Below are 286,134 nucleotides of genomic sequence, written 5' to 3'. Positions count from 1 at the left end.
AGGGCCGGAGGTGGGTCGGTCTACAGAGTGTGATCGCCTCCCTGTTGTGGAGGGAGAAGCAGGAAGCAGGTCTTCAGTGGGGGGCTGTCCCCTCACCCCCCTGGGGACTAGGGGTGCTCCTGGGCCTGCAGCGTTCCTTCCCAGCCGCTCCTGCTGGCCGGGCTTCCTTTTCCTTTCCTCGTTTGTAAGTCATCTGTGCGTGTGGGCAGCCGGAGTTGGAAGTTCAGAGTCATCTTTCACGGGCAGCGGAGGAGATTGCCCAGGTGCGCAGTTCTGCTCAGTCATGGCCGCCGATGGAGTCAGGCATTTCTAACTCTCGTATTTAGTTCTGCAAAACAAAGACACAGTCTCTGTCCGCAAAGCGAGCCCTCTGCCCCAAGAAACAAATTTGAGAAAACCCCATAGTCCAATTCCTCCCTTCCCAGAGGAAACGTACGTACGTACATCCAGCAGAAATGGATGATGAAGCGAAACGTGCGCTTTTAATTTCACTAAATACTCGTGCTTAAAATTGTAATTGTTTATGTAATTATGTGTAATTACCTAAAACATTAGTCCTAAGATTTTTTTTGGTTAAGCTTCTAGTGGTACCATAGGTTTGAACATCTCACCACATCCTCTGACCTCTTTGAAAGCCGGGTTCCTATTTCGGCCTTTTTCAGAAACTCCCGTGGCACCAGATGCAGGACAGAGCATCTCGCAGATTTTAGAATAATTTTTTTAATGTTTATTTATTTTTGAGAGAGAGAGAGCATGAGCAGGGGAGGGGCAGACAGAGAGGGAGACACAGAATCCAAAGCAGGCTCCAGGCTCTCAGCTGTCAGCACAGAGCCCGACGCGGGACTCGAACTCACAAACCGTGAGATCATGACCTGAGCCGAAGTCGGACGCTTCAGTGCCCGAGCTTCCCCGACGCCCTCATGAGGTCTCACAAACAGCTTGTTGAGTTACACTGCACCAGGCCTCCCTGGATCTGTGCAGGCGAAATTCTGTGCTGTTTGGTTGTGGGCACTCACGTATTCGCGATGTTCAGTTACAAGCTGTTTCAGCTCAAGAAATGCCTGCTAATTTCTCTCGTCCTGTGTGTGAATCGTGGAATTACCTCTGCAAATTAATTTCCTTAGTTAACCCAGAAAAGAGGGGAAAAAAATCAAACATGTTTGATTAAGTGCTCTGCCTAGGATAATTTGAAAAAACATAACCAAGTACCTTTGTCATACAATACAAAATTTTGTATAAAATTGATGTATAAAACATGGAATTGTAAATAGCTGCTACTTAATTTTCAGATAATTTAGGACGCTGTTTTCATCTGTGTTAGAACGGTAGGGTTTGTAGGCGGGATTCCTTCCCTCCGTCCCATCCTCAGCATTGAAGGCGCGTCTTGGGAGGTGCCGTGACGGACGAGGGAGAGGAGCTCCCCGAAGCGCGAGCAGGGGCGCAGGAGGGGCCTCGGCAGGGCACGTCTGGGGGGAAGCACAGGCGTCACTGCCAGAGCACAGGTCACAAGGGAGGAAGAGAAGACATGAATGTGGCAAGGCTGGGGTACCTGTGAAGTCCCTGGATGTCTGCAGAGAAGGCTTGACGTACTGTTTGTGTTTTAAGCAGGGAGCGACGAGGTACGGTTTCTGCTTTGGGAAGATCGCTCCTGCAGCATGTTGGGTAGGTAGAGGACTGAGATCCCAGCAGCAGCCCTCCCTGTGCCTATCTTTGCTTTGTTTCCTTGGAAGCACTTGTCACCAGAGCACAAAGAATATCTTTACTTACTGGCCGTGGCTTGCCTTTCGTAAGCCTCAAGGGCAGGGATGTCTGTCTTCCCACTGTGGTATCTCCAGTATCGCCATAGCGCCTGGCAAGGAACAGGCGCTCAACAGGTATTTATTAACCAATCCGTTGCATGAGTCAGTTTCTGAAATCAAAGTATGTCACTGTTCTCCCCACAAATTTAATAATTGATTTAGCAAGTATCAGTTCAGTGTGGAACCTGGACAACATCCCAAATGAGGGATCAAAGTTAACATCCCCAGTAAGGGATGGTGAGTGGCCTGTGTCCCTGGATGTGATGCTCTCGTGTCACACCCCAGCCAAGAATGCGGCATTCGACTGTGATCCTGAAGAAACCCAGAGACACCCCACAGGAAGGATATTCTCTGAAACAACTGGTCAAACTGGTCAGCATCACCCTGGGGGCTATCCTAGAACCCGTTAAAGGAAGAGCTCTTCGGACAATGGACCAATGAAAGATAAAATGTGACATACCCGTTCACCTTCCTCATTGAAATTAGAAAGCAATTGAAAGGATTTTGACGTAACAGTGGTTGAAACAGTTTTCTGGTGAAACCTGGACTACTTAACCTCAAAAGAGGCCTTTTCCGGGGCCTCCCCGCGTTTCCAGCCACTTCTTTGGGTTCCCCGGAGAAAGAGGTTAGTTAGCGTGAGCTGACGTTAGCCAAGCTGGAGAGATGCAGACAGTCTAGAAACCTGAAGCCCGTGACATAATTAAAGTTGTGGAGTGTTAATTTTACGTGGATGCTTCTCTGTGCGTCGAAATTTTAAGGAGTACTTGAAATGCATTGTAATGCCATCGGGATCCAAATCAGGAGCCCTGTGAGATCACAGGTGTTCATAACTGTAAAGTGCTTAGAAAAACACCCTGTACACACATACACGTAAGGGCTTACAAGTGTTGTCTCTTTTTTTAAGTTTTAAAAAAATCTTTTTAAGTTTTATTTATTTATTTTGAGAAGGAGAGAGAGAGAGAATCCCAAGCAGGCTCCACACTGCCACCGCAGACTCTGATGCGGGGCTCGAACTCGCAAACGGTGAGATCGTGACCTGAGCCCAAACCGGGAGTCAGATGCTTAACCACCTCTGCCACCCGGGTGCCTGTCTACAGGTATTTTCAATGGTGCATTAGCATCCTTTTAATTTAACTTTTTTTTTTTTTAATGCTTATTTATGTCTTGAGAAAGAGACACAGAGAGTGAGCAGGAGAGGGGCAGAGAGAGAGGGAGTCACAGAATCCGAAGCAGGGTCCAGGCTCCCAGGTGCCAGCACAGAGCCCGACGCGAGGCTCGAACCCACAGACCGTGAGATCATGACCTGAGCCGAAGTCCGACGCTTAACCGACTGAGCCACCCAGGCGCCCCTCATTTAGCTTTTATTTTTAAGTCCACTTCCATCTATTTGATTTGCGTAGCTGTGAAGTCGGCTTCGGGTTCCCAAGTGCTTTATACTTCCCTGGTAAATCCATAGAAACAGAGCTGACCGACAGCAGTTATTTGGGGGGAGTTTGGGTAAAAGATTTCTGTCTTCCCCTCACGTTCTGTGAATGCACACAAGATGCCAGATGAAGGAGCCAAGTAAAGGGGCCCCAGCGAGGCCTCAGCAGAGCGAGCTGTTTCTTTCCGACGGGGCGTGACTTAGGCAGAGCCACACGTCTGAGACACAGCCATCTGACGCTGACTCTTTCTCCCCCGAGAGAACAGAGGAAAACAGTCTCGGCTCACAGTGTGCTCTACCTTTCTGCTTTAACTAGGTTGAATATAACTTGAAGTGTGTGACAAGTTCTTGTTACCACTTCAGCGACAGCTTTGAGGCTTGCGGGGGAGGCGTGTAAGTTGCACGGCACACTGACGCCTGCATCGGGGAGGAGAGGCTCTGCGCGGAGACGGTGCTGAACGTGGGACCTTTCTGTGATTTACCTCTTCGTGGTGCTCCGGTAGTCACGCAGCACCCCCCCCCCCCACCTCCTCGTCACCTGTCATTCTTTCAGAGCTCATGGGGTGCCAGGCACAGGCTGGAATGTGATTCTCCCGACAGCTTCCAGAAACGAGAGTTTCATGGATGAGTGATCTATGAGCTCGAGTTCATTAACCAGTAAACTGAGGTTTACAAAAGGCACGGTACCAGTCTCAGAAGCTGGCGGTTTCAGATTTTGAATACAGGGTGACTTTGTGTCAAGAGTTCTCTCTTTTTGGTTTTTTGGTTGTGGTTTTGTTGTTGTTGTCGTCTTGGTTTCTGTTTTTCTTTTTTTACCCTTAGCTGCTCTATGAAAATTACCTGTCGTAATATGAATATTTAGCGTACTCACGAGAGGCAGGTTTGCTAACGTCCTTAACTGACTGCGCAGGTGAGAGGCGAGACAAGAATTTAATTCAGTTAACCAGTTTTAAAATTTGAAAAATAAAGGGTTGCCATTAGGATGGCCACTATAAAAACAAGAACAGCAACAACGCCCAGAAAATGTAAATGCTGATGAGGCTGTGGACAAATTGGACCTTATACCCTGGTGGAGATGGGAATCGGGCACAGCCTCTCTACAAAGGTCTGGTGGTTCCTCCAGGAATGAAAAATATGCTCCTGAGAATTGAAAGCCGACCCTTTCAGAGAGCTTTGCTCACCCAAGTTCATAGTAGTGTTTCTCACAACAGCCCAGAGGTAGAGGCAACCCAGGTGTCCCTCTGTGGATGCGTGGTTACACCAAGTGTGATGCGTACACACGGTCGAGTCTTATTCAGCCTGACGAAGGAAGGAAGTGCTGCCACCTGCCTCAAGGTGAGTGCGCTCGAACACAGCATGGGGTGCAGTGAGACAGCCATGCAAGGACAGATCCGGTCTGCCTCCACTTACGTGAGTCCCTGGAGCAGACACATTCACAGACACAGAAGGTGGGCTGCGGCTTCTAGGGGCTGTGGGGAGAGGGTGGGTGGTTCCTGTCCAGTGGCTACGGAGTTTCAGTTTGGGATGACAGAAAAGTCCGGATGTGGTCATGGTGGTGATCGTATACCACTACGAATATATTTTTTTTAATTAAAAAAATTTGTTTTTTATTATTTTGAGAGAGAGAGAAAGAGAGAGAGCGCGTGTACGTGCACATGTGAGCAGGGGACCGGTAGAGGGAGGGAGAGAGCGAATTCCAAGCAGTATCCATGTTCAGCATGGAGCCCACCGTGGGGCTCGATTCCATGCCCCTGGATCGTGACCTGAGCCAAAATCAGGAGTCAGATGTTTGACTGACTGAGCTACCCAGACGTCCCAACGCTGTGAATATTCCTCGTTGTTGTTGTTGTTGTTTTTTAAGTTTATTATTTTGAGACAGAGAGCGCGAGAGCTGAGCGGTGTTGGATGGTAGGTGGATGGATCGTGTGGTCTGAAGCGGTCAGTGGAAGGACGCGGAATTTGATACGCGGTAACCTTTCGGTTTATCTTCCGGAAACTCACTGGCGCCCCTCAGCTTTGTGCAGAGGAGTTGCACGTGAGGCCGCCCTGGAGCTGGGTCGTCGTGTTCCCCGCGTCCACGTGGTTACGGGTTGCACGGACTGTAACGCTTGGAGAGGTGGGGTCGGGGGTTGCTTGCCGGTTGGCCGGTGTCTGAGCTGTCGCCCCGCAGCTCCTGGCGGGGTGGTGGTGAGGGGCGCTCACGCTCCAGTGCGGAACGGCTCTTATCAGGCATCCTCCTATTTGTAAGAGTGAAAAGCTCAACGAAGGAGTAGTGGGGGGCATCCGGCAGAGGCTTCTACCCTACCTTGGTGGTGGGGGTGGACCCAGAGTTAATGATCGTTGGTGCAGCCTGGAGAGGCTGGTGCTGAAGCTGCTGGACTTGGTTCTGTGATAACAGCAGGGTGCTGTTGGAGGGACAAAGCAGGGGCGGGTAACCAGGGTGACTTCACCCTTCCCCACCTTTAAGGTCACTTTGGCTCCTGAGAAGAAGCTAGTGTGGAATTAGGGAGACCAGCGAGGAGGCCACCACAGGGCCGTGTGAGAAGGTGGTGGTAATTGATGACCGTAGCTGACATGCAGGAGAGTGCCCCGTGTGCCGAGAGCCTTACCTGCCCCATCGTCACTGCGGCTCTGGGAGCTGGAGGGTAGGTGGCATTACGGGGACCAACTTGCAGATGGAGACCTCCCGGAGCGGAGAGGCTGAGCGGTTGAGTTGAGGTCATCACTTGCACCGCTCCAGAATGGAGGGCGGGCCTCGGTGCTGGCAGGAGGGAGCTGTTTTTATTGTCCGAAAGCCATGCGATCACTGGCATGTGGTCTAGGAAGGTCCGGGGGCGGCCGATTGCCTTGAAACTGGGGTCCAAGAGCCATGCGGCTGCTGTGGCCACACCTGGTCCTTCTTGGGCGAGGTGACACCTGTCCATATCGATGGGGTTGGCCTGAGTTAGTTGAGGACTGGGCCAGCCGGGGCATTTGCTCATGCTGTGCTCCCGGGTCCCCGCTTTTCCGGACAGTGGTGGTGGCGGTGGGAGGGCGGAGGGCGCGGTGTGATTCTGTGTAGTACGTAGGTGCTCCGTCGATGTCTGGTGAGGTGAGCAGTTCCCCCAGCCCCCCTCCCCCGCCTCCCCCTCCCCGCCTCCCTCCCCCCCCCCCCCTCCCGCCGGACATTCGGCCAGGAGAGAGAGAGCAGCAGACAACCAGCAGAGTGCTTTTTGTGATGTTTACTTGAGGCTAGACGTTGTGCTTGGTGCTGCGACCTGCTTGACAATAAGGAGGCGGGACATTTAGGGCCATTAAAGAACTATTCATAGCAGAGTACAAAAACAAACTTGTCGAACATTTTGTGGGCCTGTTTTCTTCAAGCATCTGTGGAACGTATGTGCCTCCTCCAGCAGAGTTTAGGAAAGGTGGTTAGCAGTTTTGTAGGGAAGCAAGGAAGTGTAATTGCTCCTTCGTTTTTAAAAATCTGCCTGCCTTGGTCATGCTTGTCATCTAATACGTTGGGTTCATATCAAAGGGAAACTGGGAGATAGGGACCATCTATCTATCTAGCTATCTATCTATCTGTCACTACTACATCTATCTTTTACTTAAAAAAAGTTGTTTCTTTTTTTATTGGCAAAGGAAGCATACGCACGTGCTTCACAAAAATTTCCTACGCCACACAGAAGGATCTAGAAAGTGAAAAGCCTCCCCTGCGTCCGCAAGCCGGTTTCAGCTGTCTTGGTTCTTCCACGTGTGCTATGCAAATACAAACACAGACTGCTTACAGGGTCCTCGCTGTTCCATGCCTTGCACTTTTCGCTGGGCGGCACTCCTGGGAGGTGCTTATGGAGCAGCACACATAAGTCTATCCCATCCGTTGTACTGGCTGCATAGTTGCAGTGTATGGAATGACTGGATGTATTTAACCCCTGCCCCCCATTTATGCTTTACAAACCATACGCAGAGGTATGCCCTTCGTCATTGCACACATGTCTGAGTGTATCTCTAGAGAAAACTTCTCCGTCAAGGGACACGTCCGTGGAAAATCTTGGGATGCTTGCTCTTGGGCTTGGGAGAGCCAGAATTTGAGCATCTGTTGGGTGGATGGCCAGATGTCCTCTAGAAGTCAGCTTGATTAACATGGTTTCCATCCTGACAGCAACTGTGAAACAGAGCCGATTAAATACAAGGCAGCTCTTTAACCATTTTCTCCTAAAAGGAAGGTGTTTCAAGCACGTGTGATTTCCGGCAAATACAGTCTACTCATTAATTAAGTCCCTCCCTAGGCAGATACAGCACGATCCTGACTCTGAGCACCCAGCACCCCGTTAAAATCCCAGAACCTTAAGCTACCACGATGGGCTTGGAATGGGGTTCACTCACTCCGTGGACGAGGGACTTTATGCTTCCGAACGCCGGAGATGTTCCGATTGTCTCTGCAAAGTGAGACACTCTTTTGTCTGCTTAGGCTCCTGAGGTGTTTACAATTTGTTGTCACCAGAGAACTGTGTTGCTGCTCTGTTTGTCATCGGCACTTGGGTGTTCCCAGTCCATGGGACATTTTTCTGCCAGCTTCATGCGTGTTAGCCTCTGGCAGGGCGGGCCGTAAGCTCATTAATAGCTCTGCACGTCTGCAACGTCGTTTGCAGACGCATCCAGCATCTTCCCAAAGCTAAATCTTACAGGGTGTGAGCATGTCCGAAGAAACGGGTACTGGCATGTCGTAGCTGTTTGGTGTTTCTGCATTTAACCTGGACTTTGGAAGCTGGGCTTTGCCATTTAATCCTCTAGACTATTAATTATATTGTGGGGCGTACCTGGAAACCTCTGCACGTACTGCACCTCGTTAATCAATGCCATTTGTACGTCTTTTTTTTTTTTTTAAACAAGACAGAACACTAGTTTGCAGGTTCGTTTTGAGAGACCATTTGCTGAAATGTCAATATCAGTAATGAGTAGGCCCCGCTGGTCTGTTACAAATTGTTCTCGTCACCGGTGATCAGTCACCGGTGATCAGAGATGGGAGTACTTGCTGAGCTTTTGAAAGTGTGTGCCTGGTTCTCCTGTTGGTTGTGGGTGGCCGTGGAGTTGGGAGCACCTGTTGAACACCTATCGCTAATTAGCCCTGCTCTAATAATAACGTAGCTAACGTGCATTGAGCCCCTGCTCATCAAAACTCTGCCACTTTTTTGCCCGAATTTTATGGATGAGGAGACTGGAGAGGGTAAGTGGATTCATCGGGGTTCACAGTCTGCAGGTGTAGGGCCAGGATGTCAACGTGGGCAGTTCCTTCCAGCCCACGCCACGGTATCACACAAAGAACCCTGTGAGGCGAATAGTAATATTTCCAGTTTACCTTTGAGAAACTTGAGGCCCGGAATTAAATGGCTTAACCGTAGGTCATTAAAGGGCACACAGCTCATGAGAAACCCTGCGGTCTGAAATCCAGATTCCTCCGTGTTGCTCACGGTTGTTATTTAAGGCGGGACCTCATATGTGGGCCTGTCCCACATACTTGAAAACATCTGGCTTCTCTGGACCCCACTTGCCTGATGCCGGCAGGAACCCCCATGACTGTGCCATCCAAGAATGCCCCCACCTATTTCTGATGTCTTCTACTAGACGTCATATTTACGTGTCTTAATTTTCAACTTGTCTCATACCATTATACTACGTTGCGTCCCATGGCAATTTTTTAATCAACAGTAATCAACCCCGACTCTTGCTCATAATTTGGGATAGTTAGAATAATTGGAATAATTGTTAAGTGCAAATCATTTCAGTACCGAATCAGAGAAGAGAGCTAGCATCTCACCTGGCTTCCTGTGTCACAGGTTAAACACACGCGCCCACACACGCCCAGAGGCACCGAGATGGCAGGGAAGACTTTTTCAAAGACATTTCAAAAAATGCACATGTGCACATTTCTGCACATTAGCAGGTTGCTTCGGGCAAATTCACCGAGCTGTGTTTGAGTTCTAGTGAGTGAGTTTTGACCTTTTCAAGGGAGACATGGCGGGGGTGGGGGGATGGGGGGGTGTCATTGAGTTGGAACAGCACAGTGTGGAACCATGGGACAAATCCTCAGCTGTTTGGGAGAAGTTATTTCAAACAGGGTCTTCCTTTTAAAGAGTTTAAGGACGCCAACACATGGGGGGCTTCTGCTGAGACTTGTCACTTTGACCCTAGCGGGTGTTTGCGGAGGCTGCCCCAGAATTTAAGTAGAATAAAAGGCAGGTTAAATAACCTCACATGCACTAATCCTGGTGGGAACCATTTCTGGTAAATGAAAAATGGTATTGCTTGAAGACATGCTCTCGTTCGGAAAATTTTTTGTATGCCTCTCGTGTGGCCGATACAGTTTTAAGTTCTGTGGATGAACTGGGTATAGATTTTGCCTGTTGTTGATGGTAAACAATTATTTTTCGTGCCCTTCCTGTATCCTCAGTACAAGGTAATTTTGAAACATGACTTGCCGACCTCCACTTAGGTCACTAGACAGCTGTGGTACTCACTGTGTAGGACAGGGTTAGAGATTAGTTCTGGCAAATGTACCCTCTGTTTGCCTGACAGTGTTGCCCTCATTCATTTAATAGTAAGCGGGTGCCCGGGTGGCTCGATCAGTTGAGCATCTGAGCTCAGGTCACGATCCCAGGGTTGTGAGATCGAGTCCCGTGTTGGGTTCCACACTGAGCATGGAGCCTGCTTGAGATTCTCTCTCCCTCTCCCCCCCGCTTCCTCTCTCCCCCTCTGCCCTCCCCCCACTCACATGCGTGTGTGTGTGTGTGTGTGGGCAAGTGCGAGTGCGTGTGCTCTCTCTCAAGTTAAAATAGTATGCCTATAGAATATGAAATGTAGTTTTTTGAGAACATATTTAATGAAGAAGTTGACTTATTATGCAGGGAAGGTCATCAGATAATTCTATCTTTTTAAAAAAGCGTCTTTAATCTCATGGAGTTGATTTGGCCTCAGATTTGGATCACGGTTGAAACCGTCAACAAAACGAAATGACCGCCTGCTGGGTGGGAGAAGATATTTGCAAATCATACATCCAGTAAAGGGTTGATAGCCAAAATATATAAAGAACTTACACAACTTAATGTCAGAAGACAAATAGCCTGATTACAAAGTGAATGGAGGACTTGAATAGACATGTTTTTCCCCAAAGAAGACGTACAGATGGCCAATAGACACATGAAAAGATGCTTAAAATCACCCACCAGTCATCAGGGAAATGGAAATCAAAACTCCAGTGAGATATCCCCTCACACCTGTTAGAATGGCTAGTATCAAAAAGACAAAAATAACAAATGTTGTTGAGGATGTTGAGAAAAGGGAACCCTCATTACGCTGTAGGTGGGAATGGAAATGGCGCAAAGTTCTTCAAAAAAGTAAAACTCGAACTACCATGCTATCTGGCAATTCCCCTTCTGGGTATTTGTCTGAAGAAAATGCAAACACCAATTGGAAGGGATACATGCGCCCCTTTGTTGACTACAGCATTATTTACAATTATTTGTAATTATTTACAATAGCCAAGTGCCCGTCGGCAAACGAATGGATAGAGAAGATGTGGTACGTATGTGTACATGCGTGCACGTGCACACACAGAGCAATATCACTCAGCCACAAAAAATAAGAAAAGAAATCTTGTCATTTGCTTACAGTGTGGATAGATCTAGAGAATATGATAGTAAGTGAAATAAGTCAAAGACACTGTATGATTTCACTTATACGTGGAATCTAAAACAAAACAGCTGAAGAGACAGGAAAATGGAAACAGACCCCCAGATGCAAGAAATAAATTGTCGATTACCAAGGGGGGGCGGCCGGGGGGATGGGAGAAATCGGTGAAAGTGATTAAGAGGTACAAACTGCCAGGCATACATTAAGTCATGGGGTATAATGTACAGTGTAGAGAATCCAGTCAATAATGCTGTAATAACTTTGTATGATGACAGATGGTAACTAGATTTGTTGTGGGGATCATTTTATAATATATAAAAACGTTGAATCACTGTGATATACACCTGAAAATAATAGGATAGTGTGTGTCACTTATCCTTCTATAAAAGAAAAAACAGCAAAAAACTTGGACTATTGTTAATCAGTCAAGCCGCAGAACCCGAGGAAACTGATAAATCCAGAAATGCCTTTTGATGAATGACGGGAAGGAATTTGCAGGTGTTGGAGTAAACCTTCTCCAGACGCCCTTACATGAATTTGGAGGTGTTGAGGGATATGCATTTCTTACTGACTGTGGGAAAGAAAAGTTGATTGAAACCATTGATATTGACCTTTCATCACTACTTCATAAATTGGAGAGGTTGTTTTGAAATCCCCCAAGTCTTAGTAACAGGAAAATAATCTTCTTCCTCCACCTCTTCATACGGCGACTGGGAGTGTTTGAATCACTAACTCCCTTTGCAGGCACTTCAACTGAGCTGTTTTATGTCTGTCTTGCTTTCATAAGGGAAAGACCGCTGATTAAAAAGCTTGGTATTAGAGAACACTTAAAAAATCAACAAAACAACAGATTTAGGGCATCTCTTGGGGTTGTTCATCCTGATATGCATGCATATTTATTTGCACCTGTATCGGTGACATATTATGGCTAAAGATATTCTTAATGATGACCTTGACTCACAAAGATCATGTGAAATTTGGCTGGGGGGGGGGGAGGGGTTTTGTTAAAAAAAAAATCAAGAAATAACCCAAGAAGTATATTTAAAGGTGTTTAGGATACAGTGTGAATGAAAACAAGTTACAAAATGGTAAGCATGCATGTCCTGCATTTGGTAAAACCAACCATGTTTTCCAAAATATGAGTAACTGTTACAAGAAAATAAATGTGGGGGCTCCCGGGTGGCTTAGGAGGTTGAGTGCCAGCTCTTGATTTCAGCTCAGGTCATGATCCCAGGGTCATAGGATCCAGCCCTGTGTTGGGCTCTGCAGTGGGCAGGTTGCCTACTTAAGATTCTCACTCTCTTTCCCTCTGCCCCCGTCCCCTGCTCTCTTTCAAATAAATAAATAAAGTTTAAAAAACAAATGTTATTAGAAGTTGGGGGAAAACTCTTAATTCTCCACAAAGCAGTGAATTGACCATCTCTCCAAATGGGGGGGGGGGGCCGCAAAGATGTTGAATATTTTAATAGTGGAAAACATGTTTATATGTTACGATGTGAAAAATGATTATGAAACTGAGCATTTCATCCTATACTTATAATATAAATGAATGAAATTATGGGATAAGTACATAATATATATAAAGTATATAAAACGTACAAAAATATGCAAGAAATACACAAGAATTATACAGAAAGGTAAAAAACTTTTATTTCACACTATATATACATTAGTGGACTAAACAAATATTCCTGTCCTCCTGCAAAAGGATTGGAAATAAAAATTGCAAAGTGGTTAAGTGCTTCTGATGGAAGACTAAGATTATTGGCCATTTTTCTTGTCTGTGCATACTTTTATTTTCTCATATCATTCTAAGTACATCTAGTATTTTTTCAAACGGGGAGAGTTAGAAAAACTGTAATATATTACAGAGAGATTTTCACTTACTAAAAGAGGAAAAATTCAACCCAGAAAAATCACTTTTCTTTTATCTGGGCAGCAAAGTCTCATTATGTTGTTTGATAACTGAGCCATTCGAGGATTTTTGTTTTAACCTGGACCTCCTAAGGAAGACGATGCTTTGTAGCCTCTGGTTGTTAGGTCTTGAATGATATAAACTTAAATTTTTTTTTTATTTTTTATTTTTTATTTTTTTTTTTATTAAAAAAAAATTTTTTTTTTCAACGTTTATTTATTTTTGGGACAGAGAGAGACAGAGCATGAACGGGGGAGGGGCAGAGAGAGAGGGAGACACAGAATGGGAAACAGGCTCCAGGCTCCGAGCCATCAGCCCAGAGCCTGACGCGGGGCTCGAACCCACGGACTGCGAGATCGTGACCTGGCTGAAGTCCGACGCTTAACCGACTGCGCCACCCAGGCGCCCCTTAAATTTTTTTTTTTAATGTTTGTTTATTTTTGAGAGACAGAGAGAGACAGAGTGCAAGCAGGGGAGGGGCAGAGAGAGAGAGGGAGACACAGAACCTGAAGCAGGCTCAAGGCTCTGAGCTGTCAGCACAGAGCCAGACGCGGGGCCCGAACCCACGAACCGTGAGATCATGACCGGAGTCAGACGCTTAGCTGACTGAGCCACCCAGGCGCCCCTAAATGATACAAGCTTAAGACATCAGGGCAGTGAGCAAGTGGAGTGGCTCCACAGGTGCTCAGGTTACCCTTGGGGGGTGAGACCCCCGCTGTCTCTGTACGTGGCTGGCCTGGATGGACACCTGGCTCTTGGCTGAGGAATGCAGACACTCGGTGGAAGAAACTCAAGAGCCAAGTTAAGTGAATCATTGTCACTAGGATATGGATTGCGGGATGTAGTCTTTGGAGTTCGGAGAAACCAGAGATGGTGTGTTACGGTAGCCCTTTCTTGGAGAATCCCTGTATTCATTAGCGTTTTCAAGGTTCCGAGAAATTCTGGAGCAGGGAGACAAAGGTCATTGCCTCCACAGAAGGGTTTTTAGTGGGATTCCACTGACATCCGGGGAGTGGAGAGCTAGGCAGATGCGTCCTGGAAGGGAAGAGTAGGCACTGAAGAGAAGGAGGAGATCTTCCCGGTCAGGGGGGTACCTGAGTCGGTACCTGGTCGGTATAGATCTGGGAGTAACAGGAAGCTTCTGAGTTCTCGAAACCTAAGGATGCAGTGTCCACAGGGCCGGGTTTTCGTGTGCAGTAACTTTAAAAGGTTTCCTGAACATGTTGTGGTCACCTTGAAAAGTGTGTTTAAATCACATGGCGTAAATTACATAAATAAATTCCTGTTTTAAGTCTTAGTAGGGAGACTTGTTACTTGCAGGAATCTTTGTGATTTCTACTGTGTAAATACTTAGTGTAATGTATTTTCATGCATCAGGTTAATTGATATTGAGAAACTATTGATTTTTGGTTTAGAAAGTTGAGTGGTATTTAGAAAAATGAGTGGTAGAATTAACCTTCTTCTGTTTCTATAAAGTGGAAACATTTGGCCCTGTTTTCCGCTTGATGTCTGTAGTTCTTATTTAAAGAAGTCATACGAAGTGATGGGTAGAGAACCCCAGACCCCTGTTTTGGGAAGTTGAAAGGTTCTGAGAATTTAAAAACTCCTGCCTACACGTATGTGCCTTGCTTTGCTAAGTTAGGTGTGTAGCTCTTTAGCTCAGAAAATGTAAGCACAAGGGCAACAGATTAGAACCAAGATTACGACTTTTTTCCTGAATAAATGGGGTTGCTTCACCTCCTAGGTTATGTGTTCTACTTGTCTTCATTGCACAGCTCTATTTTAGCTATGGTTTTGCACACACACACACCCCCCCCCCCCGCCCACCTGCTTGCTATATGCATTTACTTGGACTTTGTTTATATCATCTCTCTTAGAAGAGCATGCATGGTCTGCATCTATGTAACTGGAGTTCAAGGCTCTGCGTCAGTTGTCACATACTGATGTACCGGGAATGACACTGCTGTCATGGCCTTGACGTTTGTATGTTACCACCTGTATCACTATGAATTGTGAGGATCTGGCTCCCAAATTGCATGGACCAGTTAATTCATAGCCTAGTGGGTTGTATTGTTACCAGTTGCTGTGAATACTTTTCTAGAGGTTTATAATGGAACGATTTAAAAAAAAATTTTTTTCAACGTTTTTATTTATTATTGGGACAGAGAGAGACAGAGCATGAATGGGGGAGGGGCAGAGAGAGAGGGAGACACAGAATCGGAAACAGGCTCCAGGCTCCGAGCCATCAGCCCAGAGCCCGACGCGGGGCTCGAACTCACGGACCGCGAGATCGTGACCTGGCTGAAGTCGGACGCTTAACCGACTGCGCCACCCAGGCGCCCCTATAATGGAGCGATTTTTAAAATGGATCGTCACTGCTGAAGAATAATTTTCAAAAAGCTAAAAATGTGTTTCATGTAGATAGTAAACGAACATACGTCATTGGTTTTATTTAACGCAGGAGGGAATTAAAAGAAAATTTGAGAAACTGGAAAAAAGGAATTACTGAAGTGATTTTATTAATGGATAACAAAACTAGTTAGAAAAACAGTACAGTGTGCCGTTTGGGGTTATCTTTTCTCCCAGGCAGAAATCAGACCTTCTGTGCATTGCCCTAGGTCAGATTATCTGGAACTACTCACAGGTTCACAGAGTTGTGAAACAGAGTCGGTCAAAGGTTTGTGCCCTGTTGACTTGGATGGCCCTCGGCAGGCCCACTGGGTGATGTCTGGCGTGCCATTGAAGGGGCACAATGGGATTTATTTTGCTCCTTTCCAAGTCGTGAATAGTTTTTCTGACATTTTTAAAACAGTTTATTCATTTTGAGAAAGAGAGGGAGAGAGAGAGAGGATCCCAAGCCGGCCCCACACTGTCAGTGCAGAGCCCAGCATGCGGCTCAACGCAGGGCTCAGTCTCAGGAACCATGAGATCATGACCTGAGCCGAAACCAAGAGTCAAATGCTTGATCGACTGAGCCACCCAGGCCCCCCTTTCTGACATCGTTTTAAAAATACTTTTTGAGCAGTTTCATTGCTTGAATGCGTACAGTTTTAGACCCTGAGACCAACGCTCTTCTAATGTGTTGAGACCTATGTGACAACAATATATGAGACAGGTATTTGGATTTACCGTGTCTGGTTTTGTTACCAGGTACCCCCACCCCTACCCCACCCAAGTGGGATACTGAAAATATGGTTAAGGTAGCACTATTTCTCATCTACATATTTTGTCTAATGACTGAGCAAATAGGGCGCTCCCTCTGCTTCTTAGATTGTTTAAGGGAGAGCTGGGGCATCGTAGCACTGTGCATTGCAAATGAAAAACAGGGCAACTGCAAACGTGAGAGGCAGGAGAAATTCCAATACTCTGTGTACGCACAGCCAAAATGGGGCAGCCTGGCACGTGGCACATTTTAGGAACTTTTATAGAAAACGTTACGTATGTAATCGGATGAGAATCCATCGTTTGACAGCTCAGGTAATCGAGAGCATTCCCGTCATTGCCCCAGATGCCTCATGAGGAGTCATCCTTAGTCTGAAAGGGGTGTGGTGACGGCCAGGTGCCACCTGTGCGCAGGGCGCACGCGCAGACCGGAACGCAGAGCCCCTCCCGCGAACTGGCCTCGTTTTCTAGCTGAGGGAACCTTGGGTCCAGAGGGGAGAGGAAGCCGCACTTGCTGGAGAACGTGGCCCCCGACTTCTTGCTAAGTGATGTGAGCTGTTCAATCTAAAGGAGGGTGGCTTAGGGACGCCTGGGTGGCTCAGTCGGTTAAACATCCGACCCAATTTCAGTTCAGGTCATGATCTCAGCGGTGATGGGATCAAGCCCCGGGTCTGGCTCTGCACTGATGGTGTGCAACCTGCTTCAGATTCTCTCTCTCTCTCTCTCTCTCTGTGCCTCCCCCCCGCCCCCACTTGTGCTCTCTTGGCCTCTCAAAATAAATAAACTTAAAAAAACTAATAAGGTGTTTATCCTTCACCCACAGGTGTACATGGTAGGTCCCCACATAAAGGTTCACCTAGGTTGCTGTCCGGGGTTCCCTCTTGGGGAAAACCGGGTGGGGCTGCCTCAGGGAAGGTACCCGGAGGGGGGAATGTAGGCGTAGCTCCCCCAGAGTCCGGGTTAGGAAATGGCCCAGGTTCAGCTCCCACTTCCCACGACAGACTGGGCTCCCCCGTCGCTGGCCCTGACTCTCCCGGGCCCTCTCACCCCGACCGACGGTGGCAGGCAGCTTCCCCTAGGGCTTCTGGAGTCCCGATTTTGAGGCGGAGAATCCGATTGGCTGGCCCCGTCCTCGTAGGTTCTTGGCCAGCCTGTGAATGGTTGCCTTCTGATCAGGTGTTCCTGCAGGCCCAATCCGCGGCGGCTGTGTGGCTGCACCTGGGTCACGTGGTGGAGCCTCCGGAAGTAGGAGGGGCTGGGCGGGTCCGCCGACGTGTGTCCGCTCGCGTCAGGTGTGAGCAAAGCGGTAGGTTTTGGGCCAGGAGCGTGTCCAGTGATGCGCTTTGGAACTGGGTTTAAGAATTTCATCTGTTTCCCCGTCGGAGTGAATTTGGGATGTCTTTTGGGGGCGTCTTCTATTCGTATTCAGTAAATTTTTCCTCTTTTAGGGCCGGGAAAGACCGCCTTGGTGACTGGCAGCGTGTGTTGTGGTAGCTTGGTTTGCCATTTCACGCTGAGTTTTCTCTGGAAGCCCTAATGTGACTTCAGAGTACGTAAAAAGGAAGTCAGAAAGTTCTCATTGTTCTGAGGTCCTTGAATTTTCACTAAATATTTATTCTTCGCAATATCTAAAAGGAAACAGGGTTCAAAAGGCAAGGCATTTGGATTAATTTTTAAGGAACATCTATGGGGCTGCTGGCGTGCGTACCTGTGTTTGGGATGCGGATGCTGGGGGGCCTTCCGAGGACCCAGAGCGTCCTGCGGGACCAGCCCCGGGGGATCCGTGATGTGCAGGGTGAGGACGGAAATCATCCTGGAGCCTGGAGGGAGTGAGAGGGGTTTACTGACGGTGTAGACGGAGCCCCTGGGAGACTCAGGAAGGAGCAGGGGTCTCGTCTTTGTTTGGGGTGTGGCATCCAGGAACTGGTCAGAACAAAGGCGAGGGCCCGCGTGTTACTCCTCGGAGCCAGGGTCCCCGCGTGGGGACGGACGTCCAGCTCTGTGGTCTGGAATTGCCCTGTGATGGCTTCTCTCCTGGTCCTTCCTGGGACGTTATCTATTGTAGAGCAGTCATTGACTCCGTGTCCCTTACAGGGAGGACACACACCGTTTGCACCGTGCAGCGTGTGCGACGTCGGGGTGCCGATCCTGGCAGGAATGTAAGCAGGGGAAGGAGCGGAAAGCGGATTTCTAGGGGGCCCTTTGGTTTCCCTATCTCAGTATGACGTAACCGAAGCTTAGGAGACCTTCTGACTGGTTGGGGAGATAGTGTTTCAAACGGACGCTACTTGGGACTACAGTAGATGAGACATCCCTTCGGTTGTAAGAAAGGATTACAGCTTCTGGGCGCCTGGGTGGCTCAGTCTGTTGAGTGTCAGACTCTTCATGGTTTGTGGGATTGAGCCCCCGAGTCTGGCTCTGCATTGACAGCGTGGAGCCTGCTTGGGATTCTCCCTCTCTCTCTCTCTCTCTTTCTCTCTTTCTCTCTCTCTGTCCCTCTCCCATGAGATCTCTCCCTCTCAAAATAAATAAACATTAAAAAAAAAATAAAAAAGGGTTATAGCTTTTGATCCTTCTGTAATTAAGCCATATTTTGGTAGTGACATAAGACTGTGTAAAGATGGCTTTAATGAAAGGTAAATTATAACACAGCGTGAGGTGAAAGTAAGTCTCAATCCAGAATTTATTGGGTGCGCATGTGGTATTTTGAGAAAATGTTTTTGGTAAGTAAAAGGCCATGCGGAAAATTCCTCTCTTATTGTAAACACGTTTATTTCCGTTGTTCTTTCGAAGCCCGGCGATGGGCATGATGGACGGTGAGGGGAGCCGGGGAGGGAAGGACCTTAGAGACCCACAGGATCACACAGCTCACGACGAATAAAGCTTCTGACGGTGGGTAAGACTCCAGTTTTGAAAGCGATGACTAAGTGTGGAGAGTAGAGGTGGGCGAACTGATCGGAGGAGTCTGATTTGATAGATTGGGTAGGGGAAGACGTGGTGGGATCTTGTGGGTGATGGATCACCCAAGTCTGCCCTGGGTACCGAGAGCGGGAGGAGCACAGAGAAAGTGTGGCTCTTGCCTGCAAGGAGCCGTAACTATTAGCATTATTATTTTTAATGTTTATATTTGGCACACAGAGAGAGAGAGAGCGTACAACCAAGGGAGGGGCAGCGAGAGGGAGACCCAGAATCCGAAGCAGGCTCCAGGCTCCGAGCTGTCGGTACAGAGCCCGATGCGGGGCTCGAACCAACGAACCGTGCCATCATGACCTGAGCTGAAGTCAGACATTTAACCGAATGAGCTACCCAAGCACAGCTTATTTTTTTTTAATGTTTACTTATTTTTGAGAGAGAGAGAGAGAGAGAGAGCGAGCAGGGGAAGGACAGAGAGAGAGAGGGAGACACAGAACCTGAAGCAGGCTCCAGGCTCCCAGCTGTCAGCAGAGAGCCCGACATGGGGCTTGAACTCAGGAACCTCGAGATCATGACCAGAGCCAAAGACACTCAACCGACTGAGCCACCCAGGCACCCTAGGGAGCTGCAATTAAGAACATCTGAGGAAGGTTCTATTGGCACAAACGTGGGTAGAGTTTTAGTAACAACCAGACCCCGCTCCGGTAAAGCAGGGCGGGCACTGCGGGCAGGGCCGTGGATAACGGGACCTGCGATGATAGAGGGTTCGTCCAATTGTAAATGTCCCGGCACAAGTCGTAGGTGCCTGACACTCTTCTGGGCAGCCTTCTAAAGGGAAAATAGGGATAGATTTTATATTTGGGGAGGGGGCCAGGGTATCTGAAGATTTAATTAGAATAAAGAGATACTTTTGTTTGCAGGACCCTTTTCTGGGTCCCTTATGCCCTCGTTCCCATTGGTAAAAAAGGACAAGACATTGGCCAGGCGGACGGCTGGTTTCCGGGATTAAAATGAGATCCATAAAATGTCAAGAAAGGCGCCTGGCCCGCGGTGGGGAAGCGCTTGGGTTCGTTGATGTTATTTACCTCCTTGGTTTCACTGACCACCCACGAATGTCAGTACTGGTTTGGGTTTTCCTTCTGGCTGGACTGCGAGAGCTCCTTCCGGGACGCCGCTCGCGCATCTGTGTGGTCCCGGGCAGTAAGCGCTTGCTGAATGAAGGGATGAAGTACCTTTTCTTTCCTCCTTCTTCTGCGGGAGGCACTGGCCACCTCTTTGGGGAAGGGGAGAGGGGCGGTGGTGGGCATGAGGTCACACTCAGGTCTTCGGGGATTAGCCTCTAGGTGGTCACCGTTCACTTCTCTCACCGCTGCGGGGAGTACAGTTGCTTTCGCTCTTTATCACCTTTGGGAATGACTAGTACCTTGTATTTCTCTGAAAATGTTTGCCCCCCCCCCGCCCCCCAAATGCTCTCCTTCATTTTAGTGGGCTGCAGTGTGTAAACCTGTCCTTTCCTTCCAGATGAACCTGTTCCTCCAAATTCCTCTATTTAAATGCACCTTCTAGAAGAGAGGGATGAGCAAAGCCTTCTGAGAAGCAGGGTAGTGAATGGGTGATTTTTTTTTTTTTTTTATAGTTTGTGTTTTCTTTTACACCGCGGCGAGCAGCTCAGAGAAAGAGCTGGGACTTCCCAAGAGACTCATGATGTCCTGCATGTTGAAGCAGGGGTGGAGGACGAGGGGCTGGGAGCAGGCATTCAGTTTGCCCTTGGCGCGAAGTCTTTAAATCTGGAAACGGTGGGGATGCTGTGCAGCGAGGGGCAGATGAAGGCTTTCCCGGGGTGTAATCCTGCGTTGTTCTCTCTGGCGAAGAGGGTGATGCCAGCCGCCAGCAGCAGGACGCCTGTGGTGTCCGCAGGGGCACGTTGCACCGTCTGGTCACCGTGAACTTGATGCGGTGCCTGGGGCTCGGCAACCCGCCCTTGAATCCCTCCCCCATGAGAGACCGCAAAGGCTCTTCTCCAAGCAGAGGACAGAAAGAAACCGTTCAATTAAACTGTGTTTGTTGAGACTTAGATGCTAGGAAGAAGGTACTAACTCTGTACTTCGGGTTTCGTAGTCTCAAACTAAGGTCTCCTGTGCGTTTGTTGTTCATGAGTGAGAATGAGAAAAATTTCAGTGGTTCTTACTGTTCTAATGAAGTGTAATTTTCATAGAAAAATGTAATAAAAACGGAAAAATATAACTAAGTTAATCTGGTGGTCTTATGGTCTCTCCATATCATTCGTGTCTAATCACGCATCATCTTCCCCTCCTAGAAGAAAAACAACTGAATCGTATGTAATTACAGAGTTTGGGACCGAGTTGCCCACAGCCAAGTGTGCCCGCTGTGGTGTCCGTGTCTTGCATCCGTGGGGGACAGCGGCAGCCGATCTCAGCACTGTTGTCCTATGGGGCCGCCTCCCCCTCGCAATCTGTCAGGCTGCGCCGCCCCCCCCCCCCCCCCCCCCCCCCCCCCGATCGAGGAGGAAATAGTAAACTCTGGAAGGATTGACTCTTCAAGTACAAACTTGTAAAGTGGGCGTTCATGCCTTGCTGGGTTTCACGAACTTGAATCTTTTCCTTTCTCAGCCTTGCCTCTTAGCTCATTCCTTTGTACCCTTCGAGCCCACAGCTCCACTGCGGTTTTTCTCGAGAGGAAGTCAGCAATAGTAAACACTAAACCCTTAGCAGGCTGTGCGTTGCTGCACAGAATTACTGCGCATAAGGGAAGGATACCTCCTTCTGTCCTCTCTCCTCCCATTATCTGTCTTTATGTCACCGGGCTAATGTCTGCGAAGGTTCCTGTCTTACCATACTCGGTCTCAACTGAACGTGTAGAGCCACCACGGCCTTATCTGTGTAATTTGGATAATTTCTTCCCCTGGATGCTTGACTGTGCAAGGTGAGCACACTTCCCTGGGACACGAGTCCCAGAAGGAACTCCCCCCTTAGTTTCTAACCAGCAGGTGTCTGTTGTGGAATCAGACCTTCAGCGTTTGCTGAGTACTCCCCGTGCCAGATCCCATGTCCGCCGGTCCCCAGAGAGCTCTCAGCCGCTTCCACCATTCTCTCCTCTCTAAAAAGAGTCCATCCACATCTATTTTTGTTTCTGTCCTCCAGCCACTCGCCATCAACACATTAGCCCATCTACCAGGAGGAAGGCGTGCCAATACCCTTTACTCAGGACGAATCAAAAGCAGTTTGAAACCGGGAACTTGTGAAAGGATCGTGAAATGATTTTGGAATGGAAAAGCAGGTTGGGCGCTTTCATCACAGAGCCAGGCCCATCCTGTGTCTTTGGTGTCCCGTAGTCTTGGCGGGAACCTTTTCCTACTTCCTCACAGCGTGACCTTGGACGGGTTTGCAACCTTGGACAAGTTACATAATCGCTCTGGGCCCAGTGTCTGCCTCTGATCCGCCGGGGATCCTCAAGCCTCCCCCCTTTGCAGGGTTCTCATTGGATTAAACGCACAGGCATCACATTAATTTGCACGTCACGTCTGACAGTCGTAGTTACTGTCATTGACGTTATTTTGCACTTACCAGTGAGGATGCAGGAAGGCTTTTTTAGTGACACGCCTTTTGGTGAGTCCCTCACGTATAGTCTTCTATCCAGTCTTTTTGGATATTTTATTTCCTCTCCCTCTTCAAGCAGAACAGGCAGTTGTGGTTTTGAGCCGTGTTCCCTGCTTTTTGAAAGTACTTATGATCGAATTAAATATTCATGCAGGTAGGGCATGTCATTTGAAGGCGGCATTATCATTGTATCCTCGATAATTGTCTCGTGGCAATTTGCCTCTGCATCTATGACTTTTTCTGACGGACATCATGTTCTTTTGATGCCCCTGCTGCAGTGGGAAAAGCCCGCAGCGCATGAAAAGAAATTAACACGACAGAACATTACCCCTCGTGAAGTGTACGGGTTTCTTTCGAAACGTCTCCTTTGAGGTACAGAAAGATCAGTGGGCCTCCTTTGCGAGTGACGGAACTATTCAGCTTTCCGGTACTTCAGAAGACTTCTGGGGACCCCGAGTTACTCGATTCTTTTCCTTTAAATGATTCATGAGCAGGGGCGTCCCAATATATTCCGTATCTAGTTAGAATGGCCTCTTTTCTGGGAACATTTTCCTTTTGGTTTTTGGTGTCTCTGGCCCTCCACAGAAGCCGTAAAGAGGAACAGTCTGGCTTCACCTAAGTGTGTAGCTTGGGGTATCACACTTACCCGCCCTGAGACCCGGTGCCCTCCTCTGTCTGCAGGCTTCATAGCAATTGGAAGATCAAATGAGATCTGCATCAGTACCTTAGTCTAGCTTCTAGCACAAAGTAGAAGCTGTTACCTGTATTTTTATAGGTGTCTTTGCAGCTATAAAAGGAGGTCCCAGGGCGCCTGGGTGTCTCAGTTGGTAAAGCGTCCGATTCTGGCTCAGGTCATGATCTCACAGTTCGTGAGTTCAAGCCCCGCATCAGGCTCTGTGCTGATAGCTCGGGGCCTGGAGCCTGCTTTGGGTTCTGTGTCTCCCTCTCTCTCTCTGCCGCTCCTCCGCTCGCTTTCTGTATCTCTCTCAAAAATAATTAAACATTAAAAAAGAAAAGGAGGTCCAAACTCCCCCCCACCCCCGTCCCTTTTCCTCATGTCACCCCCAGCAGGACATTTGTCTTGGACAAATGGGAAGGCCCTTCCCTTTCCATTTATATCATAAAGCAACTTCTCTGCCCTACAGTCTCTGGGGGGTTGGAAGTTGACCTCAGACAACCATCCAGGCAGCCAGAACACCATCCTTAGACCGGTCACCATCTTTCTGAGATAATATCTCCTTGTAGTCAGTGACTACTTGTCTCTCTTCCTAAAGCGTTTTATTTTGGTCCAGGTACAGGGATTCGTGGATTCCCAGACAGATGCCTGGATAAGAGTCCTTTGTCCCACAGGTGAAACTAACATGTGGTATTTGAAGTCAGGGCCGCGGTGACCTTGAGAGTGGTGGCCGCACGTGTGTTTGCTTTAGCTGAATTAAGTGAGCAACTCAGGATTTCTGTGCTTTTCTGCATGCGTGCATCGTCTTGATGCAAATGTTAGTTTCTTACAAAGGTAACTTTTCCCTCTTTCTGGGTACCATAATTCACGTATGAATTGGAAGGGTGATACTTCATTTTTAGTGGAGAAAGTCTTCAATGAAATGAAATGAGGAAGCGAGTCTGAGGCTTTAAGGGTATGTGGGCGGAAGGCTACTTATCAGCTATTCGTTTGCGCACAGTTGGTTTGTACAGGACCTGTACACACGTTCCGCTCAGCCTGCTGGTGGTCGCACTTAGTGAAGACGAACATTTAAACGCGTTGCCACCCTTTCACTCTATAGTCGTAATTCTGCTAGTTTGAACAGTGTTCTTTTTTGTGTGTTTATCCCTCGCCGTATCACCAATGAGCAATTATCTGCCTGACGAGAGAAGAGACAGTTTATAAAAAGTGTCCGATTTGATGACTCCAGCTGTACCATTGGGTGCGCTTGGGGTACCGACTTGCATTAGCTTTGGGGTTTACGTGCTTCCTTCTATCAGGCTTTGCCTGATGAAGTTCACTCTGTATTCTGTGACAGCCAGAAATTAGCTGGGAAGTGGGGAAGAACGAGTTGTGCTATGGACAGAGAACAAGAAGTGAGCAGTAGTTACCCTGGATTTGAGGCGGTTTTTCTTCTAAGCGGTTTAGTACGCAAAGGATGCCTTTTAATTCGCTTCTTATTTTCTCCTAGACTGGAAGGAAGGCTGATGCAGAAAAATACCAACATGGTTCAGGTAAATGGATTTTTAATTTCTTTGTGTACCTTTTCTGCTTGGTTTGTATTTCCCATGTTTTCCCACCGAGAAGAACTCAAAAAACTATTTTTGTGGTCAACCTGACATAGAAGGAATGTTTTGGGTGCATAGAGGTAATAGTCAAACGCATATTTATACCATTTAGTTAATTTAGTTACACGTGTATGTTTAATAATTGTATATTTACATCAAACAGCAGTAGAACTAATGTTTTTTTCCTACCTCAGAGTAACTTTCTTCCAACTCTTTCCATACACATTTGTTGTCACTGTCTCTGTCATAAGTCACATTTTTGAAGCATCCGGAACAGGCCACCGTTTATTTGTTTGCAGTGCAGTGTATTTGGAATCCCTGTGTGTGATGCCGTAATTGGAAGGTTTACTCCAAGCTGTAAGTAACCGTTTGCCCAATGTTAGGACAGTTGCTGGTTCCGTTTTTTCTGTGTCGATGAACATCGGAGGTCTCCACGATGTAACAGTTTGTAGCTTTGCTCTGTTAAATACACTTTCCTTCTTTCTTCCTTCCATCTACTCATTCATCCATTTGATTTATCTTGACGTAATTACATGCGCATTGTTTACAATTAGAATAACAATCGTAACAGCCACCCCTCTTGTTCTTAGACTGTCATTATCCTCTGCCCCTGTTCAACTCCTTTACTCCTTATTCTCTCGTTTGCCATTTCTAAACAACACACCGTACGCTTGAAGTGCCATTTAGTGATTTCTTTTAAAATTTTAGACTTCTACAGATGGATATCCCGCTGAGGATTTAGCTCTCGTGTGTAACCCTTTACCCTCGGTGCACACCTGCTCTTCCCGTCTCCGTTTTGTGGCTCCTGTCTCGTTACAGTGTGTGGATAAATAAATATTTAACGTTTACTTGATTATGACTGTATTTGCCTGTGACTGAGCTTTGTGATATTTATGTTGAAACGTCTCGGGCTGTTCTGCTTCCCAGTTGGCTGTGCGTGAACAGTTTTATTTCTCTGGAAAACGTTTGACTCTTTTCTCTATCCCCCAAACTCTGAAATTTCCAACTGGGACGTAGGTCGTAGGATCTTTTGATGTCAGCGGTCCTTTCAATCCTGAGGCTCATTTCCTTCAGTTTGAACAATTTTCTTGTACTATTTCTTGGATAATTCCCTTTCTACTCTTTCTTTTTTTTTTTTTTTTGGATATTTGGGCCCTGTGGTTTGATTCTCTTATTTTCTTATGTTTTTCTTTTCTTTTTTCCTTTTTTTTTTCCTGAACTATTTCCTGTCTCTTTGTGTTTCTGTTCTACTTTCTGAGAGATTTTCTTAGGGTTATTGGACTTTTAATTTCTGCCAGCATGTTTGTGATTCCACACTTGATTTTTATTGGTCTCTGAATATTTTATTTTAAAAAATAGAATGCTGTTCCTGTTTTATGGGACTAGGGACGGTTTGTCTGGGGAAAAGATCTGGGGTTCTAATTACCCCCCTCTTTCTTTCTTTCTTTCTTTCTTTCTTTCTTTCTTTCTTTCTTTCTTTCTTTCCTTCCTTCCTTCCTTCCTTCCTTCCTCCCTCCCTCCCTCCCTCCCTCCTTCTTGCTTGCTTGCTTGCTTGCTTAAAACAAAATTTATTTTACCTTTTAGTTCTGTAGGTGAGAAGTCTGATGGGTCTCACCGGGCCTCAGTTAAGGTGTCTGCAGGCCTTCCTGGCGGCTCCCGAGGGGAATGTGCTCCTGAGCATGTTCTCGCTTCTGAAGGCCCCCTTCCAGGTGGGGGCCTCTTTACAGGAGCAGTAGCAGGTCAAATACACCTCGTACTGCATTACTCTGACCTCTTCTGCCTCCCTCTGTCACATTTTAGCACCCTTATCATTACATTGGACCCACCTAGATCATCCAGGATTATCTCCCCCCACTTTTTTTATTATGGCAAAAAACACAAAGTTTGCTATATTAACCATTTTTAAGGACATGGTACAGCAGTGTTACCTACATTGACGTTGTTATGCAACAGCCCTCTAGAACTTTTTCATCTTGCAAAACTGAAACCTTGTACCCATTGGTACAGTTCCCCTTTTCTCCCTGCCCAGGCCTCAGGCAGCCACTCGTCCTCTCCCTGTTTCTAAGAGTCTGACGGCTCCAGATGCCTCATGTGGGTGGAACCTTCCAGTATTTGTCTTTGAGTGACAGGCTTATCTTACTTAGCATGATGTCCTCCATTCCTTTCCTGTTATAACCTGTGACAGGATTGCTTCATTTTTTTAAGACTGAATAATACAGCATTTTATGGCTGTCACACTTTGTCTTTATCCATTCATCTGCTGATGGACATTTAGGTTGCCTCCACCTCTTGGCTGTTGTGAATAGTGCTGTGGTGAACGTGGGTGTGCAAATACCTTTTTTAAAAAAATAATTTGTTTTTTATTAAAAATTTTTTCCCCATTTTTAATTCAACTGTAAATAGCACACAGCGTTACATTAGTTTCAGGTGTACAACGTGGTGAGTCAACATTTCTGTACGTTACTCAGTGCTCATCGCGGTAAGTGTCCTCTTACTCCCCTTTTCCTGTTTCCCCATTCCCACCCACCTCCCCTCTGGTGACCATCAGTGTGTTCTCTGTAGTTAATGAAGAGTGTGTTTGTTCGTCTCTTTTTCTTTGTTCACTTGTTTAGTTTCTTAAATTTTACATATGAGTGACATCGTATGGTATTTGTCTTTCTCTGACCGTTTCACTTAGCATTATACTCTCCAGCTCCATCCGTGTTGTTGCAAATGGCAAGATTGCATTCTTTTTCACGGCTAAATAATATTCCATCACACACACACACACACACACACACACACACACACACACACCCCCATATCTTCTTTATCCATTCATCCGTCAGTGGACACTCGGGCTGCTTCCATAGTTTGGCTCTTGTAAATAATGCTGCTGTAAACATAGCAGCGCATGTATCCTTTCCACCTAGTGTTTTTGTATTTGGGGGGCAGATGCCCTGTAGTGCAATTACTGGATCATACGGTAGTTGTGTTTTTAATTTTTTGAGGAACTCCCGTACTCTTTGCACGGTGGCTGCACCGGTTTGCACTCCCACCAATAGTGCACAGGGTTCCTTTCTCTGCACATCCTCGCCAACACCTGTTGTTTCTCGTGTTGTTGGTTTAGCCATTCTGACAGCCATCTGTGTGATGGTAGCTCAGGGGGTGTTCACTTTCATCTCCCTGATGCTGAGCGATGCCGAGCATCCTTTTATACTCTTGTTCACCATCTCTGTATCTTTTCGGGAGAAATGTCTGTTCAAGTTCTTGGCCTGTTTTTTTTTTGTTTGTTTTTTTAATTGGGTTATTTGTTTTGGGGGTTAACTTGTAGGAATTCTTAATATACTCTGTGTACTAACCCCATTATGGTATACATAGCTTGAAAATATTTTCTTCCTTTTCATTGGCTGCCTTTTTCCTGATTGTTTCCTTTGCCAGGCAGCGTTTTTAGGTTTCACGTTGTCCCATTTGTCTATTTTTGCTTTTGTTGGCCTGCACTTTTTGGTGTCCTACACAGTTAATCATTGCCAAATCCAGTGTCCTGAAGCGTCCCCCCGGTGCTTTCTTCTAGGAGTTTTATTGTGTCGGGTCTTACGTGTAGGCCTTGAATCCATATTCATGGTGTCCGGTAAGGGTCTAACTACTCCTGATGCAGACTTCTCCCCTGCCCCTCATTTTCACCCCTTCCCCTCTCCTGCCCAGGAACCACCGCCCTCGTTCCTGAGCCTCTCGGGAGCGGTCAGCGGGCTTTTGTTTCCTGCCCGGGCAGTGAGCTTCCTGCTCCGCTCTGCTCAGCAGTCACATCTCTTGTCTGCTCCAATATTCTTTTCTGTTCTCGTTGTCCTTCGGGATTTTTCTCTTTTTTTTCTCTCGTTACTGTAATTTTAATGGGGATTTAGAGGGAAGCAGAGATAAACGGCCCTATTCCCTTGGCCATCTATCACTCCCCAAATCCAGATTGATTTTTAAAATGATATTTAAAAGACTTTTAAAAAATGTTATCTCATAAATGCTATTGTTAGGTTATACCTCCAAAAAAAAGAAAAAAAAGAGGTTCAATCTACTCTCCTTTGTTTCCTTTTTGTTAAAATGTCTAAGGCTAGCATTAATTGAAATAATCTTCCCAAACGTTTTTAAATTCAGAATAAACAGATTTTTGTTCATAACGTGAGGTCTCGAATGTAAGATGATACCATTTCCTGAGGTATAGTTTTCTTATGGGGCGAAAATCCTTGATTTATTCTTAGGTGTATACACCATATGTTGGTACGATCAGGAGACGATGTTCTTTAATGTAAATGTATTTTACTCGGATGCAGCCATTGAACACCTGTAAGCCGAGGTAATGGCAAGCCTAATTTTTATTTGTTTTTCTAGTTAGTTTGTGACAGCACCTTTCTTTGTGACCGTATGCATGTTCCTCGACTTACAGGGGGGGTTGCATCACGATAAACCCATTGTAAGTTGAAAATATCGTTAAGTCGAAAATGCATTTGATATGCCTAACATACTGAACATAGCTTCGTCCGGCCCGCCTTGAATGTGCTTATTTAAAACACTCGTGTGTGCCTACAACTGGGAAGAATCCTCTAGCACAAAGCCTATTTTATAAGAACGTGTTGAATAACTCGTGTAAGTTATTCAGTGTCGAACTGAAAATGAACAGCAGAAGGGTTGTGTGGGTACAGAACGGTTGTAAGTTCCCCTCGCAGCTCGTGGCTGCCTGGGCGCCGAGGCTCGATGCCACCTTGGCACCCGAGAGAGCATTCTAAGAGCACATCACTAGACCAGGCAGAGGGCAGAATTCAAAGTATGGTTTCTACTGAACGTGTATTGCTTTGGCACCACGGTAAAATGAAAAACCCCGGAACTTAAGCCATCATAACCCAGCAGCCATCCGCATTTGGTTATTTACAGGTGTAGCACTATTTCTTACTATTTCGTGACGGGATAAAGAGAGGTTAGACTGGGCACCGCCTGCTGTCAGTAGGTTCTCAGGGCTGTTAAGAGTGGTTTCTTTTGTTCCAGCAACTGTTTGCTCACATAGTTAATTCTGTTGAGAAGTTCAAGATTTCAGCTACCCTGCTTGCTGCATGGTCCTAGGATTTTTATCCTCGGGTCCAGGGATGGGCTTCAAAAAGTTTAAGGTCTTTTTGAAAATTTGACTGGTATTAGGATAGGCTTCGCTTTCATTAGCTGGTCAGTGATGCAGGGCTCATGTGATCCTGCAAAGGGTTGAGGACCCACTTTTAATAGATTGTTTTAGAGAGAAAAAAAATAGAATGCCACTGATTAAATTAAATACGATTACAATAAGATGATGTGTTGCTAACTGCCATTGGATTGCACATCCTTTCACCGGGAAGTGCAAATGGCTGTAAATGAGGGACCGAATGAAGAATGCTCTTTGTCCTTTGTCAGATGCAAAACATCTCCAGCTTCCTGGTTATGCAAAAGCCCCGCTACACACGTGTAACCAGAAGAGGGGGCATTTATGAGAGTCATGTTTTGGCCTCAGAGCAATGAGCCCCCTTTTAAATTTTTTTTTTTCAACGTTTATTTATTTTTGGGACTGAGAGAGACAGAGCATGAACGGGGGAGGGGCAGAGAGAGAGGGAGACACAGAATCGGAAACAGGCTCCAGGCTCTGAGCCATCGGCCCAGAGCCTGACGCGGGACTCGAACTCCCGGACCGCGAGACCGTGACCTGGCTGAAGTCGGACGCTTAACCGACTGCGCCACCCAGGCGCCCCAATGAGCCCCCTTTTAATCTACCTGTAGAGGGTAACTTAGTAGTTACCCTTTGTTTTCATCCCGAAGCTGCTGCAGTTAATTTGTGAAAATCAGTTATTTGTTGACAATTAAAGAATGTAGATAAATATATAAAAGGAGAGATGCATGTATGACATAAAGAGTTGCAGAGTTTAGTTTTCAATTAAGAAAAGATGGTGGGGGGGGAGTGTGGCGCCTGAGTGGCTCAGTTGGTTAAGCGTCTGACTCTTGATTTCGGCTCGGGTCACGATCTCATGGTTTGTGAGTTCGAGCCCCACATCAGGCTCTGCACTGACAGCACAGAGCCTGCTTGGGATCCACTCTCTCCCTCTCTCTCTGCCCCTCTCCCCCAAATAAATAAATAAACTAAAAAAACCAAAAGATGGGATTTAATATAATATATATTCATGGCACGCACAAAAAAGCTTTAAAAAAAGAGAAAGAAGAGGGTAGGAGTTTAGGGAAGGTCAGTTGTGAATTTTTTGTTTCCGATTACTGACAGTGACGTAAACTGGATTTGTAAGGTGTCTTTCAGCTCGAGAGTCTTATGGTTCCATTTTCAAAGTGGTTAAGCTTAAGTTGCTCCTTGATTCTAGGTACATCACTGAGATTTTGGGGGTTGCACGAAAGCGTCTGGTTGGGCGAGTTCTGAAAGAAGAGACAAGGCCCTGCCCGAGGAAGCCTACCCAAGAGTAACTGCAAAGGAGCCTGTCAGTAGCTGCAGAACAGCAGCAGTAGGAGGTACGTCAGAGCCAGAGTTGGGGTCCGGCCTGCTCTGCTTGGTCTCTGGAAGGGAGGCTGTTCTTAGGGCAGGGCCTCACTCACCTTCTGGCCTCAAATGCAACTTGACTGAGTAGGGGGATGTTGCTCTGATCTCCTCCTTGAGCAGCTCTGACTGGGGCCCTTCCTGTTGCCCGAAGGACAAGAAAGACCATAAAGGCACCATGCAACTCCGGGCAGATGGAAGTGATAACACATTTCTGGCCAGAGACCTCCCTGCCTTTTATTGTGGGAACGCGGAAGCCAGTTTCAAAGCTCAGTGTCCTTTGGACCAGCTCTTCCTTACTGGCTTTACTCTTACCCTGAAGGACTTCAAGGCTGTATCTGATTGGGTAGTGGCTGCATCAAGTTGACTGATGCCCTGTTGGTCATGAACTTTGACCTGCTTTGACACCCTCCTCCCCCACAGTTATGTTGTGAAGTGGTTACCTTATTTCCTTGCTTGTTGCCTTTAATTCTTATCTCTTCAGTAATGTTTATAGTCAAGGTCAGGGTCACCCATTATTTCATATCCTGTGACCTTCAGTGGCTGTATGGCTTTTGACGCACTCGCTCTTTTATTGTGGAATAGCCCAAGTCACGTCATGTGTCACTTTGATCCCTCAGGGATCTTTGTTTTTGTTTTCATTTTCAGTAGTGGAAATATTGTGTTTTTATTTTGGGTACTGTCAGCGCAAAGCCCACCGTGGGGCTCGATCTCACAAACTGTGAGACGGGGACCTGAGCCAAGATCGAGAGGCGAATGCTCAGCCGGCTGAGCCACCCCAGCAACCCTTGGTTTTCTTTTAATCTACCAACGTAGAACACAGTAGACGTGCCTGGGCCAGGTATTTTACATCTTTGGTCCTCACACTGTCCTGGGAGTATTAAACAAGTCCCATTTTCCAGATGAGGATATGGAGGTTCCAAGTGGTTCAGTAACTGGCCGGCTGTTTCCCACCGCATACCTGGCAGAAACCGCATTTAGCAGTAGGTCTGTCTGTCTGTCTGTCTGCTACTCCACGACGCGGAGACAGTGTACCATGCCATCCCCCTCCTTGAGGCAGGATTTGACAAATAGTCTGATGCTTGTGGAAATCGTCCGCTCTCCTTTGTCCACCATCGTTTGCCACTTGTTCCCAACGCATGGCACGCGTACTTGGTTTATAGTTATGTTTGCGACATGTAAGGAGCAGAGTGAGGTTTAACGTTTTTCAACGGTTACTGTTTCATAATTTTATTGAGGGTATTCCTGGTATGAGACATTATTAAACATGTCCCTTTCGAAACATAGGCTCTCACGCCTTCACAGGTCAGTTCAGAGTTGGGCTTCTGAAATATTTTTAATTTGATTAGTAGGTGCTGTATAGACCCATAAATATTTTATTTTATTTTATTTTTTTTATTTATTTTGAGAGAGAGTGCGTGCACGTGAGCGGGGAAGGGGCAGAGAGAGAGAGAATCCCAGGCGGGCTCCACACTGTGTTGGAACCCGACGCAGGGCTTGAACCCATGAACCGTGAGACCGTGACCTGAGCTGACACTTCACCGACTGAGCCACCCAGGCGCCCCCGACCCATACTTAAAATCTTCACTAAAAGCCTGGGAGGTGGCTGGGAGGTGGGTGTGGTCTACCTTCTTTGAGAGGCGAACCAGCCCAGGCAGTGACCTTGTGAAACCTACCCGCCCCTCCCATCAGAGACTGGTGGAGCCCTTACTCCCAACTCCATACAGGTCTGATTTCACAGACTGTGATTTTGACAATTACCCATCCTGGCTGATTACACACAACGGTGACGTTTAGACTGCGGATGCGTCTAGGAACTTCTTTATGCTTTGCATCAAAGGCAGTCTTCTAGCAAACAGTTAAATAAGCCTCATCGCCACAGTGGGGAAGCCTTCTAGATGGGGCTGGTGCGTCCCTGGTGAGACTGGGTCATGTGGTTTTCCGGGACCGCCTGGCCCTCGAGAATTGGGCGCATGTGTCACACGTGCTCTGGCCGCACGTGTTTCCCACAGGCCTTCTGTGCTGCGGTGGCAACCGGTTCCTCTCCCCTGCGCAGCTGCGTCTGAAGTACTTGGGCCACACAAGCACACAGGTAAGGGCCACGTTTTATAGGAATCTCAAAACCTACAAAATATGCACACCTCGAAATTTCAGGTATGCGGTGTCTGTGTAACTATAAGTGAAATTCCTTTTTGTTTCTAAATGTATTTTTCCCCTGGTACTACATCGATAAGCTCAAATAACAAAATACAAACCACCACGCAGAGGTAGACACCAAGAGATAATATTTCGATCCTTCCAGATTTTAGTCCTAGGAGTGAGTAGATTTATTAAAAAGAACAGAATTAGAACGATACTGTTCTGGATCCATTTTTATTTATGGCTTCAGTGTTTTCCCCATGGTTTAAAATTTTCTTTTGCAACATGCTTAAAAGGGGCTGAAAAGTGTTCTGTTTGGGTAATACCAGAAGTGATCCCATCCTGTTACTTGATAGACCTAATCCTTTTTCAGTTCAGTTAGTACCTCTCCAAATCAGGCCACGGTGATGGGAGAGTATTAAAATAAACATAATTGCCAAAAGCTTTCCTGCGTCCTGTAAAATAACTAATGATGGTTAAGTCTAGGGGATGAGGGGCGCCTGCGTGGCTCAGTCGGTTGAGCGTCCAGCTTCAGCTGAGGGTCATGATCTCGCAGTTTGTGGGTTCAAGCCCCACATCGGGCTCTGTGCTGACAGCTCCGAGCCTGGGGCCTGCTTCGGATTCCGTGTCTTCCTCTTTCTCTCTGTCCCGCCCCTCTCTCAAGCTCTGTCTCTCTTTTCTCTCAAAAATAAATAAACATTAAAAAAAAAAAAAAAAGGACTCGGGGATGAGAAGACCCAGATGACATCTGCTGCCACATTGTGCAATGAACACAACTTGTAGATTTCCCAGTACAAATGCCATGCATGAAGGGAACACTGGGAATTCTCTTCTGACCCGGATGCTTTGCAGCCTCCTTTTTTCGTGCACTGAGGTGACCCACCTTTGACAAGTGACTGGTTTTTCCGTACTTACATGAAACTGTTCAACTTCTGATTTGCAGATGTCTCGCCCTACCAGTTGCTTACTTTATTTGATGCTTCGTGCACTAATTGAGCACGTCCCGCCTCTGTTTTTGGCTCTTTCACATAGGTTACACCCTAGGGCAGACAGCTGCACTGACCTGAGGAAGCCGTAGGCATCCTCAGTGATGCTGCTTTTCCAGTTTCCTGGAGAGACATTCACAGTGCGGTCCTGGCATGGCTTGTGAACCGGAGTTCTGTGTTCTGTGGGGAACGGGAGTCCTCCAGCTGGGATGGGCGACCGTGTAATGGAAGTACTCTGCCGGGAACAGGCTTCTGGGAAGCGGGGACCATAATGTACTGTCCCTTATGGTTCTCGTATAGACATCGTTCCGAGATTATCACCATCGCCATCATCGTCTCAACCAGGCCAGTGCTTTCCAGACATGGTTCCTTACTGCCCTTGGGATTCCAGTGTGCCTGGGGGCGGGGGTAGGGCTGCGGGAGGACAGGGCCTTCGACCTCCTGATTGTCCCATCAACCAACAGCTCGGCTTCCGTATGTTTCGTACCTGAACCTCCACAAGGTGTTGTTTAGAGAAAGGATTCTGCTGCTCAAGGAAGTAAAGACTGAGGGTCACTGTGGCCTATAGAACTTGTGAGAGGTTGGAAAATAGAAGGAAAATCGATGTTCACATAGTGAATCGATGTTCACGTTTCTCTTGTAGTGACGCTGTGCTTCTTGGGTTTGGTACTTAACATAATCCCTCCAGTGGGAATTCCCATAGACCGAGCTAGTGGTTTCTGTAGACGTGTCTCAGAGGAAGTTCTAAGGTCAGCAGAGATGAAGGGGTAGTAGTCTTAACAAGCACTGGCAGTAGAATGAATCTTTAGCGATGGGTTCAGCAGATCGTGGTAATTGTAACTTCTTAGGGGCGTAGGAGACTGCTTTCTCTGGGAGGGTCGATGTGAATAGTAGGAAGATGTCCTTGCCGTCAGTGATGTGCATGACATCGAGGCTGACAGTTTGTGAAATCTTCATGACTCTTTCCAGATTCTTTTAAAACATTTGGGTGGGCTGTCCTAAATTGAAGATTGGTATCGATGAGTCCCAGAACTGGCCACTCCTGAATCAGTAACTTTAGCTGCGTTTGGGCCACAGCTCACTTGACTAAGTCAGGAACTTCCCTAAAGACTTTTGTAACCAGGGGAGAATGAGGACCTAAGGAATCTACGGTGTCTAATTCACAGTTGGCGCTCAGAATCCTTAGCCAATGGTTAAAAATATTAACCGATTACAGGATGGTTGAGGCAGGAATGTCCATATGTGAAGATCTTCACCTGAATACGTATTTGGTTATTCAAATGATGAGATTAGTTTTGTGAAAACTGGAGAGAAAATTCTTGCTTATCTCTATCAAAAAAGGGGTAAGTTATGCCCAATTTGCAAATGTAACAGGTGCATTAGAGTCAAATAGGGTCTGAGCTATCTACATACTTACTACCACAGCTCCTGGCCTATTTCCTGCCATGATGTAGGGCTTTATTTTCTGTGTACTGTACAAGCCACTGCATGTGAATGAGTGGTACCCCCGGACTTGTGCAGAACTACAGCCCTGCATATATCCATCCATCCACCCACCCATGATCCATCCATCCATCCACCGACCCACCCACCCACCATAGCCATCCATCCATCCACCTACCCATCATCCATCCATCCATCCATCCATCCATCTATCCATCTATCCATCCATCCATCCATCTATCCACCCATCCACCTACCCACCATAGCCATCCATTATCTTCCCACCCACCCACCCTCCATCCATCCATCCATCCATCCACCCATCCACCTACCCACCATAGCCGTCCATCCATCCACCTACCCATCATCCATCCATCCATCCATCCATCCATCCATCTATCCACCCACCCACCTACCCACCACAGCCATCCATCCATCTACCCACCCACTCACCCTCCACCTATCCATCCATCTATCCATCTATCCATCCATCCATCCAATAGCTGTTAAGCATCTCTGCTTTGTATCACACACTTCCGGGTACAAGCCTACAGTGGTGAGTAGTGCAAACAAGATCCCTTTTCTCGTGGAGTGTATAATCTAGTGGGAGCGGGTCAGGGTGATTCAGGGAGACAAGTGATACAGAGATAGATAAACAAGACTATTTCTGACACGGATAAGTGCTGTGAGGAAAATAAAATAGGGTAACAGAATTTTGGTGTAGGATAGACTGTTGTGAATTGGATCTAAAATGTGCGACTTGTGTCTTGTTGGCTATTTACTTCTTGTACTACCCGTATTTTTATATTCACCGACTGTCTTCAGTAATCCTGAGAGGACATGAGATCCCTCTGTGTTTTTTTGTGGGAACTAAGCTGTTTCTCAAGGGGCCAGCATTCAGTGGTGGAAACTGAGGTAACTTGGTTGTTAAAGTAGTTTGTGGAACTAGAACTAAAATGCTTAGTTGCTGACCCATAACATATAAAAAGAAATTTCAGATCCACCCCGGGAAGAAGTGTAATCTACTGCTCACAAGGGGGAAGATAGAGAGTTGGACTGATTCTCTCTTTAAGCGGCTTCTTGCTGCCCGTGTTCAGTGGGTCACTGAATCTCACTGATTTGTTTCTTTTGCAGTGTCCCTCTCCTTGCCTGCCTTATTTTGTCTCTTTTCATCAGCTTGTCCCCTCTCTGGTAAGGTCCTTGTTCCTGTAGGCTGGTCTTCTTAAATGGCCTTCCCCTGGGTGTCTCTGCCTCTGGTCCAGCTGACAGTTTAGTTTTTCTGATGCTGCATTCATAATTCTGTTCCTGTCTTTAGAGCCTTTAGGGATGACTGTCCCCTTGTTTTGTGATAAAAGCCAGACTCACCGGCTTGGCATTGGAGGCCCTCAATGATCTGGCTCCAGTCCATCTTTCCAGCCTCATTCCTGCTCTTGCCTAATGCAGACCTTTGGTTCCACCCAGATGTTCTGCCCCCTTTGTGCCTTCGCTCAAGCTGCTCTGTGAGACTCATTCCTTTCATTTTGTGCCTGCTTGACTCCCATGTGCTGTTCTACATCCAATTCAAATAGATCAGCTCTCTCTCTTTCGGGCCACTTTAAAGATTCTGTTTTGTCTTTGGTAGTCCTGGTTTGCTTACGTCCAAGTGGGGAGTTCTCTTTCCTTTCCTTTTCCTGATTATGATTTTTTAGATTTTTCTGAATCTGAAGATTGAAGTTAGGAGAATTTTACCATTATTTATCAGAATAATGCCTCCTCCTCATTTTTTCCAAGAAATTCCACGAGACACATTACACAATCTCACTTCCTGGTCTGTGTCCCTTTTTTGTATTCTTGTTATCTTTGTCCTTGTGTGTCCATTTCTGGACTGTTTCTTGGCATTTTTGTCTTTTGGTTCACCAATTTTTTTTCCCAGTTTATTTTTAATCTGTTCAGATCGTTCTTTGTAAGAAAGGGATTTTTATACTTTCAAATTTTATTTTATTTTAGTTTTTTTAGTTTTTTTCTATCTCACTGCTTTATCTCCAGAGCCTAGAGAAAGGTGCAACGTCTAGTAACATAGGTGCTCAGTAAATATATGTGTTTTTTTTTTTTTATTTTTAACTGTTATTTTTGGTCCTCTCGTAAGTTAACTTGGTAATATTTTTTTATTAAAAAGTTTTTTTTACTGTTTATTTTTTGAGAGAGAGAGAGCAAGAAAGACAGAGCATGAGTAGGGAAGAGGGGGGCAGAGAGAGAGGGAGACACAGAATCCGAAGCAGGCTCCAGGCTCTGAGCTGTCAGCACAGAACCTGATGCGGGGCTTGAAGTCATGAACCATAAGATCATGACCTGAGCCGAAGTCGGATGCTTAACCGACTGAGTCACCCAGGTGCCCCCAACTTGGTAATATTTTTTAAATAAACTTACACTCTTTTTCAAACTTCTCTTATTTATTGAGATATATTAAATATGTTTATTTTATGTCGGCTTCCAGTATTTGAATTTCCAGTATATGAAGTCTTTTCAGATGGGATTCATTCGCCTGTGTCCATTGGCACTCACTCATGGTGACTTACTTCCTTGTGTGCTTGTGCCCTATTGACTGTGAGCTCATGTTCATTGGAAGTTTTATCTGTGCAAGTTCTTTAAGACCTAGATCCAAGTATTTATACTTGTTTCTGCCGGGTACCCGTAGACATGTCAATTACATTCCCTGCTCGACGTTTTTTGAATTTGGAACTCAAAACAACAGAGTACTACTTGTTGGTTATGAATTCTCAAGTGGGATTTTCCACCTCACCTCACCCCTGTCCCCAAATGTACTCGCTTTAAAAAGAAGTCACCCGTGGGACTCCTGGTGGCTCAGTCGGTTAAGCATCTGACTTCAGCTCAGGTCATGATGTTGCGGTTCACGGGTTCGAGCCCCACATCGGGCTCTGTGCTAACAGCTCGGAGCCTGGAGCCTGCTTAGGATTCTGTGTCTCCCTCTCTCCCTGCCCCTCCCCTGCTCATACTCTGTCTCTTTCTCTCTCTCAAAAATAAATAGACGTAAAAAGAATTTAAAAAAAAAAAAAAAAAAAAAGAAGTGACCTGTATCCTGAGGGCATAGTTCTGTGAGGCCCAGTGCGATGCAGGAATCTGTTCAACTCCCCCTGAGCTGTCCTGGGGTCTGTCTCCTCCCCTGTTCCATGTAGTGATTAGAATGGAGGGTCAGGGTGACCGAGATTCTTGTCTTGGTACTTTCCCATTTCCCAGATTCCCCACTTTTACTATCTCTTACTTGACTGTCATCTCACCGGTGCATTTAAAAAGATGTTGTATTGTCTTCTTCTTCTTTAGTTATTTTTGTCTCGGTGAGGGGGGTAGTTTAAGGTATCTGTTGTGTCGTTCTGCGGAAAGGAAAGATCTGTTTTTGTTGCTTTGGTTTTAGTAAGTGCCTTTAATAGATAAAGTGGAAAGACATTTAGGGCAGAGCTCAAAGAATTATTAAAAATTGAGGTATAATCCCAGTTTCTCCTTTAGAGGGTCTGCCATACACTGTTGGATTAGGTCAGCAGTGAGGTGGAAAGTAATACCTTGTAATATGCTTCTGAGTTCCATAGACCTTGATGTCTCTGAGACATTACTTATTGAAATGAAGATTCATTTTTGTTCATTGAGTTGGTTAATTGTCTAATGTTTTACTATGTAATATAATTTTACCTTTTTAAAAAAAGTTTATTTATTTTGAGAGAGAAAGAGAGCGAGTGAGGGAGGGGCAGAGAGAGAGAGAGGGAGAGAGAGAATCCCAAGCAGACTTCTCTGCAGTGTCAGCACAGAGCCTGACGCAGGGCTCAAAACTTGCGAACCTGAGCCGAAACCAAGACTTGGACGCTTAACCAACTAAGCCACCCAGGCCCCCCTAATTTTACCTTTCTGAGTGAGCTGTGATTCCTGAGTAACTCCTCCAATAGAGGGGGGCGTTATTTGTTATATTTTTGTTATGTGCTGTCTGCCAAGGGTCCACATGCTGGCGTCCTGAGAGCCTCTGACGTACCTTGGTCTGTTTACTCAGTGTTAACACTTCATTCGATTCTAATTCAGAATATTATTCGTAAGTGAAAATAGTTGGAAGTAGTAGACTGTGCCGGTGATATGAACAAGAAACCAGTCAAGAAGAAATTGTGAATGTTACAGGTTTTTTTTTTTAATGTTTATTTATTATTGAGAGGCAGAGAGACACAGAGCATGAGCAGGGGAGGGGCCGAGAGATGGAGAGACACAGAATCTGAATCGGGCTCCAGGCTCTGAGCTGTCAGCACAGAGCCCGACGCGGAGCTCGAACTCACAAACTGCGAGATCATGACGTGAGCCGAAGTTGGCCGCTCCACCGACTGAGCCAGCCAGGCGCCCCAAATGTTATGGTTTTATATGCACAGTATGTAGACCTGCAGAGTCAGTTTTATGATTTGAAAATCCAGTCGGCTCTCTACTCTGGGAGTTCCCCGAAACAGAGGTGTGGCAGCAAGAAGCTTCGCCATCTGATAGAGAAATGTAACATGTGCTCCCGACCCTGCGTGGACCACACACTCTGTTGTGAACTGTCATTTTCTCTTTTTGAGAATCCCATCTTAGATTAGTTTTGCTGAAAGGGACCTGCTCTCTGGGTTACTGACCTCCCGTGTGTGGCCTCGGTCTGCCTTGCCCACGTTCGATAACAGTGTCCCGGAATCACCAATGTATCTGGCATGACTTAAGCCAATGAATAATTTTTTACACGTGTGTTATGGTGCTAAGCAAATGTTGAGTGGAATAAAAGTTGATTTAAATTGGTAGAAAGCTCAAGTGCTGATGACAGAGCAGGGATAACAGTTGCCCGGTATAGCTCTGTATTTTGAAATCTTGAAAATGAGTCGTGTGCTTTAAATATTTGCCACGAAAAGAAGCAGAAATGTGATATGGTGAGCATGCCAGCTGCATTAATAGCCTGTTTGGTCAGCCATAGACTTTGATGTAAGACCATATGATGGTTATACATTTTAAAATTGTTATTTCAAGGGCTTAGAGGAATTAATCTTTGTTACGGGTTTGTTTGTTTTTTTGAGTAACTGATTAGGAATTAACGGATCTTCACATTGAGTCACAAAGAAATGGCTGTTTGTTTGTAAAATACTGTCGTGTTTACTCTGAATCGGCATTGGTGGAAATAGTTTCGAAGGTGGAAAATGGTTTGCGACCCACGTCATAAATATTTTTAGGCTGTTAAATTATTTAAACAAAGCATTCACTATTTATTTTTTGCTCAAAATTTGATTGCACAGACTTTTCTCAGAGTTTTCCTGTCCTTCTCTGTTGTATTTTTCATGCAGTGAATGCATTTCTGAAAATTGTATCCACGATATTTTAATTGTTTATGTTTTATTGTTTCTATTTATTACTTATTTAGCAGAGGAGAGAGACAGAGAAGGGGAGAGAAAGAGAAAGGGAGAGAGAGAAAGAGAAAGATCTCCAGCAGGCTCCACGCTCCGCACGGAGCCCAACATGGGGCTCGATCCCATGACCCTGGGATCACGATCTGGAGCTGCAGTCGAGAGTGGGACGCTCAACTGACTGAGCCACCGAGGCGCCCCTTAATGATATTTTTTGTACGATAAATTAATTTAGGTTGACAAGGAAAGTTCATAAATTTAAAGGGACTTCTTAAGAAATCCTTTAGTAAAATGAAGAAAGCTTTTTTGATATGGAGAAGTCTTTTCTCTTTTTATGCAGGGGTTTTTAATCTTGGACCATTCCTTTGATAATTTATTTATATCACCTGCAGAGATGTGTTGGCTGTCTTTGTTTTGACCGTATATATTTATTTCTCCCTGTATTGATTTAGGAACGAAACCATAGTGGAAGCAAAAATTACATAAGCAATAGCTCATTTGCAGAATCTTTTTCTTCTCAAATGTTTGGTGGAAACGTGTTTAATTATGAATGCGTTCACTTACAAACTCCCACACCGCCAGAAAAGCCACCTTTAAGAAAAATATTTGAAGGCATGATTATTGTCCTGACATTATCACATTCCATTGTTTTTCTCTTCTGTCAAAATGAGTGAATCGAAATGAAATAAAACTGAGTGATCTTTCTCAGCGATGGGGCCCAGTGGTTGGGGGTGAGTAGCTGGGGGTAAGGAACACGTAACGAACACCCACTCGCAATCCAGGGTCTGTTTCCAAACTCTGTCCTGTCATAAACTTAGTTTCCTGTGAAGAGTGTGTGAAGTTCTTAGCCTTGTCGGGTAGGATAACCCACAACAGTCTCACCGCATGGATTTATAGCTGTTATTTCCGCTTTACTCCTTAGCTCCTTAATCAGCTGTCCTGTGTCGTCTCTGACGTTGTTTGCTTTATATAAAAAGTACTCTGTGAACAGTTTCGGATAGTCTCTTCTCTAAACATAGTATCATCTGCAGGGTGCCTTTTTTTTTTTTTTTAATGTTTATTTATTTCTGAGAGGGAGAGAGAGAGGGAGACACAGAATCTGAAGCAGACCCCAGGCTCGGAGCTGTTAGCACAGAGCCCGACGTGGGGCTCAAACTCACAAACTGTGAGATCATGACGGAGCTGAGGTTGGATGCTTAACTGACTGAGCCACCCAGGCACCTCCCGTGCCTTTGTATCCTAAGTCCTAGATCGCTAATAAAAACCCTGGGACTTTGTAGGGATTTTCAAGAGCTTCCTTCATTCACCAAAGTTTTGGTGTCACCCTTACCTTCTAGGCCCTCCTTTAGTCCCCAAACCTCAACCTTGGAGCTTACGGCCTGATGGAGGAGAGACTTCGGATGAACTAGATACACGAGTTAAGTGCATGTGTGCTAGGTGATCAGAGTTCCGGCCAAACTATAGCTGAGAGCGGGGGTGGGAGTGTCAGCGTGAGTGTGTGTGCACGTGTGTGCACATGAGCTCGCCCAGGGGTGAGTGTCGGGAGGGCAGGGCAGGCTTCAGTGAGAAGGGCACGGAGGAGGAGGGAACGAGTCTGCTGTGTCGGGGCAAGAAGACGGACACCCACATGCTCCCCTTATCCCAGATCCAGGAAACCAGGCTCAGCCTGGTGTCAGGAGACAGCACCTAGGCACAGATCGCTGTGCAAACCGGGATTTGTCACAGCCCCCGCCCGCCCTGTCCACCACCCGGCTGACTTCAAAGGCAACTTTTTGTTCATCTTAAGAACCTTCCCGGCTCCTAGCAAAGTGTGTTCTCCATCACCAGCACTGAGGATTGAACCGTGTCTGCTCTCGAACAAAAGTCACGAGGAAGGGGCGAGGTAGATTCGTTTTCTCTGCTCAGCTCGCAGAGCCCCACGTTTATAGCCTCCTTCCGCGAGGCTCTGAAGAAGGTTGAGAAATAACTTCTGGGAACTACCATTTCTGCTTTTCCTTTTCTCTATTTAAAGGCTGTTAAAAATTACTTTGCTTTAAAAGTATTTTCGTTCTTATTTTATTTGGGACGTTTCAGAAGAGTGCAGTTGTAGTTGTGTAAAAATTGACAGAAGTTGTAGCTTACAGGGACAGCAGCGTCAGAGATGGTGACAGTGACAGGGACTCCATCCCCTGGAGACGTTGCCTCCTTTCTTGTGTATGAGGAGCCGGGAAGAGGCAGGTTGCTGGGATCGTCGGGTCCAGTGTCACGTTTAAGTCAGAACTGGTAGCGGGTTAAAGGAAGGCACCCCACGGGCTTGGTGAGGGATTGCCTGGTCCCGAGCACCTCTTCCCCACGCCTGTCACAGCCCCGGGGGAGGGACAGCGAGTGACTGGCCCCTGTGGACGTCCTGCACGGTCCAGCAGGGTTTTGGGGTGCTGTCATGATAGGGGTCCCTACGTGCTTCTTGCTCGAAATGAAGGAAAAAACTCCTTTCTCTTTTTGGAGAACATACTTGTCAGCCAACGTGCTGTGTTTTGTTTCGTGACTTTGGTTTTAACGACTCTTAAGTGTCCCCGGCACTCGTTCTCAGAATCCTGACCAGAATGATTCGCTGTGGGGTTTTCCAGTCAGGTTCAGTGAATTTCAGCGGCAGGCAGAGCCTAGCTTGGTGTAACTGCTAACATCACGGTGTTGTTCCCTCTCGGAGCCAGTTTGTGCCAATGACAGTTAGTGTGTTAGCTGAGGCTTTGGAACGCAGACTGAGTAGACCAATCGCTTTCCTTTGTGCTGGCCATGCGTTCTTTTCTACTTAAGACTTAAGTACGTGAGGGGTTAGGATGGGACTGAACTGGTTCCAGAGCCATTGCAGGGGCGGGGGGCGGGGGGGGAGGAACGCTCGTGGCCCGAAGATGTTGGCGCATTTCCAGGGAATTGTGAGCACTGCTCTTGGGAAGACGTAAAGGTTGATGGCTTGGTGCCCTGGCTCCAGAGGGGCTCAGTCCACCAGGTGCCGTCTCCTTGCACTGGTAGCCTTTGTCACGGTGCTGCTTCCCCAGATTTATGGTTTCTCCTTCCAAGGGCTGGTTTGCATGTGGCCCTCCTGGCCTCTGCCTCGTCAATTGCGCCCTTGGTTTCTGATGCTGCCTGGGCCGGCGTCTCTGTTCATCTGCTCTAACGACCGGCCTGCGTGCCTCCTACAGAGGCCCCGATCCGGGTCCTGGGCTATGGCCCTGAGCCAGACAGCGTCCGTCCTCTCATTGCATCTGGAGGGGGAGAAGAGTCACATGTGCCACGTACTGGTGAGTTTTGGGAGGGAAAAGAAAGCAGGGCAAGCACGTGGAGGGACGGTCAGGATGGCATCTTTGATGCGGGGGTGTCAGTGCTCGCTGGGGGGCAAGCTGCAGACCCGGCGTATCTGACGGAAGTGTGTTTGAGGCCCAAAAACCGCAGTCGCAAAGACCCTCCTCCAGAAGAGCCTGCACTGGTGCCAGCCAAGGGGCCGGCGTGGCTGGACAGGAGTGAGCGAGGGGGGCAGTGAGGTGTGGGTTCAGGGAGGTAGTGAGTCCGGGCCCCACCGCACGGGGCCTCTACTCTTGGTCTCAGTGCGGCCAGAAAGTACCTGAGGCCTTAAGCACAGGAGCGCCGTGATCGGACTCAGGCTTCAAACGTTCTGGCTGCCATGTGAAGGGCGTGACATAAGGGACCCGGGGGGAGGCGCAGAGGCCAGTTAGGAGGCTCTTGCCGGAGTGCAGGCCAGCCAGGGAAGCTTGGATAGGGAGCGGGGAGTGAAGGGTGAGCAGGACGTGGTCCGATTCTGGGGATACTCCTGAAGAAGGCTCACAGAATTCGGGTGTGGTCAGGTGTGGATTTGGGAGAAAGAGGCATTCTGGATTTCTCCAGAGATTTTGACCTGAGCTGCCGGTAGGTCGAGTTACCATTTACGGAGATGTGGGAAACATGCAGGAAGAAAATGTTGGGGTTGTGGGGGCGGGCAAGTGCGTATGAGTTCAGGTACATAGCTTTTGGATATCGAAGTGGGCATACTGAGAGGGTGGTTGGCTGTCTGAACCTGTAGGCTCAGAGAGCCCCCCCTGGGGTTACCTTTTCACTGGCAGTTGTCCTTGGAGGGATGGTACTTAAAACCAGGGGCTTGGATGAGGCCACCCGAAGGGGTCCTTGGGCTTGTGTAGGGGTCTGCAGAGTCCAGACTTTTTACAGCAATCCTAAGACCTACAGTAGAGCTTGTCAGAGGCTGTGTGGGACGTCACAGCAGACTGAATGTGGACACAGACCTGGGAATCGGCCGTTTTCCATTAAGCTGGATATTAAAGAGATTTTCAAGAATGCAAGTCACTGCCACTCTTCTTCCAAAATACATGTTTTGTCGTTTTGGAAAATATATTTTTCATTAGAATATGTTACTTTTGTTGGCATGTCATGGGCTTAGCGTTGCTTTTCGATGAATTACTAAATATTTAAAGATTTTCTCAGTTTTCCATCCCAGTAACTATCTATGGATATAAGGCCGCTACACACACGAGCTTTTTGAGCTCCTTAATGGTTTCTAAAAGTGTGAAGAGGTCATGAGATCAAAGTGTTTGAGGACCGCTGACTTAGAGGGGAAATGATAACAGAGGAGACTTGGAGAATTGAACTGAGTGACCCTTTTGGTGCTTGCAGAGATCAGGAAGAGTCCACAAAGGAGAGAGAAAAGGAACTGCCAGAGGGAAGCGAGCTTGGGGTTCTGGAGGCCAAGTAAGGCGCGGGTTTGGAACAGAAGCCAGAGGTCACCTGTGTCGCATGCTGCTGCTAAGTCGTATTAAAGGAGAACGAGAACTGACCGCTGGCGTTGGCAGTGTTGGAGGTCACTATTGATTTTGAAATGGCTAATTCCAGCAGAGGGGACAAGAGTAGGCTCTGGAGAAGGGAAGTGATTTGTATCACAGTTGGGTTCCTCAGGGTGGAAACTGACCTAGACCCTCTCTTCATTTTGAGCCTGGCCTTCAGACTGACCTTGCGTGGGAACCCACCCCGGGCAGACCAGCTGTGTGGCTGGAACAGAGGATGCGGGCACATACCAGACAGAGTTGCCTAATCCCATTTGCAGTGGGTAGGATCTGTTTTTTTTTAAGAGGTATAATATGGGCTGTACCAGTTTCCATTCCCACCAACAGTGTAAGAGGGTTCCCCTTTCTTCACATCCTTGGGGTTTACATAAAAACTTAAAAAAAAAAAGGTATATGGGTTGTTTTTCCTTGAGCTAAGGAATGCGGTTATATGGAGTTAGTTACCAAATAAATTTTCCTTTCTTAAAATTATTGTGTTCTTTCAGAGGAATAACAGGATTCTTTGTATTTCTTGTATATTATTGGTCAGTATCAGAATCAGCATTCTGATGGGTGTGGTACTTGGTGGTTTCCTATGATGATAATGATGTTGAAAATTTTGTCATATGCTTCTTGGCCATTCCTGTGTTTTGTTTCATGAGGTAATCGAGTCAGGTCTTTTGCTTTTTTAAAAAGCTTGACCGTGTGACTTTTTTATTCTTAACTTTTTATGCTTTTTAGTTCTTGAATTACAGCTGTTCTTTATATATTTTAGATATGAGTCCTTTGTCAGATATGTGTAGTGTGAGTACTTTCCAGTTGGTGGTTGTCCTTTTATTTTCTTAACTGTGTCTTTCAAAAAGCAGAAGTTTTAATTTTGATGAAGTCCAATTTATTGTTTTGTTTTGTTTTTCTTTTATCCGTAGTGCTTTGCCTGCTCCATGGTCACAAAAATACTCTCCTGTTTTCCTGCATTATAGTTTCAGCTTCTATGGTTAGTTCTATGTGAGGTGTAGAGGTAAGGATTCATTCATCTTTCCATGTGGATATTTATTTGTTTCTGCCCAATTTGTTGAAAAGGCTATTCGTATACCCACTGAATTATTTTGGTATCTTGGTCAAAAAGAATCAGTTGACCATAAATGCATACATCTGTTTTTTTAATGTTTATTTTTGAGAGAGAGAGAGCACGAGCAAGCAGGGGAGGCGCAGAGAGAGAGGGAGACACAGAATCCGAAGCAGGCTCCAGACTCCGAGCCATCAGCACAGAGCCCGACGCGGGGCTCGGACTCAGGAACCGTGAGATCATGACCTGAGCCGAAGTCAGACGCTTAGCCGACTGGGCCACCCAGGCGCCCCTTTATTTCCTTGATTCTTGAAGGGTTTTTGTTGTGCATAGAATTCATAGAAAAGTTTCTCTCCCCCCACCCTCCCCTAGTTCTTTTAGGATGTTGTTGGCTGTCATTTGGCCTCCTATTTTTAATGAGCTGTCTGCCATCATTCGTATTACTTCTCTGTGTCTTGTCTTCTCTGGTTACATCTACACATCTTCGTTGTTGTTATCTTTGGTTTTCATGACTGGGCGAGGTTTTCTTGTGGTTAACTGAACATCCTACTGTGGTACATTGCTGTTTTCGCTCAGTCCTGAAAGTCTCTGGCCTGTGTGTCTCTACATATATTTTTCCGCCCCATTCTCTAGACTGGCCTTTAACTTGTAAATTAGACCACTTAGAGCTCTTGGAGGCTCTTTGTAAACCCTTGTTTTTCTCTCCTTGCTTCAGCCTGGACGGTTTATATTGATGTAACTTCAAGTTCACCAGTGCCTTTGCATTATTGTGTCCAAGCTGATAATCTGTTCATCTAATCCAGTATTGTTTATTTCAGACATTGTAGTTTTCAGTTCTAGAATTTCCATTGGTTCTTTCATTTTTGTCTTAATCTCTCTTCGGAAACTTTCCATTTCTTTACCCATTCTGTCATTCTCCGTAAATTCTTCAGTATATTTAGCATTGTTATTTTAAAATCCTTGTCTTCTGATTCCATTTTCTGGGTCATGTGTAGGTCTATTTCTGTGGACTGATTGGATTATGGATTTACATCTCCCATTTGTATTCATTTTTAATCGTATGGCAGGGCATTGCAGATGCTGTATTGTAAAGACATGAGTTCTGTTATGTTCCCCCGAGGAACGTTGAGTTTGTTCAAACAGGCAGTTAAATTATTGGCAAATCAGCTCAAGTATTACTTCTTATGCTTTGCTCTCTCTGTTTTGCCTGTACCTCCCAGGAAATGTCTTCTTGCCTTGGGAAGCCATCTTTGTGCCTTAAGCCAGCGTCCTTCCGTGCTTCCAGAGGAGCCCGAGGCCTTTCTCAGGCCCCCGGAGCTGCTAGGCAGCTGTTGGAACTGGTCAGCATCCTACAAATGTTTCAACTGTTGTTTTCCTCAGGATCCTTGGACTCCTAGTTCTCAGTTTAGCCAACAAATGTGGAGCTTATTTGCAAATTTGGGACTTCACTCTCCATGGCTTCCTCATTTGGGGGACTTTCTTCCTCAATTTTCTGCCACCCTGGCAGGTCCGTATTCTGACCAACAAGGCTGTGGTTTGCTCTTTGAGTTCCATCTGCTGTGGCCCAGCATGGTTCCACTCTCATGGGATCAGCTGTATAAATATAAATTATCACTGAGTGTGATTCTCTTCCTTGAAGGGCTGTAGATAGTCGACTTTCTGCCTGGTTGTTTTCCACCACCTTCAAAGTTTATTTTATATCCGGCCACTGTTTATAATTGTTATTGGGTGGAGGTCAACTCTAATCAGAAAGCCAACCTCCTAAAGAATTTGTTTTGTGTGGTTCATTTCAGTCCTTTATGAAGAAGGGTCAAACCTCTTTCACTTGGAGCTTCAAAATCTCTTCAAGTCATGTCTAATGGATGAAACTGTCGTTACTGGCCTATAGAGCGTTGACTACAAGACAGTATTTATGAGATACTTAGTGTTTATGAAAAGAAATGTACGATATTAAAATATAATCCAAGATGGGAAATGTGGTAATCGGTCTGATTTAGGCATAGGCTGATGTTCGATTACCACATGAATTGAAATTAAACATTCTTAGTATATGTGCTTAAAGACTCCAGTGTAAACATCGGAATTAAATTTCAGGTAACTGCGAGGACATTCCTAATGCCTGCCTGCCAATTTCTGACCTATATAAATAACCTTTAAGACAGGACATTGCACTTTTGAAGTTTCTTACCACCCTGAATTCATTTTGGTCACTGAAGTTGGCGAGGTAAGTTTGTGCAGTTCTCAGAGGCCAAGACCAGAGAGAAATTAGGCCAACTTAAAATATATCGTGCTCCAGGAAAAGTAAGAATGTAGTTAGAAGCTGAAATGAACACCTTCAGCATTGGTGTTGGTCCTGTTTTGCTTTTGTGTGGTGTTCACCATGGTAAGATGTATGGGCGTGACGATATTGGTAGGAATGCATCAGCATTTAAGCAGGTCAGAATCTGTTTGTTTTTTTTTTACTTTATTAGCAACGCCCTATTAAATAATAACAGCATTGCCATGTTTCGCCTTTTCTGTCTATATAATATTTCTTTGGAACAGCTTTGAAGAATTGTCTAATCAGATTTTTTGTTTGAGATTACTTAAAAAACTACAAAAATATGTGGTCATTGTACAAAAAGAAAGAAGACCCTGTTGACCCTTGAACAATGTGGGGGTGGTTAGGGGTACCGACCACCTGCCACCCCAACACGGTTGAAAATCCACGTATACCTTTCGTTTCTCCAAAACGTAACTACTGTTGACCGGAAGCCTTACCTGTAACATAAACAGTAGCTTAACATGTATTTTGTATGTTGTATGTATTACATACTATATTCTTACAATAAAATAAGCTAGAGAAAAGAGAATGTTACTAGGAAACCCATAAGGAAGAGAAAACACATTTACTGTACTGGACTGTATTTACTGAGAAAGCCCACAGGTAACGTGGACCTGTGCAGTTCAGAGGGTCAACTGTACCGATAGATAAAAGGGAAGTCTATTAAGTTAACCCAGATCCCTCTACCGGGTACAACCACACTGTGGGGCGTACGTCATTTTAGCTACTTTTTCTGTTTTCATTGACACAAATGGCTTATAGTAGATGTATTTTACAATCTGCCTTATTTTCCTCTTAGTTCAGACAGCTCTACATGTGTGCCGCTGTCTGTGTTGTTATACGTGCCGTGTGCACGTATTGAAACAAAAAAGAAATTGTGCAGATGCTCATTTAAAATCCATCCAGGTAAATAGCTTTGAATTTTCCGGGGCCTAGGTTAAGCGACATTTTATCATCACCCAAAACCACATTTGTTTCCGTAACTGATAAGTGTGAGAGAAAACCTCTTTGCAGCTTCTACGTGAACACGCCTAGGAACAGGCTTCCTGCCCGTCCTCTGTTGAACGCAGGGCCACACTGCCTTGTGGCACGTGAACACTGTCCTCTCTCTGGCTTCATCACATGGTACATGGCACAGGCTGGATAAGCTCTAGAGCTGCCCTACAGAATCGAGCTCTGCTGATTTGGTGATGACCAGGTGGGTCTCGGGGCAGAGCAGCATCTTGAAACACCAGAGCCTTCTGTTTAGTGCAGCTCTCGTCACCAGCCTCGTGTGTAGGTGTTGAACAAGGCAGCTTTCTGGAGTTCATGGTCGACAAGGGAGGCAGGCGTTGAGCCAGGAAGGAAGTGTCAGCATGCCAAGAGTAGTGAAGAAGTTCAGTGTCAGGGGCGCGCAGGGCAAGTGTCTTGACCTCATCTGGGGTGTTTGAGAAGAGCTTCTTGGAGGAAAAGGTGGTTAGATTGACCCTTGTGTGAAGAACAACAGTTAGGAAGGAAATGGCACAGGAAGTCAGAGTTTTCCAGGGGGGTGAGCTGGCCAAGATGGACGTCGGGATTCATTCGGCTGCCTCTCTTCCCGACAGTTTTCTTCTGTAGTTACTTTGGGAACATTGGGGTGATATTTCCCATAATTGCCCGTATAAAATATGGCATCCGTGTTATTATGTGGTAAGACTGGGCTTACCTGTTCATGAGTCATAATCGACACAATATTTTACGGGTTGGTTCTTTGAATCTTAATAACTTGGGATGAGCTAATGCCGAACACATGCATCCCTCGAGTCTCTTCATCCAGTGGTCAGGCTGAGCGCCCACAGGACCGGTGCTTGTGGGGGTGGCCCCACGTGAGGGGACCGTTACGTCGCCCCAGGATTTTACGGCGGCTGTTGCATTTTGTCTTTGCTTCTTTAGTATCACCTCGGTTTTGTATGGAGGTCAGGTGGCCGTGGAGGCCAGGGGCTGGCAGACAACAGCAGGAAGTCCCAAGTCTGGCCTGACACCTGTTGTTATAAATATGGTTTTATTGGCACGTGGCCACGCCCACTCGCTTGCGTGTTATCGGTGATGCGTTCGCACGGTGATGGCAGAGGTGAGTAGTTGCGGAAGATTCTGTGCGCCCTGCACACTCCTCGGGCCTGTATGGAGAACGTTTGCTGGCCACTGGCCTAGGCACGATCCATAATCCAACGCCCCACAGTTTCTTCATTTTGGTGGGTATTTATTTCTTCTCATGCTGTCCGTAGCCAGCCCGCCGTTTGTCCTTATTGTCCGGTTTTGCTCTTTCTTCTCTCCTTCCTGACCAGTTCCCACAGGCTGAGCCAGTAACCGCGCGGCTGACATCACATGACCTCATGTCACAGCGCATCAGTGTCCCTCTTTGTTTTCGGCTCTTCTCTGCTTACGTTTTGTCCACTGCTCAGTCTCGGGAGCTCTTCCCATCATGTCTCGCTTCCTAGAGGCCTCGAGGAGAAAAGGCACAGATTCTGGCTCCACGAAAACTGTTTGGGGCCGAGCCCTCCACTAGAAAGGAGCTTACCTGAGGCACGTCCCTGTGCTTCTCTGAATTCTCTGAACCTCAGGTGGTTTTTCTGGAAATGGGGCATCAGGGTGGTTGGGAGGACGAAGGGACAGAAGTGCTGTTGTGTCTGTGATTCGTCCTTCTCCGTAGAGCTGACCGTGCCGGGTGGCCGGCTTCCTTCCTGTTAGTACCTCTGGGAAAAAGAGAATGCTGGTTTTCAACTTATTGTGGAACAAATGTGGCCTGTTTTTATTTCGAGATTTCGGCTCAGGCAACACCAAGGAAACTATTCTTATTAAATACGGTTTGAATAGGAAAGCACGAAGCTCACGTTATCTGCATTAAAGTACCTCCATCACACACATGCACACAAACCAGTTTTCCTGAATGAAAGCCCTTTGAGTGTATTTTGAAAACCAGAAGCACTGCATTTGGAGAGTACACGCAAGTTCAAGTGATAAGCCAGGGAATTAGAGCCCTTTTTATTCCCGGATGACAGAGCGTGGGTGGAAATTTTGTCCCCATCCTTCCTTGTCTGCGGTGGAAGTATCGTGCAGCTGATAAAAACTCAGGCTTTGCCAGGCCGGAGGCAGTGTACGCCACCGGCATCCCTCGGCCGTCGTGTGTGAATAACGCAGCGACTGACGCCCAGGAATTCTCGGCCACTTAGATTAGGGTGCTCCAGCGGCCAGGGTTGCTTGCGTGCGTTTCACGCATTTGGGAAGGAGATCGTGTTTTTAGATCTAACACAGAGAAGAAAGTAGAGGAATGACCTCGTCTTTCAGATGGCACCTGACGGCGAGGTAGAAGAGTGTTCTAGAAGGACGCACTCTGCAGACATGTTGTTGCACGAGTCGAGTCGCTTACGTACTCGCATCCCTTTGGGTTTCCTTTTCCATAAAAGAAATATTTACCTTTTTCCTCAAAGATCTTGCCACCACCCATTTGGGCTTTAGAACTGCCTTGTGTCAGGGTTTGTGAGGATGGACAGATGGGCTGGTGCCTCTGTTTCTCATCGGTCTTCGGACCGGCGGGCAGACCAGTGGTGGTTAGCCCTCCAGAAAGAGGTTTAATTAGAAGTAAAACCCAGCGGGTTTTCTTTCCCTTCTCCCAGGGAAGGTTCCAGATGGAAACCTGAGGCCACAGGGAGTAGGGGGTTCCTGCCAGCCCTCTGCTGAGTGGGTGGTCCCTGAATAACCGTGCCTGTGTTCTCAGTAACTCGGCCTCAGTTTCCTCTTCTGTCAAGCCAGGATAATGATAGCATCCCCACTCCTCATGCCGTCGTCCGCGTCAGTGAGTTAGTGCGCGTGAAACATTTGGAAGAGAGGCCCGCGTGCGGTGAGCAGTTTGTTTTAGTTGCAGCAATATTTGTATTAGTGATACTCTGTCCAGGCGCTCACGTGCGTTTAAAACATGCAGGTTGGGGGCGCCTGGGTGGCGCAGTCGGTTAAGCGGCCGACTTCAGCCAGGTCACGATCTCGCGGTCCGTGAGTTCGAGCCCCGCGTCGGGCTCTGGGCTGATGGCTCGGAGCCTGGAGCCTGCTTCCGATTCTGTGTCTCCCTCTCTCTCTGCCCCTCCCCCGTTCATGCTCTGTCTCTCTCTGTCCCAAAAATAAATAAACGTTGAAAAAAAAAACCAAAAAACAAAAAACATGCAGGTTGGATACCGTCCTGTCCAGGTAACACCCGGAGTGGCTTAAGTCCATGCCGAGGAGACAAGACTGCCAGCTCCAAGCGAGGAAATGAGCCTTTCGTTCTTCTTGCTTTGTTTTAAACATGTATTTATTCTTGGTCCTGAGGAAAAGATTAGGAAGGAGAATGGTGAATGAATGACCACCGTTTTTTGTTTGTTTGTTTGTTTGTTTGTTTGTTTTAATTGCTTTTAGGCTGTGGGAAGGGTCCCGTGACAGGAGTTCTGGAGGGCTGTGACCTGGGGACAGCCGTCGCACCGCTTTGCTTTGGTAACGCCCGCTGCTGGGGTAGGGGCCGTGTCATCACGCACAAAAGCAAGCCGCTGCTTATTTTAAACACGGAAGTTTCTCACAGAAAAGAGAACTCCGGTCTGCGTTCCTAACAGCCTCCCACACGTGAGGGGTCCCCCCGTCTGCGGTTGTCTGCTGGCTCAGATGAGGTCACTTCTGCCAGAGACACGAGGACACTCGACTTGCTTGGGTCAACGGCTCCCGACGCGCAGCCCAGAGCACAGCGCTCTGCCATCGGAGGGAAGCCCGGAGTGTCCGTGGGACGGGTCCGTGGGCTTCGGGGCGGGGCTGTGTGAGGCAGCGGGAGGGACACGCCGGCGCCAGCCGCTCTTCCCCACCTCGTGTGTATTTAAAAAGGAAAAAAGCAGATCATTGGTAAGAAAAGGCAGCCGACTTTAGGGGCATCTCCGTTTCCTCCGAAAACGCCGGGCCTCGCTTTGGGAAATGAAGCGCACGTTTAATACGAACGGGTCCTCGAGGTCGTTTCTTTCTCTTGCCACAGAGCTCGCTGTTTCCAAGTAGGAGCTTGATAGCGTTGTGGAAAGGCCTCTCCAGGCTTGTCCCTCACGGAATATCTGATCCCACTGACTTCGCTGTTCCTGGTTGAAGCCGGAGTCGGGTCGACGGGGGGACGAAGGGGCCGGGGAAACAGGAGGTCCGGGTTCCGCGCTTCTGAGTGAGCCTGGACGGGTCGGCCCCTTGGAGTGTTTGGGTCCCGTGTGTCGTCACCTGTCACGGCGAGGCTAGGCCTGGGAGATGAACGAGGATTCCCCGGCTCTGAAACGATGCAGTTGTCCATCCCCCGACCGGTGTCTGCGGGCAGCGAGGGGGCCTGTCGCGGTAAGAGGTCCCTGGCTCAGTGAGTTAGTCTTAGCTACGTGCTCCGCTTGGGAACTCCTCTTGGGTTGCTTTGTAAAAGTTACTGGTACCTGCTCAGGGGACTTGAGAACATTTCTATTTGGTTCTTAAGGAGCCCCGACTAGCAAGAGTTAGATGGGACTTTGGATGTTTTACTTCTTATGCTGTTCTCAAAACCACTAATACAGAAAGTCTCCAGCTCATATCTCTGAACATGAGTTTCGTAAAGTGCTGAAGTCTGTTCCATCACATTTGAAACACTCTTTCGTTCAAATTGTTTTATGAGGGGTAGGATCCCAGCATAGCGCCTGTGGTGATCAAAATCCTCTTGCCGGGGGCGCCGGGGTGGCTCAGTCGGTGGAGCGTCCGACTTCGGCGCAGGTCATGACCTCGTGGTGGGTTTGAGCCCCGCGTGGGGCCCTGGAGAGCTGACAGCTCAGAGCCTGGAGCCCGCTTCGGATTCTGTCTCTCCGTCTCTCTCTGCCCCTCCCCCGCTCACGCTCTGTCTCTCCCTCTCTCAAAAATAAATACACATTAAAAAGAAATCCTCTTGCTGCTTTAAATGTGCACGTGTTCGGCATGTTCAATAATAGCCTTTGCAGTGCCACCGGGTGACCAGACCACCATTTGTAAGACCGCTGCTTCCTTGGTCAGCATGTTCCGTTACATCCTCTGTGTGGCAAGAACAGGCTGAGAGGACATGTGCGGTCAGAGAGGAGTCTCGGGTCTGAGTCAGAGACCGTGGATGGGTAGGCCCCTCTCCCGTGCCCCGGCCCCGGGGCCTCCCTCTTCCTTCCCCCTCCTGTCTCGGAGGCGCCCGTGGTTGCGTCAGCCTCCCTTGCCGACTTCCCTTCCGTATGAGTTACCTGGAGCCGCAGAACACTGTCGCGGCAAACCGGCTTACTCAGCGCACACGCCGTCTCGCGGCGTCTGCGGGTCGGGAGTCCGGGTGTGATTTCGCGGGGGACGAGTTTAGGGCGGCAGTCAAGGCGTCTGCCAGAGCTGCTGTGTCACGTGAGGCTCGACCGGGGAAGGCTTTCCTCGTCAGCTCCCGGGACTGTTGGCGGTCTCTCGTGGGCTCTGGGACCGAGGCCCTGCTCCGTGTTAGCCGTGAGCCGGACGCTGCCCTCGTGTGGCTCTTCCTCAAAGCCAGCGAGGGAGGGAATCTTGCAGCCGAATGGACGAATGGACACTCCAGGCTTCCGGGAGGTAACCGGATGTATCTCGTCGTGTTCGCTTGCTCCGTCCGTCACGAAGATTCTCAGGTCTTACCCTGCTCAGGGGGCGGCTGTGACACAGGCGTGGGTGGTGAGACACAGGGGCCTTGGGGCCGTTGGAGCCGGCCACATTTGAGGCCGCCTGGGCGCGTGGACACCGCCCTGTCTGTGCATTTTCCCTCTTCACCGGGAGCTTGCTTCTCGTCCCTTCCGCCTCCTTTCCTTCCTCCCGCCTGCAGACAGTCCAGCCACCGGGGGCGGCCTTTCCTCCTCCTCTGCTGCTGAGATGCAAGGACAGGGGGCAGGGAGCTGTCCCTGGTGAGCCTCCCGGGACGGCTGGCACTTAGAGCGGGTGACACGTTCCCTAGCAGGCGTTTCTGGGTCATAATGTGCTTTACCTCAAGGACCCGAGTGGGGTCCTTTCTGCTTTGGTGTCTCTGGTCACTGCCGTCTCCAAGCACGTGCTGAACCCCAGGGTGAGTTCACGTTCCCGGTGCCGTCCTCCTACGGTCTCTCGCCGTGACCGTGCTTGAGTTTCTCATTTAGAATCGTTAGTGCTTTCCGCCCTCTTACTCTTCGGCTCTGGTAACTGATGTCTGGTATCATCATCTCTTGAGGCGTGTTCGGGGCGTTTCTTGCCTTTCTCGGGCCTGCTCTCGGCCCGTGTCTCGCTGCTCGTCCTCGCCGCAGGGGGGCCGTGTGCTGTCGGGGTGAAGCGGCGGGAGCCAAGCCCGGCCGCCTGGGTTCGAACCCCAGCTCTGCCATTTAGTAGCTGGGCGGTGTCGAGCGTGTGATTCCGTTTTGTTTCTGTGTGCTGGGTGTGCACGTTTCCGGGTTTTCCACTGGCAGCAGACCTCGGTGGGGGCTGCCGCTCTCTCTTTGCTCCCAAGATCTGTATGTGTAACGATCGGAGCGGCCTGTGTGTGACTGCCAGATGAACCGTTTCTTCAAGCCCTCTTCTGGCCTCCTGGCAAGGTGGCTGGAGATACTTGAGCTCACGAGGACACCTCTTGTTTCGGTGACATTGCCCGTCCCTGCTGGCCTCCCCGGGACGAAGATGGTGGACTTCCTCCAGCAGCGGCAGCATCCAACGAGACCTTGTTTGCCGTGGGCTTCACTAAAGCGTTTGCGGGCGCCCTGTCTCGGAGCCCGTGTCACCGCACTGAGCTGTGGTGCTGCTGCTGGCAGAGTCTCTGGAGGAGGAAAGCGAGGCTTACAGCCATTCAGCAGCACGCCCAGGGGCTTCGTTGCTCTGTGCGTCCGCAAAGCACATGCTCTTGATGACCATAGGACGCTGTCGCCCTGCGAGGAAGCTCGGACCCGTCTTAGCGAACTAGCTCCCTGGGGGAAAAGGGGCGAAGGGTCCGAAACGACACGCCTCGGGGGCACCCGAGCTTTCATCCGCTTGCGCGGCCTGGGTGCCCGTGCAGGTGCTGTCCTTGCCCCTGCGGGCCGGAGCCTCCGTGCAAAACAGGAGTCGTTCTCCTCAGACAGGTGTTTGCACGGCGGCTGTGGAATCTTCACGTCGTATAAGAAGCAGGATCGAGAAGGGCTGGGCTGTCAACATGCTCAGGCAGGAGTCCCACATCCAGATTATTCTAAGTGCGGCAGCTAAGTTAATTGCTCGTATTCTGGTGAAACTACCACTGCACTGCGTTCCTTTAAACGCACTTCACCTCAAGCACGTACGACCCCTTCTCCCACCCCGGGACTTAGCACAGCACCTGCTGCCAGATGGGTCGTTCGTTAACGTCAGTAGCGGAAGTCGCTTATTCTTGCGAATAACCATCGTGGTGGTAAAGTACTGACCTGGAGGAGGAATTTCATGCCATGAACCTATTAAAATAGTTTCCATTGAAGTGAGGACAGCAGGTCTTGTGGAAACAAAAAAAATCAGCTCTAACCTGTAACAAGACAGATTTTCTTGTGTGTATTGTATGCTGGTTTTGAGGGTAAAAAAAGAGTAATCAACTTATTCCGAGCAGTCAGCGTCACCGGGGTGAGTCCCAAACAGGGTGGTGTAGGCGGGGTCAAGGAGCACTGTTTTTCACATAGAAAGTTCTGTTTAAAAGTTGGTGTTGGGGCGCCAGGGGGGCCTAGTCAGTTGAGCGTACGACTCTTGATTTCAGCTCACGTCATGATCTCGCGGTTCGTGCGTTCGAGCCCCGTCCCGGATTCTGCGCTGACATCGAGAAGCCTGCTGGGGATTCTCTCTCTCTCTCTCTCTCTCTCTCCCTCTCTCTCTGCCCCTCCCCCTCTCATGCTCACATGCTCTCTTTCTCTCTGTCAAAATAAATAAACTAAACAAAAAAGTGGGTGTTGCCTCTCTTGTGGGTCTTTTTCTTTTTCCTGGAAAACACAGCTGACAGATCCACACTGTTGTTGGTGAGGCCGGAATGTGAAGCTAGCCTTGGTGACAGGCCGCCTGCCATCCTCGGTGTGGCCTTTCTTTCCCGCAGATGCCCGCCGAGTACTTGGCATTGCATTGCACACCAGAAGGATTAGCTCCGGTGGAAATGATTCATTCCCTCTTTCAAGAATTTAGCATCAAGAAAAGAAACGGCAGTGCCGATATGAGGAATGCTCACAAATGCGCAGCGAGGGCTTTCTATGTGCACACGAGTGAAGGCTGTCCCCTGAGATGGGCGTTTTTATTTGACACTCCTTTCAGAGCAGCTTCGGAAAGTTTGGTGTTCTTGTCCAAAGTCTGATTTGAACCTCTCTCCAAAATGTTCACATAGGGAAGGAGTCTGGATTTGAAGGGGTCTAAGCCATCATTGCAGTTGGAGCCGTGAATTTAACAGGCTACCGTACTTGCATTAGTAAGTAAACACGATCGTTGCCGTCATGTCGTGGGGACATAGGCTCCGATGGGCACTGAATATGCGTTATCTCTGATCTGTGTAACTTCTCACCACACTATGTGTCGTTATCCCTGTCTTGCAGGCCTGGAAACTGAGGCTTGGAAGGATTCGGTAGCCCGGCAGAGAGCACCCTGCGGGTGCACATCAGGAGTGGCGTTCAAGCCTGTTGGTCAAGCCCGTGTCCGACCCTTCTCCACTGTCTGTGGTTTTGAGAGTCTTCCGTGCCAAGCGACCAGCATACAGAGCTCTTGCTAGCCGGTAAGCCTGGCACTCCGTCCTCTCAGTGCTGGGTGTAATCTCTAAGACCTTGACTCTCCAGTCCTTCCCTGCTGGGCAGATTTCTTTGTTACTAGGAGGCTCTCTGGATTTATGCGGCATTTGGTCCGTTCTCTCCTTTCTTTATGCCCCCCCCCCTTAGTCTCACACACACATACGCACACACGCACGCACGTGCACACGCACACCCTTCCGGTTTGGAGAACTTGAGGCTTCCGTCTATTCCATAACCGAGACGACAGTGTCTCTCATGGCACCTTAGCGCGTGGAGCCATTTCATAATTAGCGTGCATCTCTTCTCCCTGAATGACAACATTGAGGCCTCAGAGAAACAGGTTCCCGTTCTGTACATCTTGTCCACTTAAAGCTATACAGTCTTCGTGTAAAATAAGCAATAGTTGCATTCTGCCTGGCAGAGGTGTTGTGTTTTCGTTTGGAACTCCCCTGTGAAGGGAAACAAAGCAGAACTTCCTGTCCCTTTTAGGGACGTGGACCCTAAAGTGTTATGAAATGTAAAAATTGAAAGTAAAGCATTGTTCTGAATGCCTTGCTCTTGGAAGAAGGAAGGCACTTTGCTGAGCATGTGACATGCTCCGTGACTTACGTGAATCTCCAATATTTGAATTGTACGCCTGGGTAAGTTAGCAAATCTGATCCTTGAGCGGTGGGTGTCCCAGGTCCTGGGCCAATACCCTTGTCGGATCAAAGCATGCTTGGCTCGGCAGATTTTATCCTTCCTCTAATTGAATGTTCTCAACCACACAGTATACTAGGGGGCATTTGACCCTCTTTCAGAAAAGTAGAAATCGGGGCTGGGAAGAGATGAATGGACTTCCCCAAGGTCACGTGGCCAGGAAGCAGTGGGACCTGGAGCCACGGTGTCAACCGTGTGGTGTCCTGTTGAGGGTGGGGGCCTGGATCCCCTCGTGATTGATCTTTCCTGTTCTGTAAATTGTAGACAATTGGAGAAATAGAGCCAGGATCCAAATGGGAATCAACACAGATGGTCACTTAATTACTGGTAAAGCAGGGTTGGAGACCTCGCAGGCTTCAATTACCTCCTTCTCTGAAACTGAAACAGAGTTCAACTCCAGCAGCCTTGACCCAGTCCTCCAGCTCCTGCTGGAGAGAAGCCGGCTGCCGTTGCTGTGCTTGCGGAGGGCCGGAGGGAGCTCCTTGCTGCCCCGCCCAGTGCAGCAGCTGAGCGCTGAGCCAGGGTTTCCTGGGATCCCCCCAGACACGTTCGTTGCTCACTGTGAGAATGTGCCAGGAGGGGTGGGGCCGGGAGGGAGACGACTCTGATATGCTTCCTCCCAGGCAACAGACTAAAAGTTCTTCCCCAGAACATACGGGAGGGCATTTTAGGGGTTCACTTCCCCAAACCCAGCAGTAGAAATACTCCTCTTTAAATTTTTTGTTTTCCCTTGGGGTTACGTTTGTCTCTCCCTATGTTGTTATTGTCTCCTTTTTGATTTTGAGGGCAAAGGAAGAGATGGCTATTTCTCTCCATGTTTTGGTCACGGAGAACAGAAAAAGAACACAGAAACCCAGAAATGGGTCTTTCTGAGATATGTACCTCATCAGATCCTTTCTCCTCACGACAGGTGATGGAAATGTACTGGCATGATGGGAGAAGCTGGTAACTTATAGGAAGCCAAGATGACAAGAATTTTCTTAAATAATCAGTAAGTAAAATTTTGTTGGCCCCTTGGAAGTCTTCCGATTACTGGGTGAATGTTGTACAAGAGACTATGGCAAAAGCATAGCACGATCAAATGACTGAAAAGTCTGAAAGAGAAAATGTTTAAAAAAGAAATACCCAAACACTTCAAAAAAACTCATGCTCACATTTGAGCGATTCTTCTTTCTGGTAAGCATGTCATTTTAGGTCGGGAACAGCGGTTGGGGAGATAGAGCCTAAGTATTTAAGGGATTAAGGGAAGATTCCTTTTATATTAACCTCTTCTCAATAAGCTCTTCTCAAATACAGATATTCTTGTTCCCCTCGGTTCCATGGGCCCCATTTCTTACCAACTTTTGGTGGGTACGTTTTGGAGGTTAATATGAAGAAACTTGAACTTGGCAACTGTGAATAAAATAGAGCTCCCTGTCTGCACCCTCTCGGTGCATCTCCTCTTGTACACATCTGTGGCATTAATGGTTGCTGGTTATCTGACAGTTAAATGTGGTTGATTTTGGTTTCGTTATGATGATGATAATGTCAGTGCACGGGGTTGCCTAGTGAAAAGGTTGTGTATTTCTGAGTCACACAGTCGGAGGCCTGACTCTTGCTGTTGTGCTGTTTAGTGGTTACTCAGCCCCTCAAGCTGAGTTGACTCATCAGTGTGTTGGATTTGATAATCCCGCTCATAAAGCAAAAGGCTGCGGGCAGTACTTTATGCTATGACTAGGACATTATAGGGCCACCGTAAAAGTACAGCTAACCGTTGAGTGACACGGCTTTGAATCACCCGGGTCCACTTGTCCACAGTTGTTTTTTTTTTTTTTTTTTTCTTTTACAGTACAGTACTTGAATAAACGGGTTTTCTCTTCCTTAGGATTTTCTCCATAACATTTCCTCCAGCTTGCTTTGCTGTAAAAATACAGTATATAGTACACATAACATACAAGATGTGTGTTAATTGAGTGTGTTATCAATAAAGCTTCAGTCAGCAGTGGGCTGCCAGTGGTTAACGTTTCTGGAGAGTCAAAAGTGGTACAGGGGGCTCTGACTGTGCCGAAGTTGGCGGCCCTGACCCAGGGCTGTTCAAGGGTCCGCCGGAATCGCTTTTGTTCCTTATATTTGTATCACGGCTTCCAGATGATAAGCCCATATTGTGAGTCCAGTTGGCCAGCTCAACTTCCTCCTCCTGTCGGGCAGCCGTGGGTTAGTACTGGACGTATCAATAATCAACACGTCTGTGGCATAAATACTCCCCCACGTGTGGGAGGACCAGGAAGTGTGGCTGGGCAGGAACACCGCAGTCCGCACTTTGCTACCGGCCACGTACCGCAGTGCCCAGAACACCCTGAGCGTAGCCCCCCGTGACGAGTTCTGACCACTTGTTGCCTCTGCCTGTAGTCTCGTTTATTTGAGTTGTATGTTTGTACAATCCGAGTTCTAGCGATGGCTGTGTTTCCCCACGGGCTTGCCAAAAACCCCGAGAGCGTGACCGTCTGCCCTCGGCGGACCGGTGTGAACAGCACCACGGGCGGCACGTTTCCTGTGAAGCTGTGTTTCAGCCACAGTTCTTCAGGTGCCTGTCTCAGCTCCGGTGGTAAGGGTTTGATTTGGTGGATAAAAGCACGGTTTGCTTTGGAACCTCAAGGCCATCCTGCGCCCATGCCTTCTGGGGTTGAAGACCAGTCCTGAGACGGGTTTCGAACGTCCACCTCTGTTCTTAGGCGTGTGACTGGAGTCCTCCGGGCGCGGCCTTGGCTTCGTAACTGGCGCGGGACCCCTCGTCTCTTCTGGCTGCGTGGTGACCGTGCTTGTGGTTGAGTCAGTCTCGAGTCTCTTCTGTCCCTTTGCTGTGCTCCCCTGAGTCCGCCTCTCATCGGGGACGAGCAGGCGGGGGTCCTCCTCACTCACGGTGGCACGTAGGTTTGCTTTGGTTCAGAAAGGAAGCTTTAATGAAAGTGAGTTGTCTGCAGAGGGAGAGAAACAAAACGAGACGGTATCTGGGCGGTTTCAGGTTCCCACAGGCTTGATGAAAATCTTGGGGAGGAGAATGGAGGGCCGAACGGAAACTGGACCAGATTGCTCAGAGTTTCTTCCAGAAGCAGTTTGTTTAGTGTTCTAGCTCGCCCTTGAGAAGGAAACAGTTGGAGCCTGAGATTGCTAAGGAACAGCTAAGATTGCGGTGGTTGTTTTTTTTAAATCTCACCCACCTAGCTCTCAAAACACATTCTTCGTTGAACCTTAAAAAAAAAAAAATGCCTTGCATATTTCAAAACATTCGTTTCTGTCGGTTCCCTGAAACAGATTTACGTAATCTTAAAACACTTAGTTCTCTTATTTCCTCCTAAAACAATAGATATTTATAGTTCCTACTGAGTCAAGGACGGGCTTGGATTATTGCTAAAGTAATTCTTGTCCATTTCAAGCAGAAACTGATGGATAGAAATTGGAGACCTTTGCCTCTGGATAAGAAATATTAACCCACGTCATGGGGCACCCGAGCGGCTCAGCCGGTTAAGCATCTGACTTGGGCTCAGGTCATGATCTCACAGTTCATGAGTTCGAGCCCCACGTCGGGCTCTATGCTGACAGCTCAGAGCCTGGAGTCTGCTTCAGATTCTCTCTCTGTCCTTCCCCCGCCCGCCCCCCCCCCCAATTTGTGCTCTCTCTCTCTCTCTCTCTCAAAAGTAAATAAATAAACATTAAAATTGGTTTAAAAAAGGAAATATTGCCCCATGTCTCAAGTTGAATAAGGGTGTCTTTGGTGGCTGTGAAAGCAGACATGGGAAAAATGACCAACAGAGAAACCTCACCGTGCAGAAAATATTCTGATTTATAATTTCTTCCCCCAGAATGGACCCGATGCTATTTCTGGACATCCCCAGTGTAGATGAGTGTTTGATGAGGGAGCTGTTAGGTGTGTGGTCTTCAGATGTGTAAATGGTACAGCCTTACGTGATGTCCAGTCACCACACTCGGAAGTTTGCTCGGTACTTAGGACTTGTGGGTTATGGGGGTGGATTCCAGTACAAATAAGACGGCTCATTCCACGTCAAAACCGATCAAGTGCAAACATAGAAAGCTGTGATTTCAAAACACATGCAGTCAGTGTCATTAGAGGTATATTAACTACTCTGGAAACTCAACAGGAGAGAGAAGTTACCTGTGTGGCAGGAGTGATGAGGCCAGGGAGAGTTTTAGGAGCAGATGACATCTGAAGTGGGTGTTTTGTGAGTAATGCCTTTTTCTGGTTTTCTTAAGTTTATTTACTTTTGAGAGAGAGAGAGAGATCGCGTGTGCATGCACTGGGGACAGGGGGCAGAGAGAGAGTGGGAGAGAGAATCCGAAGCAGGCTCTACATCGTCAGTGCAGAGGCCAACATGGGGCTCGAACTCACGAACTGTGAGATCATGACCTGAGCCCAAATCAAGAGTCCACGACGCCTAACGGACTGAGCCACCCAGACACCCCGTGAGTAATGCCTTTTAGTTAAAATACCTATTTTAAAAATTCTAAAAGTTAACCAGTGCTAATTGGAAAGAACTTTTAAAATGTGAACCTTATTCAGACTGGAAAAATTCATCGATACCATCACTGCCCAGAGACACCATCAGTAACATTGTTTTTTTTGCTTTGTTTTGTTTTGTTTCGGTATTCTGCCATACTCTTTCTGAGCCTGGATTAGATTCATCCTTTTTTCCTTCCTAAAACAGATTATTTGTTTTATTTTTTTTTTTTAATTTTTTTTTTTTCTTCAACGTTTTTATTTTTTTATTTTTGGGACAGAGAGAGACAGAGCATGAATGGGGGAGGGGCAGAGAGAGAGGGAGACACAGAATCGGAAACAGGCTCCAGGCTCCGAGCCATCAGCCCAGAGCCTGACGCGGGGCTCGAACTCCCGGACCGCGAGATCGTGACCTGGCTGAAGTCGGACGCTTAACCGACTGCGCCACCCAGGCGCCCCCAGATTATTTGTTTTAAATATCGTTTTAACACCTGAGTTGATTGACAGTGTACTGAAAGCATGCCACCGTTAATAAACACACACTTAACGTCGTGTTTGTTGTTGTCATGCGGCACTTCACGCGTCACGTGGTCTGTGATGTGTGTACCCAGTCCCCCAGTGGTGGGCATTTTGGTCGTGCTCAACTTTCCGTTCTGGTGAAGCCGGCTGTGACGGACCTCTTTGAGCGTGCGTTGTAGTGCACTTGCCCAGTTACACGCGCAGGAACTTGGAACAGAGTTGGGCAGTGCTTAGCGCGTCAGCTGGAAGGAGCAGTGTGAGGCAGGGGTGGGGGAGGAGGGTGTCACTCTGGGGCAAGGCAAGTGGATCCGCACGTTGGGAGAGACGGGGCCTTCCAGGTCGCACCCTTGTCCTTTCCTCTTGTCTGTTGGGAGCCATATTGGGATCTAGCTCCTACTTCCAATGAACATTCTGAGTGTCTTCAGTTTTCCTTAATTTCCCTTATTGTGGGGAGAATTAACTAGTTAATTGTTATGGATCACGGGTAATTAGATAGTAGTTATAGATGATAGATAATTAATAGTTCTTCTTTCCAAAACCTCTGGAGAGCCTTAAGCAACCGGCCAGTCGGGGAGTGAACAAGTAATGGAGATTGGGAAGAGATTGTATGTGTGTGTGTGTATGTGTGTGCGTGAGAGTGTGTGTGTGTTTGTGTATATGTTTGTGTGTGTGAGTGTGTTTTTGTGTGTATGTGTGTGAGTGTGTGTGTGTGTGTGTGCGTGCATGAGAGTGTGTGTGAGTGTATGTGTGGGTTTGTGTATATGTCTGTGTGTGAGTGTGTTTTGTGTGTATGTGTGTGAGTGTGTGTGTGTGTGCATGAGAGTGTGAGTGTATGTGTGGGTTTGTGTATATGTCTGTGTGTGTGTGTTTTTGTGTGTATGTTTGTGTGCGTGAGTGTGTGTGTGTGTGTGTGTGTGCATGAGAGTGTGAGTGTATGTGTGGGTTTGTGTATATGTCTGTGTGTGAGTGTGTTTTGTGTGTATGTTTGTGTGTGTGAGTATGTGTGTGTGCATGAGAGTGTGTGTGAGTGTATGTGTGTGTTTGTGTATATGTTTGTGTGTGAGTGTGTTTTTGTGTGTATGTTTGTGTGTGTGTGTGTGTGCACGTGTAGAAAAAAACTGAGAGCAGAGGAGCCGGCAGGTTTGAAAAGCAAAGGAAACATCATTAATACGTGTGCTTTATACACTTTTTAACAAACTGAGTAAAATTTAAAGATGCTTTGGGAAAGATACAGATTAGGAGAGAAGTATCATAATTTAATAATAATACTATCTTATATTTACTAGGTGCTTTTATGCGCTTGTGTGTTTTACTTGTTTTTTTAAGTTCATGTATTTATTTTGAGAGAGTGCACGTGGGGAAGGGGCAGAGAGGGGGAGAGAATCCCACGAGGGCTCCTTGTCGCCAGCGCAAAACCCTGGCGTGGGGCTCAAACCCACGAAACCGCAAGATCATGACCTGAGCCGAAACCACGAGTCAGACACTTAATCGACTGAGCACTCCGGTGCCCCTGCTTGTGTTTTAAATGCACGGTTTTACTGAAGCACATCTCAAACCCCTTCTTAGGGAGAGTGCAGGATTCCCCCCATTTTGCAGGTAAAACAGAGGCCTCGGAGGCTGGCTTGTGGAGGGCATCCCCGGACTTGATGTTGGAGCTGAGGGCTTGGGGCGGGAGGGTCATGAGGCCCTAGTAAGACGATCCCTGACAGGTGACATGGAGGGACAGCTTCTTTCGTCGTCACCAATGGGAAGAAAGCACTTCCTGAGCCATTTTCCCTTCCCTTCCTGGGAGACTGTGTTACTGCTATTGCCAGAGCTTTCCGGCCACCTTCCTTCCCTTTGGGAGAGGGGAGGGGGGAGGGTTCCGCTTTCCCACCCCAGGGGGGGTTGACCCCCGTGGCCATCTTGGCCGGAGGACTTATTTTGGCCGAAAAAGTGTGACTAGTGAGGACACATGCCATTTCCCAGCAGCAGAGGAGGCCTGCCGCGTCGCTCCTGTCCCCGCCACGAGGCCCGCACGTCCCAGGGAGGGGTGCTCCTTCCCCCTCCGTCCCGGGGAGGAGCACGTGGGCAGCCACAGCTCAGTTCCAAGGAACCAAACAGGAGCCAGAAATTAGAGACAGCCTTTCTCTGTCGTTGGTGCTCTGTGATGCTGCAGCGTAATTTAGCCCGAACCGATGCGTTCCCGCTGTCGTGTTGCTGTCTGTCCCCTGCACTGTCGAGGTGAACCTTCATCACACGTTATCCCTTCAGTAAGGCATTTAACCAGGTATTTGGGGCGGCCCCCCTTGCCCCTCATTTCCTTCTTCAGACACTTGTCGGACATATCCCGGGTCAAGGGCTGGACGTCCAGTCCCGGCCCCCAGCCTCAGGAATCTTCGAGCTGGGCGCCGCGTATCCGGAAGTGGTAAAACAAGGCAGGCGGCTGGGTCCTAGAGACAGTGTCCCGTGGTCACTGGCGGGCCGTGCTCGGAGGTGGACCCGCTCTGTTGCCATCCTCATGACACCCTTGGAGTGGCTTTGCTCTCTGCCACCTAAGCTCATCTTCCCCCTTCTCTCCTCCTCCTCCTCAACCCGTGTGTACTGCACTGTGTAGTTTGTGCCGAATGCTAGATTTCCTTACTCCCCACTTGCATTTGTGCTGAAACCATTTGTACCAGCTCATCCACTAGATTAGTGTCTGTGTCCTTTCTCTTGACACGTGTTGCAAGCGGCTTAACATCACACAGGACATTATCTTAAATTTTTCCTCATCGTATAAATTGCTTGACATTTAATTAATTTATTACAACAAAATTAAACTCTCAGTAAATTATTGACTGTTTTTGTTGATTTTTTTCTCCCCTTGAAGTTACTGATTCTTTTTTCCGTGACGTGTTAAGGCTCTGCGTGGACTTCGTAAATACCTTACCTCCGTTCGGGACAATTCGGAGTTGAACTGTCTTATTTCAGATCCCGTGTCTGACAGTCTGACAGGTGTTCAGGAGATCTGACTTGACTTCACGTTCCTAGCGACTAGGTGTGGCTTCGGACCGTGGAGAGAAACCGAAAGTTCCTACAGGTCTGTCCAACCTGTAGTTTCCGGGCTGAGACAGTGCATGATTTGGCCACTCCCTTCCTCTCTGATTGAATTCAGCTACTTTCTGTCTTGTTACTTCTGACCACCTCTCCACTTTGACTTCAAAAGGCACATGGTTAATTTATTATTCAAGTCCCATCTTGGACCAACGGCTTTCAAACTTTTTTTGTCCAATATACGCAGAAAGAAAAGGTCATCAAGTCGGACAGAAGGAACACTCGGGGAACTGCTGTGATTTATTGGTAATGGTGTGCTTTTAAGTTTGGGTGGTAGGTTCATGATTGTTGACTTTAATATCATTTTTCCTGACAAATAATGTTAAATGTATTTTCTTGTATGTATTAGATACTATCTAACCAAAATTTTTTTTCAAAGGTAGAACACAGTTCATGTTGTTAAATGCACCCATTGCGTTTATATTGGCATAACTGTGACATTAGTTATTTTAACAACTTTAATTTTCTTGTAAAACGTCTTAGATGGGCATTTTAATAGAGAGTGCCCTCTGTTTTCAACAGAGCAAAATAATTTTGTTTTGAAGACACTATTTATTGATCTTTGATTTCCCGATGATCTTCATGTAAATATAAGAATCAGTGTAGTTGAGGGCTCACCCAGAGAAATATTTTCTTTTGTTCTAACACAGAGAAGTATCCTCTGTTGGGAAGGATATAGAAAGTTAATGTCTGGTTATCGAAAGGGACTGGCCACTAGTCCCTTCGTTTTTTTGCAGGAGAATCTAAATATTTACAGAGTCTGAAACGTTAGCTCTCCGTCTCCTCAACTGTAAGCCCACGCCTGTTTGTCAGCTATGGAGATCAGACATGACAGCCCCAGCTTGGGGGTCAAACATACATGGCTTTGAAGCCAGCTCTGACTCATCTTAGCCGTTGACCTTGGGCATCAAAACCTTCTTGACGCCCAGTTTCCTTGTGGGCTCAGTACGGCTGTTAACACCTGCCTTGCTGTGTTGTGTGCACTTTAAATGGGAAGTAACATCTGTACAGTAGGAGCCACTGTCATGACTGGATGCTCAGCACATGAATTAAATTGAGCGTATTGTTCTTGTTCCAGGTGGAATTTCAAGTACATTTTCCTGTAGGAACAGTGTGAAGAATGAGGTTTGAGTACAGTATCAGAAATATTATTAACACTGTACTTGGATCCATCATAAGTTAAATAGGCTTTTAAAGACTGGCCAGAGAAGCCAATGTCTACGTTTTATCTCTAGTGAAATGCATTTCAGGTACCACCTAAGGGTTCATTGACTTCAGACCTTAGAAGTGAAGTGAACTTTTAGAATGTAATTTATTACCAGGTTGAGGACTGACTGTTTAGATAACCTCTTGCTCAGACATAAAATGGAATGTCTTGACAGGTGGTGGTGTTTTTTTGGGCAGACAGATGAGCCCTCCTTTCTACTCCTGAGAAGGAAACTCACCTTCTGGAGAACTTACAACTCTTCCTGCTGAGCCAACGATGTAGTTCCAGCGTAGACTGGCCAAAATTGGGACCTTGACCACTGGGTGGGCGTGTTTTTCCTGAGAATCTTAAAAATTCCAACTATGGGATAATCCCTTTTAGGGGCAGAGCTGGGAGGTAAGTGGAAGAAGGCAGGTTTCAGGAAGGGAGAATGGAACCGACCTGTAGGAGCAGAGATGCCACTTTGCCCTGCTGGAGCCATTTCGCGTACGTCCTCAAGCCCAGCTGCCCTGTGGCTTTCCTGTTGCTGGGCTACTTAGAGTCCACACAGTGCACCTCGCTCTTACCCATGATGCTCCACGTGCCATTTCTGTTACCTGCAAGTTAAAGAATGCTGACTAACTTATGGGGTTGTTTAGACTTGGAATACTGAAGAAGTTGTGTCTTTGTCATGGCAATTATAATAAATATAATTACATAGTAGGACAGCTGATTGAGGACATACCTTTTTGAGAACAATGGTGGTGTTGATTCCCAGTTCATAAAAGCAGAAATGTATTAGCAAAATCAAAGGGTGCTAGTGACTGTGTGTGTGTGTGTGTGTGTGTGTGTGTGTGTGTGTGAGAGAGAGAGAGAGAGAGAGAGAGAGAGAGAGAGAGAGAGAGAGAATGAATGACTCCTAGAACACACTGATGATCACCAGAAGGGAGGTGGGGGGAGATGGATGAAAAAGGCGATGGGGATTAAGGAGTGCACTTGTTGTGATGAATACCCGATGATTAAAATAAAAACTTTGTAAAAAAGAGAGAAAGAGGATTAACGACTCTTGACCGGAGTTTGCTCTAACGCACGCATCTTATGACGTGTAGATTTTAAACCAAATAAACACAGAAATTCAAGTGATGATTCTAGTAGTTGGGAGTTGCCTCGAAGCACTGCCCTTTGCTACCACTTACAGTTGCGAGCACCTGCAGGTGACCCAGTGGAGGCTCGTGGCTGCACCGTGTACATTGCGAGAGATGTTTGTCTTTAAGGAGCAATTGGTACTTTGGCAAGATTGGCAGATGTGTGTGCGTGTGTTCCTTTCCAGCAACGGAAGGTGAAATGACTTAGTGCCTCTGTTTCCTTCAGTGGGCCAGTGTTGGAGGAACTGAGACTTTATGTGATGACACTCTTTTGTAAACTGTACTTCCCTTTAGGAAGCATCCGGTTCGCTCTGTCTCGGCAGTGGCGCTCTGTATCGTTGGGGCATGTCATAAAGAGCAGAGAAACGCGCCTGCCACTTGAGGTCTGCTTGCCAACTGGTCTGAACAGCCATCAATGGTTGCTTACTCTCGAGGGGGCAGCAGTCAGAAGGAAAGTTTTCCTTTCTCCTCTGCGGCCGTTGTAGAACTGAAACACCATGTATCTCAATGACAGCTGTTTCTTCAGAATCTGTTACGTCCTGGTCTTTGAAACACGATCTCTTCCTCCGATGGACTTTTGTCATCTGGGGGGAGAGAAAGGTCAGGGGTCTCAGGAAGAAGGAAGATGCCACAGTTCTGGAAGTCCATTTCGGGATGGAGTTATAAAGAATAAGGTCGGTAGGCATTTGGAGGAAAGGAGAGTTGTCTAAGGCTTGACCCCGTGAGGAGGGTTCCAGGAAATGGAAGTGTCTAGAAGGTGACAACTAGTATGAAGGGCGAGTTGAAGGTCATCAGCCCCGGAGCCTGTATGTACTGTGCCTGCTGCTTCGAGGGAACAGGAGACCAGTTGGGTTATTTGACTGAGGGTTTTCAAGGTGGAAGATGGCTGTTAGACAGTTGGAGGCCAGCTTTGGAATGACTGACACCGTGGCCTGGGCCCCGTGGGCTCATGGTCACTTTTTTTGAACTGTGCAATGATAGTCTGTACTTTGCATAATAATTTTAGGGAAAAAAGACCTCCTAGAAACAGTTATCCTTTTTCTACGGTGAGAACATTCCAACAGCATTGGCAACTGTGTCCTCATTCCCCAAGCATAAAGGTCACTGTAACCGTCTTTTAAGTGCCTTGAGTTATGGTTGCAGGTGAACATATTTTTAAGCTTTGCTTCCTAGACAGAGCACCCAGGCTATGAATTTTAAGTTTGACTGGATCCTAGGCAACAGAAGCAAACTTAATTGTCTCTCTCTTTCCTGTACGGCTACTTTCCCTTCCTCTTTCATGTACTTCACTGTATCTGTGTATGTCTACACACACGGACAATTGCATTTTCGAGACTGTAGGTGTTGTTTACGGAGTTGCTCGCATACCTGTAGGTTGTGTGTGTGTGTGTGTGTGTGTGTGTGTGTGTATCCTTCTGATATAAAAGAGCTATTCATGGTGTAACAGCCAACATATTATCAGTTTGGCCAGTATAACTGGTTATAATAGTTTTGTAAACAGAAAATCACTGTGCTTAAAAATACATATTAATTTGCGTGACTGTTTGAGGAAAGTTGCCTATAAAGCAGATATTTTCCTTTTGATCTCTGCTATAAAACCAGGTTAATTGGTAGAGAGAGGGAAGGTTTACGACATGGTGGCATGCTGGACTTTCACATTTATCAGGTGCTGGCGATGATGCATTAGGAGCACAGAGGGAGGGACCTGGCCGCTGGAACAGCATTCAAGGGACACCCAGCCTTGGTGACCTGGCATAGGGGGATGAGTGCATGAGCTGGGAATGGGGGAAAACGGTACAGATATGTGAAGCCCACATAGGAGGCCCTCATCATACCTGTTGATACTGAATTCTCTGGAAAGGGGCAGGGCTCAGATGACTCCAGAATTTAACTTAAAGCATCCAGGATGATAAGATTACTTTTATGTGAGAGTCAACAGAGATTTTCAGCTTCATCATCTAGACTGGGCGAATGTATGCCGGTTACTAAGCATCAGTGTGAGGTCGTAGGCTTACCTTGCACCTGCCCTTTTTGACCATAACGTTGGTCTGTCAGGTGGAGGAATTCTTAGAGCCCTTAAGAGAGATGATGAAGCAGTTTGCTTAGGGCTGGCTTCCTGGTCACTCATGGGCAGAGCTGGGATTAGAGCTGCAGCTCTGGGTTCCTGGTGCCCTGTTCTTTCACTCTTACATGCTGGTTTGCAGAAAATCCCAGTTCAGAAAGGGTCTTTGATCTCACTCTAGATCTCATCTTTGCTGTTGAGTATTTTGAAGACATTTTGGCCCATAGAATGACTGGTTCTGAACAAATGTGCGAAAGTTAAACTTAGGAGATCTTCTCCAAAGCCAAGAAGATTTTCTTTGTAACTTAAAAAAAAAATTCTTACTCTGCTAAAACTCTCTACTCCCACTAACCATCAACTCCTTTCTTTACTGGTCCACAGAACCTGGTGGTTCTGGAGGCTTCTGTGATTTGCCAATTCCCAGTTACCTAAAGTTTCCTTTAAGTATTTTTCCTCCAGAGTTATGTTTAGGGCACAGTAACCCAGATGGAAAGAGTATTTGAAAATCATTCTTACTTTTTTAACAGTTGATTTACTGTGGCGTCAATGAAATCATTTCCATTTTAAGCCTTTTTTTTTTTTTTTGGTAGTAAAGCTCCTATTGTATAACACCAAATCCAAGGATCTGAATCAAAAGTTTCTTTAATTAAAAAAAAAAAGTTTATCTTGAGAGAGAGAGAGAGAGAGAGAGAGAGAGAGAGAGAGAGAACACGTGCGAGCAGGGGAGGGGCAGAGAGAGAGAGAGAGAGGGAGAGAGAATCCCAAGCAGGCTCTAATCAGCCTCACCTGGGACTCAATCCCAGCAACCAAACCCTGAGATCATGACCTGAGCGGAGACGGAGCCACCCAGGCACTCCTCTTTAATTTTTTTTTTTTTTAATCACTCAAATAAGGGACTCAGACCATACAACACCAGAGTACTATTTCAGCTCTAAAATTATTTGGATATTTTAACATTGAAAAGACTTTTTTTTTAAAGGCCACTTGGTCCATAGTTTTGGTGATTCTGACTCAGAGCTTAGAGGGACAAGACAGCACCGTTGAGTGCCTGCTGTATGTCCAGCACTGTGCCAAAAACGCTGCCCATGTATTGTGACATACGAGCTGTCCCACAAGCCGTGTCAGGCGGGTGTTTGGTCCCCCTTCTCTGCAGATAATTAACTTGCCCAAGGTCATTCGTGTCAGAGGTCAGGTCTGAATCTGCCGTGATCCCAGATCCCATGCTCATTACATCCAGAATCACCGCCTAACTCGAGAACTTTTCCCTGAAGGAGTGGAAATCAGCGTCCATCCACTGCTCAAGTATTTCATAACAAGATTAATTCTTGTTTGGAAAGAGTTTCTGAAGAGCCATCCACCATTTCCTTGAAGTTGTTAGAGGCTGAAGTTAGAAAAAAAAAAAAGATTTTTTTTTGTTTTTTTTTTTTTGTTTTAAAGGCTGTAAAACGGCCCCGAAGCCCGATATAAATCAAGAAAGGAAAGTTCCGCCTTAGCCGCCAGTGAACACGCTTATTGGTTAGGACTGGCCGGGCTGACTCATTTCTTTTTTGCTGTGTTAGACGGCCACACCCTGCATTCCAAAAACCCTCCGCCGCCCGGCCACGCCCGCGGCCTCCGCGCGGAGCCTCGGGAGCGGCAGTCGGCGCGCCAGCTGCCCGCGCCCCGGAGCCCCGCGCGGGTGTCCGTGTCGGGGTCGGCGCGCGCCGGCCGGCCAGGCCGCGGGGCGAGGCGCAGGGCCCGGGGCGCCCCCCTCCGTCCCCCTCCCCGCCGGGGCCGCGCGCGCGCTCACTCGGCGCCCCAGGAACCGTCCCGAGATCGCCCCCGGGGACCGGAGACGTAAGCGTGCGCCTTCGGGGACGCGTGGCGCGGATCGGGTGCCGTGCGCGGTGCGCGCCGCGCGCCGCGCTGGCGGAGACGGCGGGCCCGGGTGCGGGCGGGCCCGGGTGCGGGAGGCGGCGTGCGCGGACGCGCCGCACGTGCGCGGGGCCCGGCTCCGCTTGGGGGCGTCGCGCGTCCCCGGGGCAGCCTTTCGGGCGGGCGGGCTTGCGCGGACGGCCAGGTTCCTGGGTTTGGGGGAGTCCCCCCTCAAGGTCCAGCGCCCGTGCCTGCCGAACGTCCCCGGCGAGCTCCCGTGCTGGCGGGGAGCCGGGGCCAGGGCAGCACGTGCTCCGCGTGTTTACTCCACCGCCACGCGCCCTGAGCGTTGTGGCCAGCAAGTGCTCGCGTGACCGGCGCATAGAAGTCCCCGCAGAATGCCCGGCCTGGCGCCCCCGGCCCCGTGGGTGCTTGCTCTGCGCGGCGGCCAAGTCACACCGAAGTGACAGCCCGGGGACCTGAGGTCTCCGTCCAGTCCCCTCTCCACCCTGTTGCCTTCTCCCTTGAAACTGTACGTAGAAATAAAATCGTGGAACTTCCTTAAAAATCTTCCTGTGTCGAATACGAGTCCGCCACTGCACCGAGATTTGTTTGTGTGCTGTACGTGAAGTATGTTTTTGCGAGGGGGTGGGGAGGTGTCCGGGACAGGAGAAGCCGAATCTCGTGATTATTCTGGTTGGCTGAGGACGCACACAGTGCCACAGGCGTGTGTCGCCGTCGGAAACACGGACCGTCCAGGCAAGGCGGGCCGAGGGCGTCCTGGTAGCGGAGCGGGTGGCGGGAAGGTTGTAAACTGAACCGCGAAGTTGCGAACGTGAATGGCGAAGCTGTGAGTGGTGCCCTTCTCCTTCATTCACGGAGACAGAGACGACTGCAAGCCGACAGGCCCTGTGGCAGAACGGCGCTTTGCAGCTGACTTCGTAGCTCTGGGAAGGAAACCTCTCTAGAAAGAAATCCACATGTAGTAATTAAATTAATTGGATGGAATTTTTAATTAGTTACACCTTGACCTCCGGGTAGCGCTGTGTCCAAGCTCACAGGCTTGTTGCTCTGTCGCTCTGACTTTAACTCATCAAGTGCCTCTGTGTGAGATGTGACAACACGGAATCCTGGTTCTTTTGAGGACCAGCCTGTGATATCGAAAGAAATGGCGTGAAGCGCCCTGGGGTAGTTGGAAAACTCCCCCCACAGGCGGTGACAAGGGGAAAATATTTTGGTAAATCTCTCCAGTGTCTAAAATCTAAAGGGATGAAATAAACTTAGATTTTTTTAAGTTTCCTTTTTCAAGTTTATTTATTTTGAGAGAGAGAGAATATGGGGAAGGGGCAGAGAGAGAGAGAGAAGCCCCACTCAGGGCTTGAAGTCAGGAACCCTGAGATCAAGAGTTGGACACTTAGGGGCGCTTGGGTGGCTCAGTCGGTTAAGCATCCGACTTTGGCTCAGGTCACGATCTCACAGTCCGTGGGTTCGAGCCCCGCGTCGGGCTCTGTGCTGACAGCTTGGAGCCTGGAGCCTGCTTTGGATTCTGTGTCTCCCTCCCTCTGACCCTCCCCGGTTCGTGCTCTGTCTCTCTCTGTCTCAAAAATAAATAAACATCCAAAAAAAAAAAAAAAAGAGTTGGACACTTAACCGACTGAGCCATCCAGGCGCCCATAAATTCGATTTTGATTTGAGCTTTGCCTAATAATTGTGACAGGGCCGGGCATTTAAGGACCTGCTATTATCAGGCAGTGAGATGCTTTACGCCCATACCTCATTTAATGTTTACATTATTGCCGAGGGATAGAGGTATTGTTTGTTTTATAGTTGAAGAAGCAGCTTTGGCAAGGTTACATCATCTCCAGATTTCACAGCCGGTGAGCTGGGTTTACACTCGAAGGTGGCGTTTAAGATTTGGTCATTTTTCCATGTGAAATAATCCACAGGAGTTTCTTCAGAGCAGGTGTGTGTGTGTGTGTGTGTGTGTGTGTGTGTGTGTGAGATTTTAAACGCTCTGTGTGTGTGTGTGTGTGTGTGTGTGTGTGTGTGTGTGTGTGAGATTTTAAACGCTCTGTGTGTGTGTGTGTGTGTGTGTGTGTGTGTGTGTGTGTGATTTTAAACGCTCTTTGTTGCCCCCGTGCCAAAATGCCGGAGTTCAAGGAATAACGCATTTACTTTGGGAGCCCATGGTCTTCAAATATTAACCAAGCAAAGCCCTTTTCTCGATGAACCTGTTAGCGCATGTGACCGCCTCATAGTTACTGATTTAGGGTGACTTTCTACTGGTTTTTTTTTTTCTTTGAAGCCCTTTTCATTGTGGACTTGCAGATTCTTCCTGCTCCTCATTCACCCAAGGGCAAGGGCAGCTCAGGAGTTCTGTCGTTGTCGAATCAAGCCGCCTGGTCCGTGGACATCCAGCGGTGGTATTCTCTGCGTGTGAGCGTGCACCCGCAGTAATTTGTCCGTGATATGACACATTTTTAAACTTGTTTTCAGCACACAGGTTAGCGTCGCACCTGTCTATTAGGAACGGTGAGGTCGTGAAGGTCACGCTCCGCGCGCTACGACTTTTCTTGTCAGGCGAAGGTGACGAAGTCTCCGTGTGTCTCACCAGGGGCGGCCGACAGCTGGAGGGTCCATCTGCTGGGTCGTCTCTTGGGATGTCCCAATGAAAGAGAACGAGGCCGTGAGCTGCAGTATCTATGCCAGAACTGGGTACCGCTCACACCCCCACCTTGTCGTCGTCACCATCTGTTGACACAGAACGCCCACCTGCCTTCCGTGGCAAGATGCCAATGCCGTGGCCTCCTCCCGAAACCTGTCTAAATCCTCGCCGCACTAAGTGACTTGAGTTCTGGAGGATGTTGAAAGCACATGCCGGTGTGATGATAACACCCCTGGGGGGTTATCTTGCGAAAATCATGGAGAGGAGGAAGTGTGCCGGGCAGCTTGGCTTTCAAAACTGGGGGTGGGGGGGATGGTCAGTTCTGGAAACTTGACACTCAGGGCTTACGTTGGCATCATCTAGCAGAACTATAACTGACAGTCTTGAAAAGACGGGTAGCGATCGATTTAGAAAGAGTGGCGACGTTCGGTATCCAGCGTCACTCCTTTCCATCTGACCTCATTTCCTTTTTGGTGGTGACCGGACAGGTATGTCAGCATTGCCGTAGGCGATGACAGGTCGGCCTCAGCCAGACAGTTAACAAAAGTGCTCTGTGTTCTTTGCTCAAGGTGGGACAGATGTAGGTGGGACAAGTGGGTTTGCGTCTTGTCCCAAAGGGGGATGGTCGGGAGGGTGACGTCAGCCTCGCGCAAGGTGCCAGCGGTGTGGGGCCCTTGATAACAGTTGGAGGAAAGACCTCACGCACTGGCGGAGGTGGAGTATTTAGAACCAAGGAGGCGACGGTCCCTGAGTTCTCTGGAGCACTGGAGATGGTGGTAAAGAACAGGGACTCGGGGGCGCCTGGGGGCTCAGTCTGTTGAACGTCCGACTCTTGGTTTTGGCTCAGGTCATGATCTCAGAGTTCATGGGCTCGAGCCCGAGTTAGGCTCTGCGCTGACAACATGGATCCTGCTTGGAATTCTCTCTCCCTTTCTCTCTGCCCCTCCCTCCCTCCCTCTTTCTTTCTCTCTCTCCCTCTCAAAATGAGTGGACAAACTTAAAAAACAAAAAAACAGAGCAGGGACTCTGGCTTGACTTCGGGCAAGTTACTTGACTGTTCTGGGCCTCTGTCTCTTCATTCATAAAACGGGGTCAGTAATACCTACTTTATATGGTTGTCAAAGATGTCCAAGGATTAAATTAGATAATCCACGTGAAGTGCTTAAAAACCAAGCCTGATGTAAATTGTATGTGTGAGACGCTAGTCCTCTGTTGATCCTGCCTTTACCACTTTGGGCAAGGCTGTGTACGTTTCTCGGTCTGTGTTTCAGTGTGTGCCCAGAATGGGGTAATCCAGTTTGGCCACGGGTCTGGAAACTTTGAACAGAGGTTGAAGATGCTGGGGACGCGTACCTTCGCGCAGAGGCTGAAAGATGGTCGTTGGGTCCTGTAAAGTGAAACACAGGGGGTCACGTTCTCAGTTGTGTATGTTCTATCCAGTCCAGCAGGTGCTTTCTCTTAAGGAGCTGTCGTCTGGTATCCTAGAAATCTCCATGAAACTAGAAGTTAGAAGCGCTCTTTCTTGGTATCAGTATGATCTAACTAACAGTGATGCGATCTGAGGCACTCAGCTGAACGCAGTGGTTTCCCGGGCTGGTGGGGAGGAGTGTGCTGTGCACGTTCAGTGCGCAGAAGCCCGGGACGCTGCTAGCGGCTGCCTGCGTGGGAGGAGCCCCTCGCCCAGGAATGAAAGGTCCAGTCCGCATGTCATCAGTGCTGAGGTTGAAAGCCCCTGCTTGTTCACTCTTCAGTATGTGTTCCTGAAATTTGAATCCTGATCTTTGCTCTAGCTCTGTCAGAGGGAGCGTTAAGGGTCTGTTTAGGAAAGGGCCTGGGAGAGTTCATGCGTTCTGGAATGTGCACACGTATACAGTGTCTACACTTTATTAGCAGCCCAGCAAGATCTCATTTGCTCCGTTCCCCGGAGGAGTATTTTACAGGGGTTCAGGAGTCAGATAAGCCTGTGTTTGCATCTCGGCCGTACTGAATTAACCCGCTGTGTGATTTGGGGCAAGTTTCTTTATCTGTGAAAACCCAGTCCCTGTCTCATGAGAGTCGCAGGAATAAACGAGGCCACGTACATAAATCTTGCAGTCCGGTTCGTAGGCACAGTGGTAAGCCATTGTTTTGTTTTGTTTTTAATTAACTTTTATCTATTGATTGGTTTTGGTGGTGGGATTAACCGAGGCTTGCTGACATGTGAGACTTGGAAAGAGGATGAATAGAGAAATTGGATTTCTAATAGCAGAAAGACAAGAAACAGAAAAGGGGTCCTGGTCAGGATTCAGGAGGCTGGAGTCTTAGGAAGTGTGAACTGTGGCCTGTGGGGAAGGCCCGTGGCATGCACCGAGGGCAGAAACGCTCCAGAGCGGGCACAGCAAGAGCCCTGTTACCCGCCCCCCTCTCCAGCCCTGTACTCACCCCCCCACCCCCACCCCGCTGCTGGGACCAGCCCCGGGGCCTTTCTGCCTCTGTGAGCTGTTCTACCGTAAAAACTTGTTTGGAGCGTTTGATCTTGGGCAGTTTAATTAACTCTGTTTTCTCATCCTACTCTTGATATTGTGGTCTCTTAATAGATTTCCTAGTGCCTTAAGGTACAGGCAGCACCCCCAGCCTCGTGTACACGCAAACGTGTGAACTCTGCAGCCTCAGTGACTTCCTATACCCGCTCAGCCTCCCCACGGAAGATGCAGCAAAGCTTTCACGTGACTGCTCTTCCTGTCACCGCATTGGTGTGGCAGTCGCGTTCTAGGAGTCCGGAGGCCATCCGTGAGTCAGGCAGCACATCCGTGAGATCAGTGGAAAGTTCGTGTATCTGACTTTAGAGGGATTTGGTGCGTGTGTGATGAGGCGTGGGTGGAAAGATTGGCCAAGCCGCCCACGGTGCCCACAGCCCACCTGCTCTCTGCTTTGTAAAGGGAGAGAGTTTTGCAGCCCGGTTCGTCTTCCAGGATTGGCCGGAGAGACGCAGCAGTGAAAAGTTCCCTGGCTTAGCAAGAGGCTCTTACTCAGGTTGGAGGGTTGGAGTTAGTTAGTGGACTCTTTTTTTTTTTCTTTTTAATAATTTATTTTTTAATTTACATGCAAGTTAGCATATAGTGCAACAGTGATTTCAGGAGGAGATTCCTTGGTGCCCCTCCCCCATTTAGCCCATTTCCCCCCTCCCACCACCCCTCCTGTAACCCTCTGTTTGTTCTCCATATTTATGAGTCTCTCCTGTTTTGTCCCCCTCCCTGTTTTTATAGTATTTTTATTTCCCTTCCCTTATGTTCATCTGTTTTGTCTCTTAAAGTCCTCATAGGAGTGAAGTCATATGATTTTTGTCTTCCTCTGACTGGCTAATTTCGCTTAGCATAATACCCTCCAGTTCCATCCACGCAGTTGCAAATGGCAAGATCTCATTCTTTCTGATTGCCGAGTAATACTCCATTGTATGATATACCACATCTTCTTTATCCATTCATCCGTCGATGGACATTTGGGCTCTTTCCATACTTTGGCTATTGTCGATAGTACTGCCATAAACATGGGGGTGCATGTGTCTCTTTGAAACAGCACTCCTGCATCCCTTGGATAAAAACCTAGTAGTGCAATTGCTTGGTTGTAGGGTAGCTGTTAGTGGATTCTTAAAGAGATTTCGTTTTTGCGCTCAAGGTCCCTGCTGCCTTTGAACTGAATCGTTTGCATCCTACTGAACACGGGACTTGAGCCCTCGAGTGGAGTGAATGTCAGTACGCTCTCCCGGCAACTTGCCTGTCTCTGGGTTTGTGGAAGTCTTTCCTCTTGGAGCAGCGGAGAGACTTCACGCTGTTAGAGCAGGAACGGCCCGGGAGCAAAGCGCAGCAGCCACAGCCCAAGCGGCACGTGGAAGAGGAAGGACTTGGGGATCAAAACCCACTTCTGAGGAATTTGCGACACAGGCTAAGCCCCGTAGTGCTCGTAGGCCGTCATGAGGCCACCCTTCAAACTTGCTTAACTCCCCTGATTAAACGGAAAGAGAAGGTGACGTGCCAGACGCTCCTGGCCTCACGCTGCCTGAGGGTTGCTGGGTTGAGAGCAATAATGGCGGAAACTCGGTGGTTCTACCAGAGAACCCTGAGCTGGGTACACAGGAGTCGCAGACCTCTGTGCGGTCAGAAGGAAAGAGGTTGATCATCCAGACGAGCTGAAAGTCAGGTTACTGATGGACGAAGGAGATGACAGACAACGTAGAGTCCTAGGTGGTGCCATGGCCACAATTCTTGAAGCCCGATTCGATGATTTCCCCGCTTAGGGTTCTTCCGCATCACTTTGCTTTCTCAGATGTGGGTGAGACTAGAAAATTCCCTGAGCTGCGACAGGCATGTTGAAAGGGCTCGAAGGCTGACCGTGTATTTGCTTCTGCCGGGTCGCGTGCCGCACTGTTTGCTAGCGAGATCGCGGGTTCTAGACTTGTGCCGAGTCACCAGACGTGAAGATAGGTTTTTGCAGGTTGAAACGGAGTCCCGCCGAAAGGCCCAGACACATCTCGGACACAGAGGGAGCAGAGCGATTTAATAAAAGTGTCAAAGTAGAACAGAACAGTGCACCTCCTGACCCGTGTCCATGGGCTTGTATTCTTCACAGTTTAAGCTTGGTGTGTGATGAATTCTTTGATGTACTGATTTAAATAGGTCTCGTGGGTGTAGTCTTCCTCTCTGAAAAAACATCCGATCCCCCTCCCAGAAATTCCTAGAGCCTTCATTTCACTGGAATCGCCGGTTTCCACCAGCAGCGTGGTTGCTCTGTGGGTACCGGACGTGAGGGCCGGGTAGACCCCTCACCCCTTCTCACTTGGGAGAGAAGACCAGACCCCGAAAGGGACCAAAAGACATGTGCGGGGTGAGCGGGTCCGTGGGGGATCCTGTCACTGTGCCGGGGCCGTCTGTGCGCCTTTGAGATCCGACCGTTAGGTTCCAGACCGCGCTTCGCCTTGCCCTGGCCCCTGACCCCCGCAGAGCCCCCCCCCACCCCCACCTCACGCTGCGGTGTCAGCCACCCAGGAAGCCACAGAACGTAGCTCCGTCCCATGCCCACCATGCTTTCTTGGGATTGCTTGTGGGGTTCCTCGTGAATTCTGCTTCGAGCAAACACATGGCCAGCAGATTCCAGCCTCTGGGCTACGTGACGGTTTGTACTTCTCCCCACACGTGTTCAGCTGGCATTTTTATTTTAACGCCACCGTGAGTGCGGTTAGCATGTGCCGTCTCCTGATCGTCTTGCTGATGAACCGCAAGGCTAAGGGGCCACCCCGGCGAGTCCTCTAGGGGACGGTACCCTGCAGACACGCTTGCTTCGCGGCTGGCGCCCGTCTTCACCGTGAGCGTGCTCGTCTCTGGGACTGGTGAGGCAAGGGTGTGATGTCCGTTGCAGTACCAGTCTCGTGTGTTTTTCGGTTTGTGCGTGTGCTCCTTCTGCTGCTTCGAAAGTGTTGAGAAAAACGGAGTGTAGCTCAGTGCTTATTCATGCTGGAAATGCGGGGTTCGTCCTGTGAGTGACTCCCGTGAGCATGAGTAAAGCGAGCCGGGACACATCGTTGTAGTTACAACGTCATCTCACCCATTCCGGCTTCGCTAGGGAGCCTATCCTGCAATTGTCAGGAAATCACACAGATTACCTAGCAGCCAGAGAAGCCCCCAGTCAGAGCAGTTCATAGCCAGAATGTCACTGGTTTTTTTCATTGTGTGTTTTTTTAAAATTTTTTATGACACAGAGAGACCGAGCACAAGCGGGGGAGGGGCAGAGAGAGAGGGAGACAGAATCCGAAGCAGGCTCCAGGCTGTGAGCTGTCAGCCCCGAGCCCGACGTGGGGCTTGAACCCACGGACTGTGAGATCATGACCTGAGCCAAAGTCAGATGCTTAACTGACTGGGCCACAGGTGCCCCCACTGTGGTTTTTTATTGCTAAGATTCTTTTAAAGGTTTTAAATAAATACAAGGAAATAAAGTTTTAAATAAAAGAAGTCTGCGGTTACTTGGTTGTCAAGATGATATGTCCGTCTTTTGGGCATTTGGGGTTCTGGAAGCTGTGGTTCCTTTTAAAATCTATTCATACAAGACTGCTTTTTTAATACTTTGTTGACACTGTTAAGCTGGAAGTTTTCCTGCCGTCCACGTTGTTGACAGTAATAGATTTTTGCGTGGTTGAGCAGCCGTTGGAGGAAGACTTGTCTAGCAGGTCACCCGGGAGAGTCACCTTCTTACAGCCTTAGCATTCACTTCCAGGAGCGGAGTCCTCGGGAGGGTCAGGAGCCTGATGTTGTTTACTCTGACTGTGTCCGTCCGTGCCTCGGGTGGAGATATGGAAATGAATGTTTCCAACCCAGAAACCAGTCCTCACCAGCCAGCCCAGATCGGGGAGGTTGGGGGGCACAGTGTTCCACAGACTCCGGGGTGTTAGGATGGCCAGATGGCGTCTGGTGCAAAAACCACTGCGTCCCAGTGACCCTGCAGGGAGCCGACCAGCAGGTGGAAAACAGAAAGACATCTAATGCTCTCTGTGCGTGAAGAGCTACTCTTCCCGGCCCTGGATTCAAGTCCAGGCCTGTCCTTAGCCCCCACCGTGTCCTCCCGACTTCTTCCTTCTCAGGCTGCCACCGTGTTCCGAGGAGCTTCCTTCTCTGAAACCGCCTGGACCACAGTCTCCAAACATGGCATGTCCGTGGTGGGGAGCAGGGAGGCTGGGAGTTGTTGTTTTTAAACTGTGACTCGAGTCCGCTAGAGGGACTGATCCCTCTACAGAGCCTGTGTCTACACCCGCCCGTGCCCCACCACAGCCCACAGAAAGCCCTCGGCATAGCTCCTGCCCCACAGTGGGCGTGGCCGCGCGCATTCTGCTGCCCGGTCCCCTGGCCGCTGTCCACGTGCAGACTTCTACAGCACATACGTGACCGTGCAGTGAAAATGCACTAAAATGAACAATCCGGTTTCTAACGCGCACCCGCTGCATTCAGGTGTTCTGTAGCCACGTGGACCTCGGGGGGGGGGGGGTGGGGAGCAGATACAGAACATTTCCCTCCTCTTGCTCCGGGGAAGGTGGTGCGTGCGGCCTCAGGGAGAAGAAAGGCCGAACGGCACTGAATCCCTTGTCCAGGAATTCCTGTGTAAATCAAAACATTTTCAGGGCTTACTTTGCTCCTTTAAGCCAAATGAAGGTACGTCGCTGAAAATTTTAGGTTTGTGCACGTTTGAACTTGGCATTGTAGCAGAGCCTGGCAGGTTTGAGAGCAGCCCGGGCTGAACCTTGGGCAGGTGGGGCACGTCCGGTGCTGGTTGGCCCGGGCCCAAGGCAGGAGACTAGAAGCCGCTTGGATTCACCGCGCAGGGGAGGTTGGTGAGGTGGCTTGTACCCGGGCTGCGAGCCGGGCACGTGACCTGGGGGTCGGCCGCAGCTGGAAGTCACGCGGCTCGGGCTGCGGAAACGAATGGGGGGCCCGGGTACTGACCCTCAAGGGGCAGCCGGGCCGAAGCCACAGAGGGGGTCCAGACGGGTCCGCGGCGAGGGACGTGCCGAGTCTTCCGCCGGGGCCTCCGTCGCGCGGGGCAGGCCCTTCGCTGGGGTAGAGCCAGCCGCCAGGGACGGGAAGGGCCCACGCCTGGCAGCCCGCTGTGTGTTGAGCCGAGTACCTGTCGAGCGGGGTGCAGGGTGCTGGGGGCAGGGTGAGCCCCTTCGGACACGCGGCGTCCAGCAAATCGCTTTCACTGCGTCCCTCCAGCGGGACTCCCACCCCCCTCGGGGCGGGGGCTGTGGCGCAGACCCTGCGGCAGAGGGGGTGCAGTTTTAGGTTCTTAAATTGGTTGAAAACTTGCTGAAGTGCGTTGTTTGCAAGGTGTTTGTTTTTTTTTTTTCTTAATCGAAGTTGGTATTTTAATTCCAGCGAGTTAACCTACAGTGTAACACTAGTTTCAGGAGTTCAAGGAAGTGATTCCGCACCTCCGAACGTCACCCCGCGGTCATCACGACAAGCACACGCCTTCGTCCCCAGTCACCTGTTATCCCATCCCCCACCCGCCTCCCCTCCGGCGACCATCAGTGTGTTCTCTGTAGCGAAGAGTGCGTTTCTTGCTTTCACTTTCTTTCCTTTTGCTTGTTTCTGTTTGGTAAATTTTCCCTGTGAGTGAAATCATATGGTATTTTTCTCAGACATGTTACTTAGCATTAGTCTCTCTGGTTCTATCCACGTGGTTGCAACTGGCAAGGTTTCATTCTGTTTTATGGCTGATACTCCATTGTATATATTCTCTGGTGTGTATGTATATATGTGTGTAAATATACATATACACACCACACCTTCTTTATCCATTCGTCAGTCGACAGACATTTGGGCTGCTTCCATAATTTGGCTGTTATTGATAATGCTGCGATAAACATAAGGATGCATGTGCCACTTAGTTCATTTTTTTTTTTTTTTTTTAATTTGGATAAATACCTAGGAGTGCATTTGCTGGACGTAGGGTAGCTCTGTTTTAAACTTTTTGAGGAACCTCCATACTGTTCTCCACGGTGGCTGCACCAGTCTGCGTTCCCACCAACAGGGCACGACGGTCCCCTTTTCTCCGTATCCTTGCCAACACCCGTTGTTTCTTGCGTTGTTGATTTTAGCCATTCTGACAGGTGTGAGGTGATATCTTGTGGTTTTGATTTGCATTTCCCTGATGCTAAGGGGTGTTTAAGCAGCTTTTCACGTGTCTATTAGCCGTTTGTGTGTCTTCTTTGGAAAAATGTCTCTTCATGTCTTCTGACCATTTTTTTCACGGATTATCCATTTTTTGGGTGTTCAGTTTGTATGTTCTTGATGTATTGTGGATAATGACCCTTTATTGCATATCATCTGAAAAATACCTTCTCCTATTCAGTAGGTAGCCAGCAGCCTTTTAGTTTTGTTGATTGTTTCCCTCGCTGTGAAGAAATTTTGTATTTTGATGGAATCTCAGTAGTTCATTCTTGCTTTTGTTTCCCTTGCCTCAGGAAACATCTGGAAAGAGCTATTAACGGCCGATGTCACAGAGATTACTGCCTATACTTTCTTCATGGACTTTTATGATTGCAGGTCTCACATTGAGGTCTTTCCATTTTGAATTTTGTGTGTGGGGGTGTTTGCTGTAAGAAAGTGGCCCAGTGTTATTCTTTTGCGTGTAGCTGTCCAGTTTTCCCAGCACCATCTGTGAAGAGACTGTCTTTTTCCCCTTGGGTATTCTTTCCTGCTTTGTTGAAGATAAATGGAGCATATAATTGTGGGCTCATTTCTGGGTTTTTCTATTGTGTTCTGTTGATCTGTGTGTCTGTTTTTGTGCCAGTACCATACTGTTCTGATCACTACAGCTTTGTTATTTAACTTGAAATCTGGAATTACAGTAGCTGCAGCTTTGCTTTTCATTTTCAAGATTGCTTTGGCCATTCGGTGTCTTTTGTGGCTCCACATTTTAGGATTGTTTGTCCTAGCTCTGTAAAAAATGCTGTTGGTAGTTTGATAGGGATTGCATTCAGTCTGTAGATTACTTTGGGTGTATAGACATCTTAGCAGAATTTCTTCTTCCAGTCAATGAGCGTGGAATGTCTCTCCATGTCTTTGTGTTATCTTCAGTTTCTTTCATCAGTGTTTTATAGTTTTCAGAGTACAGGTCTTTTATCTCTTTGGTTACCTTTATTCCTAGATAATCTCATTATCTTTGGTGCAATTGTAAATGGGACTGTTTTCTTAATTTCTCTTTCCGCAGCTCCGTTATTGGTGAATAGAAGTGCAACATGTTTCCGTACGTTGATTTGGTATTTTGCGACTTTACTGAAATAGTTCGATTAGTTCTAGCGGTTTTCTGGTGGAGTTGTTCAGGTTTTCTATATATAGTATGTCACCTTCAGATAGTGAAAGGTTTACTTCTTCCTTACTAATTTGGATGCATTTTTCTGTCTGTTGTGGCTAGGACTTCTAGGACTGTGTTGAATAAAAGTGATGAGAGTGGAGACCCCTGTCTTGTTCCTGATCTCAGATTTTCCCCATTTCGGATGATGTTAGCAGTGGGTTTTTCATACATGGCCCCTATTTTGTTGACGTGTATTTCCTCTAGACCTACTTTGTTGAGGGTTTTTATCATGAATGGATGTTGTACTATGTCAGATGCTTTTTCTGCCTCTATTGAAAGGATCATATGGTTCTTCTCTTTTCTCTTATTGATGTGATGGTCACGTTGCTTGATTTGTGAATATTGAACCACCCTGGCTGTCCCGGAATACATCCCACTTGATTGTGGTGAATGATGTTTTTAAAGTATTGTTAGATTCCGTTTGCTAGTATTTTCCTGAAAATGTTTGCATCTATGCCCGTCAGAGATAGTGGCCTATAGTTTTCTTTTTCTGTGGTGTCTTTATCTGGTGTTGGTAGTAGGGTAATGCTGGCCTCACAGAATAAATTTGGAAGTTTTCCTTTTCCAATATTTTGGGACAGTTTGAAAAGAATAGGTATTATCTCTTTTTAAAATTCGTCTGTGAAGCCATCTGGTCCCGGACTTTTGTTTGTTGAGAGTTTATTGATTACTGATTCAATTTCATTGCTGGCAATTAGTGTGTCCAAATTTTCTTTCTTTCTTTCTTTCTTTCTTTCTTTCTTTCTTTCTTTCTTTCTTACTTTCTTTCTTTCTTTCTCTTTCTTTCTTTCTTTCCTTTCTCTTCCTTCCTTCCTTCCTTTCTTTCTCTTTCTTTCTTTCTTTCTTTCTTTCTTTCTTTCTTTCTTTCTTTCTTTTTAATTTTTTAATGTTTACTTTTGAAGGAGAGAGAGAGAGAGCACGCACACAAGCAGGGTACGGTTAGAGAAAGAGATGGAGACACAGAATCTGAAGCAGGTTCCAGGCTCCAGGCTGTCAGCCCAAAGCCCGACACAGGGCTTGAACTCACGAGCTGTGAGATCATACCCGGAGCCAAAGTTGGACGCTTTACCAACTGAGCCACCCAGGCGCCCCAGATTTTCTCATTCTTCCTGTTGCAGTTTTGATAATTTATATGTTTCTAGGAATTTATCCATTTCTTCCAGGTTGTCCAATTTGTTGGCATATAGTTTTTCATAATAATCTCTTATAAATGTTTGTATTTCTGTGGTGTTGGTTGTTACTTTCCTTTCTCATTTGTGATTTTATTTATTTGGGTCTTTTTTCTTTTTAGTAAGTCTTGCTGGAGACTTGTCAGTTTTATCAATTTTTTCAAAGAACCAGTTCCTGGTTTCATTGATCTGTTCTATTATTTTTATTTATTTTTTTAGTTTCTATGTCATTTATTTCTGCTCTGATCTTTATTATCTCCTTCTTTCTGCTGGCTTTAGGCTTTGTTTGTTGTTCTTTTTCTGCCCTTTTCAGTGTAAGATTTTTCTTGCTTCTTGAAGTAGGCCTGTATTGGTAAATTCTTCTCTCTCAGAACTGCCTTTGCTGCATCCCAAAGGTTTTGAACCATTGTGTTTTCATTTTTATTTGTTTCGATGGATTTAAAAAAATTTATTTTCTGGTTGACTCATTCATTGTCTAGTAGCATATTATTTAATGTCCCATGAGTCTGTGGTCCTTCCAGATTTTTTCCTGTGGTTGACTTCAAGTTTCATAGCATTGTGGTCAGAAAAGGTACATGGTATGACTTCGGTTTTCTTGAATTTGTTGAGGCCTGTTTTTTGGCTTAATATGTGATCTGTTCTGGAAAATGTTCCGTGTGCACTTGAAAAGAATGTGTATTCTGCTGTTGTAGGATGGAATGTTCTGAATATGTCTGTTAAACTCATCCGGTCCAATGTGTCATTCAAAGCCATTGCATCCTTGTTGATTTTGTGTTGAGACGACCCGTCCATCTGTTAAGTGGGGTGTTAAGTTCCCCTACTAATGTTGTATTACTATCGATTATTTCCTTTGTGTTTGTTATCAATTGTTTTATATATTTGGATGCTCCTATATTGGGTGCATAAATATTTACAGTAGTTATATTGTCTTGTTGGATTGTCCCCTTTGTTATTATATAGTGTCCTTCTTTGTCTCCTGTTACAGACTTTGTATTAAAGTCTAGTTTGTCCGATGTTGCTACTTTGACTTTTATTTGGCGATCATTTGTATGATGAATGTTTCTCCATGTCTTCACTCTTAATCTGCAGGTGTCTTTCAGGCTGAAATGATTCTCTTGTAGATAGCATAGAGGTGGGTCTTGTTTTCTACCCACGTTCACCCTGTGTGTTTTGATTAGAGTGTTTAGACCATTTACATTTACAGTTATTATTGATAGACTTGTATCTATTGCCATTTTATTACCTGTTTTGTGGTTGTTTCTGGAGATGGTCTCTGATCCTTTCTTATCTTTATTTCATGGTTTGCTGGTTTTCTTCAGTGGTATATTTTGATTCCTTTTTCTTTATTCATTGCATATTTATTAGTAGTTTCTAAGTTGTAGTTACCGTTAAATTTGTATATAATGTCTTCTGCATATAGTAGTCTGTATCAAGTTGATGGTCGTGTAAGTTTGAACCCATTCTTTATTTCTGCCCTTCTCATGTTTTAGGTGTTTGTTGTTATATTTAACCTCCTTTTATTTTGTGAGTTCCTTGACTGATTTTTTTTAATAGAAATGTTAATTTGTACTACTTTTGTGTTTCCTACCTTCACGTTCTCATTTATGTTCTTTCCTTTCCATTCACAGAGTCCCCTTTACTAGTTTGTGCAGGACTAGTTTGTGGTCATGAACTCCTTTAATTCTTGTTTGGGAACCTCTTTGTCTTTCTATTCTGAATGACTGCCTTGCTGGATAGAGTATTCTTGGCTGTAGATTTTTCTCAGCACTTTGAATATATCATGCCAGTCCCTTCTGGCTTCCCAAGTTTCTGTGGAGAAATCTGCACCTAGCCTTACGGGTTTTCTCTTGTAAGTTAAGAACACGCTTTGCCTTACTGCTTTGTTTGTTTGTTTGTTTGTTTGTTTCATTTATCACTATATTTTGCAGATTTATTTACAATACGTCTTGGTGTTGGCCTGCTTTTATTAATTTTTATGGGTGTTCTCTGTTACTCCAGGATCTGAATGTCTGTTTCCTTTCTCTGGTTAGGGAAGCTTTCTGCTGTTATGTCTTCATGTAAGTTTTCTGCCCCCTTTTCTTTCTCTCCTTCTTCTGGGATCCCTGTAATATAAATGCTACTATGTTTGATGAAGTCACTGAGTTCACTAAGTCTATTCTCGTGTTGTTTAATTCTTCTCTCACTCTGTTGTTCATCTTCATTATTTTCCATAATTCTGTGTTCTGTGTCATTTATTAGTTCCTTTGGTTCCTCCATCCTTGTGTTCATTGCATCACACCTGTTTGCAGTCTCCTTTATTGCACTCTTTGTCTCTGATTGATTCTTTTTTAACTCTTCTATCTCTGTGGTAAGGATCTCCCTGATGTCTTCTATTCTTCTCTCAAGTCCAGTGAGTATCCTTATGATTGTTGCTTTAAATTCTCCATCAGGCATGTTACTTGTGTGTTTCTCCTAGATCTCTGGCTGTGGCTTCATCTTGTTTTTTCATTGGGGATAAATTCCTCCATCTTTGCATTTTGTCTAAGTCTCTGCCTTCTTCTCTGTGTTAGAAAAGTCAGTTATGTCTCCTGCTCCTGAAAGTAATGACCTTATGAAGAAAAGGTCATGTAGTGCCCAGAGCCAGTGCTTCAAGGAGTGTCTCCAGTGTGTTGCTGCCTGTGCTCTGCTGTTGTGTTTTGGCTGCTCGACCTTCAGACCATTGGTCTGCAGAGGCTCTCCTTGTCTGCTGTGGGCAGTGCTTGGACCCTAGCCTGAATGTGGAGAGTTTTAACTAGGTGTGTTCTGGTCTGCTTGTGATATGAGATCTGGTGCCACCTCCACCAGAACTGAGGCCCTGCAGAGCTCTCTGGTTGGGGGACATGTTGTGGGCAGCGGTTTGTGCTGTTCTTCTGTGGGAAGGTGCCTGCTGTGCTGGGACAGAGGCAAGCATGACCGAGAGGGGCAGTCCTGCCAGAGTACAGGGTGTGGGACTTGGCGAAAGCACGTCAGCCAGCCAGTGTCAGCACCCTGCTGCTTCCCTCTGGTGGCTCTGTGCTTATGCTGAGGGGTGGAGGAGGGAAATGGCCTTAGCCAGCTTCTTTGTTCCTGGAGAGGTATCTCCCTGGAGGCTGCCTCTCAGGGATGTGCTCTGAGATCAAATAGTTGGCCCCAGGCATTCTTCAGATGTTGTTTCCACACCCACACTGTCTGCCCCCAGGTGGTTTTCCTGCCTTCTCTCCAGAAGCAGCACAGTGCCCTCCAGGCTCTATCCCAGCCAAGCCTACTGGCTTTAAGCCCCGCTTGTTGCTAGAAGTAAAAAATTCAGCCCCTCTCGTTTTCCAACCCAATGGCTTTGGGGAAAAGTTCTTCTTGTGCCTTCCAGGTGTGCTCCTCTCTTGCCTTCTCCCACCATGGCTCGCTCCTCTCCGCAGCACCCAAGATCCGTGTTTTCCCTCAACGGCATCTCCATACTTCCTGCCTTCTTTGATGTGGCCTCTTATCCAGCTTTGGTTATGGAGTTTTGTTCTGCCGATCTTCAGGTCGGTTTTTGGGATATTTAGGATGATTTGATAATTATCTACGTAGTATTTGTGGGATGAGAGGAGCCTAGGGTCCTCCTACTCTGGGGCTGTATTCCCCCTCAGTGTCAGACTTTTCATGTTGTTTTTAAATAATATGTTTGTGGCCACCAAATTACAAAGATAAAGAAGGCAGTCCTGTCCAATTGGGCAGGGAAGATAAAGAATCTAGGAAGTCCCTATCCCGGAGCCAGAAGGATGAGCGGGAGGTCAGAGGGCCTGCAGCTGGGGATTCAGGGAAGGGGGTCTTCTGGGTGAGTTCACTAGGGCTCGATAAATAACCATTTACACCTGGCCAGTTCTCAGGACCTCTCTCTTCTCGGGGTCCCTGTGGTTTGTCATTTTGGCCAAAACAAGGGAGAAGGAGAAGGCACTGAAAAGAACATCCAACTGAAAATACTGTATCTTGACTATACAGATACCAAAAATAAATTGATTCCCAGTGTGCCGTCAGCTCTGGATCATGGACATTTTTGCTCCTGGTATTTCTTCAATTTACTGTAACCTCATAGACATTTTTAAATTCAGTTTCCTTTTTATGTTTTCTACCTAGAGCCCACCACTCTCCTTGCTCATATGATGACTTATGATAACTAAATTTGCACCCAGCAGACAGTGGGCATTCAGTAAATCCATGCTCACCAAGTAAATGAGCAAATGTTGAGCAGGCATAATTTAAGGCCTTCAGCTGCTTTTCACCGCATGAAATCTTTGCAGAGATCTCTAATTTAAACCTGTGCGTTTTAGGGGCGCCTGGGTGGCTCAGTCGGTTAAGCGTCCGACTTCAGCTCAGGTCACGATCTCACCGTCCGTGAGTTTGAGCCCCGCGTCGGGCTCTGTGCTGATGGCTCAGAGCCTGGAGCCTGCTTCAGATTCTGTGTCTCCCTCTCTCTCTGCCCCTCCCCTGCTCATGCTCTGTCTCTCTCTCTCTCTCAAAAATAAATAAAAACATTAAAAATAAATAAACCTGTGCGTTTTGTTCTCTGTGTTGTGTCGTGGGATGGTTTACATTTACTGAGAGGTGATCTCTGTGGTCAGGCCTTCTCTGTGCTTCTGAGGCTGGCACTGCTGTTCTCAGTCACTTCCATGAAGTGGCCACACAGCGAAGAAGAGGATGACCTGGTCTTTGCTCCAGAGGGGCTCGCTAGGGGTCCCCTGTGCTAGGGGTCCATTTCAGTGGAATGAACCCCGTCTTCACGCACCTCTGCCCAGGGCCTCAGGGTAGGGAGGACTTGCTGGGGAAGGGGCAAGGGGGAGGCCACAGGCGTCATCCCAGGCCCGGCTCAGCGGCCCGTGTGAGGTCCCAGGCGGGCCTGCCATGCTCTGTCGCCCAGGGGTCACTTCAGGAGACTGGAATGCAGATGGGAATTTCGTACCCAAACCGTTTTAATACACTTGCAAAATCATGGCACTTCTTCCTTTCTGCCCTTTGGCTGTGACTGTTACTTAGAATTTTATTGTGAAAGTAGCTTATTGTGAAAAGTAAGGGAAACGTACATGAAGTTTTGTTTCTATCTTCATTTTTTTCCCCCGCTTTGTTTGTTTTCTGAATATCTAATCTTTCTTGATCCCTGGAGCACGGAGGAGTCAGCAGGTCTGGGTCCCGGCTCCCTGCGCGTCAGGGCGCCAGGTGGGGGAAGCCATGGCGTGTTAAGTCCGATAAAGTGTGCCGGCTGCCAGGTTCATGCCATGCCTGTGCTGGCTTCGCTGAGTCCTCAGGACTCGACACTGTGGCCCTTCATTGTCCGTAGCTGTGAGAGGTGAGCACCCTGGGGATCGGAGAGCTGCGCCGATGTGTGGCCGTGCAGCTGGGCGCAGACCTGGAGAAATGCAGATTCTTGCTCTTTCTTTCACTTGGAAAGTTTGCCAGGGGACCTACGGCAGAAATGCTGGCGGGCGAAGGGCGTGTGTCGGGCCGCCTCTTCTGGGAGCAGAAGCCAGGCAACCACTTGAACGGGGACGGAGTTAGAGCAGGCTCTGGGTCAAGTGTTGTTAAGGATAGTAGATACAATGGGTGGAACAGTGATGGGGATGAAGGGCACTGACCGGTGAGCACAGAGTAACGTGGAGAATCGGTGAGTCCCTGGGTGGTACCCCCGGAACGGGTGCCACATTGGGTTAATGGTACTGCGGTGAAAAAGTAAAATAAAATTGAAAAAAGAAAACACGGGGAAAAATGAAAACTGTTGTCACAATAAGAACTGTGGGAGGTTAGCCATAATATTTGCCATCAGCAACTAAACTGAAACGTTAAAAAGAAAAGAAAAGAAAACTTCAGAACAACCACCAAATGGAGAAGCAGGCCAATGATATAAACACATATACATACACGTTATAAAAAAAAATAACAGAATTATTAACTACGACGAGGGGTTGGAGCCGTGATGGATTAGCTAATAAAAAAGTAAGCAGACCTGTGTAGGACATAGAAATAATGGGTCCTGGGGGGCAAGGAAGAGGCTGCACCTTACAGCCCAGTGAGAGCTGGTGCACATCGGGACCTAGACGTTGGAGGGGACGTAGCTAGGGCGCGTGGTCTGGTGTAGAGTGGCTGCGGGCCGGGTGTCTAACTGCAGACTCCTCGCTGTGACACTGTCACAGGCAGCTGCCGCCCCGGAGCCAGGAGCCGGCCTTCTGTACCGCGGTGTCTTTCCAGAAACTTCCTTGTGCTGACAAAACCAGCCGGCAAGTGAAACCCGTGTTTAAGGGACCCAGATGCATTTTTGCAGATCAGGCAATCAAGGGTGAATTTGTAGCCAAGAGGCACTAAATTGATAAACTGGCACAGAGAGGAAAGAGCCCACCCTTTTTCTCAGACCCTGTATGTTTCTTTTATTCAACCAGACGGTTGCTCGTGATACATACACGTTTGGGTGGTTTCATATCCCCCCCCCCCAACCCCCCACCATGGTACTTCACCATATCCCTCAGATTTTTAACACTGAGTGGTTTGCTTACTTGTATTGTGTCTCTGACTTACCACTAGGGGACTGTTGAGGATTAAGCTTTTTACACTTTCTTTTTTGTTGTTTGCCCCTCGGATAAATAACATGGCTGATAAGGAACTAGCGCCCCATTTATGAAGTGCCTTCCAGCCAGACGGCACCCCAGGCTTTATTGTTTGGGACCACCTAGAATTGTAATTGCGTGTAATTCAGTTTGGGATTGTATCTCTTGGGCTCTATAACCATTTGTCAGAGACTTCCCTAATGCCTTGTAGGGCTGGCGTTTTCTCTGTGTGTGGTGGGCTTTTTAGTTAGTTACCACTGCATTTCTGTACCGCTTCCTTGTGAATACGGAAGAATGGTTCTTCCAGAAGAGCTCCTTAAAGACTTTCCCTCAAGATGGTTTGCTGCATAACACAGGTTTGCGCTGCGGGATTCGTTTGCGACTTGGTGCCCCCTGGCTCCATGCAGTGTGTAATTTATCATTTGTTTAAAACGTGAGAGAGGGAGAAATTCTCAGCCTTGACCTTGGACCCAGTTGATATCGAGCCATCGGCCCTGCCTTCTTTGTCTGTTTCACTTCGTATTTCGTTCTGTTTTTCTCCCTCAGAACTCTCCGAAAAAGCCTTTAACCCATTAAGTATATTTTGGGAGGTTCAGATGTTAAGGCCTATAGACACTCTCCATTTTCTGGGCTTTTTAAAGGTAGGTTTTGTTAAAACACAGAGTGCTGAGAGAGAAGATAATTAATTGCCTGTGATCTTACATTTAGGTAACATCTGATGTTGAAGATAAAGAAAAAGAGAGCATATATGCGGTTAACCTACAAATGGTATCAAAAGGCACAGAAAAAGAGGTAAAAGCCTCACTTGAGATATAACTGTTACTACATTTCTCATGATTTCTTCCAGAAAAAAAAAATGTTTTTGGCCCATGTTGGCATCTTTCTGGCTCTCTGCCTTTTACGTTGTTTAACAAAGGTATTAAATATATATACTTAAATATATTTTTCTGCAGCCTTTTTCAGTATACTTTTCCTGTTACATCTTTCTTTTCTTTCCCTTTTTATTTATTTTGAGAGAGCATTGCGTGCATGAGTAGGGGAGGGAGAGAGAGAACCTTAAGCAGACTCCATGCTCAGTGCGGAGCCGGCCTCGGGGCTCAACGTCACGACCCCAGTATGATGACCTGAGCTGAAATCAAGAGTCAGACCCCAACCCACGGAGCCACCCAGGTGCCCCTCCTATTACATTTTTAGAGATCTTTTCTGTGGACACACAAATCTCACTTCTTCACTTTGGCGTGATTTGTACATAATTTCATGGCACAGCTGTGTATTAATTGATGTCAACGGTGCCTTATCTCTGGCTGTCTTTAGTAACTGCCAGGTATTTGCGAGGAGGTGTTGTGGTTAGCTATCGGGGTTATCACAGTCTGCCTTTTTGTAAATAAACATCTTGCGGAGGTATCTGTAGGTTAAATCCTTAATAAATTGCTAGGTCAGATGATAAACGCGTTATACACTTTGACAGACATTACCAGATTGCTTTCCGGAGAGGTTACGCACATTCATTTCCCTTGGCCGAGGCTTTCCGTGGCCCCAGCGGCGCGGTCAGGACCAGGCTTTAGCATTTTTGCCCATCTGGGGAGTTGCCTGTTCCTGTGAGTGGCTTTGTGCTTTCTTCCTTCTCCATTCACTTCTTTTTCCTCCTTTCTTCCCTGTTTAGGGATCTTGTCTATACCATATTGACTCATATCAGCTCATTTTAAATGAGAGAAGTTAGCCTTATTTCATGTGTGTTGAAAATGTTTTTTTTCCCCATGATATATATACCCTGTCTCTTGAAAAAGTTCATTAAAAACATTGTTTTTATTTTGGTGTAAAGATTTTTTAAAACATGTCCTTTTTTATTTTATTTTATTATTATTTTTTTAATGTTTATTCATTTCTGAAAGAGAGACAGAGACAGAGTACAAGCAGGGGAGGGGCAGAGAGAAAGGGAGACACAGAACCTAAACGGGCTCCAGGCTCCGAGCTGTCAGCACAGAGCCCGACGTGTGGGGCTCGAGCTCACAAACTGTGAGATCGTGACCTGAGCCGAAATCAAGAGTCAGATACTCAACGGACTGAGCCACTCAGGTGCCCCTCAAGTATATGTGTACATATAATATATGTATATGTATTATATATATATATATTATATATACACCTATGTATTTATTTATTTAATGTTTATTCATTTTAGAGAGAGAGAGAGAGAGACAGAGCACGAGCAGGTGAGGGGCAGAGAGTGAGGGAGACACAGAATCCGAAGCAGGCTCCAGGCTCTGAGCTGTCACCACAGAGCCCGATGAGGGGCTCAAACTCATGAACCGTGAGATCGTGACCTGAGCCAAAGTCGGACGCTTAGCTGACTGAGCCACCCAGGTGCCCCCAAGCATGTTCTTTTTTAAAAGAAATGGGAAAAGCATGTGTATTGAGAAAACTTGGCCATCCTTTCAGCTGTTTTTAAGGCTGAGTGGTTGTAGTTTGGAACAAAAGGTTATTCCCGTGGTCTTCGTGTGACTTGTCGCTCTGGAGACCCCACACACAGCATGTTACTTGCACCAGGACTGCCAGAAGGAGTGATGGGTGTTGGTGACCTTGCCCTCTGCACTTGCCTTGGCCGTCAGCGGTTTACAGCCCTCTGAAGAGCAGGCGAGCTTATGAGCAGAATGTAGCCACCTGGGGACGTCCCCCCCCCCCCCCCCCCCACCGGTGTGATGTGTAGAAAAGCGGATGCAGGCGAGGAAGAGCAAGGAGAATGGGCAGGAATAGAGAGCTCGTGTCACGGTTCCGCTGGGACGCGGGCGTCAGCTAGACGTGCGCGTGCCTGACGGATAGGCCCCCGGAGTCCGGGCCACCTCCATGCCTTCTCTTCATAACCCTTCACGCAGCTTCCAGGTAGCTGGGCTGAGTCCTGAGACGGTATCTGTCGTTCACATCGTGGTTCGTTGTGTAGAGTATCGAGTGTGGAAACGGGGCGCTGGTGCCGAATGTCGTCTGGTCGAGTCTCTCCTTCCTTTGCGTTCGCACCGTTGCCTGCCTAGGCTGCCCAGGAAGAGGTGATCTGTTCCCTGTGGTTACAGTGTCGTTGAGACTGTACTTTAAGCCTCTAATTTCAAAGTAATGAACACACAAAGGATGGCTCTCTCCAAGGAGCAGTCTTTTCCTTTGAACGTTTAAAATGTAAGATTTAGGCTAACAAAACTGGAGCGTGTGAGAGCTTGTTACGTTCCCTGTAAACCATAACTCAGCCTAACTCCAGGGGAAATACTTTGCTGGTTCTTTATTTAATAAAATATCTCACCAGAGAAGAGTTGGAGGGTATCCTGACAACTTGAGGAATCTGTATTTATATACTTACCTTATTCATACACGTGAGAAGTTTTTTAATGGTATCCTATAAGGGATAACACGACGGCTCAGTATTGTCTTGGGTGACGTACAAAATACCATAAGTTCTCGTTTCTGGTGGGATCGTGGCCGCTTTTTCGTGCCCTTTGACTTGAGACGAGGTGCCCGTTGGCTGGGTTTCCTCTTGATAGCTTTATGAAGGCAGGTGCCTCTGTTAATTCGAATTTGCTGAAATGAAAGCCTGCATTGCTGAAAACAGGTTTCTTTTTGGGAGAGCTGATGCTCAGCTTTGACTTCTGTCCCTCTTGCGCGGCATTCCACACAAAAATAATTGGACATCCGCACACGAGAGAAGGCAGCTGTTGTCGTCCTGGATGGTCCCAGTGCTTATAGGCATCCATTTCAGTACAGACCGATGGGATAATTGTGAATGATGTCATTAATTAGCTTTGATCAGAGGTACGTATTGTGGTTTGGTAACGTCAGTTTTCTTTTCTAAGCCGTAAACAATAAACGGGGATGTTTAAAAATGTCTGTGTGGCCCCATCAGAAGAAGCTCACAGATGATTCCTCGGGCACGGCGGTTTAGTTCAGCTGTGGTCCACGTGGCGTCCTCAGCTGCAGCTTATAGACCGAGTGGACTAAATACCACTGACAGAAGTTCACGCATGCGTTTGTCCTTAACATTTTATACCGGAGGACAGGTGCCTAAGGCAAACAGAATCCACCTCGAAAAATCCGTTTCTGAAAGCAGGAGCGTCTGCAGTTTGTTCGGTGACGATGAGGACGGCTCTGGAGGTGAGACCCTGGGGCCCTGTTGCAAACCGGTCAGCCTTGGAGAAACAAAGTGAATGAAAAATAAAATGCTACTATCGACTGTGACCGCCATGAAAAATACATACTCCAGGACACCAGGAGCTCCTGGTGTGTATTTTTGGTTAGGTGGCATACAATTCTGGGGGGCGTAGAGGTTTTTTGGAGGAATGCCTCGCAGCTGGAGTGAAAGGCAAGAAGCACACGGGAAGGAGGCTGGCAGGACGAGAGCAGGTGGAGGAGCAGAGGCGTTGCAGGCGGAGTTTCTGCGTTTGATCCTCAGTGCTGCCGGGCTCACTCCCGGGCTTCCCCGAGAGAGAAAGGTAGTCTCTCCAGGCCCTGGAGATCAAAATGCCTACCTGGCAGAGTTGAGAGCGATGCAAGAATTGGGTACGTGGCGATCACTCAGCGGATGTGGCTTCCTGCCTTGACGACCGGGTTCCCAGCACCGTGCACCTTGAAGGAAAGGCTGCTGGGGATGCGAACGCTTCAGGTACCAGCTGCAACAGGAGGGAGGGGACACGGGGCTAGTTCGGAACCCGGTGATTTTCAGGAAGGCAGAGGTTCGCTCTGTGTTTTTAGCACATGACTGTTGATGATTTTTTTTTACCTCTGCTGGCTCAAGAGTCAGGTAATGACCCTGTTTTGTATCGTAGGTCTCAAGGTGAGGCCGCAAGTCCCACGGAGGTCAATTACTAGGCGTAAGTGTCGGTACAGAGCGGTTCTGTTTCAGGAGTCTCTGCCATCGGCCTGGTCGCACACGCTAATTGTTGCCGTCGTGAGGCAGTGTGGTCGCCGTGGTGATGGCCGCAGGAGGAATCGGTCACGTCTTGAGCCACGGCACCTGGGAGCCTCCCGGCCAGATACCCCTGGTCTGGCTGTGGCCCACAGGGAGGGCGGTTACGTCAGTGTTGGTCAGCGGGCACGCGCTGCCGGCTCCCCAGACTCCGGCCCGTGCCCGTCGCCTCTTGCTTGTGTTCCCACCGAACGAACTTGACGTGATGGAACAAGGGAGTCCGTGCCTGGGGTTTCATACTCCTTTCTGTTTTCCGCACAGAAGTGAAGTTCCTGTGTACCGATGAGTGCTAACGGGGAGCACTCTGTGCTGGACCGTGTTCCGCGTGCCTCCCGGACACGACGTACTTAGTTCTCACAAGCTGTGGTGGACGTGCTGTGACGTTCAGCGAGGCAGGAGGCTGCCACACGGAGTGGCTAAGTAATTTGCTCAAGACCTCACAGCAAGTCGCCAGAAGAGCCAGAATTTAAAACCAAGCCGTCTCTCTTTTTTTTTTAATTTTTTTTTAATGGTTATTTATTTTTGAGAGAAAGACAGAGACAGAGCGTGAGCAGGGGAGGGGCGGAGAGAGAGGGAGACAGGGAATCTGAAGCAGACTCCAGGCCCTTAACTGTCAGCACAGAGCCTGATGTGGGGCTCGATCCCACAAACTGTGAGATCATGACCTGAGCCGAAGTCAGACGCTTAACTGAGTGAGCCACCCAAGCACCCCTAAAACTAGGCCGTCTCTTGACCCCTGTACTAACCTCCCTCTCCAATAACAAGGAACGGTGGAAAAGATCATAAAGAAAACATACAAATTGCACCTGGCCCAGGACCAGCGTTCTGGAGCTTTGGTGCCCATCCTTCCGGACCCCTCATTGAACTTTGGGGGAAAATCCTCCCCGCCCCGCCATGCCCCCTTCCAAAGCACGAGCATGGTGACCAATTTGGTATTTATCTTTCCCAGCACACACGCAAGCACGCGTGTATACCTAGATACCCCCCCACGTTCCTGACGTGTCCTGCCCGGTGCCCTGTCCTGCACATGTTCCTGCATGTGGTGCACATGATCTAACATATTTTTAAATGGCCCGTTTGGCACGGAACGCAGTACAGCCCGAGGGTGGCCGCGCCATGATTTCTTCCAGTGACACATTTTGGTTGTCGCGTTTTCCCTGCATCACTTACGATAGCCTCGTATGGTCTATTGTATGAAGGGACCGTAATGTAGCTAATCTTCGCTTTTGAACTTTGGGCTCGTACAAGGTACTGGGATGAACATTCTCAAAAGTGAGGATTTTCATCCGTCCTTACTTGCTTTCCAGTCCCGATCAAAATGCTAAGTCCAGGGGCACTTGGGGGGCTCAGCCACTTAAGCATCTGACTCTTGGTTTTGGCTCAGGTCATGATCTCACGGTTCGTGGGTTCGAGCCCCACACTGGGCTCTTTGCCGACAGCACGGAGCCTGCCTGGGATCCTGTCTCTCCCTTTCTCCCTGCTCCTTCCCCGCTCCCCTGCCTGCACCCAGTTTGTGCTCTCTGTAGCTCTCAAAATAAACAGTAAAAAAAATACCAAGTCCAAATGATTATCCTGTCGCTTAAATACTTTCCTGAGACATGCTCTACATACTACAGATTTCACCTCTTTTTAGCGTACCGTTCAGAGATTTTTAGTAAATTTGCCAAGCCCTGCAACAGGCACCGTCTCCGGGTTGGAGAGTGCCCCCTGCCTTTCCGGCTGCTCCCCGCTCCTTCCGCAGCCCTGGGCCACCCTGGGCCACCGCCCATCCACTGACTGTCTCTACATTTCATGTGGCCCATCACGTTTGAGAACTTGATATCCACGAGTGAATTTCTCTGCTCATTCTTTTGAATAATTTGGCTCACATAAAATTCCTGGCTAGAAGTATTCATTACGCGAAGGCTGAGTACGGTCTTGAATAATAATAGCGTGTATCGCCGTAAAGGTGGCTTGTCTCTGTGGATTGGAAGGGGAGCAGAAGGAGTCTGTGTGTGTGTGTGTGTGTGTGTGTGTGTGTGTGTGGTCATGACGTCCGCTCGGTAACCCTCGCCGTACGAAGAGAGAACTGCCGGATGGTCCGCAGCTTGTTTGGTCAGTTTCTTCAGGAGGTGCCTCGATAGCACTTGAGCTTCTCGGCGAGGTTCGCCTGAGAGCTGATGATGTGCTGGCTTCACAGGAGACGCGCTGCGAAAATGTAGCCGGAACCTACTGGAACCTCCCCTTCGAGAAGCGGTGCGGGCCAGCGCTGCGTGTCCTGTTGTGAGCACCCAGGGGGCAGCTGCCTGTCACGGAGAGGAGGCGTGTGGCTGACCTGAAGGGCACAGCTCTGTGGTGTCAGCATAATTAAACACTCGGACGTTAACGATTTGATCGCTTTTGGGAAACCATTGGACTTCAAAGCTGATCATTAAGATCCTTTAGGATGATTCCATTTCAGTATCTGATATTTCGGTGTTTGGCCACTCCTTTGCGTATTTTATTTTATTTTATTTTTTTGTTTTTTTTTAATTTTTATTATTATTTTTTTAACGTTTGTATTTATTTTTGAGATGAAGAGAGACAGAGCATGAGCGGGGGGAGGGGAAGAGAGAGGGGGAGACACAGAATCCAAGGCGGGCTCCAGGCTCTGAGCCATCAGCCCATAGCCCGACGCGGGGCTCGAACTCACAGACTGTGAGATCGTGACCTGAGCCGAAGTCGGATGCTCAACCGACTGAGCCACCCAGGCGCCCCTCCTTTGCGTATTTTAGACGCGTCCTCCTCAGTTCGCGCGGAGAGCTGTGACGAATCTGCTTGTCTTCGTCGGATCTGCGTCGGGATTTCTGTTCGAACTGCGCACATGCTTATTTTTAACTGTCATTTTAAGTGAATAAGTACTGTTTTCCAACGACCTGTTTTTTTGTTTTTTAAGAAGCTCAGGGAGAGCAGGAAAATTACAAGACTGCTACCTTTATAGAGAGGAAAAACTCAGGCAGCATGCGACTGACTGCGCTGCGAAATACCTGCCAGCGTCTGAGGGCACGACGTCCGGGGCGGAGTGAGTCCTGTGTGTGGCCTTTGGAGACGCGTCTCCTCAGCACAAGGCATTCCCAAGTCAGGGCTGAAGGGGGGCGAGACGAGTTCGGGTCACAGTCCTCAGATGCCTCCGCACCCCTCGAGGCGGGCCCCGTCACCCCCTTCCCGGCCTGCACCCCCTTTGCTTTTAGTGTCTTCTTTGTGAATCAGTAATTAGACCCGAGGAGGAGAAAAAGCTTTTCTTCGAAGGAAAAAACAGCTTTATCTTGAATACCCCTGGAACCCGAGGGGTCGCTTCAGTAACGGCTGGGCTGTTGCGTTTTATCGTCTTGGGCAAACGGGAAAGGCGGCCTCCTTGGCATGTGCCGCCTTCAAGGCAGCAGGTTGGAGCTGACGCTCGTCCAGAAAAGAGGGGGAGACGCACACGTCTAAATAAACTCGGACCCTGTGTTCTTGCAACCATTGAAACATTTTCCTCTCTCGTGGAAGGGGACGGAGCCAGGATCAGAGGTGTGTGTGTGTGGCTGGTCTATTGGTAAAAATCACCGGGCCGTGTCCTCCCTCCTCCCCTTTCTGCTGTCTACGTTCGTGTCAGAACGAGACCGGGCTGGCCCCGCTTATCTTCCCGCACCTTTCAACACCTTTGTCTTTACTGTGGGTGTGTGATTCAAGATTCGAGATCCTTCTCTCCCGCTGGGGAGTGACCGTATAAACAGACACCGGCCGATGTCCTGCCTGAGCCTGCACTTTCATTCGAGTAAATTTAATAACATAAATCAGGCAACTGACGTTCGCATTTTGGGAGCCCCACAATTTCTGAGCTCCCAAGAGCGTGGAGACGTATCTCACAAGTGATGTTACCTTGCTCTTTAGAGCTCTCTTCACAGTGGACTCTCTGAGCTGTGGCTTTTGCGGAGTCACTGAGCTGTGGGGACCCAGTGATTTTCAAGAGAATCCTTGAGTTCTTAAGTCGAGGGAAGGAAGATCCAAAAAAAAAAAAAAAAGAAACAAATAATGCCATTTTGGGTACGGCTTGAGTACAAAAAGGTAGACTACTAAAGGCAGCCATGATTTATTGAGCACCTACTATGCGCCTGGACTGTACCAGGTGCTTTCCAACTCTTTGTCTCATTTAATCCCGTGAAGTAGGTGGTATTATGCTGACGTTTTATGTACAAGGAAACTGGTTTGGAAAGGCTGTTAACTTTCCTGCAGTCACAGAGTTTAAACCTAGTTCTTTCTACTTTGTAACTCATTTGCCATAAGACTAACCTGTTCCTTGCAGTATCTGGTTCCAAGAAATCCCTCCCCTTCCACAGTACTGACGTTTTTACTTCCTCTTTGTATACTCTTGAACTGCTGCTACGTGCAGATAGGTGAACATGGATGGATCTTCTGAAACGCAGCATCCTGGGCAAGACTAACAAACACTTTCGGGTGTGATGTGAACTTTGCCTTGTTTTGCTCAACTCCGAGCATACTTATATGAGCTAATGGGGGTTGTAAATGCAAAGAAAAGAGAACGGGCGGTGTTTAACCTTGGTCACCAGACGGGGGACACTGGGCCCCTGGCTCTGTGGGGCCGAGGGAGGTGACTCCGGGAGACGTGGCCATTGAAAGGGGGCTGAGATTTCATCAGGGCAAACTGTCTGCCTTTGACTTTTGTTCAAGTTCTTTATCAAGGAAGGAGGAAGATAACAACGGGAGGGTCCAGACCTTGGTGTAGTTTCTTGGCATCATACTAAGCACCTGTAGTTGCATGATTCATTAGTTAAGAGTGGAAATAGTAGGAAAAAAAAAAAGATATGCCCACCATCAACATTTGCTTAAACTTCGAGATATCAGCGTTCAGAATTGGCCTGTCTTTCACGTGCTGGATGTGAAGCCCCCCTCTTCCCGCAGAATATTAACACCTAATTTTCCAGCGGTCTCTTTTAGCAGTTTTTTTTGTTTGTTTGTTTGTCACTTCTTTCTAAAGCGTTTAATTTCGTCTTTGTAGAAACAACAGGTTGCTTTGTTTTCAGACCCAGATTCGTTTATTACTTAATACTTAATGAGATTATGTAATAACGGAAACCGGTACAGCCTGCATGAACAGGTTTGGAGGCGGAATCGGGCCAGTAGTAGCTAATAACTGGAGGCAGGGAGCGGTGCTCTCCTGTGCCGGGAGGGGAGATTAATCGGGGCCCGAGCGTGGTACCGGGCTATACCTGCTCCTTAGTGGTGAAAGAGACCATCCATCGATGACAGGTACCCCGGGGATGACCCCTGCAACTTGCTTACCTTGATTTTTTACCCCGAATCGCATCTTGAATTGCCAACATTGAGGGTACCGATCGTGGCTGTTACTCGTGGAGGTGTTACTTAGGATGTAATCACAAGAAAGTGGCTGTGGCCAGAGAGAGCAGGGCCCGATACCTCTGGAGGTGTGTGTATGAGCTCGAGAAAGTCCATAGTCCGATGGGAACCAGCACTCCTCCCGCAGTCTGTCCTCGCAGAAGTCATGTGCTTCTGCCCAGCTCGCCCTGGTTTGTAAAAGCTGACGCGAGTCCGTGCAGATGACAGCGTGGTCCTGCATTTGATAATTAGATCGTAAAGTGTAACTCGTGAATACAGTGACGTGTCCATTTGGCTCATTACTTGACTTCCTTTAAGGTGCAGCCGTTAAGTTACTTTTATCCTTTAGTTAGGCAGAGAAGATTCATACCAGTTATTACTTGCTAACCTCTTTGGTGTTGAATGAAAAGCAAAAGCCTAGAAGAAAACAACCAGCTCTAACAGCCTGAACATTGGGGTCAAACTTGATTTGCTTTATGCCCTTGAAAGAAGTTAGACACAGCTTAAACAGAATGCATAGGCAGCTATCAAAAAGCAATAACAACAGACGTTTTTTGCTGTTGTGTGTTTATTTCACACGACCCCCGATTTGCTTTGATGTCCATTTCCTAGCGCGCGGCCCCAGAATTTGTCCAGACCCAGTTAGAGATCACACCCTTCGGAAAAGACCCACGATTTGAAGGTTATGGGTAACCGAATGACAGCGGGAGTTCCTAGCGGGTGTGATTCTTGATCGAGTCGGGGCACATTCTGCCCTGTCACGTGTTGTAAAAACATGGTGCAGAACGAATCTGAGGGGCCAGGGGAAACCAGCCCTGTGCTGTCCACCCGTGCTGCCGTCCGCGAGCCTCCTCTCTTGAAGGAGGAATTTGTGTGGGTAGTGACGGTCGTCATGTTGTATGAGTCACAAGACAGGCACTTGGACCCTTTAGGTCCCAGCACTGAGTGTCTGGGTTCAGCCAGTCTGAGTTGTAGATTTGGCTCAGGGATTCCCGGTGGCCAGACCAAAATGGGGGGACATGCCAAGATTCTCCTCATCCACGAGATGGGGACTGGCCAGTTGTGAAAAGCAGGCTTCTTGTGAAAGTTCAGGCAGGAAAGATAAGGAGATGGGGATGTGAGCGACTTTCCTGTCCAGCCTGAGACGTGGCCTTCACGGCACTTCCTCCCCCCCCACCCCCCCACCCCCCCTGCTTTTGTAGCTTCTGAATAGAGATAGGATGTGTGACTCAGGTGGCAAAGGTCCGCATCCCGGATGCTCGGATCATCAGCACTTTGCTCCGGGAGGATGCACTGAGCAGTGTTCTGGGGACACGCGAGAGCAAAGAATCCCCTTGGTTTGGGGGTGGGTTTGCCCGCACCGTCCTCTCAAGCCCTGCTCCTCGGCCGGTGCTCCGTCGGCTGTGTCCTAGGCGTCCGTACTCATACAGAAACGTTCTGCCGACAGAGTGTTTCCTTCCTTGCTGAGGGACGGCTGTCCGCAGAGGTCCACGGTCTGTGTTCCATCCCCGGTCGTCGGTCTCAGAACTCGGTACCTTATCAAACGAAAACGCCGTTTCTGGAGCAGTGTCCCATTGCTTCGCCTGCCTCCCTGTCTGCCGTGGGGTTTCTCAGATACCGCGACTTCCTTGTCTTCCTGGGGTGCCAGAGGGAAGCTCAGAGCGAGAGCGGAGACTGGGCCACACGAGCGAAGCTTCCGCACGTCTGCCCAGTAAGCACCACGCGGTGGTTTGGGCTGCTTCTGGTTCCCCTCGGGCTGCCGGGAGGTGCTCTGGCCTGTCAGCGCTTCTTCTTTTTGCCCTTCCCTTCCCCTCCCTCCTCTTCCCTTCCCTCCTCTTCCCCTCCCTCCTCTTCCCTTCCCTCCCCTCCCCTTCCCTTCTCTATTCTCGTTGCCTGGACCCGGTCTCTTGAGGCAGAGAAACCGGCCACGTGTCTTCGTTCTCTGAGGAAAGAGCCCTCTGACGAGGGCCCCCCTGCCAGTGAGTGTCGGCTGGGTGACGCTGGGGTGGGCACTCAGGGTCCCGTCGCACCTTAGGGGACGTGGGCTGTAGGGGCGGGTTATTACAGACGTGCCGCTTTCACCGTGTAACTTGAGCAGGTGACCTCAGGGGGTGGTGGCTCCGGTAAAAGTTGACGAGCGCACGCGGCTTGCTGGAGAGGCCTGTGTGCTGAGCGGTTGGTGCCTCTCTGCTTAGTGCTTGTGTGCCAGCCGCTGACTTGTTCTTTGGTTCCATCCCGCCACCCAATATAAACTTGTGGGTGTGTTTATTTTCCTTATCTGGGTGCTTTATGTTTTTGTGTATGTCTGTGTACTAATATTATTTTTTAAAAATTTTTTAATGTTTATTTTTGAGAGACAGACAGACAGACGGAGCATGAGCAGGGGAGGGGCAGAGAGAGAGAGGGAGACAGAATCTGAGGCGGGCTCCAGGCTCTGAGCTGTCCGTGCAGAGCCCGACGCGGGGCTCGAACCCACGAACCTTGAGATCGTGACCTGAGCCGAAGTCAGACGCTTAACCTACTGAGCCACCCAGGCGCCCCTGTCCATGTATTATTTTTTAAACAAATTGGGTTCCTACTAAATTAGAACTTAAAAAAGCATTTTGTTATAATAATAATTTTAAAAAACAGTTCTTGAGAACATAGAGTGACTGGTAAAATGAACTCTGTCTCCTTATCACCCAGGGTTAACAACTGTCAGCTTTTCATGATTCTTTTCCTACGGGCGGTGGGGGGCAGTGGCAGGAAGGGGGCCGGATGGTTGGAGGGGGCGGGAAGGAGGGGGAGGAGAGAGAAGGAGGGGGAGGAGAGAGAGGGCAGTCGGTATTTTAAAGCACATCTCAGGCATCATACCATTTCACTCCAGGACTTTGTTCTCTTTGTTATTCAATGATGTAATTTTTGTGTGTTGACTGTTCTTCCTCTTGTTACTGGAAAAACTCTTGGACTCTGTCCTGGTGATATTGTAACAGTGTGCCCTTGTGGACACATTGTCCTTTGCACAGCGCTTGAAGGGCAGGTGGCCAGGGACCCTGAGGGGCACGGCGTGCGGCTGTGAAGCTCACGGTCCAGTTACTAGGAGAACCCAGAGGTGTAACCGCGGCCTCCCTAGCTTGTGGGGTCAGGTGGAAGGCTAGACCTACACCGATGTTGTGTTTACAAGGAGTAGATCCAGATCTAAGTCATAAAGATCTGTGTCATTTATCAATGTCAGACGGCAGTGATCGCCTTGAATAATAAGCCTCTCTAAAGGAGTGTGGCAAGATCTTGTCTTATTTCTGGAGTTCCCTGGGCAGAAAGCTTTGGACATTACAGTTTAGTCCTTTATAGATTAATCTGCTGTGCTGTGAGCACTCTGACAGTCTCTTTGTGCTGTGCTTTCCTGGGTTTGGAAAGCTCCCCTTTGGTCTGTCATACGCCTGCCCCGCCGTAGCCCCGAGCGAGGACAGGCGTTGAACTCCACCCAGGCAACTGCAGGTGGCCGGTGACTTGACTTCAGTTCTCGACTTCAGTTCTCGTGTCCCCCAGCTCGGAAGCCTTTCTGCTTCAGATGGTGTCGAGTTGCTCTGGAGCCTGTTGTGAACTGGAAGCATACCTTCACTTGAACATGGCTGTGTCACATGTTTGGGGCATTCTCAGCACCCCGAGCGAGATCCTGCAGATGCTTGGGGAGGACCGCACCCCCTTTGACGTTCTGATCCGTGACAGGGCTGGGGCCGCGAGCACAGCCCTTTCTGGAGTTGATTCCCAACATTACTGTCTCTCCCCTGTGACCTTGCCGGTCCCCCATGACCTCTCTCCATTGGCAGACCAAACCCTGATGATGACCTCTGCCCCTGTACCTTGGTGCTCAGGTTACTTTGGAGACGGTGGAGATCATTTGAGCCTAAAATGTCTGAAATTTTCCCTGAGAACTACAGATCTTGGATCCAGTAGAGAAGTCTGGACATTTCTCCCCACCCAGAGGGAGTTGGTGCAAACATCAGATTTCCCAGTTCCTTTTAAAACGTCTAGATGTGAGCATTCTATTGGCTGAGGTTCCCTGTGGGAGTAAAGTGATTCTTCAGAGTTTATGCTTTATTCGGGAAATTTTTATAGTCACAATATCAAAATTTGTGTATGTTGCTTCTTACAAAGATACTTGCTTTTATTTCGTCAGTTAAAACTGGTCTCCGGCTGAAGCATCTTTCCTGCTGCAGGGGTACTGTGTAAAACCTGGTTTGTGCACTTGATTTAGGGGCGTTACACCTATTTAGAGTGCCAGACAGTTGAGTAAGAATTGAACATAATTTCAGTGCAGATATTTTAGCAGTTGTTTATTATTCAAGGAGTTCTTTATAGAAAGTAGGTTAATCTCATTTTTTAATATGAAATTGCTTTGAAATAAGGGAAAGCCAGCTAAAATAGGGGGGGGCCGTGTGTTGTGGAATATGTTGCACTATTTCACAAATTTTTAATGTTTATTTATTTTTGAGAAACAGAGAGAGAGTGTGAGCGGGGCAGGGGCAGAGAGAGAGGGAGACACGGAAACCGAAGCAGGCTCTAGGCTCCGAGCTGTCAGCACAGAGCCCATCGCGGGGCTCGACCCCACGAACCATGAGATCTGACCTGAGCCGAAGTCGACCGCTTAACCGGCTGAGCCACCCAGGCGCCCCGAGGCAGAGCTAAATTAGTCAAAATGGTTGGTTATTGGACCAAATGTTTTCAAACCAAAGTTCTGGTTTTAACATGTACATAAAATACGGGCCTATAATTAGTGCATTAACCGATATGCAAATGGTACAGCCAGATAATTAGGAAACTGCTTAGAAGCAGTTTCATTTGCAAAACAAAAAGCTTCCTACAGAGTCTAATGCGATATAGGGCTTGTTAGAGATTTTGTGTTTTGTGGGCACAGCTAGACGGAGTCTGCCCCGCATGCCGAAGGGGCTACAAAAGGACAGTCTGCTCTTGGGCCTGGGCCTTTGGACCTAGCCGAGACCCCAGGGGGCTTCCATGGGGGAGAGCTGGTGTGGCTGTGGGTGGGGGCGGGGAGGTCGAGACCACAGAGAGCCCGTCAGTCGGGTCTGGTGCGCCCGCCGCAAAGTTGCCCACGGCCTGGTCTCAGCTCTGCCAAGTCCTCGCCGCGTGACCTTGGGCAAAGCACTTGGACGACTGCAGTTTGTAAACTTTGAAGATTCAACTAGAATGCGATTTTCAAATTCAGGGGCTTGAATTCCCCCCAGAGAGGAGGTGTGAAGGAACGTGATAAACAGGTGACTTCTTGAAGACACGGGCAAAGATGATCGTTTTTGTGTGAATTTAGCCATGACTACAGTAGAGGGCAAAACACAACGTTGGCGCGTAGGCCTAAGGTAAACCGGAAGCATCGATTATTGCCCCTCTTACCGTGGAGGCCCGCAGGCCTGTCTGTGCACCTGTGCTCTGGGCCGGCTGTGTTCTGGCTGCGTTCACCCCCTGCCCGTGGGAGTGCTGGGAGAGGTGTTCAGGATGCTGGCTGACATCCTCACCGGTTGCCGGATGATTCCCGAACTCTTTCCCTCCTCGTGGGTACCGCCCCCTCCGTCAGAACGGATCCTGGACCCGTTTCCATGCCAGAAACACGGTGCTTCTCTTGGTTTGGCTGCAGCTGCGCGCCACGTGACCCGCTAATTCCTAGACTCCTTTGTGTCATTCATTCTGGGCTCTGTCACTCGAGTGCCTGCTCCGTGCCGGGGACAGCTGTGGACCGGTCCTAAGTAAATTCTCCGTGCTGTAATGTTTAACTTCAGTAAGCAGCATTTTGAGTGGATGGTACATTCACGTGGCTCCGCGTTCACGTGGTGAGAGAGGACACACAGGAGCCGGTGTGACTGCCACGCTTGCTGCCCCGGTCCCCTGCCTGGGCTCGGCCCGCACTGCCTGTTTGGAAGCCTTCGAGTGGGATTTTATGCGTGTGTTTAGAACACAAGTCCGCGTCTCCTCCCGTCTTTTACACAGACTGCACGATGCGCTAAATGTAAATCTCTCCCCTCGCTTTTGTCGCGTAACAGTTAGATTTGCATTTTCTTAGAGTCCTGAAGGATGCTCCTCACAGCGTTGGCCCGGGTCGTGCGAAAGCTGGGCCCCAGGAGGCCCGTCCTGCCCGCGCTTCTGTGTGAGGAGGACGTGTTGCTCCTGGAGGAAGCAGGAGGAGGTCGTATAAGGTAACTGAGCTCACACGGACACATGTGGATCAGACCTTGGCTTCTTCTAGTCGCTCTTCAGGACTAGGGAGCTGAGGGCCGCGGGCGGGGGCTCTCGGCCGGGAGAGGGCCGCTCGGAAAGAAGCACAGGCATGTCTGGTCGCCTTTGCCAAAGCGCTGGAGGGAAGTGAAGCTGTGTGCCCCCCCCCCCCCCCACCGCCGCCGGCAGTGTGTCCCCCGATGTGACCCCACGGTTGCAGATGGGACGTGTGCTCAGGAACCGTCAGAGGCAGGGGGCGGCCCCGAGCCGCCTGTGAGGAGCTCAGGCTCTGCGGGGAAACCTGCCCTTGACCCCCGGCTGGGGAGCAGGGGCGGGCCCGGTGGGCCTGCTGACCGGGGCTCGGAGCGGAGGCGGCGGCCGGGCCCTGTGTTCACAGGCCCCGCGACGGGACCCGAGAGGGTGCTCCTGAGGTACGCGGACAGAAGGGAGAGTTTGTCAAAGAGATCAAGGCTTGTGCTCACGTGCACCTCATTTTAAGGAACTTCGCTTTTGGTGAGTGTGTCTGTAACAAACTTTGGTTCTAGTAAACTCTGAGCGGTGTTGGCTGTTCTCGTCTCCCTCCCTCCTTGCCACGAGGGAGAGCAGGAAGTGAGAAGGCAAGCAACAGACCTGCCCTCTCACATGCGGAGCAGAAGTGTGCTAAGAAAAGACCGTGGATTGATTATTTATTCAGAGAGAGCGTGCAAACGGGGCAGAGAGAGGGGGAGAGAGAGAATCCCAAGCAGGCTCCGTACTCTCAGCGTGGAGCCTGACATAGGGCTCGATCCCATGAACCGTGAGATCATGACCTGGGCTGAAACCAAGAGTCGGACGCATAACCGACTGAGCCACCCAGGTGCCCTAAGACCTAGATTCTTTTTTAAATTTACATCCAAGTGGGTTAACATATAGCGTAATAATGATTTTAGGAGTAGAATTTAGTGATTCATCACTTACGTATAACACCCAGTGTTCATCCCAGCCAGTGCCCCTCCTTAATGCCCCTGGCCCATTTAGCCCATCCCCCTTCCCACAACTTCAGCAACCCTGTTTGTTCTCTGTATTTAAGAGTCTCTTAGGTTTTGTCCCCCTCCCTGTTTTTATATTATTTTTGCTTCCCTTCCCTTGTGTTCATCTGTTTTGTGTCTTAAAGTCCTCATATGAGTGAAGTCATATGATATTTGTCTTTCTTGGACTAATTTTGCTTAGCATAACACACTCTAGTTCCATCCACGTAGCTGCAAATGGCAAGATTTCATTCTTTTTGATGCCAAGTAATACTCCATTGTATATATATATATATATCACATCTTCTGTATCCATTCATCCATCGACGGACATTTGGGCTCTTTCCATACTTTGGCTATTGTGGATACTGCTGCTATAAACATGGGGGTGCATGTGTCCCTTCGAAACAGCACACCTGTATCCCTTGGATAAATGCCTAGTAGAGCAATTGCTGGGTCGTAGGGTAGTTCGATTTTTAGTTTTTTGAGGAACCTCCACACTGTTTTCCAGAGTGGCTGCACCAGCTTGCATTCCCACGAACAATGCAAAAGAGATCCTCTCTCTCCGCATCCTCGCCAACATCTCTTGTTGCCTGAGTTGTTAATGTGAACCATTCTGATAGGTATCAGGTGGTATCTCATTGTGGTTTTGATTTGTATTTCCCTGATGATGAGTGATGTGGAGCATTTTTTCATGTGCCGGTTGGCCATCTGGAGGTCTTCTTTGGACGTTTCTATACATGTCTTCTGCCCACTTTGTAACTGGATTGTTTTTCGGGTGTTGAGTTTGGTAAGTTCTTTATAGATTTTGGATACTATAACCCTTTATCTGATCTGCCATTTGCAAATCTCTTCTCCTATTCTGTCAGTTGCCTTTGGTTTTGCTGATTGTTTCCTTCGCTGTGCAGAAGCTTTTTATCTTGATGAGGTCCCAATAGTTGATTTTTGCTTTTGTTTCCCTTGCCTATGGAGACGTGTTGAGTAAGAAGTTGCTGCAGCCAAGGTCAAAGAGGTTTTGCCTGCTTTCTCCTAGAGGATGTTGATGGCTTCCTGTCTTACATTGAGGGCTTTCATCCATTTTGAGTTTATTTTTGTGTATGGGGTAAGAAAGTGGTCCGGGTTCATTTTTCTGCATGTCGCTGTCCAGTTTTGCCAGCACCACTTGCTGTAGAGATGGTCTTTATTCCACTGGATATTCTTTCCTGCTTTGTCAAAGATTAGTTGGCCGTACGTTTGTGGGTCCATTGCTGGGTTCTGTATTCTGTTCCACTGACCTATGTGTCTGTTTTTGTGCCAGTACCGTATTGTCTTGATGACTACAGCTTTGTAATACATCTTGAAGTCTGGGATTGTAATGCCTTCAGCTTTAGTTTTCTTTTTCAGGATTGTTTTGGCTATTTGGGGTCTTTTCTGGTTCTGTACAAACTTTAGGATTGTTTGTTTTAGCTCTGTGAAGAATGCTGGTGTTATTTTGATAGGGATTGCACTGGATATACAAATTTCTTTGGGTAGTTTCGACATTTTAACAATTTTTGTTCTTCTTATCCATGAGCTTTCTATAGTTTTCAGTGTATAGATTTTTCACATCTTTGGTTAGGTTTATTCTTAGGTATTATATGGTTTTTGGTACAATTGTGAATGAGATCAATTCCTTGATTTCTCTTTCCGCTGCTTCATTATTGATGTATAGAAATACAACTGATTTCTGTACATTGATTTTATATCCTGCAACTTTGCTGAATTCATGGATCAGTTGTAGCAATTTTTTGGTGGAGTCTTTTGGGTTTTCCACATGAAGTATCATGTTGTCTGTGAAGAGTGAAAGTTTGACTTCCTCCTTGGCAATTTGGATGCCTTTTATTTCCTTGTGTTGTCTGATTGCCAAGGCTAGGATTCCCAATACTATGTTGAATAACAGTGGCAAGAGTGGACATCCCTGTCTTGTTCCTGACCTTAGGGGGAAAGCTCTCAGTTTTTCCCCATTGAGGATGATATCAGCATTGGGTCATTCATATATGGCTTTTATGAACTCGAGGTATGCTCCTTCTATCCCTGCTTTCTTGAGGGTTTTTATCAAGAAAGGATGCTGTATTTTGTCAAATGCTTTCTCTGCATCTATTGAGAGGATCGTGTGGGTAACACCTTGGTTCTTGATCCTGCTCAGTTCTCGGCTTCAGCTGCCCTCTGAACATTCAGTGCTTTTCAGAGTGATTTAGAGGTCACTGGGGTCCCTGATCCTTGACCCGGCCTGGCGGCCATGGCATCAGTCTTTCTCAGACCGGTTTGCACAGAGAACACACGTATTGCTCTGATACTTTTGCAATTAGCAGAAGTGTCTCCCCCTGTAGGGCATCCCAGCTGACAGGGGAGGTGGCCTTACCTGGGGGAATGAGTGTGCCCTGCAGCAGGGATTGGGCTCTTGTGTTTCTGGGCTCTTCCAGCAATGCTGTTCTCCCATCCAAGAGTGAGCTGTAGTGAGAGTGGGGTGCTGCTGGCTCCGGCCTTCCTACCTCCCACCTTTCCAGCTCCCACCGTGACCCAGGACCACCTTTCTTCTCGGACCTCAGGTTTCCTACCTTAAGTCCTGGTGCTCATTTTGCAGAAAAACAGTAGCTTCTTGAAAAAGTAATAATAGCGAGTGCTTTACCTAAATTTTCTCATTTCGTCCTCTTAACAACTGTATAATAACAAACAGCCCGTGGCAACTTCACAGGTAGTTTCATCTTCATTGTTCAGCCGAGGAAAGCAGGGAAGTTAAAAACCTTGCCCTTGGTCACGTGGCAGAAACTGGTGGAAGGGGCACGAGAACACACATCCATCTACCTGATTCCAGAACTTGCGTTCTTTGACCTTTGCCATAGCAATGGCTTTCATTGACGGAGGCCTTATTGTGGGCCAGAACCACTGCTTATGGAAACAACCCTGTGAGGTTCCCAGCTTCGTTAAGGGTCCGCGTCGGCATTACCAGTAATGAGACGGGGACATCGCCTTCCCCGTCGTACGATGCCCTGAATAGGACACGAGGTATTCTTGCCAGAATGCACAGCCTCAGTCTAGAGGGAACAGCCTTGAAACCCAAATTGAGAGACACCCCACGGAAGAACTATAGTCCCTCAGCGGTGTCAAGGCCACGAAGCACAAGAAAAGATCAGGGATGGCCACACATCGGGGGAGACCGAGGAGGCGGGATGACTGCATGGTGGTGGGAACAGAGAGGACATTGGAGGGACCCTGGCAAGACTCAGAGAAGATCGGTCGCTTAGTTGATGACCCAACGATGTCAGTCTCCTGGTTTTGGTAACTGCACTAAGGTTATCGAAGTTAACAAGGCAGAGCTGGGCAAAGGGCATTCCTCAGGTTTCTGTAGTATTATTGCAGCTTTTCTGCAAATTTGAAATTACTTCAAAATGAAAGGCCAAAAAAAATTTTTTTTTTTAACCACCTCAGAGCGATATTATTTATCCTCATTTAAGAGATGACGAAACGAGCTTGGACGTTGGGGTGACTCACCCCAGATCACACACATGGCGGTCGTTGTTCGTGACGGAAGGAGAGAGGATTCGGACCCAGTCTTGGAAATTGCAGAGCCCACTTGAACCCCTAGGCCTGCGGCTGCCTCGTGTTCAAGTGTGTGTGCTCCAGAAACAGCAGCCCTGACCAGACTGTGCTCCAGTTACTCAGGCTTTATATCGACAGAAAGAATGCCTTTGTGCCTGTTGGGAAAAGCAGTGCATGTTAATAATATAAAATTTTATATACATATATTGTATGTATTATACATATACATATATGTTATACATATACATGTATGTAATATATGTATTGTTATATGTATTATATATGTATTTATAATGTGTAAATATTTATATTTATATAATTTATTTTTATATATTTATATATAATATAATATATATAAATATATATAATATATATTGGACATATATAAAAATATATAATATATAAATATATATTTATATATAATATATAAGTATAAATATATAATATTTATATATAATATATATATATAATATATATATACATATATATTATATATATATAGTGTGTGTGTGAAGCAGTATTAAGAGAACTTTGTATTTAAGGCAATTAAAAGAAATCACTGAAATAGTCCAAGTCAAAGTTACATAGATGTTTACCAAGGAAAAGGGAAACTATTCATTATAAAGCTGTTGAAATGGTTTTCACATCATTTCTACATCCTGTGTCTCCAAACTGCAAATACCCAGTTTCGGTCTCTTCTTGCCGCCCTCTCAAACTTTTCTCTATAAATATGGGACGCCTGGGTGGCTCAGTCGGTTGGGCGTCCGACTTCAGCTCCAGTCATGATCTCGCGGTCCGTGAGTTCGAGCCCCGCGTCGGGCTCTGTGCTGACAGCTCAGAGCCTGGAGCCTGTTTCAGATTCTGTGTCTCCCTTTCTCTGACCCTCCCCCGTTCATGCTCTGTCTCTCTCTGTCTCAAAAATAAATAAACATTAAAAAAAAGAAAATTAAAAAAAAATACAGGTGGCCCAGTTACACCAGTGAAGCTTATACTGTTTAATTCACAAGATACAAGAAGAGGAAGAGCAACTCTGTGGCTCAGTCCGTCGAGTGTCGGACTCTTGGTTTCAGCTCAGGTCATGATCTCACCGTCCGTGGGTTCGAGCCCTGTGTAACGCTCTACAGTGACAGTGAGAGCCCGCTTGGGATTCTTTTTCCCTCTCTCTCTGCCCCTCCCCTACTTTGTTTTGCTTCCTTAAAAAATTGATAGTTTGAAAATACATGTTTGGAAAAAAAACAGCATTGTTTCAAAACTTCAATCAGAAGATGAGAATACAAGTTTGAAAGAAAATCCTGGATAATTTTTTTTAAAGTTTATTTATTTTTGAGAGAGAGAGGCAAGGGAGCATGAGTGGGGGAGGGGCAGAGAGAGAGAGAGAGAGAGAGAGAGAATCCCATGCAGGTTCCGCACTGCCAGCACAGAGCCCGACACGGGGCTCGAACTCAGGAACCCTGAGATCATGACCTAAGCCAAAACCAAGAGTTGGGACGTCTAACCAACTCAGCCACCCAGGTGCCCTGATCCTGGATAAGTTTTTAAAATTCTGATAAAATAGAATTGCAATGGAAGTGTTTTTAAGCTTTAAAAGAAAAGAATCATTTGCTCTGTTCATCTCAAATATGTAAGTGATAAATTCTGGATAATTCCTTGATGTAATAATAGGATTAAAACTGTTGTATAAGAATCTAACCTGAAATCACTTTCTCAGCCTCCATGGCCTGGCCTGTAAAATAGGGGTACAGTAAACTTCCCCAAAATATTTGCTGAATTAGATACTTTTATAGCTTATAAAGTACCTGCAAATAAAAAATGTAAGATTCATTTTTCTCTCTTTTTTTTTTCCCTAAAAAAATCTCTTCCTTCCTTCTAAGAACCCATTATACTTTGAGTGTAACTCCTGCGGAAGTTAATAACCTTCTAAAGACTTTGACCTTTGCTGTTTTGATTTCCACGTGTTAGGTGTCTCACAGAAGCATAGAGGACAAGTTGCTATTTGCTGAGGCCGCATCAGCCAGCGTGCCGTGGTGCCGTTTTTCATAGCATGTGATTCCCGTGGCCCTGTGATAGAGCTAGCAGGCCACAGAACGAAGCCCAGGGACAGGCCCTAGGGGGTTTCGTGAGGCCAGAACCCTTTCAGCGGCTGGTTTTGAGAGGAGCTATAAGTGAGATGGGTCTGCTGGGTTCAGTCTGTCAGTTCCCTGCGTCTCCTCTCCAAGTTGCTGGGATTTTTGGTGTGAGTGGGGTGACAGGTGGAATGCGTGTGTTGAGGAAGGCATCCACCTTTCATTAAAAAAATTTTTAATGTCTATTTTTGAGAGAGAGAGAGAGAGAGAGAGCGCGCGCAAGCGGGGGAGGGCAGAGAGAGAGGGAGACACAGAATCTGAATCAGGCTCCAGGCTCTGAGCTGTCAGCACAGAGCCCGACGCGGGGCTCGAACTCACAAACTGTGAGACCATGACCTGAGCCGAAGCCCAACACTTGACTGACCGAGCTACCCAGCTGCCCTGGGCATCCACCTTTAAAACAGCTATTTAGGGGCACCTGGGTGGCTCAGTCAGTGATCCGAGGTCATGATCTCAAGGTTTGTGAGTTCGAGCCCCGTGTCGGGCTCGTAGCTGTCCATACAAAGCCCACTTCGGATCCCCTGTCCCCCTCTCCCTACCTGTCCCCTGCTTGAGCGCTCTCAAAAATAAATAAAACCTTAAAAAAGTAATAAAGAAAACAGATACTCTTTTTTATAGCCTTTTACTTATTAGAAGAATAATAGGTACTCGTGATACTACGTTTTGAGCTCTGAGAAGATACGTAGAATCATTAAGTCACCGGGGGTAACTGTCGTCAGTTTGGTATGTGGACCTGAACTCTGATTTTCTGTGCGTGTGTATCTGTCTGTATGATGCAGATACCACAAAACTGTGATCCTGCCATACGTGTACTGTACTGGCTTAAAATTGGCAGTGTAGACCATCCAGGTATTTCTCCGTATCCTGGAACACTCTCCAAGAAGATAGCGTGTAACGGTGTGGAAATGCGCATAAGGGTGCTTACCGATGCACTCGGTCAGTTTCTTGTTGTTCACGGGGCCTCTTTTCCCCAGAGACAGGCTGGTGCCATCTGAAACCCACAGCTCAAAACCAACTAAATATAATCTCAGCCCTGAACTCCTAAGCTTCCTACCGTGTAAACGTTGCCTAATACAAAGGTAGGTGTACGTATACCTAACAGAATCTAACAATCTGATTTTATCTGCTAGTTTTACCCTCGGGGGGACCAGAGAATTTAAAAACAGGAGGTCTGTCATCTACCCTTGTGCGGCTCGACTCTGGGATGGGATGGGGGGCCTGCCGGGGGCCGGGACCGGGGCTGCTTGGTTTTGTTCACTTTCCTTCTGACCACAGCCACCACTGCCAGCAATGTTGGGTGGGTTTCTGAAGACATGGGGGACCGGGAGCCCCAGGAAGACGGGGCTGCAGGGAAGGTGCGGTCTAGGGCTGCCTGGCCTGGGCAGCTGTTTCCAGATGGACATTTATGTTTTATTATTTTTTTTTAATGTTGATATAGTTTTTGAGAAAGAGAGCAGGGGAGGGGCAGAGAAAGAGGGAGACAGAAAATCCCAAGCAGGCTCCTCGCTTTCAGCTCAGAGCCCGAATCAGGGCTCAACCCCACAAACCATGAGATCGTGGACCCAAGCTGAAACCGGGAATCGGACGCTTAACCAACTGAGCCACGCATGCACCCCTGGCGTTTATATTCTAAAAGACAAACGTTAATGCTAGACTTGAGAATTCTTCAGCAGTGTTTTCTTCCCTCTTCTCTTTCTCCTTTTCCTCTCACACTCTTTGTAATCTTTATATTTTTTTTTTTTTGAAAGCACAGAGTGGTACATGGTTACTGCCTATAGATCATGTGTAAGCTGGTGACATTTCCTCACTCACTCCCAGTTTCCACCCTGTTATCCCGTCGCCTCTGTATTGTACACAGTTGCAGACTTGGAATGCTTACGCACACGTATATACATGCATACGGCAAAATACCTGCATTTTACAATGAAAATCGTGTGTGTTTCTGTATCACAGCCTTGTTGGTATCTGCAGATAATGTCTCATTCCGTCAGATGACTGCCTGATGTTATGTTGTGAGGAGGCACTGCGTTGACTTACCCAGATCGCGACGAAGGATGTCTAGATGCTTCTGCGGTATAAACAGGGCTGCAGTGAATGTTCTAGAACGTCCGTCTTGACTCGTGAATATGTCTATAAGGCAGATTCTTAGAAATGGAGTTTCTGGGACGTGAAGTAAGTTGTAGATTTTGGTAAATCATGTCACATAGCCTTACGTACAGGCTAGGACAGTCTTAACTCCTTTCCGTCTAATTGTTTCTGCTTGTGTTGAATCTCACACACATTATTTGTGTTTATCTCCTGTCCCACACTTTTGGTACCCTTCGTTCCATTTTTCCCACCTGTCGCGTTGTCTGTGAGACCCTTCCCAGATCTTTGGTTCTCACTGTCAGGGATACACGGCACTTGAAGAATGGAGGCTCAGTACGGTCATGACGTCCAGAAACCAAAACCGTAGTCATTTTGGAAATGATAAAGTCAGCCCCAAGTTCAATGCATTACTCTGCGTCTGTTGTGGATACTGGTCTGATGTTCCTTAATGATGGGTAATAGCCATCAGGTGGGAACTGCAGTATTAATTAGGAGGCGTGATGTGCTGGATAACTAGTAACCATTAGTTCTGCCTGGTCATTCATTCATTCATTCATCCATCCAGCGAGTATTTACTAAGAGACTGTGCTGTGTGAGATGCTCCACTGGTCCCTGAACGGTTGAGACTTTCCTACACGAATGGGGTGCTTCTGAATAAGAGTTTCTGACTAGGGCATGAGTGTCCCCGAACACTGGGGGTCTCACGCCTGAGGGGATTGGCTCTGACGGGGGGGGGGGGTGCAGAGCACCTGCTCAGGGTCTGTGCCCGTGCGCTCGGCAGTGTGGAGCACACTTCACAGAACTCAAGAAGGCGCACAGGAGGGGTAGGGAGGCAAATAGGAGGCTTGGGGACATTGTAACTTACTTCGGAGCGTAGTGTGTGTGTTCCTGTGGCTCGCAGGGTGCCCGGGACAGTGCTCACTGCTAGTATGTACTTCATAAATGTTTGGCTTTATTTTGATTAACCAATTTGGCTTTTAGGGATATGTATAATTTTTTAGTCCTTAGCGCTTCAGTGCTGGCTCTGTTTATATCCAGAAGAAAGGCTCGTTAGGATTATAAATAGAAGCTGAATTTGAGCTGTGTCCTCGGGGGAGTTGACGTGCCTGCCGCCCTGCCAAAGCGCTCTGGTAATCTGCTCTCTGAGTGCTGATCAACAGGTTCCTTTAGTGAGCAGGTGTCTGTGTAACACGTCCCGAGGTCGGTCTGGGCAAGCAGGACTTATTTTAGATACAAGGGCCTTTTATCACGCGTGTAGCTTGACCACGGTAGCCTAGGCGTGGAGCATGCTCAAGGGGACGGTATAGACACGCGTATGGGACCGCCTGGGTTATTTTATGGTAGGAATGCAGGTCTCAGAAACGATTTGGAACGCTGTCGTGGGCCTTTCAAGGTGCTAAATCGTACCCTCCTTATTGAGAGATCCTTTTCCCCCAGAGGTAGTGTTGTGGTTGCTGTTCTCAAGTCATTCTCCAGTTTTGATCTTCGCGATTGGTGTTTTGTTCTTCTACAGATTAAATCCGTATTTTCCCTCGCTCCTTGTTTCTCTTTTAAACTTGAAATAACCCGTGACATTTGGAAGTGAAATTGTTTGAGCTCACCGTTTACATCTTCAGATCATTTGACAAGATTTTGAAATGCTTTTCGTGAGCCAGGCCACCTCCTCAGGTTATGATAACGCGATGTTCTCCTTGTACGTGAAACTGACGTGTGCGCGAGCGGCTCAGGTGTTAACGCGTACAGAAGTGTGAAGACAGAAAAGAAAACGTGAGCACTGCCTGACTTGGGCCCTTAAAAACCACAGCTCAGTGGCCAGGCCCTGCTGGGTAATGATGATGGGGGGCCCTGCTCAGGTGTGCCCGATTCCCTGGGACTGTTCAGCCACCGCTGCAGACTGATGAGCGGTCTGTCTGTGAAGAATCCAGAAGCTCTCATACTTCGGAGCTGTTGGGAAACATGAGCAAGCCCTCCTATTTAGGCTGTACTACGCACCGTGGTACTCACACACACCTGATCGAACTGAGGACGATCTCGGTAACTTTGAAAAACGTAAGGGCAGGGGCGCCTGGGTGGCTCAGTCGGTTAAGCGTCCGACTTCGGCTCAGGTCATGATCTCACAGTTTGTGAGTTCGAGCCCCGCATCGGGTTCTGTACCGACAGCTCGGAGCCTGCAGCCCGTTTCACGTTCTGTGTCTCCCTCTCTCTCTCTGCCCCTCTCCTGCTCATGCTGTGTCTCTCTCTGTCTCAAGAATAAATAAACATTAAAAAAAAGAAAAACGTAAGGGCTTAATTTGAGGTGCAGAAGGATGGTGTTTATAATTTGGAGGGAAAACCCGGGTATTTTTTTACTTTAATTCATTGTGTAAATATGAAGAGGGAACTTTCCTTTGAATACTTTTCTGGTTTGGAGATTGTAGTCTTGACTCTGCATTTTCTCTTTGCTTTGCCTGTGGCAAAGAGGGAAAATGGAGAAGCCTCTCTGAACGTCCTTTTTTAGGCATAGCAATTGGACGGCCGATTCCTTTTATGTGTTTAAGCAAGGAAGTGCTTAAGCCAGAACAGCTCAGTGTTTTCTTCTCCCACTAAAGTAAGTCTATCAGGAAGAAGGTGTAGGATCAAAAGACATGTTTTCCTGTCTGAGTATCCTAGAAGTGTTTCTTTTCAAGAGATCACTTATTCTTTAATGGATTTTTTTGATGGTGTAGTTTATGGATTTATTCTCTTCTTATAGGTGGGAGCAAATGAGTTTCAAAGAGAATAATCTGTTTATTCTCCCACTGGGAAGAATCTGGATTTAAGACCTATGCTCTCAGGGGCACCTGAGAGGCTCTCAGTCGGTTAAGCGTCCGACTTCAGCTCAGGTCATGATCTCATGGTTCCTGGTTTCGAGTCCCATGTCAGGCTCTGTGCTGACAGCTTGGAGCCTGGAGCCTGCTTCAGATTCTGTGTCTCCCTCCCCCCGCCCCTCTCTCTCTCTCTCTCAAATAAATGAACACTTAAAAAAATACAGTCAGCTGTCTTCCTTAGCCGCTATTTCTTTTTTCACCAGTGGAACAGGTATTTATACCGAGGGCCTATGATGTACGGAGCACTGTGCTAGCTCCTGGGGATGCAGGAATGAAAAAACACGACAGGGACCTTCCTTTGAGGAACTTGCATCCCGGTAGGACACAGAGACGCTCAGTAAGTGAGACGATGTAGGTAAGAGGATGGCCGCAGGACGGACGCTTGTCTGAAGAGGTGCCGTCAGAGTGAAGAAATAGGGTCAAAGTGCCCCAGGCAGCAGTGACTGCTTGTTCAAAGGCCCTGCGGCAGTTGGCGACTAGAAGCAGACCGGGGTAATTGAAGCATACAAAGTGTGCAGTGGCGGCTCTTGGCCACGCGAAGGCAGGAAGGGTCTGGAAAGCTACGTTACAATTAAGCACGGGAAGCGTTGCGGATTTCCAAGAGGGGAACCGCCCTTGGAAGAAGCTCTCCTGGGCGCCTTATGGAGACCGCTTGGGGTGGGCGGGTTGAGGCCGGGGCCGCAGTTCAAACGAGATGTGGTACTGTGCCGCGGTGGTTGCGCGGAAAGAAGAAGGAAGCGGGTTCACCGTCCGCTGCCAGAAGCTGGAGCTGCTGGTTGTTGGTTTTGTTGTTGTTTTGTTGTTTTGGTTTTAATTAGGGTTCTTCCTCATCTTTGGCAGGGCAATGGCTGTAACTGTGTTTAACTGGTGAGATTGGATTTTTTTTTTCCTCCCCATTTGTTGGTTGGTTGTGTGTGTGTGTGTGTGTGTGTGTGTGTGTGTGATTGGCCTGCTTGTAATCTTTGTTTAAAGTCTTTCCCTTTAACTGATTTTTCGATAGTTCCTTGTATTTGTGATCTGTGACAGGTTAGAAAAACATCTTGCCCGGTGTTTTCATTTATGAAGTAGTTTGACTGGTATCTTTATGGTTGTTTGTTTAAGGCTGTGGTTCCTACCCTTGGCGTGATATTTGTGTTTATGGTAGAAACTTCATGAATACACGTGAAGCCGAGAGAACACTTTACATGTGATCCACTTTGAACTTACTTCACTCTACACTACAGAGAGATAGATGTTCGAAGCCGTTTGAGAGCAAAGAATGTGTTTCAACAGAGAACAAGCTGGTGGTTGACGGAGGGAAGCAGGTGGGGGGCGGACAGATGGGTGAAGGGGAGAGGGAGACACTTCAGTGACGGGATGAGTCCGTCCTGGGGATGAAGGGCTCGGCACAGGGAATACAGTCACTGGTGCTGTGATGGCGTCGAATGGTGAGGACAGCAGCCACCCTTGTGGTGAGCACGTCATAACAAACAGGGAAGTCAGACCACTGTGGGCCACACCTGCCACTAACAATGCCACACTGTGTGTTAGCCGTGCTCAAAACGTTTGTTTAGAAAGAACGGATTTCAGGGGCGCCTGGGTGCCTCAGTCGGTTAAGCGTCCGACTTCGGCTCAGGCCGTGATCTTGCAGTGTGTGAGTTTGAGCCCCGTGTCACGCCCTGTGCTGACAGCTCAGAGCCTGGAGGCTGCTTCGGATTCTGTGTGCCCCCCCCCCAAAATAAATACTAAAAAATTTTTTAAAAAAGAATGTATTTCACCACACGAACAGTAGCCATAGCTGTGTTTGTTCAGATCTCCTATTTTTTTTTCACCATGGCTTTTGCTAATTTTACAACTTACATAATTTTACACAGTTTCTACAATTCACCTGTCCACCATTGATTTGGTTCACCATTTGCAGGGTTCTAATTTTGTTGCATTAAGTTATGGTAGCCAGAGAATAAAACTTAGGAAGTTTTTTATGTAAAGCAAGGGTACGTGCTTAAGTATCTTAGGTGAGATGGCAGGCTAGCTCTGACCTGAAGTGTGGTCACCTAGAAGCCAGGAATCGGCCATGTTGCTGATGGTAGGGTCACTACATGCACATTAGAATCAGATGGAAGGAGCATCGGTTGTGGCCCGAGGTTCTAGTTCCTACTGGCTCTGGTACCTGCTTGGACTGCTTAGGCGCGGATCTCTATTGGAGGAGGTCTCCAAAATCCTTTGCAGCTGGGGAAGGGCGAGGGGAGGAGTGTGTGATTTTTGCGGACCCTCTGCTGCCCCCTTGTGGTACTCGGCCTTGGTGCAAATCTGGAGCTTCAGGCTTTTTCCAGACAAGTCCGCCTCAGTGCCCGCCAGTCTGATGGACGAGGATTGTCCCTTCTGTGCAGCTGAACTTTGTGCTGTTGACCACTGGTTAATTAATAAAGGGGCACAGCGTGTAGCATAATGTGTAGAGAGACATTAAATCACCATGTTGTACACCTGAAACTAATGTAACATTGTGTATCAACTCCAGGCAAATTAAAAAAAATTGGGGGAGGGGGCGCCTGGGTGGCTCAGTCGGTTAAACGTCTGACTTCGGCTCAGGTCGTGATCTCACGGCTCGTGAGTTCGAGCCCCACATCGGGCTCTGTGCTGACGGCTCAGAGCCTGGAGCCCGCTTCGGATTCTGTGTCTCCCTCTCTCTCCGCCTTTCCCCTCCTCATGCTCTGTCTCTCAAAGGTAAAAAGGTTTTAACTTAAAAAAAAAATGAAGAAACCCAGTGAATGTGGGCCCCAGAAGTTTAAGAAGTTATCAGGTCGTTAGAACCAAGATCACGGCCGGTGGCTGGCAAGAAGCTAATGTTGGATACTCATTTTATAACAGTTCTTATAATAGCTGTCAGGGTGCGGGGTGGGGGGGGGAGTGCTTAATACGTCTATTTTGAGTGTGGATACGAAGGTAGAGGAGAGCTCCACTAGCCTTTTGGAAGCAAGCCTTCATGGCAAAGGCTGCCCAGAGGATGCCCATGTAAGTGCCATCCACTTAGAATCCACCCTCGGGACGCTCTCTCGTCTGAAAAGAGTTTGCGCGCATCTAGCTGTCCACGCAAGTATTAGAAATTTATTTTGGGACATAGACGTGAACTTGATTTCTCCTCTCTGGGCCTGTGAGTTGTTGCTAATTTGGGAACATGGTGTTGTTCCCCCGGGTCATGTTCCCTAAATTAGCTTTCCTTTTACCTCAGTGAGTTACATTTATTTCTGTAGGTGCAAGTTGAGAAGAGATGGGGTAGGCTTTTTCTCACTGAAATGGAAGTGTTCCATTCCATTAGAATTACGTGGTATTTCTAATCCCCGGGGGACTGGCAAAAAAACCTTCACTGCAGATGAGGTTTTTTTATTTTATAGTAATCAGGACACCGTCTTCTGTCATTTCTGCCTGCTTTCAGTCTGTTACCAACACTAGGCAGTCCCCAGTTGGAACACCAAAAGTATACTTTAAATTAGCTGCATCTTAGTGTTCTGTGTGGTGGTTTGGGCCCCAGTGGGTCTTCCAAAGCCCACAGATGGTTAAAAATGACCATGCTTTTGAGGAAAATCATCAGCACACATCTAACTAAAAATCTCTAACTGCTTCTGGGCCACGGAAGCGTTCAGGGGGGCGGGGGGAGGGGAAGCAGTGTAGAAACTGAAATCTTAAGCCTTCCAGGACATTTTGATGGTATATGAGACAAGGGGAAAATATATTTGAAATGTGAACTCCGCAAATCTGGGGGGACATGGTCCCTGTCTGTAAAATGCATCCATACTTTACGGTACTGTTATTCTGGGGGTTCGTATGGTATTAAAGAGACACCATTGCCTGTTAACAGCAGCGTGGCTGAAAGTCACGCAATAACTCCAGGTCTAGATATCGCAGGGAGGGAAGCAATAACCTTTTCTTGTAGCCATCTCACACTCTCTGGCTGGGGTCCGACAAATGAGACTTGACAAAAGACAGATGAGCCAGAGAAAAAGCCCAGCGAGCTGACCAAGGTGATGAGGCGCTCGAAGGAACCGGAAGAACTTGGGTCGATACGGCATCTCGACAGAAGAACAGTAAAGTTTCTTAGTGAAGGCAAGACCAGGGCTGAAGGACGTGGGTCTTCTCTCGGGCAGCAGCACAGGCGTGCAAGGTCTGCCCTGTGGATCCTCCGGGCGGAGTCTAAGGTGCTCTCCTGGCTCCCCTTCTGCTGTTCCAGGTAGAGAGGCGGGGGCGACCTTGACAAATTCATGTGCAGCTTGTGGGCAGGCGGGGAAGGGCAGAGCGCCTTTCTTGTGTCCGCCTCCCCTCGATGGCCTTCACCTGACAGCAGACCTCTGTCAAGGTAGCCCATCTCGGGGCGGTGCGTTCTGCTGTCTCCACACCCCGAGTCTGCCTTGGGTCTTCTGGCCGGCGACCGGCAGGCGGGCAGAGCGTCCTTCAAGATGTCGCCTCCCGTTTTCCTTTCACGTGACCTGTTAACCGGACCGTGATAACAGGAACGTATATTCTCAGCTTTTACGGCCACTTGGGGAACGCTTTCACCCCTGGCCACTCCTCTCCCCCTCGGTTCTGAGAAATCCCTTCTCTCCCACATCCGAAACTCCCTGCATTCTGTTTTTCATGTTTTTACCTTTGCTCTCAGTTTTCCATCTCTGTCTTCTTCCACGGAGAGATTTTTTTTTTTTTCTCCAACTGAATATGTTGTGCTGTTTTCATGTTTACCGTGAATTCATTCACAAACGGCTTTCCTTTTAAGATTCTCCGACCAGTGCTCGCTTCGGCAGCACATATACTAAGATTCTCCGACTGCCTTTCCGTGCGTGGCCCATTCCGTTCGCGGCGTCTGTCTGAGGTTGTGAATACTCGTTTTTCTCCACATTTGGGATTCCCTACTTAGTGGGTGTTCCGTGCCCTGTTTTGTTTCAGTCTCTGGCTTTCCTGTGAGAGTTTCTTCAGATGTCTGTTACCTTTCATTTGTCCATTCGGATTGTAAGGGAAGCACCAGAGATGCTGTTCCAGCCGCACCCTTCACTCCTCTTGTTTTCTGCGGATTTCAGTGCCAGACGGTCCAGGTCCTTTTCTCTTCCAGTGTCTGGGGTTCGGGAAGCCTTGGGTCTTCCTCTGCCGGGACGTGTTCAGCCTGGCAGCCGGCGTCGGGGGCTGTAAGGAGGCGAGGGGCCGGGGCAGGTGTGATGTCGCATCTGTGTGCATGTGCTTTCCTTAGTCCCTGTTTTCGTGTGATGCCCCTGCTCTTAACGGCGCGGGTGCCCCCCTTCCGCAGAAGACATGTGCAGGCTCCCCAGCTGCGGGGAGAGGCGGGGGCAGCCTCCTAAATGGTCTTCTAACCAGTCCTTGAGTTATCTTGAGTCCCACCTCCCCACCCCTCCACTCCCCCCACCGCACCCCCCCCCCCCCGCCCCGATCCTGCAAGGCACCTGTGCCAACGAGCTTCTCACCCTCCTGGCTTCTCTTCCAGAAATCACATTGCTTCTCTTGCTTCTCATCCTTCCTTCCCCGGGGGCTGGGGCTCTGCTTCCTTGCCTCCTCCGTCCGTTCCCAGCCGGCCACCTGCTTCCCCGCCCCCTCGGCACTTCTCCGGCCACCCGCTTCTTCACCTACCCTCTCTGCTCTTCTCCTCGCCTTTCCTGTACCTTCTTTTTGAAAAACCAGGAGAGCTTGAAGAGGCCCTGGAAACGAACACATAATCACTCAGACACCTATCCCGAAATGCGATTCCTCTCTTGATCGACTGGGCTTCGTTTTCCGTCTCCCCTGCTAGACTGTATGGATGCTGGGGGACTGGAGCTTGGGGCTTTGAAAACACCTGTCCGTCGCCTTTAAACCAATACACCTTAGATGTTTGCCCATTTCTCTTCCTTTCACGAGCCCGTGTAGCTCTTGTTCTCCCCGCTTTCCTCCGGGGGCATCCGCCGGGCACAGGCCCAGGGGAGAACCTGGGATTTTCTTATAACTTCTTTAAACACACCTGTCTTTTCTTTTTCTCCCCTTACTGTTTCATTGAGGTTTCAACTTTCATTTACCTCTTTTGTATACTCACTTCACAGCCTCTTCAAACTTACTTTATCTTCTCAAGGTCGTGGTTTGGCAAACTTCCTGTTTGTCACACCTGCCAAATTTCTCCCTCATGGTGGATTATTTCCTTGTGTGATTTCTAATTTTCATTCTCGTTCTTCCTCAGCTCAGAGCACTTCTTCCGTGGGAATCCTGTGAACTCTTGCCTGCTGAAAGGGCTCGAAGGGGTTGTTCTGTGTTAACTTCTCGTGTGTGTGTTTGCATCGATTTCTTGGGACCCACACCGCACAGGTCATGCGAGTTCGAAGTCTGCATCATCGGGTACTAATTTCACAGGCCCACTTTTTGTCGTCTTAGAGGGATTCTTGTTTAGTTCAAGGGTCTTAGTTCAGTCTTAGTTCCATTTGCCTGCCTGTATCTGGCCTTAGGCCGTGTCGTCTGCCCACGCTTGGGTCTGGAAACCCCAGCCCCTGGCCGTTAGGGTCCAAGGCTGGTATCCCTCTGGGCTGCTGTGCTGGCTCGTATCTTCCCTACCCACATGAGCATGGGTGTAGCCGCCGTCCTCTGCCTGTAGGGAAAGGCTGTCAGGTGGAGACACAGGCTGTGTCGTGGAAGGCCATGGCGGAGGCTCAGGAATGTGAACATCGTCCAGGCAGCTGTAGGAGCCCCCAGAGGCCTCCAGCGTCCGGTGAGGAGATCGCCCTGCACACCACAGAGGCCCGTCTGACGGCAGCATGGCGGTGGCTGCCGTGGAGTCAGACTGCAGGCAGAAACCAAAGTGGAAGCAAACAGAGGTAAGGAGGGGGGAGCCTTTCCCCAGCTTCTCGGGGCAGATGCGATCACCGCGCACTTCAGCTGGACGTGAGAGCCGTGCAACTTGGAGACCCCGATTATTTCCCCGCATGCCTTGAGTGCTGCTACAGGGGTCTGTGTCCAAGGACCATGGATTATCCAGATGAATATTAAATATTCCTGCTGGGGTCACCTGGGTGGTTCCTGTCGGTTAAGCATCTGACTTTAGCTCATGTCGTGATCTCACAGTTCGTGAGTTCGAGCCCCGCGTCGGGCTCTGTGCTATCAGCACAGACCCCGCTTTGGATCCTCTTCCCCCCCGACCCCTCTCTGCCCCTTCCCCACTCGTGTGCTTTCTGTCTCCCTGTCTGTCTGTCTCTCTCTCTCAAAAATAATAAATAAATAAATAAATAAATAAATAAATAAAGTCAGTAAGTAAGTATAATAGTCCTGCTGGTTTCAGACTTAGGCAGCTTATCAGTTGGGTGGAACTGATCATCTTCAGAGTTTGGTAATTGGGTTCTGACAATGAAACCCCAGGGGGAAACTGCAGTGATTAGCTGTCACTGGAGACCTGCATGGTTTTCCTTCCTGAAATGACAATAGGGCAGGGTTTCAGACAGTCAGTAGGTAGCTTGATGGACGGGTATTGAAAGCCTGGATGACAGAACAGTGGTAATTCTGATGGTTTGTCATTGTTTTCTCTCTGGAATGATGGGAAATCTCTGAGACCAGAACTTCTTTATGCACTTAGGTTCGGACCTGAGCTTTATCTTTGTTGATGGTTCTGCTCATATCCTGGGACCGTTCTGTTTTGGAAATAGGAGGACTCGGGAACCTAGTTATACACAGGAGGCAAAGAATCCACTTATTTGGAGAAATCTGCAAGCCCGCTTCTGATTTTGAAAGAAAGCTAATGTAGGAAGCATGTATTTTTAATTTTACAGTGTAGCCTCCATGTTTAAAAACAATATGCTTGAAGAAAAAACAACCCTTCTCTAAACAGAAGTAATATGTATTTATCAGAGAAATTAGAAGAGAGTGAAAAAAAATTAAGCAGAAACTTAGTTTCCAATTTCAACATCCAAAGGTAACAGAAGCTGACATGTACCTTCTAGACTTCTTTTTTGTTGTTGTTGTTTATTTATTTTTGAGAGAGAGAGAAAGAGTGAGAGAGAGACAAAGTATGAGCAGGGAAGGTGCAGAGAGAGAGAGGGAGACAAGAATCAGAGGCAGGTTCCAGGTTCTGAGCTGTCAGCACAGAGCCCGACGTGGGGCTCGAACTCACAAACCGCGAGATCATGACCTGACCCGAAGTCGGTCACTTAACCGACTGAGCCAGCCACGTGCCCCTCGACTTCCTTTCTGTGGATAGTTGTGATACATGTATGTTCACAAAAATGGCTTCATTGTCTTTTGTAACCTGTTTGACAAATCTGCATGTGTGTATCACTACAGCTATAGAAACATCGTCCGGTCTTTAGCAGAGGCTTAATTAGTATTCTGTTGTATGATGCTATATTTAGTTCTCCCTGTAGAACTCTTAGGTGGTTTTTAATTTTTGCCACAGTAAGTGATTCTTTGAATTTTCTGGCTGCTGAATGTTTCTGTTCGGCCCTGGAATTACTCACATGAGCTCCTCTTGCTGGCGGTGGGGCTCCCCTGGAAATGGATGACACGCGTGTATTTCATACCATCAGAGAACAGCCACAACCGTGGAACAGCGTATCCAGTTGATTTGGCCGGTTTCTTGTCATGATGTCACTGTCCTGCTCTTGTCAGCCAAGAATCATCTCCTTCCCTCTGGAGCACTGGGGACTGCGACACCAGAATGGGTCCCTTTGGGAGGGGCCGTTTAAAGGGAGGCTGTCGGTGGGTTGTTCTAGGGCAACTGCTGAGAACTCGTTTCCGATCTGGTGAAATCTAAGTATCGGACTTCCTGAAATAGACAAGGTGTGGAGGAGAGGGAAGGGTGTCCCCACCTGAGGCTCTCCTAGCAGCCTAACTGGGCCACAGGCCCTTTCTTCTCGTCTCTAAGCAAAATCAGGCAGCGTGCACTTAGTTCAAGGAGCCTAAGGGGAGATTTCGTTTGCCAGTCAGAGTTTGACACTGGAGTTTTGAACCGTGCGCGTAACAGCAATCTACAGTAAAGGACAGTTTGAAGGTTAAGGCATCCAAAGTGATGTAAAATTTCTTCTGCTCTAGACTGAAGTAAACACGTAGGTCCTTCAGCAGAAGCGATACAGTTGTTACTCTAACCATTTTTTTCCTTCGGATAAGTACAGTTGTAAGAATTTTGCCTCTGTAGGTTAGCTCTTTATGTGTTAAATAGCAAAAAACAAAAAACAAAACAAAACAAAAAAAACTATAGCTGAGTAGATTGGAGAAAAGCATTCAGGAGTTCTCCACACTGAGTGAGAGAATTGGACACCTGTCTCTTGAGTATTGCAGAGGGCCTGGCCTGTGCTGCTCTAAAAGGTCCGTTAGGGGGGGGTGGGAGGGAGGGGAGGCTGGGTGATGGGTATTGAGGAGGGCACCTTTTGGGATGAGCACTGGGTGTATGGAAACCAATTTGACAATAAATTTCATATATTGGAAAAATAAATAAATAAATAAATAAAAGGTCCGTTAGGTTACTGTTGCCTTTTATGGAAAGTTCTAGGGACGTAAAGACCTTTATCTGGACTTGTAGTGTTTACAAAAAGGCAGTTCATGTGTTTCAAGAATATAATGTTGATTCTTAATCAGTGTTGCTCTTTGACAAGGCACCCACAGGTAGGTTCGTGTCAAAAGTCTGAGCTATTACACACTCACTAAATTGTGGTCTCGCACAAAGTTGGTTATTTGAGCTAGTAGAGCAAAGTCCGTATAGAGCCCGTGTTACTTTTGCTTTTGCTTTTAAACATTTGATGCAGGAAGCAGAAAGAATTTAGCTCACTATATGCTTATAAGATTAATCATGCATGCACTGCTTGCTACTGTGATTTGCCATCGTTAGCATTCAGAAACATCTGGAACTTTGCTGTACTTTCTTCGCTGACAGGGCAGCTATGTTCGTTCAATCTTGGGCCCACCATGCCTTAAAAAAATTGTAAAAATTCAATTCAGGGGTACCTGGGTGGCTCAGTCGGTTGAGTGTCTGACTTTGGCTCAGGTCACGATCTCACGGTTCGTGGGTTCAAGCCCTGCGTTGGGCCCTGTGCTGATAACTCAGAACCTGGAACCTGCTTCGGATTCTGCGTCTCCTTCTCTCTCTGCCCCTCCCCTGCTTGTACTCTGCCTCTCTCTCTCTCTCTCTCTCTCTCTCTGTCAAAAGTAAATAGACATTAAAAAAATTTTTTTAATTCAGTTCTTACTTTCATGACACTTCCTTTAATAAGTTCCTTGAAACTTTAAAGGTTAACTGACATTCAGTAAATAATTTTTTACATTTTTATGTATTGCTTATGTTATCCAAAGCACAGTCGCGCACACATTCCTGAAACTAATGCAACAAGCAGATGGAATAAATCATTCCTCCGCAGGAAACTGAGGCCTTGGGATTGGAGGAAAGTACAGAGTAATTATGAGAACTCAGATTTTTCAGGGGCGCCTGGGCGGCTCAGATGGTTAAACGTCTGACTTCGTCTCAGGTCATGATCTCTCAGTTTGTGGGTTCGAGACCCACGTCGGGCTCTATGCTGACAGCTTGGAGCCTGGAGCCTGCTTGGGATTCTGTGTCTCCCCCTCTCTCTGCCCCTCCCCCACTCGTTCTCTGTCTTCCTCTCTCTCAAAAAAATGAAAAAACATTAAAAAATTAAAAAGAACTTAGATTTTCTGAGCAATTGTTGTGCACTGCGTTATGCAATGTGTTTTAATTTCTTGAAAACTTGTGTTCATTGTTTAATTCATATCGTAGCTTTTTGTGAACACAGCGATGTCTTATTTCTCGACAATACCAGGCAATAAGATAATATAGTAGATTCTTTTTGAGCAGAGATAAACCACATACTCATAAATGACTTAGTTCTTTTGTTTGGTTAATGTTTTGTTTTCATTACCAGGCTAATTGCTTTAACTTATTTGTCTGGTTGTAGAGAGCTGGCCTTGATAATGAAGTACAAATAGTTTATAGTGTGTTGTGGCACATTATCTGATGGCTTTTATAATTTTAAAGCCTAAAATATCTACTGTAAGAATGGGAGCCGGATTGTGTTAGCAGATTTCTTTTTCCTTTAGTCTGGGTCTGAGAGAAACCTGCTGGGTATAGGATCCGTGATGAGTAGGACGGGTTGTTCCTGCCCTCAGTCCTGTAGGGCTCCATGAGTTTGGTTTATAGACTCTTAGCCTACCCCTCACACGTGTTCACATCCGTGAGGTCGTCGAGTAGCTGCAGCGGGGGGCCCGGGACGCACGTTGGGTTCGGCCTCGCTGCAGACTAGCTCTGCTCTTCTGCAGGAGAGTTTAGACGCATCACCGCCCCCTGGACTCTGGTTTACTTCCGTCCGAAAATTGCCCATGAACGAGCGTCCTGGCACCTCTTCCCTCTCTCATCTTCCAGTATTTCGGGATATACCGAGTTTATGTCCAGATTTTATTCTCTTTTTACTTTGGAATTCTGAGTACCCAATCTAATGCGTTGAGCTCTACATTATTTCTGAACGTTCTCCCAGGAATGGATTCGGGGCGACTTTTCTGGACGGGGGTAGTAGTTGTTTTTGGAGCTCAGCCCAACATGCAGTCTTCTGGGTCTAGATGGGAAAACACTTCTCAGAAACGCTGCACCCTATCCTATCCTGTCCTGTCCTGTCCTGTCCTGTGCTGTCCTATCCTAAAGTGCACATGTGGGGTGTCTGGGTGGCTCAGTCGGTTACGCATGGGCTCAGCGTTGGCTCAGGTCATGATCTCATGGCTTGTGGGTTTGAGCCCCGCACTAGGCTCTGTGTGGACAGCTCGGAGCCTGGAGCCTGCTTCGGATTCTGCGTCTCCCTCTCTCTCTGCCCCGCCCCCACTCACACTCCGTCTCTCTCTCAAAAATAAACATTAAAAAAAAAAAAAAAGTGAGCATGTGAGGCCAGCCACTTTGTCTCCCACGGCTGGACCCTGGGGTGTCTGAGTAAGTCCTCACCTTTGAGCAGTGACCTTTGAGGTATTGAGTATGCCCGGCAGTTGCTTCCATGGAAATTTTCTCTTCCCCTTTTACGTGATCTTAAAATCGTCTGCAAGAAAATAGCACCTAGGCCTTTATTTTCAAGCTTCAAAGCTTGCTTGGAAAACAAAGGTTTCTTTTCTGAGGAAATTTGGAAGGCTGTTTGAACTCGTGTGTCAGAATGATTGGGCTTTAAAAATGCCATTTGGAGGTGGCAGCTTCAGTCCCGATTTATGAAATGTCACCGGGGGCCCAGTCGGGTGTCAGAAAGCAAGCAGGACATTACCAGAAGAACAAGACATATTTCTTGGCGTAATCAGTAGCTTTCATTCCTTTTCCCCCATGAGGTCCTCAGAGCAGGAGCAGCCCCAGGGAAGGTGGGCACGGTTGTCGTTAATCCTATTTTCCAGAGGAAACTGAGGCTCGGCGAGGGTTCAGGACTTTGTCAGGAAGGGATGTAGCCAGGCAGGGGCCCGACTCCCGGCTCCCCGACTCACATAGGCGGCCGTCTTTGTGGGCACACGAGCCGATTACATCACGTGGTTGCAGGTATCGGCGTGGTCGGGATTCAGGGATGGGGATGGGATTGGGAAGGACCCGAAGGACCAAGGGAAGAAGACCTTGGACTTGTTGGAGCGGAGTCGATGGCGGGGTGTGCGCGCTGGGGGTGAGCGCCCGGATGGCCTCGGGGAGGGGAGCGCCAGGACGGCCTCTCACCAGGGGAGCCGTCGCTGCGTCTTGCTGCGTCTTGAGAGTTCCTGTGGCTGTCAAACTGCTGATGGGACTCACTTTTGTGACATCCGTGTTCCTCCATCTGCGAGCGTGTCTGACGGCCTCTATTGTCTCCTTCCTTTGGCTGTTTTCCTGTCTTAAAGGTTATTAAGCCTTAGGAGGAGATTATCAGACAATTTCCTCATCAGAAAGAAGTGAAATCACGAGTTGGCATGGTCTGGTCTCTGTGGTCCCCCGCGGGTTCCCCTCTGGCCGACTTCCCACCTCCGGCAGGGGAAATGAGGAAGCCACACGAAAAGCCCTTTCATTCCCTTGGGCCTGAACGTTCCACCAGGATTTCTTCTCTAGAGTTCTTGTAGCCACTCCCATGTGCAGAAGGCCCCCTTGCCTGTTACTGTAACTCTGCCGGGGAGTATCTGGCGAGTTCCCCTTTCCTGTAGGACCTTCCAGCAGGACTCCCATGTGGCTTGTGTCTTCTCGTCACCGGGCAGGACTGGCGACGACTGACGCTCTTCTCTAGTGCTTTTCAAATGGCCAGAGGTCCACTTTGGTTTCATGTTTCCCTCTGAAGAATGCCCACCGCATCCTCCTTGGCCATCCAAACGGTTTTCAAGCAGTTTGCAGCGTCAGTGGCAATGTCCGTAGGTCTTACTTTCCACGACCCCGTCTACATGCCGATAGATGTAAGGGGCATGCCCTGAGGTACTGAGCAGAGGTCGAGTGAGCACCTCCCAGCCCTTGCACGGTGAGTATGTGGATGTTCAAGATGGCAGCCCTCCCGCCCTCACTCGTGGTCTCGTGGGTGAAGTGCAGACAGACACTTGCCACAGGCCGGTGGAACAGCAACGTGGATGCCCGGAAGAGAGAACACCCAATGTTTTTGCAAGGTCTGGACTATCTTGAGCTGTGCTGCCATTTGATTGGTTGTTATGGGGGTGGAGAAACTGGGAGTGGATGACTGTCCACCTTGATTCCAGACTCTGATTCAGGGTACGGTAGAGACGAGTTTGGGCTTTGGAATTGAAGACCTGAATTTGGGTCTTGTTTGTGCCGTTACCAGTGTGCTCCTTGGGGGGTTGACAGGGATCACTGGGGAAGAAAAGTGGTGGGGAGCAAGCCTCAGTGAAGTCAATTCGAGGAATCGTGGTAACCCGGTTTTGGTCCCGGACGATTTCCTGGAGCCTCTAACTCATACACAGTCCCAACTGCCAACGCATAGTGCTGGCCCTCGGAGAGGACGTGCACTTCCTAGACCTCATTTGGATGATTTCTAAAGCGCAGAGCATTTTGTCAGATTATGATTCTACGAAGCATACTCGGGAAACACGGTCATGACCCATTTCTAGCCATTAAACCTATTAATCTGTGCACGTTTTTTTGGTTTTGTTTTTGTTGTTGTTGTTGTTGTTGTTGTTTTGTAGTTAGCACCACATTCACCTTTTGAGAAACAAAAGTTAGGCAGCTCTTGGACGGGGTGTTTCCATGGTGAGGGAAAGTAGACATTAGCTATTGGATAGGATAGAAAATTTGAGAAAGAGAAAAAAAGGATATGGGATCTCCAGACCCCTTTTAGTGCTGCAATTACATACGACTTTTCAAGGGGATACTTGACTGTTCGTTTCACAGATGAAGGCGCTGTTGACTCAAATTATGCTTGGTCTTCCGCTGACCTCCGTTATTTCGCTAACCACGATCGTTTGTTCCAGAACGCGGTCTTTACTTCTCACGTGTTGTTTTGGATTTTAAGTGATTGTTACAACACTGATACATGCTGATTAAAGAAAACCAGCTGAGAGAAGAGTAGAAAATGACCCCACATTTGGAAAAAGGGATTCTTTGGTGTTTTTTTGCATGTAGGACTCTGCAGTTGTTGGACCAGATGCTCTCGAAGCTCAGCATTTCTGTGATTCTCTTGTGTCTCTGTGACGTTGCAGTGGCTTATGTACGTTTGAAGACATTTCTCCACCAGATAGTTTGGTAGATTCGGCCACCTCGCCGCATTATTTCAGATCATCTCAGAAAGTAGGTAGTAAGCACAGAGGGAATCCCCAACCTATACCGAGGCATATCCGGAGCACTGTTGGATGCTGGCTTAGAGAACATTCTTCGGTATCTGTCCGGGTCTAATCTAATGCTCCTTCAGGAACGATGGGCCAGGGAGACCCTGGACCAGGCCCTGCGGCCAGCTGCGCCCTCCCCGGCAGGTGGTTCTCCGGGTGCAGCTAGTTACAACTTCCCCGGCAGGTGGTTCTCCAAGTGCGCGGGGCACCTTCCCCGGTAGCTTGTTCTCGGGGTGCACGCTCTGCCTTCCCCGGTAGCCGGTTCTCGGGGCGTGCGCCCTGCCTTCCCCCGGTGGCCGGTTCTCGGGGCGTGCCCCCGGGGACTGACGTGCGGCCCCCTCCTGACTGTGTCTCTTGCCTCCGCAGAAGGAAGACCCCCGGTGCACCATGAGGTGAGCGCGCTCGGGCGCCCAGAGCCCCAGAGAGCTGCGTGCGGGCTGCGGGAGCGGCTCCGCGCGTCTGGCCTCGCACGTCCCCGGCATGAGGCCGGGCAGCATGGGCGCGCCGCCGCGGGACCGCTGACCCCCGCCCGCCGGGACCATGAAGGAGGTGGCGCACTGGTCCCCCAGGAAGGTGGCAGACTGGCTGCTGGAGCACGCCATGCCCGAGTACTGTGAGCCCCTGGAACACTTCACCGGCCGGGACCTGATCGGCCTGACCCGGGAGGACTTCACGCGGCCGCCCCTGTGCCGCGTGTCGGCCGACAGCGGGCAGCGGCTCCTGGACATGATCGAGACCCTGAAGGTGGAGCAGCACATGGAGGCGCACAAGAACGGCCACGCCAACGGGCACCTGGGCGCAGGCGTGGCCGGCCCCGGCCTCCAGGCCACGCCCAACGGGGTGCCTAACGGCTACCGGAAGGAGATGATCAAGATCCCCATGCCCGAGCCCGAGCGCTCCCAGTACCCCATGGAGTGGGGCAAGACCTGCCTGGCCTTCCTGTACGCGCTCTCCTGCTTCGTCCTCACCACGGTGATGATCTCGGTCGTCCACGAGCGAGTGCCTCCCAAGGAGGTGCAGCCCCCGCTACCGGACACGTTTTTTGACCATTTTAACCGCGTGCAGTGGGCCTTTTCTATCTGTGAGATTAACGGCATGATCCTCGTAGGACTCTGGTTAATTCAGTGGCTGCTCTTAAAATACAAGTAAGTGGGAAGCGAAAGCTCTGGGCCGTGGCGATTGGAGTGGGTGGGGGAGCGGTCCGGGGGGCAGGCGTCTGGTGCGGGTTATTGGGCAGTGACGCTCAGCAGGAGAAAACCCTCGGACCCCTCCGGAGGGCACAGGCTCCTGCATCACGGAAGAGCCACCCAGCGTTGGTGCCATTAGCCCCCCAAATAAATCGTTGACTGGCCCGTGTGCCGTGACGGCTGCGTGGCTTTTCCCACGCAGGGTCAGGCACGCAGACCCTCAGCGGTAGGGATTTAAGGACGTCTCGCACCCAGAACGCAGGACAGCCGTTCCAGGGTGGCTTGGGCTGTTGGGAAGACGGCACCCTCGGGAAATGACTGTGCGTGAGCCCGCACGGCTTTCCACCGTCCAGAATGCACAGCACTTACAGTCACGTGGGGCTTTTCCACTGAGGCTTCTCAGGAGCTTGCACAGGCACCTCCTTTTGGTTGCCGCTGGGTGCCGGGTGGCTTTCGTGTCCTAGGCTGTGCACTCAGTACGGACCCCTCGGGCGAGCTGGTTCCCCGGGCCCGCAAAACCCACCTTGCCCCCATCGTCGGCGTCTGGCTTTTCCATTAGTGGAACGTTTTCGTGTTGCATGCGTGGGCGCTGGGAACCGGTTTGGGACTGTGTCCTGCGGACTGCGTTTCATGACCCCCAGTGTGGTTGAGTTCAGTTAAGGAGATCATCTGAAATCAAGACAACCAAGTGCAGACTGAGAGCCTGTGCTGAACTTTTATCCAAGAAATGATGAGGTTTTTTCCTGGTATGTTTTCTTATTAATTCTTATATAAAGATAGCATTTCTTATAAATTCTGTATCTGCCCGTGGAAGCGAACGCAGTTCCCCACCGCGTGCCGGGAAAGAAGGGCCTTTACCCCTTTATAAAGGAAGTTGTTTAAGTGGCCGGTGCCGACTTTGGGGTTGGCCTGGCACTTCCACGGTAAACTGGGTTTGAAATACAAACCGTGGTCTGGGCTGCATTTGATTTGGCGGAAGACTTTCGTTCGCTTGGTTTTAATAGGCTGAGTAAGCAGGAGAGGCTCTAGAAACGTGAGGTGCTGAGAATTTACTTACTGCGTTTTTTTTCAGCTGCCAGACCTCACATCTGCTTTTGACGTAAAAGCCCATGAGAAGAAAATGCCAGTAGGATTTCTGGGTTTTGTCTGATCTTTGTTATTTTGTTTACCCTGAGTTTGTTTTCTGGTTTTTCGTAAAAATTCGCACATGCAAGTAAATGATTTACTGCCCCAGAATGAAACCTTGCAGATCAGTCAACACCGTGTACAAGTTCGAATCTTTCACTTTTATTTAACTAATTTTTAATTAGTCAATTAATTTTTTTTAGGACCGTGCCTTTTCGATACTGTGCTCTTGTTCTGGGACGTGTCCCAACCATAGGGCTCATTTCTGCAAAGTGTGTTGCTATTTACATTCCTCTGGGCTGGGACTTGTCACACCTGTTTTTCTTGAAGCTTTCTGATTCTATGTTTTCCTGGTACTTCCTGCCACTGCTGCGGTCCCTTGTGTATTTAACTTTCTCAGCAGCTGCGGATCTGTGGGTGCCGGCCCCCCACCGAGCCCCCACTGAGCCCCCACATGCTGGGTGTTGTGGGGGAGCCTCTAAGTCTCCAGAGCTTTGTTTTCCTCACGGATAAATTAAGGGCCTCCTAGTCTAGAGAGTTTCTGTTATCCTGCAACTGTGTTTTATTCGTTTCTAACATGGTTCCTTTTTTTTTTTTTTTAAAGTCTGTTTATTTTCGAGAGGGAGAGCACGTGGGGAGGGAATGGAGAGAGACAGACAACCACAAGGAGGCTGGCCCCCCTTAGTGCAGAGCCCGGCGCGGGGCTCGAGTTCATCAACTGCCGGTTCGCGACCTGAGCCGAAGTTGGACGCTTCACCGAGTGACCACCCTCCCCCCCGCACTGGGCACCCCTGTTTCTGACATTATTGAATGGGCCGGTTATGTTTAAACACTGTTAGCCGCAGAGCATTTTTTGTCCGGAACACATCCAAGTAAAGATTCTCTGAAGTCTTCTCTCAAGATTCCATGTGGGCAGCTGAGGGAGGCCGGCTGTTGTCGTGACGGTCCAGCCCCTGTCCTGCTCTCCGTGTCCTTCCTCGGGAGGCCTCTCCTGAGCGTGTGTGGCACAGCGGGTGTGTAAGAGGCAGGAAGAGCGATGGGGCGGGTGGGAATGAACCGGCTCCCTTCCCCTGGCCCGCAGGAGGAAGAGGAAAATGTTCTGTAGAGTCAGAGAGACCCCTTGTTTCCGGTGTGTGGCTCTTGTGGGGCAGCGGTTTTATTTATCCAGTGTGTTAGGGAAGCGGATCCTTCTGGTTCTGGAACATTCTGTGTAACAGAGCTAACTTGTCACTGTGTTTGTGCTCGACTCTCCTGATTCTTGCCCGCCGTCCCCAATGTGCAAGGGGTTTGCCGCCTAAGAGCACATTTTACACAGCTCCCAGGAGTGAGGCCCGTTCAGCCAGTCATTCCCACAGGGTGTTTGACTTTCAGAGTGTCGAAGCCCTTCCGGGCGTCTGGGGGGCTCAGTCACTGGGCATCCGACTTCAGCTCAGGTCATGAACTCACAATGCGTGGGTTCGAGCCCCACATCGGGCTCTGTGCTGACAGCTCGGAGCCTGGAGCCTGCTTCGGATTCTGTGTCTCTCCATCTCTCGGCCCCTCCCCTGCTCATGCTCTATCTATCTATCAAAAACAAATAAACATTAAAAAAAAAAAAAGGTACTTAAAAAGAAGTAAAAGTAATTAGGACACATGAGAGCTGGTCTCAACAGGGTGCTCTCTTTGTGAAAATGCATCAAGCTATAGTTATAACTTGAGCACTTTGCTTTATCTATTTATGCTATACTTCAACAAAAAAGTTTACATTTAGAAACCAAAATACTGGGGTGCCTGGGTGGCTCAGTTGGTTAAGCATTGACTTCAGCTCAGGTCATGAACTCACAGTTCGTGGGTTCGAGCCCCGCTTCGGGCTCTGTGCTGACAGCTCAGAGCCTGGAGCCTGCTTTGGAATTTGTGTTTCCCTTTCTCTCTGCCCTCCCCCACTCGCGGTCTCTCTCTCTCTCTCTTTCTCTCTCTCTCTCTCTCTCTCTCGGCCTGTTCCTTCCTGCTTCTGTATCTTCCACTCCTCAGGGAATGATCAGAGGCTGAAGCCATGGAGGATGATTGATTCACTGAGAGGTAACATCACTAAAATTTGGGCCACACCCCGCGATCACAAGCCCATCGGCAGGACGTGTGAGGTGCAAACCTTGACACGATATTGACACTGAGACGCGTGCTGCCCTTCTGTCGCCTGTGGGTGTCCTTTACTGTTAAACAGAAGTTGTGGTTTTTTACTTAAAATATTTTTTTGCCTCCTTAACACGTCCCCCTCAGGTTTGTATGTACGTGTGTTTGTATATACGTATATTGATGTGGGATTTCCGTGACATCGCTAAGCGGAAGATAATAGTGCCCGTCCTTCGAAACTTTTTCTCCTTTTTTTTTTCTTTGCTTATTTACTTATTTATTTATTTATTAATTTACATCCAAGTTAGTTAGCATACAGTGCAACAGTGATTTCAGGAGTAGATTCCTTAGTGCCCCTTACCTGTTTAGCCCATCCCCCTTCCCACAACCCCTCCTGTAACCCTCAGTTTGTTCTCCATATTTAAGAGTCTCTATTGTTTTGTCCCCCTTCCTGTTTTTATATTATTTTTGCTTCCCTTCCCTTGTGTTCATCTGTTTAGTATCTTAAATTCTTCATATGAGTGAAGTCATATATTTGTCTTTCTCTGACTAATTTCACTTGGCATAATACCCTCCAGTTCCATCCAGGTAGTTGCAAATGGCAAGATTTCATTCTTTTTGATTGCCGAGTAATACTCCATTTGTGTGTGTGTGTGTGTGTGTGTGTGTGTGTGTGTGTGTATACACATACACACATACCACATTTTCTGTATCCATTCATCCGTTGATGGACATTTGGGCTCTTTCCATACTTTGCCTGTTGTCAATAGTGCTGCTATAAACATGGGGTGCATGTGTCCCTTCAAAATAGCACACCTGTGTCCCTTGGATAAATGCCTAGTAGTGCAATTGCTGGGTTGTAGGGTAGCTCTATTTTCAATTTTTTGAGGAACCTCCACACTGTTTTCCAGAGTGGCTGCACCAGCTTGCACTCCCACTAGCAGTGCAAAAGGGTTCCTCTTTCTCCACATCCTGGCCAACGTCCGTTGTTGCCTGAGTTGTTAATCTTAGCTATTCTGACAGGTTTGGGGCAGTATCTCATTGTGGTTTTGATTTGTATTTCCCTGACGATGAGTGATGTTGAGCATTTTTTCATGTGCCGGTTGGCCACCTGGATGTCTTCTTTGGAGAAGTGTCTACTCATGTCTTTTGCCCATGTCTTCCCTGGATTATTTGTTTTTAGGGTGTTGAGTTTGGTAAGTTCTTTATAGATTTTGGATACTAACCCTGTATCTGATCGGTCATTTGCAAATATCTTCTCCCATTCCATCGGTTGCCTTTTGGTTTTACTGATGGTTTCCTTTGCCGTGCAGAAGCTTTTTATTTTGATGAGGTCCCAATAGTTGATTTTTGCTTTTGTTTCCCTTGCCGACCGAGACCTGTTGAGTAAGAAGTTGCTGGGGCCAAGATCAAAGAGGTTTTTACCTGCTTTCTCCTTAAGGATGTTGATGGCTTCCTGTCTTACATTGAGGTCTTTCATCCATTTTGAGTTTATTTTTGTGTCTGGCGTAAGAAAGTGGTCCGGGTTCATTTTTCTGCATGTCGCTGTCCAGTTTTCCCAGCACCACTTGCTGAAGAGATGGTCTTTATTCCATTGGGTATTCTTTCCTGCCTTGTCAAAGGTTAGTTGACCCTACGTTTGTGGGTCCATTGCTGGGTTCTGTATTCCGTTCCATTGATCTGAGTGTCTTGTTTTTGTGCCATGGAACTTTTTCGTCTTTAAAATCGTGCATAATGTCGTCTCCCATTTAGAATTGGACTTTGAAGCCATTGACTAGGAAAAGCTCCCTGGAAATCTCTGCATTTGTGTCAGACTTGCCTGCAACAGGTACCCCTTGTTTTAAGAAAGCAGGACAGAGAACACGTCACCCCTGACAGATGCGGTAAGGGTTCCTCACGCGTGGCTGAATCCCAGCTAACACGGTGGTGCCCGTGTGTGATACGTGTAGCTGAGCCCCCGGGACCTTGTGAGCCCCCGACAGAGCAGAAGGTCAAGGAGCAGGATGGTAGACTTTCCCAGTCAGTCAAGGGTCTCCCAACCCCCAGAGAAATGCTTGTGGCTTAGAGCGGCATCCTCAGGTGCCACAAACTCAACTTGTCCCAAGCCAAGTCACCATCTTTTTCTTCCGGTCCTCCGCGTGCGTGGGCAGTGGCATTGTCTAGAAGCCTACGGCATGTCGTGGGTTTGCCTAGAAGCCTGTAGCGTGTCGACTTGCGTCACACAGACAGCCACTGCATTCTGGCGAGTCTGACTTCAGGTTCTGTACGTCTTTCTGTCGCTGCCTAGTGATATGTGGTGGGTCCTCAGAGGGAGGCCTAGTCCCTCAGCATGCAGTTCGGGGTCCTTCAGGGTCTGGCCCCAGTCTGTCCTTGCTCATCTCTGACTACCCCGCTCCAGTTTCCTGGGAACGCTCCATGCCCCCGTCCCCGTGCTTTCTCCTCGTTGCGGGTGGTCTCCCTCGCTGCCGGGTTTTAAGTCCCTGAGGGAGAGGCCTCGGTCCCACTTGTCACTCATCTTTAGGCCCCGCTGCCGGGTACGGAGAGTGACACACAGAAAGTGCTCGTTTAAAGTTCATTTGTTCCTTCAGCTTGTCTTTACTGAGCAGCCTGTTAGGTGCCAGGCACTGTCACAGACCCTGAGGCTGCAGCAGAGGCCCCGGTGTCCTCGCGGAGCTTGTATTGTGGCCAGCGGGAAGCAGGCAGTGAGCAAATGAGTACGTGATTCCAGGTGGCGTTGAGGGAAATGGAGGAGAATAAAGAAAGCACTGTAACGGGTTAGCAAGGGGATGACGATTTAGATACGGTGATTAGAAAAGTCGGTTTAGGGGCTCCTGGGGGCTCAGTCGGTTGAGCGTCCGACTTCGGCCCAGGTCACGATCTCGCGGTTCGGGAGCCCCGCGTCGGGCTCTGTGCTGACAGCTCAGAGCCTGGAGCCTGCTTGGGATTCTGTGTCTCCCTCTCTCTCTGCCCCTCCCCTGCTCACGCTCACCCACTCTCTCTCTCTGTCTCTCTAAAATAAATAAAATAGTGAAAAAAAAGAAAAGTCGGTTGAGCAGACACCTGAACCCAAGTGAGGGGAGCACCCTGCGGTGTTGGAGGCAGGAGCCGTGCACACAGGAGACGCAACAGGTGCAGCGGCCCCCAGGCTCACTGGAGCAGCAGCTCAGGGCGCGTGCGGCCCACTGAGCTGAGAGGAAGCTGCGACTCAGACGGTCAGCAGGGTGTGGACGGCGGGCGAGCGGGGACGTCGTGGGCCACGGATAAACAGGATGCCGTCTGAGTGTGGTGACAGGTCGTCAGAGGAGAATGACGCGAACGGGTCACGTCATAAAGGAGTCGCTCCGGCCACAGCATAGAGCGGACGTGGGGCCGGTCGGGACGCATCGCAGCAGCCAGATGGACCGTCGCCGTGACTTAGATTCACGTGACATTTGAGTAAGCCTTGTTGCTCTAGAAGCCACGGCTGCGAGTACATGTGGGCTCCCGTATGTTTTATAGCCACGACGCTGGCTTCGGCTGCAGAATCTCTCATATAAGGCTTTCAGATCTGTCTGTGAACCGCTGAATTTTATATAGCATTTAATGAGGAGCTGGAATTCACTGACGAGCTAAGGAGCTCTCACTAAGGAGCTCTCACCACCTTGCTTGAACATACCCAATCACGCGTTCATCCCGACAGGTGTTTTCTCCTGTGGCTTCTTTTGGACCAGATACTTGTCTAAAAGGTGCAGTGCAAGCCCGTTGGGGCTGGGGGTGGGGATTGTGTAAGAACGAATTAAGTATCGCAGGATGTATTAGTGGCCCCACTGCCGGAGAGAAGATTTGAAGAGAAAAAGGAGCCACCGGAGAGTTGGGTCCTGGAGCGCAGTCGCAAGAGCTCGGTGCTCGAGACAGCCTGGGCCTGCCGTAGAACATTCCGGCATAAAGAGTTAGAAGGTTAGAAGGAGTCACAGAGGGAGACTGCCGCCACTGAGTCTGTCCTTCGACGGTTGGGGCCAAGACGAAAGGCGAGGAGGGAGAGGGTGCCGGCAGAGCCCGCTCAGGACCATCCCTGGGGCCTCGCTGACCTATGGGAAGAGGCACGTGCAGTTTTCCCGGCCGGCTTCCCCGGGATGGCACCCAGGGCACCGGGACGGCATTCTGGATGGCGACAGCAGCGTGCGGGCGACGTTCAGACCCCGCGGGAAAGGACTTGTTTCGTATTCTGTCCTTTGATAAGTGCTCTGGCCTCGCGGGCGGCGTTGATCAGGAGGGTCATGTGCCAGCCTGAGGACGCATCCGCAGCCTTCACCTCGTCCCGCGAGTGGGATCTAATCTCCCGCCGATGAGCAGCCACTGTATTTTGGTTCGTGTCTTACTGCACAGGCTGGACCCCATGCTAACATTTACCGTCTGTTCTGTCCCCTTCTTGACTGCCCTGTACCCGTGCTGCTCCTCACGGGTAGTTAATTGGATCTGAGCACTTACCTCTTGGCTCTTCCGTAGTCCCCAGGGTCCTTTATGGCCACTGTTACTGTCCGCGTCTGGCCGGGTCTTCGGTGGTTGTGGTTAAGCTTTTCAGAACTCTGCGTTCAGAGCGTCTGCGATGAAGCTCGTGTCCCCATGTTCCCAGGCAACAGAGTTCATTTTCCGAGTTCCAGAAGAGCCCTTTCTTGAGGCCATTGCCCGCTGCTGTAGTCGGACCTCACGCTGAGGACCACGAGGCTGGTCTGCTGGGACGTCCAGACATCGTTCTGTCGAGCTGTTGGTCAGGAGGTCCTGCAGACGGTGGCATGCCAGGGCCCAGCACCAGCACGGCCGAGCCACTTGGGGGTTCTCTTCCAGCCGGGCACCGTCAGTTTCTGAAAGCGTGTGTTGTCCAAACTCTCCAGGTATACAGCTCAGAAGGACACACATTCCCCCATGTTGGTGCAGCACTGGAGTTGGGGACACCTGGCTCATGTAATTGACTGGTCGGCTGTCGTGTTCCTTGTCAGCGGTGAAGCAAGACGAGGGCTCAGGGACCCCCCTTCCCGCCTTCGCCCCCCTCTGCACACAGGCTGCGTCCGGGACGTGAGCCCCCCCCCATCTCTTTTCTTCTGCACCTCCCGTCCGTGTAGCCAGCACTCAGGGTCACCCCGTTCAAGTGGCACATTCCAAACCAGCTGAGGTCAAGAATTGGTTTCTATGTGCGTCCCGTCATTTAACCCCGTCAGTCCTTAACATAATTGGTGGCTCCCCTTTCTCAGCGAGGGAAGCCGAGACGCAGGGTTGACTTGCCACAGGTCCCACAGGGAGTGAGTTGGGGCCGGAAGGCTCTGCGGCAGAGAGGCAGTCTAGAAGTACCCCTGTCCTGTGGAGACACGCTTTCTTAGCTGATGCGGTGGCACGAGATGGCGTGATTAGGACAGACAGACCGAAGACGGATCCCCTGTGTTGAGCGGCAGGGTTGATGTGTCCTCGCCCACCGTGCGGAGACACGTGTGCCTGCCCCCCCCCCCCCCCCCAGCGGTCTTGCTGTGCCACCGTGCTTTGTAGGAAGTGCACTTGGCTCCATGCTGGCCGCGTGCCGCCCTGTCACCTCCCACGTGGGCCCAGCTCACCACCGCTCTGGGAGATCCCCTCGGCCACCAGCTTCAGTCATGCTTTTCCCCCGGAGACCGCCGACCAGGGGCGCTCAACCTTATTCGCTAATGCTCTGTTTCTGGCAAGTTCTCTTCCCTTTGATTGCAGCCCTCCCACCAGCTGGGCTGCAGGACCTGGGCTGAGATCCTGTTTCCTTTCCTTTCCTGGGGACCTTCTCTGTCCCATTATCTTCCCCAGCGATCCTGACCTCCCAGGTTTCCACGGGCCCCTGCTTCAGCTCCTCTGATGGGGACATTCCTTGCAGAGGAGGGGGCCGTCACTCTAGGAGCTGGGTGGTGGACTCAGTCCCGGCTCTGCCCGACTTCTCATTCCCACGGTGGCTGACAGGCGGTCTCCTCGTATTTTCTCATGTTTACCGGGTTAGAGCTCAAGACCTAAATGCTAGTCTAAGTCCTAGGAATTCTAGGGAAACTGGATTCACCCTGCAGAGCTCCCTAAATGCTGGAATCACAGCAGTGTAGGTTTTAAGTTAACATAAATGTTGTAAGAGTTTTTTCCACCAAGACTTCGGAGAAAAGGGGAGAGAGCGAAACTAAAAGTACACAGGCACAATAAATGGCCATTTTCATGGGTCGATTTTTATTTATAACGCTAAAGAAAACTAAGTAATGCAGCCTGCCTCTAGGCAGATTAGAAGTGAAACAAAAAGAAAACAGAAGTTACCTGTCGGGTTGCCAAACATAAACAATGGGTTTGTAGCCCTTGGGATATTTTTCTGTGTGTGCTCAGAAATGTGTAATCTGTACATGAGTGGGTGTTTAAGCAGTATTAGGTTCACCTTCTTCCTGTTTTATAGCACACCCAGGCATGCTCTCTCCCAGACCATTACTTACCCATGGTCTGATTTGGAAGTCACCGCATTTGTCCCCCGCCAGCCTGTCGGCACTGTGACAGTGACAGGCACTCAGTTACGCGGCAGATCTTACTTGTGGAAGATCACCTGTCCCTGCAGCCACTTACTGTACTAACCGAGTAGATCTGGTCCCGTTGCAGAATTACCGTAGTGGCATTGTCTCCTTCCTGCGAGATGGGAGTGAGGCGGCAACGTCTGTCCCGACACTGTCCTGTGGGCTGAGTGAGGTGACCTGTCTGAAGTCCCTGCCTGAGTCCTTGGCACCCTCCTGGTTCCCAAGCCTAACCCACCACATCCGTCTTAGTAAGTGGCATCCCACCCTTCCTCACCACCTCTGTGGCCGCCCTGGATCTGCCACCATCCTCTCTGGGCTGGGCTGTCACAGGAGCCTCCCCCCCCCCCCCCCACTGTCTCTCTGTTCCTGGTCTTCCTTCCCCTGATACACTTGTCAGCCTGGCAGCCCATGTGTGTCACCGTGAGAGTAAGCAGGTATACGTCCCTCTTTCCCCAGCTGCGACAGCTTTGAGGTCAGAGTGCTCGTGCCGACCCGGGGGGTCCTCCCAGGTCTCCTGTCCTCGGATGTTCTACTCCACCACCCCTCACCTGTCAGCAGACGCCCGCACACACTAGCCTCTGTCTGGAATCTCCTGCCACGGACATCCTCCTGGCTAACCCCCATTCACAGGGACGTCTCCTCCGACCCGCGTAGCCCCAGAATGCAGTCTGCCTTCCCCCACACCCTCGCTCAGTTCGACCGCCTCGCTCTCTAGATAAAATGCTCTGTATTTTGCTTATTTGTCTTGCTAGTTGTCCGCCCCTTCCACCGCTAGGCAAACACCCAGGCAGGCTTCCCGTCTGTGCTGTGCAGCACAACATTCCCAGTGCCCAGCACGTGTATTTTTATTACGTGAACAAATACCGAAATCTTAAAAAATTTGAAGTAATCTCCATACCCAACGTGGGGCTCGAACTCAGGACCCCAAGAGCAAGAGTCGCAGGCTCTACCGGCTGTGAGCCAGCCGGGCGTCCCTACGTGAACAAATAAATAATAGCAGCGGCTAACGTTTATTGAATGTTGCCCTATGCTCATCACCGTGCCAAAAATTCAGTGTTAGCCACTGCTGCTGATGTATGTGCTTGTTTCAGTTTTAGAAACCCTCTGAAACCCTCTGTGAAAAGGAGAGTGTGTTACTTTTAAGGTTAATCCATTAGCCCCAGAGCAAACATCAATAATCATTCAGTTCCGCTAGCTGTGACAGAACCAGCCCCTAAGAAGGCGATTCAAGGTGGTAAGTTTTGATGTAGGAAAGATGTGAGTGTACATATACCTATATGCGTCATGTGTATGCATGTAGGTATTTATGTATATGATGCATATATGTTATGTACACGTAAGATCTATGAATTTGGGTATACCATGTATGTGCTTGCATTATGTGTGTGCGTATGGCTATGTGTCATATATATGTGTAACACAAGCACACATGTTTATACACACGTATATACGTGTACACGTGAACATATATCATTTTTGTTAATAGCCTGAAATACCAACAAGAAACGTAACTCCTTCTGTTTTGCACATATAGATCTAGCAGTTTCTGGAAGACACTTGATGTTAATTCTTCACGACTGTTCCAGGCAGATCATATTGATATCGTCTCTCATATCTTGTAGAGTAACATTTTTTTTCTTTACCTTATGTTACAGTCTCTGTTTAACCCAGGAAATGATAACGTATATATTGATATATTGAGTGGGGGCAGTTTTATAATATGACCTGTTCTTTGCTAATTCCTTAAGCCAGTGTGGATCGTTTCCTGCTTGTAATCAATTATTGTATTAGAGTGCATATCTTCTACTTGGAGCTTAGGAAAGAAAACCTAAGCCATTGCCTTTTTTTTTTCTTTTGCCCTGACCATTTCTTTAGTGAAAAGAACAGCTGGTTGAAACTCCAGAGACCAAGGGCCCATGTGGTTCTCATTGACTGGCTCTGGCCCCAGGCTAGTACTTGAACTTTTTACATCCTAATTTTTCCTTCTGTAAAATGGGACAATAACCTATGCTAAGCAGGAATGTGGTTAAAATAATTAATACCAAAGATGTAAAATTTCTTTGAGATGGCTCATTAAAAGGGAGAAAGGCATTCCGCATGCACAGACACCTGTCTGGGCGGGGTCTGTGAGCACGTCTGTCTCCTGACTCACAGGCTGTGCCATCCACCTTTGCGGGTGCCCAGGAAATATTAAATGGGTTACAGATCTTCGGGGGGGTGGGGGGGAACATGCATGTTTGCTCTTTGTCCCACGGCATTTACCCTGTCGCTTTTGTGTGTTTCACAAACCTTTCCTTGGCATTTTCTTTCCCAAAGTAGTGAGTTAAGCTCCAGGTTTTCATGGCTGTCCGTCCACCTGGACCAGTCGAGACCCGGGTGAGGGCTGTGAAGACACGGGACGGCGGGGGGCGGCTCGGTCCCGGGCTGCGGGGATCTGCGTGGATGCAGCCATCCTAGCAGGTGTTGTGAATGTTACTGCACGTGCCGGAAGGTGCAGAGTGAGTGTCGGAGGCGAGTTAGTTCTGGCTGATACATGGACGAGTTTAAAGGACAGTCGTTTACGGAAGGAGGCGGGAAGGGCCTGTCAGAGGCAATAAAGAAGCGATGTTCTGAGGCACAGAGCCGCGTGGTCTGGCCAGTGTCGCAGGTACCACCGTGAGCCTCGCTGGGACTAAAAGAGAGGCCCAGCCGTGTTTAAGAGCTTCCCCTGGTAGAAGGGACAAGCCCCTCTGTTGCTAATGCTGGTGTCAGCGTCACGTGAAATATACCATAAAATAGAAGCAAAGTTCAAGAGTGGTGCAGAGGATGAAGTGGCTCTGTCCATTTGGGGACATCTGGAAGGCTTTGGGCAGAGGTGTTATTTGGGGTGGGTGGCTGGGATTATTGTACACGGGATAATGGCAGAGGCCAAGGAGAGAGATTCAGGGCAGATGCAAGAAGCTAGGGTTTTAGAGAATAATGGGCAGCTTCTTTTGCCCCGGGGAGTGGGCTTTGTGTCTGCCAGGTAAGGCAGCTGTGGGGTCTGGTGGAGGGGACTTTGAACTTGAGTAGGCAGTGGTGAGGGGCTGACATTATCCAGGGAACCCAAGGGCTGGTGGCAAGGAAGTAAAGGGAGGAGAACATTTAAAACCTGTTGGAGTTTGGAGGGGCACCTGGGTGGCTCAGTCGGTTAAGTGTCCGACTTCAGCTCTGGTCTCGTGGATCGGGGGTTCGAGCCCCACATTGGGCTTTGTGCCGACAGCATAGAACCTGCTTCTGATCCTGTCCCCCGTCTCTCTCTGCTGTTCCCCTGCTCGTGAGTGTGTGTGCGCGCTCCCTCTCTCTCTCAAAAAAAACAAAACAGAAAAAACCCACTTTGGAGTAAATGTCCACAGAGCATGGGAATGGGGCGGGGGTGGTGAAGAAATTAAAACACAAGGATGGGATAGAGCGTACCAGGGAACTTCTCCAGAGTCTCCTGCGAGAGGACGGAGTGACAGGCAGCATCCTGGGAACCGAGCGGATGGAATGGCGGGCACCAGAGGTCCTACCTGAGGCAGGAGGGACTTTGCACAGTAGATTCCAAGGGCGCCAGTGGCAGCGGACTGGGGTTGAATCCGGACGACAGCAGCTGGAACGGCGGGACGTGAGGTTGGACAGAGGCGGGCCCGGCTGTCCCGGGCCTCCTGGGCTTGGTAAGGGCTTCGGATCGAACTGTAAACGCATTTGGCAACCACTGAAGGGGGTCAGAGGCTGTGTTCTGTTTATCTGTTTCCAAAAAAATGATCCTGGCTCGTCCGTGTGGAAGGGATTTTAGGGAAGCACGGGTGGAGTTAGGGACAACAGGTGCCAGGTCATTGTGTGGGAGTGCGGGCGAGACGGAACACCGAGGCGTGGCTGCCGTTCCAGACCCGCAGATCGAACCCCAGCGGGTAAGCAGACGTGGCCGTGCACGGTGGTAGACGCCTTTAGTGCTGGAGATCTAGATGGATCTGGTCCCGGACTGTGATAACTAGTGTGCCTACTAAATTACCATCAGAACTCTTATTTTTTAGAGTTCTGGTCGATAGGAAATATGACGTAAAACCCTAACTTACTGAAAAATCTGAGTTAAGTAGATTTTTAAACGTGATTTAAATGTGTTAGGATGTCACCTCATCTGTAGGTGCACAGAGTGTGTGCTCCAGGTAAAATTGGGGTTCCTTACACAATTTGACACCCATTTCCCGAGTCTTTTCGTGTCGTGTGATATATTTGTACTTCGGCTTAAACTCAGAGCCTCAGTTTCCCCATCTGTGAACTAAGGATCGTATTGTGTTGCAGGTTGCCTTCAGAGCTAAATGGCACAGAGCCTGGCATATGGGAGAAATCTGGCAAAATCCTGGTTACTGTTCGTAACAGCCTGGAAAGACACCTCAGTAGCATTTCTCTGATTCGTGAGGAGGAGGCGAGGTGTCCTTTTGCTGGTGAGGAAGTAATTTTCAAGGAAATTAGTTGCTGTGGCCCAAGTCACCAGGCGTACCTTTGTTAGAGGCCGAGCACCCGTGCGATGCCCTCAGAGCGCCGGGTCTGCGTGGCGGACCCACGACTGCGCCACAGACGACGGGTCTCCCTGTCCTGTCCCTGTCACGTGCTTCTCTTGTTTCTCGCTTCTTGGATTGTTGTCCACTGCCGTGTTTCAGGGCCCGTTGGTTCTAAGGGCCAGAAGCTTCCATAAAGAGCAGGCAGACCAGGTCTGGGCTCTGAAAGCATTTGTACGTTTTCTGGCTGTGGATTAGTTGAACGAGGCAGCTTGTGGGAAACAAAAGGACTCTCCAGTGTTTTACTATTACACTGTAGTGTGTTGACTTCTTTCAGCCTTTTTTCCTGTAGAACTTTACAGACCGTTGTGCCAGGTGCCAAAACCCACCTAACTTTGGTAGTATTTATTCAGGTTCTGAGTACTTTTTTCCTTTCTAAATTAGGGATGTTGAAAAGTTCACAGTCACCTGTTCTAGACATGACATCTCCTCTAACAAGTCTTTAATAATTAGCTGTAAAATAGTAATTAGTGCTTTCATTCTTGTACCCTTATAATCACATTTCACCAACGTGGGTTGTTTTTGGTTTTTTTCTCTCTCTCTCTCAGGAAAAGTTGTAAGGGCCTATTAGTCAAGTAGTCCACAGACAAACAGAGAGTCACGGCCAAAGACAAGTACCTGAGGAGGTCATGGTCAGGGCACAGTGTGAGCGGACGGGGACCAGGCTTCTCTCCGGCGGGAAAGGAGAGATGACCCCATGCGAGAAGAACACCTCTGTGGTGTCGACAGTTAGCGGTGTCTTGTTCTTGGCATTTGCCGGATTTCTCGTAATATCTCATTTACACTTTCTCTGTGGCTTTTTTGTTGCCTCGTTCCATTTTTAACTGCTGTAAACCTTTTCAAAAAACACATCTCGAACTTTTGAACCTCTAAGTAAGTAAAACATTCTAACGTGTGAAATTTTTGATGAAGGAATCAGTGCCTTAAGTACGTACATTTCTTTGAAACACTTTTATGATCTACTTTTTTAAGTTTGTGGGGGGAGATCCTAGCTTAACTTTATATGTTGAAGATATTCTAAGATTAGTTTTTAAAAGATTAAGTGATTCTCACAGCCACTTTGAACTCGTGGCCTTGTCAGTACTGATGAAGTCACGTGATAAATTCATTTGATTGTTTTCACTTCAAGTCAAAGAGTAAATGTGACTGAATCTTCGATGGTTGTTACTTTTAATTTTTTTTTACGTTTACTTATTATTTTATTTATTTTTATTTACTTATTTATTTTTTTTGAGAGAGAGAGAGAGCACAAGTGGGGACGGACAGAGAGAGAGAGAGGGAGAGAGAGAATCCCAAGCAGGCTCCATGCTCCGTGTGGAGCCTGACGCGGGGCTCGATCAGATGACTGTGAGACCTTGACCTGAGCCTAGATCAAGAGTCCACCACCCAAGCTCCCCTTACTTTAATTTTTTTTTTTTTAATTTTAATTGTAGTCCTTACCCAGATTAACTGGTAGCAGTCACTTTGTTTTTCTACCCCTAGAGAGAGAAACAGATCTGAATAAACAGTTTTGTGTCTTAGGTCTTTCTTGTGTACGTCAAGTGAAATTGCAAATAATTCTGGTTGGTTCGGGCTGGGTGGTGAGAGAGGGCATTTCCTTCTGAAGTAAGATAATCTTTATAATTCACTTTGGTGTTTCGAGTGTTCTCGGTCAGACATTCATGGGGTACATATTGTCCTCTGCTATTGTCCTTCTCTGTATTGTTTAATTGTATCGTGCCTTTTGTCGTACCGGGAGGCACATACCTTTACGAGACAGCTCTGTGCTGGGTAAATTCTTGCACCTGGAGGTGGCGTGAACAGCTTCGCTAAGAGAAAGTAACACCACCTCTGTGGTGAGCAATTCTGACCCAGTTTCTGAAATGTGGGTGAGGGGGTAGAACACCCAGACTCCATCCATACGTCGTAAGTAACATACACCAACAGGTGCAGTTAGGAATGAAATGCCAGTGCAGTTGCGTGGGTTATTTTGTTCTTCTTTCTTACTCCCACAGCTGGCCCGTTACTGAACCTGTTACTTTTGTTCCTCTCGTTACCACCAAAAATACGGGTGGCACCAAGTTCTCTTTCTAGTCCCCACTGCAGTAGGGATGTCCATCCTGCCTAAGAATCGAGCAACACTGTAGACTGTAGAGTGACTGAACGCCCAGGGTCCGAAAGGAAAGCCTGGCCCCTGTGTCTCAGACTTTTTTGTGTGTTTAACTCCGGCCGATCCAGGCCAAGGAAACCCTTGAACTGCTCATGGCGGAGGGAGGAGCCCCCAGGACCGGGATCGTGGCCTGTGGAAGAACAGGCTAGACGTAGGAAGGGAGGGACCGTTTTTGTCCAAGGATTCCCTGAAGTCAGTACAACTTAATCTAACTGAAGGTGACCCGTGTGGACCGCCAACTCCGTACCCCGTGCATGTGTGTGGGTCAGGTAATTCGTTAGAAAGGCTCATCAAGGTGAAGGACGAAGAGCCTCTGTGTCTCTCTCCTGCTTGTTTGGTTATCCCATTCATGTAACCGTCGTGCGTGTGTGACGGGGGGCTTTCCATACGGGATTTCTGATGCCATTACCCCAGGTTTACGGGTACACAGAGCGCGAGTCAGAGATGTCTGTGGCCTGTCCCACGGCCACGTGGTTAGGAAACGGAGAGGGGCGGCGGGCTCACATGCTGGCCCTCAGGCTCTTTGCCTTGACGTCATGCTTTCTCAGAGATCAGCTCGGAGAATCCCTTTCTGGGACGTACAAGCAAAATTGTTCAGTGTCCTTGACCCATTCCTGGTCAGAAAAATTTTGAATTTGCACTTTAGTGCCATTGTGCTTTTCTGAGCATTTTCCTTCTATGACAAAAGAGACTGCACGCGTTTAAGCACAGACACTAAGGCAGCTGCGATGGGGTGGGGCGGGGGGTGGGGGGCCTTACCCGTCAAGCGAAGGTCAGCTCAGGTTTAAGGCCTCGGGAAGCCTAATCAGTAGCAACAGCGAGCACTTGAGACTCTCTGGGCCAGTTAATAGTAAAAACCAAAAACCACAACATCGTTCTCAGAATCCTCGCCGCAATCTATTGGCTTTGATGAGAACGTTCTTATTCTAGGCTCTCAAGGAACTTTGGGTTGGTTGGATCGGTCGGGTCACGGAGAACTGAAATGCACCTGCAGAATTTCCTGACTGCCCTGTTTTTCCCTTTCTCCAGGTCTATCATTAGCAGAAGATTTTTCTGCATAGTCGGCACGCTGTACCTCTACCGCTGTATCACAATGTATGTAACCACACTCCCGGTGCCCGGTATGCATTTCAACTGCTCTCCGAAGGTAATCTTTGCTCACTGTGATTTTCCCTGTGTTTTCTGTCTGTCCTCCGGCCCAGGGGTCCTTTGACTAAGGCCGAAGGTGGAAGTTTCTTCAGAGTGTAGTCAAGGCCCCCCCGCCCGTGTCCGGGAAGGTTACTGAGCAGTGTGGCCCGGCGCCCGCCCCCTCCCCCCTTCCCCGCATCTCCAGGCCCCGCCATGCGCCCCAGCTGGGAGCATATGTGGTCTGGTGAGTGCGCTGGAGGCGGTTAAGCCGCGTGTGTGGGTGTAGCTCTTTGCTTTTCCTGCCAAACTTTTAAAATATCATTCGCTCCCTTGACACAGATCCAAGAGCTCGTATATGCTTTTTTCCCCTCTCTTGGGTGGAAGGTTCGGCCTCCAGTGATATTTTTTCCTTCTTTCTACTAATGCCTGCGGTGGTCATCTCTAACGGCAGAGCAGGAGACGCTGTCCCCCGTGCCCTCCACCCACCCGAACGAGGTCACCGCTCCCCAGAGGCGCGTGTGGCCCTGTCGATCTCTCTGGCGGCACAGAGACCTTTCGCTAACGTAAACCGTTCCTCTCTTACCGTCTCCGTTTTTCCACCCGGTTCACAAAATAACTTTTACCTTGCAATGCTTCCAACGAGGGAGGTCACCGGAACTTTTGAAATAATTAGCAGAAGACGGAGTTGTAAAAATGTTGGCTTGCAGCAAAGCTCTCAAGCAGTAAGGAGAGGCTGGCGTCCTCGGTGAGGCTGGGAGAAAATACAGGGTGCTCCGATGTGTTTGCATCGCGCTGATGTTGGTAAAACACCCATGTCCTTTCAGCTCCCTCCCCTTCTATAAAGTTTCTTCTTTCCAGAAGAGAGAGTCTCTCTACTGGAACCATGAAAGAGAGCTGCAAAACGTATTGGATTTTCGAAGCGGAGTCTTTATCATTTGAAGGTTTGGACCCCGCTAAGTTACGTGCTTACTTACCGGTCTCCCTTCTAAAACTCAGGCGTGTGCTCAGGAGGGTGGCTGGTCCCCTGCTTCTCTCTTCCTCTGGTTCACTTCAGACTCCTCACCCTGGAGAAGCCGCCACAAAGAACAAGTGGTCCCAGCTTCCGCTCGTCCCTCACGGCAGCCCCACCGCCCTCCCCCCTTCCACCTCGTCCCCTCTTGCTCCCAGGAAGCCAGCCTCCCTTCTGCGGCCTCTGAAAACTGAGTGCCTGCCTGGGGCTGCCGGGCTGTAGGAAATATGTTCTCCGCGAGGCTCCAGTGATGCACGTGGACTCCGGGTGGGAGGCTGGCGATCAGCCGTGTGCTCTCAGTAGTAGGCTGACGGTTGAGATGTATGTGCCTAAGTTGAGTTCGGCTTCTTAAAAAAAGTCTGCACGTCGGGAAGCGTCTCTAGCGGGGAGTGGGGTGCGCTCGTTTAGGTAGATGGGCAGTCTGGCCGGGCCCACGGACCGGATCGGCCGTGAAGGACTGTGCCATGCGGCCATCTCCCCTGCCCTGGCTCCCGCTCCGTTTCTCCTTATGGCCTCTCTCTGCCATCGCGCCCGGGCCGGCCGGCCCACGCCCGGGGCCCATTGGCACTCACGGCCTGCCTGAGTCATCGGCAAATCCAGCCAAGGTCCTCAGGCTATAAAGAGTTGTGGCTTTTCTTGGTAAAAACAAGAGGTCACAGCAGGAACTGTGCCAAAAAACAAAACCTCAGACGTGCCTCTGGTTTATGGTGTTGCCAGAAATCCCGAGCGGGGCCGTCCCTCGTGATGGCCATTTGGAAATTGGGAGTTTTTAAATAAAAGAACGTGGGAGGGGATGAGACGTGAGTACAGCTTAGCCAAAAAAGTGAGCACAATTAGTTACAATGTGTTAAATCTAATTCCTTCTTTTGTAGAGCAGGCTCGTGGAAGAAAGGATTCAGAAAATAATTTTTATTCTAAAACCGTTCATACGCATCTCCCAGGGCAGAGAACCTCATGTGTGGAAGCTGTACGTGCCCAACCCCCCAGACGCCGTGATTATCAAGAGTGGCTACGTTAGCTTCATCTCATTTTATTTTGACGTATTTAAAAAATTAAAAGTATATGTGTATTTTTTTAAATGTTTTTTATTTAGTTTTGAGAGAGAGAGAGAGAGGGGGGCAAAGCTCGAGTGGGGGAGGGGCAGAGAGAGAGAGAGAGAGAGGGAGACAGAGAATCGGAAGCGGGCTCCAGGCTCCAAGCCGTCAGTGCAGAGCTGGACGTGGGGCTCGAACTTGGGAACGGCGAGATCATGACCTGAGCTGAAGTCGGACGCTTAACCGACTGAGCCACCCAGGCACCCCTTGAGGTATTTTAAAACAGACCCCAGGTAATGCCATTTCATGGCTATCTACTTTAGTATGCATCTGAAATTTTTGGACATTTTATTGATAACTTTCATGCTGTTGGTGTAGTCAACACGATCAACTGTCATTCCTCGGTATCGGCAGTTCCCAGTTCGTAGACCATGTTGGTTGCCTTAAAAATGCCTTTAAAAACATCAGTTTGGGGGTGCCTGGGTGGCTCAGTTGGTTAAGCGGCCGACTTCGGCTCAGGTCATGATCTCGTGGTCCGTGGGTTCGAGCCCCGGGTCGGGCTCTGTGCTGACTGCTCAGAGCCTGGAGCCTGTTTCAGATTCTGCGTCTCCCTCTCTCTGACCCTCCCTCGTTCATGCTCTGTCTCTCTCTGTCTCAAAAATAAATAAATGTTAAAAAAAAATTAAAAAAAAAACCATCAGTTTGTACAAGTTACAGGAGCCAACATCCTTACATTTAGTTGATCTGTCTCTTAAGTCTCCAATTCTAGGGCAGTACTCTCTTTCTCCCTTTTTCTTGTTTTAAGCCCATTAGTAACCCATGGAGATCAGACAGGCTATTCCGTGGGGTATCCCACGTTCTGGATTTATCCGGTTTTTCCTTTGTAGTGTCGATTAGCCTTTTTCTCTCCTCCATTTTTTTCTCTAAATAGAAAGTTGACTCTGGAGACTTGATTCCAGTTCAGTTGTGACTCCGTCGGCAGGAACGGTCCCCAGGAACAAGGGAATGGTTTCTGATGCTGGACAGAAGAGTCGGGGAGGCCACGGAGGCCGGGGCTGGCCCTGGCATGGCGGGCCAAGCTCGAGAAATCGAGTGACTAGTTGAGGACTAGAACGGTGTCAGAAGGGGGAGAAGGGGGTGCTAGAGGGGGACCCTGGACATCAGCTTTGCTGCTTCAGAGCCCTGCCCACGGCTAAGCAGCCAGGATTGAAAGGAGCCTCAGGAAGTCACCCTGCCCTCCATAGCCTCGCCTCCAGAACAGCCTCCCCCTGACCCGTTGCACAGAGAGGGGGCTTCTCACCCCATAAAAGGACAAACCAGCCGAGTAACAAGTAGCGGGAAGAACTGAGGTCAGAGTCAGGACGGCCTCACGCTGCCGCTTCCCAGCCAGGGCAGTTGCGTTGACCTTCTCAGTTCCCCAGTCTCCTTAGTGGCCGCACAGCACTAGTGACACTTTCTGGGCCTGTCTGAAGGAGCTCGAGGGAGACGGCAGCACGTAGGGCTCAGTCGGCGGAAAACGCCAAAGGCAGGGTATGCTTCAGCCCTACGCCCTGTCCTGTCCGGCGGACGTTCGCGTCACGGGCCGGCCTGCGTCGCACGCCTCCAGGGGCCAGCGAGCGAGGAGTGAGCGTGGGGGACAGAGGTGCCTGTGTGGACAGCGCCTCGGCCCCCTGGTGCAAGCCCGCGCCCACGTGGTCCCTGTGCAGAGCGCCGCAGCGGCTGGTGCTTGGCCGTCCCCCGGAGGGAGGACAGGAGGGCGCAGGTCGTACCCCTGGGCAAAAACCCGACGTGGGGAATGAGGGTTTCACAGGCCCCTTGGGTCTTCCCACTGGGATAGTTGTGCGTGAGGCGCTTGGGAGACCCCTGAGTGGGGCGCCGTCTAGGACGGTTAGCGGTACGGGGTCAAGGTTGGGCCAGCACGGGAGCCGTCACGTTCTGCATGCGGGCACGTGAAGAGGCCCGAGACAGGGCGGGAAGTAGAGCCTCCAGAGGGGAGAGCTCCCCACGTGACCCCTTTCCCAGCCTGTCGGTTGGTGGCCCTCGCACGGTGTCCCGGCGTCATTCAGCTGCGTGGGACGAGTTGGGCCGTAGAAGACGCTTTGTGTGTGACGTCGTCTGGCGGTTCTGCCGTCATGTTGGGAGTCCTAACGCCGGTGCCCAGGACGCGGGGCTTCCAGGAGGAAGGGCCCGGCAGGCTCGCGGCACTCAGTACGCTCATCTCCTGGCCGTGTGCTCGGCACTCGGCAGGACCGTGACGGGCGTGTGCGGTGACCAGGGCAGGAAGGACAGCGGCCTCTGTCAGTGCTCCCGCCACAGAGCTGAGCCCCCCTGGGGACATGCAGGGGGGAGTCGCGGTGTGCAGGTGCTCGACGAGGAGCTCCCGGGACGCACGTGTCCTGTGGCCTAGCGGGCGCCAGCCGGTCACGCCATCGGCCCCGTTACCGTCATCAGAGCTTTTCTGCCAGGAGCCTCCTGCCTCTTGTTCCCGCTGGTTCAGATCCAGTTTTAAAAAAGAAAACGCAACGGCAAATATCTGCGAATACTGTGGTGTCCTTAGCTTTCCGTACGAACGTTGGCTCTGACCGTCAGGGCAGAGGAAGACCCGCCCCGGGCCCCAGGTTCGCGCACAGCCCACGGCTGACGGAGGAGGTACCGTGGGCTGTTTCAGCTCTCTCGCCGGTCACGCTGCGAGGGAATCCGTGGCTCAGATCACGCCGAGGTGCATGCTGGGCTCTGCCATGTGGTCTCCGTGGTGACCTTGGAACGGAGAGGGTCACGGTCACATGGCAGCAAGGGCGCTCGGCTGGCCGGTGCCGTGATCTGACACGGCGTCTTAGTGACGTGGTTCTCCTCAGGTGCGAAGTTGGGTTTTCTTCCCTGCACCCCCCGCCCCCATGCACTTGAACGTGGCCCGCCGTTGGACAGGCTGTGTTTGGGTGGCAGCGGGGGTTCACTGTTCTGCAGTCGGGACAGAACGGCCTCCGTGCTCTCTCCTGCCCGCGTCCCAGAATCGAGAAAGGTCCAAGCTCCTGCAGCCCGAGGTTGAGACGTGGAGCCCCCGCTCCCGCTCTGGGGGGACCTCGTGGCCTCTTCTGGTGCTTTCTCAGGTGGCTGCCCCTTGGCAGGCGGCCCTGCACGCCCACCGATCCCAGGTTGTGACGAGGTCCCGCGGGCCTTGTCGGCCGTGAGAACACGGCCTGCGTCCCTTACCAAAGTAGCTTCGTGTCCTGCTGTGGAATCGTGTGGGATTTAATTTGTCAGTGCGCGATTTCACCTCATTTTCTGCTTGCCGCCCTGTTTCTTACCGTCGTCACCGTGACCCCCCCCTTTCTGTGTTCATTCTCACTTTTAACTATTTCTCACAGGTAATTTCCAGACCCTTCCCCATCCCAAGGCTCTTCCTCTGTCTGCCTCCAATGCTCTCTTCCTTTTTCAGGGACAAAAAAAAAAAAACCAAAAAAAAATAGAAATGCACTGGATTGTTTTCTCTCTTAAAAAGGTTATTTTAGGGGCGCCTGGGTGGCGCAGTCGGTTGAGCGTCCGACTTCAGCCAGGTCACGATCTCGCAGTCCGTGAGTTCGAGCCCCGCGTCAGGCTCTGGGCTGATGGCTCAGAGCCTGGAGCCTGTTTCCGATTCTGTGTCTCCCTCTCTCTCTGCCCCTCCCCCGTTCATGCTCTGTCTCTCTCTGTCCCAAAAATAAAAAAAATAAAATGTTAAAAAAAAAAAAAAAAAAAAAGGTTATTTTTTTCCATTTTAAAGAAACTACACATTTATTGTAGATACACTAAAAACAATACAGGAAGAGGAAAGTTTTTACAATCGCTCAGAGCCCTGTTTACTGTTAATGTTTCCGTATGTTTATTAGTCCTTTATGCATCGTTGTCTTACGTATTTCTCATCTTGCTTTCTGTGTAGTTATTCCCATTTCCTTATAGTTTGCCCTTGACGTGTGCAGTTGTACGTCATTTTATAAGCCTTAGAGTTTCTGCGTGGTTTTATTTAAGGGACATCCCCAGAGAGCCCCCACATTGTGAGGCAGGGAGATTGTTTCCTGAACAAGCATTTCTAGAGCACCTGCCCTGTGTGGGGTGAGATTTGAGGATACACAGATCGATACCACAGGGGCCCCCGTGGACACCCAGGTTCCCCTGAGTCACCCAGCAGATCGCCGTCACCTGCCTATGGTGCCCACAGAAGGTAGCATACTCTGCTGGGTGTCGGCCGTCCCGGCCAGGTCTCAAAGGGTGAGGAGTTTACCAGGTGGGGTTGAGCCATGGGGAAGCACAGAGGAGGCCTGGGGAAGGGGGGTGACCCTGGGTGTGGGCCCCAGTGGCAAGTGGCCAGGGATGAAGCCGGAGAGGCGCAGTGGGCAGACTTGAGGGGTCTTGTCACCCTTCCGAGGAGCCAGGCTGCAGGGGAAGGCATAGCAGGAGTGAGAGGTGGTCACCTGTGCCCCTTCGAGGGACCCTCCAGCTGTCTGGGAGGGAGGGGGGACAGAGGACTTGCCCAGGTGCCGGATGCCAGGCCCCTGTCCTGAACACCCTGTCGTTTGGCACCCCCGGGGGTGTGAGGGAGCTACAGTTGATTCAGAGCTGCCCCCCCCCCCCCCCCCGGCTGCCTCCCAGTTACTGTCAGTCTTTAGTGACGGGGCAGGGAGTCTGGCCACGTCTCAGGTCGTGAGGGAGGCGATGAGGCCGCGTTGCCACTATGGCCTGATTTAGAGGTGAGGTGGAGAGGGAGGGTTGTGTTTGGGGGACACTGGGAAGGTGACAGGTTTTCCACGTGGCAGCAGCTGTCTAGAGTAAGCAGGTCACCAGACTTAGAGAACTCAGTAGGCACCCCAGGGAGACCCACAGGTGGTGGCAGATGGGTCTCCAGGAAGCATTTTCCACTGTGTCAGAGTAGGGGCAGATGGACAAATGGACTTGTGTCCTGAGGGAAGGGCTGCCCGGCCACCGCAGGCCAGGGCATCCCATTGAGAAGCCATACTCCCTGCTGGAGAGGTTCCTGCTGGCCGTGTTTGAGATAATTATAGTATCACAATGAAATAATGACAGTAGTTGATTATAATACATTAGGGCAAAAAAAGCTTTTAAGAATTGAGGGAGAAAAAGGTAAAAGAAATACTAGAAAATCACCATTTGTAACGACTACAGTAGTAATTCAAGCACCATTATTGGTGCTAAGGCCATTAGGTGAAAGGTTGAGGGCATGATACTTAGCTAATTTAGGAAAGAACACAAACTGCCTATTAATTATAAAGGGGCAGAGGTGTGTATTTGGTGGAGAAATCCGGCAGGCACTGCTGTAGCCAAGTGATCAAACCGGTCACGGGACAAATGATGAGAGATGCTTGTCGCTATGGTGTGCAGAGAAGGGCCTGCCATTTCTGTAATATTCCTGCCAATAACATTTCACCTGGACTTGAACATAAACAATCAGATAAACCCAAATTGAGGGACATTCTGTAAAGAAACAAGGCTGGACTCTTCAGAAATATCAGCGCCATAAAAACAAAGACCGAGAAACTAGCAGACTGGGAGAAATTAAGACTGTGACAAGTGTCCTCACTGTGCATTCTCTGATCAGACCCTTGGCTGGGGCATAAGAACTATGAAGGGCATTCCAGAGATGTCTTAACTGGGACCATACTGCCTCGTTGTTAAAAGTTAGGAGTGTGACAATGGAGGAACATGTCCTAGCACATTCAGTTTGTCCTCAGCTGGTCCAGGAAAAAGAGGGAGAATGGAGCAAGGGTGGCAGCACATCGATGATGGAGGAGGCTAAGCACAGAGTCTGTGGGTGTTTATCAGACACACGATTCCCAAGGATAGCGGCTCAACTTAGGATTTTCTGATTTTACAGTGATACAGTAAACGCATTTTCCACTTACATTTTTCAACTCATTGTGGGTTTATTAGGAGGCAGTACAGTCGAGGAAGACCTGTACTGTCTTTTAGATTTAGGGATTTTCCTAATAAACATCTGAGGGAATTTGCTTATAAATTTTTGCTTCATGAACAAGTGAGGCTAAAGCATCGCTCAGCACTAAAAGCAAATGTACTTTTGTTAAAGGGTGATTAGTGCTTTGCTGAAATACTGGATTTATTTAATGTAACAAATAAGAAAACGGGACATCTGGAGCCAACCTTTTTTTAAGATTTTGTGAAGCTTTGGTAAGTCTCCTTTACTAGAGGTCATAAAAAAAATACAGAAGTTTTTAGGGGGAGAAAGGGAGGCTGGTTGCTCATTTCGTGTTTTATTGATGATAATTAGAGAGACCGTGCCCCCACAAAATAAAAAAGAAAACAACCCGCATAGTATTAGAATGGATGGATACACTTGACAATGGAGAGGTGCAGACAGCCAGATCCTTCAGACCTTAAGGGGGGGAAACGTCTTTTTAGAAGTTGCACGAATGTGTTCTAAGAGGACGCGCAGTGAAATCTGTCCACATCAGTGGAGGTGGACGCGATATTTGTGGGTGAAACGAAGTCTTCCCAGGAATGAAGCAGTTACCACGTGGAGGAGAAGGGTTCAGAAAAGTGCCTTGTGACCACAGACGAGAGTCGGTGAGGCCCACGTGGACAGCCACCCCGATCTGGATTGCTGGGTGCCGGGGTGGGGTTCTCCCTGAAGGACATGGTCATTGCCATGCTGCCCAAAGTTTGGATGCACTTTATAATGGAGCAGGCACTTGTAGCAGACCTCCCCTCACCTTGGCTGGGGGGTGCCGCGGGCGAAGAAGTATCATTCTTGCCGTCTTCCAGACGAGAGAACGCTGAGGCCACATTGGGCAGAGTGTCCGTCCAGAGCCCCCCGGACGCCGGACCCCCACCCGGGGTTTGTGCTCCTGTGCAGAAAGACTCAGAGACATTGGGAGCACTCCTCCGGCACAGCCCAGCCCAGGGCGAGGAAAGTTAAGGACAGGTGGGAAACACCTTGTTAGAGAAGGCGGAAAACGTGCCCTTGGCTTGTGAACGATTTCCATGAGAACAACTTTTATAGAAACGGGGAAGTTTGATTTAAATGGAAAAAAAAAAAAAAAACCACTTATGGAAAGTGGCTCTTTAGCGAGTACTCCTGTGCACCTGCCTGGAAATGACGTGCCTAAAGTGGGCTGGATTTCGTGAGAACCGCCACCACAACCTGGAGATGCTCTGGAGCCTTTGTCATCTGGGGGAGGCGTTGGGGACAACAGCAGGCTGTCTGTAGGGACCCAGAGGCAAGCTCGCTTAGGGAGGGGAGAGGTGGGATCTGAGCCCAGACGACTCACTGGGTGAAACGGAGAAACAGCCTCTCTGCTGATTTGCTCATCTGTGAAATGGGCGTCACAGCCTCTGCACCAACCGCCCCACAGGCTGGTGAGGATACGACCGGATCATTAATGGGGAAACTCAGTGGAAAAGTTGGACTCTCCATCCCTACAAAAGCTGATGTTTTCGTACACAAAATCACCCTGTTACCACTCCCTTTTTCCTGCCCGCTCAAGTAGTAGCAAGACGGTGTGAGAAATCGTGCGGGGCAGGAGTACGGAATCACAAGGACCGTTCACCCGACCCGCAGGCACACCACCTCTCCCGCGAAGGACGTTCTCATGACTCCTGCTAGTTCTTACGGACGCGTCATTGGTTGGGAGGGCTGCCCCGCCGGGTGACACGCAGGGAGCGGCGGAGTCTTGCCGTTTCGGGCTCCGTCATCAGGGAGAGAAGCTGAGGGAAGCCGCAGTGTGGAGCGTGTGTTTCTCAGCTGCAGGTGCTCGGGCGTGATAGGCATGCCGCCAGCCCTTCCGTGCCTCGATGCCTGCTTCCCTAGCGGGTGTGCCTGTGGTCTGGGGGCTCAGAGCGGCCTTCTCGGCTTGTTGTAGAGGAGAGTGACGTTTCTGTTTGGTGGGGAGATTGTTCTTCAGCAAATAACAAAAAGTTATTTGACCTGATGGTAGTAGGTAGATTCATTGAATGAATGAATGAATGAATGAATGAATGAGTAATTTGAGAGCTACCTGGCTGCATGGCTTTGCAGTGGGGCATGATCACAGGACGTGACCTCTGAACATCTGGACAGGAGGAGGCTGCTGGAGGAAAAGTTACTCCGCGTGTACCCAGGTCCTGGCTTATGCAAAGCTGGGGGGACCGGCGGTGTGCAGGGGGCCTGCAGTGCCTCGGACAGTGGCAGATGGGGTCCCAGGACTTGGGTCCCCTCCCCAGCTCCAACACTGAGTAGCCGGCGGATGGGACCAGCCGTGCCGATTTTCCAGGGCTTCTGCAGGGCGAAGCCTCGGTGAGGGGCAAGGATTATACTCAGTAGCATTTCCACTCCCATCGCCTTGCAGCCATTCGTCAGGGTTAGACCGGAGCCGTTGGATGACGCAGCATTATTTGGTGAGCTCGGTTCCGGGTGTGCCCTCTCGGGCCAGTAGGGGGTGAGTGTCCCTGCTCTTCAGATGCAGCAAAGGGAAGAGGCAAGTGTGCTAGACCATGTGCGAACCGGGTGATGGTGAACAAATTCTCATCCAAGCGCTCTGGTACTCAGCCCTGAAAACTTGGGGAAGCCTGCTTTCTAATAGCCAGGGGCTCACTGGTTTCTAACTGTACTAGATTAGTCTGCGTCATTAGGAAGCCTCTCCAGCCTCCTGCTCGCGGTTTCTTCCTGTGCCTTGTTATTGCTTAAGCGATTTGGGCCAGTTTACTTCTTAGCCATTCATCAGATGCTGAAGAAAATTGCTGTATTTTCACTGAAAACTGACTTTTCTGTGTCCCTAAGAGACAATAATTCGCAGAGTGAATTACTACAGCTTTGTAGCGTCTACTGAGAAAGTGATTGGTGTGAATGTCCCCCCAAAATATCTCTGCTTTCAGAAATGAGCATTCAACAGTCTCCTGTTGTGGGGGGCGGGGTACTTCTCCAGCGACATTGGGGTGAGCGCAGTCCATGCTCTTTCCCACCGACTGCAAGTAAGAAACACCCCGCAGAATGTTCGCAGCAGCTTTTTGAGGATGCCGCAGAGGGGGGCAGGCAGGTTGGGGAATGAAACTAAAGTAAGCATGAGAGAGAAGACCAGAGTTCCTGTCTTTTCCTCTTCTTTAGTCTCTTCCCGTATGTCCTGCCTGCACTCGAAGGCCGCCGAGATCCCACAACTGGAGACTTCCAAGAGAATTCCTCTCTTTCTAGCCCAAGGAGCGGGGACTTCTAGAAGTCCCTTTGGGACAGAGACTGGGAGAAATCCTGCCAGCTTCCATTGAAACCCTGCTGACGTGTAGTTTGTACGTTCTACGTGTTCTCTGTGCTTGTTTTTAAACAAATACAGTTGATTATGCCAAATATTTTATTTTTTCCTCGATAAGAGACGATGTCTATGATACAGACTTACTACACAGGCATTATAAACTGATTTCGTTCATCATTTATTACGCAGTCGTAGCCCAAGTCAACGCATTTGAATCACTGTGGTGTGAGTCTAACCAGTCGCCTCAGATGGTGGTTCAGTAGGTTTGAGAATCATTTTATAGGGACTCCTGATGTTGCCAGTACTTGCCGGCCTGGGCTTCGAGTAGCAAGCAAGCAGTTATTTAATAACAATTCCTGGTTAGATTGTTTCCACTCTGTTCCTTTTATACATAATATCATAGTGGGAGAGTTCTACCTAAAGCGTTCATTCCCATCTGGGATCATTTCTTTGCGGTAGGCTCTGAGACTCCGTGTAAACGAGTCACGGGCGATGCCGTTTGGATTGCCGGTCAATGTCGATGATGATTTTTGCAGGAGAATTTTGTCGATTGTCATAACGATGATGCTCCCCAAGTGGTGGGTGAGGAAGTGGAGGGTTAGACTGGTCCGGCCGCCTCGGGTCACCCAGCTAAGTGGCAGAGCCCAGTCTGCCCGCCACCCCTCCCGGCTGGCAGGTGCATTCGGTTCACCCCCCTCACCCAGCCGCTGGGCCTGCCCCGCCAGCCCCAGCCCTGCTTCCGCTTCCCTCAGCTTTGCTAACTTGATACGGGAGCAAAGTTTGTATCTGTTTGTTTGGCAGTCTCCATGCCTCCCGCTGGTCATATCCTTTGTCCTCTGATACATTTTGTCTCCCACGTTGGTGTTATTTACTTGGTTCATATGGTCAGTTTCCGTGAAAAAGCTGTTAGCTGGTTTCTGCTCCGGTTGTTATGCAACATGTCTTTTACTTTGTTTGCTTTTTTTTTTTTTAACATAATTAAAATTTTTATGTGGCCATAGCCATCCACCTTCTTTTCCTGTTTCCCACTAAGCTTGAAGAGACCGCCCCTCCCAGAGGTTTGACAGCCATGGAAAGAGGTTTTTTAAAAGAAAGCTTAGGTGTTTTAAGGGCACTTGGAGGAAATGCAGCATTAATTTTCAGCTATTTTTTTCTCGATGCTGTGTTTACCTGGTAATGTCTCCCTCCTCCCCACGCGTACAGGTTCCCCACAAATATTTTCGTGCTAAAACGGGAGGGCAAATTACAGGGTGGTGGTGCCTGAGAATAGGATTTCTAGTGTAAAAAACACAGTTTTTGGAAAGACAATCTGAAATGGAATAAAATGAAAAGCTACTCAGGCTTTTGTTGCCATAATTTTCCTCTTTATACTATGCATTGCTATGACAGAACTGGACCCAACTTTCCATTTAAATCTTTTGAAAAATTTCTATCGTGTTTATTACATATGTGCAATTAAAAAAAAATGGGCACCTGGGTGCCTCAGTTAAGCATCCGACTTCAGCTCAGGTCATGATCTCACAGTTCATGAGTTTGAGCCCCACATCGGGCTCTATGCTGACAGCTCAGAGCCTGGAGCCTGCTTCGGATTCTGTGTCTCCCTCTCTCTCTCTGCCCCGCCCTCATACTCTCTCTCTTTTTCCAAAAATAAGTAGACATTTTAAAAATGTTTTTAAACAAAATGGTTCTGTACAACTTTCACGACACACCGTAGCCACCCGTCCCCCTGAACCCTGACCAACTCCAGCCCACGTTCCTAACTGCTTTCAACAATTTTAACTGAAGCTGGTGGTGCTTACCTTCATAGCTTTTTACTTTTCACAGATATGTGTGTGTGTGTGTGTGTGTGTTACCCTGCGGTCTGTAAGGGACACGGCAGTTCTGTTTCTCTGTTTTTCTTTTTTTTTTTTTTTTTTTTTTTTTAAATTTTTTTTCAACGTTTATTTATTTTTGGGACAGAGAGAGACAGAGCATGAACGGGGGAGGGGCAGAGAGAGAGGGAGACACAGAATCCGAAGCAGGCTCCAGGCTCCGAGCTGCCAGCACAGAGCCCGACGCGGTGCTCGCACTCACAAACCGTGAGATCATGACCTGAGCCAAAGTTGGCGCTTAACCGACTGAGCCACCCAGGCGCCCGAAGTATGAAGCTTGTTTTTGATTTCTGGAGGCATTAGGGTCTCTTGCTAACCCCCCACTGTGTACCTGAAATCTCGTGGTGCCAAGTCTTGCCGTAGAGGTCTGTTTTCTTGTGGTGACCCTTTGAATTTGGAAATCTGTCTCCTCTGTGCCATGTGTCCAACCTGCCATCCTTGACTAGAAATCTTGATACATTTTCTTAAAGGGAAATTGTAGCAGACCACGTGTTTCCCAAAGCCTGGCATGTTATCAGTGAAATGTTGAAAAGGGTCAGGGTGATTAATTTAATTCTGGTTAAAAGTGACTAGTGTGCTGGCACCCTAAGATACAGACCGTTTGACATAGCAAAGAAAAATGGCAGGGAGTGTGTTGTTTAAGCCTCTGATGACTCCGGCGTGCAGCCCAGACTTGCATCAGAGACGGAGATTTATCCGTGAGATTGTTTCACTCTTACTGAAAAGGAAGAGCACACGGTTCCACTCACGTGATTTCGGTAGATTGAAGGTACATCCAATCAGTCCCTTGTGTCACTCTGCTCGCCGAAAGTCCCATTTGACCTCCTCAGCCTCCAGCGTCAGCTGGGTCCGTAGAGCCGCTGTCCTGTAAGCTGAGCACGGGGACTTGTCCCAGATATTTTCCCCCAAGTGGCTCCCGTCGTAAACCGCGATCAGTTACTCTTTCTCTATCAGTGTAATTTTAAAAATGGGGCAAGCGTCTGCTGAAACGTGCTCCAGAAAGCGCAAGCAAGGAACGGCTGTGGCCACACGCTTCCTCTCTAGTGAACGTGGACAGCAGCCTTCATGGGGGGGGTTTACGTGTCTTGATGGAAGCTCAAAAAGCCGGAACATTCCCGTGCGCCTCCTCTCCTCAGCACCCACACCAGGCGCTTCTGTGAGCACGTGTGGGGGGCGTTAGTTCTGTTGCTCCCTCCCTGGAGGGACCTCTGTGTCACACCGACTGACCCCTCCCCCTTTAGACTCCAGTGACGAGTGCAGGCTGTCACCTATGTGTCCGATCACTGAGCTGTAAATTAGGGGTTCCCGTGACCCCCCCCCCAGATTTGGTTAGTTTGCTAAACGGTTGTTCCCAAAACTAAGGAAAACATGTAACTAACCAGAGACCCGGCGTATTATAAGAGGATGTAACTTAGGGCAGCCGGACGGAAGGAATGCCCTGGGCGAGGTCTCTGGGAAGGGGCGCACGGCTCCCACGCCCCCCACATCTCTACTTTGTCATCAGCCTGGTCGCTTTCTGAACCTCCACCCTCGTGGATTTTTGTGGAGGCATCGTTATGTAATAAGCAGGATTTTTTTTAATGTTTTTATTTATTCTTGAGAGAGAGAGAGACAGAGGCAGAGCGTGAGCAGGGGAGGGGCAGAGAGAGAGGGAGGTACAGAATGTGAAGCAGGGTCCAGGCTCCCAGCTGTCAGCGCAGAGCCCGATGCGGGGCTCGAACTCACAAACCCCGAGATCAGGACCTGAGCAGAAGTCGGACGCTTAACCGATGGAGCCGACCAGGCGCCCCTGTAAGCAGGACTGATGAGTCACTGGCCATCCACCTCAGCCCTCGCCCCTCCCTGGTGGTCGAGCCCTCATGGGGTTGGTTCTCCCGGGTCCAGCCCCGACGCTCCAGGACCTTCCGAGGGTCACCGCCCTAACGAGCTCTCAGGTGCGGGTGAAAGCGGCTGGTTGTGACCAGCCACAGATGCCTTTTGTCTCGGGAAATGGCAGAGGTGGTGCCGAGAGCCACGTCCAGGGCCAGGTGTGCGTTTCTCGGCAGAAGTCAGGGTATCGCAGGGCCTGGCCCTGACCGGAGGAGGGCGCCACAGCACTCCGGGGTGGACCGGTAACGCCTCTCCTCTCTCCTCTCCCACAGCTGTTCGGAGACTGGGAAGCACAAGTGCGGAGGATAATGAAGCTCATTGCCGGTGGCGGCCTGTCCATCACCGGCTCTCACAACATGTGCGGGGACTACCTGTACAGCGGCCACACGGTCATGCTCACGCTCACTTACTTATTTATCAAAGAGTGTAAGTCGAGGACAGCCCTCCGGCAGCGTCCCCACCGCACCCCGACACCGCGGGCCCCCCAGCGCGGCGGGGGGGGGGGGGGGGGGCGGGGTCACTGCTCTTGCCCCGGGGGTGGGGTGGGGGACGGGCGCCTCGTCTCCTCTGGTGTGGGCAGAGCCTTCGGGCTGCGCTACAGCTGCTGGAAGGAGCCGGGAGGAAAGCTCGTGAGCCCAGGCCTGGTGGCACCTGAGGTAGACCGCGTGTCACCGCCCTGCGCTGCGCGTGGGGGTCAGCGAGGTCTCTGCCCTCATAGAAGCCGGGGGCTCAGGGACACTAAGTGATGCAGGCGCCAAAAGGGCGTCTCCTTTTTTTTTTTTTTTAAGTTTTTTTTTCAACGTTTATTTATTTTTGGGACAGAGAGAGACAGAGCATGAACGGGGAAGGGGCAGAGAGAGAGGGAGACACAGAATCGGAAACAGGCTCCAGGCTCTGAGCCATCAGCCCAGAGCCTGACGCGGGGCTCGAACTCACGGACCGCGAGATCGTGACCTGGCTGAAGTCGGACGCTTAACCGACTGCGCCACCCAGGCGCCCCAAGGGCGTCTCCTTTAAAATGTACGTAAGGGCCGCCTGGGGGGCTCAGTCGGTGAAGCATCCGTCTCCTGATTTCCGCTCAGGGCATGACCTCCCGGTTGGTGGGTTCGAGCCCAGCATCAGGCTCTGCGCTGACAGTGCTTGGGATTCTCCCTCTCCCGCTCTCTCTGCCCCTCCCCTGCTCGCTCACTCTCTCTCAAAACACAGAAACTTACAAACAACTACCTAAAATATATTTTTAAACGTAGTTAAAATATTTTATTGCGAAACACACAAAAAATGTTTAAATAAACCCCTGTCCCCTGCTCAGATTTAACAGATGCTGGCATTCACCATATCTGTTTCAGATAACCCTTTGTGAAGCACATACAGCGCTAACATATGATTAAGGCTGTTCATGCCTTGCTTCCCATGTTCCTGTGTCATTTCCATGCATGTCTTGAGTCTTGCCGATGATGGCTTTGTGGTTTCTAAAATTAACATGTGGTATGACGTTGTATATGGTCTTTTGCCCCCTTTTTTCTCTCAGAGGATGTTTGTGAGACATGAGGCTCTCTTTGTGCTGCGGTCCGGAGGGGTCTGGGGGGGTACGCGTGGGGCACCTTCTGAGTGAATTCTAACACTTTCTGTCGGTTTGGCCCTTTTGCTGGGGGGGGGGGGGGGGTAGCGGAGGGGGTTGTCACAGCCTGGGGAGCGCTCCCTGCTGGTTGTACTGTAAAGGCAGTGAAGTCTTATCCTCAAAGGAAGCGTGGCCATGTCGGGACACTTGGAGGACGCGGCTCACAACCTCGGACTTTGAGTCCTGGTGCCATCCCCACCTCTGTGACGGGGAAAGACCTTAACCTCTCTGAGTCTTAGCTTCCTCGTCTTTAGAGCGAGACACTGGTAGCCACTCTATGGCCGAGGGGCAGGTTGTAGAAATTAAAACGGGTGTCATGTCCGCACTGTAACACGTGCATGAAGAATGAATGGTAGCTGTAGGGTGTATCGATGCAGATTTTCCTGGGGGTGGGGTACGGTGCCCCCCACCCCTGCCCTGACCACTCCATTTAAAGTCACAAACCTCCCTTCCCCTTCTCGGTTTCTGATCCTGCTTCTCCTGTTCAACTTTATTTTTTCATAGCATTTAACACCTTCTAACACAGTGTAAAATCTCCTTCTTTATTATAATTATTTTTTACTGTGTCTCCTCTGTCCCAGGAAGGGATCTCCCCCAACAAAGGCAGGCTCTTTGCCTGTTTTGTTCGTTGATCTCTATACCCAGAGCATTTCCTGTCCCAGGCACATAGTAGATGTTCAATAAATACTGGTTAAACGAATGACTAGTTTTTTTTTTTTTAATTTTTTTTTAATTGTCTTTATTTTTGAGAGGCAGAGAGAGACAAGAGTGTGAGTGGAGGAGGGGCAGAGAGAGAGGGAGACACAGAATCCGAAGCAGGCTCCAGGCTCTGAGCTGTCAGCACAGAGCGTGATGCAGGGCTCAAACTCACGAACCGTGAGATCATGACCTGAGCTGAAGTCAGATGCTCAACCGACTGAGCCACCCAGGCACCCCCAAATGAGGAGTACTTGCATGCTGTGAGAAGCCAGTGAAAGTCTAACCTTTCTTCCCCTGGGTAGGGAGGACGGATCACATTCAAGTGACATTTTTGCATAAAATTTCAGACCCTCTTCAGCCCATTCTTTGAGAATGCAAAGTGGGAAGGCCTGGACGAATAGAGATTATGGTGCTCCCCTCAGGTGGGAGCTTCCAGATCAAGGTACGGACAGGTATTGACCTGACACTACCCTGCCTTTGAATGCACTTGCACCAAAATTCCCAGGCATTTGGATTCTTTCTTATTTCTGTTTGAGAAATGGAATCTGAGACTCTTACAGAGTTTCAGGTCAGTGTTTAGTCACAAAGCTTGGGAAGCAAGTGGGACAGTTGTATCAATTCTAATTGCCTAGTCCGTGTGTAAGGATCTATAGACCAAAAAGTATTGATTTTTGTTTGGAGCATTAACCCCAAATTATTTATAAGTAAGTTGAATTAAATGTCAGTGGACAGGCTTTTTTTTTTTTTTTAATGGAACACGACGCATTATCCTCTTAGTTGTCCTTCTCAACTGCCTTTATATGTGAATCAGGCAGTAGCCAAGTATAAATTACAATTGCTAATAAAGTCACTTCATAAGATAAGCTGCTTCCATTCTTTTTTTTTTTTTTAACACTTACTTGTTTTTGAGAGACAGAGATAGCGCGCAAGCGGGGGAGGGGCGGAGAGCGAGGGAGACACAGAATCCGAAGCAGGCTCCAGGCTCCGAGCTGTCAGCACAGAGCCCGACACGGGGCTCGAACTCACAGACCGCGACATCGTGACTTGAGCCGAAGTCGGATGCTTCACCGACGGAGCCCCCCAGACACCCCAAGCTGCTTCCATTCTAACCTTGACTACATACAAGCTAAGACCCTTAAATTTGCAGCCCAAACGATCTGTTTTCAGACGGAAAGGTCAGAGTAACCGGTGTGAATCGCTCCTCTTTTCAGATTCCCCTCGACGACTGTGGTGGTACCACTGGATATGCTGGCTCCTCAGCGTGGTTGGGATCTTCTGTATTCTCTTAGCGCATGACCACTACACTGTGGACGTGGTGGTGGCGTATTACATCACCACAAGACTCTTCTGGTGGTACCACACTATGGCCAATCAGCAAGTGAGTTTTCCCCTTGTCTGATTACGGCTTCTCTCAACGCCTGGCCTGGCGGTGCTGGCATGGGGGCGGGGGGACGTGCAGAGAACCCACGGATGTCTTAGGCCTCTCTCCAGGGGGGCTAGGCAACTGGGATTGCCTTGTCTTTCGTGATGCCGAGCCACGTCGCAACAAAAAATGAGCAAGAAAGTGTTACTACAGTGACGCAGAGATTGCGTCCTTCTAGAACGGGTATCACCGTCCCCTTCCCTGACAAACGCCTTCCAAGCCGGGCCCCCCTGCTGTTTGATTGGCACCCCTCCCCTCTTCTCCTGGCCTGGGCCCCTGAGCAGCCAAACACTTAACTTCCATCGCAGAAGAGTAACGGAGACACTAACTGGGGCGCGTGCACTTACGGACAAGAGGTTGAGGAAGCCGCGCGTTCTCCGTGCGCTCCCGGAGTTGGAGTTCTTTGCTCTCCTGCTAGGGGGTGGCCTGGTTAGCACGCGAGTGCAGAGTGGGGGCGTGCGTGCGAAACTGGGGTACGTGGGTGGACACGGGGCCGTTCCGGGGTCCTTTGTGAATTGTAATTAGGAAAATACATCCACTTAAAGTGGAAGATCGTTAGAAAAGTACATATGTTCGTTTGGGGGCCCGTGAATTGCTCTCCCTGACCTGGTTTCCTGTCTTTGTCGTCATAGGTGCTCAAAGAAGCTTCCCAGATGAACCTCCTGGCTAGGGTGTGGTGGTATAGGCCATTTCAGTACTTTGAAAAGAATGTCCAAGGAATCGTACCTCGATCTTACCACTGGCCCTTCCCCTGGCCGGTGGTCCACCTCGGGAGGCAGGTGAAATACAGCCGCTTGGTGAACGACACATAACGGCCGCACCAAGCGGGGGACGAGGACCCTTTCCAAGTGCTGAGAACTCCAGTGAGAGCAGACGCCATAAACAGACGATCCCGTTATCTTTCAGCCGTTCCCTTGACTTAACCTATTGAGTTACCTGGTCAGCACTGTGATCTTTTTTTCTCTCCAAAGGACCTGCGTGGGACAACAATAAAGAAAACGTAACCTATCATGCACTGCACACATTTCCTGTTCGTGAGTCCGGGGTTCCGCATAAGCTGCATCACCACGTTCCTTTGTAGACGATGCAACAGCATAAATGTAAGCTTTTCTATCATCAGTTCTGGTCTTTCCAGTCACATCTGGAAAATAAAGCGTATTATTTTCTTGGGAAAACATACTTTTCATATCTCTTGCCCCAAAGATTGGGCTGTAAGCCATTTTCTAGCAAATGTCTCTATGAAGGTTTCTAAGTACCTGAATGGGGTTCGATTCTGAAATCTCTCTACCTGTTGCACCGCTATTCAAATAAAAAATGACAGACACAGAAAGGTGTGGTAACTTGGGGTTTTGTAAAAAGCAGAGAGAGTGTGTCAAAAAGTGCAAAAAAAAAAAAAGATTCTGTTATAAAGTGATTTTCTAAGTATTTCCTAACTTTATTTTTCAAAATGATGTTACGAAAACCAAATTTCAAGATTTTTACATGTCAGAGAGAAGAGAGTTAAAATTAAAAAAAAAAAAATGCTTCTTGGGAGAGAAATTTGTCTATGTTTCTAGTGCCTTTCTTGTCTTGATTGTATGGTCAGTAGGCAATCTTAAATGTTTTTATTTAAAATAAAATATTCCATGAAAATATAAATGTATGTATACACTACTAAATTTTGCATTTATAGCTAAATTAAATCTGAAGACTGCTTATGGTTTTTAAATTGCTATGAATTAACGAATGGGGGAGTTAATTAGAAATTCAGAGCCCTGTTCCCATATTGTGAGCAGGTAGCAATGACATGTACCACTTAAATTATTTTATCATCTATTTGGTGGTTCGATTTTAACTATACAGTGAAAACAGCCATGAATACTTTGTTTTTAAAAAGAGAGTTTTGAAAATGATCACTTAACTAAAACTTGAAAGCTATAAATTAGTTATCCATACTCTGATGACAATTTTGTTGGTGAACAACAAAACAGAGATCTATTTCTTTAAAATATATTTGTGCAGAAACTGCATGTATCTCTAAGTTTTACTCCTAACAGAAGTATGTTTGGGGAAGTATTCTATTCCATACTTGCCAATGTGGAGAACAAAATAGTTTTTTAAGAATGAAGAAGTATATATATCCATTCTGTATTTTACGTGCAGCAGAATTATCTTCCGTAGGGTTTTTTTTTTTTTCCTGTGTATTCACAAGGTGATATTTGTATTGTAAAACAATAATGGTGAAGGAAATAAAAAGGCTTTTAAAATTTTGTTTGTTTTAAATATTTGTAAAGTTATTATTATTCCAGAGAGTATACTGATATCTTAACAGCTTACCTAGACCATAAATTAATCAAAATGCACTTTTTAATAAAACCTGATACTTAAAACATAAATGGCTGTTACTCCTGATGTGTTCACATCCTTCCCAGAGGTCGTAAACGAAGTCATTAAAGCGAGGTAAAAACCTGAGTTGTGGATGTCTTCTCAGAGTTTGAGACAGGGCCTGTGGCGATCATGTTTCTTTCCCCTTGAGATTTCCTAAAATGTGTGTGGGGGGTTTTTTTTGGTTTTTTGGTTTTTTTTTCAAAAGTACACCAAAAGAATCACACAGGTAAGTTAATTTCAAAATGCAGACAGACCACCTTGCCACAGATGTAAAACTGTGATGGTGTCCCGCCTGGGGCTCCGGCCATGTGTCTCACTTGGAGGACCAGAATCCTGGGATGGGTTTCTAGCACAGCCTCTCCCGCGCTTGGACTCTTGGGCGAGTGTTGCGAATCGAAAGGGAAAGCACCTTGGGTAATGAAAACGCGTCACTGGCACATGCTAAACATTGGATCTTTTTTCCTAAGTCAAAGCAGTTTTATTAAAAAAAAAAAAAAAAAAAGATTATCACAGGTTTGCGTACTACATAGGTACTAAGAAATTCATTCACTAATTTCTCTTCATGCCCGACGGCACCGGTTCGTGAATGGACATACCGTGTGGCTCCCGGGTCTGAAGATCCCAGGAAGGATAGAGAAACCTTGTGTTGTGCAGAATTGCAGTACACTGGGTGGGGTCTGCCTGAATGAGGACATGTGTTTTTCTGTCCTTTCGTTTGGTAAGACAGTACCTCCTAAGGACAGTAGCTTCTTTACTTGGCTCTTGTATGAGCTGGGCATTCTTTACACGCGCTATCTTGTTAATGGCCACACAGCCACAGGGTTAATGATTACCCCATCTTGTGGGAGGCGACTCAGAGAAGTTGAATAAACCTCCCAAGGTCATGCAGCCGGTAAGTGGTGAAACTCTGATTGGAGTGCAGGTCTCCACCCCTCCTCACCACCTTGCACGCCCCCAAATGCTGTGAGTGTTTGTAAATTCTTCCGCAGGAGTCAGCGGTGGGAGACATCGGTGCCCGTGGCAGTAAGGCCAAGTAGAATGGCTCTTCGTACGAACTGAGTGCCAGGAAATCCACATCATGAGGTATGAGAGACTAATTTTGCCAGTTTCCTAATTGCTAAATGTTTCATTTGTCTCCCCAGCAAATACCTAAATTGATCAACGTGATAAAGATCTCAAAAACTTAATAAACATCACATAAAACGAGAATACCTCCTTGCTTTAATTTGACTGCCATTGTACAAAAAGTCAACCAGGTGTTGAGGTAACCTTCGGGAAGTAGAATGTGCTACCTGGGGCCCGTGTTACTGATGTCCTTTATTTTTCTCTCCCTTTGGTCCGGAAACTTACTCTGAACAAACCCAGACTTGAAATTGTGCCTGTCAGCGCCTTAGGGTTCTTACGTGTCTTCTGGTTCAGGTTACAAGAAAATTAAGCGAGTCCTGCTGGGTCCAGACTCTGGCTCTCAGAGGTCAGAGGTGGGCATGGTCCTCGAGACACAGGCTGAGTGAGGGGACGTTGCCCGAAGCTGGACAAGGGAGGAACAGGATTGGGGCATCGCCCGGCTTACTATTGGTGAAGATACGGAGTGTGGGTTTATCACGAGAGTTAACGCGTGCTGCATGTGTGAGGAGTCCGGGTTCGTGAGGGCTGGCATGGCCCTGGAGTCATCCAGCATCTAGTGACTGAGCAGATTTAGAAATGCCCTTGAGGATCTGTGACGTATGAATCACAGCATCTGACGTGTAACACCTGGTCCGCAGGAATAGTGCTTATCCAGAGGATCCATTAGCCATCAGCACACCGTGGTCGGTGGGTGCAAAGATTGGAGAGTCTCTCGAGGATTCTTGGGGGCAGGTTTGCTAAAGATTTGAAGACAGATCAATGAGATGGGCAGACTCCACGTTTCTCCTAGCTAAAAAAAAAAGGAGGGGAGGGCGCCTGGGTGGCTCTGTCGGTTGAGCGTCCGACTTCAGCTCAGGTCGTGATCTCACGGTTCGTGGGCTCGAGCCCCGCGTCAAGCTCTGTGCTGACAGCTCAGAGCCCGGAGCCCGCTTCACTGCCCTTCCCCACTTGTGCTCTGTCTCTCTCAAAAATAAACAAAAGTAGGGAGTCCCAATTCAGAGGCTGTACAGCCTCCAGCATCCAGGTTCCTGTGTTGAAGGATGTGTAGGGTGCGGCTTCCGGGGCGGGAATGGCATTCCACGTGAGGATAGGGAAGGTTCTGGCTCCCTGGAGGGGGCCGGCCCAGAGTTTTCTCCCAGCCCTACGGTGGCCTAGAGCCATGTGTGTTTTGACGGTCTCTTGTTGGGCACATAGACGTTAAAATTGCTATGTCTTCTTGGAGATTTGACCCCTTTATCATTATGTCATCTCTCTATTCCTGAGGATATTCTTGTTGTGAAGCGTGCTTTGTCCGAAGTTAAAATAACAACTTCAGCTTTCTTCTGATTAGTGTTAGTATGGTATATATCTTTCTCCACCCCTTTATTTTTAACCTGTCTGGATCTTTTTTTTTTAATTTTTAAATTTTTTAAAATTTACATCCAAATTAGCATATAGTGCAACAATGATTTTAGGAGGAGATTCCTTAGCACCCCTTCCCCATTTAGCCCATCCCCCCTCCTACAAGCCCTCCCGTAACCCTCAGGTTGTTCTCCATATTTAAGAGTCTCTTCTGTTTTCTCCCCCTCCCTGTTTTTATATTATTTTTGCTTCCCTTCCCTTATGTTCATCTGTTTTGTCTCTTAAAGTCCTCGTATGAGTGAAGTCATAGGATTTTTGTCTTTCTCTGACTAATTTCACTTCGCGTAATACCCTCCAGTTCCATCCACGTAGTTGCACATGGCAAGATTTCATTCTTTTTGATGCCGAGTAATACTCCATTATATATATATATATATGTATATACCACAATTTCTTTATCGTTTCATCCATTGATGGACATTTGGGCCCTTTCCGTACTTTGCCTATTGTCGATAGTGCTGCTATAAACATGGGGCGCATGTGTCCCTTCGAAACAGTGCACCTGTATCCCGTGGAGAAATGCCTAGTTGTGCATTTGCTGGGTCGTAGGGTAGATGTATTTTTAGTTTTCTGAGGAACCTCCATACTGTTTTCCAGAGGGGCTGCACCAGCTTGCATTCCCACCAACAATGCAAAAGAGACCCTCTCTCTCCGCATCCTCGCCAACATCCGTTGTTGCCTGAGTTGTTAATGTGAGCCATTCTGACAGGTGCCAGGTGGTATCTCATTGTAGTTTTGATTTGTATTTCCCTGATGATGAGTGATGTGGAGCATTTTTTTCATGTGTCGGTTGGCCATCCGGATGTCTTCTTTGGAGAAGTGTCTATTCATATCTTTTGCCCATGTCTTCACTGGGTTATTTGTTTTTTGGGTGTTGAGTTTGATAAGTTCTTTGTAGATTTTGGATACTAACCCTTTATCTGATATGTTGTTTGCAAATCTCTTCTCCCATTCTGTCGGTTGCGTTTTAGTTTTGCTGGTTGTTTCCTTCGCTGTGCAGAAGCTTTTTATTTTGATGAGGTCCCAGTAGTTCATTTTTGCTTTTGTTTCCCTTGTCTGGATCTTTATATTTAAAGTAGGTTTCTTATAGACAGAATATATAAACAGAAAAACAGCATCTTGTTTTTCACCTATTCTGATGATCTCTTGTCTTTTTATTGATGTATTTAGACCTTTCACATTTAAAGTACGGTTAACCTTTGAACCACACAGGTTTGAGCTAAGCAGGTCCACTTACACATGGATTTTTTTTTTCAGTAAATACAGTACTGTAAATGTATTTTCTGATTTTCTTAATATTTTACTTTTTCTAGCTTCATTTTTTTTAAGTTTATTTATTTTGAGAGAGAGAGAGAGAGGTAGAGGGAGAGAATCCCAAGCAGGCTCTGCACTGCCAATGCAGAGCCCGATGCGGGACTCAAACTCACAAACTGTAAGATCATGACCTGAACTGAAACCAAGAGTCAGATGGCCAACTGACTGAGCCACCCAGGTGCCCTTCTCCAGCTTTATTCTAGGAATGCAGTATATAGAATACAAAGTACGTGTTAATCAATTGTTTATGTTAGTGATGAGGCTTCTGGTCACCATTTGGCTGTTAGTTGATAAGTTTTGGGGGAGTCAAAATGTATATGTGGATTGTTGACCCCTCTCCCTCCCCCTACCAGCAGTTCATCTAAGTTTCCATATAAGTGTTCCTCTAATTTATGGCTTCAGCGGCTTCTGCTCCATGTAAGCAGATCTCACCTGTGACTCTGGATGCACCTGTCTCTCCAGGTTCGGGCATGGTGGTTGGACCCATTGACCCCAATCCTGTGATGGCTCCAAGAAAAGTTGTTTTTCAGTTTGTCCAGCCTTTTCTAGTTGTAGGGATAGGAATGGTGACCAGACTCCCAAGCTTTTTCCATCTTGAACATGAAACTAGAAGCCCTTGGTGACCCAGCTCTTGTAGTCAGATAAATTTGGGAGTTAGTGACTAAGCCGTTATCTCTAGAGTGCCCTTAATGTCTGGACATACAAATCTGTGTCCTAACAACAAATGAACTAAAACTAAAACGGTTGGTAGAGTCCACTGTCATGACTTCCAACTCTGCGCACGTGAGCTGTCCAGAAGAACGTGAAGATAATTAACGCTGGACTGGGGAACAGAGGGCATACGTGCAGGTGGCTTAAATGTGAGCTTACCCGCCAGAGCCTTTGATGTGCCCTCCCACAGATGACCTAGGATGCAGCCGGGCGCTAGAGCAAAGCCCAAACTCCAGAGTAGCCTGAATGACTCTCCCTCTCTTTCTTTCTTTAGACTGCTCTAGTTGTTAGTTGTCCGACTGCTGTGGCATATCCCGGGCTGGTCCCTGGGAAACAACTGCCAAGGACGTTGGTTAGTAACAAATATGGCTGCTTATGAGGAACCTCAGAACATTAAGAGAAAATGTCGGGTGCCAACAGTCCAGAATGCTTGGTCCATTTATGTCCAAGTGTTTACAGTATGTTCTGTTGGGTTGGTCAATTTCTTCTCTCTCTCTCTCTCTCTGGCTTGGACCAAGATAAGTTCCAAATTAGTTTAACTTGGTTACTCAAAGCCTTTTTCAGTGTGAGTAGGAAATACAGAAAGTGGTATTCTTGTAGCTGTCCCAATCCATATTGTACCAAGAACCTCAACCAGAATATCGTCCTTACTTTTATTTCACACCAAGGGCTTTGTCCGACTCCTCTCTCAAGAGTTGGAGTCTAAAATGCGGTCGCGCTTGGGAGATGCAGTGTGTCATGTTCAAACACAAACCAAGGGCAGCTCCTGAAAGAACGTGAATCATTTAGGCCAGCACTACAGGTTACGTGTGTCGTGGTGTAATGTGGGGCAATGATGAGGCACACGTACCAGTTCTGTGCTCAGTAAACAACCCCTGGCATTATAGAGAGGAAAATGAGAGAGAGAGATGGAAATGGGGCCCCTGGGAGCCAAGGAAGAAGTCCCAGTCAATGGAAAGACCGGCCCCAGCCAGGGAGAGAGCTGGACGATATACTGAACCAAACGTAGACTCGGCCTTTATCGGGACTTCTGGGTTCATTATCAGCAGACAGAGGCCATGTATGTCTTGGGTCTTTATTAAAAGACTTGCTGGGCCGTCCTGAGCATCTGATGCGTGTGCACAATGGTGACTGAGTTACAGGCCGACTCTGACGGAGCAGGACACAGTTATCTCGGATGAGGAGCGAGGGTCACCATGAAACAGAAACGTGTATCTCCATGATTTACTGGTGCTTGGGATCTGCTCCCCTGGCCAGCTCTGTGTTACCACTTGGAGGAACTGGGATGGTTTTAATTGCTTCCTGCTAGTAGTTATCAGCACGGGAGAAGCGGAAAGGGGGTTTCAGCCAAAGCACTCTGTCTTTCGTGCTCTGTCTTTTTAATAAAGAGCTTGTGCACAGAATCGGGTTTTCCACGGGGGACGCGTAGCAATGCTCCTCGATACTTTAGGATGTTTAGGGGCGGGGGGGGAGGGTACCTCACTTGGGGAAAAAGCGTGATCTGTGAAAATAAACGTTTGTTTGGAAGGCTTCTCTGAAGTCATCGGCTTTGGGTTTCAAGAGGCCACAATCCAGTCGTTGCCAGGCTTACGGAAAGCGTGTTCATTGCTAGTCCCCGGGGTCACGGGAGCCTTCTGACCCCTGGCTGCCTTGGACTGTGACGGTGGCCCCCGGCAGGGGTAAGAGCTGAGAATGCTGTGTTTGCAGCAGAAGCTTCCTTGACGCCGCAGGAGCGTCACAGCCGCTTCAGCGAGCCCCGCAGGCTCTGTGCGCACCAGAGGCGGCCGGAGGATCTGCAGGCGTCTGTTGGCTGGGCTTCTCCGCAGGCTCCGGGGGCGAGCACATAAAGCAAAGCTTGAAGAGGAGCTGTGCACACGTCTGCCCGGGAAGTGTCGCCAGCCCCGGACGTGGGAGCACATTCCTGTGCTCACCAGCGGACACCAGATGACCCCAGGGCTTGATCTCTGCCCTGCAGCTCGCCTCGGCCTCTCCAAACCCTGGGGCCCATGGCTGCTGCTGAGGTTTCCCCTGGGGCTCCGGGTTCCTGAGCAGAGGGATCGAAGCAGGGAACGCGGCCAGAAGGCCCTGTTGCCTGTTTTTGCACAATCTTCGGTACCAGCAAGAAAGGGCTGCGGGGCTGCGGCCGGGGGGGGGGGGGGGGGGGGGGGGGGGGGGGGGGGGGGGGTGCGGAGAGATGGCAATACGGTACTTCCTTCGGGAGGGAAAATGTCAATGTATTCAGCACACATAACCCCCACATACTATTAACATTCACCAAGTGTGAATTCAAACAAAAGTCACCAAAATTAGATGGGAAGGGATCTGAAATGTCACTTTCACACATGCCGCGCTTGGAGAGCTGTGACAAATTGGCTTCCTGTGGATCCGGGCCGTCAAAACTGGCTTGGGACGTTCAGGGTCTAATCACCAATTAAAATCAGCAAACACAGCGGATTTGCGCAGGCCCTGGGAAATCCATTTCCTTCTTGGGAATGAAGAGGGCCCCGGTCCAGCTCTTTTTCATCTGACAAGAAATGAGGAGGAATTGCTGGCCGTCTCCCTACCGCTAAAGGAGGTCAGAGCAGGAAAGGCAGGCGGGCTCACTGGAGAGACCCGCTGGTTTCTCACTCCCTCTGCCCAGTCTGCCCAGGAAGGCAGGAAGAGCTCTAGCGGGACCAGAGCCGCTGGGGGCGGGGCCAGAGCCGCTGGGGGCGGGGCCTGGAGGGCAGGTGAGCCTTGGGTCCCCAGAACACAGACTTCTCTGTTTCCCAAACTGTCGTTCCCTCGCTCGGGGTGGCGAGTGAGATCTCAGGGGTCACACTCACACAAACACACACGTATGCAAATTAAGCATTCCCATCAGCGTATTTCAAGCCGTAACAAATATTTTATTATGGAAAGTTTTTAAGTCTACGCTAACTTCGTAAGAATCCCACAGTGAGAAACCCAGGTAGGCACCGGCTGGCTTCTACCGTTATTTTCTTAACTTGCTGTATCACCTATCAATCCATTTGCCTGTCTCTCTACGGGTCTTATCCATTACCCTGATTTTCTGAATGCGTTTCAAAGTAAACTGCAGACACGTCTCCCTAAATACTTCAGCGTCCGTGTTCACTTCACTAAAATTCAAAATTTGTTCCCAGGTTTTGTTTGTTGTGGTGGTGGTGGTAAAATGTATAGGCGAAGAAATACATAAATCTTAAGTGTATATTTGCTGTTTTGACAAATGCATGCACCTATTTTATGCAAACACCTATCGTGACAGAGACGATTACTGTGGCCTTTCTGCCTCTTCCCCGTCAATCTTGGCCAGCCCCCCACCCTACCATGACTCCCAGAGGCAAACACCTACCGTACCTACCCTGATTTCCCACCACACACCTCGCCACACCGTGTATGTGTGTACTCTTTGCATCCGTGTACTTCACTCTGTGTAATATGTTTGCAGTCGTCCGTGTTGCCGTGCATGTGGATAATCCCTTCCTTTTTATCAGTGACAAGTATTCCACTGAATAAATGGACAGCAGCGTGTTTATCCACTCCCCTCTGCATTGATACCTGGACAGTTTCAAAGTTGTGCCTATTATGAATAAAGCAGCTTACAATATTCTTGTATACGTTTTCCTTGTGTGTGCGCATGTATTTAGGTCTGTATGTTTTCATCTCTCGTAGGTAAATACTACCCAGGTGTGGGATTGCTGGGTCAGAAAGTAGATGTATGTTGAATTTTTTAAGAAATGGGGGCACCTGGGTGGCTCAGTCGGTTGAGCACCCGACTTTGGCTCAGGTCATGATCTCACGGTTTGTGGGTTCGAGCCCTGTGTCAGGCTCTGTGCTGACAGCTCAGAGCCTGGAGCCCACTTCAGATTCTGCGTCTCCCTCTCTTTCTGCCTCTCTCTCCATCTCTGTCTCTCCCAAAAGTAAATAAACATTAAAAAAAAAGTTAATTTTACAAGGACCAAACCTATAAGCCACATGTCCTTGAATTATTTAGTGTTTCAGCAGTATTAGCTGTGTTTTCCCACCTATTCAGATTCTTTCCAGTGAATCTTTGTCAACAGTTTCTTTTAAATACAAATCAATACATTCCAAAAAAAAAACAAAAAAAACTTTAAAAAATAAATAAGTAATAGAAGGGAACAACAGCAAAATGACCAGACTTGCTCCTAGGAAATTTTTTTCCTTCTGTGAGTTCATAGGGTTCCTTATTATTATAGTCCGTCCGAATCAGAGGTTCTTTTAGAAAAATTTGGGGAGTAAAAATCTTTTTATAAACTCTACCGAAGGATGACATACGTACAGAAAAGTGCATACAGAATCATCTTCGCAAACCGAACACACCCGCGTCGCGGGCCTCCGGCTGGAGAAACAGCATGGCCCGCGCCAGGGCGGCCCGGGAGATGGGCCACATCGGGCATGATGAAACTTACAAGTGCAAAGACAAGTGGAGGCCCCGCCGAGCTCACCGGGGCATCCCACCGAACACTTAAGGGATGCCCCCGCAACAGTGAAGGCAGACTCCCCCATTAGAGGCTCTACTGTCCTCTCCCGGGGCTGTCTCGACCCCACACCTCCTCCGGCACCACTCCGGCCGCGTGGATTTCTCCTCTATAGTCTCCCTCCCAACGCCACGCGGCTTGCACCCGTCATCCTGCAAGGGGAAGCCGTCGCTTTAGCTAAAAGTCATCACCGAGTCTCCCTCCGAGCGTGCTGGGGGCACGGTGGGGCGCTGGGGGAGCCCCACGGAATAGAGCAGCCCCCGGCCTCCGCTGGGCTGGCTGAAACGCGAGAGGCCAGGAGACAAGCTGCGTCACTCCGGCCGTGGGGCTACTTGCGCCTGCTGCGGACGGTGTGCGTGAACCAGAGTAACGGCAGCTAAGCGCCGGGGCTGTTCCGGGGCCGGAAGGGGAAGGGCTTGCAGGCAGGAAGGGGGCTCGAGTTCCGGGGGGCACGGGATAAGGCCTTCCCGGTTTCCGCCCTGAGCAGGAAGGGTCGCTTCCCCCCCAGCCCTGTCAGCGGAAGCACCGAAGGTCACCGAAGGTCAGCGGTGTCGCAGGAGCCCCGCAGACCCAGATGCCCCCCCCGCCCCCCCCTCTGGGTTCCAGGCCCGTGGCCCCCCGTCGGGATGAAGGCAGCAAGTGGCCTGTGCGGGGGGGGGGGGGGGGGGGGGGGGGGGCGCACTGTCATCTCGAAACCAGTCTAATTGTGAGCACCGCAATGAGAACAAACTTCGGACAGTGCATCCGAACACAGGAGGAGAATAAGCTACTGCTGCTGTTTCTGGTTTTTGGCACAGGACACACGGCCCCAGTCGGACCCCACGTGGAAATGAAAAGGTAGTGGGGGTCATGGGAGGCTGGAAGTCATTTAGCAAACTGTAGATGAGTAAAAATTTGGACGCGTCAGAAGAGAGTCAATGGCCCAGGCTCTTCTTCTCTTGAAAGATACTTGAACGAGGGGCGCCTGGGTGGCTCCGTCCCTTAAGCGTCGGACTCTTGCTTTCAGCTCAGGTCATGATCGCACGGTTGGTGAGTTCGAGCCCCACGACGGGCTCTGCGCTGACCGTGCGGACCCTCCTGGGGATGCTGCCGCTTTCTCGCTCTCTCAAAATAAATAAATAAATAAAAGCATAAAAAAATAAAGATACTTAGATTAATTGGGTATTAAACTATACCAGTGTTTTTGAAGTTCGTTCGTCAGGCCATGGTTGGCATGGTTTTCCCTTATTTGTACTATTATTTAATTAATTAGCATTTTTCTTTCAACGGGTCCCTTTAAAAATGGCTTTGGCCTCTGGGGCGCCTGGATGGCTCAGTCGGTTGATCTTCCGGCTTCTCCTCAGGTCATGATCTTCATGTTCACGAGTTCGAGCCCCGCGTCGGGCTCTGTGCTGACAGCTCGGAGCCTGGAGCCTGCCTCGGACTCTGTGTCTCCCTTTCTCTGCCCCTCCCCGGCTCACGCTCGCTCTCTCCCTCTCTGTCTCTCTCTCAAAAATAAATAAAACACTTAAAAAGATTTTTTTTACATGACTTCAGCCTCCCTCTTTGATTTCCAACCCTAATTCGCACCAAAGCTAGTCCGTAACTGTCAACTTGGAAACCCATCACGCTTTGCAATGTATTTTCTCCTGGTGTCTCTGCAGAGAGTGGATCGCTCCCAGCCAATCTCACTCTCCTCGTGCTCCAGCCCAGAAGCCTGTGGAATCACTCGTGCCTCCTGTTTCTCTCCCATCCTTCGCAGCCCGCCAGGAAATCCTGTTGCCTCCACCTCCTGACACACCCTTACTGTGACTGACCGCTTCCGTCACCTCCGCCTCCAGCCCCTGGTCCGAGCCTCTGGCTTGGGGGTGGGCGGGAGCCTCTCCATCCGCCTCACTGCTCCTCAACCCGCCCCTCTGCAGCGTGTGGTCACCCAGGAACCCGGGTGACGGGTACGCGAGAAAGCTTTCCAAGGCTCAGATCGTGCGGCTGCTCTGCCCGTCAGCGTCTCACTGCTTCTCACTGAAGTCAGCGCACCGCCAAGCGTCCTCGAGCCCTTCCTGCCCGCCACGCCTGCTGGTCCACTCCGCACACCTTGGCCCCGTTGCCACTGCTCCAGTCTTGGTCTCGTGGCTCAGGCCACCCGGGCCAGTTTGTCCTCCAACCCATCCACCGCACTCTCGTCGGGGGAGACCTTTGTCACTGGCCTTCCTTTCCCCAGGAATGCGCTCCCTCGGGCAGAAACACGGCTGGTTCTTTCTCCCACTTCCTTCAGGTGTCTGTTGGCCTGTCGCGCTATCGGAGGACTTCTTTGATTATATCACACAGAACAACATTCTCTCACCTCTTATTCTGCCTTTTTCTTCTTCCTCTTCGCACGCATGACCTGACAGATTACATTTATTTTTTGTTTGTCTCCTTCCATGTAGAACGGGGGTCTCATGAGAAGATGGGCTTTGTTTGGGTCCAAAAGAGTATGGTTGCCAGACGGGTGGCGTTCAGTAGATACGTGAGAATAAATATTGGGTTGGATGAATACCACCTGATCATTACGGTCAAGATTCTGGTGCCCAGAGAGAGCGAAACCAGGTGGAGAGCACCTGCCTTCCCCAGCTCCCGCTCGTCCACCCCACAGTTCTAGGAGGCTTCGTGTTACGTGCTCAGTATTCTTATTGATCAACGTGTTCACTCGTTATTATGTAAAGTGGTACAAAGAGCGACTGGACAACTCCCAATTAAAAAAGAAATAACCCAAGACCAGAATTCTAAAGGATCGAACAACCCAGAGATCTAAATGGGGAGGATGGTAGATAAAGCTTCTGGAAAAATATAGACCGTGTGTCGGGCCCCGAAGAAGGGCGTTCCAGTTATGTTTGCTTCATACCAAACTACTCCAAGCGTAGTGGCTTAAAGTGACAGGTGTCTGATTGTGGCTGATAGTTTTGTGGGTCAGGAATCCGGGCAGAACTTGGCTGGGAGACACTGCTCCTCCGTGTGGCATTGGTGATCCTCCATTGGATCCTGCTGGTGGACGGACTGCTTTGGAGTCTGACCCCGATTCACTTGTCTATCTGGCGCCTCCGTGCGGGTAGCTGAAAGGAGACCATTCGGAACTGTGACCAAAGCATCTACGTGTGGTCCCTGCTGCATAGTAGCTTCAGGATTTCCAGACTTCTTCAGAAGCTTCTCCAGAAGCGACCCACGCTTCTGTTAAAGACAAGACAACAGGTCCAAAATGGAGTCGCTTATGCTAAGCCCCACACCACCAAACTCAGACTTAATTACATTTTTGGCGCTCCAAGAAAGGAATCTTAAACCAGTCAATCGGGAATCACCTAATCAGCACTAGTTAAATCATCTGCCTGAGAGACCCCTGCCCTCCCCTAAAGGAAAGTAACCTTGCAATAACCAACCTGCTTTCTCCCCCCCCCCCCAACGTAACTGTCTTGTCCTGCTCCCTGCTGCCTATCAAAGGCATCCATTTTGCATAGCTCCTCGAAGCCCCTTCCTGTCTGTATTGGGGTGCCGCCCAATACACGAATCATTGAATAAAGCCAGGAAGATCTTTAAAAACGGACTCAGTTGGATTTTGTTATTTTAACAGATCCAAGGGCAAGTGCTCCAGGAAATGGAGAATTGACACAAGGCTTTTGTGACCCAGCCTCAGAAGTCACACGGCAGAGATTCCATGTCCTCTGTTGTCATCACGGGCAGTCATAAACCCACCGAGTCTTGGGTGGGGGGGATGACACAGATCCCCTCTATTCCACGGACGGAGTGTCAAAGAATTTGCAGCCTTGTTTTTGAACTCAGGGAGGTGTGACTCAGTTAACCCGGGAGTAGGTGAGAAGGTATTTTGAGGATAAAAGTTTGAGCAGGGATGGATAGGACAGGTGCATTTAGGAGCCATAAAGAGGCCCAGGTGCCCAGCATGACCAGGAAAATGTCAAAGGCCAGGTCAAGGGCAGAGGCCTCGGGCTGGGTGGGTTTGAATACCCCGTGAAGGAGTCTAGCCTTTGCTCTGCAGACAAGCTGTGTTTGAACTGTGTTGCTCACATACCCCGAAGGGAATTTTGAAAGAAAGTGTTCGGCTTTGCATCCATCCCGCCCATGATTTAAAAGTAATCGCAAAGGTCAGCAGCTCTGTGTGGTCATTCAGGCTGACGGAGGCTTTCTACCTACTTCTTCCTGCTACATCCAGGGTCACTGCGGGCATCTCCCTCCGAGACCCCGCGGGAGCCTGGAGAAGCACGCGGGGGCCCAAGGCCGGCGTTGGTGCCTGTCACTTCCGCTCGCTCCCCAGTGGCCGGACCTCAGCGAATGGCCACTCCAGACCGCACAGGATGCCCGGAAGAAGCGAGGAGCACAGATGTCGCGGGAGAGCTAGGAGCCCTCCCTACAGGGCATGCATACAGCGTTCTGCACACTGCTGCTGTTGCTTACACGGCCCGTCTTATTACACACTCAGCCTGCAGGCCGTGCTCTGTGCACGGACGCATGTGACTCCCCGAGCGTCAGCTCGCAGGTCCCCCAGGTAGATGCGCTTCAGGCGCAGGAGGCCCCGCAGCCTCGGGGCCCAGTTAGGAGGTGAGACATCGCTGCGAGCGGCTCGGCCACTCCAGGCAGGGGGCTGCCGAGGGGGCCTGGGCCGAGTCGGGCCGCAGATCCCCGCGCGGCTGTCCGGCTGTCTCCGGGCGCCTTCAACGGTCCATCCCCAGCCGCTTGCTCCTCCCTGCCTTGCGGCCAACTCCTCCATGAGCCCCAGGGTGGATTGTGCTGCGCCTGAAGAAAAGCAGGGCTCTGCCCTGGGCTCGGAGGCAAGCTTCGCCCCTCCGGCTTCTAGGAAGCGGCCCAACAAGAACTAGGAAAGCGGCCCCGGTTTTCAGAATCCTGGGCACCTGTGCTACCTGTCATGGAGACGACGGACGGACGGGATGTCGTGCCCTTGAGGGGCCTGATCAGACGCGAGAGGTCTTTGCCTTCTCTTCCCTGCTGCCGATACCGGGGCCCCAAAGGTTGGAAGAGTGGATTTTCCCCCCCAGGGGCCCCAGAAACCACGCAGTCTAAAGCAGGCTGTACTGCAGGCAGCCGATGCTCCGTTTTTTGGCCGGGCACAGTGTGGACGCTGCTGCGTTGGCTGCCCTGAGCTACCAGGGCGGTTGGGTGTAATCAGTCTCTCCAGTGACACCCTTTCCAGACCAGCGAGGCGGCCCCTCTGCGCGGAGCCTGACTCCTCCGCCGACAGTGACCCTACCCCACGTCTCTGGGTGCATTTGTCCCCCGACGTCTCCTCGCAGCGCGGCGTAGGGGACCCGGCGGAGGAAAGGGTGTCCTTTTCCACATCAAACGCGGGAGGCAGGTATGTCGGAGAAGACGAACGCCTCCTTCCCACGCCGTGTCCGCGCAGGGTGCCCGGGGACGGGCTCCAGGTGTGACCTTGGGAGGCCCGGGCAGGGTTTTTCCACAAGCAGGCTCAGCTGGGGCGCGTCCTGCCCGGCGCGTGAGTCAGCACACAAGTAGTTAAGTTGGAGAGCCTTGGCTTCCCCGGGCTGGCGCATTCAGCCTCCAGGAGTCAGCAAGCGGCAGTGCTCATGAGAGCGGGGGCCGGGGACACCCAAGTGCCCTGGCACTCGGGCTCGCGACGGGGACCCGCCTGCCTCTCTGAACAGCCAGCTGCCGCCGCAGGTACGTAGCTGGGCTTGGATGGATGGTGCTTTGTTTTCTCCCCCGAGGACAGAGAGCCACGGTTGCTGGCGTTTGCACACAGGCTCCCTTGACACTGAGAAGAAACAGATGTTTATTAGCCTCCTGAATAATATGACTTATTAAAATAAGGGACGGGGGGGGGGGGGGGGAGAGGGGAGAGATGCTTCCTCTCCCCGTGCGTTTCCCTCGCAAAGGCGGCTTTTCTTAATTCTGTGTGCATTCCAGGGCTGTGTGCGCTCAGGTCATTTGAATGTCGTGATCACAGGGGGAATTCGAAAGATGGCCTTTCGCTGTCCTTTCCGTGAATCTTCAGATCCGCGTTCAGAGAGCTGGATTCGGTCTGAAGAGTTGTGTGCCGAATCGGGGAAGTCAAGCGGCGGGAACTCACTTTCCTACCCCGTTTTCGACAGTGAGATTCGAATCCTTAGTCTTCAGAAGCAAACTTCTTCAGATTTACCACATAGCTGCAGGATCTCAGGATTTTCTGGCTCACAGCCTGAGGCCTCCTGGCTCAGATACGTAGGGTGACCTGAGATAACTTTTCGAATCCCAATTCTGTTGTTGTTGTTGTTGAATTGTCAACTTAGCTACCATACGGTGTCGTCTTGGCTTCGGGAGTAGATGCCCGTGGTTCATCGCTTACACACGACCCCCGGTGTTCATCCCAACAGGTGCCGTCCTCCATGCCCGTCCCCCGTTTCCCCCACCCCCAGCACCCCTCAGTGTGTTGTCCGTATTTAAGAGTCTCTTATGGTGTGGTCTCCCTCTGTGTATCTAATTTTTCCTTCCCCTCCCCTCTTCTTGTAATGAGTCTGCTCAACTTGGTCATCCCGGCCTTCCCATCCTTTTGGATGACTCTTCTTTATATGAGCCGTTGAAGAATGTCTGAAATTCTGAGTGGATTGGAACTATCCTCAAAAACTCGGACTTGGTGGAATTTCCAAGGATATAGGGACATAAGCAAAGCCTGTTGGGATCTCATTCCATCTCTAATCTTTTTATTTTTTTTAAGCTAGATGACCAGTTTATTATAAAAGGGTATAATTCAGGAACAGCCAGATAGAAAAGATACATAGGGCCAGGCAGGTATGAGGAAGGGGCCCAGAGCCTCCCCGCCCTCTCCAGGGACACCATTGCAGCGAATCTCCACGTGTCTCCCAACCTAGACCCTAGAAGCCCGTCCTTTTTGGGTTTCTACGGAGGCCACATTGCAGAGGCGTGGTTGATTCAGTCCTCAGCCCATCTCTGTTTTGTCACGGCCACATCAGCCACCAATAACTGACATCTGTGGCATTGATGATCAGGGTGATGTCACTGCAGCTGGAGTGAAAAGGATGTGAATTCGAGTCCCACGTGCGTAACTTACTGGCTCTTCGAAATACCTGGAGCCTCACTTGCTTCGTTTGTAAAATTGGGATCCTGTGTGTAAATGTGGTGCTGGTCACAGGGAGAGAAATAGGATGGGCTCTGACACCAAAGCTTCCAGTGGAGAGAGAGAGACACTCATGAAACCGTAGGTACCAGAATGGAGGAGTGTGTAAAGTGTGAGAGGAAGAAATGGGTTAAGCCATGAGCTCCAGCTGGGGGCTCACCGGATCCTCGGTAGGAGGCTGAGGAGAGGCGTGGCCCCCAACCCCGTCCCCTTTGCCAAAAGGAAACCGTTTGTGATGTGAGGTGACACCTAGAAGGCTTGTCTCATTGGCTAAAGAACAGACATCGGTAGCTGGTTTTACACGTTCTTCCAAATGGGCACCTTTCAAAGCCTTCTGCAGGGAGAATGTCGCCAGCCTCCTCCTCCTTTCTCTTCCTCTCACAGAAAGGAGTGCCCCTTCTTTCTACTCCTGCTCCAAGGTCAACGGTAGATGAGAGAAATGGAGAGCTCATCAGATCTCTAGCGCAAATGCATCATTGAGAGGGAACCAGGCTAATCCGGACCGTCGTCTCTCAGGGCAGGTTTCAGAAGTTCTAGCAGAACCAGGGTGGGATGGGTGTGTTTGAAAAAAAAAAATGTTCATAAAACCTTTGAGGTAATGAGTTATCCAGTCTTAGGATCAAGACTCTTAAACAGGAGGTGAAGAGCCACTTCCTATCACCGGACTTGAGTGTCAAGGGTCACCCTAAAGGGAAAGAACTCTGATACCCAGACCTCCTGCAGCGGGGGACACTTGGGCTGTGACTCTAAGTAGTCCCCCTCCCCAATTTTCCCATCTAGCACGTGGGAATCTGTCCCAAATTTCTCCAGAACACTGGAAACCAGAAACTGTTGTGTCCATGGTCATGAGGCCTCTCCTCACACCTCACTGAGGACAGCTTCGGTGACCTTACGATGCTCGAGAAGGAGGAAGAAGGTGGTCAGGGGTTAGTCATCCATCACTAGATTCTGGCAGGCGGTGAGGCCACAAGAGGGCAGTGCAGAGAATAGCACTGATGACCGTGAAGGAGAATTTGAATGTCTGCTGACGAGCTTCTTAGGATCCTGCCAAGAAATGAGGTCCCTGAGGCCCTCCGAGAATCTTCTGCAACTGTTTTCTGTATTGTTTTTCTTTACTGCTACCCACATGTCTTTGTTGCTCTTGCAGACTGGCCTGGTCTGGGAGGAGCAGCTAACAGAAAGGAAAACAGCAAAGTGTATTTGTGATACAGAACACAGCAGTGGGTACCCGTTGGATATGGTTTCGGCAGCCGTCTGGAATATCCAGTCTCAATTCCTGCTCCCCATTGCCTCCCTAGCTCCAGGGACAACATTGTTATCTTAGACTATGCTTACGAAATGTCTCGTTCAGGGCTTAGAAGGTGGTTTGTGTCGTGACAACGGTGGGGTAAGGAAAGTTCACATTGGTGCGTTGGCGCCAGCTGTATATACTTCCAGTGTTTTCCTCGGGGGGCCTGAAATCAACCGTGGCGGGAGTGTTCACGTACACACCAGTACAACACACCGGGGTTGTCTATGCCTGGAGAGCCAGTTGTTAAACGGGTAGCAACCCACCGCTCCCAGGACATGTCACAGAAAATTCTGTGACAAAGAGATGAGATGCTGCCTTAAGACATTAAGAGGGAAAAAATTGCCTTTGGGAGAAACTATTTTGTATTGTTAAAGAACACACGATAGACCCACGATCAGGTTTACTTAGTGGCAAAACTCTACAAGTTCGAAGACGAGGAGCATTCTGGCCAGGTCACCTTTCCAGGGAATGCTATCACTTTTTCTAGGTGTTCAGACCCCTGAACTATGTTGATGGAGACACATAACGCCATCTTTATGTTACTATGTTCATAAGGGGAAGAATTTATAAGTGAACCTTTGCAGCTGAAGTTTAAGAGTACTCTAATCCTTTTCTAGGTCATTTACTCTTTGGGTTAACACGAGTAGGAACAAGAAATTTTTCAAACTCTGAGGTGGAAGATTGTTTGTTGAAGTGCGTCTCCCTAACCTCACAGCCACGGAGACTGAGTATGACCAGCACCCCACATAGATGAACTCTGTGGCCAAGGTGACTTTAGATCTTCTCAGAGAGTGGGGGCACTTCGGAGAGCTCCCTCTCTGGGAGCATTCATTCATTGAGAGGTCCTTGAAGTTCCTCATCTGATGATGCAAAACCAAAGGAAACTTTCCGTCTAGAAAATGAGAACTCCCTGTGGATGAAACTGATATATAAGAGAGAGAAGTTATTCATGAGCACTTAATAAACATCTGTGCTAAACAAATAAAGGGCACTGTAAAGCAGATTTACTCATCCAGTCTGCCTGACACGTACTTCTTAGTGAACCCTCACAACCACAGGAAGAGGTAGTTGTGAGTATTCTCTCCAATTCAAAGATGAGGAAATTGATGTATCAAGTTAAGTGACTTCTTCCAGTGAGGGCATTGCTGGGATTTGACCTCAAGAAATCTCCATCTAGAGGGGCGCCTGGGCGGCTCAGTCAGTTAAGCATCCAACTTCAGCTCAGGTCATGATCTCACGGTTCGTGGGTTCGAGTCCCACGTCAGGCTCTGTGCGGACAGCTCGGAGCAGGGAGCCTGCTTCAGATCCTGTCTCCCTCTCCCTCTGCCCCTCCCCCGCTCATTTCCTCTCTCTCTTTTTCTCTCTCTCTCAAAAATAAATACTAAAAAAAAAAATCTTGATCTAGAACCCTTCCTCTTATTTTTTTTTAAATTTTTTTAACGTTTATTTATTTTTGAGACAGAGACAGAGCATGAATGGGGGAGGGTCAGAGAGAAGGAGACACAGAATCTGAAACAGGCTCCAGGCTCTGAGCTGTCAGCACAGAGCCCGAGGCGGGGCTCGAACTCATGGACCGTGAAATCATGACCTGAGCCGAAGCCGGCCGCTTAACCGACTGAGCCACCCAGGCACCCCTAGAACGCTTCCTCTTAAGCCACCATTGTTTACCATCTCCCTGCAAGGTACGTGACTAGAAATTTAGCTCCTCTCCTCGGAACATGGGCCTCCACTTTTGTTGCATGGAAAACGATCTCGATTCAGACGTCACAGAACAATGGCTGTCAAAATTGGATCAAGTTTTCCGCGTTGCGTTGAGCCGGCGCTTCCTGCAGTCACAAAGCAGTGGTTGAAGAACGGAGCAGAGAAGTTCGGGCTTCGATGTGCACAGGAGTGCTTCTTTCCAGCTGTTTCTCCCGCGAAAGAAAGACAAAACCCTTCCACCACCAATGTTTCACCTCTCTCTGGCTTCCGGGTTCCAGCAGGAATCTCGAACAAGGTCGTGATAGTCCAAGAAGAAACAAAAAGCGTGTTTCTCTCCCACATGCGCTCTTTTGACGTTGCTGGAAGCTTGGAAGAAACGCTATGTTCGTGAAGTTTTGGTTCGGTGTTAGAGTTACGAGCGTCGGCCTTAGCCCTCGTCCTGATGGCTTTTGGGCCTTGTGTTTATACCCAGAACTCACACCAAACCCACCTCCTTCTCCACCGCACAATCAGTTGACTTCCCCAAGTTTCTTCTTTTGGCACATGGCACCATGAGTCTCTCCCGCCCTTCAAAAATTGGACTGACGCTTGGTCTTCCCTCTTCTCCTTTTCCCATGTTGACCTGGTGGCAACTCCTAGTGGGATAATCGACACTTCTCTGATATCTTCCTCCTCTCTGTTCCCACTGTCACCCCCACAGACCACCTAAGCTCTGCTTCCCCTCCCCCCCAAATGGGGTCTCAACTCTTCAATGGCTGCCTGTCTCAGCTCCAACTTCTACAGCATTAGAGCACTAAGCAGGGACACATTTGGAGGGCCTCAAGAAGTCCTGCGGCCAGTTAGTGATGTTGGCCATGCCAGGGGATGGAAATAAGCATTGTCTGTTAGCCCCACCTGCTCCTTTATGTTTGCAAAAATGCAGGTCTCTTCACATGTTTGTCTCACTCAAACACATTCGGGGACCCTTTCCTGCGTTCACTCAGTTAAGATTGCCCAACCTGGCATTTTAGAACATTTGAGAACATCCAGTAACTTATCCCTCAGCTGTAGATTTTATTGCCCCCCGACAAAGCCTACATCAGTGGGTCTCAGGCTCAGGGTCACAATGGACCAGCGGGCGACAGGGGGTGGGGTTCCATCCAGAGTGCCGGCCACCTTCCGTAACACTGTATCCTGTCCTCACTCTGACATACTGGGGTACGGATGTGGGAGTGTCACATATGAAGAGCATCTTTCAGAAGGTTAAGGGAGAAAACGATTGAGGACTGCTGCCTCAGTTTACCCAAACCACGCTGTCTGCTGTTGTATATATTTGGGACTTTCCTTCCCCTGCGCTGACGCTCCAGCATCCACACCTCTCCCTGGCCAAATCTGGTTTCTTCTTCAAAGTTTGGCTTCAATTCCATCTTGTTCATGAAGCCCGCCTTGATTTTTCAAACTAGAGAGGATCTCTCCTTTCTGCAAGCCCCCAGAGCATCTTATGTAAGATGCTTATGTTCAATCTTGCATTATGTTTACTTGGCATCTGTCTTGTATTCCCTGCAAAATCCAAGAGAATGATTTAAAACATCTTTGTATTTCACTGGGCCACATACCTGGTAGGACCTCCACGAACTGGCCTCTTCTCGCCACCCTTGTCCTGTCTTTCCTCGGTGTCCCCCCTTTGCCTTCTCTGCTCTCGAAATAGCAGATGACTTGGAGTTTCCCAGAAGGCAACTTTGCATGTGCCTTCTTATCAGGTGAAGTCGATGGCCCGGATGACCACAGTTCTCCACCCCTCCCTGAACCCACACCTTCTGCAGCATGAGACGCGGAGACCATTTCTCCTCCCCCTGAATCTGGGCTGGCCCCGCGACGTGCTTTGGGCAGTACAAGGCAGCAGAAGTTACAAGGCGCCAGTTCTGAGCCTGGCCCTCAAAGACTTGCAGGTTTCCACTCGTTTTCTTGGACAGTTGCCTAGCTGCCACACAAACAAACCTGGGCCAGCTTGCAGGAGAATGAGAGACCGCATGGAACAGAGATGAGCCATCTGGCACAGGCCATCCTTAAACTGGCAGGTCCAGGGGAGGGACAGAGAGAGACACACACACGGAATCCGAAGCAGGCTCCAGGCCCTGAGCCGTCGGCACAGAGCTTGACGCAAGGCTCGAACCCACGAACCACGAGATCATGACCTGAGCCAATTAGAAGCTTAACCGACTGAACCCCCAGGTGCCCCTCAAGGAATATATTTAAACGAGGGAAGCAATGGATTAAATCAGAGGCTGTAACAAGCCTGCATATGTTCAATTTGTCTCACATAGTGTAAGTAGTGAGGTATTTTTTTTTAAAAATGGTTTGCCTAGGGGCGCCTGGGTGGCTCAGTCGGTTAAGCGTCCCACTGGCTCAGGTCATGCTCTCCCGGTTTGTGGGTTTGAGCCCCGCGTCGGGCTCTGTGCCGGCAGCTTGAAACCTGGAGCCTGCTTCGGATTCTGCGTCTCCCTCCTTCTCTGCCCCTCCCTCTCTCTCTCTCTCTCTTGAAAATAAACATAAAAAATTTTTTGGTAATGGTTTGCCTACATTTGAAAATCAAGAAATTTAAGGTAAGCCCCATATTACTAACTTTCCGCCCCCCCCAAAAAAAATCCATCAACCTTGGGCCTTCGTTTCCTCATGGCACCAGTGAGTGGGGACTCCCCTTTAGATGAGCACACTCTTCTGGCTGTGACAATCCTCAGTGATCCCTGCCTGTCGGCTTCTCGATACACATTGTCATTTGTCATCATGTCTGCACTTGTGCTGCATCCGTGGCTTTCACTCCGTGGTTTACCTGCTGTGAAACCCTGAGCACTTAGGAGAGCTGCTGATAACTGGGTCCCCTCGCCTCCTTCTGCCTGTAACATGGGTGTGATGGAGACAGATTCTCTCTCCCCGGGCAAGATTTTAAGTGTCGCTCATATCTCATCTTTCTCCTCTACTAATTGAATTTTTTTCTCCCTCCAAAGGGTTTTCAGGGATAATTTGGCTTCCAACCTGCCGAAACTAGAGCAAGGCATTTTCTTTCATCTCACAATTCAGTTTCATTATGGCAGGAACTGCAGAGGAAGAGTCACCCAGCAGGGACGGCAGGCCGGTCAGGAGGATCATGCCAGTTTTCTGATGTTTTTCCCCTTCATAACATTGTTTTTTAAATGTGTGTTTATTTTTGAAAGAGAGGGAGACAGAGCGTGAGTGGGGGAAGGGCAGAGAGAGAGGGAGACAGAGAATCCGAAGCGGGCTCCGGGCTCTGAGCTGTCAGCACAGAGCCCCACGCGGGGCTCGAACTCGTGAACTCAAGATCATGGCCTGAGCCGAAGCCAGACGCTTAACCGACGGAGCCACCCAAGGCGCCCCTATGTTTTTCCCCTTTAACGGTGCTCACAAGGGTCTATGTACAACCTGCTATCTGTGGTCTGTCTCTTTCAGGATGGACTGCAGAACTTTATTTATTTTTGGTCAGATGATTACTTATTCTGCTTCTAATGCTTGTAACTCATTGATGTTCAGGAAGGCACTGGTACAGGTAGACCAGCTGTTTACTCTGGCATCTGCTCCAATTGGTCGTTGCCTAGGCTGAACCCGTAGTTAAATCTTTTGAACATATCAACTCTGGACTTAACACACTGGAACGCAAAACACGCTCCTCTCCAACGATGCCTTTACCTTTGGACTCACTTGTGACACAACAGGCTCAGCAACTTGGTCACAGCTCTGTGCCACTTGGCCGTATCAGTTCTTTTATGTAAACACCAACTTAATTATCCAATTCAGAAGAAACTTTGTCTCGTGGTGCATCCAAAGTTCAGCTTGTGAGGGCATGAAAGGCAGCTCAGCCTGTTCTCCCATTAGTGAAATGAAAAAGCAGGTAGAACTCGCCTAAGTAAGTTGGTGCCTCAATATTTCTAAACGCCCCATGGGATCGGGCAACCGACTTAAGAGTTGGACCAAGATGGCCTCTGAAGTGACACATTCTGCTTTGTCGAGCTGAGAAAAGCAACGGAAACTCTATTTTTAGTAGTGGTTGTTCTTCAGTAAGGATAGGCAAGAATAGACTAGCAAAGTTGACACCTCCTTTCCAGCCTACTTGGAAAATCGTTCTCCCAACGTGATGTTTTCGTATCCCGTACCCATCCGTTGAAGACCATACCTTTTGATCGCAGAGGTAATACACGACCGTTGCGACAAATTTTAATACGGTTAAGCAAGATGCAGAAAATAAAAAGTTCCCTCACATCCCGGGAGTATTTCGAAATGGATTACTCTAGTTCTCCCTTTGTCTCTGTCTCTCTTTGTATTTTCGATAGCTTTAAGACTTGGGAGTGCTTTCTTTTAAACCCCAAATTTAGGGGAAAAAAATAAACATCTTGAAGGGAAGGTTTTCAAATCTGGTTTGCATTTCCCTGCTGTCCTAGAGATTTTAAACGAAAAGGACTCAGGCTGTCCCTCTGGCCACTGATCATTGTCATGGGCTGAACCCCCTCTCTTTTGAATGTCTTCCAATTGCTTGTCACTCTGCTCACCTGTGTGCCTGCTTCTGGAAACCCGGAGTATTCCAATTTTCTGTGATTGGAAGAAAAAGAATGTTTGGTTAGAACTATATGTAAATTAAAAGTCAACAGGCTCTGCACGAGCCGAAGAGGCTCTCCTATGGTTTATTTTTTAAAAAGTTTTTATTTTTTTTAAGTTTTTATTTATTGTTTTGAGAGACAGAGAGAGGGAGAGAGAATCCTAAACAGGCTCTGCACTGTCAGCTCGGAGCCCAACACAGGGCTCAAACTCACAAACCACAAGATCGTGACCTGAGCTAGAGTTGGACGCTCAACCGACTGAGCCACCCAGGCACCCCTCTCCTATGGTTTAAAATGCGGACTTTATTTCATAAGTTTCTGTGATCTGGAGACCTTTTATATTTATTTCCCATTTGTAACTATGTCTTAGAGTTGAGACTGCCTGAAATGTGACCTCTGAATTAAAGAGATTTTAGTATATTTTGAAATGCAACATTGAACAGCTCTTCATCTACCTGTCATTTGGATGTCTTCTGTGGAAAAAATGTCCACTAGCTCTGCCCATTTAAAAAAATTTTTAGGGGCACCTGGGTGGCTCAGTTGGTTAAGTGTCTGACTCTTGATTTCGGCTCAGGTCATGATCTCACGGTCCGTGAGTTTGAGCCCTGCGTCGGACTCTGTGCTGACAGCTCAGAGCCTGGAGCCTGCTTTGGATTCTGTGTCTCCCTCTCTCTCCACCCCTCCCCCACTTGCACTCTGTCTCTCTCTCTCTCTCAAGAATGAATACACGTTAAAAAATTTTTTTAAGTTTATTTATTCTTGAGAGAGAGAGAAAGAGAGCACAAGCAGGGGAGGGGCAGAAAAAGAGGGAGAGAGAGAATCCCAAGCAGGCTCCACATTGTAGGCACAGAGCCTGATGTGGGGCTTGATCTCGTGAACTGTGAAATCGTGACCTGAGCTGAAACCAAGAGTCAGACGCTCAATGAACAGAGTCACTCAGGTGCCCCCCTTCTGCCCAGTTTTAAGTTGGTTGTCTGGGTTTTTTTGTTGTTGTTATTGAGTTATATGAGTTCTTTACATATTTTGGATATTAATCCCTTCTCTCACATATGGTGTACAAATATTCTCTCCCATTCCGTAGGTTGCCTTTTCATTTTGTTAGTGGTTTCCTTTGTTATACGGAGGCTTTAGTCTGATGGCATCCCACTTGTGATTTCTGCTTTTGGTGCCTGGGCTTTTTGTGTCCTGTCCAAAACATCATTGCCAGGGTCCTTTCTTCTAGGAGTTTCATGGTTTCAGGTCTTATGTTTAGGTCTTTTTTCTTTTTTAATTCAAACATATGTTTTTAATGTTTATTTTTGAGAGAGAGAGCGAGAACAAACAGGGGAGGGGTAGAGAGAGAGGGAGACACAGAATCCGAAGCAGGCTCCAGGCTCTGAGCTGTCAGCACAGAGCCCAACCCAGTGTTCGAACCCACGAACTGTGAGATCATGACCTGTGCCGAAGTCAGATGCTTAACCAACTGAGCCACCCAGGCACCCCTTATATTTAAGTCTTTAAGCCATTTTGAGTTAATGGTTGTGAATGGTGTAAGATATGGGTCACATTTAATTTAGCTGTGTGTGGTTATCTAGGAATAAAACCTTTTTATCTGTGGCATTTATTGGAAATGTTAATGAAAGAAATGTTAAAGAAGATTTATAATTGAGCTCAGGAGTCTTCTTCATTAACTGGTGTTAATTAGGAGGCTATGTTAATCAGGATGGGTGGGGGGGCTTGCTGTGGTAAAATCGTTGCTTAACACATAAGCATTTATCTCTTGCTTATGCAAAGCGCACTCCTGGTCTGATGAGTCTCTGAAGGAGATTTCTTCCAAGTGGTGACTCAGGGATCGGGTAGCCTATCATCTGGGACAGGCACTTATCAGGGTCACCAGAGCAGAGGAAGAGAGATCATGGAGAACCCACACCCCCTCTAATGCCTCCGCATCAAATACTTCAACCTGCAAGTGACACATATCATTGCCACTCACGGCCCAAGGATCAGTGACTGCCAAGGGGGCCAGAGAGCATAACCTCCCTGTATGCCCACAAAGGAGCAAAGGACCAGATATGGACCAGTGTTTCCAGACTCCATGGCCATGACCTTAGGCAAGTACCACAACTCACTCGTCTATTGTGACGGGTTTGGGCCAGATGACTCGGTGACCTCCATCCTACCACCCTGAGTCTAAATTTCTGATTCCGTCTTAGCTTTGTGATTTTTACTGCTTTGTACGCACGATTTCACTGTTCCTCTAAGAATATCAGGCAACTTCCAGCAAGGGACAGATGTTTGGTTTCTTATTGGCAGTATAACCTTTGGCTATTTGTTTCACTTTTCTAAAACTCTTCTTTTCCTTTTTAATTCAAATATAGAATGGGGATAGGAAGAGCGCATCTTCAAAAAATTACCGAGTAGTAAATGAGGCAACTCATGTAATGTTTTAGAACAGTGTCTGGATCATTCTAAGAGTTCAGTAGGTTCCTTTCGTGTGATTTTATTTTTAGTTTTATTATTATTTTTTTAATGTTTATTTTTGAGAGAGAGAGAGAGAGAGAGAGAGCATGAACAGGGAAGGGGCAGAGAGAGAGGGAGACACAGAATCTGAAGCAGGCTTCAGGCTCCGAGCTGTCAGCATATAGCCCGATACAGGGCTCGAACCCACAAACTGTGAGATCATGACCTGAGCCGAAGTCACATGCTTAACCAACTGAGCCACCCAGGTGCCCCCAGTTTTATTTTTTAAAGATGACTGTCCTTTTTGTCCTGGCTTGATAAGTGTCTACATAGTAACAACTCAGATAGATGTTGTTGTCCTTCATGCCCTGGCATGATTAGTCAGCCCAGCCCATGCCAGTCTGTTTCGTGTACCCACACATAAAATGGGGTCACAGACTCTACTTGTAGGTGTTCTGGGTCTTTCCCCAAGACCCTCACCTCCCGTGCACTGTGCCTCATCTGCCTTAGCACATTCATCTATCGATGGACACTTGAGCTGCTTCCATAATTCGGCAGTTCTAGATAATGCAGCAATAAACAGAAGGGTACATATATTCCTTTGAATTAATGGTTTTGTATTTTGGGGGTAAATATTCCAGGACTGCAATTCCTGAATCATAGGGTAGCTCTGTTTTTAACTTATGAGGAACCTCCATACTGTTTTCCACAATGACTGCCCCAGTTTGCATTCCCCCCTATAGTGCAAGAGGGTTCCTTTCTCTCCACATCCTCACCAACGCTTGTTGTTTCTTGTGTTTTTGCTTTTATCCATTATGACAGGTGCGAGGTGCTAGCTTATCTCTAATCATAGTTTTGATTTGCATTTCCCTGATGATCAGTGATATTAAGCATCTTTTCACGTGTCTGTTGGCCACCCAGATGTCTTCTTTGGAGAAATGTCTGTTCATGTTTTCTTCCCATTTTTAATTGGATTATTTGTTTTTTTGGGTGTTGAGTTGCACAAGTTGTTTATATATTTCAGATACTAACCCTTTATCAGATATGTCGTGGGGTAATATCTTCTCCATTCCTTAGGTTGCCTTTTAGTTTTGTTGATTGTTTCCTTTGCTGTGTGGAAGTTTTTTATTTTGATGTAGTCCCAATAGTTTATTTTTGCTTTTATTTCCCTTGCCTTGGGAAACATATCTAGAAAAATGTTGCTACAGCTGATGTCAGAGAAATTACTGCCTGTGCTCTCTTCTAGGATTTTTGTGATTTCAGGTCTCACATTTAGGTCTTTAATCCATTTTGAGTTTGTTTTTTGTGTATGGTAAAAGAAAGTGGTCCAGTTTCATTCTTTTGCATGTTGCTGTCCAGTTTTCCTAACACCATTTATTTAAGAGAATGTCTTCTTCCCATTGTGTATTTGTTCCTCCTTTGTTGAATATTGACCATATAATTGTGTATTTATTTCTGCGTTTCCTATTCTGTTCTGTTGATCTATGTGTCCATTTGTCCCAGTACCACACTGTTTTGATTACTACTTTGTAGTAGTAATTTTGTAACTTTGTAATATAACTTGAAGTATAGTAGTAGCTTTACAATATAACTTGAAGTCTAGAATTATGATTCCTCCAGTTTTGTTTTTGTTTTTGTTTTTGTTTTTCAAGATTGCTTTGGCTATTTGGGTGTCTTTTGTGGTTCCATACATATTTTAAGATTGTTTGTTCTAGTTCTGTGAGACATGCTGTTGGCATTTTGATAGGGATTGAGTTAAATCTGTAGATTCCTTTGGGTAGTATAGACATTTTAACAATATTTGTTCCTCCAATCTATGAGCATGGAATATCTTTCCATTGTAAGTGGGATTTTATAATTTCCATTGTAAATGGGGTTGTTTTCTTAATTTTTCTTTCTGCTACTTTATTATTAGTATATAGGAATGCAACAGATTTCTGAACATTGATTTTATATCCCATGACTTTACTGAATTCATTTATCAGTTCTAGTAGTTTTTTAGTGGAATCTTTAGGGTTTCCTATATACAGAATCATGTCATCTGGAAACAGTGAAAGTTTTACTTCTACTTACCAGTTCAGATGCCTTTTGTTTCTTTTTCTTGTCTGATTGCTATGGCTAGGAATACCAGTACTATATTGAACAAAGGTGGTGAGAGTGGGCATCCTTGTCTCGTTCCTGACCTTGGGAGAGAAAGCATTCAGTTTTTCCCCATTGAAGATGATGTTTGCTGTGGGTTTTTCATAGATGGCCTTTATTGTCTTGAGGTATGTTTCCTCTAGACCTACTTGTTGAGGGTTTTTATCCCGAATGGATTCTGTACTTTGTCAAATGCTTTTTTTGCATCTATCTAAATGGTCATATTTCTCTCATTGATGTGATATATCACGTTGACTGGTTTGCGAATATTGAACTACTTTTGCATTCTGGGACTAAATCCCACTTGATCGTGGTGTATGATTTTTTTTTTTAACATATTGTTGGATTCAGTTATTACTAGTATCTTGTTGAGGATTTTTGTATCTGTGTTCATCAGAGATATTGGCCTGTAGTTCTCTTTTGTTGTGATGTATTTATCTGGTTTTGGTATCAGGGTAATGCTGGCTTCATAGAATGAGTTTGGAAGTTTTCTTTCCTTTTCTGTTTTTTGGAATAGTTTGAGAAGAATTGGTATTAAGTCTTCTTTAAATGTTTGGTTAGAATTTGCATGTGAAGCCATCTGATCCTAGACTTTTGTTTGTTGGGAGTTTTTTGATTACTGATTCAATTCCATTGCTGGTAATTAGTCTGTTTGAATTTTCTATTTCTTCCTGCTTCTGTTTTGGTAGATTATATGTTTCTAGAAACTTATTCATTTCTTCCAGTTATCCAATTTGTTGGCATATAATTTTTCATAATATTCTCTTATAATCCTTTGTGTTTCTGTGGTGTCAGTTGTTATTTCTCCTCTTTCATTTGTGATTTTGTTTATTTGGGTTCTCTTTCTCTCTTCTTCTTTTTTTTTTTTTTTGATGAGTTTGGCTAGAAGTTTATTAATTTTATAGATTTTTCAAAGAACCAGTTCTTGGTTTCATTGATTGTTCTATTGACATTTTAGTTCCTGTATCATTTATTTTTACTCTTATCTTTATTATTTCCTTCCTTTTGTGGGTTTGGGGTTTCCTTTGTTCTTTTTTTTTTTTCTAGCTCTTCTAGGTATAATGTTAGGTTGTTTATTTGAGATTTTTCTTGCTTCTTGAGATTGGCCTGTATTGCTGTCAATTTCCCTATTAGAACCATTTTTGCTACATCTCAAAGATTTTGGACTGTTGTGTTTGCAATAGCATTGTTTCCATGTAATTTTGTATTTCTTCTTTGATTTTTCGGTTGACCCATTCATTGTTTAGTGCCATGTTATTTACCCTCTGTGTATTTGTGGTCCTTCCAGATTTCTTCTTGTGATTGATTTCCAGATTCATAGCATTGTGGTCAGAAAAAATTCATGGTATTATTTCGATCTTTTTTAATTTGTCGAGATTTGTTTTATGGCCTATTCTGGAGAATTTTCTGTGTGAACTTGAAAGGAATGTGTATTCTGCTGTCTTAAGATGGAATGTTCTGAGTATATCTGTTAAATCCCTCTGTTCCAGTGAGTCTGTCCTTCAAAGTCACTATTTCCTTGTGGATTTTCTTTTTGGATAATATGTTCATTGATGTAAGTGGGGTGTTAACTTCCCCTACTATTATTGTATTATTATTCATTATTTCCTTTATGTTTGTTATTAACTGTTCATGTATTTGGGTGCTCCCAGTTTGGGTATATAAATACCTATAATTGTTATATCTTCTTGTTGGATTGTCCAATTAAAATTGTCCTTCTTTGTCTCTTGTTACAGTCTTTGTTTTAAAGCCTATTTTGTCCAATGTAAATGTTGCCACTCCAGCTTTCTTTTGATATCCATTCACATGATAAATATTCTCCAACCCCTCACTTTCAATCTGCAGATGTCTTTAGGTCTGAAATGAATCTCTTGTAGGCAGCATATAGGTGAGTCTTGGGTTTTTTTTTTAATCCATTCTGTCACTCTGTGCTTTTTTTAATATTAAAAAATTTTTTTAATGTTTTTATTTATTTTTGAGTGAGAGAGACAGGGTGTGAATAGGGGAGGGGCAGAGATGGATGGAGACACAGAATCTGAAGCGGGCTCCAGGCTTCGAGCCGTCAGCACAGAGCCCAATGCCAGACTCGAACTCACAAATCGGGAGACCATGACCCGAGCCGAAGTTGGCGGTTAACCAGGCACCCCTATCCTATGTCTTTTGATTGGAGATTTTAGTCCATTTATATTCAAAGTAATTATTGATAGACATGTATTTATTACCATTTTGTTACTTGTTTTGTGGTTGTTTCTATAGCTTTTCTCTGATCCTTCTCACTTTCTTTCAGGGTTTGTTGGCTTTCTTTAGTAATGTATTTTGGTTTCTTTCTCTATTCTTTGCATATTGTTAGTACTTTTTGACTTGTGATTACCATTAGGTTTATATATAACATTTGCACAGAGCAGTCTATGTTAAGTCGATGGTCATTTAAGTTTGAACCCATTCTTTACTCCTGTCCTCTTCATGATTTAGGTATATGGTGTTGTATTTTGCTTCCTTTTATTTTATGTATTCCTTGTCTAAATTTTACAGAAATACTTATTTTTACTCTTCTCTTTTTTTACTTTTCATACCTTCACTTACATTCTTTCCTTTCCATTTAATGAGTCCTCTGTAATATTTCTTAAAGGGATGGTTTAGTGGTCATGAACCTTAGTTTTTGTTTGTCTGAGAAACATTTTTTTTTTTTTAGGAACTCTTTATCTCTTCTATTCTGAATGATTGCCTTGCTGGATAGAGTATTCTCGGCTGCCCATTTTTCCTTTACAGCACTTTGAATATATCCTGCCACTCCCTTCTGACCTGCAAAGCGCTAAGAAATCTGCTGATAAAATTGTGAGAGTTCTCTTGTATGTAACTGTCTCCTTTTCTCTCGCTGCTTTTAAAGTCTTTTCTTTATCATTTTTGCCATCTTAATTACCCTGTGTCTTGGGTTGATTTTTTTTGGGGGGGATCTCTGTGTTTCCTGGATCTAGATATCGATTTCCTTCTCCAGATTAGGGAAGTTTCCAGCCATTATTTCTTCAAATTAGTTTTCTTCCCTCCTTTCTCTGTCTTCTTCTTCTGGGATCCCTAGAATATGGACAATGTGGTGTTTTTTTCCACAGGTACACCGTGTGGACAGGAGATGCTAAGCATCTGAGATTTATGTAGAGGGAATGAATTACATCAAAAGATGTTGTCACTTTGTCCCTGAAATGACGATAAATGTAACGGCAGCCTGCTTTCCCCCGATCCGGCTTCATCATCATGTATGGCAAACAGGTCAAATTTGTCACTGCCAAACGCAATAAATTCACACCCTGGTTTTGGAAAAAGATAAATCATCAGAGAATAATTTCCAGATACTCCGCAAAGGTTGTATAGCCCCACGTTGTTTTTCTAAGTGTAGTAAAATAGGGACAATTTCAATTCCTATCTTATCTAAATTTCAACCCCCCTGGATGTTTTGAAAATAGCAAAGGACTCCCCTTCTTCCCAAGGCTGCGTGTGTCAAACTAATGGGGAGATCCTTCGAACCACCTGTGAAGAATATGCCGAGAAAATAACTGTGCTTAAGGCTTAAACACGCAGAACCTACCATTCTTGGACATTACATTCAGCCTATTAACATAAGAACTTGTTCACATCAGGCTACTGAGTTAACAAAGGACTTACCAAAATGTATGTCCACGTGAACCTTTCAGCTAGGTAGGTTTCTGTCAGCCTCCATTTTTCTAATAAGGAAAACAAAAGGGAGGGACTAAGGTCACTGTGCAAAAAGCCTCAATCTTCAGATTCCAAATTCCAGTCCTTCCCATATACTGGATCTTTTGCCTTTATGTTTTGCCCTTTGTATTGAAGACACCACTGCAGTAAATTTGGGGAGACGAATCCTGCAGCCCCAAGGAGGGAGAGGTTATCTACCTTTTCCTGTGAGAAAAACAGGACTGTCGATATTGCTGGAAACAAGGGCATGGTGAACCCCTTGGGGACGAGAGCCATGGTGCACCCTGTACCATACCGTCTTCCCCTTGTGCTTGGCCACTGTGTTCAGAGCTGGGACCTCCCTCATGGAAGGAACCTGGGCTTCCCATTGTAGTGAAGTATATCTATTAATCTCCTTCTCAAACTCAACATATGACAGGTACAGAAGGGGTTTACTAAGAAGCAGCCTCTCCAGGGACACCTGGTGGCTCAGTCAGTTAAGCGTGTGACTACGGCTCAGGTCATGATCTCACGGTTCATGAGTTTGAGCCCCACGTCGGGCTCTGTGCTGACAGCTCAGAGCCTGGAGCCTGCTTCTGATCCTGTGTCCCCCCTCTCTCTCTGTCCTTCCCCCACTTTCACTCTGTCTCTCTCTCAAAAATAAACATTAAAAAAATAATTAAACAAAACAAAAAAGAAGCAGTCTCTCTGGCTTGGAACAGAAGGAGCCTCCCTTCTGTTACTTAAGGTTTAAGGTCAAGATTCAACTGACGCATATGGAAAGGTAAATCTATAAATAGTCAACTGATAATGGGACTGCTTTGGGGTTCAAAAGTATTTTTCAATTTCCTTTGCAAAACCTGTAAAGTGGTAAGATACCACCATGGCAGCCCTGTGTACTTAAAACTAATTTTTTTTTCTGATCTAATGAAGAATTCATTATGTCAGACTACTCATCACTTTGAACTTAAAAAATGTTCCCAGAGGCAGCTTGGCATACACAGTGTTCAATGATTGGAATGCATATATTCTCCAAAGGGAGGTATGGTGCTCACTTTTGTGAGATTTAGCTTGGACATGTTCTTAGCTGGAGGTAACAGAATCTACTCCAGAGGAAAGGCATTTATTAGGGGTTAGAGATAACTTGCCGAATCTTGGGGAAGGCTCAAGGCAGAGAATTGGGGTTGAGTTTCCTGCAAAAACTCTCCAACTTAAATATAGACCTGAGCTGCTAAGGGATGGGCTGCTTTGGTCGTGGTCATGGAATAAGGAAGTGGCTGAAGCCACCACACTGCCAGCTCAAAGTCAGGCTGCCATGATCCAAACCAGGAAAGCAGGTGTCCAATACAGAGCCCCTCTCCTCAAGTGGCTCAATGCTGAATCAGAGTCTCGCATGAGTGCATCTGAAAGGCAGAAATGAACCGGCATCTGGAACCCAGGGCAAATGAGTGTCTGGTGTTGGCATGCCAGCTGGGTTGAGTGAAGCCCTCTGTGATGTCTGCCACAGTGCTTCACCCCATTTCTCTTCTCTCCACTGGCGTATTAAAGAGCAAAGCTTATTTCCCATCCATCTAGCCTCCTACCTGTCCTTATCTATGACTCATCCATCCATCCATCCATCCGTCCATCCATCCATCCATCTGTGCATCCATCCATCCATCCATCCATCCAACTATCTGATTTTTGCACTTCCATTATTATTATTATTATTATATTTTTAAAAATCTGTTTCAGGGGCGCCTGGGTGGTGCAGTTGGTTAAGTGTCCGACTTCAGCCAGGTCACGATCTCGCGGTCCGTGAGTTCGAGCCCCGCATCAGCCTCTGGGCTGATGGCTCGGAGCCTGGAGCCTGTTTCGGATTCTGTGTCTCCCTCTCTCTCTGTCCCTCCCCCGTTCATGCTCTGTCTCTCTCTGTCCCAAAAATAAATGTTGAAAAAAAAATTAAAAAAAAAATCTGTTTCAGGGATGCATGGGTGGCCCAGTTGGTTACGCATCTGACTCTTGACTTCAGCTCGGGTTGTGATCTCATGTTTCATGGGTTAGAGCCCGTGTTGGGCTCTGCACTGACAGTGTGGAGTCTGCTTGGGATTCTCTCTCTCCCTCTCTCTGTCTCTCCCCCCACTCACTCTCTTTCTCTCTCAAAAATAAATAAACTCTAAAAATCTGTTTCAGAATGGGTCTAAAAGATAAGGACTGTTTACAAAGGTGTGACTACAATACCATTATCACAGTAACATTTTTAATAATAATCCCCTAATATCATCAAATATCTAGTCAATGTTCAAATCTTCCCAATTGTCTCATAGTTTTCAAAGCCAGTTTGTTTGAAGTGGGTTCTAAATGATGAGGGTTTGGGTCTTACAGTGTAAGTTAGTGGGCATGTCTCTTCAGCCTCTTTTCATCCACAATTTCTTCTCCTTTGCTCCCCTCCCCTCCCCTGCCTTGGCCACTCTCCTCCCCTGCCCTTCTGCTTCCCCACCTCTCTCTCTTTCTCTCCACTTCCAATTTCTTTGTTCAAGAAGCTGGGTCATTTGCCCTACAATCTTTTGCCATCTGGATCGTGCTTACTGTATCCCCACATTGTCCTCTGATAGTTGTTTGTCTTTCATATTTTCTACAAACAGACCCTCAGATCTAGAGGTGGATCCAGTTTAGGGTTGATTTTTGGTAAGAGTATTTGAGAAGTGAGGGTGCATGCATCACTTAGAGGCTTGTGGTAGTCATTTGTCTCTCTCTTTGGTGACTTAAATCAGCATCCAGTTGGCGATTGTTGCCTGGTTCCATCCTTTCACTAGGGGTCTGCAAAGCATTTGGATTCTTGGTGTGTCATTCCTTCCTCATTCATTGGCTCGGATTCTTCAAGTGTGAGAAACTCTCTCATCAACGATTTGGCTTTCCCAAGATACCTCTATATAGGAAGAGCAGAGTACATTCTTGATTTCTAGACCTCCCTCCCTTTTTCCTTCCCAGTTTTCAGAAAAACAAATTGGAATTCATTATTTTATTTTGTTAAAAAATTTTTTTTAACGTTTATTTATTTTTGAGAGACAGAGCACGAGCAGGGGAGGGGCAGAGAGTGAGGGAGGCAGAGAATCTGAAGCAAGCTCTAGGTTCTGAGCTGTCAGCACAGAGCCCGATGTGGGGCTTGAACTCACGAACCAGGAGATCATGACCTGAGTCGAAGTTGGATGCTTAACTGACTGAGCCACCCAGGTGACCCTGGAATTTGTTATTTTAAATGCAGCATCTTTTAAAGGTAGTCAGTGAGGTTTGGGTTTTTTTTTTTTTAAGCATCATTATGACATCATGGATCTAGGCAAATTTGATTTGCTTCAATCTTCTGCAATTATCTTTTTAAAAAATTGATGTCCAGATTGATGCATTTGAGAGCGAAACTCTAGTTCTTTTTGACACAATTCTGATCGTCTTGCTCATCATCTTGACTTCCTTGACTTCCTTGATTCCTTGACTTCCTTGATGGTCTTGTTGTGACATCTGTTTAACTATCTCCGTGAGGGAAGGGGCACATATATGACCTGAGCCAGGCCAGTCAGATGCTGTCTCTCAAGAACTGAGCCCTGAATAGACCTAGGAATGAAAATGTGTTGCAGGTTTCATTTGTGTGTTTCTTGCCCCAGACCTAGAACCAGCCATTTCTTCAAGGATCGCTTGTTTTTTGTTTTTGTTTTCATCTTGTTTTGTTTTATTTGTTTGTTTTGTTTTGTCTTAAGCAAGAAACAGTATTTAGAGACCACAATCTGGATGCTCTATGAAATAACATGTTTTAAAAAGGTAATTTATTCTTCAATTATCCCAAGAATCAAAGAATGGAAAAGGATGAGATGATTAGCATGGGGCATAACCTTGCAAAGAGGGTTTATTTTTAAAGGCCATCCAGACAGAAATAAAAAGGAAGTACACATTACAATATTTGCAGTGATTTTTATCTTCCCCTCACCCCCAGGGGGTCTGGCTATTTTTTTGGGTGCTTCAAGTCCCCTCGGCCCAACATGGCTCCTACCCTGGCCCTCCCACAGTGCTTGGCATCTTCTCGATTATTCTCACCCCTCCATGTTTAGGGATGGGTCTTCAAATGTCATCTGGGAGAAATGATACATGATGTAACACCCTGGTTACAATGATCTTACTGGACTAGACTGTGGGTCACCTCCTAAATCTCGGTGTGAATGAGCATAGCAGGGCTCCTTTCCTTGGGGGGGGAGGTGTTGGGAGAGGACCGGCCGGGATGGTGGGTGCAGCCTGGAGGCCCTCCCACTGCAAGTGAGAAGGGAATCTGATGGCAGGTCATTAGGAGGTGTCCGTTGTTTTTACCTGCCTTGATTTCATTTTGGAGATCTATCCTTCCCTCTTTGGGGATGGTCTTGTTGTGACATCTGTTTAACTATCTCTGTGAGGGAAGGGACACGTATATGACCTGAGCCAGGCCAGTCAGATGCTGTCTCTCAGGAACTGAGCCCTGAACAGAGCAACGTACAGACCTAGACAGCCGGAGTGCATCCATCTCGATGGCGAGGCTCTGGTTTTGTTTTTTTTTTCTGGTTGGTTTTTTTGCCGTAACCATCTTTATTATCTAGATTGATTTTGACTGTAGCTCCTACAGTATTGGGATAAATTCCACATTTAAACATCAGGGAAAGAAGAAGAGAGACAGGCGAAGATGAAGCAGAAATGTGGTTCTGTGGGGAGCTACCCCCGATGCCCCAGACCTCAGGATGGGGGCTGTGCTCAGTCCATTGCTTGTCTATTTGTTTTTCATTTCTTTTCTTTTTTCTTTGATTTAAATCCCAGTTAGTTAGCATATATTATAGTAATGATTTCAGGAACAGAATGTAGTGATTCATCACTTACATACAACACCCAGGGCTCATCTCAACAGGTGCCCTCCTCAGTGCCCATCACCCATCTAGCCCATCCCCCACCCAACACCCCTCCAGCAACCCTCAGTTTGTCCTCTGTATTTCAGAATCTCTTATGACTTGTCCCCTCTCTGTTTTTATCTTATTTTTCCTTCCCTTTCCCTATGTTCATCTGTTTTGTTTCTTAAATTCCACATATGAGTGAAATCATATGATACTTGTCTTTCTCTGACTGACCAATTTTGCTTAGCATAATACCTTCCAGTTCCATCCACGTAGTTGCAAATGGCAAGATGTCATTCATTTTGATTGCCGAGTGATACTCTATTGTATATATATATACCACATTTTCTTTATCCATTCATCCATCGTTGGACATTTGGGCTCTTTCCATACTTTGGCTATTGTGGATAGTGCTGCCGTAAACATGGGGGCGCATGTGTCCCTTCGAAACAGCATACCTGTATCCCATGGATAAATGCCTAGTAGTGCAATTGCTGGGTCGTAGGGTAGTTCTATTTTTAGTTTTTTGAGGACCCTCCACACTGTTCTCCAGAGCGGCTGCACCAGTCGGCATTCCCACAATGGCAACGCTCTGTAAAGATTGTTCAGGACGTCCTGCCACCTGGATCTGCCCTGATCTCTGGCTTTCCAGAGCCTGTGTCTTCACCTGATTTTCTGCCTTCGAGTGGATTTATTTCTCTCTGCTTCCTCCACTGCTTAAGTTAGCTAGATTTGCCCTCTGCTGCTTGGCACCAAGAATTCTAACATAAATGCATGAAAGGAACCCTCATTTACTACCATAATCTAACCCATGCCCCACTATAGCAGAGAGCTAGCTGAGCGACATTATGAAATGCCCTGTTGGAACGCCCCTAGATCTCGAATATTTCCTTTGGAATGTCGGGGGCTGGTGTCTCTTGACCCTGCAAGGAATTCAGTGGCCTATGTGTTCTTCCAACTGCTTCCTGGACAGCTGGGATCTAGCAGGGAAAAAAGGAAATAGGGGTTTCTCTATTCCTTCCTGTCTTTGTCTCTTGTGGGCCATTGTTTACCTTCATGCTGCTCTATAGTATACCTGCTTCAAGAGGAGGGTTTTCCCCAATATAAAAATGTGCATGGCCCTTACAGACAATACCAAGAATCGAAAAGATGAAAACAAAACTCATAGTCTTATCACCAGATAATTACTTCTTAACATTTCGCTGTGATTTCTTACAGTCTTTGGTACCACAAATAGATAAATAATGTTTGAAAAACAGGATTATAGGGGTGCCTGGGCAGCTCAGTCGGTTGGAGCATCCGACTTCAGGTCAAGTCACGATCTCACAGCTAGTGAGTTCGAGCCCCACATCAGGCTCTGGGCTGACAGCTCAGAGCCTGGAGCCTGCTTTGGATTCCGTCTCTCTCTCTCTCTCTCTCTCTCTCTCTCTGCCCCTCCCCTGCTCATGCTCTGTCTCTCTGTCTTTCTCAAAAATAAACAATAAACCATTAAAAACAGTTTATAAAAAAATAAAAATTAAAACGAACAAAACAGGATTATAATGTCTTATAAATTTAAAATAATACAGTAACTTTTTCCAAGTCGTTAAATTATTTTCTTCTATATCATCGGTAATGGTTGCACATTATTCACATGGGCATTGTATGTCCATTACTTACATTCTTAGTTCATCTAAAGCCTCATTCTTTTCTTTTTACTTTTATTTATTTATTTTGAGAGAGACAGAGCAGCAGGGGAAGGGCAGAGAGAGAGAATCCCAAACAGGTTTCACACTCTCAGTGCGGAACCCAATGCAGGACTCGAACTCATGAATCGGGAGATCATGACCTGAGCCGGAGTCAGGAGTTGGACACTTAACTGACTGATCCACCCAGGCACCTCTAAAACCTCATTCTTTTTGTATACAAGAATCTAAAAGTTAAAATCACCTTTCTCTTCTGAGATCAGTGTAAACACTGCCCAATGGGACCCATGGCCCACACTAATGTCCAGCATGCATCATCATTCCCTCCTTGTCTCTGGGTGAGTGACCAGTGGTAAGTAAAGCAAGTGCTCTTTTTGGTGAGCCAGGCTGTAGACCTCGCACAGAACTTGTACTGGAGAGGTGTGTAAGGGCTGAAATCAGTGACCTTCAGTCCTCCGGATCCTTTGCAACTTCTATCTCAGTATCAGATTGTCCCAGGGGAGGCCGATAAGGCTCTTGTTATCAATACCCTTTAATCTCATCCTGCACCAAGCCCACAAAGGTATGCTAATGAGAACCCTAACTCTCCTGGGCATGACTGGGAACCTCTTTCTTCAGTATGTTTCAGAACGTGCTGAGAACTCTGGGCTGAGCGACGTGCAAGGGGAAAGGAACGAGATTCTGGACTGTCATTTGCTTTGCTGGGATGTGGAATTTCTTTTGACGGGTTGAATCAGGTAAGAAAGTTCTGTTTTCTTGGAGGGAGAGAGAGGGATCTTGAATCATCCCCTTGTCTTAGAGATCTTGATGAAATCCTAAAAGCTCCACTCCATTTCCTTAGCTTTGGGAAACCCATTTTGCCAAGTCATTACCTTTTCCTTCCACAGTCTTGTAAAACAGAGACCTCAACATGGTAAAGATGTGCCGAGGGGCTCACTGTTGTCATAAAGCCTCATCCCTGAGCTTGCAGAATTGCACTGGATCAAGTGAGAACCAGTGGAAAATGCCAAATCTTTTAAGTTACAACCACTGGCTCAGCTCTCCGTGGTCCATTTGCATTCTGAAGGCAGACGAGGCATTTGCTTTCTTTCACATTTGCCCTCAGATTTGGGGTCATCAAGGAAAAATAAATAGTGCTCACTGGTTAAAAAAGAACATTAAAAGTTGGCATTAATTCTGGCAACAGGGTGGTGAGACCCAGGGAGGTACATCATTGAAATCCGAGTAGGCGGTGCAAACTTTAGTGTTAAATCAAGTGCCATTGTGGACTTGTGTAAAAGGCTGGTGGTGGTGATCACTTCAGCCCAATAAAACAAGCAAAAAAGAAAAAAGTGTTCTTTTGAACCATGTCTACTTGTTGCACAGGCTCCTAGCACGTGGCCACGTTTACATCTGCAGCGCGCATGTAGACCCGGTCAGCCAAGTTTAGTTGCCCTGTCGGTCCTGCAATCCCAGCCGGCAGGAAGCCTAATGAAACCAAAGCTTTGAGAAAGAACTGGGTATACTGGGCTTGAGGTTGGCCACTGAAACAGCACCTAATGACCAGTAAACTTATTTGGATCATCAGAGTTTCAGAGGCATATTTTAGAGGTGTCTCCTGACTCCTGGGGACTGGCCAGTGAATGTTGGGACCAAGATCAGAACTCATTTGTGTTGCCCTACATTTGAAATTGTCCCTAACGGTGGTGGTGAAGGTGATGACAGTGGTGATAAGTGGTTGAGGAAAGCCTGCGAATAACCAAGAGATTTGGGAAGATGTTCAAGTCTCTTTGTCCACTTCCAGTTCAGCCCTACTTCTGAAGTATTTGATGTTAGACTGATTTTTAAACTCTAGTCCAGGGATTGCTCAATAAAATAACTACAAAGACCAGGTAGTAACTTAGATGGAAAAGATCCACTGGGAAGAGGTTGTGGTAGGCTGGAGAAGGCATGCTGTATCTATCTAAAGGTCATAGTAACTACTCGGTTTTACCAAGCCTCTGGCTCAGTGTTACCATGGTTTATGAAACGTGAGAGAAAACCTGAAGATTTAGCTTTGCAACTGTGGACTCTCTTCCAGATGGACTATAAGCTCCTCCGTCTTGTCAACTAAATCAAACTGAAACAGAAAATTGGGGCATGCTAAGCCCACCCATTTGTTGCCAATTTACAACTCTTGGGGGGTAATAGCATCTTAATATGGCTGCATATTACCCATTGTGGGAGCAAGTCCTGGACTCTAATCCCGTCTCATTGCTCAGGCTTCCTGAAGTACGGGTTAAGAAAACGGGTTCCAAAGCTCGTATGTGTGATTCCAATAATTCTTTAACACTAGCTTCGTATAAATTCCCCTTGAGGACAGTGAGGAGCAGAGTCTTTGCTATTTTGGGACCTAATGATAAATGCAAACACCATAAACACCTATTGCAGTCTATGGGACGAACGAATTATTACTGCACCATCTCCTTTTTATAAGAACTCTATAAGATGGGTACTAAAATTATCGTCATCACCACATCCTTATTTACAGACAGAGAAACTGAGGCTCAGTGTTGGGGAGGATTCCCCAAGGTCGTCCAGTAAGTGGCAGAAATGAGCTTTGGACTCTGGTTAGAGTTAGAAGGCAGAATCCAATTTTTATCCACCATATTATACTTTCTCCTGCTACCTGATATGGACTTTTAGCTTCTATAGCCTTGCTGAGTAACAATGAATCCTACTCCTAAAATATCTTCGGGCATCTGTAAGGACATTTCCTGCTATGGTAGAACACAAGAGCATTATCGTTGTCCCCATCCTTCAACAGGTTTGCAAGTTGTGTGAGATCCTTCTGATGACAGAGAGGGAGATTTTCCTGATGTCTGGCTTGAGACCAGAGATGGTCTTCCGTGTTGGTTTCTCATCAAGTAGGAATTGAAAGTTAGCAAATGGAGTTGCAAGGCCAAAGTTATGTGTTTCACCTCCTTGTAGACAAGGTAGTTTTCCCAAGGCCATGACCACAGGGGACAGCCCTAACTGCAGCCAGCCTTCTCACCAGAGCAATCAGCCCTGTTGACAGATGTGTTCCAACCTAGGCCCATGTGCAGATGGCTTCATCACCATAAATGAAAGCTGTATGATGCAGCCAAGGAATACAAATAGATTTTTAGCTTCATTGCCAATGCCAAATGATGGGTGGTTCTCTAGAACGAGTGCTGTTCCAGGAAGGGTTTGGAAACCACCTCTGAGCTTATCAAAGAGTGCTGTAATTGCTTGGTCTTGTCTGCCATGGCCCCGGATGTGATAGGTATGCTCTGTACTTGTCCTCCCTGGTGTATAGTCCATTCTAGAAGAGCTAAGACATCTTAACCTTGGGCAGCTCAAAGCATATGTGTTGTAGTTTGTGGTTCTGCCATTTTCTGCCTCTTCCATTTCTGCTTTTCCTCAGGAGACATGGCCAAACACACCCTCTCCGCATTAGAGGCATTCCTGATTTTCCTCCTTGTGATGATGACTGCTGTGACGGTAGCCCTCCTCAGCCTCTTGTTTATTACCAGTGGGACCATTGAAAATCATAAAGGCAAGTTGTCATGGGCTCCCTTGGATGCTGTTCCTAGCCTGTGGGAAATTTCTGGATGACTGGGGACACGAAGGCAAGGAACAGTGTCTGCTGATAATGCCAATAACAGGGCAGTCCAACTGGTATGTAAGCAGCCCGGGATGGCCACCGAACCTGTCCATTAATTGTACTTTCTGCATTGACAGCAATTGTTATCAGGCTTACCTTTGCCCCCAAGTAGGCAGTTGACAGGCACTCTGCCATGGGCTTGTCTCACTTCTCCGCTGACCTAAGCCCAGTTCAGAATTCTTCAACGCCCAGTAGTGCGAGCATCCCCGGCCCCCCTCCCCCACAAGCCTCTTCTCTTGCTCTTTGCCTTTTCTTGGGCATCATCTTCTCTTGGGGACAAAAGTAGAATGAAAGACCCACTGAATATCGAGTAGTGCTGAGCTTTAGAGAAGGGGGCCTTGAATTCCAATTCTCATGAGGACCAGTCAAGTTCTGTAAAGGAGGTGGGGTGGGGAGGGGAGCTGGGGTGGGGGAGGTGAGATTCTGGTGAAGGGGGTCTGCAGCCCCTCCTGAGTGTGAGCTGTTAGTTCAAATGGTGTCTCATGGACTCAGATCTCCAGAGTTTGCAGCAGAAGCTGGAAACTGGAGGATTTAGGCATCTCCTGATTTTTTTTTAATATTGGGAATGAATTTAGTTTTTGAAAACGATGCAGGCTACATTTGCAGGCAATATTGGGGCCCTGGGCATTTGATGGAGCCCTGCCTTTGTGGTGGGTTGCATACCTGGTAAATGAGTAGAAACGATGGGTGGGCATTGAATGCTTTGACCAAAGTAAGGGGAGGGCTAGCTTTAGGCCAAACAGAGAAAAAGTCTGATTTTTTTCAGCCTAGTTTTCTCTCTTGTGGCCTCTTCTTCTTTCTGGTGTAGTGTCTACCATGAGCCTGCACTTTGAACTCCCTGTAGACACAGAGGGACAGAAATCCTCTATGCCAGCAGTGTGCAGGGCAGGGGCATGGACTCCAAGAAAGGAAAGCATCCATAGGACTTATTCAGTTTTAGCTCTTAAAGTTAGAGAATCCAGAGGCTGAGACTCACGGAGGTGATCAACGATTATGGTCACTATTCTCATAGTAGGAGCAGCTGTTTATTGTACGGTCGCTTTGTGTCAAGCACTATGGTCAGGAGTCTACATCCTTTTCCCACTTAATTCTCATGAATCTTCTATAAAGGTAGGTGCTAGTCTTAGTACCATTTTCTGGATGTAGAATTTGAGACTCTGAGGTCATAAGGAAATTGCCCTTGGCCATTGGACCTGGTTTGGCTTTGGGTGGTACCCCATTCCTATGTTAGTATCAATAAGGCAAAAGTGACTGCCTCCTTCCTTGCAATACTTGATGTCTTGTGGAAAACATGGACTTGGTGTTGAGAAAATGTGGATTCTAACTCCATGTTGAATATGGATGAAAGAGCATTAGATCCTTAGTTGGAGGATCTGGTGTCTACACCTGATTCATCCCGTGTTCTCCATGACATTGTGGTTACATCACTTATCTGGGCTTCAGGATTCTTATATGTAAAGCAAAGGAGATCAGACTAGATGATCTCTAGCTTCTCCTGAGCCCCTAAATTCTAGGATCCCAGGGACATCAGCAGCCAATCTCTTCACCAAGTACTTTTCTGAGCACTAAGGCCTGTGACAGTGACCTCTGTTGCCTTGGCCACCCTGGCTGTTGTCTGGGGTGGAAACAAACAAACAACATGCATGTGTAAGATATCTCAATAGGTAAGTAGAACCAAAGCTATATTCTGGCCATTATTCGAAATTTTTGATATGTGTTAACATATCTATTGTTCAAAACAACCCTAGGAAGTTAGTGTATTAGGACTGCCTCTCTTTTCTAGATGAGAAACATTGAGGTAGAACAGGTAAGCGATTTCAGCTAGTATGTTCAGCTAGTATGTGGTAGAATCAGTTTTTAAACCCAGGTTGTTTGTTTCTGGTACCTGCTCTTGTAGTCTTTCTGCCATTCTGTTTCCCTTGATATTCACGTATGTGTGTGTGTGTGGACATATGTGTGTACAGGCACGTACATAGATGATGATATGATTACAATAAGGTGCAACTATGTTGAATGTGCAGTGATCTCATCTGTATTCCAAATAGAAGGCTTGAGAAGGTTGTGGGTGCAGAGTAGAGACAACAGGGGGGCGGCCTCCTGCCAGGAGGGTTGAGCTGCCTCTGGGTGTGATGGAAATGAACCAACTTGAAGGGAGTCTTGGAGCTCGGTTGGTGGAACAGAGAGGAGTGGGGGTCTCCGGACGGAGAGAGCCGTGGAGACAAATCCCCAGAGGCTGGCCCCTGAGGAACCTGGCGCCTGTTTTGTGTGGCTAGAAAAGTCCATCAGGAGTGAGTGAAGGGCCATGAGTTTGACAAGGAACAGCTTGTGATGAGAAGCAGATGGACATTTGACACAGGCCTTGATTGTTAGGGTGACACATCTCCAGCTTACCAGAAAGATCCTCCTTAGGGTTGTTGTATACAACAAGTTCCTGAGAGATTTCTTTCTGTTTATTTTAAATATAAGACAGTATATAAAGATTTTTCCATGGGAACCTGAACCTCTGTATTCTAATTGATGCCCACAGATTAAGTGGACTGAACTGTTGTTTCTTAAATGTTCTGCTTTTAGATTCAGGCGTTCCGGTCACCCAGAGCCCCCCAACCACGCCGGGCTCCACAGCCACTCAAGGCTCGACGCTCACACATGGCTCCACAGCCACCCAGGGACCTCCGGTGACCACTACCCCAGAGCCTCCTCTATTTCAGAACTTCAGTGGCTACCATATTGGTGTTGGGCGAGCTGACTGCACAGGACAAGTAGCAGATATCAGTTTGGTAGGCAAATCATGGGCTCCTCAAGGAGAATGAAACAAGTACTTTACTTTTGCCACTTGCACCCTACACTGATTCCTTATGATTACATCATTGTCTTCCTCCTTTTTCATTGACTTCACTGCTGTCTAACACCGTGAATATCGTGCCATAGAGAGCAGAGGGGCCATGCGTTCAACCACAATTCCTTTGTAAAGTCAGTTGGCCACTTTTTTATGAATGGAACTGCTATCAAACTCTTGTACCACTGGGGACGGGCCGGTACCATAAGTGATGGAAGCAGGCCTCTCTGTGAGCTGATAAGAGTCTAGCGAACCCTCAAGGAAGTGGTAGGGATTATGGGACAACTAGAAAGTTCATGGCTTTAGCAATTGTTACCATGGAGGGCTGCCCTATCCTACAGTTTGTTCAAGAGAAGCTGGAAAATTTCTGAATTGAAGACCTGAGGATCTAAGTCTGTCTGTGGGGAAATACAGGCAACTCTAGTCAAAACTGGAAACCTAGTGTCGGCCAACGCCACACAAGCCAAGTGAAATGCTTCTGTGGGTCAGGTGTGGCCCATTGGCTGCTGGTCTGCAACCTCTTGGCTGTGATGGTGGTTATATTCACTCATATCAACCTTTTTCTAGGAAGCTAGAACGTGAAGTTGTCTGATGAGATTTTCTCCCTCCTACCAAATAACCCTTAGATTCTAGGAATTGTTCCCTGATGTCTATTCTGAAAAGTGGCTCTGGAATGAGAACCCTGAATGAACATTCCTATGAGGGGTAAAGTGAGCGATAGAGCATTCTGAAGACCAGGATATAACTTTACGGGTGGGTCTTATGACATGGTGTGAAGGGGGGGTGGGAGATAGGTGGATTTGGTCTGACTTGGCTGAGGAATGGTCACCAAGGTAAAATCCAGGGTGTGGTACCCTCAGAAATAGATTATTGTGGTGCCTGGGTGGCTCAGTCAGTTCAATGTCTGACTCCTGGTTTCAGCTCAGGTCATGATCTCATGGTTTGTGAGATCGAGCCCTGTGTGCTCTGCGATGACATGCAGAGCCTGCTTGGGATTCTCTCCCTGTATCTGTCTGCCCCTCCCCCACTTGTGCGTGCGCTCTCTCTCTCTCTCTCTCTCTCAGAATAAATAAACTAAAAAATAAAGAGATTATTGAATCATAAAGAAACCATTTTCTTCTGAAAAAAAAAAAAAAGAAAGAAAAGAACATCATACACCAAACAACCAAAGTGAGGGAACCTTCAGTCTTTAGACGCGCCTGGGTATATGGGATGATGGTAGGGGAACTATTTCCTTCTGTAATACCTCAGGCAGGAGAAGAGAAAAGAAAACCCTGAAAGGTCTCCGGTGTGGTAACGGAATTCCCAAGCCATGCCAACCCCTTCCTTGCCCGTGGGCCTATGGATGGCTTCTGCCAAACAGATAACTACTTTGCCTTTGCATTTTTGTAACAGAAGAGTAAAGCTTCTCTTACGATGTTGGCTTTATTCTTGAAAACACATGTTATCATCTCACTCAGAGCCACAGTGTCCTGTGGATTGTGTTTTTCTTTCCTACGTGGTCTCTTTTTGCGTGGTTGTGCTTGGTTCTCATGGCAGGGCAGTGAGGCAGAGGGGCCCTGACTTTCTCTTCCTTCTAGATGGGCTACAGCAAAACTGGCCAGAATGCACGGGGCATCCTCACCAGGCTGTACAGCCGTGCTTTCATCATGGCGGAACCAGATGGGTCCAATCGAGTGGCGTTTGTCAGCATCGACATAGGCATGGTATCCCAACGACTCAGGCTAGAGGTAAGTGATTGAGGTGACAAAAGAAATGACATGTGATTTAAAAGAGAAGTCTGTGGGTGACCTTGAAAGTAACAAAGCCCTCCTGGCTTCTCATCCAGTGAGATTCTACTGCCCTCCACGTTATTAACTCTCGACAATCCAGCAATTATCCCACAAATAATTTCGGTCTGCGCCATCTTGGTCAAAACTTGCTTTCAATTCTGCTGATGACTCATTGTCATTATTAACGTTAATGTGTTTTGAAATTTTATTATGTTCTGGGTGATCTTCACATACATTCTCTTATTTAATCCTCCTAATTAGAATTCTGAGAGCGCCAACTAATCACTAACCCTTCCCTCGAGTTTTTATACGACTGAGAGTAGATGCAAGGAGCCAAATGAGAATGAAAACGTGACACTGAAATGAGATTGGCCATAAATGTCTGAAGCTGGGTGAGAGGTAGACGGGGGTCTCATTATGTTCTTCAGATTATTTTTGTACGTGTTTGAAAATTTCCATAATAAAATTAAAAAAAAATACAATGTTAGCGCTCTCACCCTTTAAGTGCTATTGTAGACTATGGTAGGCTCTTCTGTGATTTTTACCTGAATTGAGACCATGTCACCCCATGGGACATGGGGAAGGTTGAGCTTAGCAGAAAGGTGCCTGTGAGTCCTGGGCAGGCAACAGTAAGATGCACAGAAGGAGAGGGAGACATAGGGTGATGGGCTTGGACTTTCATGGCTGCCTTTCTAAGCCAGATTCTTGGCCCTGACCCAGTTATATTTTCTGCATGGGATCGGGTCACAGAAAGAGAATGTGCTCCCTTAACGTTTGCTCACACCTTCACGAAGGTAAGGGAGATGAGGGTCTGGACTATCCAGGACAGTGACAATCAAATGCCCACTATTCGTTGTCATGTTCTATCAGCCTCATCTGTTAAACACTGTTACTCCTGCTGTGTGAAGGAGCCAGTGAGAGAGATGAGAGAGGCCCTCAAATATTTCTCCAGTGTCACTCTTTCTTGGGGAATGTGGTGGGATCCTCCCCCATCTATAGACGCTCAGGAAGCAAGATTACATGTTTTCCCCACTCCTACGCTTACAACAAAACTACGCAGTGGGTCTGTTGTTTTCTCCACTTTATGGATAAGGTAATAGAGTCTTAGAGAAGGCAAGTAGCTTTTTCAATTTCACACAGTCAGCAAGTGGGACAGCTGGGTTCTGAACATACAGATGCCTGATGTCAGATCCCATATTCTTAAAAGTGACATTATTCTATTATCTTGCAGGGAAAGATGCATTGACCACCTGCTTTTTGCGTGGCACTTTGCTGGCAATTTCAGAGGGTACATAGTCAAAGGAGTCATAATGCACGTTCCCTATGAGCTCACTGCCCAGTTGGGGATAGGAGGAAGGGAGTGTAATAGAAAAACACATGAACTATAGTTCACTGGAGTAAAGTTCAGTGGTGTGTAATCTACTGAATAACAAATAGCTCCGGAATATGGTGGTTTAAAACAATAAACATCATCTAGGGGATTCTGGGTGGCTCAGGTGGTTAAGCATCTGATTCCAGCTCAGGTCATGATCTCATGGTTTATGAGTTTGAGCCCCACATTGGGCTCTCAGCTCTCAGCGTAGAGCCCCCTTTGGGTCCTCTGTCTCCCTTTCTCTCTGCCCCTCCCTCCTCCACTTGCATGCTCTGTCTCTCTCAAAAATAAATAAACATTAAAAATAATAATAGGGAAGGGAAACAAAAATAATATAAAAACAGGGAGGGGGACAAAACAGAAGAGACTCATAAACATGGAGAACAAACAGAGGGTTACTGGAGGGGGTGTGGGAGGGGGGATGGGCTAAATGGGGAAGGGGCACTAAGGAATCTCCTCCTGAAATCATTGTTGCCCTCGATGCTAACTAATTTGGATGTAAATTTAGGAAAATAAAAAATAAAGCAAGTTAAAAAAATAATAAACATCATCTCATACATTGTGTTGATCAGGAAATCAGGACTGGCTTAACTAGGTGGTTCTGGCTTAGGATATCTTGAAATCAAGGTGTTGGCAAGGGCCACAGTCATTGGAAGGCCTGATTGAACCACTTCCAAGATGACTCACTTGTGTGGCTGCTGATAGAAGACCTCAGTTTCCCACTTTCCAGATCCTTGTGGCCCAGAACTGTTGCTTCCCCCAAAGTGAGTGACTCGAGAGAAGGAGAAGTGAAGAGGCCACAGTTGTGCTCAGGAGTTGAGCTTCCAGCATATTCTGTCCATTGGAAGCAAGGTACCAGGTACATTTCACACCCAGGGACAGGACAGCAGAACCTCCCTTCTTACCGGGAGGAGGAGAGAGGAACTTGTGGGCACACAGTGATTTAAAACCACCACAAGGGGAATCCGAAAATGGAACGTAGGGGAAAATTTCACAGTGGATGTGACATTTGAATGGACAAAATTTTAGTTTATTTTAATTCCAGTATAGTTAACGGTAGAGTTATATTTCGGGTGTACAGTCATTCAACAATTACTGAGTGCTTATCAAGTCAAGTGAATTCTTAGTCCCCTTCACCTGCTTCACCCATCCCTTCTCTCGTAACCCTCTGTTCATTCTCTATAGCTAGGGTCTGTGGTTTGGTTTGTCTCTCTTCTTCCCTTTGTTCATTTGTTTTGTCTCTTAAATTCCACAGATGAGTGAGGTCATATGGTATCTATCTTCCTCTGACTGACTTCTCTTAGCCTAACACTCTCTAGATCCGTCTATGTTGGTGCAGATGGCAAGATTTCATTCTTTTTTTTTGAATATTGAAAAAAGTTTTTTTAATGTTTATTTCTGAGACAGAGGGAGTCTCGCGGTGGGGCTCGAACTCATCAACTGTGAGATCATGACCTGAGCCAAAGTCGGATGCTCAGCCGACTGAGCCACCCAGGTGCCCCAAGATTTCATTCTTTTTTTTTTTTTTAATTTTTTTTTCAACGTTTATTTATTTTTGGGACAGAGAGAGACAGAGCATGAACGGGGGAGGGGCAGAGAGAGAGGGAGACACAGAATCGGAAACAGGCTCCAGGCTCTGAGCCATCAGCCCAGAGCCTGACGTGGGGCTCGAACTCATAGACCGCGAGATCGTGACCTGGCTGAAGTCGGACGCTTAACCGACTGCGCCACCCAGGCGCCCCATGATTTCATTCTTTTTGATGGCTGAGTAATATTCCATTGTATATGCATACCACATCTTTTTATCTGGATGGGAGGAATTTTAACTGGTTAACGTGGCAGAGGGAGGGATGTAGCCTCCTTTGCAGGCACAAAGCTTCCTGCTATTAGGACCCATGTAAGCATGCAATTAGAAATACACCTAGCAGGTATGCTGGTCATAATCGTAGAGGGCCTGGGATGCCGGTTTATTTTGACTTCTGTTAAGTGATGGGGCTTCTGCAAAAACTTTTGAGTGGAAGAGTAATGCAAACCCAATTTTGCTTCAGAATGATTAATCAGACAGCAGTGTTTGATGAAATAGACTGAGGCTGGAGGCCACGACACAAATTGGCGGCTTTGTTAAGTTAATACGAAGGCTCTACTGGTGAGGATCTAGTTGGGAAAATGGTAATCACACTCGGTATTTCAAACAGAGGAGATTGAACACAGGGGAGTTTTACAACATGTTGGAAGGCTGCACGAACTGGAAAGGGAAGGGAAGCTCGCGGGAAGGATGTCAACTTTGCCTGGACATTTCCCCTGGACCGCGTGAGGCTCGCACAAAGGTCTTCAGTCAGTGCGGTGGCCGTGAGGCTACCTGGTAGTAAGAGGTCACCTTAAATGCAAATGAGGTTTGAGAATGAATAAAAATAAAAGCTAAAACTTGCCTAGTTCCCGCGATGAGTCACGCCTGACGGCTCCATGTACATTAATGAATTCAATCCTCCAAACAACCGGAGGAGGCAGGTGCTATCATTATGTCATGTGACAGGTTGGGAAACAAACACGAGCTGCAGGGGATCAGGGAACTTGTCTGCGGAGCTGGGTGGACGCACAGGCATCTCGGTGCCAGTGCCCACACTTGTTACCACGACGCTTACCACTCTTCTCAAGGGTCGGAGATGGTTCTCATGGGGATATGGTGGGGTCATGAGAAGAAATGGGAGAGTCAGGGGTGGACTTTGGGGGTGGAGTGGGGAGGGGAGAGGGGATTAATGTGTTGGACTGCAGAGGCTGTGAAGTCAACAGTCCACCATTTCACCATCCCTTCCTATTTTTACTTTCCCCGTGTAATCTGAGACCCGGTGGGAAGGCCTTTAAATGAACCCACTCTGTTATCCCAGGCTAACCCAAGGGAAAGTGTGAGGAATAAATGTAGTTCAACAATTGCCTTCCCGCTTCCTTATAATACCTGGTTTTAGGCAGGTTCTCAGCCTCAGCTTTGAGGACTGATGACATTTCCAGCATGCAATGAAGGTTCTGGAAGATCCCTGAGCAGTGAGACAGGGCAGAACAGAGGGGCTTTCCGGGTCTTTCTGTGGCAGGTTCCCAGGTGTGTCAGTAATAGGAAACTGAATGGAAACTGAACACAGAGGTGAGCTGTAGAGCTTAAGGTAACTTCTTCATTCTGTTGAAACACCCTTCCTCATGAAGTAGGTAACATGCTATTTACCATGGCTGCTGGCAGACGTTGTTACTAGATGATTGAGTTTTTCTTTTCTTTTTCTTGAAGCTCCGTGGTTCTGAACTCACATTGGAGCATATAGGTTAGGATAGAAGTTTTGGGAGATGTTTGTGGTCTTTCTCTTTTGTTTTAAAATTTGAGTGCCACAATTTTTCTTCCTTTTTTTTTTTAATGTTTATTTTTGAGAGAGAGAGAGAGAGACAGACACAGAGACGGAGAGACAGAGATACAAAGCACGAACGGGGGAGGGGCAGAAAGAGAGGGAGACACAGAATCTGAAGCAGGCTCCAGGCTCTGAGCTGTCGGCACAGAGCCCGATGTGGGGCTCAAACTCACGAACTGTGAGATCGTGACCTGAGCTGAAGTTGGATGCCTAGCCGATCCAGCCACCCAGATGCCCCCGTAATTTCTCTCTTGCTAAGAGCTCGATTCTTGTGTAAGCCCGAAGAAGTACACTTGCTATAAAACCCTAACATTCTCTGGGAATAAAAATGGGATGGGGTTAGGAGAGCTTTAAGGTTGACCAGAAGTTCTTTCTCTTTGCTACCTTCCTGTCTTAGTTACAGAACTGTGAGCACATTAGCTTTTCACAGCAGCCTTTAGTTGAGCTTTCATGGTGCCCCTTTAGCGATGGGCTTCTCCTTCATGAGTGGAGTTATTACTGTTTTAGAAGAAGACATAGGGTGATGAAGAGTGTGGTCTGGATTTGGGTCACACAGGAGCAACATGGAGACTTACTGGGATGGAGAATGTAGGCTACTTGGTCAGAGGGTGTTGGTCTGGTCATGTCATAGTTCCTTTCACATTTGCCTGGCATCACAGGATTGTGTATATGGACGTGGTAACCTAGCAATTGGTGTGTGGGACACGGATTAGTTAATGAGGCAACACTGTTCATAAGATGTTCCTCGTTCAATGACCACATGAGTAGAATGAGGGTGGGGTAGCTCTTCCCCTAAAATAGAAGAGATTGGTGGTTGTATTTACGCGGGTTAAGTATATAGCCTGTAAGTTGCACACTTCCCAAGCGTGTTCTGGGACCGTCTTGCACCAGCTCATGAGGGCTGGCTGTTAAATATTCAAGAGCTTGGGGGGGGGGGGGCTCGTTGTTAAATTTTGGAAGCTTGAAATTGGGGCAGGGAGTATTTACACCAGAGAAACTGACAAGTGATTCAAATGAGAGCTTTTCGTTTCCTGCTGTGTGACAGTTGATCAGCCTACCACTGCCTGTGCCACACGCAGAGTAGACAGAGTTGCTAATCAAAAAAGGCACTCTTTCTTGCTAAGCCCAGGTTTGGGCTCAGGATCCTTCTCAACACCACGCGTCTGAGAGCCACCACCAATAGACGGGACTAAGTGCGTGACGTAAGTGATATTTGCGATCCCTGCCGTAAATGCACTGTCATTACTGTGCTGGGTATTAACTGACAGTATCTTACGTTGAGGAAGGTCGCTTTGGGTCTGACACTTTTGCTAGATCATTTTAATGATTTTTGACATTTAAAAAAAGTGAACAGGGGCTTCTGGGTGGTTCAGTCAGTTAAGTGTCTGACTTCGGCTCAGGTCATGATCTCAGTGTGTGGGTTCGAGCCCCGTGTCGGGCTCTGTGCTGACAGCTTGGAGCCTGGAGCCTGCTTCAGATTCTGTGTCTCCCTGTCTCTCTGCCCCTCCCCTGCTCACGTTCTATCTCTCTCTCTCAAAAATAAATAAATATAAAAACTTTTAAAAAGTGAAAAACAATTTTTTGTTAATATTTATTTTATTTATTTTTTTTTGAAAGACCATGAGGGGCAAAGGGAGAGGGAGACAGAGGATCCAAAGTGAGCTCTAGCTAGTGAGCTCTAGCTCTAGCTCATCGGGCACAGAGCCCGATGTGGGGCCCGAACTCATGAACCCTGAGATCATGACCTGAGCCAAAGTCAGATGCTTAACCAGCTGAGCCATCCCGGCACCCCTTGACGCAAAAAAAAAAAAAAAAAAATCGATCAAAACATCTTTCCCAAGGAAGGCACAATAACACCCAATCAGGTTGAAGCTGATTAAAGCAGAATCAGAAACAGGTTCTCAGCACCAGGGATTTTTCTCTCCATTGTCTTCATGATGTGTCTGGACCCTACGAGCACACTTATCGTGCGTTTAGATGTTCACAGTCATCCTGAATTACCGCTCAGGATTTCTGTGGGTCAGGAATCCCAGGGAGGCCGAGCTGGGTGATTCCGACTTAGGTTAGAACCGAAGTCACACACACACGCCCACTTCCGTGTCGTGGGTTGAACTCATGTGTCGGCTGGGGCTGCGGGTGTTGGAAGGCCTGGCTGAGGCCGAAGGGTCTACTATTCTGAGGTGGCTCACCCGCCTGGCTAGCAAGTTAGTGCTGACAAGATGGTTCCTTTCCGATGGGCCTCCCCACAGGGTGGCTGGGGTGTCCTTAGGTCCCCGCAGTTGGCTGCCCCCAGACCAATAAGGGTGACAGTATATGTCAGGGAGCATGGAGTTCTTCACTTTGGGCAGGGAGGCGGCAAGTGGCCCTTACACGACTGTTCGCTGCTCCCAGGATGCTTTCCATTGGTGTTGCTCAATCGGCTTACGCTCTTGGGTGGAAGGCAGCCTCTCTGGAAAGATGTTTCCTCATTGACACCCATCACTCTTTTTCCCCACTCAACGACATTTGTCTTCAGAGCACTTATCACTGTGTGATACCATATTACGTGCTTCTTTGCTTGTTACCTTTCTCCCTCATTAGAATAAACACTCCATCAGGGTAGGAACCTCATATACTCCTAGTGCTCAGATATTAACCTCATATCGCTCCTAGTGCCTGGATATTAATAGCATGTGTGGAACGATGAATAGCAAACCATACTGTTTCTGCAGTTAGAGAGACGTGGATCCAGGTTGTGGCTCTCACATTTACTCGGTCGGTGGGCAAATTATTTATCTTCTTTACACTTCAGTGCTCTTAGCTAAAAGATGCGGTTCCAAATATCCACCTCTGGGGCTCCTGGGTGGCTCAGTCGGTTAAGCATCCATCTCTTGATTTTGGCTCAGGTCATCAACTTCATGAGATGGAGACTGCATGGGGCTCCGGGCTGACAGTACGGAGCCTGCTTGGGATTCTCTCTCTCTCCCTCTCCCTCTGCCCCTCCCCTGTTCCCTCTCTCTCTCTCTCTCAAAGATAAACAAACATTGAAAAAAACATCTACCTCTTGGGGTCGTTATAAAGATTTTAAAATAACATAATGTGTGTCCTACCTAACACTGTGCTTGCATACGGCGAGAGTCTATGAAACGTTAGCCTTGATGGTTACTGGTTTTGTTGAAGTTGTGCCTACGATGAGACACTCCAGCACCGAGTGAAGGGCCACTCGACAGGGGTGCCATTGATATGGATCCTTGATTAGATTCATTGGAGCCTTTTCCATAGTGAGTTGCTGTGTTATCCCTCTTCTTAGTTCTGTTTTTTTTTTTTCTTTTCTCTTGAAGGTCCTGAACAGACTGCAGAGTAAATATGGCTCCCTGTACAGACAAGACAACGTCATCCTGAGTGGCACTCATACACACTCGGGGCCAGGAGGGTATTTCCAGTATACTGTGTTTGTAATTGCCAGTGAAGGGTTTAGCAATCGCACCTTTGAGTACATGGTCACTGGCATCGTGAAGGTAGGCAAAGGGCCCCAGAGGGAGCTGCCCTGTCCCTTGTTCACAAGTGTTCAGGAGTGGTTTGCTGTGATATGGAGAGAGTCCTTATAGGATGTTTCCCTGAGCAGTCTCAGCACCTGCCCCCTCCGTTCCTGACTCCCCAGGAGCTTCTGGTCTCCGAGGCACTGACTGATTGAAAGGGGCGAGTTCCGTGCAGTGAGCCTCCTGCAGGTGTCCAAAGGGACAGCAAATGTTTCCTATGTCACCCTTACAACTGAGAGGGCCCTACCGTCTGTTCTGTGTGCAAAGTCACACAAAAAGGAAGCCATCAAGGAACCAAGAGTCAGTGCAAGTAATTCCAATCTCGCCTCCTAGTTCCCAAACAACATGACAGGGGACCCACTTCATAAACACATGCCCTTATTTCTCACGTCCTCTCTGAGAGTTCTAGATGGCACGGTCTTCCGTGTTCCTGGCTTGGGCGCCTCTTTCTCCTCTCTCCCCATCTTGCAGCTTATTACTACCTCCCACAGGGTCCTTTCTCATGTTTCCCTCATACCTTTCCTTTCTAGATTTAGTCCCTCTCTACTTTGTCTCATGAAGTCCCCCCCAAACCTGGCGATCCAGTCGGCAAAGGCAGAAATGTCTTTACCACGATGTTTTCCAAACCGTGGATGGTAATTCATGGCTGGCTTCCTGAAGTCAATTCCATGGGTTGCAAGAAGCAAACCGTGGATGGTAATTCATGGCTGGCTTCCTGAAGTCAATTCCATGGGTTGCAAGAAGCATTGAATGAACATAACTAAAGTAAAACAGATCGGAGCCTATCATGGCGCAAAACATATGGGAAGGGTGTATTTTGTGAGCTTCTGTTTTAGCACACATACGTCGACGTGTATTAAGTTGTGATGAAAAATGTTTTGCTTATGATGGCTTTGAGTCAGAAAAGTGTGAAAACCTTGGCCTCAGAGGTTGAGGGCAGGGAGAGGACAAGGAGGGTGGGACACCTTCAAGCTAACAAATCCTGGTCCTAGTTCGGGGGGAGTCGCTCCCGGTTTGGCCAATTGAACCTGCGAACGGTGCCTGACTCAGCGGCTCTGAGACACTCAAGTGACCTTCCCAGGTCACGGTAATTCTTATGTCTCAGCCTTGAGGCCATCTGTGTGCCCCCGAGTGACACTGGCCGTGTGGTTCTCTATCTCTTGTCCCATAGCAGGGGCAGCTCGGAGACCAAGGAAATTGTCCACAGCGCTCCTCTGTTTCTGTTGACTAAGTCCTTATCCAACAGGATGTCCAAATTCACAACTGGCTCTCTCTCTCTCTCTCTCTCTCTCACTCTAACCCACAGAGCATTGAGATGGCGCACAAAAATATGAAACCAGGCAAAATCTTTATCAACAAAGGAAACGTGGAAGGTGTACAGATCAACCGAAGCCCCTCTTCTTACCTTTGGAATCCTCCGTCAGAGCGAGCCAGGCGAGGGGCATTATCACAATAAAATCATGGGTTTCCTTTAGAGATCAGCAACAAAAATCTAAGGATGCAGTTGGTACTCAAGGAATGGGGTGGGATCCTGAAAGAGTAGTAAAACTAAAGTAAAGTTAAAACATGTTGATCATCTAAGACTGGCAGAAATAAAAAGTGAATGTGGTAACACACGCCAGCCCGTGCACCAATCAGCCCGCTCTGCTGGCGGCTGGGGTCAGCGTGAGTGTTGGAAGGACTCCCAGTTTTGCAATCGGGCACGACTCTGGTTCCATCTCTGCTTTATCACTTCCTAGTCATGTGACCTTCAGTGATTTACTTATAGTAATTTATTGCCTCTCAGCTTCTGTAAAGCGGAGATGAAAATGTGCACAACACGTGTTTATGAAATTAATGAATAGCTCTTTTTGTTAGATCGTTCAGCAGAAATCGTCTCCATCCAGGAGAATGTGGCAAGAGAGAAGACATAAAAGGATAAAGAAGCAGGAACAAAGAACAATAAATAAAACTAGCATAATGGAATGGAACTAAGGCCGATTGTTTGTTTGCTTAAGTGCTGACCCAGGTTTGCCACAGGAGAGAAGCCCTTGACTGCTGTGGCACAGTGAAATAATATCTCACTTTCAACCTGACCACTTGGCATTTTACATTTGTCTGCGTATTTTTCCATCCATTTCAAAGGAGTTGAGTTTTAGAAAACATAATCCGATTTCCCTTGAAAGGCCATGAAAGAACGCTTGAAGCTACAGGTCAGGGATGGTTTTGATGTTGCATATTCCCTGCTATGTTTAAGAGATTCCGTGAAAATTTGACCGGAGTAGAAATTTCAAAGACAAATCCCTTTTCTAAGAAACACCTGTATGTTCGATAAGATCACGACCATTACATAAAGATGTCAATTTCATCTCCAGTTGGCTGACCTAATGCCACTAAGTGTGATGCTATTTGCAAGCCATTTCTTTAGCTGAGGACTGAGGTCCTGGATGTGGTTCGTAAGACCATAGCACATCAGGAAACCTCGCTCACTGAAGGCATTTTGACTTTAGTTTTTGTGTCAGCTTCTACTGTTGGTCATACAAGAAGCCCAGGCTCTAACTAACATAGAAGTGACTGCGTTTCTTTGTTTTGACTAGGTATTCTTCAAATACTGACAAAGAAATGATCATCCTAAAAATGGTAGATTTGAATGGAGTTGACCTGGGCCTTATCAGGTACTCTGTTTACTTTTTTTGCTTTTCGTCCTGTCTGGATAGCTTTCCTTAATCATGGAGGTGGGGACGGGGAGGGGGGCGTGGGAGGAAGAGACTAGAGTAGTGGCAGCAGCGGCTGGGAATATGTTGAGTAGTTAAGAGTCCAGACTTGGGAGTCAGACACATCTGGGTCCAACCATGGATCCTGGGGCAAGGTTCTCAGCTTTCCAGGGCTCGGTTCCTTACCTGGAAAACAGGGCTAATTAAAGGATGACGTAAATGAGGGATTCAGGTAAAGAAGTGTAGTGTAGCATCTGGGATATGACATAAGGATTCAGTCAATACCAGTGCTTATTACTCTATCAAGATGTCGTATGTGGAATTTCTACGATGGCGGACCATTATCTCTTGGTAAAATGAGAAAACAATCTGACCAACCAGGCTAAATGATTATGGGTTTGAGATGATTTATCTGTGTTTTCCTAAAAGAATGAAGTCAAGTCTAATGTAGGACAATGCCAATTAGTGATGGAAGCAGAATTGAGGCCACCTGAAGGAAGCAGATGAGGTGAAATTACAGCCTGGCACAGGTTTTAGTTCAGGATTATACGTAAGAAGACATGTAGATTTTTTTTTTTTCATAAAGAAGGCATTTGCATTCATGTGTGAATTTTGTCCCTGCAATTGGACTGACTCAGGAATTGACTGGCTAACAGCCCCAGGTGCCTTGATGCGCAGACGTCCAAGTGATGGAGGATGCCTGAAGGAAGTGTATGATGGCTCATGGGAGCTACAGTTAAATGGCTTGGGTTCGCTCTGTGTTGTCATCGTGATGAGCTTTGTGACTTTGTCCAAGTGACTTAACTGCTCTGTGGCTCAATTTTCTTTCTTTCTTTCTTTCTTTCTCTCTTTCTTTCTTTCTTTCCTTCTTTCTTTCTTCTTTCTTTCTTTCTTTCTTTCTTTCTTTCATGTTTATTTATTGATTTTGAAAGAGAGAGAGAGCAGGGAAGGGGGAAAGAGAGAGAGACAGAGACAGAGAGAGAGAATCCCAAGCAGGCTCCACACTGGCAGCAGAGCCCGATGTGGGGCTCGAACTCACGAAATGTCAGATCGTGCCCGAGCCGGAATTAAGAGTTGGATGCTTCACCAACTGAGCCACCCCTCAATTTTCTGACTTTAAAAGTGAGGGATAAAGTGAGTCCTTAAAATGTTGATAATAGGCGTGAGTAAAGGTGGTAGGGGCCTATCAGGTAGGATTATGAAATACTTAACTGAAAAGGTCTATGTAAGTCAAATTAATAATTAATTAAAATTAATAAGAGGTGAATGAAAACATTAAGGACTGTGATCAGTACTGGCCCTGTAACTAGGTGGAGAACAGCACAGTGGTGAGGAGTTCTGGTTTTAGGGGTAGATTTTAGGACTTGAGTTCAAATCCCAGCCTTGCCACTTACTAACCTACTTACACCTCAACTATTCCATTTGAAAATGGGAATGATAATGCCTCATAGGACTGTTTCAGGATTAAATGACATAATACATGCAAAGTTCTACTCTGTGTCTGGCATAGAAAAGAGTTTTATTATTTTGGTTAAATGGTAAGCAGAATAACATTCTACTTCTAAGAACTCCATTGTTGGCTTCTCAGAATGCTTGACGTTCTTTTTATGTATTTTCTTAAATGTTTATTTATTTATTTTGAAAGAGGGAGATATAGAGTGAGGAGGGGAGGTTCAGAGAGAGGGAGAGAGAGCATCCCAAGCAGGCTCTGCACTGTCAGCACGGAGCCCGACGCGGGGCTCAAACTCACAAACTGTGAGATCATGACCTGAGCTGAAACCAAGAGTCGGATGCCTAAGTGACCAAGCCACCCCGGACGGCCCTGAATGTTTGACATTTTTAGCATTGGAGTTACTTCTTTGGGTGTCAAGTGAGGTCACTAAAAACTCCCTGATAAAATAAACTTTATTATGTGGGTTGACATGATAGAAGTTATTCTTCCATTATAGTGAATTCATCTACTGATTAGTTGCCAACTGGTGTTGAACACAGTGGACTTTCTTTTTTAAAAAAATGCTTTTATTTATTTTTGAGAGAGAGAGACACAGAGTGTGAGCGGGGGAGGAGCAGAGAGAGGGAGACACAGAATCTGAAGAAGGCTCCAGGCTCCGAGCTGTCAGTATTGAGCCCAGCGCGGGGCCCGAACTCATGAACCGTGAGATCATGGCCTGAGCTGAAGTCAGACCCTTAACTGACTGAGCCACCCAGGGGCAAACACAGTGGACTTCCTAAATGTGTGCTTGGGGTATGTGTTGTGATGGTGGTCCCTATCTTGAAGGCTCTAACAGACTAATGGGGTGATTGGGGCAGGGGACAGAGACAGACAGGCAAGTAATCACAACATACATCAGATGGCCATCAGTGCTGCCACGTGGCTATCGATCAATGCTGTGGGAACTTGGAGGAGGTAGCAGGAATGCCTGAGAGCATCGTGGAAGTCATGAAAAGACAGTGAGCTGGGAGGCCAGAGGATGGGCTATGTCAGGGAGGGGGTGAGGGAGGAATCCGAAAAGGTGAGCTAGCTCCAGATTGTGGGGCACTTTGGTGGGCCATTTGGTTAGGAGACAGTCAGGATACAAGCATGTATCTCTGACGAGTTAGAGAATTCCACATTCGCTGGGAGAAGGAGCCTTTTTCCTTACGGTTTCCACTTAACTCTTGGCTGAATGACGGAGATCGTCCGTGATTCCCTCTTATTAGTTTCTGAATCCTTTAATGATGCCCACGGAAGACTAAAAAATGTTGTCCTTCTTCCAGATGTTCGTGGCTTCCTCACGTATAACTATATAACATATCTGGAAGTCCCAGGGCCAACCGTCAAGGTTATAGCAACTCTCCTCCATCTGCTAGGCTTAACACCCTGCAATAACTTGCTATTGTTTTTGCAGCCACCATATGCTATCCTTGACATAATTGCTCGTGCAATTGCCTCGTTGCATAGTGGCAATTGCTCTTTGAGTGCATTAAAAATGATCCAAAGCATAAAGCCAAATCTGGGCTGCTGAGTAACTCAGCCACCAGATGTAGGTGCCTGCTGTGAGGCAGAATCCCAAGGCATAAGGAGTTTGGAAGCCTAGAATCTCTGACTGGTGGAACATGGGTGTCATCTGCCTCACAGCTCAGCTAAGGGCCAGGTAGGTGACGTGACCTGCCCAGTGTTGCAGCCAAAACTGTTCTCTTCATGCTGGGAACCATATTGAGGTCCACAATTTCTTCTTTCCTACCTTCACCTTTGGTTTCATTTCTTCATTTGGCGAGTCCGCACCGGAGACCTACTGGGTGCCACGCAGGACTTCCCAGTCCTTGGAATGGTGGTTTTCCTGGCCCTGAAATCAGGAATCAAATAATACCCACACCTGTGTTCCTTGAGCAAGTCCCTTAAGTTCTCAGAGACTCAATTTCCATATTTCTCAGATGCAGATATAACCTCTTCTCTCCAGAGATCATCGATTTATTTACTCATGTATTAAATGGTGTAGAACATATGTGTCATGAACTGAGCTCGTCCTACAGATACACTGATGGGCAAAAGTAGATGGTGTTGTTGCCCTCAGAGAATTTATAATCTCTTGGTAGAGACGAGAGGTATCCAAACAGTCCTTGAAATATGTGTAAGATGATAACTGGGTTAAGTGCCAGGAAAGGAAGGTGCATGGCATTGTCTTAAAGGGATGTGACCCGGGAAGGGAGACTGGGAAAGGCTTCCCTAAGGAAGTGATAATGGAGCTAAAAACCAAAGGAAGATTGAGAATTATTTGTAAGCCTTTTTTTTAATATACATTCCAGCTAGTTAACGTATGGTGTAACATTAGTTTCAGGTGTGCAATATAGTGATTCAACCTTCCATACATCACCCGCTGCTCGTCACAAGTGCCCTCCTCAATCCTCATCACCTGTTGAACCCATCCCCCACCCACCTCCCCTCTGGTGACCGTCACTTTGTCCTCTATGGGTAAGAGTCTGTTGGGGCGCCTGGGTGGCTCCGTCTGTTAAGCGTCCGACTCTTGATTTCAGCTCAGGTCGTGATCTCACCATTCGTGAGTTCAAGCGCTGAGTCGGGGTCTGGAGCCTCCTTGGGATTCTCTGCCTCCCCTTCTCTCTGCCCCTCTCCTGCTTGTTCTCTCTCTCTCTCTCTCTCTCTCTCTCTCTCTCTCGTAATGAATAAATACACATTAAAAAATAGTCTGTTTCTTGCTTTGCCTTTCTCTCCCTTTCCTTCCCTTTGCTTGTTTGTTTTGTTTCTTAAATTCCACATATGAGTGAAATCATGTGGTATTTGTCCTTTTCTGACTGACTGATTTCACTTAGCATTATACTCTCTAGCTTCACCCAGGTCATTGCAAATGGCAAGATCTCATTTTTCTTTTATTGTTGAGTAACATTCCATTATATATAGATATCTATATCATATATGTATATCATATATGTATATATCTCATATCTATCTATATCATATCTATATCATATGTATCATGTATGCATATATATAGATATATATATCACATCTTCTTTATACATTCATCTATCAGTGGACTCTTGGGCTGCATCCATATCTTGGCTATTGTAAACAATGCTGCTGTAAATATCCAGGTGCCCGTATCCCTTTGAATTCATGTTTTTGTAATCTTTGGGTAAACACCAAGTTGTGCAATTGCTAGGTCGTAGGGTAGTTCTATTTTCACTTTTTGAGGAACCTCCACGCTGTTTTCCAGAGTGGCTGCACCAGTTGGCATTCCCACCAACACCAGTTGGCATTCCCTCCCAGCAGGAGGGTTCCCCTTTCTCCATATCCTCACCAACACTTGTTTTTGTGTTGTTGATTGTAGCTGTTCTGACAAGGTGTGAGGTGACGTCTCATTGTAGTTTTGCTCGGCATTTCCCTGATGATGAGTGATGCCGAGCATCTTTTCATGTGTCTGTTGGCCATCTGGAGGTCTTCTTTGGAGGAATGTCTATTTGTGTCTTCTGTCCACTTTTTTAATTGGATTATTCATTTTGGGGCTGTCGACTTTTATAACTTGCTTATGTATTTTGGATACTAAGCCTTTCTTACATGTCATTTGGAAATATCTTTTCCCATTCCGTAGATTGTCTTTTAGTTTTGTTGGTTGTTTCCTTTGCTGTGCAGAAGCTTTTTATCTTGATGAGGTCCCAACATTCATTTTTGCTTTTATTTCCCTTGCTTTCAGAGACATGTCAAGTAAGAAGTTGCTATGGCTGATGTCAAAGAGGTTGCTGCCTGTGTCCGTCCTCCTCTAGGATTTTTGTGGTTTCAAGTCTCACAGTTAGGTCTTTAATCATTCTGAGTTTATTTTGCATATGGTATAAGAAAGTGGTCCAGCTTCTCTCTTTTGCATGTTTCTGTCCGGTTTTCCCAGCACCAATTATTGAAGAGACTGTCTTCTTCCATGGGATATTCTTTCCTGCTTTGTCAAAGACTAACTGACCATATAGTTGTGGGGTGGAGAGGGGTGCAGTTAGCACAGAGGACCTTGGTGCACAATTTACAAAAGCGCTTTCTTCTCTGGGCCAAGGTGCTTAGCTCCGTGAGCTGAGTGGGGGTTGGATTTCAGCTTCCTTTTACCCCCTTTGTAACTCATCTTTGTGCAGGGCACAACCTGCATGCTGGACATGGCGGCCCAGGTTTGAGAGAATAGAACTTGGGATGGGTTTATTACTCTTTTAGAATATTCAAGAAGCTCGATTTTGCATTTGGCTTTTCTTTTCTGCTTCAGAGTAGGAAGTGCATAGTGTCCCAATGAAGAGGCCCTAGAAAATGCCTCGATTACCTAGGAGGAGAGAATGATTATAATATTCTATATTACTCTGCTGTTTATTGATTTACAGAGCATAGTCAAAATGTATTATTTTTCATCCCTAGGAAACAGAGACTAGGAAATTTTAACTAACTTGGCTATGGAGTAGGATAAAATCTCAAATCTCTGGACCTTCCATGGTACCTTGATTACATTATGCTGACTCCTAGCTGTGATGTAATCATTATTTAGAAATGTTTATTAACAGGGACGTTAGTTATCCGTTTATATCTGTGCTCTAACTTCTTTTGAAATTACCTCGACCTAACTTCACTCTTTTGAACTTTGCTTGGAAGAATGTTGTTTTGAGCAGATAAAATAAATTGTGAGGGCCGCTTTCTTATATTAAAATGATGACCTTTCTGCATATCTTTACAATACTCATCTGTTCCCATCGCACTTTGGTCGCTGTGACAAGCCTGGTATTTTAATCGCACATATTTCAAAGGCCAGAGGAGGAAAAATACAGCATCTTCTCACTCTGAGATTCACATCACTTTTCCGAATGCTTGTTTTTTCAGTTTTGTAGAGAAAGGCAAATTCAATTAATTTTCCAAGGCCTAAAATAAATGAACATAAAGGCATGAAATCAATACGAATTCAAGTCTAATTAGCAGACTAGAATTCTCAGCAATTGCTTTCTCTACAGATATTATTGTCGGCCCCTGATTGAGAGAACACACCTGATCCCCCTGTGTGTTCCTCAGCATGTAACACGATGCCAACCACACTCTTGCTGCTAACAAATTCATGTTGGTTGAATGAGAAGAACAGTTGTCATCTCTCCTTGCCTTTATCCGTTACGCTGTGGCCAGAATGACCGTCCGTCCTCTAAACCCATCTTGATGCCTTTGCTACAAATGAGTTTTCTCCAGTGATCCCTTTGCCGAGTCCCTACTCCTCTTTTAAGACCCAGCTCAGATGTCGCATCCTCTCCCAAGCATTTCTCAGGTGCAAGATGATGCCTCGCTCACCTCCACGTCTCCAGTGCCTGGCACAGAATCAAAATTAACTGTGTATTGAATGAGCAGGTGAATGAATGGAGGGGACAGAGCCAGTATCCCACAGCAGATTAGAACTTGGGCTCTGTGGTCTGACAAACCTGGACTCTTAGACCTGCTTCTTGACTTACAATGGGTGTGACCTTGGTCAGATTACTTACTGGCTCACTCTGAGCCTTCGTTTCCTTGGCCATAAAATAAGGACAATGATAACATCTGCCTCCAAGCATGCTTTTAGGATGAAATGAGATCCTGTGTATAAAATCCCTCACCTCATCAGAGCGACATGACAGTCCATGTTGATAAAATTGTTCCACAGGCTTCCTTTGATTGCCCTAGAGAGATTGCAGTCTGGCTGAAGCTGGCTGACCTCAGGGCAATCATATTAGACAGAAGTGTTCTGGTTGGGGAGCCATGGGAAGGTCACGGCCACCACCCCATTTTCCTTCCAAACTAAATGGATTAAAACTGCAAAAAGACAGACTCCCAACTAACTGGAAAACACTAGTTGACTAGAATTTTCTCTGGCACCTGAGTTTTAGGAGAAGGAGGCAAACCCATATCCGCAAAAAGGAAACTAGTATAAGGATTTTTTCAAAAGAGAAATTTTGCAAGTAACTTTAGGGCATGAGCTCAGAACCACCTTTAACCTAATCTTCTGTTCCTTTACATGGGGGCAATACATACCTTGGGGAACAAATTTAGCTCATAGGCTGGTGATTGGTTTGTTCAACACTGTTTAAAAAAATTCTAAATGGATGCCAACATGAAAAAAAACACTATTATAGAAATTTTCAAATATATGCCAATTTAGAGCGATTAGTCTTTGAGTTTCCATGTAACTATTATCCACCTTCAGTAATTAGCACTATTCTGCCACTCTGTTTCATCCCTCCTCTCCTTTTGTTTTGCTTTGCTAGAGTTTTAATTTTTCTTTTTTAATGCTTATGTTTTGAGAGAGACAAAGACAGTGCGAGTGGGGGAGGGGCAGACACACACACACACACACACACACACACACACACAGAATGTGAAGCAGGCTCCATGTTCTAAGCTGTCAGCACAGAGCGTGACGTGGGATTCGAACCCACGAACCGGGAGATCGTGACCTGAGCCGGAGTTTGATGCTTAACCAGCTGAGCCACCCTTGCTTTTCTAGAGTTTTAAAAGCCAACACCAGATAGCAAATCATTTCACTCACATATATTTCAGTGTATATCTCTATCAGGGAAAAATGGAAAAAAAATATAACCATAACCCATGATCCCAACCAACAAAATGAAAAATAGTTTCTTGATATGCTCTAAAACCTAGTCTGTGTTCAGTTTTCCCTGATTGTGTCAGTAAGATCTTTTTATAATTGTTTTATTTGAATCAGCATCCAAATAGTCCGCCCACCAACTCCATTTGTTGGCTATGTATGTTAAGTCTCTTAATTGGTAAGATTTCTCCTCCTTTTATTCTGTGCTATTTACTTCTCTCTTTCTTTTTTAATGAAAATTTTTTTCTTCTCTTTTTTTTTAATTAAAAAAAATTTTTTTTATTTGGGTGTAGTGGGCACACAATGTTATATTTGGTTCAGGTGTACAACATAGAGACTGGACGATTCTGTGCCTTGTGTTATGCCCACCACAAGCGGAACTCCTGTCTGTCACCACAGGGCACTGGTACACTGCCATTGACTCTGTTCCCTGGGCTGCACCTTCCACCCCTGTGACGTACCCCTTCCCTAACTGCAAACCTGCGCCTCCCGTTCCCCTTCAGCCATTTTGCCCAAACTTCACCCCTTTCCTCTCACGCCATTTACTTCCTCAAGAGTTTTTTAATTGAGGGGTGCCTGGGTGGCTCATTGGTTAGGCATCCGACTCTTGATTTTGGCTCAGGTCGTGATCCCAGGCTCGTGGGTTTGGCCCCGAGTCCGGCTCTATGCTGAGCACAGAGCCTGCTTGGGGTTGTCTCTCCGTCTCTCTCTGCCTCTCCCCTGCTCACAGGCAGGCACATGTGCATGTGAACGCATGTGCACTCTCTCTCTCTCTCTCTCAAAATAAGTAAACTTGAAACATAAATCGATAAATATTTCGCAAAATCATGGATTTATCAAAGATCTGGAAGTTCTGGCTTACTCTCATAAGGCAACATTTGGCAGCTGCATAGTAGAGGTCTTTAGGCCCATGCAAGTGCCTCCGGTAGAGTCTTTAGTAGACCCATAGTAGAGTCTTTAGGCCCATGCAAGTGCCTCCGGGTATCCACAGCCCACACTGGTCCCCGTGGCACCAACCAGCTGAACTCATCCATGTTGCCTACTCAGCCCCCGTGGGCCTTGTGCTGGCCATCTCTGACCTACGTATACATCTGTTGGGCAATGAGAACTGAATCCTGAATGATGACCTTGATGTTTAAAAACATCCCTAGTCAGTAAGTAAATGTTCAGTTTTATGAGCTATATTACTTAGGTAGGAATGTAAGCTGAAATGTTTTATAGAGTCGTCAGCAAAGAATTAAACCAACAAAGATTTTTTTTTTTTTTACAAATCCTACATGGGCCTGAAAGTTCATGAATTAGCATCTCTCTTTTCTTGAGCATTCATTCTAGTTAATTTGCTTTCCAGCCTTCCATTCTGTATCTTTTTTATCGACGTGGAGGTTCGATCTTACAAAGGCCATTGGACAAGGTGTCCCAAGACCCCAACTTTAGTCTTGGTCCCCTATGACCAATGAGCTACCATTTTGCTTCTCTGAGACACCTTGCCGGGTGGAGGTCATAACTGCCTGGGCTCCAGGGCTGTTGTGAAGTGCAAGTACGGTAACAGATGTGAAATTAGTTTGTAGACGTTGTGGCTCTATACTTAAACAGGTATTACTATGCATACGGCTAACATCAAATTATGCATAACAGCCTCTTTCACACCTCTGTGCGCTTACTGTGTTGTTCCTTCCCTCTGGAATGCCCTTAAGAATTAATTGCTAGTCATCTGTGGTCCCCAAACACTTTATGCCTATTTTTTATAACATTTGTCACACTGTACTAAAGCCATTTGTTTGCATCTTTGTCTGACCCTGGGTGTAAGGAAGCTTCAGTGTGTTCAGAACTGGGCACACGGCAGGGTCCCCGTAAAGGTCTTCTGAATTAGATAGGGTTGACTTCAATCATTGTTATGTGCACCTGTCTTGAAGGACAAGGTCAGCACCCACACAATGCTTTAGGCGTATCGTCTGATCGCTGACCGTTTAGTTTTGTATTTTTGACTTACGTAAATGCCTAGACTTTTTGAGTATATTATTTGTAAGCTAAGCTCATCATCAGTGAAATAACCTAAATGTGAAAGGCCTACCGTTGAAAACGTTTTTGTTTTGTTTTGTTTCCTGCTGGAGAAAAACCAAAGCTCGCAGGCATTGTTTTGACTCCATCACCTGGTTCTCTTCCTGAGCCAAGGGCTCCTTTTCTCTTACAGCTGGTTTGCCATCCACCCCGTCAGCATGAACAATACCAATCACCTTGTCAATAGTGACAACATGGGCTATGCATCTTACCTTTTTGAGCAAGAGAAGAACAAAGGATATCTACCTGGACAGGTGAGATTTGGGTCATTGAAAACATCATCTTAATTCATTAGATCCTCATTTGTACAATGCTCAGAATAGCTGATTCAAATCTTCAGTGTAAGGTGTCATCAGGCACGTCACATACTAATATGCTTAGATAAAAAGAATTCTCCATCCTCCCTGAGAGGCGAAGAAAAATTAACAATGACTGTGTCAAATGCTGCTGACATCTGTAGCTTCATAAAGTTGCAATTAGTTAGAGAAGGAAGGACAAGCTCAAGATTTTTGCAATACGTGATACTTTTTGATCGGCTTGGGAATATGATCAACCGGGTTGATGTTCACTTTTCTCTTCAGAGCTATCAAAGTATTAAGTACCTTCTGAGTAGTGTTAAGAACCTGAATGAGGAGGGGACAGGTGATGAATCTTTTCTGCGGTCCAGATTTCCCTGTTAATGGCGAATTTCCTTTTAAGGAGTTTAGTCATACTTTCTTTTAATAAGCCCCAAGGGAGAGACGACCCTAACCCACCAGGCTTGTTATCGTAACTTTGAAACGCAATGAGGGATGGAATCAGAGATGGGGGCCGGAACTCAGTCCATGTGCCTCAGAAATCTCCTCAGCTCTGTGTCAATTACTGACTACAGATAGCTAAGCGGTTGTGGGGGGGAGGGCTGCTCTGTTGGATCCTAAGGTCCAAGTCCCAAATGCCAAAGAATATAGGACGATAAGAACCCCAAGCCCTTGACTAGGATAAATGTCTAGAAAGTGCAATGATACCAAAGTTATTAGCCCCATGAACATTCATAGTGATCTTTTAGCTCCTGACTGATAAAATGCTATTTTTTTTTTCATTTTAGCCTGCATTTTAGGGAAAAGAAAGGAACTTCCCATTTATGATCACTGGCTGGGGCATTTTGAGATAAGTTATCTTTTCGGTGTAAAAAAAAGACACATGATCTCCAATACCTGCTTATTTCTTTCCCTAAGAAAATGGAAGTCATGGAAGGTAGAATTAGATCAGCTGGGTTGAGGTTAATGTCTTACACCACTCAAAGAGGTTATATGCTGTTACTTCAGGTTGAAGAGCTAAAAGAAAAGATACACGGAGGTAGATCTGGATGGTGAATGCTATATTTAGGTTCAGTTTTGCCACAGAAACATCTGGATTCATATTTTCTTTTTAAGCCAGTAGGGAGATTTATTTTTCAAGGAGAAAGGGACCTGTCAGCTCCAGATACAATACCAGGAAGGAGTTTGATGAGTCAGCATTTTATACCATGTTGTTGTATGCTGTGTTTCTTGTCAAAATGTTTCTGTTTGTGGCAGAGTTGAAACTCTCCTATTTGAAACAGCTTTATTGATCGTTGGAATATCACGAGCGTGATAACATGTATGCTGACTGCAATGTGAATTTTTTCGCAAAGTTTCTCAGAATGTCCTACCTCCTCCTTTTATTGTGCTCAAATGGTTTTGAAGAGTTCACCAGAGTGGATGGAATGTTTGTGTTTTTAATGGAATTCATTGTGGGAAATAAGAATAAAAGGCAGTTGGATGTTTCTTTTGGCAGGGACCCTATGTAGCAGCCTTTGCTTCATCAAACCTCGGAGATGTGTCCCCCAATATTCTTGGCCCGCATTGTGTCAACACAGGAGACTCTTGTGATAACGCCAATAGCTCTTGTCCCATCGGTGGGGTAGGTAATTATGACATGAGATCTTTGTGTTTGCATCTCATGTGCATTTTAAGTATTCACCATTAACTTATAATTGTGTTCTCCCCAAGTGCACCCAGGCCTACTGACCTCTCAGGAGCACCCACTAAATTTTGATTGGATAAAATTCTAGTTCTCCATTGGATTGACTCTTAAGTGTTTTGAATGGTGAGGCAATTAGTAAATGTCAGAGATGAAATACCCTTGCCCAAACTTGGACAGTCTGAAACATTTCACCTTGGCATTTCTGATATCACAAGTTAGTACCAGAAACTGCTTGCCTGAGATGTTTCTCACTTGTGAAGTCTACAGCATTACACACACACACACACACACACACACAAAACACATCAACATTTTTTTTTTCTTTTCTTTAAAATCACAAACAACAGGGGTGCCTGGGTGGCTCAGGCGGTTTAGCAGCCAACTTCGGCTCAGGTCACGATCTCACACTTTGTGAGTTTGAGCCCCACGTCGGGCTCTGTGCTGACAGCTCAGAGCCTGGATTCTGTGTCTCCCTCTCTCTCTGCCCTTCCCTTGCTCATGCTTGCTCTCTCTCAAAATTAAATAAACATTGGCATGCCTGGTGGCTCAGTTGGTTAAGCATCTGACTTCTGCATAGGTCATGATCTCCCGGCTCATGAATTCGAGCCCTGTGTTGGGCTGTGCTGACAGCTCAGAGCCTGGAGCCCACTTTGGATTCTGTGTCTCCCCCTCTCTCTGCCCCTCCCTTGCTCATGCTCTCTCTCTCAGAAATAACTAACTAACTAGCTAACTAAATAAATAAACAAACATTAAAAACTAAAAATAAAGTCACAAACAACAAATCTTGCTGTCAAAACTCACACAACATGGAAAACCTAGAAGGCAGTAAAAAGTGAGTTCCTCTTCATTCCCTTCCTTCTCCCCCCTCCCAGGAAGTTACCACTATCCCACCTCTTCCTATATACTTGTCCACACATTCACGAACAAAATTTTACAACTTCTTTGGTTGATTTTTTTAGTGGGACTGGGATTCGAGTTTTCCACCTGCTTTGTTGTCTTTAAAATTGTTTTAGGGCTGAACACAGGTCTGTGTGGCAAGATTTAAAGACTTACTATTATTAGTATGGCTTTCTTTAGGCCACACCGTCATTTATTTCATTGTTTCCCTGCCACGTTCATTTAGATTTTTTCTGCCTTGACGTGAGAAGCAGATCGTAGCTTCTGGGCTCTTGTTCTTTGTGTTTATAGAACATGTCACCTGTGATATGACTTTTATTAAATGTCATTTCTGGGCTATTTATTCTATTCCCATCAATTCTACCCAACGGGTAGTAGAGCATAACAATTAGAGTTTTCTCTTATATATTACCAGTTTGGTATAGAAAGTCTTCCTTTGTTACTCTTCCTTTGCAAAATGTTCACACATCATTCATTCACATTCGATTTCAAGATTACTTGTTGAATTCCATCATTCAGAGAGGAAACGTTTAAATAAATTATGGTACCTGTTTGCAGTAGAATATTATGTACCAACAAACTGTACTGTGTTGGAACATTGAATGTGGGAAAAAGCTCACAGTACACAATGTTGATTTAGAAAATCAGTATTTGGGGGGCGCCTGGGTGGCTCAGTGGGTTAAGCATCCGACTTCGGCTCAGGTCACGATCTCACGGCTCGTGAGTCCAAGCCCCGATCAGACTCTGTGCTGACAGCTCAGAGCCTGGAGCCTGCTTCGGATGCTGTGTCTCCCTCTCTCTGCTCCTTCCCGTCTGGCACTCTGTTTTTCTCTCTGAAAAATAAATAAACATTAAAAAAATTTAAAAAGGAAGAAAATCAGGATTTAATCTTGTATATTGATTATGATTGCAGTTTTGAAAATAAATGTATTGTAGTGAAAAGACAAAGTGAAACCCACTGAATTGTTAACCCTGACTTTCTCTGTTTGGCATTACTATGGCATTACAGGGGGGGTTTATTCTGTTGATTTTGTTTATTGTTTTTATTCTATTTATACACTTTTGTAGTTTTTTCCTACAAGGAGAATACTTTTAATCAGTAAAAATTATCACAGAATCACACCCTCTCCCGTGACAGAATTCTCTTTCTATCCATTCCATTCCATCTGTTAGATTTGCTTCCCTCATGATTGCAAGATGGCAGTCAGTACTGAGGACGGTATATCCTTTTCTCCCCCCAGATATGGCAGGAGAGAGAGAAAACCCGTCTCTAACCATGGAATAAAAGTTCTTTTCCTTCTGATTGGGTCACGGGAGGTACATACCCATTCCTGGACCGAAACGGTTGCAGGGGAAATAGTGTGCTGACAGGCTCAGGCTGGGGTTCCTGACCAATCTTGGGGAGGGCCTAGGGAATTACCACGGTCGTCTTAGACTTACCTGGGCTGGGAATGGAACTGTTGACTGTGAAAGAAGCGATGCCTTTTTGAACAAAATCGTGATTCGCTTGAGAAACAGAAAGAGGGAAGTGGGCAAATGTTGCCATATCTCTTGCTTTCGCGTAGCTTCTTTCAACAGATTTTTTTTTTTAACTTCAGAAACTAGCTTTCATTAAAACAAAGCTATATACTTGTTAACAATGCAAACGATGTTGAGAAGTTCGGGAAACGAAACAGGTCAATGCGCAGCCTCTAACTCCACGATTAACCTGTTAAACCTTAAATGAACATCCTACTAGGCAGCCTTTTCGGCTTCCACGCTCCTACGTGTCCGCACAGTTGTACACAAACGAGGTCACGCTGGGAATGCTGTTCTATAGCTGCTTTCTTATTTCCCGCGAATATACTTTATTTTTTTTAGTTTATTTATTTATTTTGAGAGCAAGAAAGAGAGAGAGAGAGAAAGAAAGCAGAGGAGGGGCAGAGAGAGAGAAGGAGAGAGAGAATCCCAAGCAGGCTTCACGCTCAGCATGAAACCCAACACGGGGCTCGAACCCACAGCCCTGGGATCATGACCTGAGCCAAATTCATGCGTTGGACGCTTAACCCGCTGAGCCTCCCTGGCGCCCCTCCAGTGAATACACTTTAAAACATCCTTTAAACGAATGGTACAGTTTTCAGTTTTAAGTACCGTAAGTTAGTTCACCGATCCCCTCGTGATGAATATTTTCTTTCCTTCCCTCCTCTCTCCCTTCTTTTTTCCTCCCGTCACATAAACGGACTACGTGTGTCATACATATTTTCACAGGTGTATGAGTTTCACCTTAGGACAAATTCTTGTGAGCGAATTTGCTGTTCAAGGGAAAGCACAGCTCCCATGGGGGTGACCATGAGTCCTGTCCCCAGCCACAGTGTGTGAGTGACCCTTTCCCCAAAGCCTCCCTGATGCCTGGTTTATCGAGCATTCAGTCTTTGCCAACAGAACAGGCGGAGTTCCTTTTTGTAGTTTAAATGTATATTTAATGATTCACAGGCTTGAATGTATTTTAATGTTGAAGAGAGATTTACATTTCTTTCTTGCAAATCACCTATTTTCATCTGTGTTCCACTGTGTATCCAGTAGGATTTTTTTTTTTTTTTGCTTTTTTCCTTCCAGGTTTATTGAGATATAATTGAGAGATAACATTGTATCATTTTAAGGCATACACTGTGATTATTTTGATACACATATAGGATGCTTTTTACTGCAAATAAGAGAAAACCCAACTCCATAGGGATAAATCAGAAGGTTATTAAGGAGGTGTTCATCCGCATTTTCTTGAAATGCTTTTTAAGTTTCAATTATAGTATTTAAGTATCTGGTCAATGTCAACGTTTTCTGGGGTCAGAATCAGGTTTATCCACTGATTTTTATTTTTTTTCCAGTGGGTCACCTACGTGTTCCAATATAACGTTGACTGGGTTTCTGATTGGCTCAGATTCACTTGTGATTTTGCGTTCTTGAGATAATTGCTTCTTTCACTAAGAGCCCGTCTTGTCTCCCTGTGTTGTAGTCTAGCATGTGCATCGCTATGGGACCCGGCCACGACATGTTCAACAGCACTCAGATTATCGGAGGGATCATATACCAGAGAGCAAAGGTCAGCCACGGGCCGGCCTCTTTCATGTTCATTTAACCTCGTTCTTTCAAATCCACGGGCAGCGCTCCTTACAGAGACGGTAATGGTAAGAGACAGCAGGAGCCCGAGCTGCGCCGTGGAGTCTGGAAGCCTGCTGTTCCAGGCCCGCGAGGAAGGCCGCTTCCGAAGGCACAAGACCCCCCCTCTCGGGCTGCCCCTCTGACTTCCCCGAGGAAGTGCTTTTAAAACCAAGGAGGCAGGGAAACACTCTGTTGGGGCCAGAATGCGTGCTTCCGACAGCATGGTGACAGACGGTGTAAGGATTCCAGGTAACACGGTGTCAGACGTGACCAGATGGATCCAGACCCACCGGGCCACCTGGCCACCCTTCACTCCTTCAGCGTCAAGGCCAAGCAGAACCGTTCGCTCCTGCTCTGGAAATTCGGATTCAGATGACTCCCTAGGCTTCAATACGGCATAGACTCTCCATTTTACATTTTCTTCTCTTTCCTTTTTAAAACATTTTTTGATGAGGACAGAATCTGGTCTTCAGTGAGATTACGAGGAGTTGCTCTCTGCTTCTCCCTCTGCTAAACTTTGACTTCCATTTTCACCCAAATTTTGTGTCAGCTCCTATGGGGACAGACATCGGATTTTTTCTTTAAGTTTGTTTGTTTATTTTGAGAGAGAAAGTGTGAGTGGGGAGGGACAGAGACAGAGGGAGAGAATCCCAAGCAGGCTCTGAGCTGTCAGCACAGAGCCCGGCGTGGGGCTCAAGCCCACAGACTGTGAGATCATGACCTGAGCCGAAGTCGGACGCTTAATTGGCTGAGCCACCCAGGCACCCCAGATATCTGATTGGAAAGACAAAGGATGGGGGCCTGGGTGTCTCAGTCGGCTAAGCGTCCGACTTTGGCTCAGGTCATGATCTCACAGTCCGTGAGTTCGAGCCCCGCGTCGGGCTCTGTGCTGACAGCTTGGAGCCTGGAGCCTGCTTTGGATTCTGTGTCTCCCTCTCTCTCTGCCCCTCCCCGACCTGTGCTCGCTCTCGCTCTCTCTCTCTCTCTCAAAAATAAATAAACATTAAAAAATACTAAAAAAGAAGAACAGAAAAGACAAAGGATGACTTCAGGCTGTCATCTATCCCCCATAGTTAAATCTCTTCCTTTGCCTGGCTCATTCCTACCTTTGCTGCGTGTGCGTGTGCACACGCACGTGCGTGTTTAAGTAAATATTTTGCTCCAAGGGTTCTAAAATGTTTCAGGAGCAAGTAAGGAAGAGCTAAAGTACCTTTAAAGCCATTAGACAGCAGCCAGCCTAGTTGCTGTACTTCCTGCTTTATTACTGTGGCATCATCAGAGGATTGTTCTAAATGAACAGATTCTGTTTAGGGGAGGCACCTGTGACACACTTCAATGTTATTGTCCTGGGCCCGCGAGTCATAGGGGTTCATCTCACAGGCTGGAATCTCTTCTCAGCAAGGCACACCTTTGCTTTTCGTCAGAAAGGCGGGCAGCAGCTGGTGTTACCCACGACTCACCTGAGAGCCCCCACGTGGCCGTAGGAGCGAGGATGGGGACAGAGTGGGGACAGTTAGGTGTCAAAGGGGGCATGTGCTGAGGCAGGACTGGCCTACCGTGTCTGGTGCAGATCAGTTTCTGAATGCGATGTCTCCCATTTCCCTGCAAGGTTAAAAAAAAGCGTCAATTCACCCTGAAGGGAAACAAAACAGAACAGAACATCAAAGCGTGGATGGTGGGTGGGGCAGACGACGCGGGTCGTGAAGTCTTTCCAGCTGTCCTTTGGTGGTAGGGAACTCACTCAGAGAATCCCTGAGGTTGAGCTCTCCTCCTGGCCAAGCCGGTGATGGGCCCACCTACTCCTAATCTTAAATTTTCTTGACCGTCTTTCAAGAGAGATGGAGGTCTTTTGGTGCCACGGGCCGTATCCCTAGACTTTCGTGTTTGTGGGGAGTAGACACAGGTCAATGGTCTCAGGGCCGCCACGAGTCTGGGAAGCGACTGGAGGTGGCAGAGGGACCCATGTGGGTAGTGGCCATTTCTTAGCAGCCAGCAAACCTTGGCTGAGAGATGGTTTTCCAAATTGGTGCTTACGGGGTAATATCCATACTGTTCATTTTAGCTCTTCTGCTTTCAACAGCGAGCCTGTGTGGGTTTTCTAGGAACTGTATGCCTCGGCCTCCCAGGAGCTGACGGGACCACTGGCCGCGGCCCATCAGTGGGTGAATATGTCCAACGTCACCGTCTGGCTCAACTCCACCCACACAGTAAGTGTCCCTGAGCCACACTGATCATGCCACGAGGGGAGAGCTCTGGGCTGATCTCAGTACTTATGGAAGTTTGACTTCTGTTTCTTGTTCTGTTGACCTCTCATCTTTGTGTCTGTTTAAAAATCTTCCCTTTAGGCCCAAACCTGTAAACCTGCCCTGGGCTACAGTTTCGCGGCCGGCACAATCGACGGGTTCGGGAGCCTCAACTTCACGCAGGGTGAGGGGGCATGTCGTGACCTCTGTGGTTCTGGGCTCTGAAGCATCAGGGCTCTGAAGGGCTTCGCTACAGCCAATACGTTTGTCATTTGTTACTGTTGCCTTTAAACACAGGGGCATGTGTGCTTTCCAGGTGTGCATGTGACAGCCAGATTTCCCAGGGATGGGTCTCTTGGAACGCAGCTTCCACGGATTCAGATAGAACGGGTGTCAGCTTTTCTTTGCATTTCAGAGTATGGATGGATGTTCCTTTTTTTTTTTTAATTTATTTTTTTAATTTTATTTTTTAAATTTACATCCAAATTAGTTAGCATCTAGTGCAACAATGATTTCAGGAGGAGATTCCTTAGTGCCCCTTCCCCATTTAGCCCATCCCCCTCCCACACCCCCTCCAGCAACCCTCAGTTTGTTCTCCATATTTATGAGTCTCTTCTGTTTTGTCCCCCTCCCTGTTTTTGTATTATTTTTGTTTCCCTTCCCTTATGTTCATCTGTTTTGTCTCTTAAAGTCCTCATAGGAGTGAAGTCATATGATGCTTGTCTTTCTCTGACTAATTTCGCTTAGCCTAATACCCTCCAGTTCCATCCACGTAGTTGCAAATGGCAAGATTTCATTCTTTTTGATGCCGAGTAATACTCCATTGTATATATACAGCACAATTTCTTTATCGTTTCATCCATTGATGGACATTTGGGCTCTTTCCGTACTTTGGCTATTGTCGATAGTGCTGCTGAAAACACGGAGGTGCGCGTGGAAAGCGCTTTCGTATTTTCTTTTGATTTCCTCCTTGACCGTTGTCAATTTATGATCATGTTGCTTCATTTCCACGTATTTGTGAGTTTCCCAAATTTTCTTCTGTAATTTATTCCTAATTTCATTACATTGCGGTTGTAAAATATACTTTGTATTACTTATACCTTTTGACGTTTGCTGGACTTTGTTTCATGGCCAGCCTATAGTCTATCCCGGACAGTGTCTGTATGCACTTGCACAGAGTGTCTGTTATGTTCTTGCTGCGTGGACGGAGGTATCTGCGGGTACCTGTTAGGTCCACTTGGCTTCTAGTGCTGTTCACCTTTTCTATTGTTGGTCTTCTGACTCATTGTCCCATCTATTACTGAAACTGGGATTCTTTTTTTTTTTTAATGTTTATTTATTAGTTTGAGAGAGAGAGAGCGCGCGCAGGGGAGGGACAGAGAGAGACAGGGAGACACAGAACCCAAAGCAGGCTCTAGGCTCTGAGCTATCAGCACAGAGCCTGATGTGGGGCTGGAACCCAGGAAGCATGAGATCATGACTTGAGCTGAGGTTGTATGCTTAACCAGATGAGCCATATTACTGAAAGTGGGGTTATTAAAGCTCCAGCTATTATTATTGATTGTCTCTTTCTCCCTCCATTTCTGTCAGTTTTGGCTCATGTGTTTTGGTGCTCTGTTAATAGGTCCATATATGTTTATAAGTGTTATATTTTCCTAATGAAATATAGATTCTAAGTTCATAGGTTTCAGAGTTAATGTAACTTTTCCCTAGATTGTTGCTTTCATGTATGATTTTTTTTTTTACTGTGTGTGTGTGTGTGTGTGTGTGTGTGTGTGCGGGCACACACATGTGTGGATATTTAGGTGGGGAGTTAAGAGAGCCTCTTTCTTTGGATCACAAGCCAAACAATCAGGGCTTCAAGTTGGAGGTTGACGTTTTTAGTTTCTACAATGCGAAGAATGTGATTTAGTTCGTAAATCTACAGTTAATTATATCATTTTGTTTTTATTTGAAACATGAATGAGGAAGAGCAGTGGAAACAAAACCTTAAGGATCTTGAACAAAATACATTCTTTTATCCTATTGGCCACACCAAGGATCTAATTAAATAATGACTCCTATTTTAGGAAGCACAGGAAATTTTGCCTCTTCTCTTATTCAATCTGTTTGGCACTCTTGGACAACAACCTTCATAACATCTTTGTAATGAAGTCACTGCTGTGCATTTGTCAAAGTGATGACATTTTTTTCAGAGCGTTAGAATCAAATTAGTGATAATATTCCTAACAGGGACAACAGTAGGGGATCCATTCTGGGACACTCTTCGGGATCAACTCCTGGGCAAGCCATCTGAAGAAATCAAAAGGTGTCATAAACCAAAGCCAATCCTTCTTCACACTGGAGAGGTAATGAATTTTGACTATGATGGTAAACTTAGCATATTGTTATCTTAAAACTTACGAATTGTCAGAGACAAATGATAGATCGTTACTGACATGGGAGTCTTTATTCAGATTTCACCACATCAAATTTTTAATATTAAAAATATGTGTATTAAGAATCACACTCCAAGGAATAAGAGGCATGATTATTAAATATTGACTTAGATTTTATGATAAATAACTGAAACGATTAAAACAGTGGAAAAGGAAAATTAGATCAACATCTACCTTATTCAGGATTCATTGATGTTGACTCCAGGAAAGGAGTTCAGACACAATTCTCTGCAGAGGAAAACATCTCAGGTCCCATAAAAAAGGACAGGTCCATACCTCCATTTTCTCACAATTCAGGCAACATGTTTAACTAAAGCAATATTCTTTTAATACTGCTTTGGACCATGGATTTTCACATTCTGATCGTCAAAACTTCACGTTGGTGTTCATAATGTAAGTTGTTGATGTGGAAAAAATTTTAAATAGAGTTTTTTTCTTCCTCTAGTATTCGATTAGAATTCTTCAGGAAGAAGAAAGAGAGGAAAGGAAGGGATAGAGGAAAAGCTTCCACACTAATCTGACTCTGGAAAAGGATAGATTGTCTTGGAGAAAACTTGGAAGGCAAGGCAAGACTTGGTAACTGGACTCAAAAGGGAAATCATTAAGCTAAGCCGTTCCCATGGTGGTAGAATTACTTATTCACCTTGCACACTCCTCTCTGGCTTATCTATTGCACATTGCGATTCTACCATGCCAGGTCCACCAAAAACTTCACGGATGAGAAAGCAAGTTCAGGTCAATGGGGCATTGGCACTGAGATCCATATGTTATGACCAGATAGAATATTGAATACTAGCTCATTAATTAGAAAGAAAATCTATGGTAGGAGGAGAACGCACCGGAAACAGCTGGAAACACTTAAAATCCTTTAATAAAGGGAATTCTCTGAGCATCATCTGTCGCTTGCCCATATAGAGAGCAATATCCTTTCACACAGTTTTCACATTTGGGGTTTTTTAGCTGACAAAACCGCACCCATGGCACCCAGACATCGTTGATGTTCAGATGATCACCGTTGGGTCCTTGGCCATAATTGCCATCCCTGGGGAATTTACGTAAGTTTTCTTTGTTACTTTGTAGTTAAAAATGTAATTACTGGGTATGTGTTTCTGTTGCAATCACTTCTTCTGGGGGGCGGGGAGATAATTCTGCGCTGGCTCCTTTGTATCTCACTGTACCATACTCTTTTTTCAGTTTTCCCCACTTGGGATCTTGCGGCAAATTCTGAAACCCTGACCCTCCTTTTATCCCCACGACCAACTCTTCTCTTCCTTCAGCTCTTTGTTCAGATCTCTAACAGAGATGCCAGTCCTGCTGACCCCAGCTCAGACTGTCCTTACCGCCACCACCAAGTCCCCACAGCATCAGCAGCGGCCTCATCATTACAAGGACCGCCGCAATCGCCTTTTCATCCTTACTCTGCTTTCTGGTCTCCGTAGCCACGGTTGCCATCCCATTTCTTTTATTTGCTTGTTGACCATCTCCCACCCCCCCCCCCTACTGCCCACCCTGGAAAGTGAGCTTCATACCCTTGAATCCTTAGCCCTTAGAAGGGGGCCTCTTGGGGCGCCTGGGTGGCTCAGTCGGTTAAGCGTCCGACTTCAACTCAGGTCACGATCTCGCAGTCCGTGAGTTCGACCCCCGCATCGGGCTCTGGGCTGACGGCTCGGAGCCTGGAGCCTGCTTTGGATTCTGTGTCTCCCTCTCTCTCTCTGCCCCTCCCCTGTTCATGCTCTGTCTCTCTCTGTCTCAAAAATAAATAAACGTTAAAAAAAAATTTAGAAGGGGGCCTCTTATGTGGCAGATGCTGTGTTTTGTTAAGGATTCAATGAAAGAAGGAAACGGTAAATTCTTTGTAGGCAGGAGCACGTACACTCTCAACTTGCCTCAGTTCTTGCTAACATCAAACGCAGACAGTACATTTTTTTTGGGTCAACGAATGGAAAATGATCGTCGTCTTTGCCAGTGATAGTCACGGAGGGCCTTTCCCTCCTCCAAGTCGTCTGTTTTCAGTTGAGGATTTGTTCTGAAGACAGGACAGCCAGGGGGAAAGGGGCTCAAGTTTAGCTCTGCCTTGTCACAGAGCTTGCACGCGCCTTACCGTGTTGTGTTAAGAGCCAGGATCCCGCCTGTCTTTCGCCGCAAGTTTTTCTGTGGTCTTTGCATGCTTTTGGAGTCGGGAACCACTTAGATAACTCTGTTTTCTTGACTCAGGACCATGTCTGGACGAAGACTTCGGGAGGCCGTTCAAGCAGTGAGTTAAAAATGAAATAAAATATGTATACCTTTATATTTGGGGAAGAGAAAAGAATTCCCTAATCCTGCGATCTGATACCTTTTAAATTAATCATTGCTAAGATGCTTAGAGTTTCACACACTTGAAAGTAATGCGTAGAGGGGTGCCTGTGTGGCTCAGTCGGTTAAGCATCCGACTTTGGCTCAGGTCATGATCTTGTGGTCTGTGAGTTCAAGCCCCGTGTCAGGCTTGAGTGCTGACAGTTCAGAGCCTGAATCCTGCTTCCCATTCTGTGTCTCCCTCTCTCTGTGCTCCTCCCCCACTCAGGCTTTGTCTCTCTTGCTCTCAAAAAATAAATAAAACATAAACAATTTAAAAAAAAATAAAAAAGGAAGTAATGCGTGGAGGTGAATATGAAATATTAGTGGTATAAAAATAAGCTTAAAAATGAGAAGGAAGCTATAATCCGGTTTAAATATTTTATTGCTATATTTATCTATTAATAATTTAAAAATTGATAATGGTTTTACAGATCAAATAGTACATAACCCTACGTACCTTAATATCTTGAAGTTCTGTCTAAATAAAATCTAATCCACGTTAGGAATTCTGTATTTTATCTCCATTTATGATTTTCTTCCTATTCAGGAAGGTAGTGTAGATGGTTCTAAAATGACGTAATCATACTTAGAGCCGGAAATAACCACTACGGTCAGCTAGTATCCTTCTGTTATGCCTTTTAAGGAAACGGGCTTAGTGTCTGTATTTTAGTAATAAGAAGATTCTATATCTGCAAATTCAACCAACCAGTGAGATGTTCTTAGAGCCGCTGATTTGCCCACAGGTAGTGCAGTTACGGCTCTAACTTTTCCCCAAGGCCTCGTGGGTACTTGCACACGGCCGAACAGTTTTGATCATTAGGAACGAGGTTAAGAGAGTCACCTTACACGAGATTCACATCTACGCTTGTATGTTAAGTATAACTGGGCCGATAGGATACAGTACAGCGAGGAGCAATTTTATCGGGCTCTACCTTTCCCCCACCAGGAATTTGCAACCTATGGGATGCAGAACATGACCGCCGTCATTTCAGGCCTGTGCAACGTGTATACACATTACATTACCACCTTTGAAGAATACCAGGTAAAGTGGAAAAGTTCTCGTCGCTTCAGTGAACTCTACCCTCATCAAGACTGTGGTGGCAAATGCAGGTTTCCTGTCCTGACTTCCTCAAAGGGGTTTTCGAGTGGTGATTTTGTTTGGGGACAGACGAGAGAATGATAAGCCAGAAGTCGTGTTGGGGAGGATTTGTATCTGGGAGTTTGCCCTTTCCAAGTTCAAGTCAGATTTGTATCTGGGAGTTTGCCCTTTCCAAGTTCAAGTCAGATTTGTATCTGGGGGTTTGCCCTTTCCAAGTTCAAGTCAGAATTCTGGCCTCACTGACCTCCTCTTTTTCTGAAATGAGTTATTTTGTCGGGAGCTTTGGTAATGAGCGTGGGTGCTGGCCATGTCTCAGGAGTCCACGTGGAGGCATACAGTCTACTCCTTGACAAACGTCCAGTGACGCCAACAGTGAGCTCTGTTGACTCTCCTGAAAGTCCCTGTCTTCTAGGAGATCCTGTTGACTAACGATTCCTAACTGTGGTACACTGGATGGGAATAATTTCCGTTTATCCAGTTTTGCATTCCTCTGTAACCGTTCACTTAGAATTTCCTTCCATTGTGAGAGTACGTTTCAAACAACGATAACACTAGCAGTACCTCTGACTTCGTCACCAATGGGGACCACAGACACGTTTTATATCACCTAGAGTTATTGCAGATTTGGAAACATTTCACTCTCGTTGCTATTTTAAAATCACAGTAGTTTGGGGGCGCCTGGGTGGCTCCTTCGGTTGAGCCTCTGACTTCGGCTCAGGTCATGATCTCGCAGCCCGTGAGTTCGAGCCCCACGTCGAGCTCTGTGCTGACAGCTCAGAGCCTGGAGCCTGCTTCGGATTCTGGGTCTCCCTCTCTCTCTGCCCCTCCCCCAATCGCGCTCTGTCTCTGTCTCTCTCAAAAAATAAAAACAAACATTAAAAAAAATAAAAAATAAAATAAAATCACAGTAGTTATTAGACCTTATTACTCAGTCAGGAAACACAAACATTACTCGTTATTCAATGAAGAAGAACAAACATTATGCTATCACAAAAATGGTCTATGAATGTTTGATTCATGTATTTCAGTCTCATTGGTTTTCTTTGTCAGCCATGTTTTTTATTGTATGCATTTAGAAAACATTTACTCTGAGAGGGGTCCATAGGTCTCAACAGACTGCCAAAGGAGTCCAAAGGCACCAATAGGGTTAGGAACCCCTACTGGCTTCCCTTAGGGACACGCTCCTACAAGGACTAATATTCATTAATTTATTCACTAGTTCATTCCACAGATATGTGTTGTGACAGATACTGTACTAGCCACTGTCTGAGTGTAACAAAAAGTAACAATCTGCCCCTCCCCTCACGATTACTAGGATTTATGGTCTAGCGAAAGACAGAGAACAGCAGGTAATCACATTTCTGTGAAAGGGATGCAACAGGGTAATATGAAAACAGAGAGGAAGTGCATTAGTCTATATTGGGCATTTGAGGAATGGAGACTGGCAGATTTTCTGGAAGATGTAACATCTGTGTGAGTTCTTGAGAATGAGTAAGGACTAGTTAGGCAAATAAAATTTAGGGAGGGAGCCGGTATTGGGGAAGCTATGCATGCAAAGGTCCGGGGGGCACTGAGTTGGTACATTTGTGGGGCCATAGTTCGTGGAGGATAGTGAGACAGGGACTAGTTGATGGAGAGGCATGGGTTGATGCAGCATCTTCTATGCTGTGCCCCAGAAAGAAGGCTTTAGAAAACTGAAGTAGAGTTAATTGCAAGGGAGGAGTGTTCTGATCAAATCTGTGATCCAGAAAGGTCACTAGGATGGACGGTGTAGCAAGATCAATTGGAAGATTAAGTGTGGAGGCAGAGAACTGTTTGGGAAGCGGTGGTTATGATCCAGGTGAGAGCCGAGGGTTTGGCCACAGTAAAATCAGGAGACCCAGAGGAAAATGAAAGAGTTCAAGAGATGCCAGGTAACGGGAGCTTGGGGATTTACAGGCTATAGGATGAGGGAGAGAGAGGAGTCTCTAAGATGTTGGGGGCGGGGGTGGCATTCACTGAGCTGAAGAATGTCGCAGGGAGAGGGGGTGCATTTGGAGTGATGGGATCCACTTAAGATTTGATAAGTCTGAGGTTCCTGTGGAAAAACCGAAGGCTTGCAGCTCAGCTAAAGGAGAGGAGATGTATCTGGTTCTAGTTTGTAGCTCCATGATGGTTAAATGTCCTTCTTGGGTCAGTATCCTCACTACCCATTTTCTCCAGGAGTTCCTGAGATTCTCATTCTCCCTCATTGTTTTTTTTCTCCTGCTGTGCTCCTCGAGGGCAAACATTTATATTACAAGTACTTAACGCAGACTTAAGCTCAGGAGCCGTTCCCCTCTTTCAGAGTAGATGGGCTGGTCGTCCAAGTACCTTAAGCCGAGAGAAGCCACTGCCTTTAACAAGTAGTTGGTGGGAGCCATTTACTTTAGCCGGTATATGGAAATGTCCACCCAACGTTGTCATGATTAAATCTTGAATGAGGCCAGTTTGAATTATGTGAGATGTCCAGTATCACCCTTCACCAAAGACGTGGGACCTCTGTAAATGGGTCAAGGCATGTAGAACAGTGTATGATTCAGCCCTGCCTCTCCTGCAGGCTCAGCGATACGAGGCAGCTTCTACAATTTATGGACCACATACCCTGTCTGCTTACATCCAGCTCTTCAGAGCCCTTGCTAAGGCCATTGCTACGGTAACCAAAACTCATACGTGTGTGCGTGCGTGTGTGTGTGTGTGTGTGTGTGTGTCTCAGGGGTGGGGAGATGCGGAGGAAAGCCAAAGAAAACCTTAGCCGCAAATGTTCAGTTTTTTCAAAACCTTCATATTTAAAGAGTTTGTAGTTATGAGGTACCTCTAAGAAATGAAACCGATAGTGAATTCAGATTCAGTTAATACATTTTGGTGGTGACAGCTTTGCTCATATGTATTATCTCATGGTATGCTCATGATCGTCATGTGAATATGGCGGTATCATCCCCCCCACCCCACTTTTCAGATAAGCAAATTGGTTTGGAGATGATAGCTCACCGGGCTTACTCTAACTGTAGGTGGGAGTTGAACCAGTGTTCTGGAATCCCGGTGATGATCCTGCCAATGACATCATGAGTTGAGTGGGTCATTCCTTCTGAGATGCCCATTTTCCGTATTGTAGCATCTCTGAAATCGGGGTGCACCTTCCAATCAGAGGAATCCTATGGTTAAAATTAGTAGCATGTTTTTACTTTCTTGGTGGTTCAAAAACAATAGTTGCTATAATCAATAGAGGCGTAGATGCAATGCAGTACAGCAGGTACCTTGGAATGTGCATTCGCACGCATCTACCTAGAGTAAGTACATCTAAACAAGTTTCCTTGAAAGAACTCCACTTATGGACATCTTCTTCTGGGATGCAGTTATTAATGAAACTGACTCTGGTGTCAGAAGATTACTCAACAAGCAGGATAAAGGGCATAAAATAATAAACAGATCTTTATATAATACCCCATAAGCCCCAGTAAAGGCTGAGAAAGAATTGGGGCATAGCACAGACTATAAAGCCTTTTCAAAGAAAGAGCTTGGTCATATCAAGTTGAAACAATGAAATACCTGTTTCTGTGGGTCCAAAAGTTGGATATTGGCAATCCCATTTGCTTCCTCTAATCGTCGACTGCGTGAAGTTTCAGTAGGAGGTATTTACGTAGGGTCTATTTTAATTACCCCGTTATTGTATTATCATAACACTCCTTCAGCTTCAGCTCTGGTACTTTTTTTTTCAAAGTAGAACTGCTTTGATTTTCATCATAAAGGCTGTAACTAGTTATAGGATATTCAGATGATACAGCAAAGTAGGAACCCATAACCCACCCTGAGAGATGGCCTCTGTTTTCAGAGTTGTAACTTTCATTTACAACTATACGTCTACTGTTCCTCCCATAGAAATAGCATCTTCAAGTTTTATAGTGATACTTAGGAAGAAAGTGTGGTTCATTTTGTAGACATTTGTGTCACAGTCGATGCTATGCATCTGTATCTAAGATTAGCTATGCGATCTTGAAAAAGAATACTGAGTATCTCCAAGCTGATTTTCCCACTTGCAAAATGGGAATGCCAATCGATATTATGGCCATTGAAAAAGATTAAATATATAAAGTGAGGATTAGAGTACATTATGAAGGACTACTTAAAATTTGAGATCAGCGTTGCGATGGTACTATTAAAGGTGACAAATGTGGAAAACATAGGTTAAACCAGTCACGATATATGCCGATCTTAACTTTTAACTTAAAAGAGTGTTGATTGTATTTTTTAATTAGCACAGAGAAGGGTCTAGGGAAAAAAAGAAACCTTGGTACTGACTCTGGATAAGAGAGGTACAACGCTTTTTAAAAGTAAAAGAGCTTATCGTGTGTCCGGCCCTATCCAAAGTGACACGATTAAGGAATGGCGGTCCCAGGATCTAACCCTGAGTAGTGCTTACACTCAGATAGCTGAACTATACTGCCTTGGGCAGGGGGGCGGGGTGAAAGTATTGCCTATGACCCAAATTTTCCTCTGGCGACCAAAGTTTACATTCTGGATGTCTAGACTCACATCTTAGCAAGTTCCCCCACATCTTGTTAAAGCTGTTAGCTCTCAGAGCGAGGATGTGTGTGTGGGCATTTCCTTTAATGAAGGCATTTCTGGGAGGTGGGAGCCTGGGGAAAGGGGCTTTGACTCTACATTGTGTGCTCCTTAAGCAAATGCTCTCTGTTCTAGGACACGGTAGCCAACCTGAGCAGAGGTCCAGAGCCTCCATATTTCAAACAACTGATAGCCTCATTAATTCCCAATGTTGTGGATAGAGCACCACTAGGCAGAAATTTTGGGGATGTTCTGCAGCCCGCGAAACCTACATACAGAGTGGTAAGGCTCACCAGGAGATCCAGAAGCCTGCGTCTGGGGATGGGGGAAAGATATTGTCTAATGTCACCAACTGCCTCTAATCATGATGCAGACCAGCTGTTAGCAATGATTTTGAAAATTGTTCTTAACTCTGCAGGGCCTCTGCAAACATCAGAATGGGGAAATATTTATTTTTCAGGTGGTCATCATGTAAAATCAAATTTCTAAAATCCAGATTATTCTTTTCTTAATTTTTTCTTTCCCATTTTCTTACGTGAACGAAGAAAATTCATTTTCTTAATGGATGGTCATGGAACCATTTGTTGGAGCTAAGAAAAGTCTCTAAAGTCAAGGACAGGAAGAGCGCGTAGAAATGAAGCAGGACTATGCCACTATTTTACATTGATCTTGTGTCCTGCAACTTTGCTAAATCATTTATCTGTTCCAGTAGATTTTGGGCGGGGGATGTGGATTCCTTACACATTTCTACATATGTATCATGTCATCTGTGAATAAAAACAGGCTTCCTTATTCTTTTTTGGATTTCTTTTCTGGATGCCTTTAATTTTTTTTTCCTTATTGCACTGGCTGGAATCTCCAATACGATGTTGAATAGAAGTTGTAAGACTGGGCATCCTTGTCTTGTTTCTAATTTTAGGAGGAAGAGTATTTAGTCATTAAGTATGACGTTTTCTTTATGATTTTTGTAGATGCCTTTTATCAAGTTGAAAAAGTTCCCTTGTAGGCCAATTTTTTCTCTTTTCTTTCTTTCTTTCTTTCTTTCTTTCTTTCTTTCTTTCTTTCTTTCTTTCTTTCCTCTAAGAGTAGAGGTTGGATTTGTTTCAAATGATTTTCTATGTCTTCTGAAGTGACCATGAGGGATTTTGTCTCTTATTCTATTCATATAGTGTATCGCATTTGTTGATTTTCAGATATTAAATAAATACCCTTTAGTAATGGTGTATAATCCTTTCTATATGCTGTTGCATTTGATTAGTTAATATTTTGCTGAAGTTTTATACTCACGTCCATGAGGACTTTTGCTGTCTTTTCACATGTTGTCTTAGTTGCCTTTTGTGTTAGGGAAACACTAGTCTCAAAGAATGAGTTAGCAAGGGTTTCCTCCCGCATTTTCTGAAAGTGCATAGAACATATTGGTATTATTTCTTCTTTAAATATTCTATCAGATTTTTCAGCAGAGCCACACGGACCTTGGCTTCTCTTTATGGCAAAATTTTTATTTACTAATTCAGTTTCCTTACTCCTTATAAGCCTAACCAGATTTTCTATTTTTTCTTGAGTCAATTATGTATCTTTCTCAGCATTTAATTTGTCTTGAGGAATCTGTATCTTCCTAAAAGTTTGGATCTTCCTAGGAATTTGCCCGTTTCATGTAAGTTGTCTACTTTGTTGAGATAAAGTTCATAATAGGTTCTCACAATCCTTTTAATTTCTGTAGGGCCAACAACAATGTCCTTTCTTTCTTCCTGATTTTGATAATTTCTGTCTTCAAAGCGCTAGCTTTTAGCTTCATTGATTTTATCTTTTTTTTTTTTTTTTCTGTTTCACAGATTTTTGCTCTGGTGTTCTGTATTCTTCCTTCTGATGGCTTTGATTTTATTTTGCTCTTCTCATTTTTTAAGGTTGGAAGCTCTTCTTATGTTTGAGTGTACCTTTTTTTTTTAATTCCTCTGTTGACTTTTAAAAATGATAGATATTTTTAATTATTTTTCTAGCCGTTTTCGAGACTCAAGAAGTCTCTCCTCTCCACACTCTACACTCGGTAGTTGTGACAGCAGGTGTGTAGAGGTTCTCCCCACACCAAGCAATTCTTTAGTCCTCTGCAGACACCCCGTTGGTGTCCTACAATTGAATTCACTTCTGACACTGTCTGCTGGGGGTTGTCACATACTCCACAGGTTGAGGGCTCAGTCCCACAGACCGGACCCCCCAGCCCCTCACGCTTCAGATACCAACGGCGAATCTAAGTTGACGCATCTGCTTCTGACCCATTGGCTATGAACTGGAGATCCCCTTGAGCCCCATCTCGGGTTAAGTAACTTGCTGGAACAGGCTTAGAGAACTCAGGAATACAGTTTACTTGCTAGGTTATACACAGATATGACTCAGGAACAGCCTGAGGGCAGAGACGCAGAGAGGGCAAGGGGTAGGGGAGGGAATGTCAAGCTTCCATGACCTCTCCAGGAAGGGCCTCCTACCAGCCTCTCCAAGCATTCGGCAACCTAGAAGCTCTGGTGAACCCTAGACTTGAGGGACTTTTATGCTGATTAAATCATCAGCTGTTGATGATGAACCCAACTCCCAGCCCCTTTCCAGTCCCTGGAGATCAGGGCGTAGGACTTGATCCTTTCAACCGTCTAATCACCTGGTTGATTACCTGGCACCAGCCCTCACCTTGAGGCTATCAGGAAACCCACACCAAAGGCCATATCACTAAGGTGCAATCAGACCCATCCTTCGGGGATTCTAAGGCTGGAAATGTGCCAGGAAATGGGGGCAGGAAGGGAGGCTTAACTGACTGAGCCCCCCGCCAGGCGCCCCTAGAATATTTTGAATTGAGCCCACGTATTTACCCTTCGGGTGCTGCTTACTGTTTCTGAGAAATTTGAGTTATTGTTACCATCTAGCATCATTTCCTTTCAGCATGAAGAACTTCCACTGGTATTTCTCGAAGGGCAGGCCTGTAACAACATAATCTCTCAGGCTTCATTGATCTGGAAGGGCTGTATTTTCCCTTTATCTCTGAAGAACATTTCGCTGTGTTCTTGGTTGCCAAATGTTTTTCTTTCATTGCTTTGAATGTGTCACACGGTTGCCCTGTTCTTTGCTCTCTAATGAGAAGTCAATTGCTAATCCTGGGGTGTGCCTGTAAGTAATGCATTATATTTCCCTTAACTGCTTTCAAGATTTTCTTTTCTTTTTTTGTCTCTGACTGCCTTCCGTGTGCTACAATGTATCTAAGTATGAAACACTTTGGGATTATCCTACTTGGGATGTGTTGAGTTCCTTGGCTCCTCAAGGTAACGTTTATCAAGTTTGGGAAGATTTCATCCATTATTTCTTCAAAAAGAGTTTTGTTTGTTTCTCTCTTTCCTCTAGTTCGGGGTCTTCTGTTTTGTGAATGTCAGTATACCTGAGGTCCCGTGTGTTTTGGGGTTTTTTTGAGGCTTTATCAATTTTTCTTCACTTTTCTCTGTCCATTCTTCTGATAAAATAATTTGTAATTGATAAATGCTAGTTCACTTATCCTCTCTTCTGTCATCTCGTATTTGCTATTAAGCCCTTACTGAGGAATTTCTCACATCAGTTGTGATTTTTGGTTCCAAAACATCTGATTGGATGCTTAATCCATCTTTAAAGTTACTTCTCCTAGGGCGCCTGGGTGGCTCAGTTGGTTGAGCATCTGACTCTTGATTTCAGCTCAGGTCGTGATCGCATGGTTCGTGAGTTTAAACCCCACATAGGGCTCTGTGCTGATAGCGTGGAGCCTACTTGGGATTCTCTCTCTCTCTCTGCCCCTCCCCCCCATTCTCTCTCTCTCAAAATAAACAAGTAAACATTTTTTTTTTAGATTTTTTTGTCAACGTTTTATTTATTTTTGGGACAGAGAGAGACAGAGCATGAACGGGGGAGGGGCAGAGAGAGAGGGAGACACAGAATGGGAAACAGGCTCCAGGCTCTGAGCCATCAGCCCAGAGCCTGACACGGGGCTCGAACTCACGGACTGCGAGATCGTGACCTGGCTGAAGTCGGACGCTTAACCGACTGCGCCACCCAGGCGCCCCAAGTAAACATTTTTTTAATTAAAAAAAATAAAATAAATAAAATTACTTTTCTTCACTGAGGTTCTCTAGGTCATTATCATCATAAGAATTTCGTCAGTTCTTTACACATAATTTCTATTAGTTCACAGAACATCCTTATAACAGCTGCTTTGAAGTTTGTGTCTGGTTTAACGACAATGTCTGGGGGCACAGAAAGTCAGTTTTGATTGCTGCTTTTTCCTCTTAATAGGAGCCATATTTTCATATACGCACATCTCATCATTTTTTGTTGTTGAATCCTGGATGTGTTTTGCTATATTGTAGCAATTCTGGATTCTGGCCTCACCTCTCCACCCCCGGCCTTGTCGTTTTTGTTTGTTTGTTTGCTCATCGAAAACTTGACTAAATTAGTGAGCTCTGTCTCTCTTAAGTGTGGCTCTCAAGGTGTTGCCCCCGTAGTTACCTCACTTAGTGTTCAGCCCAACATTGATCAGAGTTTGTGCTTGGATGCTTCGGGGGGTAAGAATTTCAGTCTCTGCGGACACAGTCTTCTCTTGGCTTCAGGTGGTTGTCTTACAGAGTTGAGAGGAACTTCCCACACCTCTCCAGAGTTCTCTGTCTCTGTGGCTCTCCTCTGTCCGGTGCCCTCTTCTCTCTGTCACTCTACCTCGTCAACGCAAGACTTGCTGGCCCTCGTGGACTCCACAAGGCTGCCTTACTTTGCCTGAGCTCTGCCTCTTTGTGCTGTGAACGGCACGCTCTGAAGGCGTTAAGTTGCGGCAATGGCAGGGCTCACTGTGTCTGTTTTCCATCACTCTAGGATCACTCTTTCCATTGCTTGTTTTCCTTGCCCTGCAACCATTGTATAATACACACCTGTCCAGCTCTTCTAGTTGTTTCCAGTGCGGGGGATGGGGCGGGGGGGGGGGGGAGAGACGCACACCCTGTCATTCTGCCTCGTATCTCGTTCATGCCAGTGTAAGCACAAGCCACTCGTGGGAAGTGTTGATCGCTCTTATGGAAGTCAGTCCATTTCCTATATGCGTGTTGGAGGGAGGTGTGACAAAATAGCAAAGGCTGAAGAAGCCGCTTTAATGCGCTGTCGCTGCCATGAACCATAGCTCTCTGTTTTCATCTACATCTGAATATACTAAAGGCAAATTCACTGGCGAAAAATTGTAGAGCAATTTACTGGCCCCAAATTCCTGTGTCCACTCTTGCAAGGGCATGCTCTCTGATATTCTGAGAAGATAACTCACTTGGTTAAATAGAATAAAATCTGTACAGGTGCCCAGCATCCTAGAACATTTCATAAATCATGGCCTAAATCTGAGCCCAGCAAAGAATGCTTTTATTAAAACGCATAAAATGAGTTTTTATTTTCAGGGAGAAGTTGCCGAAGTGATATTTGTAGGTGCTAATCCAAAGAATTCAGCAGAAAACCAGGTAAGCATCAATGATTCTTTTTATAGATTTCAACCCACTTTTCAGTCTTTGTTTGAAAATCCTTCTAGAGGTTAACAACATAATGACAAAATATTCCTACTTGATTTTCATCTTATTTTTTTAAATTTTTTAAATGTGTATTTATTTTTGAGAGAGGAACAGAGAGAAAGAGAGAGACAGGCAGAGAGAGAGGGAGACACAGAGGCTCTGAGCTGTCAGCACAGAGCCCCATGCAGGGCTCAAACCCACAAACCGTGAGACCGTGACCAGAGCCGAAGTCTGATGCTTAACTGACTGAGCCACCCAGGTGCCCCTCATCTTATTTTTTTTAAGTGTGGGAAATTTTTCAGTAGGAACAGTAATGCAGAATTAAGTCTGGGGAAAAAAGCACATGGAAACATTTAACTGGCTCTGCTTAGGCTCACATGTTGCACAATACAGAAAGAACTGCACTGTCTCTTGAGAAGCTATACATTTGAGTACAATCCCATTTATGTATTCCAATTTAGAAACCCTACTGAATTTGGGAAAATAATCAAAGCGCCAAGGATGAAGTGTATCTTTGGTTCCTTCCTACCCCCGTTTTGGCCCCTCTCCTCCAGGATCCTGGCCTCTGGTCCTACCTGTACTGTCGTGGAAGGGGTGCCCTCCTGGCTTGGAGCCCTTTATCTTGCATTTGCCATTTCCCTACTCTTTACTACTGGCGCTAATTGGATATTTATTTCTTTACCTCAAAAAATGACACAAGAAATACATGTTCAATGTAAAAATAGGCAATATAGAAGGTTTTTAAAGCAGAATAGGAGGGGCGCCTGGGTGGCTCATTGAGTGAAGCGTCCGACTTCGGCTCAGGTCGTGATCTCATGGTTTGTGGGTTCGAGCCCAACCTCGGGCCCTGTGCTGACCGCTCGGAGCCTGGAGCCTGCTTTGAATTTTGTGTGTCCGTCTCTCTCTGCCCCACCCCTGCTCGTGTTCTGTCTCTGTCTCAAAAATAACATAAAAACATAAAAAAAAAATAGAGTTCGAAACACCTGTCTTTCCATAAACGTTTTTAGGGTAATAATTGTTCATAGTTTGTTACATATCAGTTCATACTTTACTGTTTTTATATCCACAGAGAAGACACATGACAAAGTGCACATATGTAATATGGCTATTAATAAAATGAATTCATTTTATTCCTCTGTAACTCCTTTAGAATGTTCTCATAACTACCCAAGCAATAGCTAGATATGTTCTAGTTGTAAAAATTCAAACAACAAAGAAAGCTGTAGAAGAAAAGGAGTAAGTATACAAAAGTGATTTCGAGGTCAGGCTTTTTTTTTATTGTGGTCAAGGGTACATTTATTCCGTCCATGAGCCATTCTTCCCAGGGACCATTGTTACTTACAACCCCAAACGCCTTTTCTCCCAATCCGCCTTCCATTTCCGTTCACTGAAATCTCATTATTGCTGTGATAATAATTGTGGCAAGAGGACATTGGCAAATACGCCATTAGGGAAAAATGTTCTACTGCTTGGAAAGTCAACACGCACCTGTTTGCAATAATTTCTCTAGGCACACTCTGTCATAATATTTGCATGTTTATAGCATTGTTTTCGGGAGATCTCAAAGTGTGATTGCAAAACTGCGGGATTAATTGTCATTTGATATCTTTAGGGCGGAGAAAGACTAATCATCACTATTGCCATGGAGAAGCAGGAGAACAAAATGCTTAGAGCACTGTAATGAGAAAATAATTAATTCCTTAAAAAAATTTTTTTGTAATGTTTATTTATTTCTGAGAGAGAGAGACAGAGCACAAGCAGGGGAGGGACAGAGAGAGAGGGAGACAGAATCTGAAGCAGCCTCCAGGCTCTGAGCTGTCAGCACAGAGTCCGACACGGGGCTCGAACCCACAGACCGTGAGATCATGACCTGAGCCAAAGTCGAATGCTTAACTGACTGAGCCACCCAGGCTTCCCTAGAATTAATTTCTAAGGAGGCCCTGGGACTCAGCACACGACAGTTTCCATTCCCCTCTTTTGTTGGTAATCAGGACCTCTTCACCTCTGCTTATTCTTTACAGGCGCTAAGTGAAGTGCTCTGTAAACATTGTCACCTCGGTCTAATTCAATCCTTACTTCTGTGCATTGGGTTACATTTTGTTATCCCCATGTTACAGACGAAGAAACTGAGGCCTAGAGAAAGATCCAGTAACTTGCATGAAGCAGTTGTGTGTCAGGAGGAGTTGTGTGTCAGGAGTTGTGTGTTGGGAGGTGGGAAATGGTAGTCACATAGTTCTCATAGTCAGTGGCCTACCCTCGTTCTCTGGTCCCCACTCTAGACCTGTGCGCCGGGGATCACCCTATCTCCTACTCTGTCAACAGCCTCCCCGATGTCACTCTGCCCTAAATGGCCAGAAGCCATTCTCTTTACAAGTGACCATCATAGTGAAAACTTCTTCATTGAATATAACCCATCAGCTGAGTAATATTTTAGATAATCCCATGGCCCAGTTGTAAGTAAGTGATCCATTCACCAGAGTGTTATTTGAACATCTACACGTGACAGGTGTAAAGGACTGTAACGGATAAAAATGAATGAGACACAGGTCCTGCCCTTAAGGGCCACAATCTAAAGATTTTTGAGGAAAATTAGAGATTATGGCCTCTGTATCTTTTAATTTGTTATATCAAATCTGCACTGTATTTGAAGCTGAATTGTTGGTCTGAAATGAATTATTATAGCAATTTTCCAATGGGGGAATGAAACCTGCTCGTGATGTGCTTTCTAGGAATCCATTATGACAAAATATAGGGATTGCTTTCAGCATCTAAGACAGGGAAAGTTTATGCATCGTTTTCAATTCTTTCACTTGGGAGACATATTTACTAATAATTCATTTACCCAGAGATGGAAAGATGAAGAAACATTCCCATTTTCCCTCCTACGTCTTGAAATGACAAGAGAAAGTCGTGGAATATAGATCAATAAACATGTCATGAAAAGGCTTGACTTAGGCCTTTTTTAGAATCTCGAGTTTTATTCGGTCTCTTCTCTGCCCCGGTTTGCAAAATTTGCTATCAGCTCTAAAATTATGCTCCATTCACTTTTCTTAAAAAAAAAAAAAGAAAAAAGAAAGTCATGGTGTGTAACAGCATGGGTAGAGTGACATTCTGAAGACATCGCACGGAATGTAGAGAGAGATGCACCTGAGAATATGGACGAAATTCTAGTACATTTTCACACAAGGTATTGGCAGCTCAGCCTACAGACCACAAGGACGTACTTACAGGCAGGCACCTTTTATGACCGTGCGGGGTCTCATCAAATGTGTCAATTGCGTTTCAGACCCATCAGACCTTCCTCACTGTCGAGAAATACGAGGCCACATCAGCAACGTGGCGGATAGTACATAACGACGCCTCCTGGGAGACACGGTGAGCTCGCCTGTTGGACATTTTGTCTTTCGAGCCATGGGAACAGTCGGTCAGTGATGCGGGGAAGACAAATGGGAACACGGGCTCAAGGCCGGAAATTACTGCTATCAAATTCCCATGGAGCCTTCTGGCCATATTTAGTGGATTTATTCGACTCCATTTGGATTCTCTTTCCCTGCGAAACAGTGGGACATGTGCTACTGTCAGGAAAGGTGCTAATGAGGTTGTGGCCTCCCATTTTTGTAAACATCTGTTAATTTTGTTCTTTTCCACAGCCACAGACATTACCCCTGAAGGCTGGCTAGCCTCAGCCATTCTTGCAAATGGGTCGTGAGGCACACGGGCCTCTGTAGAGCCTGACAGTTCCTTCTGGGAAAACAACAAGGGTCTATGGGCAAAATGATTACATGTTTATACGTGGCCAATGATTCTTCATTGGAATTACTAATACACGAGAAGCTTGAGTGTTTATCTTTTCCTGACTCCAGTGAGAAAGGAATTTGCTTCTGGAGTTTCCTTGGAGAGGCGTATCTCTGTGTTTTCGATACCAAATCCCTGAGCCGAATAAATATTTTGAAGATTTGCAAGTGGCATCTGAGATAAGAAAATGTTTTGGTTCCCGAGCGCATCCATTTCACACCGCAGGACAGTGGCAGGGGAGTGGGCAAAAATTTTGGCAACTTGTACCTGACTCACATCAGCCTAGATTAGGTCATTAGTTGCGTGTTGGTTTCCTTCACGTGGTTAACTGAAAATAGAGATGGGACCGTGCTGGGGCCCCTGTGATAGCCAGACATAAATCTGGGCCTCAGTTTTCCTCGGATGTTTAGGAATCTCGGGCACAGATCATTTTTAAACAAATAATAAATACATATTTAGGGTTAAGATAAGATTATACAGACGATAAAAAAAGCATGATTTGTTTTCAAAAGCCCCAAATTGCAACAGCAGTGAACACTGAGGATACGTATAGGCTTGCTTCTGCCTTGTTCAGCAGCAGCTGGAATGTCACCTCTGTCATGAGAGCACGGGGCCCATCGCTGAAACACACAGAATGTTGAGAATGCTCTCTCCACCCAGGGAACTTACTGTCTACACAGTTGGGGTTATCAGTCAGTCACCCACTCTATCTCACTTACCTGCAAGAGTATCTCACCCGCTTGAGGTGGTCTACAAGGGCTCGTGTGAGCTGACTCCGTCTGTTTTTGTGACCTCAGCCCCTGTGTCACACTTCGCTGCCTCTTCCTTCTGCTCTTCCGCTGCACCACGTTTTTTCCTGCTCGGAACGCTTCGCACCCTCTGTTCCTTCTACCTAGAATGTCTTTCCTCTGGGCACGTGTGGGTTCAGCTTAAAGAACATCTCCGTAGAGATACCGCTGCCATACTTGTTTCGTTTCACCCACCACTTTTAAAAATCATTTCTCGGTTTACCCGTTCACTGCCTTTCTTCCCCCCTTGCCCTAGTAGAACACAAGCTCCATGGAACTTGGAGCCATGTCTGTCTTGCTTACGGCCATATCCTCGTGCCTCTAGAAAAGAGTCTGGCGCATGCACTCGTGAAGTATATATTTTTAACAAATGAATCTGGCTGGGAGAGGAAGTGTCAGTTGAAGCAGAGGACAGCAAGGGCAGAAACAGTGCCACAGCCGTTCTCAAACAGGAGACATCCCGTGTTCTGAGTATCGGGTGAGGCTTTTGGGGGATGGACAAGGTTTGGGTGGTTATAAAGGTAGAACAGGTAAGACAATTTCTACAAACGGCTGTTAACTAAAGGTTCCCTTCTAGAAAGTATTTGTCCCTGTTTTGTTCATTGCTGCACTCCCAGTATCTAGGAGAGTGCCTGGCTTACGGTCGGTAGTCCCTGAATGTTCGTATAATGACCAGTCCTACCTTTGTCGAATCACACCTTTTTAAGAGCAAAACTTGGTTTGTTTGTTTCCTACCAACAGTTTCTATTGGCACAAGGGATTGCTGGGTCACAGCAATGCGACGATACAATGGCATATTCCGGGTACTGCCCGGCCTGGAATCTACAGAATGAGATACTTCGGACACCATCGGAAACAGGACTTTCTCAAGCCGGCCGTCATACTTTCATTTGAGAGCACTTCCTCCGCCTTTGAAGTTGTAACTAGTTAATGAAGAGTTGACGAATAATTTAACGCGTGGCTGTCCTCCCTAATTTATAAAAATGATTTCACACGAATGTAAACAATTGGGATGACCTCTATAATTGTCCCTGTTTGAGGACAGATAGTTTCCTGTGAATGGGACAGACGTGTGTATGTGTGTGTGTGAGTGTGTGTGTGTGTGTGTGTGTGTGTGTGTGACTGGTGCTCTAGAGCCTAACACATGATTTTCCTCGGGGCCTTGCAACTGTTTGAAGGGACAGTTCCCCTCGATATAAAACCTCTGAAAAGCTAGTAAGAGTGGCTGAAGATATGTGAACAGTGGTTCAAGTATTTATTTATAGAATTATTGAGTGTTAGGCTGGGAAAGTTTAAAAAGCTCATGTAGTTGGAGTCTTCATTTTGCAGATGGGAATGATGAAGTTTCGTGGATTTAAGATGCACAAAGGCTACAGGACCTCTCCCCCCATCACACTTTAAAAAAAAATAGTATATAAACATCGACCATAAACGTATAAGTCCAATTAGAGGCAATTGGTGTGGAAATGAGCATGTCAGCTTTTCTCTATTTAGCATAGCCTCTCCAAGCGATTACCCTGGACTTGATGTGCCTGGTCCAGAGTTGTCGATATTGGTAAATTATTTCTGGCCTTCAGAGGCCAAGTAGAGGAAAGTCAGACTTAGAATATTTTGATCATGCCCTGTGTTTCCCTAAGTGCCCTTATCCCTCTGAATTGTGTCTCCTCTCCTCAAGACTGGTTCTAAGTGATTTTGACTGTTTTCACTAATCAAATTCACCCCAAAACCCAAGACTTGCCATTGGTGTAGATATTAAAACAAAAGTGTTAGTGGATTGGAAGTCAGTCCTCAAAGAGCAAGACCTAAAATTCATTTATCTGTTCTTTTATCGCTCACTTACTCGTGGACCCATTCAATCACACAGTATTTATTAACACCTACATGCCCAGTATTGTAGTAGTGTTGGGCCTTGATAATTAGTTATCACATTTCAGATGAATGTATAAGTGTCAAAAGGGGACCGTTGTGAAGAAGAAAATACTCAACTGAGAATATCAATTTTGGAAGGCATTTAAAAAGCAGTCATCTTCAAGTCCTATCTCACGTGTAATCTGTGTTGGGTGCTCGAATTTTGGGGGAAAGAGGCTCCAGACAATTTGGACAAAGTTGTTTCAAAAGTAATTCGAGGGCCTTATGAAATTCCCAGTCCAACGTCCCGAAGAACGAGATAGGACAATCTGACATTGATTGCCTGAAAGTACCAATTCCATTTAAAATTATCCAAGTTAACTGGAGCTAGCTCCCAAGCTACAAAGGAAATTTTCCCAAACCCAAATCATGCTTTTGTATGAATGGCAGAGCTTTAGCATTTTAGGGAAAAATCAACCTTAATTTCAAAAACAAACTCTACAGCTTGAAAATAGTAATGATGCTAATCACGATGAGACTGACATTCATCTAGCTGTGACTCAACATGCCGTATTGCATTGGAACAAACCCGGAACGCTTTTTGATGACCCAGGGCTCTGGTTCTATGCGAGTTCACGCATGGAGAATTAGCTCATCAGGATTCCAAAGGGTAGCAATCATTTTTCCTAATGACCCGCACTGTTTGCTATCACAGTTCAGAGTCTTCCCAAGAGCAAGGAATTCTGAAAGTAGTTGACCTTAGATAAATTATATCAGAACTGATGATAAAATTGTTCTCATGACTCAGAAGCGTACTGAATTTTTTCCCACTACCTCCATGCCTCCCACTGCAACTTTCCTCAGTGGACCTGTGAGTCCCTGTCGTTTACTTGGACCTGTGCCAAGCCAGACACTGCATTGCCTCGTACTGATGCTTCTGCACCAGCCCTCTGTCCACCAGGACTTCTGCCCCCAAAGAACCCGCAGAAACCTGTCTGCATGCCCGCTGCCCTCTCTTCCAATCCAATTCCATTTTCTGCATTTTGTATGTAAAAATAAGACCAGATCCTGCCGCTGTAGAAACCATAGCTGTTCACTTGTGCGTAAAAGAACACCACAAAAGAGGCGGTGATCTGTTAACATACAAACCTAGATCCAAGCTATGTCATTGGAGCCAGACTATGGGGAGAAAGGCCCTGAAATTGGCGGCGAATATGGGGAAAAGGGGGCTGGTTGGGTCGGAGAACGCTTCTGCAGAAGATTTTGTGTCTCATGTCAAAGTGTCTGCATTTTGTTTGTTGTATTCTGCCTTCTCTGGTTTTAAGAATGCTGTGACTTCCTAAAAAAGCACTGACTGATCCCCCTACAATTTTCGATGAGTATTATATCAATTGCTAATATTCAATATAAGACTTAATAATAAATCACTGAGTACAATTGTGAATGTATGGTCTATGGAGAAGTGGAACACTTGTTTTTCTTTTTAAAAACATTTTTTTAATGTGTATTATTTTTGAGAGAGAGAAACAGAGTGTGGGTGGGGGAGGGGCAGAGAGAGAGGGAGACACAGAATCAGAAGCAGGCTTCAGGCTCCGAGCTGTCGGCACAAAGCCTGATGCGACGCAGGGCTCAAACTCATGACCATCGCAGGGCTCCAACTCACGAGCCGTGAGATCATGACCTGAGCCGAAGTCGGACATTCAACCGACTGAGCCACCCAGGTGCCCTTTGTTGTTTTTAAGAGATGGACTGAACGGTGCTGGATTCCATGTGGGTCAGGTTGAAAAGTGATATGGATGGTCTCTGTAAGTAACCACCCAAAATAAAGGGTCCACTTCGTCCGTTCCTGCGCGCCAAAGATGTATTGCTGGAAAAATACATACGGTTGAACATATTTTAGGACTAGGGCAACCGAGAGTTTCCTAGGCAGGTAGTTATCTGTAAAATTGTCTCATGAGCTAATTCTGAAGATGCTAAGAATGACTATATTTGTGAATATGTTTCTCCAGGTTGCCTCCTCGTACATCTCCAGCATAGGAAGACACACCGCCCTTTTTTTTTTTAATTTTTTTGTAACATTTATTTATTTTTGAGACAGAGACAGAGCATGAATGGGGGAGGGGCAGAGAGAGAGGGAGACACAGACTCTGAAGCAGGCTCCAGGCTCCGAGCCATCAGCCCAGAGCCAGACGTGGGGCTCGAACCCACAGACCACAAGATCGTGACCTGAGTCGAAGTTGGACGCTCAACCGACTGAGCCACCCAGGCGCCCCAGCACACCGCCCTTTTCTAGCGTCGGCGCCTGGGTTTCATCTTTAGCCAACCAATTTCGTCATTAGATGATCCTTTTCATGCCTTTAGCTCTTCAAATAATGATTTTGCTTCCGGTATCCCAATGCCACCTGCTGGTTTATAGTGGCTTTTGGAACATCATGCCTTACATGAGGCCACAGAGGAAAATTTGCATGTTCCCTACATAATTAGAATGTGTTCAGCTGTAACAGCATATTCCTGATCAACAGGGGTCCAAGCGCTAAAGACATTGACAGTCGCACATAGCAATGTCTTAAGGTGACCAGTTCAGGTTTGGTGCAATCACTCAATGATGTCACTGCTTTTTTTCTTTTTTCTTAACCTATTAACTTTAATTTTTTGGCTGTCGCCTCAGTCTAAAGAGACCTACCTTGTGTCTTCATGCCATTGTGTGCAACAGCAAGAAGGAAGGGGAGAGTTCCTGGAATCTCTTTTTGGAAGGTGAAAAATATTTAGTGGGAACCCGAGTAGAATTCCCTTTTCATTTCCTTGTCTGGAATTGTGTCACATAGCTTTAAGGGAGCCTGAGAAAGAGAATATTTGGCATTTTCTGCCTCTAGAGAGGAGACAAGTTATGATAGCATATCTGTTTTAGGAAAGAACACACCCTGGGGCTTGATGGTGACAGGGATTGTTTTCTACATTGTAAAATATATGCATTCATTCAGCAAGTTCACACTGAGCGACTGTATACTTTGTGGGCATTGTGCTATCCCCTGGTGATACAGTAACGATCAAAGCAGAGCAAGTTCTTGCCATCAAGGAACTCAGACTTTTAATGGAAGGAGCAGACAAGTAAACAGGCGATTCTGTACAGAGTGACTCATACTGCTGCAGTTTAGGGTGTTAGAGATGGGACCTTATATGGTCTTGGGGAGAATGCAGGGAGGTTTCCTGGAGTAAATAACGTCTAAGCTAAGACCCAAAGGATATTAGCTAGAAGAAAGCTAATGGGGTGTGTGTGTGTGTGTGTGTGTGCACGCTCCTTTCCATGCATGGATGCAGGATGACTAGACTATTTCAGGTAAGGGGAATATCAAATAGCTAATCACGTCTGTAGTTCTCATGCAAGGGAGGAATGGCCAGAGAGGTAGCACTGAACTTCACCTTCATAAATAGCAATTTGGTTTTACGTTCATATTAGCATTTTCTCCCTTAAACCCTTCATTTATTATATGCATGTGCTTGAATGTATTTTCCTTTTGCTAAACTAATAAAACACATCTTTTATAACTAAGGCAACTGATTTTCCCAGTCTCCAGTGACATTGGGCACCACCCTTCTGTCTTCATAGTCTGTAAGTGTTTCTTGGAATTGGATTTATTGACATTTCTTTTGCTTCTGTCCATCTCATGTTTCCAAATCTTGATTTCCTTTTGCTTTTTTGTGCCTATGAAGTGGGATATTACAGCCAACAAAGACCACTCTCTCCCTTTAGATGGAGTCCAGAGTTCCAGCCTACATCTTTTAAGTACTTATTAATACTAAAAAAAACTGACCCACCCACATAAACTTCAAAGTACGTCAGTGTACATAACTTCAAGTTATCGGAGATCCAGGCTGTGTTGACCTTTTTCTGGCTGTGTTTTAGGATAATGAGCAATCCAGAGACCTGGGATATTGGCTTAACACTAGCAGAAGAGAACGAGTCTACCAGCCCACTTTCTGGAAAGATTGACTTGACCATATTGCCTGTTTTATTGGCGCTTCCTTATTCAATACAAGACCAGGGTAAGCTAAACGAACCTAAGAACTTAACATCTCAGCAATTACAACCTTGCAAAAAAGTCCAACATGGACCCACAACATTCTTAAATGGCATTTCAATAAACTAACACGATGATTTTATAGATACATTTGATGGCACTACAATGAGGAGAGTATGTACTTTGAATGTCCTTCTGAAACTGTGAATGGTGTTGTGCTGACCTATTGCAACTCTTTTATCAGTTTCTCTTGGCCTCAAGTCCACAGATTCAAAATATTTTATGAGGACTGAGGGATAGCTTTTAACCATGGGACATAAGTTGTATAAAGTGAAAGAAAGAATCTAGGTTTTGCAATCTGGTCAACTTGGATTGAATTATGTCTGTGACTTTGGGAGGGTTACTGAGCACCCCTGGCTGATAAAATGGTGTAACACTAATAACCTTGTATGTTGATATGGGGTCATATAATCTAAAGGCTAAGAGAGAAAGCTAATTGGAAACTAGCAGGAAAACTAGTTGGTTCAAATCTTGGTTCTCCCATTTATTCAGTGTCCAGCCCTGAGTAAAGTAATTTCTTAAAGCCACAGTTTCTGAATGCATCTCAACTTCTTACTACATCAATGAGAATAATAAAAGCACTTACAGTTTTAGTTTGTGAAATTAGAATAAGGTAAAGTTGTTGGCAGAGTGTCTGGCATATGGGATATGCTTAATTTATTTATTTAGCTGTTAATTAACTTAGCAGTCACTGAGTTTTATGTAAGATGAAGCATATAAATGTCAGGAAGAGAGTGGGAAATAAAAAAATTTCTCCATTGTGAACTGAATCCATAACTTGCTCCAGAGACATGCTTTTCCCGATCTTTTGACATCTCCAATATTAGTGTAGGAAGAATTGGAATGGGTGACAACTGAGGCTATGAGACTGGTCTAGACTGAGAGGCAATGGAGAACAGAGCCAGAACCACTTCAGAAATGGGTCAGAAGGTGGGAGCGTATAATACTCTACACACAAAATGCTCTTGAGTTACTGATTGATGGGGCGGGGAGGGGGACAAAGACAGTTTAAAAAAATTAGAACCCTAAAACTTTGGGTGACAGTAACAGTAAAAACAAGTGCCAGAATGAAAGGGAGAGATTTTGAGAGGCATGAAGGCAAATCTGGGTTTGGATGGCTGAGACTTGACAAGACATCCAGGTGGCAAAGTCTAGTGCACAGTGAGAAACGGGGAGCTCAGGTTTTGCAGAGAAGTAGGGCAAAACAGAGAGATACAGGAAGTGCCCGTTTCGGTCCAATAGCAGAAATCAAGGAATTTGATGAGTTACAAGAAGGAGAGCAAAGAGCAAGAATAAGCCTGGATGACAGGCCCATGGGGAACACCCACTTTTAGGAAGGGACAAAGGAAGGAGGCCCAGAAAAGACGGTTACTAAGAAGAAGAAGAATTAGAAGAATTAGGAGAGTAGGAAGAGAGAACTCCAAGAAGATCAATTATATAAAGGTTGTAGAGATGCTAAAATGGTTAAGAATTGAGTTAAGGCTTTGTAACTTGAGCGTGAACACTTTCTTAAGAATGGTAGAAGGCATATGCCGGAGACAGTGGGGGTACTACAGGGTTGATGGGATGTGGCAAAGGCAGTGGCCATTCCGTATCTGCTCCCCCATCCATAGTGAGAGTTTGCATTGGTCACAGGGACAGGACTCCATTTTCAGGCTGGGTGTGTCCTAGGACTGTGTCTGGCAGCTGGGAATAACCATCTAAGTTCTGTTCGGTGGGGTGGGAGATGTGAGATGTCCTCTTTCCCCATTTGTGCACTCAGAAGGGACAGTCATACATTCCTTTGTCTGGTTCCCTTCCTAGTAGCTGTGTAACAGACATGGTGGACAGAGCTGGGGCAGCCCCCTTGAGCCCACAGACTGAAGCTCCATGTCAAAGATGGCAATCTTATAAAAGACATTGGGTCCTTGATAGTCCTTGATAGTCAAATCAATCATCCTTTGACTCCTTCATTTCAGATGATTGAGGGGGAAATAAATTCCCACCTCGTATTTACTATTCATGTCATTGTTAGAACAGCAGAAACCTGTATTCTAACTACTATACTTATTATAGACTCCACAAAGGCTATGATTTAGACACTTTATTCTGTGGCTAAGATAAATATCAACATATTTGTGTAAAATCAGAAAGCAGATCTTTACTGGCTGGCCTGGGGGACATGGTATGGTGACCTCTTTCTATTTTTTGACTCTCTGTTATGGGTTGAATCATGGCCCCCCAAACAATTCGTATCTTTAAAAAAATATGCCACATAAAGGGATACACACAAGGAGAACGCAGCATGAACGCGAAGGCAGAGATTTGAGTGTCGTGTCTACAAGCCAAGGAATCCCAGGAGATTGCAAGTAAACCGCCAGAATCCAGTTGAGAGGCATGAAGCAGATTCCCCCTCACAGCCCTCAGAACAAATCAACCTGCTGACACTTTGATCTTGGACTTCTAGCCTCCAGAACAGTGAGCCAACAAATTAGTGTTGTTTAAACCATCCAACACCTGGCGTTTTGTTATGTCAGTCCTAGGAGACAAGTGCACTGGCCAATGGATTAGTTTGCATCCTATAGACACCTGTCAGATGAGATCCTTGGGTGCCTTCCAGTTTAGAAGACATAGTCATTATGTCTGTTCTTTACTCTTTGGGACAATATGGTCATTTTATGGCAACTGGTCTCATCTCTCATTGGTTGCCTGCGAGTGTCACCTGTCACCGTCACCATCAAAGACTATATAGTAAATTCTGAAACTAATTTACATATCATAAAAAGCCAAATGACTCAGCTATGATGCAGCTCTAACTAAAATTTGATGGAGAATAAACATTCCATATTTTTGGAAATTGATCTTTTATGGGTTGTGGATGAGACCATGAATATCTATTATATAAGATGACAGAATCAGGACAAATATAATCACGCATGTTTATTCTCACTTCTTATTGAACTACATTGGTTTTTTTCCCCTCTCCAATTTATCATGCAAGTGTTATTAGCTCTGAAGCAAATGAAGGACATGTCAGTACAGCGTCTATCATTCTGTTTACATGGTGGCAAAGCTAGCAAGGAATCATAACATACTTTAGGAATTTGGCAGTGCTAGTTTTAAATCAAGGCAGAAGATGATCTTTACCATGTATTTAGGGAGGTGTTGCAAAAAGTAGTAGCCGTGAATTTTTATTCTCAATGAATAATTGACTTAATGTTTACGTAAATATTTCCTCTTTTAAGAAATGCTTTTATAAACGAGAGAATGCTCTGAAGATTACTGAAGAGAAATCTCATGTTTGGAGGGATCTTATTTTCTTGGACTTAACAAAGTAGTATCTCAATATCCATGTTTTACATAAAATCAACTGGGACCCGTTGGGAAGTTCCTCCTGCTTGGGTGCCATGAAACCCACCCACAGGAGTCTGATAATCTCCACCATGGTAGGAACATCGTGAGAATGCCGTCATGATTACAAGCTCAGACTGTCATAGGGGCGCCTGGGTGGCTCAGGTGGTTAAGCATCTGACTTCGGCTCAGGTCATGATCTCACGGTTCATGGGTTCAGGCCCCGCATCGGACTCTATGCTGACAGCTCAGAGCCTGGAACCTGCTTCGGGTTCTGTCTTTCCCTCTCTCTCTCCCCTTCCCGCATTTGCACTGTCTCTCTCTCTCTCTCTAAAAAATAAATAAACATTAAAAATTAAAAAAAAAAGGTTAGACTGTCATTGAACTTTTTGAGACCTTAGGACAAAATATTATGGAAAATTTGAAACGTACAAATACAGAGAATGGTACATTAATACCCCATATATTTCAGCATTTGGCTTCAGAAATTATAAACAGCTTGCTCTTTGTGTTTTATTTCTCCCTTCACATTTTGCTGGGTGGGACTGGGGTCGAGCTGGACTATTTTCCTTATAAAATTTTAGCATATTTCTCCAACAAATATATTTTTTTCATTTACTTAACCAGAAAGTCACTCTCCTATCTTAACAAAGTTGACAATAACCTCTTAATTTCAGCTAATAGTCCGTGGTCAAATGTTCCTGACTGTCTAAAAAATACCTTTTTAGGGGTGCCCGGGTGGCTCAGTCAGTTAAGCAGCAGACTTCAGCTCAGGTCATGATCTCATGGTTTGTGGGTTCAAACCCCGTGTCGGGCTCTATGCTGACAGCTCAGAGCCTGGAGCCTGCTTTGGATTCTGTTATCTCCCTCTCTGCCCCTCCCTTGCCTGCGTGCTCTCTCTCCCTCAAAAATAAACATTATAAAAAAGAATAAAAAATCCCTTTTTATAGTGGGTTTGTTTAATCAGGGCCCAAGCAAGTTTTGCACATAGCATTTATTAATCTCTTCAGTTGCACTTAATATAGAACATCTCTCTTCATACCATCCTCTTTTTCAGGCTGTTTAAGAAACCATGGTATCTAATAGATTTTCCTGCATTATGACCTTTTGCATCTTTATGATGTGTTTTAGCTTATTCCTCTACCCTTACTGTTTCCTGGAAACATTAGCTCTAAATGCTTGACTAGGTTCAAATTAATTTTTTTTTTTCTTTAGGCAAGAATACTTTTTTGGGTGGGCTCTTTAGTTCCTAGTTCCTAAAACAGGAGATATATAATGTCTGGGTGTCTCATTCAAGTTAGGATTGACCTGACTTTCGGGAGTCGCCAGGCTGATCCATTCATTATAAAAGTCCCTGTCAACCTTTGAGCTTTGGGTTTCCACAGGCAAAAATCATTGTTAATCAGATCCATTATTTCTTTAGGGATTACAAAATAGTAGTTTTCTTTTTTTTTTTTTTTTGATAACTTTATTGAGATATAATTGACAAGTAAACTTGTAATATATTAAAAATGTCTAACGTGATGATTTGGTGTATGTATATATTCTGAAAAGATTCCCAGCATTGAGTTCATTAACACACATCACCTCACATATGTACTTTTTTTTTTTCTTTTTTGGTGAGGACACAAGTTCTACTCTTGGCAAATTTCGACTATGCCACACAGTACCATCAACTATAGTCACCGTGTTTTTCACTAGATCCTCAGACCTTGTGTATAACTTATAATCACCATTCTACTCCCTTTTTCTGTGTTTGACTTTTTTTTTTTTTTCAGACTCCATGTTGGGGCGCCCAGGTGGCTCAGTCGGTTAAGTGTCCAACTTTGACTCAGGTCATGATCTCATGGCTCGTGGGTTTGAGCCCCACGTCGGGTTCTGTGCTTATGGCTCAGAGCCTGGAGCCTGCTTCAGATTCTGTGTGTCTCTCTCTCTGCCCCTCCCCCCACTTGCACCCTGTCTCTCTGTCAAAAATGAATAAATATTACAAATTAAAAAAAAAAAGATTCCACGTAGAAGTGATACCGTGTGGTATTTGTCTTTGGCCTATTTCACTTAAAATAATGCCCTCCAGGTCCATTCATGTTGTTGTCAATGGCAGGATTTCCTTCTTTCTCATGGTTGAACAATATCCCATTGTATATTTAAACCACATCTTTTCATCCATTCATCCATTGATGGACACTTCAATATTCTTCCATATCTTGGCTGTTGTGAGTAAGACAATAAATATGAGAGGTCACCTATCTTTGTGATATCATGTTTTCATTTCTTTTAGATATATACTCAGAAGCATGATTGCTGGATCACACGGTAGGTCCATGTTTGATTTGTTGAGGAACTTCCATACTGTTTTCCATAGTGGCCACACTAGTTTGCATTCCCACTACGAGTGTGTAAGGATTCCCTTTTCCGCACATCCTTGTTACCACGTTCTCTCTTGTCTTTTTGAGGCTAGCCATTCTGACTGGTGTGAGGGGATATCTTTTTGTGGTTTTGATTTGCATTTCCTTGATAATTAGTGATGTTGAACCTCTTTTCATGTACCTGTTGGCCATTTACATGTCTTCTTTGGAAAAAGATCGACTCGATTCCTCTACCCATTTTTGAATTAAATTGTTTTCGTTTTTGTTATTGTTGATAAGTTGTATAAGTGTTTATATATTTTGGATTATTAACCCTTCATCAGATATATGGTTTGTAAATATTTTCTCCCATTCAGTACGTTGCCCTTTCATTTTCTTGATAGTTTCTTTTGCTGTATAGGAGCAGTTTGATGCAATTCCACATGTTTATTCTCATTTTTGTGCCTTTGCGTTTGGGTTCAGATCCAAAAAATCATTGCCAAGACTGATGTCAAAGAGCTTATTGCCAATATATTGC

The 286,134-nt window shown here is 47.1% G+C and overlaps 2 protein-coding genes and 2 long non-coding RNA genes across 6 annotated transcripts in view; all 4 read left to right on the top strand.

The window, feature by feature from the left end:
* Nucleotides 1-33,981, top strand: part of LOC122492663 — a 144,568-nt gene extending 110,587 nt beyond the window's left edge. Inside the window, exons 2-4 of the long non-coding RNA XR_006299728.1 lie at nt 24,669-24,711; nt 31,116-31,260; nt 33,298-33,981. This is a non-coding gene — a long non-coding RNA (uncharacterized LOC122492663). The remainder of the gene's footprint in view (nt 1-24,668; nt 24,712-31,115; nt 31,261-33,297) is intronic.
* Nucleotides 33,982-60,753: 26,772 nt separating this feature from the next.
* Nucleotides 60,754-177,226, top strand: SGMS1 (sphingomyelin synthase 1). Of its 2 annotated transcripts, none has more exons than XM_043596149.1 (6): nt 60,754-60,834; nt 137,678-138,456; nt 156,003-156,120; nt 171,384-171,537; nt 174,640-174,806; nt 175,484-177,226. In XM_043596149.1, the coding sequence occupies exons 2-6, from the start codon at nt 137,852-137,854 to the stop codon at nt 175,661-175,663; spliced, it is 1,224 nt and encodes a 407-aa protein (XP_043452084.1). In that variant the 5' UTR covers nt 60,754-60,834; nt 137,678-137,851; the 3' UTR covers nt 175,664-177,226. The 2 variants fall into 2 exon arrangements, with proteins under 2 accessions (XP_043452084.1, XP_043452085.1); XM_043596150.1 differs by lacking the exon at nt 60,754-60,834 and adding an exon at nt 73,935-74,158.
* On the top strand, nt 161,600-167,466 carry LOC122492665. The gene is made up of 2 exons (XR_006299730.1): nt 161,600-161,643; nt 161,883-167,466. It is a non-coding gene; the product is annotated as an uncharacterized LOC122492665 (long non-coding RNA).
* A 14,509-nt stretch (nt 177,227-191,735) lies between the features above and the next one.
* Nucleotides 191,736-277,279, top strand: ASAH2 (N-acylsphingosine amidohydrolase 2). Of its 2 annotated transcripts, XM_043596147.1 has the most exons (22): nt 191,747-191,932; nt 216,412-216,530; nt 219,200-219,331; nt 222,011-222,216; nt 223,856-224,005; nt 232,129-232,305; nt 233,633-233,760; nt 234,903-234,980; nt 245,289-245,409; nt 246,950-247,075; nt 251,028-251,114; nt 253,276-253,380; nt 253,519-253,600; nt 255,649-255,764; nt 256,815-256,909; nt 258,069-258,108; nt 259,138-259,233; nt 261,869-261,964; nt 264,007-264,153; nt 269,304-269,363; nt 272,698-272,786; nt 274,736-277,279. In XM_043596147.1, the coding sequence occupies exons 3-22, from the start codon at nt 219,205-219,207 to the stop codon at nt 274,923-274,925; spliced, it is 2,316 nt and encodes a 771-aa protein (XP_043452082.1). In that variant the 5' UTR covers nt 191,747-191,932; nt 216,412-216,530; nt 219,200-219,204; the 3' UTR covers nt 274,926-277,279. The 2 variants fall into 2 exon arrangements, with proteins under 2 accessions (XP_043452083.1, XP_043452082.1); XM_043596148.1 differs by lacking the exon at nt 264,007-264,153 and having other exon boundaries at nt 191,736-191,932.
* The last annotated feature ends 8,855 nt before the right edge of the window (nt 277,280-286,134 follow it).

Source organism: Prionailurus bengalensis, chromosome D2, assembly GCF_016509475.1.
Source record: "Prionailurus bengalensis isolate Pbe53 chromosome D2, Fcat_Pben_1.1_paternal_pri, whole genome shotgun sequence".
Taxonomy (NCBI): Eukaryota; Metazoa; Chordata; class Mammalia; order Carnivora; family Felidae; genus Prionailurus; species Prionailurus bengalensis.
Note: the sequence above shows the minus strand (reverse complement) of the source record. Positions and strands in the feature narration are given on the sequence as shown.

Bases quoted from the DNA above. Each gene is read 5' to 3' on its own strand.
- ASAH2 (XM_043596147.1), top strand. From the start codon at position 219,205: ATGGCCAAACACACCCTCTCCGCATTAGAGGCATTCCTGATTTTCCTC. The intron at 233,761-234,902 runs GCGAGGGGCATT...TGTTTTGACTAG, and splicing joins CCTCCGTCAGAGCGAGCCAG to GTATTCTTCAAATACTGACA. The intron at 247,076-251,027 runs GTAGGTAATTAT...CCTGTGTTGTAG, and splicing joins GCTCTTGTCCCATCGGTGGG to TCTAGCATGTGCATCGCTAT.
- SGMS1 (XM_043596149.1), top strand. From the start codon at position 137,852: ATGAAGGAGGTGGCGCACTGGTCCCCCAGGAAGGTGGCAGACTGGCTG. The intron at 138,457-156,002 runs GTAAGTGGGAAG...CCCTTTCTCCAG, and splicing joins TGGCTGCTCTTAAAATACAA to GTCTATCATTAGCAGAAGAT. The intron at 174,807-175,483 runs GTGAGTTTTCCC...TTGTCGTCATAG, and splicing joins ACACTATGGCCAATCAGCAA to GTGCTCAAAGAAGCTTCCCA.